Source organism: Triturus cristatus, chromosome 2_1 (genome assembly GCF_964204655.1).
Source record: "Triturus cristatus chromosome 2_1, aTriCri1.1, whole genome shotgun sequence".
Taxonomy (NCBI): Eukaryota; Metazoa; Chordata; class Amphibia; order Caudata; family Salamandridae; genus Triturus; species Triturus cristatus.
Genome location: NC_140581.1, coordinates 570,186,159 through 570,474,516, shown reverse-complemented (window position 1 = coordinate 570,474,516; position 288,358 = coordinate 570,186,159). Strand labels below are relative to the sequence as shown.

Genomic DNA, 288,358 nt, shown 5'->3' with positions numbered 1-288,358 from the left:
AGATAGCCCTGCCAGGGTAAACATGCTGAGTCATCCCCTTCAACCAAATTATTGCGCAACCCATAATCAGGCATCCGAGGCTAAAAGCATTTGTATTGTAATTGCTGTTATTGGGAGAAGTGTAGGAGTGTTGTGTGCTAGGACTTTTGTGGATCCACACAGATTCCATTATCATGATCTACATTCACATTGGTTTTGCTATGACTTGTTGCAGTTTGCTGCACTATGGAGGTGGTGCAGTTGACATCAATTGGTGGGTCGTCTGCCCTGAAGCAGTTAAAACAACCAAGTCCATGAAGCCTGATGCTCTGTCCAACAAGAATAGACAACTAGCTGCAGGAATATCACAGCCACATTGCACTAACTTCTTTGTTCTAAGATTGTAAGGGACTCCTCCAGTTCCAGGAGTCTCCCAGGACTGTAGGCTTCAGGGACTGAGAATCAGCAAACAGCACAGTGGCCAAAGAAAATTGGCAATGGCTGCTCACAGCCAAGAAAAGTTTCAGTTGCCATATATGGTCTATGTGGAAGAGAGCTAAGGAGTGAAAAAACATATTGAGAAGTGCAGAGAAGACAGGAAGAAAAGGTTCTAGAAAAGAAGTGGAAAGGGAGAGAAAGAAAGGAGATTGAATAGAAACAACAAGAGAGGGGGTAGAAAAGACAGAAAGGGGAAGATAGACAGATGCAGCAGAAAACACTAAGCAGTAGTGTAGATAAGGGTGAGAGAGGCAGTGGGGGCATCGGGCAAAGACAGAAGTTGGAGGAATGGGTCAGGAGGTTGTAGCGTTTCAGCCTTATGGAAAAAAGAGGCCTGAATGTGTGTAAGACCTCAAGGTATGCACTACGGATGCATACCTTAACCAAAGACAGGGTAAGTCCTGTGCATGTTTATTTCTACTTCCTCAGAACCCATAAAGAGGGACCAATAGGGTATATTTCTTTTTTGATTTTTAATGAATTTGCTTAGCAAGAGATCAGAAAGTGTATTTGTAATTGATTTATATTGATAATGGTGGAAAATGTATACATAATGTATTTTAATATATTCTTCAAATGCATTTTTAAGATATTGCAATATTGAACTTAGGAGTGCCAAAGACAAGAACTTTGTGCTTGTACTATTTCATTAAAGTTGGTCTAATCCTAAACAAATCTCTAATATATCAGGTACAGTGATGTTTTCAAAAATTGCAATCAGATTATTCTCTTACTCTTGGTAATCAATGAACCACCAGAAAAATCATATTTTTCAACGGAGTATGACCTCTGATGAATGTGCATCATCTTCTTTTTTCCCCCTAAGAATTAGGGACGATGCAGGTAGCCTTGCAAACAGTCTGCATATTGTGCAACACTCTAGATAAGGATATTTGATGAAGGGGAGATTCTAGTGGCCGACAGTTTAAACAAGCATTTTCTGGGTACAAAACAATGCCTCAGAAATGGCATGGGATACCACCAATACAGAGTTTAAGATATTGTGCTACAATTATATCATAGCTAGAATATTAACTAACAATGTTTTGTAAAGGTAAGCATATATAGGTAAATGTAGGATTACTATACTTAACTCCACATCTATGTGCCTTGATGAGATATATGTGACAACGATTGAACTGAGCGCCACAAGCGTGTCACAGGGGCATTAGGGAAAGAACACCGCTCATTCACAGTAGACCTATTGCTGCCACTCTGCAGGTTTATGACTCAAAAGCTGTTAGCTCTACCTTGTATGGGGCAGAGCTATGGGGCTTTGACAAGACAACCGAGCTCACTAGATCAGAGAATACATTCTTAAGGAATCTGGTGATGCTGCCCCAAAGCACCCCACTTTCCCCTTTAATGTTAGATATGGGACGACGCCCTATTAGCGACATTGTTAAGCTCTGTCCTTTGTTGTTCTGGGCCAGAATTAAGAGGACTTCGGAGTTACTGCCTTATGCTGAAACCCTGACAGAGGTCATCCGTTTGGATACTTCTAACAAGGTGGGGTGGATAAGAAATGTAAGAAAAATTGTGGTTGACAGAGGGCTTCAGGAAGCCTGGGACAAATCTGATTCACCCCTGCTCCAAAAAGACACAATAAAGCAGTACTATTGGGAACGGGTTGCGCAACAAGATTCCATCAGGCCTGACTGGGGGAAGACTCACCACAGAATTCCTACTGCACAAACAGGTCAGATACCAGGAACCTTACCTTGACCTAATCCATGTACCCCAGGATAGGAAACTCTCCATCCAATTTACATTTGGCACTCTCCATGTGAATGAGGTATCAGCCAAGTGGCACACCAAAGACCAAGCCTAAGCAACTGCCTAGGATGCGAGGCACCCATGGAGTCTTTAGCTCATGTGCTGTTTGCATGCCCTGTTTATGCGAGCCCAAGATCAAAATGGATAAAACCCATCTGCCAGCAAATGGGCACACAGAATTACTGGGAGACCTTGTGCATCCCTAAATCCTCTTTTTGTTTGTGCAGTTGCTAAATTCCTTGGCCACATGTGGGGCACTAGGAGGAAGACACTTGAGAGAAGTGATACAGAACTTAGAAGGTTGATTTCTTACACCTATTTGGCCCTGGGCACTAAGCACTATTGCCCATGGAAATATGCTAACCAACATAGGTGTTGCACAAGCACTTTATTGCATATAGTAGGCAAGCTGACTTAACACACTGATTATAAAATCAGAGGGCCCATTGTGTAAACATTCTGTAACGATATCCCTGGGCACTTTATTTTTTTCTTCAATTTCTGTAATACTCAAATGTCTTTTAACTTCGTACTGTAAGAATGCACTTTTAAGATGCACTGTTTTTTACTCCTATCGTGATAGGCGGATATTTTTTAAGGCATGCATGCCTTACTAAACTCTTTGCTCCAGTTGGTTGTAACACTGGTAGAGAGTGTCTCGTGCGGAAACTGGATGATGGACTGTGCTCTGATAACCATTCAATTGTTTGCACGTTGTAAAGCCTCTGTCCCTACGTAAGGATGAATATGTGTGTAGTTTATGGCATGTCTCCTATGAGCTGTTTATATTTATTATATTTTAGCTAAATTATATGTTTGTTTTGTTCATTCGCTTTTATGACATGAGTTGGTGAAAAAAAGCTTATATTACGATATATATGTGTGCATGTGTGTATGTCTGTAAATGTGAAGTTAAGAATAGTAAATATAACTTTCCTATATATACTTAACTTAATGATATTTTGGTAGTTCACCTTCTAAACATTTTGTAGCACGATATTTTTCAATATTCTAAAAAGGACACAAAGCAAGGGGTATTGGGTAATTGTAAAAATGCACCCATCTCAATGTCCACGAAAGTAATATTTTTTATTTCAATGTATGTGGGTGCAAAGAATCAGAGGCTCAATACCCCTTAAACCTCCAAGGATATAGATCCTACAAATTTACAGAAAAGACAATGATTCAGCACTCTAATAAGTATATGAATTAATATTTTCCACTAATACGGACAGAGTGAAGAGAAACACATCAACTCAGCAGGTTCTTTTTTTCTTTGTTTCTTTATTGTGAAATGTTCTTCTTTAAATTGACTGTAGCCAACGCGTTTCGACCAGAAAGGGTCTTCTCCAGGGCAATAGTGATAACAATGTTCTTATGACAAATCATTAAGATCCTTCACCGAAATTTAATTTGGTCCCTCACTCTATCTAGGAGAACCAGTCGGGCCTCTTATTTTGTTAAACACCAGCACAGTAATTATTTTCTGTTTCAAATACTTCATTTTTATAGAGCTATTTCTAGTGGGTCATGTCGCTGTGAACAAGGGTTTCTTAGCCCCTGCGCATCTTTGATTAGTATAAGAACAGCTCCCGCCACGTAGCCGCGATCATCTCATGACTAAGAAACCTGTGTCCATATACTTATTGGAGTGCTGAATCATTATCTTTTCTGTAAATTTTTCAACATTCTGACATACATCCAGTGGTATAGTCAACGGAAACACAACCATCTGATTTCCAATATCACAGCAGTCCTTTATGAGGCAATTGCCTGGCTCATAATAGGAAAATATTAATCAACGAGAAAGACAATAAGCCAGTGAAAGACAAAATGTTGAAAAAACACGTATGCCAGCATTGATGTCCTATTGATTCCTCCAATATTCAATTTTGGGAACAACAAATTCATGATTATAAAATCATTGAGCCTCATTATAGTAAATATGTTAATTTTACTGTTGGTGGCAAATGGGAAATATCACTAGTAATAAGTTAACACCCTTTATAGAAGGTTAACACTCTTTCTGTTGTGAACAATTACACTGCCAGGTAACTGGCAAACTCCCACAGGTGGTAAAATGTCCATTGATGTTGTGTATTACCATCGGATTTCCCAATTGCAGGAAATAAGACAATGAAAAAAGGTAGCTCTTTTTTAACCCAAAGAGTTGATTTTAAGTTTGAGCCACCTTTAAATAGCATCAGCACGCATACCGGCTGTCACTACCTTAAATGATGGCGGGATATTGTCACTACATACTCGAGTAATGATCGAGCAATAGTCTTTGTCACAGGATACCGGTCACTTACTTTTACCTTTGCACTTTTAATGTAGCTTGTGGTATTTCGTAATGGCAGGATTAAACATGTACTTCTATTGGTACCAAAAATTAGTGCCTCCAAGATTAGAACTGGAATAAGAATATTATGTTTTCTGATAATGGTTTTGTGAAATTTCAGGCAGAGTTGTAATTTGCTGCTGAAAGCCTTTTCCCAGTCACTTTTTTGTTTGGTTTGCTTTTAAAGACTGGCTGCATATCCTCTCCTCAAACATCTCCCAAACAGGTTTAGAATCTTATGCAGACCGGTCATCATGAGCAAAACAGCACAAGACACTGGTGCAGTACGATTTCACAACTTGTGTGACAAAATCCCTCTGCTTTCCATGTGAAGATTCTATAATATATCAGATAAAGTGAGCTTATAAAAAGATTGCAAGAATATTGTAAGTCACCTAAGAGTTCCAGGGCAATATGAAAGAATGTGATCTTCCTAGTTCTTCTATATGGTTCTGGAACTCTGAGTGACATGCAAAATCCTAATTATGTATCCTATATATTATGGAATTTTCACATGGAAGGAAGGGAGATTTCTAAATTCAAGGTCATGGAATTCCATTGTGAATTGCAATATCCTTATAATGTATGGTTGGGAGCACTATATTATATCTACTACAAGCCATATAATCACCCTTTCCACAGACCATCTAAATCCTTGGTGTCTTGCTTTAGCATTACGATTGCAAACAAGAAGACTGAAAGCAAAATTTGTACTATGAGATTAAATCAGCAAAAAGCAGTTGCTTATATCCACAAAAAAAGATATTTAAATCAGTTTAATGTAGGTCAGGTTTAAAGATGCTGTGGCTAAAATAATGTAGAATCATGCAGAGTTTCTCTCTCTACTGCAATGACATACAGAAAGGAAAAAATAAACATGTTGCCAAAAATATTTTGGTTCTGCTGATCCGGTTTTCATTTTAGAAAAAAGATAAGCAGAAGAAGGAAAAGTCAGTTTCCCATTTCCTTGTTTAAACTGTGACTGTAATTAGGCGCCTTGAGCTGCTCTTCACCTTGGCTTTTGGCCCAGGCAGCAGGTATTGTGACTTCAGAACTTGTAATAACCTATTACAGTTAAGCGGCTACGATCTCTTTATTACAACCCATTAGAGAAATCACTAGTGGCCTGTATTGAGGAAATTAGAGACGGGCTTTTACAGGGGGATTGAATACTCCCATATATTATATTTGAGACAACAATTTGCTCTGCATAACATTCTGTTTTTATACAATGCTTAATACCACATTCCTACTTTTGCAAAATAAAAGGTGCTGCTATTGTTACTTGAGTAGCAAACTATGAAGGAGGGAACACCAAGTCAACCTCGCAAAGTGCTTATTCTCGTGTATACTACAGATCATCGCACAGCTCCGCGGGATTGAACTCAGCTGCTATCCTGACAAACCTATCTCAGGCCGGCAAATATTTCACATTCGGCCTTGTATTATGTCACAAAACGGTACCAACTGCGTTGTTGTAGGAGAGCATGTATAGTCAATGAATGAACCGTTGTCTTCTATGTCTCTCTATGTGTGTACGATTGACAAATTCATTCGACTCATCAACAAATTCATTTTCAGCCAAATATACATCGATGGTGCGCCGTTCAAACAACATTCACATCTTAATATTTCTATACAGCAATACGTGAAAAAATGGAGAGGTTTTGGCCATGTTATTTATTCATTTAATATGTGAATAGTTGTGCTCTTTTAGCAAAACAGTATTTTACGGCAATAATGCGCGTTGTTCTTTCCAGATGAATGTTCGAATTGCAACCATCTGAACGTTTGCTAAAAGCCTGAAAACTAAGTTTTTTTGTCAAATGCTTTTAAAATGCTGAGGTTTGAGACGCTGATGGCAATCTGAACGCATTATGACATGCGAACATCTTCCACTGGTACAGCATCTGTCAGGCAGCCAACATGCCTCACCTAGCTGCGTCAAGTAAGCCCTGCAGATTATTTGTCAAACAATTTTCAGAGCCCAATATTTGTTTTTATTTAATTGGTATGCAAATAGGTGCAAATGGGGAAACAAGACAGCATTTGTGCTCGATACAGTTGTCACTTCAAATTCTGGTAGCATTCATTATCATGCTTACAGATGTTTTTTCACACCTCACATCTGCCAAGGCAACCTAAACCCCAGGAAGTTGACAAATCTGTGCAAACTCCTCCCCCGCCCTCCCCAGTCTCTCTCTCTGTTATCTGTTTCATGCACGCTAATTTCGAGCAAGTGAGGCCAGTTCTCGTCAGAATTACGCCTGCTTCCTAACACCTCTGCCTCCAGAGCTTTGAATTTGAAATTGAACAGACACAGAGCCAATTTATCATCGGGTGACATGTGTCATGTACGAGATATAACCGGAGGGACCCACTGCGCGCGCCGTAGTTATCCCTTTGTTGTCAGCTCGGACCCAGACAATATAGCTTCTATTCGAGCTCCGTAGGCCTGAGATCCATCCCGCTGATGTGGCATTAAACAATTGCTATCTTCAAAAAGGTAACACCATTTTAGCCCGCTGCAGGGCCGACTTGGTATTTAATTCCGTCATTTTGGAATGCAGTGGGTTCAAGTGTGAAGCCACAGAAACAAGACACAGAAGAACTAAAGGAAAAAAGAGAAATAACAGCACGTGCGAGTAACGATAAAGCGCTAAAATAAGACTCGCCGCCCTTCTGGGTGATATCACGAGATGCAATTTTAATGGGTCTGCTCAGCACTCGGCGTTCTGAGGGTATGAGGGTTGAGCGCTGTGCTGCTGGAACCTTTCTAACGAATATACATTCCAAAATAGTCTTGCATTAAATATGTTGGCGCTACTAGGCCATCAATGCTCAGCCAGTGCTATAGTGCAAAAGACTCCGTACATTTGTTCTCCCCTAGAGCAAGGAAAGACTCGCACAGCAGCACCTAACTTGAGTGTCCCTAGACTACTTCCTGTTTAGGATTCAGCTACAACACAAAACAGAAAAAATGTGTCCTTAACTGGATGTAAAATAATTATTTTGCCCCAAAAAGTGTGCAAGACTCGAGCGTGTCATTTAAGGAATTTCTGTTGACCATCAATACATTATTACAAAGAAAATCTTTTTTTTAAATTATGTTGATGACATAATTAAAACCCTCTATAAGATATAATCAACTAACATGAACACTCAAAAAAATTAGTAAGGAAAGCATTGCTCAAGCCCTATAACTACCAAAGTTAGGAATCATGGAGTCCAATGAAAGGATATAAACAAGGACCCTGTTGTCTCGCAGCCGCCTAGAATTTGGCAGAGATGTTAGTCATGTTCCCACCTACTCCTTGTATGGCGTACAACAGTGAACAAACTAAAACCGTCATTTCGATGGAACATTCCTATATGCTCCCACCTTCTTCAGGACAGTCCATAGCCATACATCCCAAATGGAGAACTTCATTCTCGTCAATTTGTTATAGGGCAATCCAAATCAACTAAAAAATTTCCTTATTCTTCCTAGAACCAAATACAAGAAAAAGACAAAACTGACACTCAGGACATCTATACTGCAAGGGCTCGACAATCACTCATCGTCATAAGCTTGGGCGCTTGAATCTCATAGGCTGCACTCGCTGACAGTGGAGGCTCCTCCGCTAACGCAGAGGAGTGTCGGCCCACTGCTCACAGAGCAGTGTAAAATAACAATAAAATGATAGTAACTGGAGTTAGTATCATTGTATTTTTAGTATCATCACAGGCAGGGTGGGGCTTGGCTCCCCTGACGTCGGGGAGGAGTGGTTGCTGCACACTAAAGTGCATCTGATGCTTCGACCAGCCGTCTCGGGCTGGTCAAAGTGTCATGCGCACTTTGCATGTTCCCCACTCAGGCTGCATTACAGCCTGAGTGGAGAACATGCCCAGGCCCTTAGTCCCTGTCTGAGCGGCGATCCACAGCGCTCAGACCAATTACAATGCTGCATTGCAGCGATGAGATTGGCTCAGGGGAGACTGTGTGCGTTCTGGAAGAGACACGATGTGGGAGGGACAGAGGAGAGAGGCAGCGAGATCAGGTAGGTAAAAAAAAATATACAATTCAACTCCCCCCAACAGCGACACTCCCGTACCGTACTAGCCACCAATACTCAGTCACACAAAAATTCTTCTTGCTCCTTGCGTGGCTAGCAGCCTGATATCTCCACTGCCTGCCATGACCTACTATACATGCCAGCTACAGACAGCGGAGCCCTGTTGTTTCCAATACATTTGTAAAATGGGACTTAGTTCAGCCCATTGTGTATGACTGTCTCAGGTCTCTTTATTGATTTCATAACTTCCTCCGTCTTCTTGTGCTTGTCCTGCCTCAGACCATTGCTGTCTCACACTCACCTGATTGTATGGGTTTTCTCCTTCCACCGCTGTCTTTTGGGGTGGAAAGAAGGGGGGACTTATTTTCCATTTCAGCACTTCATGGAAATGCACATTTCCCTTGATCCTCCTGACTTTCCGGCCTCACACTTTCCCTTCCATGCAGTGCAACACAGACAGAACAGCAGTGAGGGTATCTGCTCTATGTCTATGTGCACCGCCCAAGAAGCCATGTTGCTGTTAGATATGCCTGTGACTGCCCCAAAAAGAAGGCTTAATCTACAGGAGCAGATTCGTTGTCTATAATTTACAATCTCTAGCAAGGGCAGATGTCCACAGTGCACCCTTTGTAGTAGGGAAAGTGTCAAAAACCACAGGTCTTCTCATAGCTAACAATCTAAAAGCACACTAAGGGGTATATTCACAAGAATGTGTGATAACTACCGCAAGAGTAGCTTAATGCAACTCAACATCACAGCCTATCGCTGCAAAATTACGCTGTGCTAACCAAGTATTCACAACGTGGTGGTAGCATGCGATAGTCACCAGAAAATGCGTCAAATGGCAGTGCAAAAATTAACGCCACGCCGCAAAAATGCAAAACGCGAACGCAAAATATCATGCGATGAGGCCAATCGCCGTACAAAAAGTAGCGAAAACCAGCCACAGGCCTGCAAATCCCACGCATCTGGTGGCAAAATGCACCATAAAAACCACAGAAACAACACACCAGAAACAAGCCAAAGCACAAAGCAACATGGATGCACCCTCAACGAGCACAGCGGCCAACGCAAATCCCACAACCCCCACAGACCACCAGCAAGGAACAACGGGGACGGGGACGGCCGAGGAGAAGAGGGAGAGGAAGACGGGGTGCAGTCCACATCAAAACCAGATCAGCGTCACGGAGGTAACAGAACACTACCAGCAACTGACCCACAAGTAGACCACCTGGAATGCAGTCGGAGTGCCGAGGAGGCAAATCGAGGAGGCCAAGAGGCGCTGGCATGATGTGACAACCTAAACCAGGCACAAACCCGCTGCCAACAGGAAGGCTGCAACGGCGACAGGAGGTGGCAGTCCTGCGCCACAGGAGGAGCTGGAGGAAACCGAGGCCACAGTCATCAGTGTGGAGACGGTACAAGGAGTAGGGAGTACGGACACAGCTTGAGAGGACCTGACAACAGGGTGAGTAACGACCAGGGACTGAGGGGACAGGAGGAGATGGGCACAATGGCACACACGCACAACGAGGTGTAGCACACTGCACACCCACAATTACCCTGGATCATGTCCCTCATCCCCTTGGCACACTGCAGCGTACACACATAGCAAGAACAGCGCACGCACATCGATGACAACGTGGTACAATGTGCAAAGCCGACACCGCAGAACAGAGGACACAACTGGCTCCGCACATGCACAGAAACATGCCTACTACATCTGACAGAGCTGGAAACTGTGAAAGGGAAATATACGCGTACGACCTCACATCCATCATGTAGTCCAAATGTACACTGTACCGCAGAAAAATCCAGCACCTACCAAACAGTCACAATGTACATTGTCATACAGTCTGCATGTAAACCAGTGCAATGCGCCAACATGAATGTCAACACAATGTCAACATGCATCTCCCCTTCACATTGCAGAGGGGCACACAAGACCTCCAGAAGAGCACAGAAGACAACACATCTTTGATGCCGGAGAGGACCACCACACCTTCAACGCCGATGCCCTACGACAGCCCATGGATATCCCACGCACCCCACCACCAGGACCCGGGCAGCCAAGCTACTTAGAGGAGAACACAGAGCCTGCAACAGACTACACAGCAGGAAGCACCCGCAGGCACAGCCGGCTCACGACACTTCACCCACCCACACATGGCACCCCAATGCCATGTGTCACCACGCCAAAAGGAGGTGGCCCAACAGATGTGGGTGGGCTCTGAACCCATGAAAAGCGAACTAGATCACATACGTCGGTGTCTATTACCCTTCAGGGACCACCTACACCCCACAAAGGAGACCTACACTGCCATAGAGACACATGCAGATGCACATTCACAGTACACAACCACGCCCAGAGGCCCGTACATATTTCACACACCCACGTTGGCTCTGCGTACGACGGCTCATGCCCCTCCCCTTATGAATTGAGTGGGTGACGACAAACCTACATGTCCAAGCTCAAACTCGATACCTGCGGTGACATGCCTGCATCCACTGTACACAGCACATGGTAATGCCGTTGGGCCCTGGGCCCCCATGCATACAACAAGACCACAGGGACACACGCTGACATTATGTTGAACTGGCTACAGGCACATGTGCCCGGCCCTTTATTGGCAGGGCCACATGTACAGTGATGCCTGTGCTGGATGTGTGTGGGGTGGATGAAAGCCAGCCCTCAGGGAGTTGTTGGTGCTGGCAACAAATACAACCGTTAACACAATGAATACATAAACAGACATCTGGTATGAACCTCTAAACCGGCCTGTATGATTCTCCAATAGATCTCTACAGATTCTGCATTTCCCAATCTAGTTAATTAAAGATTCAATTATTACATATTGTCACAACATTTCTATAGAATCCACTTGACTACAGTTTTATATACAAAATATATATTTTTTTTATTTGTTTTTACTCTTTTTTCATCTTATCAAGATTTATACATAATTTAGAAAATAGAGCTTGTTAAATTTTATACTCATAATTTGGAATACAGACATTTTTACAAAAAGAATAATTGTGAGAAAAGACATCCTAGACATCTACAATATAAAAGAAAAAAAACATTTGCTATCCATTCATACTTCATACTTGCATTTAAACAGAAAAGAGTAAGGAAAATAGTCTAAAAATGAAAAGGAAGCTAAGACTTTAAATTGGTCAGATTTCTCCAGTTGACTGAAAATGGGAGGATGTTAGCTTTCAATATCTTCGATATTGGCAATTTCACGGTCAACGCGCGTTTCAGTGGGTAAACATAAACAGACAACATCAGCATCACAGGGACAACTGCGGAGCATCATGGAGGTAGCCTGAGCAAGTCCAGAGGGCACACAATGAGCAAACAGAAGTGTCCGTGAGTTGCAGTGCACTGAGGTCTGGGCACTACAGCTGAGCGCGCCCATATGAAGAAAAAGTCTCGGATTGTGTCCCTTCGAGATATTCCTGATGCAGATGCAGTGGGGTGTGTTAGACCTGCATCATCTTTCTCATCAACGTCCCAGGTCTCCCACACTGCTTGAGGTGACATCGCTGCACAACCGCTCCTCAGCAAAAAACTCAATCAGTAATGGACGATGGATTCAGTGGCACCTGTAGGGCCTAGCAGGGTATCAGTCTGATGATGGCATCCACGACAGGTGTGAGCAACTCCGTAAGTCTATTAGGACCACCGTTTCGACTCTGGCAGATGGCAGTTGCATGTGGTCCTGGCGGTGGTGGTGTGTGCCTCCTGTGGTGATGTAATGTCTGGGCCGGTCAGGACTCGATTTGGTGTGTGAGCCCTGGTGGACCGCAGTTGAGGCCGGAGGCAGCGGACAGTGCAGGGTCACAGACACATGGCGTTGATGAACCTAAGGCCATCGCCTCGGAGGCCATCCAATATCTCAGGAGAAGGGGTCCTGGACCTAACCAGCACAGAGTTAGTGGCCCCGGATGCACAGCGGCCGGCACAGGCACCGTGCCACGGGACGTTGACTTCCCGTGCACTGAGGTAGGTCCACACTCAGTGAGTGGGTCCTCATCGATGTCGAAGGTGAATGTGGAAGGTGTCCTCCAGGGCATGATACGGAATGTCTGATGTTATCCGGAAGCAGCAAATGGTGGAGTGGAAAGTGACAGCCTTGTTTTCACCACCAATTCAGTATGAGCTACATGAGGATGAAAACTAGCCCCTAGTCCATAGACTCAGGCACCACCAATGTACGACCAGAGTGTGTCCATGAATGTCGGTAAACAGACTTAGTGGCACCGGTGCTGAGAGGGGATGCAGACTGCGATGATGCTGGTACACTGATATGAACTCCGCCATTGCTAAATCAAGACTCTGTGACCTACTGGACCGCAGTGTAGGCCGGAGGCAGCGGTCAGCAGTGGCCCACACCCACCTGTCGTTGGGATGCTATGCACATGGTTGCTGCCACCTGACCAAAGGGAGTACAGTGAAGTCGAATCTTCCTTTTTGTGCATACACGGACAATGTATGATGAAGACTCAGGTCCAAATGTGTGACCTACTTGTCCGTAGTGTGGGCTGAAGGCAGTAGTCAGCAGTGGCCCACACCCACCTGGTCGCGATGCACAAAGTTAGTGACACCAGGGCAGTTGTCGGTAGTGTTTGATCACCTCAGTAACGATGATCCTATTCCCTCTGGACTGCAACGAGTCATCCTCTTACGCCTCTCCTTGCGTGCGATGATATGTATTCTGCCTTTGAATAATCGATGTTCAGTTCTAATTCTGTGACCTACTCTTGTGCAGCGTTGGCCGAGGGCAGTAGTCCGCATAGGTCCACAGACACGTATGGTTGTAATGCTATGCACAGACTTGGTGGCACCACATCGAAGGGAGTATAGTGACATGAACTCTGCCTTAAATAATGTTCACTGCTATGGTGTAATCAAGACTCAGTTCCAAATGTGTGACCTACTTGACCATGGATGTAGGCCGGAGTCGGCAGTAGAGTACGTCAACGCGAAAGGAGTAAAGCGAACCTGTGTCGTGGAGGCCGTGATGGTCTGCGAGGCTGTCAAGGTCGCGGGCCTCGGGCTTGGAGCTTGCGCAGGCACGTGGTGGGCCCTCTTTGACACAAGCCGGTGTCAGAAGGTGATCTGTGTTGCCTGGCTGTGCTGGGGTGGGCCTGACGGGTTTGGGGTCCAGCGAGCCGGGGTAAGGCAGGTGCACAGGATCGCAGGCAACTCCCCTCACGAGGACGGCGTCTGCCGCGTGGCGTGGTGAGAGGTGCCGCCCTGACAGGGACGTTGGGCTTTCCGGAAGAGGACCACGCCCAGGGCTACATGCTTTTTATTCACACCCTACACTGTCCTGGCGTATGCCGGGTCATCCCACTCCACCCACACTTACGGGGGGGATGTAACAGGCAACATATCCGCGAACTCCCCCACTGGCTGGGGTGACATGGTTGCATCCACTGTCCACTACACTCCATACACCAGAGGTGTATGTCGCCATGGATATGGGTGTGTTTGGCATACAGCAGTATGTCCAGCACATCTCCGCCACTCTTTCCACTGTGTACTTTCCCAATCATGGTTCTCCTGCATCCTTCACACATGCCTGGTTGCCACTTCTCCCCACATTCGGCTAGTGTGTGGCTGGGGTGCCATGCCATTGATGGCTCATGTTCGTGGCTTGCCCAGGTTACCATTGTGAGGGTCTTTCGTGTCTGGTAGGTGGTCATGTTGTTTTGCATCTTGGTTGTGATTTTGTGACGTGTGAATTGCCATGGTTGTGAGTTGCATGGCTGTGGAGTTGAGGTGAGTGGGGTGTTCATTTGGAATTTGCCATGGGGCTGTGCTTTTCCCTTGGTGCCATCCTGGGAACGCTGGTTGCTGCTGGACTGTCGGAGGATGAAGGGACCACGCACACTGGCTGGGTATTTGAAGGCGAGATTGGTGGAGGTTCCACGGTGTTCGGATGTTGCCTGCACATTGATGTGAGATGTGTGCTTTCTGTTGCAGTGATTGTGTGCTGTGTCACCAGGGGGCAAAGGTAGGACATGTGTGCTGTGGATTGCCCCCAACACGTGCGTGCATCCAGCTATGGCATATGGTCCTTGCTTGGTCTCCAGCGGATCCTGCGCATTGTTTTGTACATATAGGGATTGGGGTACCAGGCTGATGCTGATGTCCAGGACAGGTGTAAGGGACTTCGATGTAGCTGGCTGTGAGACTCATCTGACTCTGGCGGGTGTTGGTTGGGGGGTACCAGGTGCCAACAGGTGCAGCACAGCCAGCAGCTTTGTGTGGGGTGGGATGTTGGTTGTCCGCTGTGTTGTTGCCGTCTGCCTGTTGGGCGATGTTAGTCAGGATGCGTTGGATGGTTGTCCTTTTGTGCCTGTAGTGGGCAATGACATTGTCAGGTGTTGGGTCTGTGAGGCTGGTGCGTTTCCTGGGGGTCCGCTGTCTTTGTCTGCGCAGCCTCTGTGGTGGTCCAGGAGGTGGGTGTTCTGGGTGGGGGTTGGGGTCCTAGGGTGGTGGCGGTGGGTGTTGTGGCCCTCTTGGGTGTCCAGGCCGCATGACCAGTGACTCCATGGCATCTGTTGCCCTTCCAATGTGGCTGAGGGCTGTGCTCCCTTTTGTGGTGCAGGCTGTGGTCCGACTTTGCACCAGGTCAGAGCAGGTGTTATTTTCCTGCTGGTAACGCGCCTTAGCACCTGTTTTGTGTTTTTATCGCAGTTCTGGCTGGTCGTTGTGAATGTTGTGGAGTGGTGTTGTCGCGGCTTTTGGCACGGGAATGCCTACTTTGTATCTCATTAGCGATAGTTGCGGGGGTTATCTGTGGCGATGTTTTTTGCGGCTGCTATCACGGGTAAACTGGTGCTGTGGGCTGTTAACACCAGCTTGTGATTGGGGCGATAAGTTTATCGCAACTTTGGCTGCAATAAAGTGCTGTTAACTCGGCGATAGATCCTTGTGAATATCCCCCTAAGTATGCTAGCATATCGCATATCCCAAAAGGGGCTTGTTACACTAGAAAATGGAAGAAACAGTACTTGCCACCAGTTTGTGCGTTTGATACACACTGTTTAGTATAGTCCAAAAACCCAGGTTACAAAACTGTTGTGTTAGTATACATTTCTGAACATTTGAGAACACACCTTTCAAGACTGTGCCATTAATACACTGAGTCTCATCTCATATATATAATAGTACAAAATCAAGTGTTGCTGCACATCTACTACTACATGTTTCCACCAAGATATAGAGATGTGTTGAAAAAATGTGCAGCTAATTCGATGAGACAGTTACTTCACAATTTTTCTATTATTTTCCTCTCTAAACACCAGGGAAAAGCTAGTGGCAACTGAACGGATGGCAAACTTTGAATATACTCCAGATTGCCAAGTGTGTCAAGGTTATCAACTTCACCAGGTTGTATGCAAAACGTCTTGGAGACAATTCTCCTTTTAAATGTGTGACTCTTACAAGGTTCTTATCACAAAAATACTTTTACTAAACATTTTTTACTCAACATTTTCTCTCTTTGTTTCTTTTAAGCTTTGTAAACGTTATCAAGACCTTACAATTTAAAGCTCTGTTTTCCAATTTTTCTTGCGCTCTTGTATTGGTCCTTTCTACATGCCGGTCTCCTTCATAACAAATCAATACTCCTACTTGAAATTTTCATAAAGTTCTTAATATGGTCCAGGTGGAGTGGGTTTTCTTATGGGATTCTACTTCGCCAGATTCCTAGTAAGTCTGCTTTTCCACACCCGGTTTTTCTTGGTGTGGTACAACTTGACCAAATTTTACAGTGTGGTAATTCTGCATTGTGAAATTGCATGAGGTTTGTGATGCTGCAGCAATCGAGCATCCTTCCCCATTTTCCCTGACACTGGGAGCATACAATGCTCCATCCTACCAGAAAACACCTTTACCTTCCCTCCCTTTCTACCCCTCCTACCTTGTAGTGGTAAATGTATGTGTTAAATCACATGGAATTGGGAGTTCCATGTGGTTTTATGACAGGAAAACTGGATTCCACATGGTAATTCACCATTTCATGGCGCTTAGCATGTAATTGCATGGCACTGGAGTGGATTTACCTCACAACAATGGTGCAATTGTTTGCAATTTTACCAGGCCCACAGTAACGTACATTTCGGAATGAAGGCCTATGTATGCTTGACATCCATTCCTTCAACATTAAACAAATATATGCTTTTTAGCAGTGCACTGTCATACATTTTCAGCACCATATATTTCTGGACCATTCAGCTGCAGATCAGATGTGAAGATAAGTGGAGAAAATGCATTGAATGCTGTTTGTGTTAACACATAAACAAATACTGTTTTTTATTCACCTTGCATTGCATTTGCCTAATCAATCCTCTAAGACCCTCCAAGCATGATTAGTGAAGACCACCCACATATACATGAACTCAATTATGTGCACGGTTCGCAATTTTGGAATCACTGGTAAATTATTCATTTGTATATTACCACATTTTAGGCTTAAGTCTGAATTATGTATAAAAAGGCATTGACGAAAGATTTGTGAATCATTACCCTCATGTGTGTCAGGCTTACAATACAAGTTCTGTCTACAATGAAAGCAAACCTGTTGTCAGTTTCACCTCACAAGTCATAGTGCATTCATATATAATCTCTCATGCCCTTTTGCTAGACCTGGCATCTTTTGCCTGACTTTTTGCCTTTTGACCTCCTGTTTTTGACTGTGTGCTGAGCTTCGTTTTTGCAGTCTTTACGACTCTGTGCACTTTTTCACTGCTGACTAGTATGGACGTGCATGTGCTTGGTGTCTAAAATGTAACAGCATTTGGTTTCACTATGATTAGTATATTTGATTTACTTATAAGTCCCTAGCACAGTGCACTACATGCTCCCAGGGCCTGTAAATCAAATGTTACAAGTGGGCCGTCAGCACTGATTGTGTCACCCACATGAGTAGCACTTTAAATCGGTCTCAGGCCCGCCATTGCAGAGCCTAGGTGTGCAGTTTTAAACTGCCATTTTGACCTGACAAGTTAGCCTACTTGTCAGGTCTAAACCTTCTTTTTTAAGACACATAGGTCACCCCTAGAGGAGGCCCTGGACAGCCCATGGGCAGGGTGCAATGTACTTAAAAGGTTGGACATGTACCGGTCAGTTTTACATGTCTTGGCAGTGAAATACTCTTACATTTGAATTTCACTACAGCAAGGCCTATCTCTCCCACAGGGTAACATTGGAGCTGCCTTGTAACATTTTACAAGTGTAACTTTCAATTGGGAAAAAATAGGAGGAGTTAGTTTGGCGTCTCTGGACTGACAATTTAAAAATAAATCTTTTAATGAAGTTAGTTTTTAAATTGAAGGTCTGAAAATGCCACTTTTAGAAAGATGGCATTTTCTTACTTAAACTCTTCAGTGCCATCTGCCTGTCTCTGGAATACACGTCTGGGTTAAGTTACAGCCGGGCTTTTTGCATTCCCTATAGACAGTTACACATAAATGAAACTGAGGAGTGCCACTAACATCCTGATAGCCCATTACCAGGCTGATGGGTCTTCCTGAGTTACAGTGAGAGGGAGGTTCTCACACTTGCACCTGAATAGGACTGTGCCTGTCCCCACACAAATTGATGCAAACCCCCCTGTAGTGGGTATGGAGCCAGATCAGGGAAACACAGGGTCCTGTGCACTATAAAGACCTTTCTTTCTTTGAAGTCACCCTACTTCAAAGGCTTCAATGGGTATAAGTACTGGACATCTGACAACCGAGGATATTTTACAAGGACGAAGAGCTGTTGTGCTGCCAGGAGGGACTGCCACTCTGCTGCTTGCTTTGCTGCGTTGGCCTCTTGCCTGCTGCTTCTTTCCTGTGGGTGAGAGGACTGGACTTGACTCTCTCCATCCTGCTACTCTAAAGTGTCTCCAAGGGCTTGTTGGCGTGCCTCCTGTTTTCTGAAGCCTCTGGATCTCAAAGACTTCCTCTGCATCTTGATACCAGTACCAGGGCTGCTGTGCTGTGGTCCTTACTCTGCCAAGTGGTGCCAAAACCATTCCTGGGCCCTTGGGAAGTGAGTCTTTAGTGCTGCAACCCAAGACACCAACTAATCGAAGACATTGCGCTGATTGGAACCAGCACATTTCCCTACGACATTGACATATTGCTGCTGCCTGCGCCGAAGCCACAGACACTGCTCACCAACTGCAGAACACATCGCCCATGATCTTCAACGCAGCGCTTATTTTGCAGAGGCAGTGCCTCTGCACTGTCCTGGATGGCACACATTGCCTACAGCCAGGGATGTGATGATGACGCATCAGCCCGATGCACATCTTTTCTTGATATCGACGCATCCATGACGTTGCACGGCTTCGGAAATGGCACATCGGCTTTGACAGCAAAGCATCTCCTCCTTTTGCACAATGCATCGTCTACGATCTTCGATGCATCCACGACGTTGCACCAGCTTTGAAAATGACACATAGCCTTTGACAGCAATGCATCTCCTTCTTTGCTCAACACAGTCTACGATCTTTGGCGCCTCCAAGGTACTGCCAGCAGGTCTGCGTGACTCCTGAATTCAGCCTGTGCTACATCACATTCAGATTGAATTTTTGGATTTGTCCCAGACAAGCGTGACCAGATAGCCTCAGTTGGAGCTACTGATTTTTAAGTAGTGCATTTTTGGTTAATCTTGCAAAATTCATATCTTGACCTTTGTATGTTGGATTTTTATCACTTTGGTCTTGTTTGATAAATATGGGCTATTTTTCTAAGCTGCTGTGGAGCACCTTTGTGTCGTTTTCACTGTGTTACGGTGCATGTGTGCACAAATACTTTACACATTGCCTCTTTAGTTTAGTCTGACTCGTGCCAAGTTACCAGGGGGAGAGGGATTTTTTGAGCTTTTCTGTGTAGCTCAGGATCATCAGAGTACATTACAAAGAACATAGCAGGATATCAAACAAATATTAATATGAGCAGTATGCAAGACAAATTCACAAAGCACACAGATGGTTATACAATTTTTCAAACATTATGTGCAAAAGTAAAGTGATCACAGTTCGAAGCACGCTCGATAATGCTACAAATATGTACGGATATATCTCCAGTCAATTCAAGAAGGGAACAACATAATATTTAGGAAAAATCCAATGCCACCCACCGAGTACAGTACAATGCTGAAATAGAAACTACAGTGAACCAAACTAAATCAGTCAGCAGACCAGAGAGAGAATTGAAGGAAGCATTGATCAAGAAGAAAGCAGGTTTGTTATTGTTGAAAAGAAGATAGAGAGATGATGCGAATAGAAGAGGTGGAATAGTGCTCCAGAGAAAGATTAGGTCAAATTTCTTCTTTTTTTTTTTTTGAAGGCAGCTTTTTTAGATCAGGGAGCTGAATTGTGAAAACTGTACTTTATTGTTCCAGCATAGAACAGCTGCACAAAACAAGCAATAATTAAGTAGTTGTAAAAGCTACAGTAAAACCCTAAACTTAATCCAGTACATAATATGAAAACTAAAAATATAAGATAATATTAAAAACACTCCTGTTAAATATGTTACAATCAATAGAAGGCATAACAGAAATAACCTCATATTCTTCCTAAAAGGGTGTGAGCAAACCAAACATAAGATGCAACTGTGCAGTATATTACCAGGTAACCTGTTCTGTGATAAAGTACAAGTGCATCCACAATGTTTATACTAAATATTATTTAAGATAGCAATAGCCAACATAGGCGTTCTTTTAGAGACTTCATACAAAAGTGTAAAAGGTGCATTGCTGAAGCCTTCCCCCATCCCAAAGTCACAGCAGTTGCTGGACCCCGTTAACTTCCCACATTTCACAAAAATTCTTGGGTTAAGAGAGTTTCCTAAAAATCGGTGTCGACTTTCAGGGTTAATCACAATTTATGAGACCCTCCTGAAATCTTCAGCTTTCCTGCCAGGTAATGCCATGGGGTTGATCAGAGTTTAAAAGTTTATGCAATAAACATACTTGGTAGCAAGTATTTTTGTCAATGGGAAACCAACATAAGTAATGCATTACTGGAGTGATGTGACCTGAGTGGCCAATCCCGAGATCAATCATGCTGTTGTACACAAGGAAAAGTGAATTTAGAAGCTCTAGCTATAATGACATTCTCATAGACAAGTATGGACACCGTCATAGTTTTCATAACATGTTTGAGGTCCTGTTCCAAAAGGAAAGGTTCTGTCACAGGATAAGTTTAAGTTGATGATCTGCATTACTGGCCATGCTGTGTATATGTTTATAGAGATTAAGTCAAGCATCAAGAGTGTGATGCCAGAGTTCAATTGAAAAGGTTGGCAGAGTTTGGACCATGGTGGAACAAGATTTTAACGAAATGAGTAAGAACTTGGTTTTGTTATGTAAGACATCCTGAAGGACAGTGTGCGATCAAGAATCAAAGCTACTAAAGTGATATCTGCAGTAGAAGAGGACTTCAGCTAAATTGTAGTGTCCTCAGAAAATTGACTGAAGATAAAGATTGAAGGGTGCTGAGGCTAAAATAAACCATGGGGCTGGCAGAAAGTGATTACAATAGTTGAAAATAGCAAACATGGTTCAGTGAGTCCAATCAAATAGGAGAAAATGTTGAGAAAAGATTTTAAACAAAGGAATATTATATCTGGTGCTTCTCCAGGGCTCACAGGATCCATTTGAGAGTCAGGTAGGTAAAATTAATTAAATGATTTAAAAAAAAAAAACATAAAAATAATAACCACAGACTACACAGCCAGCACACAAGCAAAATAAGAGAAACATATAAAACAAAGAGAAAATAAGCAAAAATATCTGTAGGCTCATAAAAATGGAGCAATTTATAAATCTCACAGCAGAAGCCATTTAAAAGTGGAAGAACTTGCATAAGCAAACATTAGACACAGACACTAGTTTAAAAAAATGGTGGATGAACACATGGCTTAGAAGGGAAGAAAGCATGGACGAGAAAGACAAAATTGCTATCTAACAGACACACACTAATTTCACAAAATGGTGGACAGGCACATGGAGGACAAAGAAAATACTTACCTGCCTTGCCGTCAACAAACACAAACAGCAGTGCAGGGAAGGACTGCACAGATATATATCCAGAGTATGCCATTGCCCATTCACAGGTTCATACCACGCTGTAAAGCAATAGCTAGAATATGAAAACAAGCTATTACATTTTTTTAAAACTCTCAATAACACAGAAACTGATATTTTAAACAACATTTAAGTTTATCTCAAACGTTTCTTAGACGTTGAAGAAATATATATATCGATCAACCATCTCTCTCTCACACACAAGATATAATTCATCAAACATCTCTCTCACATACACAAAAAATTATGTGAAAACGCATGGAGAAGAAGGCGTGTGAGAACACAGGAAAATGACTAGCTACATGAACCTGGGCTCCTGAAGACCACTACCACTTCCCTATACCCTTTACATGCATCCAAAAATACCCTATATTTGGCATGAACTCAAGGTCCATAAAATACCTGAGCATGACAGCACCAAGAAGGTATAAAATCTTTTAATATATCTTGGAAAATATGAATGGCTTACAGCAGACAGAGCCCCAAATAGTAAAACAAAGCAGTATGAATGTAAATCAGGATAAAGAAGCAGGGAAATTAAGAAATATACCCCCAGCAGTATGGAGTGAGAGATCATTCAATCCATCAAACAGGAATTGTATAGCGCAGCTAATCACACATGAGGGTATCCAGGCGTTGAGGATCTTGCTGCAGTGGCTCAGTTGAACAGCCAGTCCTTGAGTCCTTTCCTGAATTTCAACAGAGAGGGTGAGATCCGGAGGTGAAGAGGGAGGTCATTCCAAGACCTGGCCGCAAGGTAGGAAAAGAAACGACCTCTACTGTAGCTTCGACATATCGAAGTGGTGAGTAAGATGAAGAGAGGCAAAAGTTGAGGTGGTGTTAGCTAGTCCTGGGTTGTGCATGGCCTTGTACATTTGGATCAGCACCATGAAGTAACATTTATTTATGGGGAGCCAGTGGAGCTTCCTGAGGTGGAGATTGATATGGGTCTGCTTGGGGATGTCAAGGATGAGTCTGACTGCAGAGATTGTTATGATCTGCAGTCTCTTCAAGAGGTGGAAGGTGATTCCTGTGTTGAGTGTGTTGCCATAGTCAAGCTGGCTGGCGACTAAGGTTTGGGTGATGGTTTGTCTGGTGTTGACTGGGAGCCATTTGAGGATCTCGCGGAGCATGTGAAGAGCAAGGAAGCAGATGGAGGAGACTGCTGTAATCTGTTTTTTCATTATTAGCTTGCTGTCCAGGATGATGTAGAGGTTGCAGGCATGGTCTGTCGGCTTGGCTCATTGTTGGGAAGGCCGCCAGGAGTTGTTCCACTGGGAGTTGCTCTTCCCTAAGATCAGTGCTTCCGTCTTGTCTGTGTTGAGCTTCAGGCAGTTGTCTCTCATCCAGTCGACGCTACTCGTCATGCACCTGTGGAAGTTGCCCACAGTAGTGGAGGGCTCTTCTGATAGAGAGAGGATGAGCTGTGTGTCATCGGAGTAAGGAATTATGCTTAGTCCATGGGATCTAACAATGTTGGCCAGGTGGGTCATGTAGGTTTTGAACAGGGTGGGGATGAGGCTTGAGGGATGCCACAGATGATGCTCTTGTGTTAGGAGGTGAAGGGAGGTGGGTGGATTCTGTGGGTTCTCCCGGTGAGGAAGGAGGCCATCCATCTGATGGTGTCTCTTTGAATTCAGATATGGTGGAGCCTCTTGATCAGGGTGTAGTGGGATATGGTGTTAAGTGCTGCCCAGTGGTCAAGAAGGATCAGGGTCGCCTGTTTTCTTTTGTCAAGGAGGGCTCTAATGTTGCCGGGGGCAGTGATGGGGGCAGTTTTGGTGCAGAAATCGAACTGGGAGATGTCCAGAAGATTGTTGTTCTCCAGATGTTCTGTGAGTTGGAGGTTGATGACTTTTTCAAGGACCTTGGAGGGAAAGGGGAGCTGAGAGAATAGACAGAAGATCTTGAGGTCACTGGTGGCAGCAGATGGTTTCTTAAGAAGGGGTTTGACTTCAGAGTGTTTACATTTATCGTGAAAAGTGGGGGATGGTGGTGAGACTTGCTTCCCAGGTTGAAAATGTGGTGGGGACAGGGGTCTCTAGGTGCTCCTGAGTGGTCAGAGTTCTTGATGGCATGTTGTTTTGCATGGTTAGCTGGTCCCAGGTGGTTAGCAGGTGGTCAGGTTTTGAATCTGTGGTGGCAATAAGGCTGAGGATCATGGTGGCAGTGGTTTGGGGTGTGCTTTTGTGTCAGTGTGTTTGTTTGGATGAGCGTGCTGTTGATCTGGTTGGTGTGGATGCGGTGCTTGTGGGTGTTGTGGAGGTTGAGGTGATTGTGGGTGTGCTGGTGGTTGTGGGTGTTTTTGCAGTGCTTGAGAGTGTGCTGGTGGTTTTGGCAGTGCTGGTGGTTGTGGTGTTTGTGGGTGTGGTGGTGGTTGTTGTGGGTGTGGTGGGGGTTGTGCTGGCTGTTGGCATGGTGGTGGTTGTGGGTGTGGTGGTGGTGCCTGTGGGTGTAGTATTAATTGTGTGAGTATGTTGTTTGGTTGTGTTTCTTTGTGTTTTTCTGTTTATGTGTGTGTGTGATTGTGTTGCTTGTGTCTGTTGTTGTGGGTGCCTGCAAAGACGTGTTTGGGATTCAGCTGGGAGTTGGGATTTGGGTTGGGGTAGGGACCGGAGTTGGGACAGAAAGTTGGGCTGGTTGGGAGGCTGGGGTGAGGAAACAGCTACCTTTGCAAGCGATCTCTGCATGCCAGACACTGAAATAGTGAATGGCATCCAGAAATGCAAACATTTGTTGCATTTGGCAGCTATGTCCCTGGATGCTATTCTCTTCTGCAGTTTGCCCTACAGAGATGCTATGCAAGAGGCCAATAGCTTCCTCACTCAGCACAGCCAGCATAACAGGGGCAGGGGGTGAGGTGCCTGTGGAGAATTATACCCAAGCCCTTTTAGGGGCCAAGGTTTGGCCAACTGTGGGGGAGCAAGAGGGAGGGTGAAGATGAGTCTATGGGTGGTGGACAAGGATGAGGTTGGTACAGTTCCTGTGGGGTCCATGACCACTACCCACTTGCCAGCTGTGGAGGCTTCCGAAGATGATGACGAAGTAGTGGCCTCCATTCCAGTCCCCTCACCCTCAATGCCACTGTGTTCATCGGTGTCAAATGCTTCACCACTTAAAACACAGTGGCCAGCTGTTTCCCCGCCTTCTTGGTCAAGGTCCCCTTCGCCTGCTCCTGGTGATGCTATGAAGACATATACAATAGTTTTATTGTATCTGTGTAAATATAATTGATCTTTATTTTCTCAAAACATTTTCCAAATGTTCAAATTTCATCTGCTTCAAGGCTTTTAAACTTTGGTTTATTTTTATCATTATCACCTGCATGTAGGGAACATCTTCAGAAACCATTTTGTCACAGTTTTGTAATATCCCGTTATTGCTTATATATTATTTTTCACCATTTCTCTTAACCATTTTCAATTTTCTCCAGGAACTGTTTAACACCTCTGAATGGTTCTGATTTGTTGTATTGAATAGTGAACTTATGTCGCAAAAAGTAATATAAAGAAAACTTCCGTTGTACATTGTGTGAACAAGGCAAATAAAGCAGATTTGGTTTTATTTTTTAAATTAAAAATATGAATCAATGTGTGTAGATATATACAAAACGAACACAAGAAGATGATGGACGGAGCACTGTAACCTTTTGGACACTCACCCCCAGTCACAGATCTGGGTTGAATCCATCATTATTCTTAAGCTCACTTCCCCACCCCAGTCCTACGTAGCCATATGCAAATCAGCCTTGGCCCTATGCCTCATGGGAACAGTCCAGCTCGAACTGCCAAGCCAGGTCCTCACAGACGTGGGTCCCTTGCTCACGTTTCCACTGGATTCAAGCTAGCCTGGCTGAGGAGGGGTGCTACCCCAAAAACCGGTCCTAGGATGCTTGTTTCCAATCCAGGGAGGCCCTGGCTTGGCAGTACAGGCTGGACTGTTCCCATGAGGCACAGGTTCAAGACTTATTGTTAATGAGTGCAGTTTTTTCATGGTCCTGTTAACAATACAGGAATTAACACAGGAGAAGGATAAACTGGATGATGAAATCAAATCAATTAACATTGAGTTATTAACAGAAATGGTGAATGAATAGTTTTCAGCAATGTTTAAATATATGGATGAGATGACTGCAAAGTATCAGAAGGAGATTGAGCTAGCAAACGGAGAAAAGTCCGAACAGATGACAGGATATACACGCACCTCTACTGAACACAATTGAGATTTATTAATAAACAAAGTTTAAGGACTTCCAGAACTTCTACTTTGCCCCTAACACAAATCGTTAACTTTCTGATTGGAAATCTCTACTGCAACTAGCTAAAAATCAGATTGACAATATTTAAGCCTTTCTAAAGACCTGTTGCAGTGAGGATGAGGACCTACCAACTGTAGCACTCCCCCGTTGCTTTGCGTCAGTTGCGAGTATCAGTACCAGTCCTGGAACAAAGAAAATGAACACCGCTAGAGAAAGAGATTGAGAAAGTGACAGGGTAGAAATAAAAAAGGAATACGAAGGAGACAAGAGAGCAAAAAAATATAAAAAGGTGAAGAGACTATGTAGATGACTCTTTTCCAGGAGGAACAGTAGATAACCTCAAGTCACGGAACAAGACGATCCTTTGATGTCTAGGTGGAGGATTGCATAACTATGCGAGACCACCCACAAAGAGATCATGCCACTACAGAAGCCCCTGGGAGGGAATGGGAATTTCAACAGACGAGTCCAGCCACCACATAGAAAGGGGAAAGAGACACTGCCCTAACAAACACTAAGCTGCAGCCGCACAATGACTTAGGAGAGTTGCAACATTTCCAGGTTCATTTATTTCCCCAAGCTATGAGTGGTGGGACGAGGTCACATCAGGAACCAGAGTGTGAGACTATAAGTACTGGAAAGGGCCCCAGTATGGACCCTAGAATAGAACTAGTGAGGTCTAAATAAAAATTTGTCTTCAGAGCTCTTCTTTTCTTCCTTTAGATGTTTAATAGAGTATCCATGTTGTGAAAAATTGGCTTGGTGGTAGACTGGGGTGTGAGCCCTGGTCAAGCGACAGCCACAATCCCTGGTAGGGTATGCAACAAAAAGTCACTAAATTAACCTGTGCTTGACCCTGGGCAGTTTCACACAGTCAGTCTTAACTTAGAGGCAATGTGTAAATGGTTTATACACCACACAAACAAAAATAAAGTGAAAAACAACACAAGAAAAATACTAAATCGGGTTAGAAAAATAAAGCACATTTTAATAAATTATTTGACACCAAAACGACAAAAATCCAATCAGTAGAACAGGAGTTATGAATTCTTAAGGTTTTTAGTAAAAACTAGCACCTTAAAGATCAAAGCACCAAGCGCGACATCTAGTTGCATAAGTCTGGGTAAAAATCAAAAAATATGGTCAACTGCAATGGGGCGTGGGTCAGATACAAGAAGCGTAAGTTAGCACTTACCTACAGAATCAGAATTTTCAAGAACATTTTTCTGAAAAATGTAAAAATTCAGGTGGAAAAAGGCTGCAGGAGGAATCCGAGGAGGGAGCATCATTGTCAGGGAGCCGCTAGACAAAGTGTAGGTGATGATTTCTATGTTCAGACAGAGGGGTTCATTACGACTGCGGAATGATCGCCACCGCCGAGCCGGCGGTGGCGATCGAACCACCATCGTGAAGAGAATTACCCACCGCCATATTAGTCCTTCCGCCGCTTTTCCGCTGGTGGCAATCATTACAATTGCCTGTCGGGCGGTGCTGGGCCACTAATATGGTGGCAGTGCCTAGCAGGCACTGTCTGCCATATTAGGATGTAGTTTTTGAGGGGCCTTTCCGAAAGGCGGGCGGGGATTGGCTTTGGTGGCCCGTTGCGGGCTCCCTCTGTGGGGGGTGCACTGGGCAGTTCCCTGCACCAGGTGGCAGGTACCCCGAGGTGCCTGCCACGTTGTGCAGGGAAATGCTGTGCATGCTCTTTTACCATTGCAGACGGTGCTGCAGCCAGCAGTACCGTCCGCAATTGTAAAAGGCCAGGATGCGCCTGCCAGTATGGCGGGCGCAGCCTAATTACACTGGTGGACCGCCGCACGTCAGGAAGGCAGTCCCATCACCGCTATGATGGCAGGCGGACTGATGTCCGCTAGCCATCATAATGAGCCCCTTAGTCACTTTTATGGAAGATGAAAATCTCCAGCAGGACAAGGCAGGCTGCAGCCATAGACAGTTCTACTGGCTCAGATAACCCTTGGGCAAAGTACAGCTGAACAGGATTTGCTGCTGCGGAAAAGAACATAGCAGGAGCAGCTGCGAAGTCAGGCTGATCAGCGATGCACCTTGGGTGGATCGATAGCAGGTTGGTCCCAGTCTTCCCTCGGTTCTCAGAGCAGTTTTTAGCCAAAGTTTTTCTAAGTCCCAAGTTTTACAATTTGGCTAACTGGGTATCTGTAGCACCACAACAGAGTCCAGGACTGGTGGGGCACCACTAGGGAGTTGATTTGATTTGAGAATTTATATAGCGCACGATTGCCCAAGGGCGTCTAGGCACTGCTAAGTGAAGTGCCAGAAAAAAAGTTTAAAATTTTAGATAGCAAGAGCCTAGTTGTTAGTGCCTTTCTGAAGGACAGCAATTTTGGGCTGTTTTTTATGTCAGTCTGGAGTCCAAGATTTCACTGTCCCCAGAATAAAGCTTCTTCCACCCCAATGAGCTTTGTTGAATCTGGGGGTTTGTAGGAGTTTTCTCTGTGCTGACCTTAGATTTCTGACAGGTAAATACCAGGTAAGGTGTTGTTTCAAGTACTGAGGACCATTCCCATGCAATGCCTTAAACACTAGGCATAAGGATTTGAATGTTATCCTTTTTCCATTGGGAGCCAGTGCAGCTTTCTAAGTCCATGGAAGATTGACTGGAATTTAGAAATGTCTAGCAGCAATCTGGCTGCTCTATCCTGCAAACGTTGCAGCTTAAGTAAATGCTGCTTTTGCATGCCCTTATAAAGGGCATTTCCATAATCGAGGCTGAGTCCAGGTGCTCGTTCAAGATGGTGAGAGCTTTTAGGTCCCTGTGGCTTGGAACAGGAGGCCAGCAAACTGGCACTTGCAGTCACTCTGGTAGTCCTGGGTTCACGAGAAGATGCAGGGGTTAAACAGCAGGGCTGGCCTCTGAGAGTTCAAGGCAGGCTCCAAGCAACAAAGCAGTCCTTCCAGGTGCAGCAAAGCGGTCTTGTGGAGTACACAGCAGGCCAAAGCAGCATGCAGTCTTCTTAGAGTCCTTCCGCAAGTCCAGAAAGTGAACTGAAAAGTGGGTCTTACGGCCCAATTTTTATACCTGGTGCCTCCTTTGGTGTTGAGAGAAGGCGCTACAGATGTCCCTTTGAAATGCTTGGAATTTCCTGACTCCCCTGACTTGACTCCAAGCTGGCTGTAGAGACAATGTGTAGAGGACAAGCCCTTTGTGTGAGGGAAGAGCACAGCCTTTTTGGTTGCAAGTAGGGCTGTGACTAGCTCCCGCCCCATCCTGCCAGCAGATGGCCCATTCATGCACACTTAAACAGTCTATTGTATTTCTGTATGGGAGGAATTCACAAAGTCGGTCAGTTACAAAGTCATGACACCTAAGACAGGGAGCAGGTACCAAAAGGCTTAGGGCAGGAAAATGCCTACTTTCTAAGAGTGGAATTTTCAAAATTTTAATATAAAATCCAACTTTACCATAACAGAATTTTTCACTACAATGTCATAATTGCCAAACATGAAATGCTTACCTGATACCAATCAAATATTAGCACCTTTTAAATGTAGAAAGGCAACCCTATGTTGTCCTATGGGACAGATAGGCTGCACAGTAGTGAAAAATAACAGGAGATGTAAAACTTCAAAAAAGTACATGTCCAACTTTAAATTACAATGCACCCTGGCCTATTGGCTACCTACAGCCTACCTTAGGGGTGACATATATGCAATAAAAGGGGAGTTTAATGCTTGACAAGGTGGTTATATTATATAAGTCAAGGCATATCTGGGACATGTTTTAAGGGATACTTAAGTGGGTGGCACAAAATGTGCTAGTGGTCCACTTGTAGCATTTAATTTACAGGCCATGGGAATGTGGAATACCACTCTACAAGGGATTTATATTTAAATTAAATATGGCAATCAAGTGTAAACCAATTTAACCGTGTTTAGGGGAGTGAGCACAAGCACTTTAGCATTGGTCAGAAATTGTAAAGTATGCAGAGTCCTAAGGCCTACAAAAACAAAATTCTGCAGGAAAATGGAGGTAAGTAGGCAAAAGGTTTGGGGAAGACCACCCTAAGGCCGACAGGTCTAACACTTGTCAGTTGAGAATTTGCAGAAGGGAACAGGACATAAACCTCTCATACAAATAAAAGATAGCTCTCAAATACGTGTAACAAAAGACACTTTTCCAAACCAATACAGATTTAAAGTGCCAACAGCGATGTTATAAAAGGAAGAAAGAGGGCTGAAGCCCTTTGAGTAGTCCAAAGAGATGAGGGAAGGGTGAGGAAAGTAGCAGAGTGATATAGTAGAAGTCAGCTCTCAATAGTTTAGCTTCACGGGACTCAGGAGGGGTGAAACTAGAGAGATAAAAAGATGGAAAGCCTAATAATTAAATTTCTACTTGTTCGCTGTACTTTCCGGAATCAGTGTCATTTTTCTTTCTGAAGGATGTGCTGCACACCAAGTGCGGTGGAAGCAGCCCCTGTGGAACATGACAACAACAAAAGAAGAGACTATTGTATTGGGTCATTGCCAAGTTGCAAATAACTGTGAAAGAACAGTGTATTAAGAAGCAATAAATTGCTAATCACAGAGTACAACTGCTTATAGCATGCGTTGTACTCGGTAAGGCCTACAACATTTGGAGTCAGAAGTAGGATTCCACATTGGCAGGCAGCCAATATTTTGGAGGCTGTGCTGTAAAACCAATTCCAATTTCAAAAGAATAGCTCAGTTGGTGGGAGTGCCAGTACAACATTGGGGAAATTACAATGGAGCTATATTCAACAAGGGTCAGTCGGTCTACCATGCAGCAAATCCAGCAAGAATGACACCATCTGATGAGATAAAATATTGACTTTGGAAAGATTGGGAGTGGACATGGAGACTTACTGGCTTTGCTTTGACAGAGAAAGCGGTAACAGTTGGAAAAGTCCTCTGACTCATTTTTTTAAAGATAAATGACTGGACTGGAAAAAAGCTAACATTGCAAATGGACTCGGAAGAGGATATTATGGACAATTTTTGACCAGAACAGTTTTTGGAAGCTCTTGCCCCTCCAGTTCAGAAGTGAATATGCCCATGAAATGAGTAAACTAACAGTCAGGCTATTGAAATTGCCATCACATTCACTAGGCTCAAGGAGGAAAAAATAACTTTGAGCTAGCCCACTCACCTTGAGCCTCCTCCCTCCCGGCTCACCCTTTCTGAAGGCTAATACCCTTCAAGCTGAAAAGTGGAGTAGCCACCAGCCTCTCTAGAGCCACCACAACTATCCAGGCTCCCCAATGCCTTGAGTGTGGAAAGCGGGCCATATCTTTAGTTTTTGACAGAGAATGAAACAGGGCGACCCCATGGAGATGAGTTGGATGCAAAGACAAGTAGAATATGCCTCAGGGCCATCAGATTAATTGTATTATCCACTCCACTCCTGAATAGACAAACAATTGAAGCATTGCTGGGCTCTAGATGCAAACAATCATTTATTCATAAGAAGCTGGCACACCCACGACAAGTCATTCAGAAGAGGAAAGTAGTAAGCAAACATGTTCACTGATATAAACAAGAGTACCCCTTTGACACGGTTCATTTAGAAAAGATAGAAAAAGAGCTAGGAACAGAGGCTGACGTAGGAGTTGTACAAGAACTCCCTGAAGAGTTTACATTATTAACTAATATTGCAGAGTTTTGTTCCCTTTTAAAGTCCTACCTTCAAGAAGGCACAGATTGGTAAAAAGAATTCCCTTTTTTGGTTGAAGAAATTGCCAATACTACTTCCTGTGAGAGTGATAAATCTAAAAGCGAACCTAGAAAGGAAAAGAAAAGAGGTTCTCCTTTAAACTCTACTTTGCTTGTTGGGACGTTTGACAGGGTAACCACAGCTTCAGGGCCGCTCAAGCTGAAGACCCAACCCTAAAAAAGGGTTGGAAGCATGTAAAGGAAAGGGAACCTCAGGATATGGTATCCAATTTTATCCAACATATTGGATTGTTGAATCTGAAGGCGGACCAGGTTACACTCCACAATTGTTAGTTCCCATTTGTGTCAGAGTACAGGTCCTTTACTAAGCGCACATCCATTTTTTTCAGGTTTTTTTTGACTTATAAAGTTTTCACATTACAGGTAAATCTAATATTACTACAGGTGCTTCCCACTCCACTTCCCTCATCCATCAGAATGTAGTATGGAACTTGGTGAAGCATGTTAGTATCTTACACTATTCGTGGTTGTGTCAACGTTCCTGTAACTTATATAACGGAAGTCAGCAGGTGCAATTAGAGGAGAACTAGCTATACTGCGGTGAGTCAAGAAGAAATAAAGTAACACTATAAACCATAAACCATTTTTTAGGGAGACATTTTGGGGCACATACAATGACCCAGAATACATTGGGTCATTTCTACTGGCCAGAAGTACTTAATAACAATAGGTATTTGAAGATATGTACGGTTTTGTCAAACCCGAAACCCCTATAAGCCTCCTAAAGCTCCATTCCAAAGAATGTCAATAATAGGAATCACATTTCAAAGGGCTGGAATGGGTCTGTAGGGAGGAGCCACTCCTACCTTCCAGTCAAGGGTATAAATATCTTTTAGTAGTAGTGGACAATTCGACCCGCTGCCTGGAAGAGATACCCGTAAGGCAGGATGGGACCAGGCAGGTTGCTTCAGCCAGAATATAAATCTTTTAATGGACAGACTAGCCTAAATAGATCCTAACAGGTTAGGGACATTCCTTTGTCTCAAAGCTGATTGGGCAGGTGCGTACACAGTTGGGCATCAAACAAAGGACCTTAGCTTACCACCCCAAAACCGATGGGTTGATGGAGTACTATACCGTTACCCTAAAACGTACTGCCTGGTTCTAAACTGAACTTCAATGTTCCGAGGTCAGCTTGTTGTCCCATAACAGAAACATATAGCATATATTTTAAATGTAATCTCTGCAGAAATGAATGTGACTATTAGTGGGAGATGAATGGCGACCTAAACCTGCCCCAAATCTCCTTCACAATATCCTTGGATCATTTTTCACTAGGGAGAGGGCCCAGTTGTTCACCCAGCGGATCAGACCCCTTGCACATATGGGATAGGTGCAGCACAAGAATGAAACCTGTCTGCAGGAATTCAAAAGCCCTTCTGTAGCATTAACAGTGCTTGCAAAATAAAATAAATTAATAACAGGCTGCCATTTAAAAAGTAATTACTTGTGACCCGCAATTCTCTGACCCTAAAAATAGCACCTGCTGTGAAACAAATTCAGCTGGAACATGGTGAGGAGATAACGCAGCCCAGTCAGCACTAGTTTTGCCCAGATATCTTTTAGGGCATAGAAAGCCTCCAAATGGCAGTGAAAGTAAATGGCTCTGAAAGCTGCCTGAGAAACAGGGTAAAGTAACCAAATCACAGAGGAAGCCAAGATGACAGCCTGAGATGTTTCTCTGAGATAGATGTGTGCTTTGCAATGCATTTGAGGAACTGTCAGACACAGTAGCGGCCCCTCTTGGGAGTGCTGTGGGGCGGTGAGGCGGGGCGAGGGAGGGGCAGTAAACTCCGGCATACAGCCACCGGAGTTGAGTAAAGACATAAATAAATAAAAACAAATTACATTGCAAATTGGTGATGCAGCGCGCAATGTAATTCATTTTATTTATTTATTTCTTTACTCAACTCTGGTCGGCCGTATGCTGGAGTTTACTACCCCCCACCCAGCCCCTTCCCCGCCCCGCCAAACCACCCCACAGCACTCCCTCGAGGAGCCGCTACTGGAAAGCATTCGTGCTACCACACCCAACTCTATCATCTGCTTACCTGTCTCACGTGGATAGCGCAAACCAGGCTAGTGTTGCAATACATGGGTCTTGGAATGCTAGCATCGCCAACATTTGAAATGATGGTCACAGAGTGAGACCAATAGACCGGAAGTGGCTCTTGATTGGAAAAAGGGTATTCAAATGCAATAGATAACACATCTAATTCAGTTTTTTGGATTGTAATCAGTCATGTAATTTTCAGCAGTAGTCTGAGTATAACCAGTCAGGAGTTGCAATTTTGCTTTGCTCGTCATCATGGGCCTAAATATTGCAGCTTCTCCATGTATATTATGCATGCAAACCATGCAGTCATATGCATGCAGGACTGAAAGGAGCTAACTGAAGCTTTACTGATTTGAAAAGAGAGGAAACAAGCTGCCCACAGAGGGATGGTTGGTGTTGCAGAATGTGGGCCTCGTTCTAGATTTCAAAGAAATTGCAATTATATCGCCAATGGCCTACTTTCTTTAACATGTCATGTGCACCACCTCAGGGGTTGTTTCCCCTCAGTGCACTGCTTTTAATCCAATAAAGGAGTAAACGTGATGGTTAGTTCCCCAAGGTGGACTGTTCAACGAGGTCCACCTTGGGCAACTAACCATCGCATTTCACATCAGTGTTTAATTTTCCCCTGATGCCGGGCCCCTATGAGCCCGAAATGCATTGGGACCAATAAATAGAAGTTCACAGTCTGCCATCAATCATTGATGACTGTCTTTGGAATCACATGAAATCATATTTACTATACGACACCAGAACCTTATTGTCTCTAAAATAGGTGTGCATGCACCATCACTCTACTTTCTTTACCAACATTTTAAATTCATTTAAAAGAGGTGTATGACCAATTTACGAATCTTCCTGACTGAACTAACTCATCTACCCTGGGGAGGTGAAGCCCAAAGTGAGCTGAGAGACCCACCGCACAACATCTGGGGTTTGGAGAGATTCTTAAGCCCTGCAGGAGTTGGGGCAGGTACTGGCAGAATGTCAAAGGTGGGTGCTGCAGCGAGTCAGCTCACAGAGCAGTGATACCAGTGGTGGCTGGTGTGATTTGAAAGTGGTGGGGTGAAAATAATCATTGTACTGCACTTCAGCGAGCAAGCGTAGCGAGCGAGCCCAAACAACCTACGGAGGGTTCGGGGGGGGGGGGGGTTCTCCCCCCGAGAAAAGTTTGAAAAAAGAGTGGACAAATGGTGCCTTCACAAGCAAATTTGAGAAAGCAGGAAGGTTAATAAAGCAATTGTTAATTGCCTTGCTATTTCCCTGTCAGGTAGCATCACACCCCTGTACATCTCCCTTCTATGTTCATTGCCTTGCTATGTCCCTGTCAAACACCAGCACAACCTTGTATGTCTCTCTTCTATGTTCATCACCTTGCTATGTCCCTATCAAACAGAAGCAAGGCCCTGCATATCTCGCTCTGTTCTGTTCATTGCCTGCCTTGCTATTTCCCTGGCAAGCAGCAGCACAGCCCTGTACATCTCTGTACATCTCTCTTCTATGTTCATTGCCTTGGTGTTCTGCCAGACATGGATAAGGCCAGTAAACAATTTTCCCTGTGTATCCGCTAAGATTCAATGCAGGTTTAAGTCAATCCATTTGTTCTGGTCCCCGGTCACTTGTATCTCCACAAAGCAAAAAAGAGTTAGACTCCCATGGTATGCCCTTCAACGCTGATTGTAAGCCAACTCAATGGCACTCCTTTTATCACCTTGGGAATAATGTTAATTTGGAAGTTGGTGTTCTCCTCCACTCAAAACTTTTTTCTAAAACAACTGTAGATGTGTTTTCCAAGAAGCAGGCAGCCTTTGAGTAGTTACTTACATTTCAAATCTAAATAAACAATAAAAGCAGACTTTGCCTGAAGACATTTAGTTAAAGGTGAAGTATTTAATGCACCCAGTAATTGCCAGGTCCGTTAAAAACCACCTACCTCTGAATTCTGTCCCCTTTGGAGAGAGGAGTTTGTGCAGGGCGCGAAAAACAGCTACCAACTCGGAATCCGAGCCAGAGAGTCTATTTCAGAACTCCTCTTGCTTCACTGTATGCCAGGGTGAAAATAAAACACACGTTGTGCCGACAGTACTTGTCCTCACGCACATCAGCAGACTTCCGGTACCGCCCACCTCAGAGTCCAGACTCCTCCATCCAGGCATGGCCACAGAGTAGCACGGTACCATCCACAAATGCACCTGGTGCCTCTTCATGGGTGTGATGTGCCATACCACCAATGCACCGACCATAGAATATAAACAATCAGTGCATTTACTACAATGAAAGATAAAGCCAAAAATTAGAGTGTTAATAATATTAAAACCAAGCTGACGAGTTACCACAAATTAAGTCTTTGAAAAACACCATTCCGACATGAAATCTGCAGGCTGTATCTGATGTTGCATCTGGCTGTAAAAACCTCTGCCGGGTGTCAGCACACACCTGTACTGAACGGCACTGCATCACCTTTTAGCGTTCCACGTGCAGTCATGGCAAGGAAAAGTGCATCGGGCATTTTGTTGTTGTTGTTGTTTTTTTTTTATTCTGGGTGTTGTTTTGTATGCACAGAGGCATGTCTCTCAAACACGCTCCTCTCTTTGTGTGTTTGAGGACGGGGAGAAGGTCAGTCCCTTTACACCCAGCCCATCCCAAGAGATTTGGTTATACTGCCGTTGTCTGAGTGGAACGGGTGTATAAATTTAATTATTCAGTATTAATCGTAGGCCCTTGGTCCTTCCCTCAGACCACAGGCCTTGCCGCAGTCAAAGGCGCCAAGCCAACAGCCCGGCCGCTTGGGGATCAGTGGGGGGACCCCCGGGGTCTAGACCTTGGGCTTTGTCGTCCCGTATTCTTAGCTGTCTAAAAGAAATGACCATTCGGCTCATTAAAACCAATATTACCAATCGGCGGTTCCACGAGTCCAACTCCTGGAGGTTACAGGCCACAGTTGTATCCCAAAACTGACACATACCAGAGCTCTCACAAAGCACCTCTGTTCTGAAGCGCATATTATAACTTTAGAAATAACTTTCTGGTGAATTAATGACAAAAGGGTCTGGAGCACGCATGTTCGGTCCCACTATTTTAAATATTTTCATAGGACACTGCCCCACAAGCGATTATATAGAGGAATCGGGCTACATCACTTGTTCGCCCGCTCACTAACTAAAATATTGTAACCTGACCCCCTACTTACAAAGTCTGGGCACACCTATCCTAGGAGAGTTGAACAGTCTGTCGGTCAAAACCCCTTCCCTTCCCCTCGACGACCTTCACCTGCCTGAGTCTCCCTCGCCTGCCAGAAGTGCCTAGCAGCGCCTAACAGCGACAGGCGCTAGCTTGGTGCTCAGCCGCTCACCCCCTCCTCCACCCAAATGATTAATAGCAGCCATGTAAAAAGTATCCGTCCCTCATTAAAGCGTGTCTCCCTCAATGAGCGATAGATTCATCTCTTAAATGGAAGGCAATGAAGTTTCCATAATAAAATAATTAATCTTCAGTGTCAATAACACAAAAATGCTGGCCTCGCGGGCCCCACCAATTGCAAAGTTTTCACAGTTACGGACTTAATTTCCCCCTAAAATGATCGAAAATCTCCTTCAATAAAGGAATCGACTTCAGATGAATTGAACAGAGACTAGGTCAGTAACGAACGAGGCTGAACGTTAAATGTCGTCCGCTGACGGTCGCGCCTCGCATGATTTGCGGGAGGGGAGTGGGAGTTCACGCTGGGAAGGTTCACGCATGGGAGGATCCTGTGGGGGGGGGGTTGAAAAAAAATATGAAAAAACTTTACCTTACCGGTCCCGTGCAGCCTCCGTTCCTGCTCGGGTCATGCTCCCGCCGGGGTTTCCTGGAACTAGAAGGAAGCATGCATCCTCCCTCCCCCTAACTCCCCCTAACCCCATCACAACGCTGCAATTGCAGCGTTGTGATTGGTGCAGAGTCCTGGATGGCACCTGTACAGAGGCAATTTTCTCTATGTTGGCTGCATGCAGCCTACATAGAGAAAATGTAGAGTGCACATGACTGCTTTAGTCGGCCCCAGGGCCGACCAGGCAGTCAGGGCACTCAGAGTGGTGCAACCCACTCCTCCCTGACCCACCAAATCCTCTCCCTCCCAACCAGGAAATCCCTCCCACCCGCCCCCAACCAGGCATACCCCTGCCTTCTGCTTTCTCGCAGTGCGAGAAGCAGAACATAAAATGGTATTTCAAATACCATTTTATGTTCTGCTTCTCGCACTGCGAGAAAGCAGTGGGGCGGTGCTACTCCGCCATAATGGAGGAGCCGCCGCTGAGTGATACAGAGAATGGGCCTGCTGATGTCGATACCTGCAAAGCATCATGCCACTTTGCATACTCCTTTCTGCTGTGGATGCGCGCAAAGCTCAAGGTGCAACGGCGCCTAAACTCATGATGCTGATCTTTCAGCAGCACACCTGTCCTGCTTCTGCTGACACAAATGCAGCTTGCACTGTAATGGGGGGATATGGTGTTTCTTTCTACAGTCTCAGGAAAAAAATGCATTTTATATATTTCTTTAAGTGCATTCCTTGCAGTGCTTGCGAAATTCCCAGTCAATATATACCTATGAAATATAGATGGACTAACAAAACGGTAGGATAATTAAATGCTATGAAGCCGAGCCCCTAGAACAATATCCTTTTTTATATACTTTCAAATTATGAAATTAGCTCTGTCATACACCTATGGTCAGATTTAAGAAAGAAAAACCTAGACAGGGGAACCCTATAGGACAGAGCACCTGACCCGCTATCCCCTTTTTAAAAATATATATATACGCTGGAAATACCCAGATATCTATGTGCACACTGAAAACGCACCTACTGTCCCAATGCAATCAAAAAGCAGGAATGTCACAATTTGAAACAAAAGCAAAGGTGCACCACCAAAACAAGGAAAATATTGAATCCATGTCCAAAGAAATATTCTTCAAAATTCTTCTTTTATTCAAACAAGGTGAAAACAACGATCAGGATGAACTAAACAGCCGACACGTTTCGTTCATACACATGGACTTCTTCAGGGCTGTTGATTGAACAGATATATACACATAAATAAAATGAAAAGGACATTTGACAGGAACATAAGACATATATACAATATATACACAATATTACTTACACCATAAATAACATTTATATCAAAAATCACTATATACAATAATCTACATCATTAGACACTTAAACTAAACATGTGTTGCCAAAATACAAAACAACTATACTGTTCGTAACAAAGCTCCTATATTCATGACAGACAATACAAAATAAACGTGACAATAAAAAGGCAAGAGAATCAACAGGGAGCAAATAAGTGCAAGACATAGGCGTGGAAATTACAAGAGAAGAAACAAAGAAAAGCAAACTTTTTTCACTCTATTAAGAAGAGTTAATAGGAGAGGTGGAGAAGAGGAGCCAGGGCCCTATGGTATTTGTGCTTAATGCCCAAAAAAGTAAGAATGAAAGGCCCACATAGGGAGAATGGGCTAGTAAGATCTTATGGAAGCTATAGTAGACCCAAGGAATTTCCCGAATGATTTAAATAATTGTATATAGTATTTTGAAGAATATTTCTTTGGACACGGATTCAATATTTTCCCTGTTTTGGTGGTGCACCTTTGCTTTTATTTCAAATTATACACCTATGGTCAGCCCTGAAAAGAAATGTAGCATATTTATTATATCTTTGCAACTGTTGCTGCAAGTAATGACTAGACTGCGGTACAGACTAGCAATGGGATCCATCTGAAAGAAGAGCAAAGTTAGGTCATTAAGGAGATAATACAAACAAGTGGCGGCACGCCAAACAATGAACTTGAATTATTGACATGCAATAATATTGGGTCCAGAATATTGTTTACAACATAATGTTAAAGTACGCTTACATTGGTCCGCTTACGCCTTTGCTCCTACCAAATACATGCTACGGTCCTGTTTTGTGTGGGTGTCCAACATCTTGAAGGTGATTGTTTACCTCAAGCACGGTAAAGAGGACTGCTCATACAGTTACCCAAATGTGCAGCTTTAAAACGGTACCAGAAAAGCATACAATTGACTTAAAAACATATTTTTTTTCAGAATATTAACAAACCAACAGAAAGAACAAATGCTGTAAATGGGCTTGGCAGCTAGCTGTATCTCTAAGGCCGAGTTGCTCAACGATTATGGCACCTACTGAAATTATATATGCATTAAGCAACGTCCATAGTGTACAAGGCAAACTTTAGTTATCTATAAGTATTATAAAAAAATTATGACATTATTTTGTAACAGTTTATTTTCTCAGAAATGTTACCATCCGACGCTTTCTTGTACAGTCATTTATAAAAACAAAGACCACAGCTATTGAACATTTATGGCTTCTGAAAGAGGATAAACACAAATACTAGTATTTTTCTGTGATTTAACTATTTTATATCATTGGACCAAAAAGATAATAATAAAATGCGTGTGGCCTTTGTGTATCCCCTGCATTTAAACTAAATATTCCTGGTTCCTCAGAATTTTAATTTGCACACTGAATATGGGGAGGGTTATGGCCTTCGAGTAAGTAGTGAATTATAAGTATTGAGTTTCAGTGTCTGTGAATTTTAAAAAAACGAAGGTTGGTGCCCTTAGTGTAATCACTGAATTTAAAGTAAGGCACGCAGGGTCCTGTGAATTTTAATTGGTCATGTGAAACGAAAAACAAAGAAACATCAAATTAGTATGGTACAACAAAGTTCTACAGCAAATGGCAGCTGATCTCGGTGCCCACGATTTCAAAACCTTTCACAGGGATGGGCGCATTGCATGTTGGCTTCAAGGTCGGACTGGCCTATAGAGCAATCTGGGAGTGCCCCAGGGGAGGGTATCACAGATCAGCGTATGGGTGGGCTTTGGGGATTTTTGTAGGCCTGCTTCATGGTCGGGTCTGTCATTTTTTACTACTGATTTCTCCGATATTACCGCAAACATTACATGTAGCAAACACAAATTCATACAGTCTCTTATACCGTACAAAACACGTATACAGCTTGTCCTTACCAGTTTAAAACTGCCTTCATTTCCAAATGTGTGCCACTTTTTCAGCTATCTTATTCGCTAATGGAGGCCGCTTTTTTGATTTGGTTTCCAGACTTATTTTCTGTCCCAGTCAGACCCTGGTCAGCTTGGTTTGTTTTTTAGATTCTGGAGTAGAGCCACATGTTACCTCCAGAGCAGGCTCTAAAAGCAGGGACATGGTGCCAAATCACAAAACATTTTCTGGTGCTCCTTCATGTACTTGATCATATGTAAGCCATGCTTGGTGCGAACAACCTTTACCACTGCATTATGAATGTTTTTGTGTTTCATTTTGTTGTGGTGGTGCTGTGGTTTTTTTTTTTTTGTGTGTGTTTGTGTTGTCGTTTTGCCTTATTGCATTACGTTGTATTGTCGTTGATGTGCTGTGTTCTAATGTGACCTGATATGTTTTCATTGTGCTGTTAATTTGCTTTGTGTTTTGTTATTCTGTTGTCTTCAGTGGTTTAACCTATATAAATCAATACTTACTGCCATGTTCCAGCCCAAAGCCGCACGCCCCTTTAATGTTCCAGCGACAGCCAATTACCACTGTCAAATATAGTAAAATACCAATGCTACAGCTCATCTATTTCGCACACCAGTCAGCCTAAATGTTGCAAATGCCTCTCTTAAATTAGCACTGCCGGTGCTCACTTCCAGGTTGCTTTGAAGGAAGAAACACCTATGGATTTTACAAAACTCATTTTTACCAAAGCACGATTCGAGCATGCGATATAGTTTAAACAATGAAAGAAGGCTGTGGATTGGAGAAGCAAACAAGAAACAAGAAGAGAAATACTCAGAAGATAACAAGTAATTTGTTTCTCAATTGTACACATACTTACCAATACCTCACCAGGACACTGAATTCTAGAAAAATATAATTGAAAGGGATGCGTACTACAAAGTGACAAGCAAATTGCAACACTAAAAACAGGTAGTAGTAACATTTTGTTCTGTGTTACAAAAAAGGACAACCTACAATCATTCCTTCCACACTCCCAGTACCCCAGCAGGTTTATCACATAATTCGCTTTACTTTTCTTTCTGTAACTGCGAAGTGAGAGGAGTTTGTAAACCCCAATCCCCATGTTAAAAAAAGCAGCGATTTGTCATAAAACATAGTCTGACACTGTGTCTTTGAAGCGCAGTAAAAGTGACAAGATAAATAAAGAATGAAGGGTCAGCTTTACTGTTTAGCCTTTTGCAACCAACCAAAAATCCCCTCACAAACCACACTGCCCTAAACATACCTTTGTATTGGCTCCATACAAGAGTGGGCAGAGGTGTGCCAAATTCATTTCCCTCATTTGCATGGACGTGGTAGAACAATCATGTGTTTGTCTGTGGAATATTACTGGAAACAAGAAGTCACAAAGTGGCACTGATGAGGATGGAGGATAGAAAGGAGTTAGGGAAGAAGCAATGCAAACAGTAAAATGTTCTAAATGTTTATTGTAAAAGGTTCCGCCTCCCCAACACAACCAAGGCCTGCGTTTAACTGGTAGCATTATGTTTAAAATAGAACCTTTGTTATCATTTGGGGCACTTCTCTGACAGTATCCATGCTTGTTTAGTGATACTGAGTCCTTACGTTTTGAGGATTGGAGACATATTCTTGCGTTTTATCTAGATCTGTGACACCGATTCAATGATACAAAGGGGATGGTGGTCAAGTTTAATCTAGTGTTGCACAAAATAAAGCTATCAAAGCTAATCTAGATAAGAGGAGGAGATGAACTTGTTCCTGCCATCTGCCGTGGAAACAGAGATGTATGTATTCATATAGAGGTGCTTATGTAGCGCAAACCTAGCTATGGACAAGCAAGACTAAATTCCCCAAGAGCAAGCTGACATCCAGAAGCAGGATGGCCTATGTGAAAACATGATCATGCCTCTGAAATGTTGGTGGTGGGGAGCGAAGTAACTGGCATGTCAGACGTAGGAATGCAGAGCCTGAAACTCGACTTACAACAAAGGAGAACGCTTCATATTCATACCACGACCTAGTGGTTTCTTTCAGAATTTTACATTTATCTCATTGTCCCTGAAAGGTCACAGAATACTTTGCACAGATGAACGTGTAAAAATAGTCACTGTTCCTCTTGCAACACTTTCAGTAGATCAGTTGGATAAACTTCAGTTATTATGGACAGATTCACCTTTCTGTTCAGACCATCTTTTTGATTATGGCACCTTGTTTCATTTTCTGCAGACAATGTTCCTTTTGGAAAGTCCAGTTTGCAAATGATTGATTTACTTTATTTCTACCTCAGAAAAGTGTTCAAGTTGCAAAATATATTTGATACTATGCCGATTTGAAGCGAACTACAGAATTGCTGCCTGCGGTGAGCTTCAAAGTTTTCATTATAGCATGCCATTTAAAAAACAATTGAACTGTTTTGTCAAGCTGCAGAGCTAACTCTTTGATAAAAATATAGTTAACATTTTCTTTCAGATGTGATCTGCCCAATAACAATACAGATCAGGTCAACTAGGCAGAACTTGTCAGAATGGAACTTGAGATTATTATAAATTAGAAAACCGAGAGAAGAAGAGAAAGCCCAAAGTGAAGGAGTGACAGGGCCGGACTGGGAACCCAAACCGGCCCTGGCAAAGTGCTCAGCCGGCCCCACAAGGGGTTGGGGGTGTGGCCGAGCTGTTTACTAGTACCGGTTTCGGAAGATTTTGTTACAGGGACCGATAAACGTCCCTGTAACAAAAACGGACCCCAGGGGCCCAAAACCGGCCCCACCCTGGCGGCCCACCGTGGAAATGCCCGGTGCCCGCTCCAGCCAGTCCGGCCCTGAGGAGTGAGGTTAGCCACCAGCCAGTGAGTGAGCGAGCAAATGGATGAGCCACCCGGCCAGTGAACGACGATTGAGCGAGACAGCCAGTGTGTGAGTGAATATCTTCTCAAACCATTTTCAATACAATTATGTTTATGTCCAAGATTGTAGAGCTTTTAACGCTGCTAGTGGGTGTGCAAGAAATTGTTAAACGGTTGCACTTTCAACGGTAGGAAAATTTGTTGTTTTGGTTGCTGAGGCACACTTATTAGGATTTTATTTCAGATTGTTGACAGATATAAAGCTGCAGTGGCTATCCTATTGTCACAATCTTTCCTTCTAGCGTCGCTGATTAGCATTGTGTGTTTTTGTAGTCTACTAATGAGTTAATTTAGAGGCCCTAACTAAAGAAAACAGATATAGCCCAGACGTTAATGCAGTACTAGTAACCTACACAATGATGGTATGCTACGCAGTACAGACAAACTGGGATCGAATGGTGTCCATGAGAAAAGTTAAATATTTCAATTCTGAAGTATTGGTTATTTTTTTCCCATTCGGCATTCAGTTGTTCACGCCAACTCTCAATTAAAGTGCTGCTAGTCTCATTAAAATAATTCCTCAGTACCTATAAAAACACTTGTATCTATCATTGTAATAATTGGGGATTTGTAATCTTCCAATTAACAGACGTCATTTATTTTGTCACAACATGCGCAATCTGAAGTCAGAATCTGCCTTTAATTAAAACGGTGAATCAGTACATGCTTGTAATCACTGGCCACAAGTAGGCAGAGTCTTGTGAGTTAGCGATGATGGGACCCTTTTGGTTCCTGACTGAATCTGTGGAACTGTGACATATGTGTTCTGCTGTGGTTGGTAGAATTCATGATTTAGAATGTGGAGTTTCCGGTTACATGCTGAGGAATAAAGACATGTAATACTAAGTTCATGTGGGGCATAATCACTTACTTTTACTGAGGCTGGGGAGGATGCTACAATTGGCAACAATATAGGGGATACGTAGCCCAAAGAATCAACAGAGAGTTTGCCGTGATCCAGTAAATTGCTTGTGCTTTCCACATGTGCCTCAGTCAAAGCAAAAATCGATGGTTGGCCTATGTAGAGTCAAAGCACCCTCCAGTCAGTGTGAAGCTTTCGAAGAAAACGAAAACCTACCGGAGAAGTTTAACCATCGCTGGTCAGAAACCTGCTGGTGAGGCTGTGAAAGAGGTACTGCGCCACATCGCAACACTGAGCTCTGTCATATGGAACAATAACGCTAAAGGCAGAAACAACCAGGTACTTCGAAGCGCTAAAGGCAGCTACAACCACAGAAGAGCACTGAAGACAGCGAGAGCAGAATACAAAGAATTGCTAAAGGCAGTGGTAACCAGTTGCAAGGATGCGCTAGAAGATAATAGTTGATACAGAAAAATGCTAAAAGCAGTGGAAAAGTACAATGCAGAATGGTGAAGATGGTCAGGAATATGTACTTGAAACAAAACCAATCCTTACCATAATGGAGGAAGAAGGCGCAGTGTGTCAGGCGAGTGGGCCAGAAGGCACTAAGGCCAGTACTTTGCAGGGCCTCGAAGATGGCATAAATGAAGCAGGTTACAGCAGACAGTGCTGGATAGAACGCTACTTTCAACATCAGTAAGTTCCACAAACTGTTATAATGTTTCCACATTTCTAAAACATCACCTCCATTCGATACTGCCAAAAAGCAGAATATTGGTGACAGATCGACTGCCTGGATAGAGATGTTGGATGATTTCATCAATGCACTGGAAGAAACAGATAACAAAAAGATTATCAAATATCTCAAAAATCTTGCCGGTGAAGGAGTAAAGCAGGTAATAAAGAAAATACCACATGCTGAAAAAGTCCCATACCGTCCGATCAAAGAAGCGTTAAATATTAAGTTCAATCCAATGCCGAATGCCGATTATGAAATATATATTTTCAGTCAGGAACAACAGAAAGCTGGTGAAACGATCAACAAATTTGTCCTCAGGTTTGATATGCTCATCAAACACTTTAAGTTCAATGAATTCCACGATGATGAAGCCCTACGCTTCAGACTTATAGATAGATGTTTGTGAGATTCATTCAGATGACGAATGCTGACAGAAACACTTAGGGCCTTATTACGATGTCGGTCGGAGTTGCCTCCGACCAACACCATTTTAGGGAAGGAAAAGCCTAACCTTAGGTCTGCGGTTCTAACAAACCAATTAGGATATGACAGCCCAATGATGTGATCTCAAACTTCCATTTTTCAATGTGACCTTGTGCGGTGGGCTGAACCCACCCGCAGCACAAGCTCCCATTGAAAAACAGAAGTTTTTAAACATCCCTGCACTATGTGGTAGGCACCTCACGGTGATGTTGGGGGGGCATCATAGGTGCCCCCAGACCCAAATGCGGAGAGCCAGGGGTGAAATGGGTTCTGCTAGGGCCCCACAAAGTTGGTTTCCGACAGCCAATCCATGTCGGAAAGGCAGAAATGGATTGGCTGTCGGAAACTGCCTTTATAATACAGACGGCGGTACGCCAACCTTATGGGATATGGTGCAGTTCCGACTGATTAACAGGCTACTTGAGCCCATCGGAACTGAGTTGGAGTACCCTGCCAGTTTAAACTCCGACCGCCGTCAACTTAATGTGGAGATTGGAGTTTAAAACTATCATATCGGTCAGCGACCAACATCGTAATTAGGTCCTTAGTCTGGAGAAAGTACTCATGGCTGCCAGAGCTGAGGAACATGGAGATCGACAAGCTGCTGACATGGAGGCCAGAGGTGCCCAAAATAAGTCAGTCATGAACATGAAAAATAAGCAGAAACACAAAGCTGAAGGGCACAAAGTGATATCTGCAAAGAAAAAAACTGTGTTTCAGGTGCAGATTTCCACTTCCACATGAAGGTAAATGCCCCTCCATTGGACAAGTATGCAAGGCTGCAGGAAAGAAAACCATTTTGTAATACTAAGCTTCATGTGTGGCATAATCACTTACTTGTACCACGAACAGGGAGGATTCTACAATAGTGATGACACTTTAGCATCTACTGGATATCCCTGTCAGGTTGAGGGCTCTGCCCCCTTTCCATCCCTAACATGAAGGGAGTCCAGGCACAGCACCAGTGGCAGACACCAAACACAAACTGGTAATCTGTTCCCATTTGGAAGTTACATCTTATTAAATGTAAGATAACTCTAGTGCTATCCTATGGGAGAGGTAGGCCTTATGGTAGTAAAAAAAGTTTTTAAGCTGTAACAGGACATGTAAATCTTAAAGGTACAAGTCCAACTTTTTACATGCACTTCACCCTGACCTATGGCCGTCCAGGGCCTACCCTAGGGGTGATTTATGTATTAAAAAGGAAGGTTTGGGGTTACTGAAAGATTTAGTTTGCCACTAGGAAATGGCAGTCTAAAACTGCCCACACAGGCCATGATGGCAGGCCAGAAACATGGTTAAAGGTATACGTAAGTGAGGGACACAATCAGTGCTGCATGCCAACCTGAAGTATTTAATTTACAGGCCCTGAGCACAGGTTGTGACACTTTACCAGGGACTTACAAGTAAATTAAATATGCCAATTGGGTATAAGTCAATTCTACCATGTTTTAAGGAACGAACACAAGCACTTTAACACTGGCTAGCAATGGCAAATTGTGCAGAGTACTAAAAGCCAACAATAATGAGTTCAGAAAATAGGAGGGTGACGCCGAAAGGGTTAGGGATGATTCTGCAGAAAGGGCCAAGTCCAACAGATGCACTTCTATGATTTTGGTGCTAATAATGGAGGTAAATTAATCATCCATCTGCTTACTCTGTGCAAGGCCAAAGCAAGAAAACAAGCATCATATGCTACTGGAACTTGGTGTCGCACTGATGGTTCCATTACACAAACAGTGGAAAATTGCTTTTCTTTATTCCTTGTTAGGGGTCAGTCTGTAAATTTTGATATAGATGACCCATCCGCAGCTTAATATATGATGTTATGTTCCAATATTGATAAACCCTTATGAGTAACTTATTAAGAAATTGCGAGTTGTAATGAGCTTTCAGTTGACCCTAAAAATCCCAGGCTTGGAATATCTAAAGTCTGTAACTTTCAGTCTTGCCCGCATGTTGATCTTCATGATCTTCCATAGGGAGCAAGTAAATGGGCAATGTAGCAACTACAGAACTGGCCCATTAAGCATAGAGAATGTATGTATTCATGTATGTGTGTATGTGTTTATGAACATATTGACATACATATATGGAGAGAACATAGCAGGGAAGCAAGCAATAGAGAACTGGACAATGGGCAAAGCCTCGAGGTACAAAGTTGGGTCAAATGCAGGGAGACATGTATTGAGTAGGTTCCACTAGTTTAAGGTGGTAGTGGTCATTGAAGAGATGCCTCTTGAATGTTTTCTTGCATTGACCAGTTCTAATGAGAGTGGGGTTCAATATCCTGGATTTAGAGACGGGGAAGATCTGTCTTATGATTGTTTCTTTTGTGCTTTTTTCCTCCGCAGTCTGGAAATGTTGTTTCTCCTGGTGTGGTGCTGTCCACATAAGGTAGTTACTTTCTCTTCCAGGTATGATGAGCTGTTGTTTCTGATGGCCTGTTAGGTGATGCACTTAGGACTGAAGATGGTGCTGGTTTGGAGTCAGATAAAATGTAGTACTTCATCTGAGTGATAGCTGAACCTCATCAGACATTTTACGAGGTGCGCTATAGCATATGTGATACATTTCTTGGGTACTAGTCTGGAGTCAAAGAGTTTCTTTAGCACTATGAAGCCTCTTTATAGGTGGGAAAGAACCAAGACTTGCTCTGTCAGAACTATGAGCTAAAGAAAATAACAGATCGGACATTCTTACTTTTATAATGAAGATCTGATCTAGAATTTTATTTGCAGCATGCTATGGATCTGTGACACGGCGTCCTCTGATGTTTGTCAGATTAAACTTATATTTTCTCCAAACAAACTTAAATTTTATGATCTATTCTAATGATGAATGGGTTTCAGAGGAAATGTATTGTGCTTCTAAAATTTAAATCCAACTCAGAATCATTGTGCATTCTTTTTTTTTACAGTTTACGTATTTACTATATTACATTTTTTTTTAAATTATGTTTACTCTATTGAACGTTATTTGAAATAAACAGAGAGGCTGGCTGATGATTGATCTTCAAATACTTACTCATGAAGGTCTTTAAATGATGTCATGCAGGAAAACATATGCAGCCATAAAAACTGAACTCCTAATTTACATAATCGTGATCAGCACCAACTTTTGGTGTCCAACACAAAATGTGTTTTTTACCCTATCTGATCTTCTGGAGTAATGAGTATAGTGTTAAGGAGGAGGAAGGAGCTGTATCAGAGTGATGACCATTCAAAGTGTATGAACAACCACCAAAGTGGAAGACTGTGAATATTTAGTATATTTGTCAATGCGTTTGCTATTGTAGCAAAGCATATAGAACAACTCCTGCTCAAAACATGAATATGGATGTTTCCAAGTAGCCTTAGTACGAGGAGCTTTTCAACAGCTTTCCATGAGGAACAATACAAAAAAACGTTTTATGTTCATATGCACAAAAACAATGAATTAGTGAGGAAGTAGTATTTAAAGAAATGTACAACTTCTCAAGAGAACTCCATCTGTATTCTGAGATTGTTGTGAAACTCCAAAACGTTTGGAATCTGCGCAAATCACAGGAGTAAATATATGATACATAGATATTTTATTGTTTTACTAATTTAGTAATAACTGGATTCCCTTTAAAAGGCTCATATACCTCATATAATGAATTTAGGGTGAGGAGTAGGATTGAATCTCTAATGCAGTTATTGATGTACAACTGAACTTAAATTCATTTTCTGAGGAGAGCTTTGCATTACTTACCCTACTAGAACCACATGATTGCCCAATGATTATTCTAATGAACACATTTGGAGATTCTTTGGTAGATTTACAGAATATGGACAAATCAACGCATTCACTTAATTTCAACAAGTCTGTTGTGGAAATCTAAGCAAACTGTTGATTTCTACACATCTCATGGTCCACTATGCTTACTTGTTAATAAGTACACTGAAAGCAGGCTTCAGTTTAAGACTTCTTTATTCCACCAGCATGAACAGCCAGCCACACATGTCCACTTTCCAACTTCCAATCCTCCTCATTCAGTTGTCACCATGGCAGCCTTAGCCAGCTCTTGAAACTGTGAGCGTCACAGTTCTAACAAGCTGTAACCAAGTTACAACATTACTCTTGTGGACTTTCTATAAGGTGAACTATCGCTGGATTATACCTATGTTGTTTTGGTATGATGATTTTAATGGCATGCCCGGTGTGGACCCTAGTGCCTAAGAAGTGTGAGGGGGAAGGGGGCTGCCCTGACTGGGGCAAATTGGATAATCCAAGCTTTCAGTTTCTTTTGGAATTTTAAGATGCAGCTAGCAGCTATGATGTGCAAGGTGAAGTGGTGGAGTGCTGGTCCACTTATGCCAGTCTTGTGAAGGTATTGGATGAGGATGGGATGGGAGACTGGGTCGAAGGAGGCCAAGTGGTTGAGTATGGGTGTGGCTGTATCTCCCTTGTCCAATATTAGATGGACGTTGTCAGTATTGTAATTAGGGTAGTCTTGGTGCTGTGGTTAAGTCTGCATCCAGATTGGCAGTGGTCCAGGAGGTGGTTGGCATTGAGGTGGCCATGCAGTCGCTTGTGGATGAGTTTTTCCAAAACCTTAGACAGGTAGAGGAGGAGGGAGATGAATCTGTAATTCACTAGTGTCTTTGAATCTGTTGAAAGTTTTTTCAATAGTGGCAAGATGGTGATGTGTTTCCAGGAGAATAGAAAGGTTGCTTCAGTAAGCGAGTTGTTGAGTTTTGGGGTGAGGTCTATGCACAATGGGGTCGAGTCCCTTGGTGAAGATGAAGGTAGGTCAGGGATCCGAAGCGTCTCTCACGTGGATGAAGCGCATGGTGTGTGACAGTTTCCATAGGAGTGATGATAGGCCATCAGTTCAGGGTAGTTTCTGAGGTGTTCTCAATAGATTGGAGGATGGCAAGGGTAGAGAGGTTCAGTTAGAGTGCAAAGTTGTTGTAGATGGTGTTGATTTTGTCGAGAGCTAGGTGTAGAGTTTCTGTTTGGGGGGATGTACATGGAGCTAGCAGCAGAGGGTGTGAATTCCATTACTACATTGAAGATATCTTTAATCTGTTTGGTGAGTGGAGTGCACTTGGTGGTTCTGAGTCACTGGTGGTAGATCTGGAGGATGATATGTAGGTGCCTTGATCTTTGTTGTTGTAGGCCAGTCACCATCAGCGTTCTAGAAAGTTGCAATGGTGTTGAGTCTAAGGTTTTTCATGTATAAGCTTGCCTGGGGCTTTTTGTGAGATGTAGAGATGGTTTTGATTAGGGCCAGGGTATCTGTGCAGTAGGTGATTAAACGGTGGTAGCTCATGATGGAGCACAAAAGGTTTCTTGATGTGGCGGACATTGAGTTTGGAGCTTTGTGTTCCAAAATTCGATTGAGATCTTGTTCATTTGCACCAGGAGATCTTGGTGAATGTGGTTCCATGTTGGTTGGGCACGTGTAGGCATTTTTGGAATAGGGAGTCGGCAGGCCAGGTGAGGGGGTGGGTTTGATCATCGCGATGTTGGAAGACATGGTTAAAGTGGTAACTGGTTGCATGGGTGGTGTTGTCCACTTGTGGGTCAGCTCCATTATACTCAGATTTTCCAGGAGGTTTGTGGTATTGGGGTCTATGTGGTCCTCTAGAGGTCAAAGAGGAGGATAAAGGAGCATTACAGCTAGCACCAGTTGGGCAATGAGGTCTGCAAAGGTCATCCCAAAGTTGGATCTGAGTCCAGAAGGCCGGTAGAGTAGGCCCTCCCCTAGGGTAGTGTTGCTCAAAGTACTGAGCTTGAAGGCCATGTGCTCGAGGTGGTCGCTGGAGTTTGCTGATGAGATGGAGCAGATGTTATTTCCTTTGTAGATCATGGCAAGTCCTCCTTCAGGATAGCTGGTTCTATCCTGTCTTGTGATCTTGATGCCAGGGGAAGGAGCGCCTGATGGAAATGTGTAATAGTGTCTTTTCAAAACTTCCTGTTGTCTATGTGGAGATACATTTTCCTGCACAGCCACAAATATTTATAGAGTTCCCCCTCTTCATTTACCATTTTGGAAATAACTTTTGCTCTTGCAGAGAAATCTTTCTGTGATGCAGAAAGTACTGCAAACCAGCAAACTATTATGTGCACCTATCAATCTAGGTGTTCTGAGTGTACACCAATTTCTTTCTGGGCTACCACAAAAAATAGCTCCCTTCCCTCTACTGGCCAAATATGTACACCAGCTGAATATATGACAAACTAGCAGATGGCCATCTGATCTTCAGTCAGCGATGTCGTCTGATTCTAACTCTTTGACTATGAGTCATGGAAATTTGATTTGCTGATTAGTTTTTGTGCATATAAGTTCCATTTAAACTTGTAGGATACATATTTTGCCACATTGGCCTTCGAAAATAGTGTTGAAAAATGATCACCACTATCTTATGGTTCTGCTCTGTTACCATCCTGAATGTATCATGCTCTACACACTTAGTTCATGAGGTCAGAAGGACAAGTTTGCCACACTGAGGCATTTCCTTAGTTACTTTCAAGATGGTTATCACTCACTGTCTCTTAAGCATGCAATATACATAATTAAAGTTGAGTAACAGTAAATAAAAGGATCATTTTTTTCAGAAGGGGATCTGAGCAATGTCAGTTAAGTAACAATGGCAAAGCGTGTGTTGTCTAAGCTGTCACTCATAATCCTGAGGTGAAAAACATCAGTTATTCAATTTTTATCCCTACATAATTTTATATTAAGTGTCATCTGCCTTTGCTTTCACCTATTATGCACAATCAAAGGAGAAATGGAGAGCCATGCATTTTATTGTTTTTCCTCCCTTTCACAAATGTAAATAAATACATAAATAAATAATTGGCCTCAAGCCACCCAACCCACTATCCTCTGTGCCATTCCATCCTCTTCCTCCTGAAGGTGTGCCCTCTAGCCTCCATTGTAGCAAAGAACCAGCATTGCATTGATAGGTTCTCAGAGAGGCAGAGCAGCCTAGAATTCCTTTATGACACAGCAACAATGGGTGAAAACTTCTATTATCCACTGTTGCTATGTCATGGCAGTGAATAACCATATTTTTGACCTAGTGTTCATAATAGTGGCTCTCAGTAAACGCCAGATATAACAAAGAATGCTGTACATTTTGTACAGAGTGAACTCAATTACATTCTTCGAAGAAGAGTAAAAGCAAACTAATAGAAAAATATGTACAGTAGGCTACCTGTCTTCACATGAAATTCTGCTTTCGGTGCTGGCATACTTGAGGCAAATCTTAGCATAACAGACACTTGCAACAAGATACCATTACTGGCACACTCCTGTTGATTCCTGGCAATAAAGGCACCAGTGTCAAAACATTACTGCCATTCTAGAGTTAATTTATGGCATACAGGACACCTGTGGAAAAATACTGGCACACTTGCGGACATTTTTGGTATGTGGATATCAGTGGCAAAATGCTAGTAGTCACACAATGGAGGTAATTCTTGGCATAGAGGTGGACAACCTGTCATATGGGAGGGAGCTAACCATGATAAAATGCTGGCCCGACATACTGAGGTAACTGTTGACAAAAGTGTCACCTAAGGTATATTGGGGCACCCATGATGTTTTTGAAATAATGGGGTCAACTTCTGCTGAATGTCGGTTTTCATTGTCTTGACACACCACGAATGGAGTCTCGGCCCACAATGAAAGGATTTGAATATTAAATTAATGTCCTTTCAAAGCCTGTAGCATTTTTAGCAAATTCATGTAAAACATGCGCTTTCAAATGCACTATTTCACCTCCATTCTTTTCAAAATTTTCACAGGGGACAAAACCCCCAAGAAGATGTCTGGCTATTCACTTTGATCACTCATTGCAATTCAGGGTGAGTAGTATGCCCCAGAACTTTCAAAGATCAAGGTAACACCATAATATAGGTAGTATCTAAAGCTGACTGATCACTCTTCAGTCTGATCGCTGCGACGTCCTGGACACGAGTGCCGTACACTGTGTTTTCCTGGAACTAATCACATCTCCTGCACACGAGTGAGTATCTGATTTCCACACTAGTCTAAACGGGATGACTGCTAAGTACACGCTATTGGACAAATCCTATGTTTGGCTCTTATCTGAACTTGCACATTCAACCCATAGACTACAATATTTTGAGTGGGACACGCACTCGGAAGTGACACCTCCCATCCCAATATACCATTGGGTGGTGCTCACATTGCCCTGATGAAGCCCTACATGTGCACTGGGTTGAAACCAATAAAGAAGAATTATTTTTACTGAAGACTCAAGAACATTTCTTTGGCAATTTAACTGCGTGTTCTTTGTTGCCTCTCTTTTCTTTATGTTTGGTATCTAAAATAGACTTCGGTCTGTGTTTATGCTGTGTCCGGCCAGAGCTGTCGACTTCTGAGCTGGGGAACCAGGTTCAAAACTGTGCCTACTATCAACATACTGTGATTCTGGGCAAATCACCTAATCTCCCTGTAAATTAATGTATCCTTCACTGATGCTCATGAAAAGTGCCGGTGTTAATGAGTAAGAGCTGGTGCTCAGCACCTGAAATGACGGGGTCAAATTAAGCACTGGATAGGTCATGGGTGTGAGGGTGTGGCTGGCAGGCAAATGCTCGGGCAGGAAACTCTTGATCAATCCTATAGATAGGTGCAGTAAATTTAGAATGATTCAGTGAGATTTACAAAATAAATCACACATGGCCAGAGGGGATACATGCACTCCTGAAAACACAATTAAAAGTCAGATGCCACATGAGTTAGGAACACACAGGCAATCAGAATCTAGCACACACAGTAAACATGTGCTACCCACTTTGGACATTTGAGCACGTTATCCACCAGCCACATTGTTCTCAGGCCATGTCGAGATCCACTTATAGTAACTGTTGGACAATCAATTTATGACTCCAAAGGCAGCCACCAGTATTCCTCACCATATATAAAATGCCGGAAACTTTTCTGACCCATCATGTTTTGTATAAAAGACAAACTCATACTTATTGTAAATTGAGACAGTCCTCAGATCTCGTGCCTAAAATTGTTCTCCTGCCGTAGTGTTTAATTAAACAAATTGTTCCTGCTTTGTCAAACGCCTCTTGTCTTCTGTTTTTTAAGGGATTTCGAACCCAAGTAACATTTTGGTGAGCCAGCTAGGAGCTGATTGGGACCTCGAACCACACTGAAGTTGATGGAAGGAGGCTCGCCAGCACAGATTCATGATTGTCCAAAAAGAAAGGAGGCAGACACTGCAATTGATTGGTAGTCCTGCTAAATCCCCAAGGCAGAGGTCCGTCCTGATGAAAGCCGTCACAAATGGTAAGGGCCTACATCAAAACCTCAAGCATTTGGCGTATGATAAACTAGGGAGAATCGTAAAAAGATAAACCTAAGCGCCCTTCCATAAGGCGGCCTTGAAGACGTTCCTGCCAGAAGTCACCTCTTTTCGATAGCTGAGTACGCTAAAGAAGGTGAAGCCAGCACTTGATAACTCACAGGACGCTGATTTTTCTGATATAGCTATCTTGATTGGGTGGAGTTGCTACCTTAGTCTCATATTTTTTAGTTCTACGATGTTTAAGTACTAAGACGTTTCTTAACACCCTTATTATCTGGAAGGAGTATGCAAGGTGTGTCTAGCTGTGACCCAAAAAATTGGACCCAGGAAACTGGGTGTAACTTGTGTGTGGCCAAGAGGGGCTGGTGATTCCAAAGTTATTATGATGTGGTTTCTATTATTGCCATCTTTGTCTAGGAGCAAATATTGGCAGACTATCCAGCTCACTTAGGAACATGTTACATGCAAGTCTTCTCTTTTTAGAGGATAACCTGTGCTGACAGCGTACTCATTTTTTTTGACAAAGTATTTTTTCTGCCAACAAATATTGAACTGTATTGTGCATGTGATGTAGAATTGATTATCTGATTGCAAACTGTTTTGTGTGAAAAACTGAGATTGTGCAAATGCTATTCTAAAATATTGCATAGTCGCCCTATGTTGTAATACTACATATGCTATTTGATCTTTTTTTTTTAATGTTCAGTCAAACTGGTTGATGCAAATATTGTAAAAGCGCTGAGCTCCTTGTACATAATTTGTAAGAGTGCACCACATACGATTGGCCCTATGAATAGACTAACAAAAATACAAAGCATCACCCGTTTGTATTTATACACATTACTAAAATTGTCATGGATTCCCCTTTCAAGCATATGGAAGCTAGGTTTCCCACACAGTTAAAGAGAATTAAAAGTTTTGCCAAGAGTGGCATTTACACACAAAGGCACACACATTTCCCTGGCCTAAGGAGGGGGCATTTGACACAAATATCATTGAACATACTAAAGCACATATAAAGAATAAATATGCAGGACAAAAGAAAGACAAAAGAGAGTCAATGTTAGAATTATAGACTATCTTTCAAGAAGCTGAAACCGATAGCCCCATAATGCCAGTATCGAGCAAGGCATTGGCACCTCTTCCACAATATGCATGGATGGATGTACTCACACCAGCTCCCCCTGCATTAGGATATTCAAATCCAACAATAGTAGAAGCCAATGAGACCCCCACAGAAAAAAGGACAGTTAGGCCCAAGTTCAGGAAAACCAAAAGAAAGTGAGCCCAGACACTTCCAGCACAGCCAAAGTCCCTAGGGAAGTTCCCCAGAAGCCCAACTCCCCATCCATAATGCTCAACACATGTCACCTCAAAGGCAAATAAAGCACACACTCCCACTGGTTCCGGCAAAAGTAAATGAGTAAATCAGCCTCAGGAGGAGGATAGGGATACACTGTAGGTGATCCGACGAGGGAGATCCTTGACGAAGGTGTGACTACAGGACTCCCTCTCCTACCCCTCCATGAGGCACATGATTTCGCTATACAGGATAGTTTCCTATTGGCACAGAAGGACCCGGAGAGGACCAAGGGCCAACCAGGTATTGTATGCATGTAAATTAGCATGCATGTAATAGGGAAGCACAGTAGGAAAATTTAGGGTTCAATTTGGTCCTGAAGAAAGCCCGGGACCCCTGTAGGGGCCATTTTGGGGGCTGAAACATGTTGACCTGATTGACTAAACAGACTTGATTGTTTATAATCTGACAATTAGCACCATAACAGGGCTAATATTGTTCATCTGCTTTTTAACCATCCCTCCTCCACAAAGGAATAAAGGTTCTAAAGTTTAACCGGTAGGCGGTAGGGATTTTTAGTTTTGGACCCCTTTCCATTTTCTTTTTCTCCTCAGTTTCCTACTAATGCTTGACCCACAGCCCTAGTATGGACTCGTTTGCCATTAGAGGATTCTTTGGCGAACATGGGATGGCTGATGATGAAGCATGACACCTGGAATGTGTGTGAGGCCATCCTGTACATTTTCTCGCATAATTGTGTGGGTCCAGAATATCGGATGAACAGAGTAGCTAGAGTTTTTCCTCGGTGAAGGAACAGCTATATTAAAAGGTGTGTAAAGGCCCTCGTAAGAGTTTGGGCTAGTAAACATAGGGACCCGTTTGTTTCTGTGGTGGTAGCTGTACTCATAGCAAGTACACGAACGATGGCCCCTGGCCTTTAGGCGAATCCAATCCCTCTCCCTCGGACCCAGCAGTGGTCTGGTCCATTGTGTTAAATAAAATAAAGGGAAATGAGTGTCAGGAAAGTTTGTGGTGATTCTCGATAGTGACTCAGCGAGCTCTGAAGAAGAAAGGAGCTTCAGTCCCCCGGGAACTGATTATGAGGGTGAGGCTACAGGGATTTCTCAGGTAGCTGAGGAGGAAACAGAGAGTGAGTTTGAAGGTGAAGCCAGGCCAATGATAGCAGAACATAGCTCAGCAAAAGAGACAGGCAGAAGGGCATGACAAAGAGAGGTGTGAACTGATGCTTGAGAGAGAAAGGGCATGCATCCAGGAGTTAGAGAAAGAGTACAGGACAGTGCGCTCTTTACATGAGGGAAGCAGGCTAGGTCCAGGGTTCAGATGTGGGCCAGGTCCAGGGTGCAGCACTGAGAAGAAGTGGAGATAGATGAAAGGCTATTAACACAGCTTAAAGTCATACCATCCGGTGAACAAAAGAGAGGGACTGACTCAGATACAAGAGAACAAGGCAGCCTGGTACTTACCCAACTGTGATGTAGGAAAAACAAAATGGCACCTGTGAATGCACATAATTGAAGCAGCGACAAGGATATGTGCTGCTCCACATGGGTGCACGACAAAGATACACTAACCCAGAGGGAGATAATAGCCAAAAAGGAAGGCAAGACTTTTGAGTACCCGTTTTTGTGACCTATTTGCAGATTAAACTGAGGAAAGGGACCAATATGACAGGTCCTGGCTGAGGGAAGGATCATTTGATCCAGAGTACATGGCAGTAGCAGAAGATTGCATCAGGCATGTAGGAGGAAACCCTTGTTGGAAGTTCCTCTACATGCAGCAATGCCTCGCAAGATGGTAAATCTATATTGAGGAGAACCCCATAGCCACCTAGAATGAGAATATATCCGTTACTGCAGAAGGGCACGGCAGGGATTATATAAGGGCCAGGGCCCCAGTTGGACAGAGAGGGGTTGAGGTCAAACGTGCCTTCATTGCTGGAAGGGGCAGGGAAATGGATTAGATGCTTTGAGAAAAACACAGCAGGTATGAACCTAATGATAGGTAACATTAAGAGCCTGCTAAGCAGCCTAATTGGGGAGCACACAAATCCACTGTTTGCCCAAGCTCGCATTCCAGCAATCATGCTAACAAATTCCCATCATGATGGGTCGCATTTAATATGCACAGGCACCAGATATGGACCGCCCTGAGAGAAATAGTCCCCGTGCCCAAATGTAGAAGGGCTAATGGCAACAACTATGAAGCCAGAGGACAGCATAAACAATTTAATAATGAGGGAGTTATGGGGACTGAAAAATCGACAGCAATGGGCCAACACAGGCCCACAAGTCACATTTTTCTATAATATTCTGAAGAAAGGGTTACCCACCTAGATACATAGAGGGATGGACATTGTAGTTGGTTTAAATACCAAACCCTGGCAGGAAGTGCAAACTCATAAATTCCACTACCATAAGAAAAAGTAAGAAAAGGATAGAGAGAAGTAGGAGCAGACCCAAAGAGACACAGCGAAATTAATGAATTGAAAAAGAGTGCCCATGAGGGAGTAGCAATGGCTACAGCTGTACAGATGGCATCAATCGCAACGGGGGCTCTACCAAAAAATATAACAGCATTCAAAACAGGTAGTTCAGGAACACAAAGAGGTTATATTAGTAGAGGCCAGGGAGGCTGGCCACAACCAGACATTAGAGAGGGCTTCTATCACTGTAGACCTGGTCACTTGGTAGAGGAATGCCATACAAAGGGATACCATGAGCAGCAAAAGCAACAGAGGTTAGAGAATATGGGCCAGCCACCATAAAAACCCACGCAACAGGATATGGTTAACGTCCCTCCTCAGTACCAAGCACAGGGTAATCAGAACATATTACACACTTGGTCACAGGGAGGTCTGCCGTTCAACAGCAGCAGGGATCAAGAAAGTGGGCAAGCATGTTGCAGCCGCAACAACAGATAGGGAACCCTAAAAGACAGGGACTGGGGCCACAGAGCCACAATTCACAATAAAATAGACCCTCCCAGTAAATTAAGACAGGTAATAATAATCCCAGCTGCTTAACCCCCAGTAGTTCACCTCCGATGATAGGGACATCCAGCATCCCGTTACACCCTCCTCCTAAAAGTGGTATCACAAAGAACTAACAGACACCAAGGGTCTGTGTTGATCGGGTATTTATGCTAATAACATAGGCATCAAATGAAAATTCCACTGGAGTGCAGAATAATCAGTTTGCCTAAGGTGCCTACAGAAATTAAGCCCCACTCTACTGCTGCTCCCCCAGGGTGGGGCTCAGTGGTCACACCACAGGGGCAGGGCAGTCTAATGAAGGGGTGGGACAGCATCTAGTAAACTGGTTATAAAACAGACACCCAGATCCTACAGCCAAAGTCTAATGGGATGCATTTCAATCACCAAGGTGAAAGGACCCAATTTTCGGGCATCAGGTCAAAGTTCAATGTTTCCTTCATGTCGTGTAGTCCCAATAGCTCCCCGAATGCTCTAGAAACCTCCAAATCATTGGAGGCCTCCCTTTCAGTTATAAACGTAGCCATCCTCGATGATAGGAACAATGTTCTTCTTGGGTCCAGGATGATAACGCCCTAAAACTCCACAGCTCCCACACATGAGTCAATAAGATAAGAGGCTTTAGCATGATGATGTATTCAAGACTCAAAGTGGGGGGTGCACTCGACCTTTCACCCTTCTAGAGATCAACTGATGAGAAGCAATTTTGTTAGGCAATCAACAACTGTATATAATGTGATGAGCTCAAGAGTCCCCAGCCAAAAGCTAGGGACAACTGGCCTGCCAGAAATTTGATAGAAAGTGGGGAGTGGTTCAAGGGAGAAGAGGTGCCAGGGATGGAGGCTTCCAAGCCTCTACTCCAGTTCCAGATGGAACGCAGGGCACCCGGAGAACCCCTTCCAAGCTCGCCTCCATTCCAAGCATAGTCCACTAATTTTTCCCCAACCTTGCAGGCACAATCCAGTGAAACAGTCGTTCCTGACTTCCAACCCCACTGTGGCAATATGGGGGAAGGAGGCACCAGCGCAGCCTCTGATCCTCTCACCATGGGACAAGGAAGACAATGAATTATGCGACTCAAGGAAAAGCCCAAACTGAAACAAGAAAAATGTCCAAAATTAGCCCAAAATGTAGTTTCCAGATAAAAGGGTGGGGTTGAGATCAGTCAAAGCCAGGTGTCTGATGGCACAAGGGAGGGCCCCATAGCACACCATGTGCCGGGAACAGGGAGATGCACAAACATGAAAATGAGTAACCGGGGCATGTTGCAAGCACCAGCAACACCATATGGCAACATGCCCCCTTCTTTTCACATTTCCACGCAATGTAGTGAACATATTAGGACTAAAAACCAAAACTCACAGCATACACTAGGGGTAATTAAAAAACAGGTAGCTCCAGAAGGAAAATAGTCTCTGGAAGGGGCCGCACGGCAACCGCGCTCTTATGCACACACCGGGCAAGGCGTTTTTAGAAAAGCTAGTGGCGCCGATAGAACCCCTGCTAAAGTCACAATCCTATCCCTCCCTGAACTCATGGGACCACTCCACAAAATACCCAACACTGATCTGACCACCCAGAGTCAAAATGTTGGAAAAGGTACAAAACAACCCTAGTAGGATCGGGGTAGCTTAACGGCTTATAAAAATAAGATCTGTCCCCTTCATAATATTCATAGGAATCCCCCTTACTCCCCTAATCACTGAAAGACTTATCCAATAGGGGTAACCTTGCGATACCTCACTAGATCACGACTAGTAATTTGATAGGATCACAACCCTGTGGTAAAATACAGGTTCTCAAAAACCATTGAGAATGGAGCATATGTAACTAAGCTGAATTAACAATCAACAAAGGTCTTATTCAAAAACAGGTAACTGCAAGGACAACAAAGTGCATCAAAACAAACTTGTCACCAACCGCCATTACCTAAGGAAAAGGAACATTATTGAACTTGTGCAAATAGAAGAAGGAAAAAACAATGGGTTCTCAGTATGGGGTCTGTTTCACACCCACCACCCTCAACGAAGAGTGGAAAAGTACGAGGGAGCACCATTCCCACGTGCAGTTGCGCCCTTCAATGGTGATATCCCTGCAGTAGCAAAGACTGCAAACTTTTATGAACCTGTCAGAAGGAACACAGCCACTGTTGGAGAGCAGATGAATCCCAGGGGACCCATACCTAGATCTGCAGGGTCGCAACAAAAGTTGTGTATATTTATATGCCAATGTATGATCTGCCTAATATGGATAGTCCCACACTTGAGTACTATCAAGGAACTGCTGAGTCAAAACAAGTTCACTGAATGGTAACTAAAGTGCCTGAGTAGGGATCTCTCATACATTAGGAAGCTGAAACAGAAAAAGAACAACCAATGGAGTGTTACTGAGATCAACTGATCTAGATATTCCTAATAAAGATAGAACATTAGACTCTAGATTAGGATTTCCATCAACTGCCAAGGGAGGCCAGTGTCATCACTTGGTCATCCTTATATCTTGTTACTACTCCTCCAATCCAAGAGGCAGATGTAGTAGCCAAGATTAGAGTAGAGTACAAGATGGAGAGAGAAATCGACCAAGAGCGGCCATATGTATTTCTATTGATGGATGCTATGTATAGTAAGTGCAGTGCAAGTGAAAATTAAAAAGGGAGTTGGAAAAGAGAAACTATGTTTAATATATATCTCTGTACCAATCCAATTTAAAAAGCGTGTAGCAGCAACTTTCAACTAATAGGTTGCGTCATATAGGGGTCAACTAGTTTCAGCCAGAAGGGATTATGTTCCCGGCTTTCTTCAGGACCAATACATAATTGCTACTGCAAGTGATAAAAAAGAAGAAGAAAAAGTGACAAAGTGTCCAACAATACAACCTGGTACCTATCGACCTCACGGCAAGTAGGGTGTATTTCACTCCTGTTGGAAAAAAATACAAACGATAGGTTGTGTTCTGTTTCAATGTTCCTCGTTATTTGCAGCACTCTCAAAATGAACACCATAACAGTACCAATAAATGTATCTTGTATGTGGAGAGCGCCAACTCACCTTACTTGTGTGAGCGTCAGACCTCACCTCACCCGGTATCCAACTCAGGTAATTGAGACCCCGCCCTGTAAGTATAAATCATATAGGGCGAATTATTTAACAAACAAAGATAGTGTTAAAAAAATGTTAGCAATCGTTAAAAGCAGTTTCGGGACAAAATTCCAGTCACATGTCCAGTCAGGATGAATCACCAGAAGCATTGTGTATATACCGCAAATATCGGCATCTTATTTCAGCTGTTCAGATGAAGAGGACTGATTGGCTTTAAAAATAACAGACTCACAGCATGTTCTTGAAACCCCAAGGGTAGTTGTTCGGGGTTACTGCGTCGAAGTCGTGTAACTATATGTACACGAATCATTAGGTGTTTAGGTCGAGTGTAAAAGTTCGAACGTGTCAAGCGTCTATTACCGGTGAGTAAATATCCGGTCACTACTTCATGTGACACAAAAGACCCGGAATCTCCGGCCGACCTAGTGCGGTTTCGACCTGTCTCTAGTTGTGAAAGTAGAAAGCAGTATATTTTATCTCGATCGCAATGCCAATTGCGTCAACGTATATACATCCCACACTATAGATGTAAGTAAATCAGAGGGCAGACGACATTGCAAAGCTATCGCAGACATCGCCCTTTATTTATGACTAAAAGTTCCTGGGCACATATCTTTACTGCTACGTTAAAAAACACGGGTCAAACAAAATTGAAGCGCTTGCACGCAGTCAAACTCACCTCTCCGTCGGTGCCTCGGTCCTTCCTGTGTTTGTGGGAGGTAACGAGACATAGTGTAACGAGAGTTTAAAACGTGGGTGAGTCATATGACGCGGCACGCTACGTTTTGAAAAATGGCTCGGGGTAATGACGATAGATGACTACAGAATTACGTCACTATACCCAGAAGTAGTAGTTCTTACACCTTCATGTTGATGTATGTTATGCGAGTAAATTCAAGAGGGTTGGCAACATGAATAGTCGCATCTGAAACTAAATCCTAGTCTATGTGTTGGAGGATCAAGAGAGGACAATTAGTCTTACAGGGATATCTATTCATGTTGGACCCTGAATGTAAAAAGTGGGACACAGTCAGTGTATACATAGCACTCATAGACATTGCGAGTATAGTGCTAAAGAATACAGGGATTAAGACAAAGATCTCAATGTCAATTCCTATATTGTGCAGAACATGTAGTACACCTCATGGGGGAGATACTAGACTCGTTGTGATCTCTTTAGCAAATAATGGGTCAGAGTCAGACCCTTTACAAAAGAGTCCATGGAATAGAATCATTCAGGCCTTTTGTGTCGCCTTGGAGTCTGAAAACCCAACGTTGCTCTTTAGTAAATAAGAATCTGGCCTTGTCACTGTTGTGGGACGGTATAAATGGTTTCTCCAAGACAGTCCAAGAGAAGTCATCTGCCTGATGCTTAAGCTCCACAAAGTGTCTGGTGAGTCTCGTATTTTCTTTTCTGCATCTAAAGGTGCTTTTATGTTCAAGCATCCTTGTTTTGACCTTGCGCGTCGTCATGCCAACATAATTCAGATGGCATGGACATTGTAATAAATAGATAAGGTTGTCACTATTGCAGTTGGTGTAAGTCTTCTGAATCCAAGGTCTGGTCATGCCCAGATCTAGAGTTTTAGTATGTTTAGTTTGTGGGCATATTGCGCAGTTGCCGCACGGAAAATGTCCCTGGACTGGTGGAAGATCCCAAAGGGTGCCTACTCTTCTTGGTTCTAGTTCCCTAGTTCGTGTATGTACTAGTCTGTCCCTCAAATTGGGTCCTCGTTTGAAGGCAAAGAGTGGCAGTGGAATGTTTGTCTTAGAGGTATTCAAAAAACGCCAGTTCTTCCGAATGCATTTCTGAATGCCATTTGATAGAGTACTGAAGGTATTCACAAAGGTTAAACGACCTGATGGTGGTTTTTCTATCTTCTTCTCTAACAAAGCCTCACGATGATTGTTGAGAGCGCGTTTGCGGGCATTCTTGACAAGCCTCTTAGGATAGAGCCTCGCTGAAAGTTGATCAGTTAAGACATTCGCATGATGTTTGTAGAGATCAGTTGATGAGCAATTACGTCTCAAACGTAAAAATTGGCCATATGGCAGATTGTCGCGTAATGCCTTAGGATGCTGGCTATCATATCGAAGCAGTGAGTTGCGAGCCATAGGTTTGCGATATAGCTCACTGCCCAATCCTGTGCTTGTTGCAAAAATAGACAAATCCAGAAAGGCTATCTTAGATGGATGCATCTCTAGAGTGAACTTTAAAAATGTATTCTGTGTATTAAGCCACTCTTGGAATCGCCTGACCGATTCTTGATCACCCCGCCATACCACAAGAATGTCATCGATGTATCTCTTCCAGAGTCTAATAGACTCGTGGAAGGGATTCACTTCGTTGAGAACGTGATTCTGTTCAAACTTGTGCACGTAGAGATTAGCTAGAGACGGTGCAAAAATGCTCCCCATGCTCGTACCGGAGACTTGTAAAAAAACCTTGTCCTCGAATTTGAAAAAATTCTCCTTCATGGCCATGCGTGCCAGATCCATGATGAAATTAACCGGGGTGATGGAATTAAGTTCTGTTTCTCTCAGGATAGAAGCAATCGTGTCTAGCGTTTCATCTTGCGGAATAGAGGTATATAGTGATTCCACATCGAATTAAACAAGTAGATCTAGACCAGGGTCAAAATCAACAGTAGGGAGCAGACGTAATACGTCTTTCGTGTCCTGGAGATAAGTAGGCATCAAACACACCAGTGGTCTAAGGAAGAAATCTACAAACGTAGATAAAGGTTCAAGCAGAGAACCAATCCCGGAGATAATAGTTCTCCCAGGGGGTGGTCTCTGCAACTTGTGTATTTTGGGAAGTATATAGAAGTATGGCATGACCGGATGAGTTGTTTGTAAAAAATCCTTTTCATGAGGTGTTATCCATCCTTCATTGAAAGCTTCCTCTACTTTGTTGGTAATGATTCTATTGACCCTTTCTGTAGGATCTTCCTTAAGTAGTTGGTAAAACCTCTTGTCGTCTAGTTGTCTCAAGCACTCGGCACGATATACTTGGGTGTCTAAAATCACTATGGCACCGCCTTTATCTGCGGGTTTAATAGTGATCTCTCTGTCCTCTATTAGTGCACGAAGTGCCATCTGTTCATTTTTAGGTGGATTGCTATAACCCCCTCTGTTATTGTTACATAGGGTACTGACTTCATCAAGAACTGCTCTCTCAAAAGCAAGTACTTGGGGCGGGATAGCATGTGTTGGTGGATTGAAGGTCGAGCGTTTTCTTAGGCCAGTATTAATGTTATCTGTTGCAGGCTCAGTCTGTTCTTTGTCTTTGAAAAAATGATGAAGCCGGACCTTCCGAAAAAATTTTGCAAGTTCGCATTGAACTTGGAAGTTGTCGCCTGCCGATGTTGTCACAAATCCAAGACCTTTGTTCAAAACTGTAATCTCAGCCTGGGTAAGAATCTTGGTACTCAGATTCTCAATCAAGTCTCTTGTAGGCTCTGTTCGGATGTTTGAGGGTTCTGTTTGGACCTGCTCCGGGTGTTCATTTGTGGAGCAACTAGAGGTTGTTGATCGTTCCAATGAACTTGAGCTTGCCGGTTTCTCCTCCTGCCTCTTGTTCTGCCTGGGCCTACCCCTAAAAAAGACTGGTTGTTAAAGTCTTGTGGGTACATCTGATAGGCCGCATTAGGTGGTTGAAACTGCTGTGGGGGAAAGCCCCATGGAGTCGGAGGCCACCATTGTTGGAATTGCGGCATCGGGTAACCCCTCCAGGGCCGTCTCATTCCTCTACCCCTGAATTGTTGTTTACTAGTTGTGGGGGTATCTGGGTCACTCAGGTCCTCCTCGGAACTACTCCCTGAGTAGGTTGACCCATATCTCTTGCCTTTTTTATTAAATTCTGCTGGTGTGTAACCCTCACTAGTATACGGGTAGATTACTTCCAGTTTGAATTTAGCCAAGTCTTTTTTTAACTTATCAATCTTCGAAAGAAGAATGGTATCCTTAAAGTCTTTGTTGGATTTGTTTGTTTCATCTTGCTGCTTTTTAAACAAAGTGCTGGTGATAGTTGTTTTAATTTGTGCCTCGTTAATTTGAATCTCGACCAAAATAGCATCCGCTGCACGCTTGGCTGTGCTGATAATGAGAATCAGCCAGTCGCGCGTGCAGCGCCAAGCTATCAGTGACCAGTCTTTTAGGAATTTCTTATCTTGAAGAAATAATCGAGGGACATTAGTCACGATCAGGCCTGGGGGTGCGCAGTTGCTGCGTAAGTATTCTGCCATTATCGCACCATGGATGACTGTGCGTGAATGGGATTTCTTAAGAATCAAAATTTTATCCCAATCTTCTATATTAGGAGTTGTTGTGGAGGCAGAGAGGTTACCTAAAATACTAGGTGTGGTGTCTAAAATGGACTGATAGAATGAGTCATCGTACGTGAGTCCGCTAAATTCTGCCATATCATAGGTAGGCCAGAGAGTGTAATGTGGAGGAAAGCAGCTTATCTGTATAGCAGAGTATATCAACTCCTCCTAGGAAGAGACATTCAAACTGGATCACGACTGGAACAGGTGAGAAAACCGCTCAAACAATTTATCACCTCAAGGTTGATACTTAGGTTAAAAAAGACCCGCAGCCATCAGCTGCTCAAGAACATCAACAATAACTCCCAATGGGAAAAGGGTCTAAGGGAAAAGTTTAATGACCAAGACAACAGTTCAAATCCCCTATATCCTTACATATGAAAAACCAATAGTGAACTGGTGGTCGTGCAAAAAGAGGAATTAAACATAAGGAAGCTGAAACAGAAAAAGAACAACCAATGGAGTGTTACTGAGATCAACTGATCTAGATATTCCTAATAAAGATAGAACATTAGACTCTAGATTAGGATTTCCATCAACTGCCAAGGGAGGCCAGTGTCATCACTTGGTCATCCTTATATCTTGTTACTACTCCTCCAATCCAAGAGGCAGATGTAGTAGCCAAGATTAGAGTAGAGTACAAGCTGGAGAGAGAAATCGACCAAGAGCGGCCATATGTATTTCTATTGATGGATGCTATGTATAGTAAGTGCAGTGCAAGTGAAAATTAAAAAGAGAGTTGGAAAAGAGAAACTATGTTTAATATATATCTCTGTACCAATCCAATTTAAAAAGCGTGTAGCAGCAACTTTCAACTAATAGGTTGCGTCATATAGGGGTCAACTAGTTTCAGCCAGAAGGGATTATGTTCCCGGCTTTCTTCAGGACCAATACATAATTGCTACTGCAAGTGATAAAAAAGAAGGAGAAAAAGTGACAAGTTGTCCAACAATACAACCTGGTACCTATCGACCTCACGGCAAGTAGGGTGCATTTCACTCCTGTTGGAAAAAAATACAAACGATAGGTTGTGTTCTGTTTCAATGTTCCTCGTTATTTGCAGCACTCTCAAAATGAACACCATAACAGTACCAATAAATGTATCTTGTATGTGGAGAGCGCCAACTCACCTTACTTGTGTGAGCGTCAGACCTCACCTCACCCGGTATCCAACTCAGGTAATTGAGACCCCGCCCTGTAAGTATAAATCATATAGGGCGAATTATTTAACAAACAAAGATAGTGTTAAAAAAATGTTAGCAATCGTTAAAAGCAGTTTTGGGACAAAATTCCAGTCACATGTCCAGTCAGGATGAATCACTAGAAGCATTGTGTATATACCGCAAATATCGGCATCTTATTTCAGCTGTTCAGATGAAGAGGACTGATTGGCTTTAAAAATAATAGACTCACAGCATGTTCTTGAAACCCCAAGGGTAGTTGTTCGGGGTTACTGCGTCGAAGTCGTGTAACTATATGTACACGAATCATTAGGTGTTTAGGTCGAGTGTAAAAGTTCGAACGTGTCAAGCGTCTATTACCGGTGAGTAAATATCCGGTCACTACTTCATGTGACACAAAAGACCCGGAATCTCCGGCCGACCTAGTGCGGTTTCGACCTGTCTCTAGTTGTGAAAGTAGAAAGCAGTATATTTTATCTCGATCGCAATGCCAATAGCGTCAACGTATGTACATCCCACACTATAGATGTAAGTAAATCAGAGGGCAGACGACATTGCAAAGCTATCGCAGACATCGCCCTTTATTTATGACTAAAAGTTCCTGGGCACATATCTTTACTGCTACGTTAAAAAACACGGGTCAAACAAAATTGAAGCGCTTGCACGCAGTCAAACTCACCTCTCCGTCTGTGCCTCGGTCCTTCCTGTGTTTGTGGGAGGTAACGAGACATAGTGTAACGAGAGTTTAAAACGTGGGTGAGTCATATGACGCGGCACGCTACGTTTTGAAAAATGGCTCGGGGTAATGACGATAGATGACTACAGAATTACGTCACTATACCCAGAAGTAGTAGTTCTTACACCTTCATGTTGATGTATGTTATGCGAGTAAATTCAAGAGGGTTGGCGACATGAATAGTCGCATCTGAAACGAAATCTTAGTCTATGTGTTGGAGGATCAAGAGAGGACAATTAGTCTTACAGGGATATCTATTCATGTTGGACCCTGAATGTAAAAAGAGGGACACAGTCAGTGTATACATAGCACTCATAGACATTGCGAGTATAGTGCTAAAGAATACAGGGATTAAGACAAAGATCTCAATGTCAATTCCTATATTGTGCAGAACATGTAGTACACCTCATGGGGGAGATACTAGACTCGTTGTGATCTCTTTAGCAAATAATGGGTCAGAGTCAGACCCTTTACAAAAGAGTCCATGGAATAGAATCATTCAGGCCTTTTGTGTCGCTTTGGAGTCTGAAAACCCAACGTTGCTCTTTAGTAAATAAGAATCTGGCCTTGTCACTGTTGTGGGACGGTATAAATGGTTTCTCCAAGACAGTCCAAGAGAAGTCATCTGCCTGATGCTTAAGCTCCACAAAGTGTCTGGTGAGTCTCGTATTTTCTTTTCTGCATCTAAAGGTGCTTTTATGTTCAAGCATCCTTGTTTTGACCTTGCGCGTCGTCATGCCAACATAATTCAGATGGCATGGACATTGTAATAAATAGATAAGGTTGTCACTATTGCAGTTGGTGTAAGTCTTCTGAATCCAAGGTCTGGTCATGCCCAGATCTAGAGTTTTAGTATGTTTAGTTTGTGGGCATATTGCGCAGTTGCCGCACGGAAAATGTCCCTGGACTGGTGGAAGATCCCAAAGGGTGCCTACTCTTCTTGGTTCTAGTTCCCTAGTTCGTGTATGTACTAGTCTGTCCCTCAAATTGGGTCCTCGTTTGAAGGCAAAGAGTGGCAGTGGAATGTTTGTCTTAGAGGTATTCAAAAAACGCCAGTTCTTCCGAATGCATTTCTGAATGCCATTTGATAGAGTACTGAAGGTATTCACAAAGGTTAAACGACCTGATGGTGGTTTTTCTATCTTCTTCTCTAACAAAGCCTCACGATGATTGTTGAGAGCGCGTTTGCGGGCATTCTTGACAAGCCTCTTAGGATAGAGCCTCGCTGAAAGTTGATCAGTTAAGACATTCGCATGATGTTTGTAGAGATCAGTTGATGAGCAATTACGTCTCAAACGTAAAAATTGGCCATATGGCAGATTGTCGCGTAATGCCTTAGGATGCTGGCTATCATATCGAAGCAGTGAGTTGCGAGCCATAGGTTTGCGATATAGCTCACTGCCCAATCCTGTGCTTGTTGCAAAAATAGACAAATCCAGAAAGGCTATCTTAGATGGATGCATCTCTAGAGTGAACTTTAAAAATGTATTCTGTGTATTAAGCCACTCTTGGAATCGCCTGACCGATTCTTGATCACCCCAATTTGAGGGACAGACTAGTACATACACGAACTAGGGAACTAGAACCAAGAAGAGTAGGCACCCTTTGGGATCTTCCACCAGTCCAGGGACATTTTCCGTGCGGCAACTGCGCAATATGCCCACAAACTAAACATACTAAAACTCTAGATCTGGGCATGACCAGACCTTGGATTCAGAAGACTTACACCAACTGCAATAGTGACAACCTTATCTATTTATTACAATGTCCATGCCATCTGAATTATGTTGGCATGACGACGCGCAAGGTCAAAACAAGGATGCTTGAACATAAAAGCACCTTTAGATGCAGAAAAGAAAATACGAGACTCACCAGACACTTTGTGGAGCTTAAGCATCAGGCAGATGACTTCTCTTGGACTGTCTTGGAGAAACCATTTATACCGTCCCACAACAGTGACAAGGCAAGATTCTTATTTACTAAAGAGCAACGTTGGGTTTTCAGACTCCAAAGCGACACAAAAGGCCTGAATGATTCTATTCCATGGACTCTTTTGTAAAGGGTCTGACTCTGACCCATTATTTGCTAAAGAGATCACAACGAGTCTAGTATCTCCCCCATGAGGTGTACTACATGTTCTGCACAATATAGGAATTGACATTGAGATCTTTGTCTTAATCCCTGTATTCTTTAGCACTATACTCGCAATGTCTATGAGTGCTATGTATACACTGACTGTGTCCCACTTTTTACATTCAGGGTCCAACATGAATAGATATCCCTGTAAGACTAATTGTCCTCTCTTGATCCTCCAACACATAGACTAAGATTTAGTTTCAGATGCGACTATTCATGTCGCCAACCCTCTTGAATTTACTCGCATAACATACATCAACATGAAGGTGTAAGAACTACTACTTCTGGGTATAGTGACGTAATTCTGTAGTCATCTATCGTCATTACCCCGAGCCATTTTTCAAAACGTAGCGTGCCGCGTCATATGACTCACCCACGTTTTAAACTCTCGTTACACTATGTCTCGTTACCTCCCACAAACACAGGAAGGACCGAGGCACCGACGGAGAGGTGAGTTTGACTGCGTGCAAGCGCTTCAATTTTGTTTGACCCGTGTTTTTTAACGTAGCAGTAAAGATATGTGCCCAGGAACTTTTAGTCATAAATAAAGGGCGATGTCTGCGATAGCTTTGCAATGTCGTCTGCCCTCTGATTTACTTACATCTATAGTGTGGGATGTACATACGTTGACGCAATTGGCATTGCGATCGAGATAAAATATACTGCTTTCTACTTTCACAACTAGAGACAGGTCGAAACCGCACTAGGTCGGCCGGAGATTCCGGGTCTTTTGTGTCACATGAAGTAGTGACCGGATATTTACTCACCGGTAATAGACGCTTGACACGTTCGAACTTTTACACTCGACCTAAACACCTAATGATTCGTGTACATATAGTTACACGACTTCGACGCAGTAACCCCGAACAACTACCCTTGGGGTTTCAAGAACATGCTGTGAGTCTGTTATTTTTAAAGCCAATCAGTCCTCTTCATCTGAACAGCTGAAATAAGATGCCGATATTTGCGGTATATACACAATGCTTCTGGTGATTCATCCTGACTGGACATGTGACTGGAATTTTGTCCCGAAACTGCTTTTAACGATTGCTAACATTTTTTTAACACTATCTTTGTTTGTTAAATAATTCGCCCTATATGATTTATACTTACAGGGCGGGGTCTCAATTACCTGAGTTGGATACCGGGTGAGGTGAGGTCTGACGCTCACACAAGTAAGGTGAGTTGGCGCTCTCCACATACAAGATACATTTATTGGTACTGTTATGGTGTTCATTTTGAGAGTGCTGCAAATAACGAGGAACATTGAAACAGAACACAACCTATCGTTTGTATTTTTTTCCAACAGGAGTGAAATACACCCTACTTGCCGTGAGGTCGATAGGTACCAGGTTGTATTGTTGGACAACTTGTCACTTTTTCTTCTTCTTTTTTATCACTTGCAGTAGCAATTATGTATTGGTCCTGAAGAAAGCCGGGAACATAATCCCTTCTGGCTGAAACTAGTTGACCCCTATATGACGCAACCTATTAGTTGAAAGTTGCTGCTACACGCTTTTTAAATTGGATTGGTACAGAGATATATATTAAACATAGTTTCTCTTTTCCAACTCCCTTTTTAATTTTCACTTGCACTGCACTTACTATACATAGCATCCATCAATAGAAATACATATGGCCGCTCTTGGTCGATTTCTCTCTCCAGCTTGTACTCTACTCTAATCTTGGCTACTACATCTGCCTCTTGGATTGGAGGAGTAGTAACAAGATATAAGGATGACCAAGTGATGACACTGGCCTCCCTTGGCAGTTGATGGAAATCCTAATCTAGAGTCTAATGTTCTATCTTTATTAGGAATATCTAGATCAGTTGATCTCAGTAACACTCCATTGGTTGTTCTTTTTCTGTTTCAGCTTCCTTATGTTTAATTCCTCTTTTTGCACGACCACCAGTTCACTATTGGTTTTTCATATGTAAGGATATAGGGGATTTGAACTGTTGTCTTGGTCATTAAACTTTTCCCTTAGACCCTTTTCCCATTGGGAGTTATTGTTGATGTTCTTGAGCAGCTGATGGCTGCGGGTCTTTTTTAACCTAAGTATCAACCTTGAGGTGATAAATTGTTTGAGCGGTTTTCTCACCTGTTCCAGTCGTGATCCAGTTTGAATGTCTCTTCCTAGGAGGAGTTGATATACTCTGCTATACAGATACGCTGCTTTCCTCCACATTACACTCTCTGGCCTACCTATGATATGGCAGAATTTAGCGGACTCACGTACGATGACTCATTCTATCAGTCCATTTTAGACACCACACCTAGTATTTTAGGTAACCTCTCTGCCTCCACAACAACTCCTAATATAGAAGATTGGGATAAAATTTTGATTCTTAAGAAATCCCATTCACGCACAGTCATCCATGGTGCGATAATGGCAGAATACTTACGCAGCAACTGCGCACCCCCAGGCCTGATCGTGACTAATGTCCCTCGATTATTTCTTCAAGATAAGAAATTCCTAAAAGACTGGTCACTGATAGCTTGGCGCTGCACGCGCGACTGGCTGATTCTCATTATCAGCACAGCCAAGCGTGCAGCGGATGCTATTTTGGTCGAGATTCAAATTAACGAGGCACAAATTAAAACAACTATCACCAGCACTTTGTTTAAAAAGCAGCAAGATGAAACAAACAAATCCAACAAAGACTTTAAGGATACCATTCTTCTTTCGAAGATTGATAAGTTCAAAAAAGACTTGGCTAAATTCAAACTGGAAGTAATCTACCCGTATACTAGTGAGGGTTACACACCAGCAGAATTTAATAAAAAAGGCAAGAGATATGGGTCAACCTACTCAGGGAGTAGTTCCGAGGAGGACCTGAGTGACCCAGATACCCCCACAACTAGTAAACAACAATTCAGGGGTAGAGGAATGAGACGGCCCTGGAGGGGTTACCCGATGCCGCAATTCCAACAATGGTGGCCTCCGACTCCATGGGGCTTTCCCCCACAGCAGTTTCAACCACCTAATGCGGCCTATCAGATGTACCCACAAGACTTTAACAACCAGTCTTTTTTAGGGGTAGGCCCAGGCAGAACAAGAGGCAGGAGGAGAAACCGGCAAGCTCAAGTTCATTGGAACGATCAACAACCTCTAGTTGCTCCACAAATGAACACCCGGAGCAGGTCCAAACAGAACCCTCAAACATCCGAACAGAGCCTACAAGAGACTTGATTGAGAATCTGAGTACCAAGATTCTTACCCAGGCTGAGATTACAGTTTTGAACAAAGGTCTTGGATTTGTGACAACATCGGCAGGCGACAACTTCCAAGTTCAATGCGAACTTGCAAAAATTTTTCGGAAGGTCCGCCCTCATCATTTTTTCAAAGAGAAAGAACAGACTGAGCCTGCAACAGATAACATTAATACTGGCCTAAGAAAACGCTCGACCTTCAATCCACCAACACATGCTATCCCGCCCCAAGTACTTACTTTTGAGAGAGCAGTTCTTGATGAAGTCAGTACCCTATGTAACAATAACAGAGGGGGTTATAGCAATCTACCTAAAAATGAACAGATGGCACTTCGTGCACTAATAGAGGACAGAGAGATCACTATTAAACCTGCAGATAAAGGCGGTGCCATAGTGATTTTAGACACCCAAGTATATCGTGCCGAGTGCTTGAGACAACTAGACGACAAGAGGTTTTACCAACTACTTAAGGAAGATCCTACAGAAAGGGTCAATAGAATCATTACCAACAAAGTAGAGGAAGCTTTCAATGAAGGATGGATAACACCTCATGAAAAGGATTTTTTACAAACAACTCATCCGGTCATGCCATACTTCTATATACTTCCCAAAATACACAAGTTGCAGAGACCACCCCCTGGGAGACCTATTATCTCCGGGATTGGTTCTCTGCTTGAACCTTTATCTACGTTTGTAGATTTCTTCCTTAGACCACTGGTGTGTTTGATGCCTACTTATCTCCAGGACACGAAAGACGTATTACGTCTGCTCCCTACTGTTGATTTTGACCCTGGTCTAGATCTACTTGTTTCATTCGATGTGGAATCACTATATACCTCTATTCCGCAAGATGAAACGCTAGACACGATTGCTTCTATCCTGAGAGAAACAGAACTTAATTCCATCACCCCGGTTAATTTCATCATGGATCTGGCACGCATGGCCATGAAGGAGAATTTTTTCAAATTCGAGGACAAGGTTTTTTTACAAGTCTCCGGTACGAGCATGGGGAGCATTTTTGCACCGTCTCTAGCTAATCTCTACGTGCACAAGTTTGAACAGAATCACGTTCTCAACGAAGTGAATCCCTTCCACGAGTCTATTAGACTCTGGAAGAGATACATCGATGACATTCTTGTGGTATGGCGGGGTGATCAAGAATAGGTCAGGCGATTCCAAGAGTAGCTTAATACACAGAATACATTTTTAAAGTTCACTCTAAAGATGCATCCATCTAAGATAGCCTTTCTGGATTTGTCTATTTTTGCAACAAGCACAGGATTGGGCAGTGAGCTATATCGCAAACCTATGGCTCGCAACTCACTGCTTCGATATGATAGCCAGCATCCTAAGGCATTACGCGACAATCTGCCATATGGCCAATTTTTACGTTTGAGACGTAATTGCTCATCAACTGATCTCTACAAACATCATGCGAATGTCTTAACTGATCAACTTTCAGCGAGGCTCTATCCTAAGAGGCTTGTCAAGAATGCCCGCAAACGCGCTCTCAACAATCATCGTGAGGCTTTGTTAGAGAAGAAGATAGAAAAACCACCATCAGGTCGTTTAACCTTTGTGAATACCTTCAGTACTCTATCAAATGGCATTCAGAAATGCATTCGGAAGAACTGGCGTTTTTTGAATACCTCTAAGACAAACATTCCACTGCCACTCTTTGCCTTCAAACGAGGACCCAATTTGAGGGACAGACTAGTACATACACGAACTAGGGAACTAGAACCAAGAAGAGTAGGCACCCTTTGGGATCTTCCACCAGTCCAGGGACATTTTCCGTGCGGCAACTGCGCAATATGCCCACAAACTAAACATACTAAAACTCTAGATCTGGGCATGACCAGACCTTGGATTCAGAAGACTTACACCAACTGCAATAGTGACAACCTTATCTATTTATTACAATGTCCATGCCATCTGAATTATGTTGGCATGACGACGCGCAAGGTCAAAACAAGGATGCTTGAACATAAAAGCACCTTTAGATGCAGAAAAGAAAATACGAGACTCACCAGACACTTTGTGGAGCTTAAGCATCAGGCAGATGACTTCTCTTGGACTGTCTTGGAGAAACCATTTATACCGTCCCACAACAGTGACAAGGCCAGATTCTTATTTACTAAAGAGCAACGTTGGGTTTTCAGACTCCAAAGCGACACAAAAGGCCTGAATGATTCTATTTCATGGACTCTTTTGTAAAGGGTCTGACTCTGACCCATTATTTGCTAAAGAGATCACAACGAGTCTAGTATCTCCCCCATGAGGTGTACTACATGTTCTGCACAATATAGGAATTGACATTGAGATCTTTGTCTTAATCCCTGTATTCTTTAGCACTATACTCGCAATGTCTATGAGTGCTATGTATACACTGACTGTGTCCCACTTTTTACATTCAGGGTCCAACATGAATAGATATCCCTGTAAGACTAATTGTCCTCTCTTGATCCTCCAACACATAGACTAAGATTTCGTTTCAGATGCGACTATTCATGTCGCCAACCCTCTTGAATTTACTCGTATAACATACATCAACATGAAGGTGTAAGAACTACTACTTCTGGGTATAGTGACGTAATTCTGTAGTCATCTATCGTCATTACCCCGAGCCATTTTTCAAAACGTAGCGTGCCGCGTCATATGACTCACCCACAGTTTTATACACTCTCGTTACACTATGTCTCGTTACCTCCCACCAACACAGGAAGGACCGAGGCACCGACGGAGAGGTGAGTTTGACTGCGTGCAAGCACTTCAATTTTGTTTGACCCGTGTTTTTTAACGTAGCAGTAAAGATATGTGCCCAGGAACTTTTAGTCATAAATAAAGGGCGATGTCTGCGATAGCTTTGCAATGTCGTCTGCCCTCTGATTTACTTACATCTATAGTGTGGGATGTACATACGTTGACGCAATTGGCATTGCGATCGAGATAAAATATACTGCTTTCTACTTTCACAACTAGAGACAGGTCGAAACCGCACTAGGTCGGCCGGAGATTCCGGGTCTTTTGTGTCACATGAAGTAGTGACCGGATATTTACTCACCGGTAATAGACGCTTGACACGTTCGAACTTTTACACTCGACCTAAACACCTAATGATTCGTGTACATATAGTTACACGACTTTGACGCAGTAACCCCGAACAACTACCCTTGGGGTTTCAAGAACATGCTGTGAGTCTGTTATTTTTAAAGCCAATCAGTCCTCTTCATCTGAACAGCTGAAATAAGATGCCGATATTTGCGGTATATACACAATGCTTCTGGTGATTCATCCTGACTGGACATGTGACTGGAATTTTGTCCCGAAACTGCTTTTAACGATTGCTAACATTTTTTTAACACTATCATTGTTTGTTAAATAATTCGCCCTATATGATTTATACTTACAGGGCGGGGTCTCAATTACCTGAGTTGGATACCGGGTGAGGTGAGGTCTGACGCTCACACAAGTAAGGTGAGTTGGCGCTCTCCACATACAAGATACATTTATTGGTACTGTTATGGTGTTCATTTTGAGAGTGCTGCAAATAACGAGGAACATTGAAACAGAACACAACCTATTGTTTGTATTTTTTTCCAACAGGAGTGAAATACACCCTACTTGCCGTGAGGTCGATAGTTACCAGGTTGTATTGTTGGACAACTTGTCACTTTTTCTTCTTCTTTTTTATCACTTGCAGTAGCAATTATGTATTGGTCCTGAAGAAAGCCGGGAACATAATCCCTTCTGGCTGAAACTAGTTGACCCCTATATGACGCAACCTATTAGTTGAAAGTTGCTGCTACACGCTTTTTAAATTGGATTGGTACAGAGATATATATTAAACATAGTTTCTCTTTTCCAACTCCCTTTTTAATTTTCACTTGCACTGCACTTACTATACATAGCATCCATCAATAGAAATACATATGGCCGCTCTTGGTCGATTTCTCTCTCCAGCTTGTACTCTACTCTAATCTTGGCTACTACATCTGCCTCTTGGATTGGAGGAGTAGTAACAAGATATAAGGATGACCAAGTGATGACACTGGCCTCCCTTGGCAGTTGATGGAAATCCTAATCTAGAGTCTAATGTTCTATCTTTATTAGGAATATCTAGATCAGTTGATCTCAGTAACACTCCATTGGTTGTTCTTTTTCTGTTTCAGCTTCCTTATGTTTAATTCCTCTTTTTGCACGACCACCAGTTCACTATTGGTTTTTCATATGTAAGGATATAGGGGATTTGAACTGTTGTCTTGGTCATTAAACTTTTCCCTTAGACCCTTTTCCCATTGTGAGTTATTGTTGATGATCTCTCATACATTACCTACAATTACACCAAACAGAGCTCCAGCATCCCACTCCACCATGCCCTTTTACATAACACATTATACAGGCACATGACCACAGTCGTTTGTCAAGCATTAGCCAGGTAATGCTATGTCTGTTTGTTAATCCTACATGCGGTAGGTCCAGACACTCTTTACAATTCCAAGAAGTAGCCCCCGAGAAAGCAAAATGCCTTATACACCACTACCTATGTAAAATAAGGGCTAACCCAACAAGATGGAACCACACAGGGTAGGTAAACATAGCCCGATATGACACTTACCCAACAGCTCTATACATCCTAATGAACCCACTGATATCCAAACCAAGCTGGGCAGGATGTATAGTAAGGGCCACTTAGGGTAAGATATCACTTGGCCCGAGATTTCCCAGAGTAAAGATATTTGGAGGTGACAAAAACCCCAACTCAGTGCGCAAACATGTCTGCTCCAATGTCCACCTGTGGACTGAGAAGGACTCTAAGTGTAACCAGGTGGTCTTCTTAAGCAACAAATAGTCTCCCAACATGAAATTCCTATCTAGGGCATACAGTTCAGGGGTGAAATGGGGAATGGGTCACATGGAGGAGGATTGAGTGAAAGTATGACCACCCCATGTCAGCAAATATGGGGCATTAAGGTGGGTGGATACACTTCATTAGAAGGGAAAGTACAACCCTTGATTCTACAGACACTAACACTGTATTCTTTATGTTTCAGAGGAAAAGGAACGCTTCTGATTGGCATGAATGCTGACTACGGAATGATATTATATATTCCAGATATGCAATGGGGCACCTACATGCTGATGGATTTCTACTGGCAGTGCGGCGAGTATGCCTACACTCAGCTAGTTCCTGGATGAGAGGACTGTGTTTCCTGGTAACCGTGCACACCCGACTGGTCATTCCTGGAGAAGAGCTAAAAGCCTTGTAGCAGCACCCATTAAGGAAAAAGACAACCTTGTTGCACCAATCTCGTGAAAGGAAAGCTGTAGACTATTTTGGCTGGTCACAATTCAAAGACATTTCAGAAGAATTTAGACTGTTTACAGAAGCACAGCTTGCGGCAGGGGGTATGATACCCTTCTTAACCCTGCAAACAAGAGCTAATACCCGCTGGTTACAGATAATCCGGTAGGAGATGTTCAAAATGATGAAAAGAACTGAGCTGAGCCTCAATTGCATCAAAGAAAAACCTGCATTGTGGTAATACAGCACCGATATGTACTGTACTTAATGACCTCAATGGAGAGAGGGGTCTGTGCCAAGATCGGAGTGGATCACAGCGGTTTATCTGAGGGAATTACATGGACAATGGGACACTGATGCTTGCCATTCTAGCACCGCAAAATCTATGAAGAACTATGAGCGAAGAGGGAGGTGTCCCTGAGGAGGAGTGGTTTTTTAATTGGTTCTCCTGGCTCCCATGATGGATATCCGGTTTATGTAAATCACTGTTGCCAGATATCATTATGTTGCTGTTGAATGTGGAGTTATACAATTGGGGATCACCTGCTGTAAAAACACAGTCCTCAAATTGGGAACAATACAGGTAAAAAGGAATGTAGTTATTGTAAAAAGCGAGCATAAGGAACAGCAGGTCCCAAATAAAGTAACTGACCAAATGCATAAGTTAGGTAGTTGTAGTTGAAGAATCAACTAGAGGGGGAATGTTAATATATAAATCAATACATTCTTCAATAAAAATGAAATCTTGTCCTTATTAACAGAATCATCTGTTGTGAAGTCCACATCAACCTTGACTCACAAGTATGTAGTCCAGCAGGCCCTGAGACAAAGGCCCAGGATTGCTCATAGATAGGTTGCAGATGGGAGGATGTGTAGCTGGCAGGCAAATGCTTGGGCTCTCAACAGAAGAATGTACTTGATGGTGGTGGAGCGTTGTGCTACCCTATCTGAGCTTACAGAAACTAATGGGGTGTGGATATTAAGCTGCATTATTAATATATGGCCTTCAGTTATTTTTCCACGATAATATAGGAGCAATACGGGTGTTCCAAGAAACTCTGGGAGAACTGATTCTTTGCACTTAGACTTCGATGTGATACTGCTGCAAAGAAATATGTAAACCCTGATGAAACCTTTTCAGAGGACGAAATGCGTTGGCCAGGCTGTCTCACTGATGCTTTGAAGAATAATAAAGAGAATTGTTTTGAGACTTCATACTACAGCCCCCATGTTATTTTGGTCTTGTAGAAAAGTATATTGGGATCAACACTATAGAATTATGTGTTCTTCGTGAAAAGTGTAGAAAAAAAGGGAACAAGCTCTATAATACAATTGTTGGACTCTTGAGGCACTCCCTTTTGTGTGTTTTTGTATCTTTTGTATAAAAGACAAACTCATACTGATTGTAAATTGAGATAGTCCTCAGACCTTGTTCCTGTAACTGTTCTCCCAGCTGTAATGTTTAATTAAACAAACTGTTCCTGTTTTACCAAAGGCTTCTTGTCTTCTGTTTTTTTAAGAGATTTCTAACTGAATTAACAATGGCATGGCTCCCATTCTCCTTCTTCCCAACAAAGAAAAGAATGCAATTAGCCAGTTGCTTAAAGACCAAATGCAGGGCTGGACTGGCCGTAGCAGGCACCAGGCGTTTCCCCGTGGGGGCAGATGAGGTAGTGGCCGGTTTTGGACCCCTGGGGACCTGTTTTTTGTTGCCGGGAGTGCAGCATAGCTGCCATATCAGCCCCCTGTAACAAAAGCAGCAATGGTGAGGCGGGAGTTGTTAGACCTGGTACCATTGGCGTGAGTCTCCCTTCCATTTTTTCTGATTGCCTCCTCTGCTTTTGATATGTTTTGCTGGTTTAGATGCTTTGGGCACTGTGCCACTGCTATTCAGTGCACAGTGCAAGTGCTCACTATGTTAAATTGATGTATTGATTAGTGACTCCATGATTGGGTTATTTGATTTACCTGTCAGACCCTAGTAGAGTGCACCATGTGTGCCCAGGGCTTGTAAATCAAATGCTGCTGGTGGGATTGCAGCACTGGTTGTGCCACCCACAGAAGCAGCTTGTAAAGTGTGTCTCAGGTCTGCCATTGCAGAGCCTATGTGTAGTCCGGTACTGCCATGCTGACTGACCAAGTGCACCCACTTGCCAGTCCCTAAATCTTCCCTTAACTTCAAATCAGACACCCCTATGGTAGGCCCAAGGGCAGGGTGCATTGTAAGTATAAGGTAGGACATACCCTGGTGTGTGTGGCATGTCCTAATAGTGAATTACAGCCATTTTTGTTTTTCACTATTGCAAGGCTACCTGTTCCCCATAGGCCAGAATGGGCAGTTTGATTATTACATCTTATAATCCTAACTGACTCAGAGAACATGGTAGAAATTCGAATTTAGAATGCCTGAACTCAGAACGATATAATACATCGTGTAGTAAAGTTGGTTTTAACATTCTGTGTTTGAAAATACCACTTTTAGAAAGTAGGTATTTTCTTGCTTAACTGTCCAAGCCTGCCTCTGCTCGGTTGTGTATTGTGTGTCTGGCTCTGTGAGTGACAGGGGCTGGGGATTCCAGGGGAGAGGGTGAGTCAGCACATGGCTGAATAGGAAGATCTCCATGTAGATGGGTGGGAGGAGTTGCACCTGGGACCTGAATAGGGCTGTGCCTTCCCTCCACAGTGCTGGCTCCACCTCCTGTGGTGTGTCTGATGTATCTGCCCTACACTCTGAAAGGAAAGAAGGAGTCAGGTAAACAAAGTGCTCCAGGACAGACCAGAACTGGTTTGGACTAGGCAAAGGCCTCTCTGCCTTCAGGGAACAAAGAGAAAAGTAGTATAAATATGGGGACCCAAACCGCAAGACTTTAGATCACTTCTGGAACAACAAGAAGAAACCTCTGCCAAGGAGAACCAAAGGAAGCTGTAGGAGTTGGACTGCCCCCCTGCCAGTGTACTGGGTTGGCCTGCAGTGGTGTCTTCATTGCCAAGGAGAGGAGAAGGAACTTTTACAGAACTTTCATCATCTTGCAAAATATTTCTCCAAGGGCTTGAACTTGTGCTTGCCTCCTGCTGAAGTCTCAGGGACAACAGACTTCACCACCAGCTCCCCTCTGAATTTCCTTGCTGGGAATTCTATCTGCAGAAGCCTGCCTGTCGCTGGGAGCTGGAAGCGCGACGCAACGAAAATAAGTGTAGTCATCGCATCGCCGGAGAAGCGTGCCACCGCCGCATCTCCCAGAAGCATGCCTTCGTCGCAGCTGTCTGCTATCGCATCACCGGAGAAGCACGTCGCAACCGTGAGGGTCGCCGTCGCAACATCGGAGAAGCGTGTCGCAGGGCCTGTCGCGGCTTCAAAGTACAGAGTCGCCGCAAGGCTGCCAGGGCGTGTCGCATCGTCTCAACGTCGTCGCATCAGATTGTCACATCGCATCGAGGCGTCATCTTGCCGCATCGTAACCGGGCTGCAGCACGAGAATCTACGCATCAACTCCTCTCCGGTAAGGATCAAGACGCATCCCCTACTCTGCACAAGCATAGAGGCGTGACGAATCGTCTCCCCTGAAGCAAGGAACCGACGCATCTCCAAAGCTGCAAGCCTTTTGTTTATTTTGCGTTACGCATCCAGGTACTTTTGTGAGAACTGTGTTGCATTTACCATCAACTTGAACTAAGCTAATTCTACCATCTTTAAGTCAATTTTGAGTACAGTATTGTGGATTTTTGTCGTCTGTGGTCTTGTGTTAAGTCTACATAAAGAATACCTATTTTTATAAAACCTGTGTGGTGTCCATCTGTAGTGTTTTCACTGTATTACTGTATGTGTTCACAAATGCTTAACACACTGCCTCTGAGATAAGCCTGTCTGCTCGTGCCAAGCTACCAAGGCGGTGAGCAGGGGTTATCCAGTAGTGTAATACCCTTTCTCTGACTTAGAAGCAAGGGTCCCTATTTGGTCAAAGGTACCTACCTCTGCCAACTAGAGACCCCCAATTCTAACATTGGTGACAGCGGTGAGGATTTGAACCTGCATTTGTGACTCACATACAGTGATTGGTGTACACTACTAGTGAGTGCAAACCAACCAAACGCGACCACATACTTTTTTGGTAGAATTTATTTTCCTTGGACTGTTATTTTTTCTTGAGAACTGCCAATTCTTACTGCCATGAGAAGACCAACATCTGTTGCATCTATGGATCTAGATTTTGAGGAAGATAGATTGGAAACCTACACTTTGAAACAGCTCAAGCATCTCTGCAAGAAATTGAAAGTTGCTACACCAGGCATTTCTAAAAAGGATGACTACCAAAAGGCGCTGAGGGCCTGGGTAGAAGCAAGAAATGCCCCTGAGTCAGTGGTGGAGCCAGCTGGGGATGCAGATGGGCAACTGGATAGGCCAGTGTTTACAACCAGGGAAGGGGTGCCGTCCCCACCTAGCAGTAGTGTCTCTTGCAAAGACCTGTCCCCCAGAGAGTTGGAAGACAGGGGGAGAAATAGGGCACACAAGCTGGAGATGGCTAAGCTTAAGCTGGAGGGTCAGAGGGAAACGGAGAATAACAAGTTGTCCTTGGAGAGAGAGAGAATGAGAATGGAGCATGAGAGGATGTTGAGGGAGTTAGAGATCAAGGCAAAGGGCTTAGAGATCAATCCCTCTGGTGGCAGGGCACCATCTGTGCCTTTAGAAAGCAGAGTGTGTATTCCCAAGGATGTCATCAAAGATTTCCATAAGCATGAGGATATTGGGCAGTGGTTTGCAGCCTATGAGATAGCAATGTTGGCCCACCGGGTCTCTGAGAAGGATCGGGGAGCTGGGCTGTGGGGCCGCTTTGTGAGTGAGGGGATGGATACTTTGTTAGACCTGCCCAGTGAACATAGGATGTCTTATGCCCACATGAAGGAAGCCCTGATGACAAGGTATGGTTTGACCCCAGAACTCTATAGACAGAGATTCAGGAATTGTAAGAAATTGTAGGGAACCACTTGGGTAGAATATGTGTCCTTCTTTTGCAGAGCTATGGATGGTTGGGTGAAGGGTGGCAAAGGGGATACTTTTGAAGCGCTCTATGATTTGTTTGCAAGGGAGCACTTGTCTGCTAATTGTTTTCCAGAGCTACGTCAGCACCTTATTGATAGCAAGTTAACTAACCCTAGGAAGCTTGCTGAGGAGGCGGACCGCTGGGTCAGTACCAGGGTCCACAAAGGTCATGTGGGAGATTCCGCCAAAGGTGGGCAGGGTCCCCAGCAGAAGAGTGGAGGGACAAGGGTAAACAGAGGGAGTTCCAGAAGGGGCCCCAAAGAAATTCCCAAAGGAACCAAGGGAAGGGTTCCCAGCCGCCCCCTGAGAAGAAGCCAGAGCCCCCAACAGGTAAACCTGTTCAAAGGAGGCCAGTTACCTGCTTTCAGTGTAAACAGGTGGGACACCATTGGTATGATCCCCAGTGTCCCCAAAAGGGTCAGTATGTGCCACCCCTTGCACCCCCGTCAGATGGCCAGTGTAGCCCTGGGAGTGGAGGAGAAGGGTGCCCAAGGTGGGTGGGGTTCCGTAGAAATGTCCCTTGTCTCATTAGGAGACTTTGAGATGGTCCCTCAAGCTCAGCTGCCTTATAACACTAAGAAATACAGGCAGTGGGTGACCATCAATGGCCATAGAGTGGAGGCTTTTAGAGACACAGGAGCCAGTGTGACAGCTGTCAAGTGTCACCTGGTGTCTCAAGAGCAGGTTGTCCCCAATGCATTTTATCCAGTTGTTGCTGCTGACAACACAGAGAGCCACTGCATGGTGGCTCAGGTTTCCTTTGGTGGGGTCTCTGGTACTCTTCAGGTAGCTGTGAGGCCAGCCATGCCTGTGGATTGTCTGTTGGGCAATGATTTGGAGAGCTCTGCTTGGGCAAAGGTGGAGAATAAGGCTCATTTGAAGATGTTGGGTCTGCCTGAGTGGGCGTGTGTTACCACTCGGTCTATGGCAGCCAGTAAGGGTATTGAAGAGGTCCTGGAGCCTGAAAGTATGGCCCAGGGACCTGCCTTAAAGAGTAGAGGTAGGGGGCATGGGAAACCAGCCCCCATTGTTCCCACAGTCCAGGAGGAGGCAGACCTTGAGGGGGATGCTATGGAACATGCAGGGGAACAGGTTGCTGAACTGGGGGGCCTGCCTGAGCTGACCCATTGGCAGCAAGAAGGAGGACTCTCCAGGGAGGAATTTTGTGTAGAACGAAAGAAGTGCCCTTCTCTTATGGGTTTGCGGCAACAGGCCACAAACAAGGCAGCAGGTGATTAGTCTGGATCACATTGGATCTACTGGGAGAATGACCTCCTGTATACAGAGTCTAAGGTTGCTGAGCCTGGGTCACCCCGTGTGCTGGTGGTACCCCAGCGCTTCAGAGCCTTCTTACTGGGGTTGGCTCATGATGTACCTTTAGCTGGACATCTGGGGCAGGACAAGACCTTTGAAAGGCTTGTCACCCACTTTTATTGGCCCCAGATGCGGAAGAGTTCAGATACTCATTGTAAGCCCTGTCAAACTTGCCAGGCAAGTGGGAAAAGTGGAAGGAAGCAAAAGGCTCCTCTCCAACCTTTCTCGGTAGTCAGTACCCCCTTTGAACAGGTGGGAATTGACATTGTGGGGCCACTGGACCCCAAGACAGCCATGAGCAACAGGTTTATCCTGGTCTTGGTGGACCATGCTACCCGGTACCCGGAAGCCATCCCGCTCAGGACAATGACGGCCCCCGTGGTGGGACGTGCACTGATGGGGATTTTCTCCTGTGTGGGGTTCCCCAGAGAGGTGGTGTCAGACCGTGATACCAATTTCATATCCAGTTATATGAAGTCCCTGTGGAAGGAGTGTGGTGTTACCTACAAGTTCACCACTCCTTACCACGTAATGGGCTGGTTGAAAGATTCAACCGAACCCTTAAAGGCATGATCATGGGTCTTAAAGAACCAATGAGGTGTAAGTGGGACGTCCTCTTGCCATGCCTTCTGTTTGCTTACCGTGAGGTGCCACAAAAGTCCCTAGGGTTCAGTCCCTTTGAACTGTTGTATGGACACCTGGTAAGAGGACCTTTGGGTCTGGTCAAGGAAGGCTGGGAGCAATCTCCCAGGAAACCTCCCCAGGATGTATACAGTTACATGCTGGCCTTCAGGAACCAAGACTCTGCAAATCAGAGAGCTCGCTCAGGCGAATCTGGAAGCCAGCCAGTAAGAGATGAAGTGGTGGTACGATCAGAATGCCACTCTGATTGAGCTTCAACCTGGACATAAAGTTTGGGTTATGGCCCCTGTAGAGCCTTGTGTGCTCCAGGACAGGTGGGCAGGTCCATTTGAGATGGTGGAACGCAAGAGTGGTGTCACCTACCTAGTGAACTTGCGGTCTCCAAGGAACCCTGTGCGGGTCCTACATGTTAACCGCCTGAAGCCCCACTTAGAAAGGTCTGAAGTGGGTTTGCTCCTAGCAACGGATGATGGAATGGAGGCGGAGATAGAGCCTCTTCCTGACCTCCTGTCTGCAACAGAGCAAGATGGGTCAGTGGATGGTGTCAGCCTCTCTGCCACACTGACCCCTGATCAGCAGCAAGATTGTCGCCAACTGTTGGGACAATTCTCTGATTTGTTTTCCTTGGTTCCTGGTGTCACTGAGTGGTGCGTCCATGAGGTGGACACTGGGGACAGTCCTCCTGTGAAGCACAAGGCTTACAGAGTGACTGACAAGGTCAGGACTTACATCAAGGAGGAAGTCTCCAAGATGTTTGCCTTAGGGGTGATTGAGTCCTCTGACAGACCTTGGGCCAGCCCAGTGGTCTTGGTACCAAAGGCTGCCTCGCCTGGTGCCACACCTGAACTCAGGTTCTGTGTGGACTACCAAGGACTCAATTCAGTCACCAGGACTGACGCGCACCCCATCCCCAGAGCTGATGAGCTCATTGATCAGTTAGGGGCTGCCCGGTACCTCAGCACGTTTGATTTGACGTCTGGGTACTGGCAGATCGCCTTAACTGATGGGGCCAAAGAGAGATCAGCATTCTCCACACCAGATGGGCACTACCAATTCCGGGTTATGCCCTTTGGGATGAAGAATGCCCCTGCCACCTTTCAGAGGTTGGTCAACCAGGTGTTGGCTGGACTGGAAGATTTCAGTGCCGCCTACCTGGATGACATTGCAGTGTTCAGCGCCAGTTGGGAAGAACATCTGAGCCACCTCTGGGAAGTGTTGATGGCACTGCGCAAGGCAGGCCTTGCGATCAAAGCCAGATCGGGCAGGATTCCGTGGTGTACTTGGGGCACCAGGTAGGGAGCGGCCAGGTGGCACCCCTGCAACCCAAGATTGATGCCATCTTGGCATGGGAACCCCCAAAGACTCAGACACAGGTGAGAGCCTTTTTAGGACTCACGGGGTACTACAGGAGGTTTGCCAAGGGGTATGGGAACATTGTTGCACCCTTGACTGAGCTGACTTCCAGGAAGCAGCCCAAGAAAGTGAACTGGACTGACACCTGTCAGAAAGCTTTTGACGCCCTGAAGACTGCCATGTGCACAGCACCCGTGCTTCAGGCGGCCAACTTCTCAAAATAATTCATTGTTCAAATAGACGCTTCAGAGCATGGTGTGGGGGCTGTTCTATCACAGATTAATGAAGAAGGCCTAGACCAACCTGTAGCCTTCATCAGTAGGAGGTTACTTCCACGGGAACAGAGGTGGAGTTCAATTGAGCGTGAGGCGTTTGCTGTGGTCTGGGCACTGAAGAAGTTGAGACCATACCTGTTTGGGTCTCTCTTCCGGGTTGAGACAGACCACAGGCCCCTCAGATGGTTGATGCAGATGAGGGGTGAGAACCCAAAGTTGTTGAGGTGGTCCATTTCCCTACAGGGGATGGACTTTACGGTGGAACACCGCCCTGGTACAGAACACACCAATGCTGATGGTCTGTCCAGATATTTCTGCCTTAGTGAAGAGAACTCCAAGGGGAAGGGTAGTTCTCCCCACATTTCAGCTGGAAGGGACACGTGTTAGACCTGGTATCATTGGCGTGAGTCTCCCTTCCATTTTTTTTTATTGCCTCCTCTGTTTTTGATATGTTTTGCTGGTTTAGATGCTTTGGGCACTGTGCTACTGCTATTCAGTGCACCGTGCAAGTGCTCCCTATGTTAAATTGATGTATTGATTAGTGACTCCATGATTGGGTTATTTGATTTACCTGTCAGAACCTAGTAGAGTGCACCATGTGTGCCCAGGGCTTGTAAATCAAATGCTGCTGGTGGGCTTGCAGCACTGGTTGTGCCACCCACAGAAGCAGCTTGTAAAGTGTGTCTCAGGTCTGCCATTGCAGAGCCTATGTGCAGTCTGGTACTGCCATACTGACTTACCAAGTGCACCCACTTGCCAGTCCCTAAACCTTCCCATAACTTCATATCAGATACCCCTGTGGTAGGCCCAAGGGCAGGGTGCATTGTAAGTATAAGGTAGGACATGCCCTCGTGTGTGTTGCATGTCCTAATAGTGAATTACAGACATTTTCGCTATTCACTATTGCAAGGCTACCTGTTCCCCATAGGCCAGAATGGGCAGTTTGATTATTTCATCTTATAATCCTAACTGACTCAGAGAACATGGTAGAAATTCGAATTTAGACTGCCTGAACTCAGAAAGATAAAATACATCTTTTAGTAAAGTTGGTTTTAATATTCTGTGTTTGAAAATACCACTTTTAGAAAGTAGGTATTTTCTTGCTTAACCCCTTCCATGCTCATGACGGAACGGTTCCGTCATGAGCCACGGTTGAGCTGTGCTCATGACGGAACCGTTCCGTCATGGTCCCGCCCGCGCTCGAACCCTTCAGCACCGCGGCGGAATTCGCCCAGCGCTGAAGGGGTTAACTGTCCAAGCCTGCCTCTGCTAGGTTGTGTATTGTGTGTCTGGTTCTGTGAGTGACAGGGGCTGGGGATTCCAGGGGAGAGGGTGAGTCAGCACAGGGCTGAATAGGAAGATCTGCATGTAGATGGGTGGGAGGAGTTGCACCTGGGACCTGAATAGGGCTTTGCCTTTCCTCCACAATGCTGGCTCCACCTCCTGTGGTGTGTCTGATGTCTCTGCCCTGCACTCTGAAAGGAAAGAAGGAGTCAGGTAAACAAAGTGCTCCAGGACTGACCAGAACTGGTTTGGACTAGACAAAGGCCTCTCTGCCTTCAGAGAACAAAGAGAAAAGTAGTATAAATATGGGGACTGAAACCTATAAATATGGGGACCCAAACCCCAAGACTTTACATCACTTCTGGAACAACAATAAGAAACCTCTGCCAAGGAGAAGAACCAAAGGAAGCTGTAGGAGTTGGACTGACCCCCTGCCAGTGTGCTGTGTTGTTGGGTTGGCCTGCAGTGGTGTCTTCATTGCCAAAGAGAGGAGAAGGAACTTTTACAGAACTTTCATCATCTTGCAGAATATTTCCCCAAGGGCTTGAACTTGTGCTTGCCTCCTGCTGAAGTCTAAGGGACAACAGACTTCACCACCAGCTCCCCTCTTTATTTCCTTGTTGGGCCGGGCTGCAGCACAAGAATCTACGCATCACCTCCTCTCCGGTAAGGATCAAGACGCATCCCCTACTCGCGAAGCATCGTCTCCCCCGAAGCAAGGAACCGACGCATCTCCAACGCTGCGAGCCGTTTGTTTATTTTGCGTTACGCATCCAGGTACTTTTGTGAGAACTGTGTTGCATTTACCATCAACTTGAACTAAACTAATTCTACCATCTTTAAGTCCATTTTTAGTACAGTATTGTGGAATTTTGTCGTTTGTGGTCTTGTGTTAAGTCTATATAAAGAATACTTATTTTTATAAAACCTGTATAAAACCTGTATGGTGTTCATCTGTAGTGTTTTCACTGTATTACTGTATGTGTTCACAAATGCTTAACACACTGCCTCTGAGATAAGCCTGTCTGCTCATGCCAAGCTACCAAGGGGGTGAGCAGGGGTTATCCAGTAGTGACTGACTTAGAAGCAAGGGTCCCTATTTGGTCAAAGGTACCAAGATCTGCCAACTAGAGACCCCCAGTTCTAACAGGAGTGGTGCTTCCAACTACCACGCCCCTTCCACCCCCCGGGTTGGGTGGCCAAGCTGTTTGCCAGGGCCGGTTTCGGTTCTCAGTCCGGCGATGACCAAATGCCTTACACAGTCAGGGTTTTAGCAAGTGCTCAAATCTGATGATGTCAGGTACCAACTTTCGTTCCAGAACTATAAAGGGCGTCAGAGGGCAGTGGTATGGCAAGGGGGCCACAGACCCTAATGTAAGCAAGAAAAATAGGGCTTCAATTTCCTGGTTTGGTAGTATGATACCAGCTAGAATTGAGATCAGTGGGCCTCGCAGACCCCAAGGCCCCAGTGTCACTGCACCTGCTTCACTATCGACGGTTACTCTCTTGTCAAGAGCTGTGCGTGCTTTGTGGCTCAGCCTGAGCGCCAACATGGCATCTGTGGTAACATAAGACTGTTTGCATGCTAATCTTCGTGTTTATCTCTCTTTACTTTGTTGTAAACACTAAATCACACTGAAAGGCTTTTCTAGCACTGGCATCATTATGACGACGCCGATGATTTGCATACAGTCAACTGATAAAGAAAACCCAATTACAATAGATGCTAGAACTCAGCTATGACTAAAAACGTGCTGCTACCGAACACCCACGCTTTTTTCACTTACGGTAGTTAGGTAGTTAGTTTAGTTCACAGGCTGCAGGTGCCACGTTTAAACCTGGTACGGCAAAATCAGTGATTCATCATTACAAGTTAAAGAGGTTGTGTAGTGAGTAACAGCAGAACAGCTTGACTCGAGAGCTACAACATGGCAGCAAAAAGACCTATATAAAAACAAGATGTTTGTGGGGTTTTTTCTCATCTTTTCTGTTAGGCTCTAATGTAATGGCCGATATCCCTCACGGGCCCATGCGTGATTACATGACTAAAATCGCGGTCCCAGAGTTCATAATTTGGTAAGATTTGCTTTGAATTTGAACATATTCCCAGATGAAGCCAGCGAAAGCTATGGTTTAGATACTGCTGCTTGTCAGCCCTTGCCTCCACATCAACTTATTTTCGCAGTGTTTTAAACTCCATATATTTTAGCTGCCTGTTTTTTTCTGTATTTGAAGTATCCTTTATTAATATATTCAGCGTTAGGCCCTGCATTTTACATTTCATTTTATGAAAGTACAAATTTTGCAAGTGCGGAACCACCGAACGAACAGTAGTAGAATAATTAAATTCCAAGTCAAAAAATCCTTAAATGATTTCCTGTTAACAAAATATTGCGCAAACTAGCACAAAACAATATGTCTAGGTCAAGAAAAAATGTAGGTTTACTTCCACTATAACGCAAGAAACAATGCTGTGACCTGTCACCCCAAGAAATAAATAACACGGGTCAAAATTGTCAATACCTACTAATGGAAGATCATGGCTGCCAGTTATTGATCGGAGGAAAAGAAAACTTACAGCAAAAATATTGCTCTGAATTACAAACATGCGTTCTCTTGAGAATCGCCAGCTCGCTGTCTTTCTCCTTCTGAAGCGGGAAAGCAAAAACTGTGTCCAACCTGCTGCTTAATGCAAGTGAACGTGGTGTTTAATCAATACGGTTCTGCTTTTGTTCCGCCGTGTGCAAAGCCTCGACTCTACATGCAGCTGAGGTTAATGCCAAGGGTCAAGCGATTCCACACTCTCTGAGGGATCCACAGGGCTGCAGTAGTCTGGATGGATTGGACACTGATGTCTCAGTTGGTGTGATTTATTGGCACTCTTTTACCCTCCTTTATATTAAAGTACTGTCTTATGATAATACCTCGAAGAAGGCATTACTCACCCACATGCTAAATTGAGGCATTTTTTCTCCGAATGCTGATGCAATAGACTTTAAAAGTGATTTGTTTCTAACTCAAGTTACTCTTAAAAAAAATGATCTAGCTAATTAATTCATTTATGCGTTTTTCCACAGCGTGAACATGAGCCAAAGGTGTGCGAGAGCTTTACAGTTCGAAGTTAAGAATGAACAGGGAAATAAGCAAAGCAAATACCCAAGAAGAGCTATTAAAATTAATAATAATAATTACAAATAGAAAAAATATGTGGAAAAATAAAAGGGTAAAACATATATGGGTGTATTCACACACAGGAGTGAAATTGAATAAGAGGCTGGATTGTATGGGAATGAGAAGTGCGTTGCGAAGTGAACATTAGAAGAAAACAGTATTTGAAGCAACAATTACAGGTGTGTTACGGGAGCTGTCGGCCATAGTAAAGAAATGCTAAAATAAAGACTGGCAAAATGATGAAGAGGGCCTAGTACTGGGTTCTCCTAAATCGGTCCTGGAGGGCCGGATCCATGCAGCTTTTTAGCATATCCCCATTTAGGTAATCTTAAAAATCTGGCATGGATCCGGCCCTCCAGGACCGACTTTGGTGATCCCTGGTTTAGTAGATTGTGAGAAAATTGGATGAGAAGAGGAATAGGGGTTCAAATAAGCAACAAGAGAAACTGGTAAGAGCAAGAAGCAGGTATTTGCAAAGCAGAAATGAAAGGTACGATATATTGTAAGTGATTCAAATCAGTGGTGGTCCGTACGATAAGTATATTAACTTATAAAGTTGTGTCAAAAAAGTGAGTTCTTTATTTTCAAAGTCATCCGACAGAACTGAGTTCCGGCCAACGCGTTTCGTTCATTAACAATGAACTTCTTCAGGGTGATCCAAGTGTGGTGGAATGGCTGGGGAGAATTGTACTTTCTAAAGCCATGTCCTGTGATCGCGTGGTGTGATTCCGATCAGTTGTGGTCATCTGGAGTAGTAACAACCGAGCATCAGTACCGCCGGTTGTTCGTAGTTGTGGAAAAGTTAGGGCCTCCTTGATAGGGGCCAAAGTCAGTGAGATCTGTGTGGGCAGTAGACCTGGAGACACTCGATCCGGTCTGAGTCTGGCCAGGGTCGGCGTCTGTATATCACACATCCCTCGTCCAGCGCACAGTCTTCCCCCTCCTCTGAATTAATTAATGGCCTAACCATAATACCCATGTTACACATCGAATAGCTAAAGATATTACTCTCAGGACTGAAGCACTTCACCAAAAGGTGGTCCATTGGCAAAAAGGAGACGTCAGTCAAAGGCCATGGGATGCCCTGAGACCGGGACTACATGCAAAAAGGCAAAAGCTTAAACAAATGTGACAGGAAGAGCTGTGGACAACATTGAACCTTCTAGACTAGACGTATGTTGTTGTTCTGGTAATTCCTTGGTTTCAATGTGGGACCAGATGCTTGATAGGGGCAAGTATCTAATTCAAACCAGCATAGCCCCCTTAGTGGATAAAATAGCAAGCTTAAAATCTACACTTGCGAACCTCTCCAGCTCCCACCTTGACTGTAATACTGAAGCGGAGCTACTTTCCATTTAAAGTGCAACAGCCACTATCACTCCTGCTACGAAGGAGGGTTATAATGAGCCCCAGACATCATGCCCTGTGGGAGCGAGAAAGGCCACTCATATGCCTGCACGAGATGAAAGCTCCCAATCCACCCAGTCAACTGCTAAGAATCCACCTGTTATAAGCAGCATGGATATTCCCTTGAGTGAAAGAATCAGGCCATAAAGCTTGTGTAGCAAACACAACAAGATGATGGATGGGACGGGAAGACTCCAGAGGTTTCATCCTTCCCTAGTCATCTGGACCGCTCCAATGCTGCATTACTCCAATTTATGAAGGGCGTAAAGAATATCATTTTAGCACAGTGCGTTCATTGCGCACTGCCTATTTTCCTCATTGCCCTTTTCTTGGGTCATTTACAAGGCTTTGCTGTCTTATGACTAGGTTAGCGCTATAGAAATACCAGGTACATACATTCATTGAGCACTTTATTTGAGGGGTACTAAACCATGCTTTTACAGCAAACTGTGTCAGTCCCACGGACTGCTGCATGAAGCTCGAAGACTGTTATGGGGAGTCAACTTTAGTTGGGGGGTAATTAACGTCTGTCTCAACCGGTTTAGTATTATCCCATCCTGAAGTTTGTTGGCCAGTTGGCCTGCGTGGGTTACTTGCTGCTGTGTCGCAGGCTAGCGTTTTGTTTCCTGCCTCTCATGCTAACTGTAGCTATGGTAATATTCTGTCCTAGCTTTCCTGCAGTTGATGGCATGCCTACGACTGCCTTCCCAGTCAGGACAATCTGGCACATTGATTGCGTGGTTCAGTCCATGTCCTAGCATGCATGTGGTTACCAGTGTCCACACAGGCCCTGAAGTCTATCCTACTCGATAGACAAGCGAAACTGGTAGTAAGAATAGGGGAGCTTGTGGCAATAGGGCAGGAAGGACAGTGGTAGTTTTTGGCAGATGGAAGCTATGCACTATAAGCATGCGTCTTGAGGGGAGGCTAACACTGACAATGTTATCCATTGTGCCAGTGGGTGCAATATAACCTTGGTGGCAGCAGGTTGGACCCTACGGAATTGGTGTCCATTTCCGGTTGGATGCAGTCCCTGCAGCGGCAGGCAAAGGGTCGGTGGGGCAAGCAGTCACTGGAGAGGCAGGGGGTGTCCTATAAGCAGTAGTGCAAACTCGAGCTGGTTCCTCCATTAATTCTCAATTTCACAATAATTCTGTGTCAATGCAGATGGAGGGCAGGATATGGTGGTGCGGCAAATGGGAACATCATGGCTTTCTGTCAACATGGGACAAGAGGTGTTACAGTGGTGCTGATGTGGTGCCACTCGTTCGTGAGTGTTCAATGGTTGCTTATTGGGCATGTGTTTATGTTGCATTGCTGAAAGGGGACCGTATTTCAGCTGACTTACTGTGAGCCAAGGATTTCTGCCAGATCTTTGTGTAACTTTGGTGCACACCAGGGTGACAAGGGTTGATGGAAGGGTGGGTAATAGGCCACCCTTATGTACAGCAAGTTCAGCATGTTTGTCCTGCAAGTAGCTGTGAGGATCGGGCCCGCCAGGGCGGCTACCATGTGGCTTACCCTGGGCAAGGAGGGCTACGCTAGGTACATTGGAGGGAGGAGCTACAATCATGGCTATTCAAGGGGTGTGCACTCCCCCCGGGATTGTGGTAGTGCATCTTGGTAGCAACGATTTGGTGCACCTAGGCAGGAGGGAGTTATTTGAATTGCTTATCACATAAATGGGTTAGTTGGCTAAAAGGTCCAGTACTCAGTTATCGTTTGGTCCATATCTTCCTGAGGTTACAATGGGGAGAGAGGGAGTCGGTCAGGCACCTTAATCGCTCGGTCAAGCAGATTAATAAGAAGGTCGATAAGCTGTTTATATCGCCAAAATTGAATCCTATTCCATGGGTGCATCCAAGGGAGCGCCTTCTCATCCTGGACGGGGTTAACCTCTTTAAACTGGGTAATGAGATATTTCGTGAATGTCCTCGCGTGGCTGACGCATTGGACATGACCATCTTGAGGGAGGCAGATAGTAGGTGAACTACGCTGGCCTGTGGCAGGTGAGGTCATGACTGGTGGGGCATTTCGGGACCATAGAAGTCATCCTTTTACTTAAGATAGGTGCAACAGTGGTCTCCCAGGCTCTCCAGGGGGTGCTAGCAGCAAGTCGGCTAGAGGCTTGGGGGTTGTGGGAGTACTCGCTGCGAACAGGCCTTTACGGCCAGTCCCCGCACGGGCATGTGAGCGCCAGCTACTACAGACCATTGGAGGGAGGGATAATGAGAGTGTATCGGGGTGCCCAAGGTAGGTAACCTGGCGGGCAGATGGGCCTCCTGCAAAAGTTACTCTCAGGAGGTATTCCCAAGGAGTAATGAGGGTGCAGGGGGGTACCAGAGGAAGGTAACCTGGCAGGCAGATGCGCCTCCTCTGGGAAGGTATTCCCAGGGAGTGGGCCTCTCCCCTTAGGGAGGGGCCCTCACAGGTTGACTTGTCATCACCTCACTCGTAGGCTCAACGCTGGATACGCAGGGACAATGTTAGATATGGTTAGGAATGGCTATGTAATAGAGTCTATGTTAAGGTTAGCAATCAATCAAATAATTGTAAAGAATCATGCCTCTGCTGTATGGTGTTTATGCGTATAATTTTGTGCAATGATTGAAGTGCATTTGAATGTCTTTTGTGGTTTGTTATCATAATAAATTTGCCCGGGGGGTTTAAGACCCCTAACCCAAAAGTTCAATGTGATGTTTTGTGCTGTCTGTCGCAGTAGGGTATGCTGGAGGGCAGGTGGGGGGATCCGGGTCTCTCCATGGGTAGTTCAGGAGCTCGGCGGTACCTGGCCATATTATCTTTGTTTAAATCTGCAGTTTATGCTGCATCTTATGGATGATTGTGGCAAATGCGGAAAATCCATAATTATTCGGAAAACGTCACACACGCAACATCACATAATTCCAGCGGCAATGATTATTGTATGTATTGGCAATTTCTAACACGCTCATGCAGTCCAGGAACAACTGCTTCCAATCAATATAAACCAGCTAAAAAGTGCTACTGCGTCTCTTTTCGTTTTCATTTCTGATCTACGTGTCCCACCGAGACAACAACAAAAACAGCAACAACAGTTATATGGTCGACACCCCTGAAGTGATGAAGGGCGGCTGCCAGCAAATGACTGTTAAATCCCGATTGAAGGCTATAAAAACGAGTGTTTACTGTAAAGGAGGTGACCACACGTACATTTGTTTAAGAAACGGACGAGCATCATCCATCTTCTTTTTAGCCAGACTACTGCAAACAATTTCGAGCCATTTTGGTGAACTAGACATATTAGAATTAATTAAGGAAGCCCTTATTGATTCGCTGAACATGACTTAAAATCTTAGCAAACACTGCACAATCCGCACTGAGCCCCCAACAGTGGATGCATGTATCTAGACATCTTAATTTAACAACTGGGCTGACATTAAACAGCATTAATAGCCGGGCACTTAATAGATCAATTCCCACTGTTTGTGTAATGTGGAAATAAAAAAGGCTTATTAAAGGACAAGCTTTCCCTGGTTTGGGCTAATTAATTATAAACGGCTTCTGAGTGCTAATTTAGTGGGGAATGCGACACCGAGACGCGGGTACTGCGTGAACTTTGCCTCACTGCCATCTAATTCTGAACTGCGTGCAGCTGCGCCCTGCCTCTGGATGACGATAGAATTAAGTTACCGCACCAGACCATCAATTTAATAAGTGTTGGAGCAGGTGATTTGAATAAGGGCTGCATTAGTATTCCGCCAGTGCACCGCTAACAGCAGCTGACCTTTCAGACCAGGGAGAAGATCCTTTAACACATCTAGAAGGATTAGAAAACACTGTGATAAGCAGACACGGGTAAAGGGGGCAGCGCGGGCTTTTATGTAGCAGTTAACAATTGGCATCCCACACATCACCTCTCATACAATTGGCATCCCACACATCACCTCTCATACAGAGACAAGAAAATAGAATCCTGCACTATAAAAAGAGCAAGGAACTGCAGACAACCAATCGTTTCAGTAAGCTAGGTGTAGGAGCCTGGCCAGTGCTTCACGCAGACACGATCGATGCAGTACGGCAAGAGTGCAGTAGCAAAAACAGACCTTTGCGTACCTTGCGTCACAAACAGTACACCATTCTGGAAAAGCAGGTGTTATTATTATTACCTATTGCAAGCTGTCACAATATTTATGGAGAGGAAGAAGGTACTGCTTGAGTTGCACGGGAGTCCGAGCAGACCTTCCTGTGGACAACTCCAACAGGGCCTAGCACTGCTCCTCATTGGCTGCGAGGTGAATCTAAGCGGCACGTGACGCTGCGCGCTCTAGCAGCAGGCGTGCTTTACGCATCACTTCAGCCCAGCCTGACGAACTCCCGCTCCAGGACCACGGTGCAACTGAAAGTTGAATACGCATAGCCGAGGAACTGCTTAGAGTTGCAGGTATGTTAGTATTAAGTGTCCGTGGACTGTATTTCTGTTAGGGAAGTCTTTGTATCGTGAATGCTGAATGAATGAAGGGGCGAGTTTAGCTTCATAAGTCTCCAGTATCCGAACGCAACATATTTCTGAATGTGTTTTTTACCTGAGTGATAACAGCACATGGAGGGTTTCAAAAAACATATTTAGCTTACAAGCCTCACAGCAGACTTCAGCAGGCCTCACAGCCAACATTGCAAATTGTGGGATGTGTCGTTTTCAAATCCATAGTCTTTTGTATGCTATCATGAGGAAGCTTATGAAGTGAACAAACCGGTTGAGTTTTAGGTCTTCCTGTAGCGTAGTCCAGAGTAACACCTTTTTATTGTGATTTGTGAATAACACAGATAAAATGTGTGGTCTTTTGAGATGAAATGCCCAAGATCAGTAGTTCTTAATCTTTTGACTTTTTGTGGACCCCCAGGTATTCATTTTTTGGAATCCAGGGACCCCCCACTGAGTCATTATTGGAATCAAGAGACCCAAGCCTAAGCCATTTTGATGATTGGAACAGCAAAACGATAAACAAGCATACATCAAACAAATACACAAAGTATGAAATATTTAATTTAACTCGCAAACAAATATTTAAAAATCAACATTTTAACGGGAAGGTTGGGGCTTATAAAAATTCAATTGAGATCACCCATCACAGTATATTCTGTTTGGTACATTTGTACTGCTCCCACAAATCAATCTGAATACCAACATAATTTTAAGCCTACCCTTTCATATTTCTTCACATTTACAGAACTTTCAAAATGTTCAATTTTACATTGTGCTTCTTTATTTATATACACCTTATGAATATGTGAGTATTATTAAATTTTCTAAGCAAAGTCCTCCTAAGTGGGCATCACAGACTCCAAGGGTCGCTGCTAATACCTGGAACTCCCTGTCTCTGCACCTCAGACAATCACCATCACTTCTGCAATTCAGGTAGGACCTCAAGACCCAGCTTTTCGACTAAACCACAGCCCCCCACTCAGAGCCTTGAAACTGGTGAGTAGTTGCACTTTATAAGATCACTGATTGATTGATTGATTGATTGATTGATTGATTGAAGGGATCCTCGGACCATAAGTTAAAAACCGCTGCCGTAGATACTCCAACCTTGTGCAGCTGAACTCCAAAGCCATGCATCCTGACACCCCGGAAGTTACCAGTAGCAGGTCTGCTATTAAAATATGGCTTCGAGTGCCACTGTGTTTATGAATGTCTATCCTTACATCGAATTTGTAATGAATTTTTGCTTTTTGGACACAGTGCTTCATTTACCTCTTTGCTGAGCTGGGAGGACTGCTGTCTAGAGCCCATCTACCACATGCTCTACATTTCTACATTTCAGTTCAGGCAAATTCCATGTTATCAAATGACTGTCATGAGGTTGGTGTAGGGAGATATAACATAAGAGCGCTCAAGATTCCCAGAGCCACGTGCAGATAGGCCATCCAGTCCAGGGTTTTCTTTAGTCCTCACTTTATAATGGCATTAAAAGGACTCCAAGTGCCACAAAGCAAAAACTCTGACTGGGTGATCTATCCAAACATGGTATCAGACAGGTGATTCCGAAGCACATGTTACATGTAGTGTATACATTTTCATAAGAAGTTATTATGAAATACATTCATACATTTCAGCAGTTTATTTGTAAGTTGTCGCACACATTTGCATGGATCTTGTTTGTGAGTTCAAAAACAACTGGCAAACAACATATGTTTCGTCTAAGCGCTACCTTTTCAAGGCTCGATACAACTAGTCATGATGTCTCTAGAATTCCACATTATATACACAATTGGATATAGAAAGCTTGTGAAGACAGAGTCAATTTTGGACTGTCCAAAGTATAAATTGAAATACAACTGCAAAGTGAAGACAAATGCCCCACTGATGAATTGTCTTAAAGAAAATACCATTATTTTGGTTGTGATAAATACCATAAAATCACGAACAACAAAGTGTTCAGTATGGTCAAAAGTAGGACATGAGCTAAAGGTTGTGATAAGCCTGATCTGTTGTCCAGACATAGTTTGTGGATTAGAAAGTTGACTGCACCCCTCATCCAGGTGCACTCTTTGGCCTGTTCCCAATTGTTGGAATGTGAACTTTCTGGTTTATGATCAACTTACATCCTTTTGGTAGCAGGGTGTAGGATACCACGATAGCACCATTTGATAATCACAGATTGGTTGCATTTTGTCACTTTACCCCCAACATTGGTAGCTTCGGATGCGCAATTATTTGACCACTGCTACCAAAGTATTGCTACTCAGCTTGGTCCTAGGAAACTTGAGGTTTATGGTCAAATATTAATAGTTAGTACACTATAGGTTTGCTGTATTGTCCAGCAATACTGTCTGATGAGCATCTGTGTTCAGGTCATGGAAGGTTACCTGCTGGATATGTTTAGATATAGCCAGGCATCTTGTGGTCATTTATGCCGCACATGATGCTGGCAGGAGGCCCTTACTTGCTCATAGTGTATGCCTTTAAATGTTTATCTAAAGACTGGTTTTGTCTACCAACAGATATTTCTAAGGTGTATCACTTTCATGTCAAAACTCATAATCTGAAATCAGATTTTAATGATATAATTTAGATAAAATATAATTAAATCATGGGGCTCATCTATACCACTGCCCTAGAAGAAAACGTTATTAAGATATACAAAAGCATCAACTATGGGAGGAGGAAGTGGGTGGTGGTAGGGGGGAGATTACTGTAGTGTTGTCTGGGCCCTTATTGAATTTCCAGTCATCTTATGCTACTCAATATTCAATTGGTCCTCCGATGGATCTTGCTCTGTACTGAAAGGAGTTGGATATTCGGGAAATGGAAAGTTACCCAATGAGAACTAGGAATAGGATAACAGTATTTAAAACAAATTTCCACATCTCATAGATTACATTTTCCCAATACACAGATAACCCAATTAATGTTCACTCTCAAGGAATGATGAGACAGAACAGCAGATTCAGGTTAAAATTAACGTTTTAGTTATTCAATCTAATAGTTAAAGAACATTTCCATTAGATAACAATGGCATACAATTCTCTGGTTCAATTAGTAGAGGATTCAATGAAATATACCAAGCCTCTGAGATGCAGGAAGAATAAGATGGGAAATCTTCCTCAGCCGAGGCAGATTCTGAACACATACATATATACATCAATAGGCATAGGTAGCCAGGAAGAGCCTGTGTAAAGAATCTCAGGAGAGTTCATCAAGGTTCCACGTAGCCTGTCCAATTTGTCAAGAAAGTCATCTGTCTCAGTTCATGGTTGTAGCAATAAGACTCACAGCATCATGCCCTGAACCCTTCATCCGAAAAGGTTCAATCTGCAATCAAGGCCCTGTCAGCAGTAATGAGTCAAAGTTACCAAAGTCTCAGGAACCAATAGTGCAACTAGCCCACAGAAGCTCCAAAAATCTCCTAGACCCTTGTTCTTCCTAAAATGCGCCATTATACTGGTACAGGTCTTGGGTGACACACCTTGACATCACCTCAGATCTGTCAAGCCAATCTGGTTATTGGGTAATCCGCAATGGTGTGATAATGCCGTGGCAAAAAGACAGGATCATATCTTCCAATTCCACCTTAAGTTTTAGCTACATCGAGTGACTTTTCATTTGAAGTTCTCTGAACAGCAGTTCCTGAAGCATATGTACTTTTATCAAGTGCAGATGGAGCTATCTCTCTAATTCAATAATCAATTTCTTATAGTGTAGGGCCCATCTTTATTTCTTAAATGTCTCCTTGTGACCCTCCACTTGCTCCTTCCAAATATGTGGTAGTAGGTAATTAAGGATCTCGTGTACCTAAATGTAAAGTTCTCCCTGTCATAGCTTGAGTTCCTCTACTAGGGGTTTGTGTATTTCAGCTAAATCTAAAAATGTAGCAGGTCTCATTTGGTTGTTTAAGACATTCGGATGAACTGAATCTACACTGGATCCTACTCCAATTCCTCAAAGGGAAGTATCAGAAGTTGAAATTATTGGTGTTGGGTTTAATTGTTCAAAACTCGGTGTCCTAGGGACAGTACTTGTTCCTCCCATCCCAGTGGGGATGGTCAATGAATGTACCTGTTGACCTTTATTGCCTAATTGATAGAGTAGAACTACAGGTCCTATCGTCACTGGAATTGAAAAAGCATCCGGAGTATTTTGTGTCATGGTATTGTTAGACTCTACCTCTCTACTGCTGCTAAGAAAGGATTGTGTGAATTGGAATTTATGGGCATTCTAGGTGCATATGGTAAAATTCCAGTAAAGGAATTTGGCATGCTTTGAGGTTGATCCTCATTGTATGGTGGGGAACTGTTTAACAAAAACTCATTTAAAAATTCATAATTTATTTCATTCTCATTCTCATCCGTCAATGCCAATGTCTGAGAGTCCTCCAGATGTTTTATCTTCTTACATTTCTCTCCTTCACCCTTCTCTGCAACTAATACTGGATACTTTTGTGTTCCTTCTGCAATGTCTATTCTACAAGCCTTCTGTTGTACATCCCATCTAACCTCAACATACCGATTTAAGGTGTTCTTGTACCTCCCCTTATATTTCTGGTTTTCTTTCTGATAGCAACATGTTCCCATTCTCTATTCTATAACCATGTACATGTATGACACCCTCTCTCGTGTCATATACAAGGCAGGCATAACCTCAGGTGGTATCAGTACTGCTTCTCTAGAGGGCCCAGTCACATCTCCCTGTATTAACAACTTTCTGCTCTTCAGAATTTTCATTGTTCGAAATTAATGTTTCAAAGATATTATGCAAATATTTATCTCGGCAATTTGGGGAAATACATTCTTGTTTTTGTTTCAACAACCAATATCAGCATGACTCTCTATGACGTTGTCAACCTATCCCAACATGGCTTCACACCAACCAACCAATCACAGTGTGACAGTCTGTGATGTCATTCAACTCCTAGCAGCGCCTACCCCTCTTTTACAATCTCAGCTCGTACTTCTCCCAACAAAGCATTATCAAAACAAAAATGTTACCACAAATGTTACAAGCAGCGATATTAGAAAAGCTCTCAAATAAACTCATGTCTGCTCCACTAAAAGAAATTATAGACTTTCCCTCACTCAAAGAATAGCATTTTTTATCACACATTTTAAGTGAAATCTCGACTGGCGTGACCTCACTTAGGGGTCCATTAGTATGGCGGGCGGAGGCATCACCGTGTTGCCGGTGGTGGCGGAAAATGCTTTTTTCCGCACACCAGCAGCGGTCCTCATGCCCGCCATATTGGTAAGGCCAAACATAGCCCATTTCCCGACCACCGCGGTGCGACACAAACCGCCATCAAAGTGCGCCTGCCACCGCGGCGGTGGGAGCCAATGGAGACTCACCGCCGTGCGGAATGATGTCCCGACCGCCATACAAATCAGGATACCCCAAACAGCCAGTCGCAGCGGAGAAACCACCCAACCATAGAAGGTGGAAGCACCACAACGGAGCGTGAAACCAGAGTCCTGGTCCGTTCCACCCGGTCCCGACCGCAATGGATCCAGCTCTGCACGTCTTCCCAGTGCTGTACCTGATACATTACCAGCAAGTCATGGACCGTCGTGGACGACGCCGCAGGTATGCAATAACACAACTCCGCACACAACCACAGCACACAACTCATGGGCCGATATAGGGTTCCTGTCCACACCAGTCACCCTGGTGGGGACAGGGACACATCCACAAGTGTACCCACACATGTCCTACCTGCCACCAAATCACCCCTCCGCATCCAGGTCACCCATCTACCGCGATCATGAACTAATGTCCCCGTCACATCACCGCAGTGGTGAAGACGCGGGAAAACATGTGCACAATGCAGAAGAAAGGGCCAGGCATGGACAGTACACAAAGACCACAGGGCCACACCTCCACACACTATGCCCCCCCGAAGGGACTTGCCATGTGCCCCTTCTGTGCTCCACCATGCACAACAACAAGCCAGGGGACCCCACACCCTGCACCACACACCAAACAACTAGGGAGACAGCCACAGGAGGAGTGGCTGCAGAGGAACACACAGCACAGAAGCACAGGGCCAGGGCAACTCATACACCACAACAACACCACACACATGGCAAGAAAACTGAGTCCAAGCAGAAAATGAACACACACACAGATAATGAATAATCACTTCACTGGACACACAGCCTGCCAAGTCACACAGATATATGCGCACACGGACACACAGCCACATACACAGACCACATGCCAGCAGCAATGGAGTACAACATATAGGAAAGCTAAAGTGAGGTGCCCACAAATGGAAGGCCAAGGAGCTAACTACCAAGCATGTGTACATCATATGCACGACAAGGAACATATAACAACACCCTCAGCCCATTAAATCACACATGACTGGCAAAGTGAGTGAAGTCAAACCAGTCACATCAGTGCAACAACTCAGGTTGACAGCATGGCAACCCATGTATAGGCACAGGGATGAAAGGAAGGCCCTGAAGTCAAACAGTGAACAGCTACACATATGTATCCAACTACCTGACAGGAGTATGTCAGCAGCACAACACACAGGGCCCATTGACACACACCATGACCGTCAAACACAAGTAGGAATATTCACACATACTCCCCTATCACACCTGCAGCACACAACACCAGACACACAGAAGGGTGTCAATAATGTCCAGTCAATACACAGACAAACAATCACACTCCCTGGGGCTATCCACAAACATCACATAAACACAGGGACGCCAGAACCAATGTCTGCACAAAAGCCACGGCCAAACACATAACTCAACAAAAACACAAACACAAGCTGTAGTGGAGACAGGGTTTTGCCTGCACACATTGCTATGTTAGCATAAGCGTTTTAGATGTTAACGCCATCTTGCCACTTTGCTGCTTTTGCACACAACACTACAGGTAGCTGTTATTATAAGTAAAACTGCTTGCTTGCTTTTTCTTCACATGAGAACGGTCTGTTTTTCACATCCCTAGACTTGCACCGCGACCTTAGTCTGAACACTGTGTGCAGAAACCGTCAAGGTCAAATAACAATGTATGCTGTTGAATTCAGGTTGATCGGCCCACGCTCTCGACACAACAAGCACACAGCTGCAAATATCTGAAACTCGAGTGCCTTTAAAATATTAATGCATTGCATGCATAATGCTGGCACTCTTGGAGAAAACCTTTCCAGACACAGAGAGCAGTGCTGATCCTGTGGATACCCCACCTGGTCATCAGATCCAACTCTCTGCTTTCCTGTCCGAACCATCACCATTCCATCTTTGGCCTGTGGTGCTCCTTTGGATCTGAAGGTGAAAGATGGCATTTTCAGACATGTTCATACTTGTGTGTAAGTTCAAATATTGTGGTACGTGCTAAGCAGTACAACTCCTGGTAATAGGGAGTCCAAGTTAAACATAGATGTACAACCTTATTTTTGGAGATTTGTTCCTGATCTTGAAGCACTGTGTATACTTTTGACTTCTCTGTGCTTTTCATCTCAGTGTGACTATGTTGAAACTACACAGGAGGTGCTCCTTCTTTTAATTTTTGGAAAATATCCTTTACTTCCATCTAAATCTTTCAAACCAAGGGTCCATCATGAAGGCCCAAAACATGACCTTAGAGGAAGACATTTTAGAAGGCAGTTAGTGCCATTTTTGTGAGCAAGCTCATCTGAGACTGCGGCCTTGTTTGGTCCGGCTAATTTCAGCTTATTGTTGTCATGAATCCTATTGCCAGTCATTCATCTGTTCTCAGGTAGAGAACTACTACCGGACGGCTCTACTGCAATACTGCTCCACTACTATGACAGTTACACACCACCACACTCCTCCACTGCAACCCAGCTGCTTCACCCCCCCCCCCCCCCCCCAGATGCTCAATTGGCCAAAAAAGTCACCACAACTATCCAACTCCACCTGGTATTATTCGGCAAATCATAAAGAGAATTTAAGGTTGAATGTACAACAATCAATCAAAACTAGACACACATATCTATTTGTTTACATCAGTTTCCCAGTATTGAGCTCTGATGAAAGACATTCTGATGGATCCAGTTTCTTATTCACAGTCTAACTCTCTTTAGAATTGGAGTGGAAGTGTAGACAGATGGTGGGGTCGGTTATCAGTAATTGCTTCTAGTCTACCTGCAAATTTGCCTTTTGTTTAACTGCTTAATCTGCACTGTCCTTAATTTAGGGAAGAGTCTAATGTCAGACTTGTGAGCAGGGAAGCTACATTAAATGGGTCTGTAGTGTTGCTGACACTGGGTTTGGTGTAGTGAATAGTGTCTTCTCCTCCTCTGACCATTATATCAAAACGCATCTGCATCGCAACACCACTTATCGTCCCATTGTAAACTATACAGCTACCAGTGAGCATGGACAATATCCTCTAGTTTTGCAGGGATAGTCAGATTGTCAGTAGTTGCTTTTAACTCATTATGTCACTTCTCTATGTAATTTCATTTATTTTTTCTAACTTGCACATGGGGGGATGATTCCCTTTTAGTAGGTATGTTTCTATGGCTGCTCTGGAGACACATCCTTTCTTTAAAGTGATATTTCTCACAGCAGGAAGCCTTGGAGTTGAACACAAGCTGGAGCAACTACACCATGGGCACAATGAAGTGTGAGATCTCCTGAATCAGCATTCATTGACAGACAGATGATACACCTAGAAACTTTCTCTCCTTGAAAAGTAAACTGCAATCCCACACTTCCCCTGCTACCACTAAATAACAGTTCATTAATGATCATGTTTAACTCCTACTAATTTATTTCAATACAAAGACACTATAGTAAATGCATGGAATGGTCTAATTCAGAGCACAAGGCCAATCCCAATAACCAACAAGAACAAACGCCACTGGATTAATCACTGAACTTGGATTCCACAGCGGTAATCTTTCTAATGATTAGAAAGCAGTACGGGTTTCACACCTGTAAACCACTATTTCTTGGATTAGCATTTTCATTCATAAAAAAGTCATTCAGTTCTTGATATTGACTTTCACATGAATAGGTGTTAGTAGTGCTATTATTCCTCCTCTTAACGTTCTTAATGGACAATGGAGTAATGAAAAGTGATGCTATCCTGCAAAATGTGATTAGTGGCACCTAAAATAGGCACAAGATATACATAGGTCTTGTGGTAAATTGTTCCCATGCATGCAGGGAATGTTTAGGATATCAGGTATCCCCAGATATTAGAATTTCTTCATCCGCATTACATTCTAGTCAATGTATTTATTCTGTTTGTTTTAACCTCTTGCATGCTCATTGCGAGCTGAGCTCGTCATGAGTCACAGTGGAGCTGTGCTCATGACGAGCTGAGCTCGTCATAACGTCTGCGGCCCACCCACGCGCGATTAATTCCCCGCCTGTGCAGGAGAATTAATCAGTGGGTGGGGTCGTGACGAGCTCAGCTCGTCATGAGCACTGCTCCACTGTGAGTCATGACGAGCTGAGCTCATCACAAGCACAGCGGCGCTGCGGCCCCCACCCACCCCCCGCACTGTGGGGGAATTACCCCCGCAGGGAAGGGGTTAAATTGTAAAACCATAATTTTACACAATATTTCATAGGTAGCTTCATCTTCCTTGGAATCCTCTTTTATACACTAGTCCACCCTATTAGTAAAACTGTTTGACTCCCCATATAATGTATTGTCCTCCCACAGAAAGTCTAAATTATGTTACAATATTGGATGTGTATTTTTATTTGCAAGCTTTGTGATGGTCTGCTTTTGTAATCCTAGGAAATTAAACCTATTAAGATGATGGTGTTACTTTCATTCTCTACCAGGGGCAGATCCTCCCCTAAGGTGGAGGAGCGTCACCCCACAGGAAAAATACAATTATAATAACAGCATGATATAATCATTTTATTTTTCAGTACTCCTCCATAGAGGGGGAAGAGTGGTAGGCACCTCCTGAGTGCGCATGATGGTTTGGTCGGTCTCTTTGGGCCGGTCACACCATCATGTGCACTTGCCATGTTCTCCACCGAGCTATGTTGCATAGCCTGAGTGGAGAATTTGCCCAGGCTCCTTGTCCCCATCTGAGCGCCGAACCATAAGATGACATAGCTGCTTTGGGACGTTTGGGGTCTTTCGGTGAAAGTTGTTGACCCCGTTGCAATTTCCTTGGATTTTCCTGGATTTCTCCCAAGACCACATCAACTGGGGCCATGGGCAAGGGATAATTAGCATTAGCAAAGGACAGCATTGGGAATAACCCCCCTTTCAGGTACACCATTATACTCCTTTTTGGTACAGGCAATCAGTGTAGTCATCAAAGAATTCAAGTTGGCTGAGGTACACTTCTCTCTAGACATGGGAGAGAGGCCTAGCTTTGTCATGCACTGCATGGAGACATTATTTGATGCCCCTGAGATTGTTTGTGCCAACAGATCTACCCCCCCTAATGGCCTTAAGTAATGCTTCCCCAAAAACGCTGGGTAAAGAGCCATCATCTTGTGCTTTAGACTTTTTTCTATTACTCGAATCCACTAGTCCTTGTGAGGCTTCCATGAGGAAGAGGAGGAATACTAAAGCAGGAGCTGCTACTAGTTCATCCAACAAGTTGAGCCCTCCAACTCATTTGTCCACTAGCACCAAGAGAGCTCAAAATACTAGGAGACCTGTGAACGATCTGCTGACATGGGATACTGTTTTATGCCAGGTCACAATTCTAGTGACATCTGCTATTTCCCCCCCTTGTAGACAAAATACGTTCACTGGAAGGGATCATCCGGGACCTAGCTGATAACCTGAACCCATGGCTATTACCTGCAGGCACTTCCTCATATCCATCTACCCAGGTATCCATTGGTGATGTAGCTAGTGCTACTGCTACAGATAACAGCAAAGCTGCCCAGTTGCATCTGCCGCCTGCAGTCTCACCCATCCCCTTGTCTTTGTCACATCCTACAAGTGCAAGGTTAGTGACTGCTCCTTTATTTAGTAATACTTTAACAGGACCTGGGATTAAGAGGCTTACTGGGACTCTTCAAGACAACAGGCCAACATCAATGCCCAAGTTTGAACAAATCCAGAATTTCTGAACCTGCCACCTCAATGTTGCCCCATGTAGCAGTTTCGGTGGGAGTGCCATCTTTGGTAGTTGACAGAGAGGATTCATACACAGAACTGAAAAAAAAGGTGTTCCACTGGAAAACTACATTCACTATGCACGAGTATAAAGATATATTATTGGTGAGGAGAATTGGGGGGATTGGTTCTTTGCCTAAAGCATCTGGGGGGGACTGTGTAATCATTAATTGTAGGTGTCCAGAACTAGTGTATCGGCTGATTAATTTTGGGTCCATGTCGGGGCATGGTTCCGGTTGTGTGAGATCATCCATTAGCCCAATGAGTCTTTCCTCCCAACCTGGCCAATGGGAAAGGAGGTAAGGAAGAAGTTGCCACCCGGAATTCTTAGGTGGTTCACGCATCACTACCCTAACAGATATTACCACTCACAGCAATTGATTTGTATGCTCTTGGGAGGCATAGAGGGGGTTGGAACATTATCTAGTTGAGAGACTTAACCTGGCTGAGAGACCACCATGAACTCCCCACATGTGGAATCCAGTTTAACCTCATTAGAAGTCTCTAGGCATGACATTTTGTGGCAGCAGAATGAGTATAACAATTTAGAACTAGTAAAATCTGTTTCTCCCTGTGCTTCCATTGGATATGATTACATTGTCTTGTCACCTCTAGCTACCTGAAACCTAGCTGGTATCAAAAACAAACTGGTTTGCCCTGAGTGGTGTAGTTCTTTGGATCAGTTTGACCCATGCATGTTCAAGAAAACATGGGTTGTCTTGCCACAATCTCGTCCTGGGTTTGTTTGCTATGACCCACCTGATCAATTTTTATGGAAGGGTAGGTCATCGGGGGAGGATTTTCAATGTGGCTAAGAACTACCTTATCCTATACTTCTAAGATCAGTGATCGTGGATCCCCTGATGTGCTATGTGTGTATTTGAAATTCGAGGATGACTTTAACTATGGTTGTATAATGTCTATAGTAGACATGAAGGTAACATGTCTGGTATACATGTTATAGATGTCATTAACGAGCACCTTTCATCCCTCCGGTAGATGCCTATATAACTGTGGCAGAGGATTTTAACTGCAATTTGGAACCTTCTGGTATCACCTACAAAGCAGGTGATGTAGAAGAAGATGAAGTATGGGCAATTCTGGAGCTTACACTCAATCCGAATAAAAAAACAAGTCCAGTGCTGCAAATAAATACTTAACCCTCAACAACGGTCTTTGAGTCTGTAATGGGAGGACACCATCAGATCAAGTTACTTTTTTGTTTGGAATGCTTTATTAAGAATATGTAGATAAACAAATATAAACATGAAAAGTTAATAATGAATTCAATCCAAGCAAAGGGAGTAAAAGAATGAAATATGAACACTTATCAGGTCTATGAACAAGTAAAGCACAAAGTAAAGATAAAAATCAACCACAGTTAATAATACATAAACTGGTGAATTAAAAAACCAAAGTGGTTGGATTGATAGACCCATTACTAAACCATATGCATATTAACAATGATGAAGAAAAAAAAAGAAGAAAAGGAAAGGAAATAAGAAGAGAAGCAGGGAATAAGCATTAACAGCATTGCAATACTAACAGTATCAACCTGTTACATTTTCCAGTATTTATGTAGGTTCATAACTGGAAACATTAGATGTGGATTGAACCGATTGCCTCGATAAGAATGAGGTGAGTGGCAACCATAATGAATCTTTTTTTAATCATTAAAAAAATAGATGTAGCATGCGCTCTGTCCAATCTGTGCTGATGACATAAAAGATTCCACCAACCGGTAAAAGTAATTTTCCTGGTGTCTTTCCAATTATCTGTAAAGCAGTAGCAATAATCAAATTGATAAACTTTCCGACCATACCCTGAAAATACCACAAGGGAGAGAAGCATCCTAAAATTTGTAAAATATCAAAAGGAATAGTCTTGGACAGTTTTTAATTCAGTTTATCCCAAATGAGCAACCAAACCTTTTGTACCAATGGACAAAAAAAAATATGTAGAAAATCACTTTTATCATGAGAACAAGACCAGCACCTTGCATTGTTAGTAAGTTTGAATATGTGAAGGTCCTCAGGGGTCAGGAATAATCTATTATAAAAATAATATAATGTTTGGGTCGTGCTTGCTGAGTGAGAGGAAGTATGAATCTTAGCCCATATGAAACCCCAGGTTTGGAAAGAGAGCTCATGCTGAAGATCAGTCTCCCACAAGAGTTCTACCTTGGACTTTGTTCTCAAATCGAAGGAAAAAGACAAAATCTTATAAATTCCAGATGCCTTCATTTCAGAGGAGAAATCCAATGTGAGAGAGCGAAACTGATTATTTAAGACAGAAGTAGAGTTTTGAGAAGGAATAGAAGAAAAGAAATCCTGAGATGTAGGTAGTGAGAGGCATGATAAGAAGATATGTAATATTTTTTCCGAAGCTCATAAAAATCCATTAGAGAACCATCGGAGAGTACATGACCAATGGTTATGATTCCTTTGTCAATCCATTCCTTCCAAAAGAGAACTCTATTATTTAATTTTAAGTGCTTATTGTATCAAATAGAAGTTTGTGAAATAATATCAAAACAGGAATTAGAGGTTTAGCAATGGCTATAGAATGAGTAAGTATCGGAGAGGAAAAAGCCCTGGGGGGCTGAAAGATATGACCTGCCTCACTTAAAGAAAATGGTGTATGTTAAGCCTGTTCCAGTTGACCCCAAATTGATAATTCTTCATGAGGTTCACTGAAAGGGAAGTCCAAGTGTGTTTTAGTGTATCGGCAGAATGATATCACCTAAAATTAGGAAAGTTAACCCCTCCAGTGTGTTTGGATGGTTGAAGATGGGTTAATGAGATAAGTGGCTTGCGTTTGTTCCACAAGAATTTGATCAAGGAACAATTAATAGTTTTAAAGAAAGAGAGTGGAAGGGTAATCGGTAGCATGAACAAGTAGAAATTAACTATGGTAACAGCCTCATTTTAATCGTTGCTAATCTACCCCACCAAGACAGAAATAGGGGAGACCATCCCTCCATCAATGACGTAATTTTTATAATCATTGGATTAAGGTTAATTTTAATGATTTCTTTGATGTTGCTTAAATATAGGATATTTCTTTAATTCCATGTGACCCCCGTCTCCCTAAACATATCTGGGAGGCAATATTTTTTAGGGGCAGAACCTCTGATGTATCTATATTAAGCTTATACCCAGAAACTATAGAGTAATTGTTTAATAATGAAAAAAAAACTCAGGTACGGATGTGTTGGGGTTAGATAAATATAAGAAGATATCATCTGCATATGCTATAAATGTATCCATCCATGTTCTTAGATTGGTAACCTGTGAAATTGGAGGATTGGCTAATTTGTTCCAAGAAGGGTTCTAAAGATAAAAAAAATAAAAGTGGAGATGAAGGGCAACCCTGTCTAGTCCCTCTGTGAAGGGAAATGTAACTGGATTGATTATGTTCACCCAGAAAGACGAAGAGAGTTCAGAATATAATAACTGGATATATTGAAGGATTTGAGGACTAAAACCGTGCCATCTCAGTGCTCCAAAAATGAACCCCCAATTTACCCTATCGAAAACATCTAGAGTTATGGCAGGCAAGGCTAAATGATGTTGAGGAAAGCGCTAGAGTTATCAGCTATAGAATGTCCCTTCACAAACCCTGACTGATGCAAGCCAACTAAATCAGGAACGACCTGATTGATACGGTGTGCCAGAAACTTGGCAAAAATCTTACAATCCATATTAATCAGTGAGATAGGTCTGTAGTTACTACGTTGAGAGGGATCTTTACCTTTCTTTGGGATCAAACAAATCATGGTCTGAGTAAAAGGGCCTTGTGTCCTTCAAACATTTAAAAAATGAGTAATAAGAAGCAACATCAAGGGACCAACAGGTGCTTGAAAAGGTGCTTGAAATGGAGAACAAAACATACAGAAATGCCATCCGGCCCAGGGGTTTTATCTTTTGAAAGGCAATTGATAGCATTTAAAATGTCTTGCCCTGAAATCGGAATATCAAGAGAAGATAGGTCCGACGTATTATCTAGAGACTTAGGAATTGATTGAAAAAAGCATCTATCTATTCAGTTGAAGGAGAGGATTCAGGGGTACATAAATTAGTGTAGTATTCTGTGAAGCACTCTAATATGTTGACTTCCCTAATGTGCCTGCCCTCAGCAGTATCTGTTATAACAACAATCTTGGACTTTTGTCTTTTAATTTTAAGATAGCCAGAGATTTGGCAGCCTTATTCCGACCACCATACATTTTATCATTAAACTTAAGCAAGCTACAGCATTATCCCAGGATTGTTTATTAAATTGCATTTTAGCCTTAAAAAGTTTAGATAATGTATCAGTGGGAATCAAGGAAAAAAATCTAAGATTTTTGTTTTTTTTAAGAGTAGCATTGAGTCTTTTAGTGCCTTCCTCTTTTTTGCAACAAAATCTATAATAAATCCCCTCGCAGTTGCATTAAAGTGATCCCAAACTAAATTTATCTGTGAATCCGAGGGAAGAATATTCACAAAAAAGTCATGTAAAAACACTGTTATTAGCTCTGTAAAATTGTTATCGAGCAAGAGGACCTCATTAAATCTCCACCTGCATGAAGAGGGTGTAGGGATAGGATAATCCAAATCAACAATAACAGGAGTGTGATCGAAATAAGTATTGAACCTATCTCAGCAATTGTTGAGCAGGTTGAGTGAAAAATATGTAACCTATCCTAGAATGGGATTTGTGAATGGGAGAGAAAAAAATAAATTTAAAGTATCAGGATATGAAGTTCTCCAAATGTCTATCAGTCCTCTAGAAGAAGTGGCTCTGTGAAAGACCTTATGCCTTTTGTTGGGAATACATTTGGTTTGAGATTTCCGATTTAAGAAAGGATCCATAAATTGGTTGCAATCACCACCCACTATAAGATTTTCTGAGGCATGGGAAGATAAGAGAGTGGAAAAATCATTCCAAAATGCTAAATCTACACCATTAGGGCCATAAACATTGCAAATAGAAAACTGGGTATCATTTATCTTAACATTTAACAAAAGCCATCGACCATTGTCATCTTTAACCTCCTTCAGCAGTTGGAAACATAACTATTTATGAAATAATATTATAACACCATTCTTATTATTTACAGCAGGGGAGCAAAAAACACTCCTAACCCATTGCCTACACAAGGAGGTTATATCTTGTTCTTTACGTTGCGTTTCTTGTTATAAAGCTATTTGACATTTCAATTTTGATTGATGTGACAAAACCCTTTGCTTTTTAACTGGGTTACGAATACCTTTAACATTCCAGGAGACAACATGCAAGCCACTCATTGAAGGGACACATAAAGTAACCAAGAGTAAATATATAGATTAATCAACCACAGCAAATAAAATAGAAAATGGTGGATGTCAATCGATATGACTACATAAAACTAAATAAGCTGTAATGAAAGAGAGTATATGAAAAGATTTGAAAAAAAGAAATTGAAAAAAGGTTGAAAGAAGAAAGAAGGAGAAGGAGGAGAGTGAATGATCTCCCCCAAGATAAATATAGAAGAAAAATGACAAAAAGTCAAAGGACTTTAGCCATGAGGATAAAGAAAAAAAGAAACAATGATGCAGAAAGGAGGGGACGAGAAGATATAGAAGCCACTCTCCAAGAGAAGCACCGAGGATAAGTAAGTCTATTAAGAAACACACACTAGAGGAACAACAAACAGAAAAACGGAACAATATTAAGACCCCCTCCAACATGGCGCCAAAAGAACTTACCAAACACTCCAGGGGACAGTGTGGATAGACAAAACAGGAATACTGGAACAGGAAGACATCAAGGAAAAGAGACAACTTGATCCATTAGACAGGGGAAGACTGGGAACCTGAAAAGAAAAGAGAGATTAAATGATCCACAATTAAGATTTACTGAGTTCCATATCTTCTTGTTTATAAGTATGAATGAATTTCTTGAGCTTGAAAGGGTCCTCAAAGGTTGTTGTTCTGTCCTTGTATGTGGCCTTGTAAAAACAATGATGAATAAGGCCATAACGAGCATTCATGGAACGAAGCATTAGTCTGAGGTCTAGGATTTCCTTCTGATTATTAGCAGTAGCCCTGGAAACATCTTGTCTAAAGAAAATCTTGTGACCAGACCACAGCATTTGTTTGAGTTGTTTAGCTACTGTTTGAACCATCATAAGATCAGTGTATTGGGAAAAAAGGCAATAATCCCTCCCGGTCTATTCGAGGCCAATGCTTGTGAAGGACCAATCCTATGCGCCCTCTAGATTTCGAGATCAACTGATATTTTTAAACAAACCATTTTTGGAATATGCAGCTTCAAAAAATGTATCTTGTCAGGGTCTTCAGGACCTTCTGGTATGCTATATACGCATAAGTCATTGCGCCTGTTACGATTTTTAAGGTCCTCCTCTACTTTTTTCAACTGAGTTACCTCTTTAGATAATATATAGACTTTAGCGACCGCATCTTGAGCATCACTAACTCTCTGCTCAACCTCTGAAAGTCTGGAATCCAGACAAGACCACTTTCCCTCAATTCTTTGAAGCATCGCACTGGTGTCCGCCATAAATGGTCTCATATTTCTTAGTACATCCATAATATCTTCAAATTTTAAAGGCAATGGTGATTTATTAGGAGAGGAGGGGTCTTTTTTCACCCTTTTATTCGCATTCCCTCTAGACTCCTTACGACCATTAGCAGTAGTAGTAGTAGAAGCCTGTGCTTTTAATGAATGGGCAGACTCCATATTGTCTAGGATAAGAATTGAAGTGACTCATAGAGCCTTCCAGGAACAAAAAGGAAAAAAAAGCCAAGGCGCACTGTCACCATACAAGGACCTGCTGTATTAGAAAAGCTGATTAAAGTCTCATATTGGTTAACAGAGATAGCTTGAAAAGTCCAGAGCAATAAATATCAATTATTGCACTAGTGTTAAAATACCCTGAACAAACCTTGCAAATGTTTGATTTGCTCCTAAAATTACTCAGGGAATATTGAGCATGAAGTAGTAGCAAGTAAAAGCTCAAAATTATAAGCCATGTCTTATAAAAAATAACTCCACCTTAACACTGAAAAGCAGGTGGGGAACAAGAGGAGCATAGTTGCAGAGAGGAAGAGCCCCTAAAATGCCAGCCGCGCTCTGGGCGTGACAGGCACAGCGGAAAAACGAACTTAACAGTCAATAATAGACCAATTAAGGGTCTTATGACTTACCCCACTGCTCCCAGGAATTTCCTACACTACCCGGCATGCTCGGACGAGCTGTGCAGATGATGAAGGCATTCCACCAGGCAAAAAATTCTTCAGTGCCTCAGGAGAAATGCTAGATAGTGGCCATCTTGTCTAGCCACCGCTCACAATCCAGAAGATCAGGTTACTTTTAATCAGCAAGGTGGAGCTAGCTGTATTGACTAAATTGTGATAGATGTCAGGTCTTGGCCACGAGTTATTGACATGGAGGTGGTACCCAGATAGGACAGTGACAATAATGGCTTAAACCTCTCTTTAAGACCACTGGGTCCTAGTATTGTACCACATGACCTAGAACCCCTTTATAGGAGGCTTTTTCCATATTGTAACAGACACAGGTTAAGATGGTGTGTTATTGCTGCTACCCCTGCCTTGCAGATCCAGTTGTACGAGGCCATCGCGAAAGCCTTAGAAGCAGTGTTTGCACAAGGAGCAAACATATTTGTAGTTCAACATGGAGGGCCCTTACTGATATCCACAGCACCCTATTCTGCACCATAAATGAGCTCTCATTGGTAGAAGCTAGGACCCAAAAGGGTTCATGGGAGCCAAATGGTGAAACAAAGCATGTTGACTAGCAGGCAGGCTCAAATGGTTGCTACTAGTAGGGGATTAGATCAACAATTCATGGAACCACAGTTTCATACAAAGCTGTATCTGAAGGAGCTAAAAGAGACCATGAAGGGGCTAAATGGGAGGCTTTACTGGTTGTATCCAAGGGGAAAGAGTATCACTGCTTCTGGCAATTAGTTGCTGACTAGGACCCAGATTGCACCTCCCCGCTGTGCAGTAATATAGCAGCTGATGCTTGGCTTGAACATTTTACAAGCCTTTATGCTCAGGATGGGGGAAGGAACAAGGGGGTCCTGTTGTCCACTTCCTTTGTTCACAGGTAGGGCATGTGTATGCAGTTCTTACCAGCATAGGGGTCCCGAAATACTTAATTGATGTGTTTAGGAGGCTACACCTGGATACCTATGCCCCAGCTAGGTACGGCCCTGTGGGGGAATTGAAAGATCCCATTCCAGTGACCCAAGGGGTGAGACAAGGGTCAATAGGAAAGTCCCAGCCCCCCTGTTTGCGGACAGCACGTTACTGGTCTTGCAATCCCAATGGGTATTCAAAATCTTCTGAACAGTTCGAAGTCTTCTGCAGACAGAGAGGGCTGGAGATCAATAGGAACTAGGCTAAATACATGGTATTGAATCCTTGCAAGATGGCCAGATTGTACCCGCTCCTCAAATGTATCCAATTGGAGAGGGTCCATACCTTTGAATATCTGGGGCTTACTCTCAAAGAACAACTTGGCTGGTCACCCCAGATTAACAAGTCCAAATTTAGATTTGAACATTATAGTGGTGGCTTTCTGAGAGCCTTGAAGGGATCCAGCTTTTGTCCAATGACACCTGCACTACAAATTTACAACCAACAAGCCTTGGGGGGAGGGGGGTCTCTAGACGATTGGGAGCTTTGGGGCATGTTAATGTCAGCAATTTGGAGGTGACGGAAAAAAAATATTCTCTGACTCCACACCAATCTTCTCCCCAGTACTCCATTGGTACCATTTTACTTAGATCTTGGCATTCGCTCAATTACCCCTAAAGTAAACCTTAGACCCTTGATGTACTGCTGGAGGATGTGGTCCTCAGAAGATCTCTTACCCTATTGTCTGGGTTTGGAAGAGATTATGAAACTTACTGGGCCATTAGAATTCCCTTCCTGGGGTAAATTAAGAATTCACTCGAGGAGATCGGGTGCTCCGACATGTGGGCTCATCCAAAATCATTCAGTGGCACTTCCAAGTGTATGCTCAAGGAGTGGTATTGGAGACATATAGACAGTAGATTGCACCAGCATGGGGGGCAGGCTCTTTAACCTCTACCTTTTGAAATGTAAAGATGCTTATCTTCTGGAAAGGTATATGGACACAATTGAGCCTCCGGGTGCTAAGACACTTTACATCAAGTTACGATTTGGGACTTTGCCACTTCGATCATAAACCGCAAAGTAGCGACACGCCCTTACTGATGCTGAACTTGACGTAAGCTGCCCGTTTTGCTCAGAGGCTAAGGAAACTGTAGGTTATGTCCTGCATTTTGTGCCTGTAGCATCATGCACATGGGATTAAATGGATCCTCCTGTTATGCCGTAACTTGGTCATCAGGGACTACAATTTGCAACTAGGGTACTCAGGACAGACCCAGCTCAACTAATTGTTTTTGCTGTCCCCCGGTTTCTTTTACACATGTGGAGACACTGATAGAAAAATACTGCCCCATTGACGCCCAGTCCATTGCACATAGACTGTGTAACAGTAGATAATCAGTATAGGAATTGTTTGATGGAATTATATTATTGCATCTTGAAATTGTCATGATGTTCCCCTATATACTGGTAGTTTTAATTGTGGTTATTTTAAATATTTTTATTATTTTATTACTTACATTTTATGTTCCCCCTATATGCTGCTAGTTCTAATTGTCGATATTATAAACATCTAAACGATTTTATATTGTACTTGTTATGTTTTTAAGTGTTTTATTTCATGATCTTTATAGTTGTAACTTATTGAATTTGCTTTTATTGCAACTGTCGAAATAAAGCTTATTATTAATAATGCACTCTACAAATCTGCATAACATAACATTCTTGGAGAGGAGAGTTAATGACCCTTGTTCAGAGGTCAATGATCTATTTCTAAACCCAGCAAAAGCAGCTAGGTGTTGACTACTGACCTCTTAGCAGGGATTTTCTATCTGGGGTGGACAGAAACAGTTGTGAAAACAAAGGGCAGCTCTAACACTACCTCTTTTGGCTTGGAGATTAAAGTGAGGGATTTTTCTACTGTTTTCTAGGACCCTCCTAGGCAGCCAGGAACATGTCATAGTGGGGTAGTGAGACAGTTTTGACTCTGTCAGATGGGACGAGAGCTCATCTAAATAGGAGTATGAATAAGGTGTCAAAGCCAGGCCTGCTGGTTGGAAGAATGATGCTGCCACATTGAAACAGGAGCTTCCCGGATAACTTTACAGCAAGGCAAAGAGGAAGTTCTTCAAAAGGATATGGGGGCTGTATGAAAACAGTCAGGATTGAGTAGCAGAATATCTCCAATCACTGACTAGAGTCCAGGACAAATCTGGCTCCTCAACCACCGCCTCCTCGTAGCATGTCTGGGAAAACTCTACCTCAGAAAGGAGGTCCTGCTGGAAGAAGACTGTGACTCTTGTTGGAAGAAGAGGATTCACTCAAGGATGCCCAGCCTCCTGAATCCTTTGGATAACCAGGAACTGAAACCGCTTTCTGTGGGTCAAGTGGGTGGCCTCTTGTTTGCCTACTTCAAACTGAATGTAAAACCTTGGACAGGGGTTAGGTGGCAGATCTATGTGACCTGCAAGGTAACCTCAGTAGTTAAAAAATCCCTATTCAGCCGGTCAGAGATTTTGATGCAAAAATCACTGGCTTCAGTGGGGAGCTCAATAATGATGTGTCTGACTTCAATAAATAGATTTTCCCGCTGAAAGACCTTGACTTCATTTCAGAGACTAACTCGGAAGGTAAAATCTTTGACGGAAATAACCTGCTTGGTGTATCCAGCCCCCGTTTCATCGGAGTCACCCTAAAATTGCCCCTGTGCCCTGGTCAATCACATACAGTGACTTTTGCTTAGAGTTTTACTTTGTCTTGTTGCTCTTTATCTTAAAATTTAAAAAATGCATATATCAGTTTATCCTTTACCTGTTCTAATGTTTTTGATGACTTTTTGCTTATTATTCCTTCCCCTATTTTTTAAAATTAGCTTGGGCATTTTATTGTGTTGTGTTCTTTACTTTGGAATTGTAGGTGCTGTTTAAAATGAACTCTCACTTTTAAGGGGACTTCCTGCTGCTTGTACCATTACGCCATTGTATCAAAAGATTTTTCTTTCACTCTGGAGAGTAAAAATTTGAGAAACAACAAAGGTAAGCCAAAACGTATTTATATGTATAAAATACATCCCCTTACTAAATAACTGAAAACACACAATATGGATTAAATAAGTTTAAATCCAAAAAATACTCATCACTTCAAAAATACAAAAATAGAATCAATGAAACATACAGTAATAAAGTAAATCAAGGAATTCTGCTTTAATCAAAAGGCTAATGTAGAATTCAGAATTATAGCCTGCAATTAAGAAACAGTAGATATCAATGTCCATTAGCCAGTTGGAAATTTTCAATTGCAACGAGTAATTCAAACAATTTATTAAAGTCTATATTATATACAGTGAGTCAGCGTTTCAGGCCTATTGATAAAATTGACCAGAGCCCTCATCTAGACAGGTTGTCATAGGGACATTTAGAAGAAGACAACCAAAACAGTTCCACCTGGAATTGCAAAAGAATTTATTGTGATGCCAAAAATGGTCCTGGAGACTAGGCCAGAAGTCTCGCACTAGGGAGCATCCATCCAATGCAAATAATATAAATCAATTAAAAGGCAGCTTGGAGGTGTGTCCGTAATGGCCCCCACAGCGGCTAGTATATGGAATCAAAACTGATATATCAAAATATATCAGTTTTGGGCCAGTAGTGTCACAAAAAAACCATCCTTGTGTACTCTGTCTGAATGAGATGGAATGGCAAATATTTTGGAGGGGGGTTCACAACTTTCCGTGACTAAAGACCGACGGCTCAGCTTGTACCACAGCAGTGTTTCTCTCAGAACTGAGTTTGGCCTCATGAAAGTGGGTTGTTTCAGTTATTACAGATACTATCACCTCAAATAAATAACTCCCTTCCTGACAAACTCATATTTGCGCTGTGATGGATTACCATATCTGTGACAGTGCAGCAAAATGTTCGGTTTTCATTGGAGACACTTAGCAAAAAAGTGACTGTGATCTAAACATGAAATATTACATTGGGTCCTATATTTCTTCTATTATATGGCGAACGCCTGCTACCTAACCTCCATTTTCCTAGGCTTCCTCTTTTTGGTTTATGCTTGCCTTCTGCCCTTTGTCCACCATACAATCTCTGCTAAACTTGTTTTGTTCTGCTCTGCTGGTTTGTTTGGTGTTGGAATATATATTCCAATGGACACATTTCTAGGCCTAAAAAACTAAATATTGTTTTTTCAAATCCTAAGATACTGACATCTGACTCTGATTCATATTTAGGAATATTGGAAATAATGTTGTAAATTTTTTTCACTACCAGGTCTTTACGTAATTTTTTAGGCATTGTTTATTTTTATAATATCAGCATTTTTATGGGCTATTTTTCACTGCATAACTGAAATTTGTAAATCCCCAATTAACCATAGATCAAAAACTCCATGCTAACATGGTAACCAAAGCCTACTTCAGTCTAAAATTCACAGCAACCTTATTTAATGTAGTTATGGGGGATGGAGCACAGCATGTGATTTTATTAAGCTCTCGCAGCCCATGCGTTCTAATTGCCAGTGAGCCAAGAATAGTGAAAGCCGTTTATCAAATGTGTATTGTGCATTGGAATGTTATTAGAAAATGTTCTGGAATTCTTTTTCAAGGATGATTATGGGCAGTGTATTGTTGTAGGTTGGAGTCGTGCTGGATTACCTAAACTATGGCGAAGCCAATTTGCTCTGAGTTGATACCATCATAGTACATTCTACAGGGGTGCGCTACTTTACCCCAATATTTGCTGGCATAGAGTGTTCTTTTCATAGTAACAACAGTAAATGATTTTATACACAAACAAAATTCTAACAATGTTTTTGATGGAACAAACAACTGACTCGCTCAAAATATAGGGAGTAAAATGGTACAAGATCACTGTTGGAAATGGCCCTTTGAGTAGGGTTATCCCCAAACTTGTTTGCTTCTTCCTCCTATTTTTCCTGACCTGTTTTTGTTGGCTTTAGGAGTCTGGGCACTTTACCACTGATAATCAGTGCTAAAGTGCATACACTCTGTTTAAATTATGATTGTGGTTGGTTATGCATGATTGGCCTATTTGATTTACTAGATAAGTCTCTAGTACAGTGCACTGAGTGTGCCAGTGCCTGTAAATCAAATGCTACTAGTGGGCTTTCAGCACTGGTTGTGCCACCCTGTAAGCGTGTCTCAGACCTACCACTGTAGTTGTGAACTGCCATGTTTACCTGGCATGTGCACTCACTTGCCAGGCCCTACCCTTCCCTTTTCTTACATGTAAGGTACCCCTCAGATAGGCCCAAGGTACCCCTTTGTGCAGGGTGCAATGTATGTGAAAGGTAGGGCATGTACTGATGTGTGTAGCATGTCCTGATAGTGAAATACTGCCAATTTTGTTTTTCACTAGTGAAAGGCTATCGGACCCATAGGATAGCACGGGAGATACTTTGTTACATCTTACAAGTATAACTTCCCGTTGGGACAAGATGGAGGAATAAAGTTTAGGCTCTCGGAACTCAGAATTTAATAACACATCTTTTTTAGAAAGATGTTTTTTTAATTGTGTGTTTGAAAACTCCACTTTTAAAAAGTAGGCATTTTCTTGTTAACCAGTCTATGTGCCTCTGCTGTTCTGTGTATTGACTGTCTAGTTGTGGAGTGACAGGGACCGGGCATGTGTATTCACTGTAGACGTAGACAGCCACTGCGGGGGGGGGGGTTTGAGGTGTACCTGACCCTTCCTGGATGACTCAGAGCTGAGCTGCATAGACCTTGTCTGCCTTTAGAGTAGTAGGAGGAGTTTCTCTTGCACCTGAATAGGGCTTGTCTCCCTTACACAATGCTGTCTCAACCCCCTGTGCTCCTACTGCACCAGTGAGGACAGAACTGGTTTGGACTGGGCTCAGAGACCATGACACAAAGAAGAACAGAGACACAATGGGGTATGAGTAGGGGACCTTAAACCCCAGAAATTTAGATCACTTCTAGACTCAAGAGGAACCTTTGCCAAGGAGATGAGCTGGAGAGCTGTAAGTAGGAGTACTGCCACCTTACTGTGTTCTATGTGAGGTTGGCCTGCAGTTGCTGCCTCTGCTAAGGAAAGGGCAAAGACTGGAACTTTGCTGAGAAATCTGAGAAACTAGAAGCAAGGGTCCCTACTGCAGTGTCCGTGCATGGACACGTTCTAGTGTTCTAACTTCCAGTAATGCACTATACACCCACCCACCACCGACGTCACTGTGTCAGGTGACGCGGTTAATAAAAAGGCCGAGAACACATGCTCGTGGCTATTCCCACTACCCCTAACTATGTGTCTGGTGTCAGTCCTTGCGCACAGCATGCGGGCCTAGTGCCCATCATTACACTGGCGACGAGGGGGCTGTGCCCTGGTGTGCAGCAGCCCAGCTATAAGAAAAGGGGGAGAGAGCTGCCTGCGTGAAGGCCCCCCAGCAGGCGAGAAGCGCCTACTTGCCTGCGGGCATGCAAAGAGCCTCAGGCGCGAAGACCGTGACCGGGAGCCCACCCCGCACCTCTGCGAAGACCTGCGGGCGTACAAGCTGCCCCAGAGTGACGGCGAGGAAGTCGGGTGCCCACCCCGACCCCGTCGAGTCTGCCGCTGTGCCCCTTGGTGAAGTGCAAGCCGAGCGGAGCCCACCCGCATCAGCCGCGACGCCGTGACCCCGCAGGAGGAGGTCGGATGCCCACCCCGACCCCGTCGAGCCTGCCGCCGTGCCCGGTGTTGAAGTGAGGAAATATGAATTTTGTGATCAGTTATGTCCCCTATCGTAGACCCCAACGGCTCCATGTGCATGCTACAAGTACATGTATGTTCCCTCCAGTTCCAGTTATGAAGACGCAAATACATGTGCATCCACCGTCAACATGTCCTCTTTCAGATCCGCCATGAATGGGTCAGATATTCCATTCCTAAGTATGAAAGGCCACCGACTTTATGTGGTTCACTTTCCACATTTTACAGATTCAGGCGAGTAGGCCCTGAATTCTGCCATCAAGCCTTTTCCTGCCTTCTGCCTCTGACAGCTCCAGTCCGAACCTGCATCTGTATCCATGAACTTTGTCCTACTCCCTGCGCGGCTAACGGTGCCTGATCCAGCCTGTTGCCTGCCAAAAACTGTATTTCACCTTCAAGATTATCTGCTCCGCTCCTCATCCGATGCATTCCTGTCTAGTAGTTTAGGTAAACATTCTTCCAGCTACAGTGCAAAGGGCCAGGCCTCACTGTCCTCATGCAAGTAATTCATAGCCCCTGTTACCATGGAAGATTCCTTCCCCCTCGCATCTCATGTAGACACTTAGACGCTTGTACACGCACTAACAGTCAGTATAGAATAGATTCCATCATAGAGACCTTTCCTTTTGGATAATACAGTTCTTTAAACATAAGATATTAGATATGATTTGGGATTAGGTTGACATGACCCCTCAGACTTCTGTCTCCACATACAGAGCTAAATGTCAAGTCCCCTTCACCCTCTAGTTGCACGTCAATCACACGTCATGCGGCTGCGCGTGCATCTCTGCCAAATATTTTCTGCTGACATTGCAGGATTCTCTTATGGATCCACCCACTTGTGACATCATGTTTAATGACGTTTCTAGTTACGCCTATGTTTACGCCTTTTTTCCATTACGTATGTATATCATTATCTGTATTATCAGCTGTTACGCCTCCTGCATCTGTCTTAATGTAATACTTTTCATATAAATATCATTACTTGTCAATAATGTATTGCCTTCCCTTCCTGAACCTTCGTGGTGATGGAATTTGAAGCCTACAGTTCGAACTGTAAATCCTTTGTAGAGGAATAAAGCCTTTCAGAACCTCTAATACCACGGATTCTGCCTCTTATATTTACTGAGTTATTCTTACTAGACTTTACCGCATAAAAAATAGTACCGGTAATGAAATATTTACCACATAAATTGGCGCCCGAATAGGGACACTTTCTCATCTCACGCGCCGGAGGTGCGTTGCAGGCCCGGTCTCCTGCCACAGCTGAACGGACAAAAACGCGTACCTGCAGGATTTCCTGTATCTCCCTCCGGCCAAACGGGGGCGACTGAGGCTGCGATCAACACCCAGACGAGGCGGTGAGAAGTGCGAAGTATCCCGACCAGAGCCTAGCTGAGAGAGCAAGATCCGAGGTATACAGAGGCCCACCAGGTTCCGAAGTTCCGAGTCCAGTCGAGTCCAGTCCAGTCCGGTCCAGTTTCAGTTCAGTTCCGAGGCCTTCCGTTCCGCGCTACCCGGTGAGTACCATTGCTGGGGAGGCATTTAAACGTGCACATAGGTTGTGCCGGTCAAGACGGGTTTGGGTACACAAATCCGGTCTGCACTGTTTCAGCAGTGTATCTGTACTGTTTAGCAGTATATCTAGTATGTCTTGCATATAATTCAGTATTATCTAGTATCAGTATTATGTCAGTAACTAGTTTTCTATTAATTATCATCGTTCATTAACTGTTAAATGTTAAATGTTTTAATACGTTCTACATATTGTGGTGTGAATGATTGTTCATTATTGTGTTTATTGTATTAAGTGTGTTCAAGTAATAAGGTCTAAAAATGCCGCTCTTTTCAAAACTAAGACAGATCAAAACCAGAAAAGGGGTACTCGAAGAAGCTGTTCCCATTCCACCTAGGGACACTCCAGGATACTTTATGTATCATAAACATGGCCTAGATGCCGTGTTATTTCTTGATTTATGGGTGGACTACACCAAAGAGTTGCCAGAAAGTCAGAGGTGGCCCGCAGCGGGGACCTGGGATGCAGATTGCATCATGAGAGTAGAAGAAGAATTATGGAAAAAGAAAGCCAGACAGTCACAGAAAGATGCCATTGAATTATGGCGTAAAGAATCATATAGACGTACAGAAAAAGCGCTCAGACAAGAAGAGAAAGGTAGGGAGAATTCGAATAAAACTCGAGAAAATTTATTAATTGAGGAAGGTACCCGAGTAAAAGCAGAACAAGTAGACAGACAACGAAACACTCTCATGAATGGTATGTACCCTCTTCTGGCCGAAGGGTTACCTCAGGCCACCCCGGAAATACCGAAAAACTTGACACCCCCATTGCTCCCGATAAAAGCACATCCCAAAACAGCAAAAGATGTTTTCCTTTCCTCCTATTTAGATGACGTAGCTCCCGAATATGCTAATGCCACACCACACACACCGCATGACGATGGTGTTCAACGTCAAGATCATCCGTCTGTATCCCCGCAACAACAAACTCCTACGCCCATTCCCACAGGTCCGTCCGTTTCTACTGTTTTTCCCGCATCTACAATTTCTATCTTACGTCCAACGAATCCTTTCTTGCCCAGCACCTCAGATGGTGCTACAGGAGGTACGACAGACATGTTTGCCACACCGCCGCGAAATAAACAGACCCTTAGGGATTTAGCACTCCAACGTACACCCCAACTAGCGACATCCGACATGTTTAAAGAACATCTTGTGGATTGTAGATACGATCCAGTGCCAGGTAAACAGGACAGATTGCTACTATCATCACTACGTATACGACGAGCTACATTGTATTTAATGACGATACCAGGAATGGTTGAACACCTAGACAATATATATCACTTTGTCCAAACAGGACGAGGCCCAGAAAGTATTAACGAAGCTATGGAATACCAGAAAGTGGATGTACAAAGACAACTACTACGTTTTTTAATAAACTGCGTGATCAGGAACCAAGACAGGCCTGAGGCAGATCATGATACCATGCAAAAACTTGCCAAATGGGGTCAGAACATAGCAGACGAGAAACATGATAGACAGGCGTGTATAATCGCCATGTATCGAAAGATCCGCAAGGAAGTAGAACGAATACATAAAGAAAGACGAGAAGCAGACAGAATTGAATCAGAGGGAGAGGAGGAGCAAGAATCAGAACAATTAGATACGATAGCTTACGTAGGTAGAGGAAGACCCCATAATAATACTAGAGGCTTTAATGATCCGATACGTCCGATACGTCCAGAATGTAACAGACATTTTCAAACCCCTATGTTAAATACAAGGTCCCCTGAACACCTATTCCAAGCCGCTGATAAATTACTCCGAGATCGAAGGGGGTACCATATGCTCGATTCCATGGATGAACAAGAATTGGCCAGGTCAGCAGTACAATGGGCTGACTGTCCCGACAAATACAGTGAAGATGCACTAGCACACACGTTTCTGAATCTTACCCCATACGAACAGCGTTTAGCTAGTATATACATGATTCAACACCTCCTTATATTATATAAAAGTCAACACTCCGATCCTGGACCCTTACCTGACATATTGACCGAATTACTCACGAATAAATGGAGAGGTTCAGGTACTAATTTGATTAAAGAAATTCTAGAATTTCGAAACCAGTATATAGTTTTCGCATACCCAGAACACGTTCCAATTCCCACTATGGGAAGAAAAATATATCACATAGATAGACAGAATCCGTTACGCGAAGTACACCCAATCAGAGGTGAAGATAATAACTTTACACGCGTGTTTGTGTACACACCTATAACTAAAATTGAATTATTAGAAATGAAGAAAGTAGTACCCAGCCATGACAAGGATCCAGCAGGTTTCCACCATGAGATAAAAGACATGTTACTCATGGGAGAGTATACCTACCCCGACATCATGAAAATATTGAAAGTGTTAATGCCTGCCGGTGTTTACGAGAAACTCAAAGAAAAGGAATGGGAGGTGGGAGACCAAAAGATAGACTGGACAGCATTAGAAAACGAAGAAAAGGCCCGAGCTGCAGGATCAGGGCTTGGGGAAAAGACTACAGCACTACCAGGATTACTAGTACAGGTACTGCCACGTTTATTAACTACGAAAAAGGAGGACTGGGGTGCAATCTCAGCCTGTAAACAAAAGCAAGATGAAGACACTAGTGATTTCTATTCCCGATTTGAAAAATGTTTTGGTATCAATAGTGGCATAAAAGCAAGTAGCGAGTCATATCCACATCTATTTGTGACAAAATTAGTTGAAAATTCCCTGCCGCAAGTTAAGAATAGAGTATTGAAATTTGAGAGTACCTGGCAAGGTAACACCCCGTCACAGATGTTACAGATGTTACAATATCACCACAATAGAATTAGAGAAGAACAAGAACATGAACAAAGACGTATGAAAGATACGAAAATGAAAATGCTTGTTGCCCAGTCAGTTCCAGCTGATGGTCATAAAAAAGGTGATTCCGCAGGTCCGACGAAAGGGACATGCAACTATTGTAAACAATAAGGTCATTATATACACGATTGTCCAGTCTTGAAACATAATATTGCCACAGGTAGAACCCAGGAAAGACCACGTCCACCTAGACAGGATCAGAATCAACAACAAATCCCTCAGCATGCACAATTTAGGCCGGCTCCGCAACAGCCAGCTCCGCAACAGGCAACAGACCGTAGCACCGTAGCACCACCACAAGCGCAGCCTATTGCTGCCACACAAGCAACAACGCAACAGATGTACCAGTATGCACAAAATGACTATCCCGATTACCAGCGATACACATGAAATAGCCTAGAGAGGGAAGTTGGCTTACCCCTTATCGAGGTTCCTGTAGATCAAGAGGGACCTTATGTACATAGTGAACTATTAGGGGAAGACAGAAAGTTTTTACTTGATACAGGGGCAAGCAGAACAACTATACGACGCAGTGAAGTTCCAGGGGCACCCCTCTCAGGCTCACAGAATATTTCCCTTGGATTCTCAGGAAAGCCTATCATTAATGAAGTATCGCAACCCCTACCACTTACGGTTGGTCCATTAACACGTACTACAGATTTATTGCTTACTAAATCATGTCCAGAAAACTTGTTAGGTATAAAAACATTGAAAGCTCTAGGAGCTATAATATGTTGTTCTCCGGAAGGAGTACGATTATTTTTACGTGATTTCAAAGGTCACTACGTGTCCAGAGACATGGATCACCGGCTGCAGAATTTACCTACACATTTATGGGCACAAGGCCCGACTGATGTTGGTTGCATGAACATTACACCATATCGAGTCACACTAAAAACAGGAGTAGTACTACCACGAATGCGACAATACAAGTTACCACCAGATGCTGTTGTGGCTTTGCTGCAAATCATTGACGAGCTCATTGCACAAGGAGTGGTTGTAGAAACCGACTCCAATGTATGTAATTCCCCGATAATTCTGATTCTTAAAAGAACGGATCCAAAAGCATCACCAGTATATCGATTAGTTATTGATCTGCGCGAATTAAATAAATGTATTGTACCACAATACCCTGTGGTCCCAGATATCTCTTCATTACTAACAGCTATTGACTCAGAAGCAACGTTCTTCACTGTAATTGATCTCAAGAATGCCTTCTTTAGCGTCCCAATAGATCCGGAAAGTCAATATTTGTTCGGATTCAGTTTGAATGAACGAAGTTTTAAATTCACACGCGCTCCTCAAGGATTCACAGAAAGCCCCAGCATCTATAGCCAAGCACTGAAACGAGAACTTGACAGTATCCACATGCCAGTTAACACTGCTTTGCTTCAATATGTCGATGATCTGCTGATCACCGCCCGAAGCGAACCTGAATGTGAAAAAGCGTCACTGACGGTTTTAAGATTTCTGGCCGACAAGGGGCACAAGGTGTCCCCATCTAAGCTGCAATTCTGTGTCCAGCAAGTTGTTTACCTTGGGCACTCGCTGTCCAAGGAGGGAAGACAGCTTACACCCGACCGCATCCAGTTAATTGCTAACATGTCACCACCAAAGACACAAAAGGAGGTGCGGGCTTTTATAGGTCTCACTTCATACTGTAGGCAGTGGATTCCTCAATATGCATTTCTAGCAAAACCACTCATCCAGTTGACAACACAGGAGGCAGCCACATCGACTGTCCTCCCTTGGACTCAAGAACATACACATGCCTTTGAAAGCTTAAAGAAAGCTTTATGTCAAGCACCTGTTTTAGCAACACCATGTTACAGTAAACAGTTTACACTCTTTGTTACAGAACGCGAAGGTACTGCCTTGTCAGTACTCACTCAGGAACAAGCAGGATCACACAAACCATGTGCTTATTTCTCTAGTACATTAGATCCAGTAGCTCAGGCTCTTCCTGCGTGCCTGAAATCGGTGGCAGCAACAGCTTTAGCAATAAGACAAAGCGATGCCATAGTGTTAGGACACCAATTGACAGTACAAGTACCCCACGCAGTAGAGGTTCTCTTGAACCGCACACAAACACAACACTTGACTATAGCGAGACTCACCGGTTATGAATTAACATTGTTTCAGCCACATATAGAAATCAGACGTTGTAATACGTTAAATCCTGCCACACTTTTGCCCGTAAATGGAACAGATCCATTAGCACATGATTGTATTGAAGTCATTACCATCACGACGAAACCCAGACAAGACTTGACAGACATCCCTTTATCAGATCCAGACCTGACATTGTATGTAGATGGTTCATGTATGAGAACAAGTACAGGAGAGTTAGTGGCCGCTTACGCAGTCACAACAGACACTGGAGTCATTGAAACAAATTGTATTAACACTTTGTCAGCTCAAGCAGCAGAGCTCATCGCTCTGACACAAGCCTGTATTCAAGCCAAAAATAAGAAAGTCAACATATACACAGATTCACGTTATGCATTCGGAGTCGTCCATGACTTCGGCGTACTGTGGCGAGAGAGAGGTTATTTAACTTCTCACGGTGCCCACATCCAACACGGACCCCTCATTCAAACTCTATTAGACGCGATTCATCTACCTACTGCAATATCGATTTTGAAATGCAGAGCTCATACAAAAGTTACCGATATCATTTCTCAGGGTAATGACCTAGCTGACAGAACAGCTAAACAGACTGCTCAGAACCAGACTCATACAACTGACACGACAAAGACAATAGTTTCGACACCAACACATTGCATGACAGTTAAGGATCCCGCCCTTGATGTAATTGACATACAGACACATGCTACACCAGAAGAAATAAAGAAATGGACTGAATTAGGAGGGATCCAAACGGATCAAGGATGGATGACGAAGGAAAAATCTATATGGTTTCTTCCCGACTCCATGGTTCAAGTCATCATTAACACAATACATAGTCCAGCGCACCTAGGAGAAAAAGCTATGCTAGACAGTATTCAACACATTTGGTTCAACAAACACTTGCGAGCAGCAGCCAAACAGAAAGTACGTACCTGTATGATATGTTGTCAGTATAATCCAGGTAAAAGCATCCCCGTAGAGCAGGGTGGATTTCAACCTCCCGATCATGCTTTTGAAGTCCTCCAGATGGATTATATCCAGATGGAACGATGTCGAGGATTCAAATATGTTCTCGTAGTTGTCTGTGCTCTTTCCCGTTGGACAGAAGCCTACCCGGTTTCAGATTACACTGCCCCGACTACTGCCAAACAGCTAGTTCGAGAATTCTTCCCACGATTCGGTTTACCACGTGTCGTGTACTCAGATAACGGCCAGCCATTCTCATCCGAACTAATGAAACACGTTTCACTTCTGTTAGGTTACCAATGGAAATTCCACTGTGTTCGACATCCCGAGGCAGCAGGTCTTGTGGAACGTCATAATCAAACTCTGAAAATCAGATTGTCCAAAATATGTAGAGAAAAAGGTGTCGATTGGATAGTAGCCTTACCAGTTGCGCTCTTTTACATGAGAATGGTAGCACATTCTCGAACAGGGCTATCCCCGTACGAGGTGATCTTCGGTAGACCACCAAATATGTGGGGGACGCCTATACCTCGTAAAATCACTGATGTTGACTGTAATATGCTGACAGATTACCTGGCTTCCTTGATGTCTGCACTACAATCTTGTCGTTCACAGGTAGCTGCAGCTTTTCCCGATAACACTGAGGTGAAGCCCCATGACGTGGTTCCAGGTGATCTGGTTCTTGTGAGGAACTTCGACCGGAAGACCCAGTTGGAGCCCAGGTGGAAATCGCCCAAACTCGTCTTGCTGACAACAAGGACAGCCGTGAAGGTTGAAGGACGTAAAGGGTGGTTGCACTCGAGTCATATCAAGAAATTTTATGGACTACCGTCCGATGTGAACACTCAGCCCTGCATTCCCTCACAGACAGACTCAAAGCTCCCCTTGGTTGAACCGACAAAAAATGAACTCTATAAACTGAAATTAAGGTCTAGCAAGTCAGACAATTTGATTGTTTAAGTCCTCTCCAAGGTGAATCGGTTGAATTTGTCTCTGACATGTATCCTCTAGACCGAAATAGAGAGAGAAATAGACAGATAAAGCTTAAAAAACACGCGTACTGTAAATCGCTTCGTAGTCACTGCACAGTTACATTATTAATTTTGTTTTTTCTAAGTCTTTTGATCATCATTTCTAGTGTATTGTTACATATGTATTGCCCTATTTCTAAGCATGCTTACAATGTTACCGCAGAACATTCTTTTAGCGAATTACCTCCGCATGAGTTGTCTTATAGATTTGCGCTGCGCAACAACACTTTCATTAGTATGTTACATCATTCCCACCAGACCAGCAATGCTACCAATTGTTGGATATGTGGCCGACTCCCTCCCTATCAGAACTATAAGGGAGTTTTGCCCCTCTTTCCGTATCCGTTCACACACAATGGCTCCTGTGGAGCATGGTTTAGTTTGATTAATTCCCTAGATTCAAATCCCGTAGTTTATCAAGACAACTGGGTATGGGGAAACCTGAACCTAGTTTTGCTTAAAGTCTGCTACCCTAACAAGGAGGGACTTCCCAAAAGAACAGGAACTGATCTAGAAAATGAAGTATATGGATTAGGTAATTTTACACTTAACCTCCTGATTCTGAATGTTGAATCCGAAGCTACGCCAATCTTGCCCGCTATGTCAGTATTCCCAGTTAAAGGGGAATTATGTGTAAGAAAGAATGGTTCCATACACATGGGCCATAGTAAATGCACCACTGTAATAAAATTCAGTGATCAAGGCAAGTCTACATTTAGAGCTTCCCGTCATTCCTACTTCATTTGTGGTCATACCGCATATATACGTTTACCTCTAGATTGGGATGGTACCTGTTACATAGCATTCCTTCTGCCACCTGTCTTCCTAGCCCCTCCTGACTATCACAGAAATACCCATTTAGTACACAATAGACAGCAGAGAGATATCCCGATTGTCGATTACACTGAAACGGCATGGGAGCAATACACAGATTTCAATAAAGGTTTCTTTCCCTATATAGGTACAGTCACTAATAGTAAACTGATACGTAGATTAACTAGAACCCTTGAAGCAGTAGTGAACGAGACTACTTCCGCCTTAGGCAATTTAACAGAAGAGCAGTCTGCTATGCGGATTGTTGTGCTTCAAAATCGTCTTGTCCTTGACGTCATCCTGGCCGATAGGGGCGGAGCTTGTAGGGTCATCGGATCAAGTTGCTGTGTTTTCATACCAGAAAACTCGCCGTCAGTATATAAAGCCATAACTCGCCTTCATAAGATTATAAGCCAGATACACCAGAGTCCAGGCACCTGGACTTGGTCCGGTTGGTTCTGGAGCGTGTTGTCAGCCTGGGGATGGAGGATCCTATCCTTCCTAGGTATTGGCTTTCTCATACTATTCAGTTGCTGCTTATGTCTACAATGTGGGCCAGCGATTTGTGGTCTGTGTGCCACATCGTGTATCCCGCATCCAAGTTTTCGTTCAAGATCCCGGAAGAAGAAAGAAGAACAAATGATGCTATATGAACAGATCGATGGATTGATGAAGATCGATATCTCCTGAGGGTCCGTAGGGGACAAGGAGGGAATGAGGAAATATGAATTTTGTGATCAGTTATGTCCCCTATCGTAGACCCCAACGGCTCCATGTGCATGCTACAAGTACATGTATGTTCCCTCCAGTTCCAGTTATGAAGACGCAAATACATGTGCGTCCACCGTCAACATGTCCTCTTTCAGATCCGCCATGAATGGGTCAGATATTCCATTCCTAAGTATGAAAGGCCACCGACTTTATGTGGTTCACTTTCCACATTTTACAGATTCAGGCGAGTAGGCCCTGAATTCTGCCATCAAGCCTTTTCCTGCCTTCTGCCTCTGACAGCTCCAGTCCGAACCTGCATCTGTATCCATGAACTTTGTCCTACTCCCTGCGCGGCTAACGGTGCCTGATCCAGCCTGTTGCCTGCCAAAAACTGTATTTCACCTTCAAGATTATCTGTTCCGCTCCTCATCCGATGCATTCCTGTCTAGTAGTTTAGGTAAACATTCTTCCAGCTACAGTGCAAAGGGCCAGGCCTCACTGTCCTCATGCAAGTAATTCATAGCCCCTGTTACCATGGAAGATTCCTGCCCCCTCGCATCTCATGTAGACACTTAGACGCTTGTACACGCACTAACAGTCAGTATAGAATAGATTCCATCATAGAGACCTTTCCTTTTGGATAATACAGTTCTTTAAACATAAGATATTAGATATGATTTGGGATTAGGTTGACATGACCCCTCAGACTTCTGTCTCCACATACAGAGCTAAATGTCAAGTCCCATTCACCCTCTAGTTGCACGTCAATCACACGTCATGCGGCTGCGCGTGCATCTCTGCCAAATATTTTCTGCTGACATTGCAGGATTCTCTTATGGATCCACCCACTTGTGACATCATGTTTAATGACGTTTCTAGTTACGCCTATGTTTACGCCTTTTTTCCATTACGTATGTATATCATTATCTGTATTATCAGCTGTTACGCCTCCTGCATCTGTCTTAATGTAATACTTTTCATATAAATATCATTACTTGTCAATAATGTATTGCCTTCCCTTCCTGAACCTTCGTGGTGATGGAATTTGAAGCCTACAGTTCGAACTGTAAATCCTTTGTAGAGGAATAAAGCCTTTCAGAACCTCTAATACCACGGATTCTGCCTCTTATATTTACTGAGTTATTCTTACTAGACTTTACCGCATAAAAAATAGTACCGGTAATGAAATATTTACCACAGAAGAGTGGTCTGAGCGGAGCTCACCCGCGTCGGCCATGACCCCCGCAAGCGGAATGAACCACGCGGTGCCCACCCGCGGGAAGGAGGAGGCCCGTTGGCCAGAGGTGAGCCCAGGAAGTAAAGAGAAGCAAGAGTGAGCAAGCGTGGCCCACCCGGAGAGCGTTGAGGTCAGCGGGAGCTCACCCTGCGCATTCAAACTCCGTGCCCAAGCGTGGCCTGCCCGGAGCGCGGCACGGTCCACGGGAGCCCACTCCGCGTCCGAGAGCTGAAAGTAAGCTTCCGGCCCGCGGCCGGAGGAGAACGGCACCAGCACCCCCGGCGCGACCCCGGAGACGAGGAGACCTGCTGCAGGGGGCGGAAGAAACCGAAAGCAAAAGCAGAGCCCACCCGCAGCACTGAGCAGCGACCCCCGTCTCCTCCGCCCAAACACACTGCTCTGCATAGCGGCACCACCACTCCCCCCCCGGGCAGCGTGCGAATGAATGAGCTGCTGCGGGCGGGGAGAGCAACGTACAGGCAGCGGATGGCTGGTGACTCATCGGAGCGGGAATTTGAAATAAGCGCGAAGGTCGCGAGGCCTCGTGGCAGGCAGCAAAACAAATGCGCATCTGAGGCAGATCGGGGCGCTAATTAAATAAATAAGTGTGACGAGCGCGAGGCCTGCCTGGCCCGCGATGAAAGGACAGTAAACAGAAAATAAGGAAAACTCACTGTGCTCACGTTGGTGTGCTTCCTCGCGTGTAGGGCAAGCAGCAGCAGGTGGCGTCCGGTGCATGAGTGCATTGCCCTGAGCCCATGAGAGGTGCTCTGCACACAGCTTCAAAGCTGCATCTAAGCAAAGCACCAGCAGCTGATAAGGAAAGGCCCAGAGTGGGAGGAAAGACTGCCGGTGCCTGGAAAAGTACTCCCCTGCCATCTAGTGGCCGTTTCCAGCAACTGCACTGGAAGAAATGGGAACCGCGAGTTCGAAGTCTGAAAACAAGGGGAAACAGTGGAGGCAGACTGCGGAGTGCTAGGAGGAGGTTAAAGGAAGCAGAGACAAGGCGGAAGTAAAAAGGGGTCAAGCCACATCCACCCCAGTGAGGATCGCACTGTCGCCGCATCAAGTGGAGTGAACCCTCGAGAGAGCTAAAGGACTCAGCGCAGATGTACCCCGGACGCGGCAGGTACACAGCAGCGCTTACAAGAGAGGAACTCACTGAAGAAGATGTGCGCTGCAAGTATCCAACAACACTGAAGGGTAAGGATGCAGAGGGCACACCCAGTGGCGCCAAGAAGCCACCACAACCAGAGATCACATGGTGCAAGGAGCAACGCTACACTGAAGATGTACCACGACGGTACGAAGAGAAGCACGCACCAGCGCCCAACAAGTAAGAAGACACAGGTAGTCACACGACGTGACGCACCTCGTGAAGCCGACCAGCCAAATGGTCGCACCACAAAAGCCGACCCACCAGGGGTTGCGAAAGGATGTGACCGACGCAAGGGTCAGAGGGAACATCACACCAACAAGTGACCAGCCAGGTGGTCAACACACAGAAGCCAACCCACCAGGGGTTGCAAAAGGAGGTGACCGAAGCAAGGGTGAGAGTGAACGTCACGCCAACAAGTGACCAGCCAGGTGGTCAACACACAGAAGCCAACCCACCAGGGGTTGCAAAAGGAGGTGACCAACGCAAGGGTCACTGAAGCTACGGAACAAGAGGCCTGACGCAAAGTCTGAAGGTATCCTGCCAGAGATCCGCAGAGTGGACCGTCAAGTGGTCCAAGAAGTTCAAGAACGAAGAGGACCAAGAGTATGGCCCCACGAACTTCGACAACCAAAGTAGCCGGTGAAAGGAGAAGACGAAGAGAAGGTCACGACGCTAACTCGGGATGCTGAGCAAGATGGAGAGAGTGTCCTCGGAAGTGGACAAGACCAGGGGGAACACGTGCAGAGTGCGCGCGCTGCATGGAGAAGCCTGGCCAGACCTGAGGAGAACAGAAACGGTCCAGATTACGTCGTGAAGCGAATGGATGAAGATATCGGAGTGGCACGTTTGCCACTACAAGAAAAAGAAGAAAGGAAGAGATCTGAGTGGCACGGTTGCCACTACAAGAAATAGAAGAAAGAAGATATCGGAGTGGCACGTTTGCCACTGCAAGAAAAAGAAGAAAGGAAGAGATCTGAGTGGCAAGGTTGCCACTACAAGAAATAGAAGAAAGAAGAGATCGGAGTGGCACGGTTGCCACTGCAAGAAGAGGAGAAGAAGTCAGAGTGACACAACATCCTCCCGGAGAAAAGAGCCGAGGGAAAGAGAGAAGAGTGTGGCAAGACTACTCACACCCCGAAGGTAAGGAAGGTGACAAATGGCAGAACACGGAGCGCAAGTCCTGTGAAAACCCGTGGCACGGAGAGAAGAACATCTGCTTCACGATGCTTTCAGCACACCTGGGATCTGCAGAGGTGAGCAGGCTGGACCATTCGGAACATCCACCTTTGGGGTCACATGGACACTGGACAACGCCAGCCGTGGTGACTCAGGGGCAGAGGTCTCAGGGATGCCAGTGAGAGAGCGTCCCCGCGACAAGAGATGGTCATCAGCCGCCCTTCAGCAAAGGTCCCGGGAGGATGAAGACACCGCGCGCGAAGACAGGAGCCAACAGCTACCCTCCAGGTGCGCCTGCGGAATCTGAGGTGAGACTTGTCGTCTCCTCCGCACCCACACTGATCGGCGTGGGAGTAACACGATACAGTAGACTCAGCCCAGGACAAATCTGATGAAGAGGGCCTCAGGAATATCCCGTGGCAGGGGAACACCCGCGAGAGGGGCATCATGGTGAGAGGGGTGTCTTGCAAACAATCCGTCTTTTGCCAAGCAAAACACACGCTACCGATAAAGAAAAGGACAGGACTGAAAGATGAACGGCAACATCTAGCGGTGAACCACAAGAACTCCAACTGTGTTTGTCGCCACTGAAGTAAGATGTATTGAAAAGACTGTGAGGACAACTTCAAGGCAGAGTCGTCAACAGACTGGATCCATCGAGCACCCATGGCTGGTGCCACAGTGAATTGGTGGTCTCCGCGACAGGAAGAACATCGTCTGTGATCCTAAGCTGCGGAGGCGTAAGAGACTCTACAAGAAGTTTTGGTCACTGTATTATATCTGTATGGGTCTTTCTTTCTCCCACAGGTTGAATTTTGACTTTGGGTTTTGTCATTAAAAATTGGGAGGGATGTAGTGTCCGTGCATGGACACGTTCTAGTGTTATAACTTCCAGTAATACACTATACACCCACCCACCCACCACCGACGTCACTGTGTCAGGTGACGCGGTTAATAAAAAGGCCGAGCACACGTGCTCATGGCCATTCCCACTACCCCTAACTATGTGTCTGGTGTCAGTCCTTGCGCAAAGCATGCGGGCCTAGTGCCCATCATTACACCTACTTGGACAAAGGTACTTCCAACTAGAGACCCCCAGTTCTAACAATCACTTTTTTGTTATATGGAACTAAATAGCACTTCATTGAAATTACCACCACTCATTAACTGTATATAATAATCAGACCCTGTGCCCAATGACGGAGAAGATGTATATTAATGCAATTCCACATTTCTGCCAACAAGTCTTTTTCTTCCTCTCTATAGGGCCGAACATACAGCTTGGATAGGGATAGCTTGGTGTATTGACACTGGAGCACAGACAGCTTGAAAATATGATTTGTAAACATAAAACCGGTGTGTCTCATTTTATAAATGAAAAGCACCACTACAAAAAACGCTGGTATGTGCCAGTGTTTACGAGTCTTCCCTTCCGTTATGCTACTCAGTACACTTTTGAGAGGAATGTTCCATTGAAATAATAAAGGGGTGAAATAGCCCAGTAGCAACAATAGGCTGAAATAGAGACCTAGATCTCTGGGAAAGAGTCCCTTGAAATCAATCTGCAACTGGTTTCAAAGGAATTAGTGTTTTTGTTACATTTTTACACAGCTCATTAGATTGTGGTTTTCACCGATCAGCAAAGGAATATTAAGCTTTTAATCCAAATAATCTATTTTTCACCCTAATGAATTGCTTCTAAATGCCGGAAAGAAACATAGCGTACAGGCAGCTTTATGCAATTAGAGCTCATTCTAAAAATGTCAGCGAGGAAACTATTAATGAATTCAAGATGGTGCGCAGAAATTATGCACGTAACCGAAAATCCGTGAACACTGCGATAAATTATCCAGCAGGAAGAACGTAAAAAAAGCACAAAACATACCTCTGTGGTGATATGTTTCTTAAGCGTAGGGTAATACCTCTCGTTGTGCTTTATTAAAGTCTAATCATCTTTTTTTGAAGGATTAGTAGCAATTATCGTTAGAGTTCAAGCATTTAACTGTGACTGCTGTAATAAATCTTCTTAAACTAACTGAAACATACTTTTTTTGTGCATGTGGCAACCTGCTTCTGAATCGCAACCATCTGCACATGGTTACTGCCTGGTGCACACAGATGGTAGTGAAGGAACTATAAAGCTACCCTCTTCTTTAATCATGCACCCTCGCAGCACAAAACAAACTCGAATCCGAATCACATCATTAGCATGAGAAAGACTATTTGATCACAGTAATTAGCAAACTTAGACTGGAATCCTGTTAAGAGATAGTTCACTGGTCCCGATTCAAAACAAATTCCTGTTCAGATCCTTCAAGCAGACCTAAATGCGAGCAATATTGTGGCAATCAATCTCCATTCGTTTCTGCGCCTGCAAAGAAGCTCTGAGCGGGCGACGTGCTGTGTCTGTGCCTGCTCCAGGTGTACTCCTTAGGGGCTTCACCAGGTAAACTAAGGTCACTCGAGACCAGGAATGTGAGCATTAGCGCTACACAAACATATACAACCTATATGTATATTTTTTTTAAAGGACGTTGTTTATCTTTTAAGCCAGCTATAGATTTGTTGGACAGCAAAAATATATTTAAGATGCTGTGCCGGGCTGTCAGTGAAGGGGGAAAAAACGAGCAAGATTGGGATGTGTTCCAGTCTGTTGCTGTGAAGGTTTTTTTTCTAGTTTGGGTGATATGCTTTTTTAGAGCAGTGATGGAAATGGACAAAATGACTCCATGATCCCATAAATTGGAGGTCATAGAGTGGCTTTAGAAAGGGAGTAGAATCACGAAGGGATGGAATCAAGAAAAGCAGAGACTGACTGTCAACTCATGCATTTATTTTTTAAACAACTCTAGCACAAAGAAATTGTCTACTGGGACAAATGGGGCAGTAAATCTGTTCTTGCCTACTTAATCACAAGCAGGTTAAACAATACTCTAACAAAAGGAGAAAGGAGAGATAATGGCCCCTTAAGTGAGGCCTTTGTATCGGGCCCAGCTGGAAGCTAAAAACAGAAACCCCCTTCGCAGCAAGTTGCTGCTCCGAATAGTAAACAGACAATGTGCAGTCACTGCTGAATGTGTTGAGGTGTTGGCAACATTCAAACTGTTTCACCAGGGCAGGCCTGCATCAATTACAATAAACAGCTATCAGATCTGGGTTCCTTCTGGATCGCCCTCATTTCCAGCACTGTTTTACACTGCAATGTATCACATTGGATTATTTAAGCTTTATTGTTTGTTTCTGAGGACTATAATGATTGTCAAATTCCCAACCCTGAGGCATAATCCTGAGCTGAAGTTAGGTCCTATAACGAGGGAGAGAACCTTTAACAATGGGTACAGACTGATGCATAAGGGCTATAATACTTAAATTAGAGCTTTCTACCAACTAGGGGGTTGATTATGAGGCTGTACAGCAGGGCCTGCATTGAAGTCGGAGGGGGTGCCACGGATGTCGGTGACAGTGCTTGGGACAAGGGCTACAGCGATCTTTCAGCTGCACTGTCGCCGCTGTGTCAGTTCTTTGGCCACACCGTGGTGATGCATGGCTTTTTCAGCTGCACAGGTGTGCTGCATCAGGAAGCACAGGGGCTGGAGGTCGATGTATGAATTTGCAGGAAAACCACCTCCAAGGACCCAGAACTGGATTTGGCACCACTTGGCAAATCAGAACTCCAAGTAGAGGAGTTCAGCAGCTGCAGCTTAAATCATTGGTGGCTCTGAGACTTCTTAACAGGAGGCAAGCACACACAAGCCCTTGGAGAACGTTGGCAAGCAGAATACAGAAAGCAAAAGTCCAGTCCTTTCACTGTCCAAGACAGAAGCAGCAAGCAGCAGGCCAGCAGACCACAGCAACACGAAGTGTGGCAGTTCCCCTTCCTCAGCTCTTCTTCTTGGCAGAATGTCCTCTTAGTCCAGAAGTGTTCTGAAGTTATGGTGTCACAGTTACAGTACTTATACTTATTCTGCCTTAGAAGTAGGCAAACGTCAAAGGAAAGTCTTTGTAGTGCTCAAGATCCTGCCTTTCCCTGACCTGGCTGCAGACACACATCAGGAGGGTGGAGACCGCTTTGTGTGAGGACAGGCACAGCACTATTCAGCTGTCAGTGACAACTCTTTTCACCACTCTAGCTCAGGAAGACCCATCAGTCTGTTGATGGGCCATCAGGCTATGCAGGGCACACCTCAGCTCCCTTTGTGTGACTGTCTTGAATGAATGCATAAACAGCCCAACTGTCACCCTCTCTCAGACGTGGATTCCATAGGCAGGCAGAGGCACAGAATGGGAGAGCAACAAAAAGGGCCACTTTTTAAAAGGGGCATTTCCAAAAATGCAATTCAAAAACCAACTTCACTCAAGGGCGTATTGTTAAATTGTGAGCTTGGAGACCCCAGACTCCAAATCTCTATCTCTTCCCAATTGGAGGTTACAAGACAGCTCCAATGATAACCTATAGGAGAGATAGTCCTTGCAATAGTGAAAAACGAAATTGGCAGTATTTCACTATCAGGACATGTAAAACACACTAGTACATGTCCCCCCTTTTAAATAGACTGCACCCTGCCCATGGGGCTACCTTGGGCCTAACTTAGGGGTGCCTTACAGGTAGTAAAAGAGAAGGTTTGGGCCTGGCAAGTGGATGCACTTGCCAGGTCGACATGCCAATTTAAAACTGCCCACACCGACACTGCTGTGACAGGTCTCTGACATGTTTACAGGGCTACTCATGTGCGTGGCACAATTACTGATGCAGACCCACTAACAGCATTTGAATTACAGGCCCTGTGCACAAACAGTGCACTTTACTAGGGTCTTATCTATAAATCGAACATGCCAATCTTGGATAACCAATCATAATCGCAATTTACCCAGGGAGCACTTGCACTTTAGCACTGATCAGTAGTGGTAAAATGCCCAGAGTTCTAAAACCAGCAAAAACGCAATGCAGCACACAGTCAAAAACAGGAGGTCAGAAGCAAAAAAGACAGGGAAAAACACACCAAAGATGCCAGGTCTAACAATATGCAAATAACATTTGCCTTATTAAGGTGATGTCATGGCTGCAGTGATGTCTTTATAAACTGACAATAAGTCATTAAACCTGCATTTACAAATAATAACAAATTAGAAGTAAAAAAAGACACTATATAACTGCAGATAGAGTCAGCAAGCTGACTCATTGAGTTAAACATTCTCCATAGACATCACCTATGGTTTTGTTTGTACCACTGTCAATGGCATGGCTGTCTAGTTGCCACGTGTGGGCAGGAGGTGAGCAATACTCTGCACCAGCACACTAGGGTACTCTGGGTCAATGGGGGTGGGCAGGGGGGCCTGGATTGGTCTGTCTGACATGACTAGGTACTGACTGAGGGCACCAGCGCTGCCAATGGAGCATGGACAGACAGGCAATTATTAGTCCATGAATGCATGCATGCTGGGTCCACCTCAGCTGAACCTATCCACCTGAATGCAATTGAAGGCACAGGTGACCGGACATGGGGAAGCCAGGGACTTCCACAGTCAAGGCTGAACGATCACATGGGTTGTGCTTCATGTGTAACATGACAGAGGCATTATCGATACATCACAGATGTGGTGAGACAATACCCCAGCCTCAGTAGTAATTGGTGTAAAAATTTGTGATTAATTATTGCTATGGTCATTTTGTGAGCAGAAAGTCCCAACCCTTAAAAAAGATAATGCTTGTGTTCACCACAGTGAATCACCAACAGAAATTAAGAACTGAGTTGTCAATTTAACCAACCGTATAACCATCAATCATGTTAGTTTATAATATAAGAGCCTAGTACAGGCTCATTGTGTATCAGATAACACAGTGATCTGATTTCTTTTCACATTGTTACATTTAAATTCTGCACAAAAATGTGTCCCTTATCTAAAGTATCAGAACGTTTTGAATCCGTGTTCCAACCACATCGCCAAGCAGAAGGTATATCTTTGCTGATTGTTAATTTTCATTTGTGTAGATACTGCGCCTGATGAGCTTATGTAGCAGAAGGGTTTGAATCAATGTCTCGATTCACAGCCCACTGGTGCGTAGATGACCATAGTTAAACGTGATCCATCTTGAAGATTTGACAGGGAGCTGTATGTCTAGGCTCTTTCTTCTATGTGCCGTTCATAGACAAGAGGCGGCTCTGTATCAGACTCTTTTCTGTCTGTGCTGCTCTCAGAAAGAGAACCACGTCCTTGGCATCTTTCCCTTCTGTACAGTAATAAAAGCAGTAGTTTCTGCAGCAGTTGTGCATCCCTGCATGTGTGCACACATCCATCCATTTATCTAATAGCACCAGTGATACCTCCACATATCTGACAGAAATACCCTAACTGTACTTCCTGCACCAGATATAGAGGACATTAAATGGCATTAATACTGCTAGAAGAAGGTAAGCGTTGTTATCCCATGTCCTGAGCAATTTTAAGAAATAAAAAGCTTTAATGGGTGCTTGTATGTGAGTTCTGATAGATTGCTTTGCTGCCTGAAAGTGCAATGCCGCTCTGTGAATTGGTACCTCCATGTGAGCCACTGTGTTTGCTATATAGTCTGCATCTGCACCTGCAAGTTTTGCAATTCAAATTATTAATATACAAAATAAACAAAATCGGTGCCAGGACACAGCTGTGCCTTGCCCTACTTTTAAGACTGAAAGAGTTTGTGCACTCCACATTGTTCCTAAAACGAACCCCGGTGGATGCATCAGAGTGGAGAACAAATAGAAAATCAACTAATGGGGTAGCCAAACTGATTTGCTTAAGATGTTGCCATAATTTAGATCTACTGCCACGGTTGAAAGCGCTAGACGGATCCATGAAAGCCAGTTACTATGGCCAGCCTTTTGCAATGGTATATTTGCTGTAGATAGGATCTAAGTTTAAGCATTGCTCTATCGTATCTAATCCCTGTACGCATGGCTCTGCCAGTTGCTTTAACCACAGAGTCCAGCAATGAGCTAGGCCATAGCAGTGGTACTACAGCCTATTGCCTTTTTTTAAAGACTAGAACTATGAAGGATCTGGACCAACAACTGTGCATCATGGACTGACGAGCACTGTTTAATACCTTGGTGAGTAAAGGAGCACAGAGTTCTATATTTTCTCTATAGAGGTCCATGGGGACACCATATGGCCCCCATGATGGGCTATGATGTTGGGCTAAAGTAACCCTGTAAATACTAAAAGAAATATTCTAGACATACCAGAGAGCCAGAAATTATGGAATCCATGTTGATTTTAGCATGGTAGATGTTGTTAAAATGACAAATGAATGATGTGCACTGTCCCCAGATTGGGGAGTGTCTCCTGATCGCACTCTGGTTATTGATTCAATAAATTCAATCAATGCTATTTCAAACATTTTTGTGCTTCTTTATTTCTTATTTTTCTTTTATCTTCTTCATGTTTTATTACTTGCTTCAGTAATATTAACCTGTATATATAAGCTTCTTAAGGTTTCCCCAATGCATTTCGGGCTGTGCCCTTCATCAGGGGACTTTCTCTGAAATCATAGAATTTAACAGTCAGCATGCTATAAATGGTACATAAAGTAAAAACATACTGTATGTTTTAGCAACACTGTTCATGAGTGCTCGTGATACATGCATAAACACATTTTCTTGATGAATGGTGCACATTTAAACTGATCGTACATGGTGCTTTCTAAAGTAATGGCTATCTAAAAGAGAAGCAATGTTAACCATACGGTGTCACGGTTCAGCGCTCTGGCGCGAGCGTGATAAAAAATAACTGCAGTGAGTGAATAGCATACGTGGGGGCCACCTGAAAGAAATATGGTGTTTAGTAATATGTCCTAAGTGCACGTGATGAAAACAATTAGCGAAGGTGCAATGGACGTGAGAAACGTAAATACAAACTGGTGCGAGTGCAAAATTTAAATAAACATGTGTGAGAGCAGAAGATAACTAAACAATGACCTCCGTGAATAAAAACAGATGCGGTTCGTGAACCAGCTAATTTATGATAACCACGAGTGAACGTGAGGTGAAAGAAACCGTGCATACAGTAATTGACTTACAAGACTGTGGCAAGTTTGTCCGTAATTCTTTCGAAAGCATGGGATGATACAAGTATTTCACAGCCTGCAAAGGCGGGTCAGGATTAGTAAAGGTAACGGTTCAGCGAGGCTGACAACGCATGGTTGAAAATAATCTTACCGAGTCTTATGGCCTGTGTTTCTTCTCGGTGTTCTCCGCGGGGTAGTGTGTCTGTGTTTCCTACTACACAGTTTAAAACCCGGATGTGCAAGCACGTGTGATGTGACAGTGACAAAGGAAAGTGTAAACAGACTGTGAGTCTGCGAACCATGGATACGGTCCGAAACGCGGTGTTTCGGTGGTGAAGCGAAAATTAAAGAATGACGTTATGACTAAATAGCTGAAAACTGGTGATGCAAATCGAAACGCGGTGTTTAAGTAGTAAAACAAGAGATGCCCAATTGGGATGTGGTTACAATGTGAGATGAATTAATGTGCTTAGTGAAAATGGAACAAGAAATGGTGTACTATTCATATAATCAGTTACTCAAAACTACACGAAAATTGAATGCTAAATGTAATATGCTTAAATCTATTGGTAGCATATTATCACGCCAATTCGTGCATGCCATTCCACTGACATGACATTTTCAGGTTGGATTAAAAAAAAGCCCAATTGTAAAAAACAACTTCATACACTCATTAAGTCTTTTCAGATTTACTCTATTAAGATAGTTAATCCAGAAGATTTCTATGTGTAGTAAGTTTGCATATTGTCTCTACCCTTTTTTTTTTTTTTTATATTTTTATTGTTTTGCTCAGGGAAATCAAGAGAAACATTATTACACTGAGAGAGAAAAAAATAGTCATACAAGCAAAAGAAAAGAATAATCACTGCAAATTCCACATTACTAAAAAACAACTATACGTCCCAAAGTACAGGGTAGAAAACACAGAGGATTACAGCTTCTTCATTAAATCTCATCAGTTTCCCAAATCGGGTCCCATACCCGGAGACCTCTTCTTTTGGCTCTTTGCCCTTTACATTTATAGAGTGCCTTCTCTAAATTAAAAACATGATGAAGTCTTGCATACCATTCCTGAAAGGAGGGTGATTCAGGATCCTTCCAATGAGTCGCAATAATTAAACGAAAAATGGCAGAAACCATGAAACAATAATAAGCTTGGGAAGGATCCAAACATAAGCTGTCATCAATCCCTATTAAAATCAGAGTAGGAGTTAGTCGTGCTAAGCCACCAGTGACTTGATTACAAAAATTCTCTATCTTTCCTTTCAAATTATCAAGCTGATTACACCCACTGAACATGTGAATCATATCTGCCGGGCCGTAGTTGCATCTAGGGCACCGATCAGTTTCCCTTTTCCCCCAGCTAAAGAGTTTAGCAGGGGTATAGTAAAGCCTAAACAGAGTTTTAAAGTGTTGAGCTTTAAGGTTAGCTGCGAGAAATATTTTTTTTGACAAATAAAGGGACCTACAGATATCCACGTCAGGATCCCCGAGCGAATCTGCCCAAACACTTTCTGAACTGGCAATATCGTCCTGGTTGGCATTCAACAAAATTAAGTATAAATCCTTTACTCGTGGCTGCCTATGCCCAAGCCAATCAAGTATCGGGATATTATCCAGTCCAATTATTTGGACCATTACTGTTTTAATAATCTCCCTGAATTGTAAATATTTGAAGAAAGTCTTAGTTTCCACCCCGAATTGAGTTTGAAGCACTTCAAAAGATTTTAACTCGGATTGCTCAAATAGATCTCCGATTACATTTATGCCAGCCTGTTCCCAAGTTTTCCCTAGATTGTCGTAAAATAAGGGTGGGAACATAGACGAGCGCCAAATAGCATGATATCTGTGCAGCTTGGGGATCCTCAGAAGTTTACTTATTTTATTCCAGACATTCCAGGCGGTTCTAACAATTTTGAACCGCGTTCTTTTGTAGTAACTCCCATCTAATTGCCTTAATAAAACACCTGGTGCATGATCCCCTAGGGCCAACTCATACATAGAGGGAGGAGAATCCCTGCTATAAATCGCCGAAGTAATTCCTACTCCGGTTTTAGGCCAAAACAAACTAATCATTTGCTGCAACGTTACAGCCCAAAAATAGTATTGCATATGGGGGATAGCCAATCTGCCACGATTTTGTGGCAGAGTCAACCACTTTATAGATCTTCTGATCTTTTTATACCCCCATATAAACTGAGAAAATATCCCGTCAATTTTTATAAAAAACTCTTTAGGGAGTTCAATTGGGATACATCTGAAAAGGTAAAAAAACTTTAGGGAACATAGTCATTTTAATGGTATTAGCACGTCCTATAATAGAAATGTATAATTTATCGATACGCTTTAAATCAGTGCTAATCTTGATTAGCAGCTGTGCCAAATTAATATCCCAGATAGTTGCAACCACCGCATTTATATTTATCCCTAAGTAAATAGCCTCCGGGGACCTCCGAGCATCGTTAAACAGGGTATAACCAGAACAAACAATCTTGGTTTTAGCTGTATTCAGCCTGTAGCCAGATTGACTACCGAATTCTAATGCGAGAGCCTCAATACGGACCAATGCAGCCTGGGGGTCAGGGGTGACTATGGCAATATCATCCGCATAGGCTAAAACTTTAGTGCTAAATCCCCTAACCACTATAGGTTTGATAGCCTGATCATTGAGCATAGCTCTAATTAAAGGATCTATGTACAAAGCAAAAAGAATCGGGGAGCATGGACATCCCTGTCTGGTGCCACGTGAGATCTTAATTCTCCCGGATTCCATCCCCATCATTTGTATTTTTGCGTAAGGTTGTATATACATGGCCTTTATAGCTGTCTGGATACGGGGGCCAAAGCCATTGGTGCTTAAGATCTGCCATAGGAAGGCCCACTCAACCTGACCAAAGGCTTTCTGAGCATCTAATAAGATTAAAGACATTTGACTCCCCGTCTGTTCGGTGATATCGAATAGAGAGATCACCCGACGGACATGATCAGTTGTTCCACGAGCAGGAATAAAACCATGCTGCCATGGGCTAACCAGGGAAGCTATTATTTTTGATAGTCTATTGGCTATAATTTTAGAATATAGTTTCTCGTCAGTATTTATCAAAGAAATTAGTCTATACGAGGCTGGATCTTCAGGTGGTTTCCCTTTTTTCAAAAAAACAATTAAGTTGGTGTCCTTCCAAGAATGAGGTGTGGTGCCATGATATTGTACTGCTAAAAACAAGTCCACTAACATATGCGCTAGCTCAGGCTGCAAAACTTTATAGATTTCTATCGGAATTGCATCCGGACCAGCAGCCTTGCCCGATGCCATGATCTGTAATGCCTCATTAACTTCAGCTTGTGTGAACTCTTTTTCCAATTCCTGTATAATTATAGGAGGAGGAGTAATTAAGCGCTGCCCTGCTACTATTTGAGGATCAATCTCAGATTTATAAATATCACCATGAAATTCAGCAAAAACTTGAAGAATATCCTGAGGATCGGTTACTCTATTCCCATCCCGCCGTTTAACCTCCAAGATATTATTAGCAGCCTTCCTCTGTTTCAATTTTAATGCAAGATGTCTTCCGGTCTTTTCCCCATATTCATAATTATCCCTAGCTCATGTTTGATATATTTTGGCATTCCTATTGTTATATATTCCGTTTAATTTGGCTTTGACCCTTATCACTTCTAGTTCAATTAGCCTCGCTGCATCCTTCTGTTTACTTTCAATAGTTCGGAGATGTAATTCCTCATTCATAGAGAGATCAGCCATGAGTTTTTGCACAGCCACCCTATGCTCTTTCATAAGATGTCCAGCGAAACTAATGATTTCCCCCCTTATGCATGCTTTAAACGTATCCCAAACAATTTCCCTTGATGCACTATACCGATTTGCGTCAAAAAATTGCTTGGTCCATCTCCTAAGATGATCAAAAAATCCTTCAGTTACCAAGAGTTTCCTATCGAAGGACCATTTGCTAGGGCGGTTCAAATATTCCAGAAGCTCCAACTCAAGTATCAAAGGGTTGTGATCTGATAGCATCTTTGGGAGTTTCCGTATATTAGCGCGGTCTATAAGGGAGGTAGATATAAAGAAATAGTCTAACCTGACATATTTCTGATGGGGGCAGGAAAAGTAAGTATAACCAACATCTCCTACTACCTTTCGAGTCCACACATCAGCTAATCCATGGCTCGCTGCTAAGGCTTTAAGGGCCTTAAATACCCGTGGCTTCCTCCCATCATACCTTCCCAAAGAGATATCCGATATGCCTAGATGAATATTAAAATCCCCACAAATTATAAGTGGAGAGGGCCAGGCTGCTAGTTCAAGCTCCAACTCGGCCCATAAATCAGAATCATCAAAGTTGGAGCCATAAATTGTGCATAGGGTTACTCTACAAGGTAATAGGGCTATAGCCCATCTCCCTCACTTATCTGCTAAGGTTCGCTCCACCTCAGGCATCCGAGTGGTGGTGTGAATAGCCTCTCCTCTTGTGGTGGTAGTCTGCCGTGAGCAAATCGTCTGCTTATATCCGGGAATACTATTTAGCCCTCTCTTCTGGAAAGGTATATGGGTTTCCTGTTGACAAATAACGTCCACCCCCATGAACGAATAACTTCAGCGGATCTGTACCGTTTACCAGCATCGTTCAACCCCCCTATGTTCAAGGAACAGATTCTCAGCTTACCCATCATAATAACTTTTATTCCTGTGCAGTGACTTTAAACATCTCAATAACTCAATATCAAACAGACTATGCATTTTTTCTGATTTCCCTGAACTTTTTACTCCACCCCCTTCCCTTCCCACCCCACTCCCTAACCCTCGGCTCCCCACCCACCCCACCCATCCCACCCATCCCACCCGCCCTGTAAATGAAGGCAACAGACCAACCAGGTCTGTAGTGGATGAACATTGTGCTCTCCCAAAAATAAACATAGCTTAGCTATCCAATACCCCTATTTATCCAGAATAGCACCTCCCATGACCAGATAGTCCAGTATATCTGCATACCACCCGTCCTGCAGAAGGAGGAAACAAAAAGAAGGGGGGCAAAACGGAATACAATATTAGATTGGTTACACCTAGGATTTAGCCTTCCCTCCTGTATCCAAAAACTCCTCTGCCTTTATCTCAGACAAAAAAAAGCTTGTAGTATCCCTCCAAATTACTTTTAAGCGGGCAGGGTTTAAGAGAAAGGCCTGAGCTCCCTTCTCTTGGAAGGGCTTGATCATCTGGCGTAAACGCCACCGGCGCTCCACAGTGACATGGCAGAAATCGGGTCTGACAAAAAAAGAAAACCCCTCCGCTTTTAATTGGGCTTCTGGTCTAGCTCTTTCAAAAACACTCTGTCTTAACAAAAAATTCCAAAAATAAACCAGTAACGCCCTGGGTTTAGCATTAGGTCGAGCAGGTTGACGAATGGAAAAAGGAACCCGATGTGCCCTTTGTACCTCCTTATGCCAGTCCCAGCCAACCAAATCTGGCAAAGAGGTCTGCAATAGTTGAGCAATATAAGTACGAGGATCAGACCCTTCCCTTCCCTCCGGAATACCCAAAAATCTCAGGTTATTCCTACGCTGGTAATTTTCCCCCTCCTCGAGTTTCCACTGAATGTCCATAAGTCGTGCCTCATGAGCATCCACTTGACCTTTGGAACCAGCAACCTCTAATTCCAAAACGTCTGTCCGAGTCTCAATATCAGTCATACGGTCGCTTATATCCTTACAAGTCTTTGCGACCTTCCTGATTGCCCCTTGAAGTTTACGATAGGCATTCTGTGACCTCTTGCTGTCCATCCGGGATTCCTCTCGATGTGCAACCACACACTGCATAATTGACTCTAATGTTGGAGGAGCCGGATTAAGCCCTGCTTCCGATCCAATATTTGAATTAGGTTTAATAGTACCCATCAATTGGTCCCCAAGTGCGTAATCCCAATTCAGAGTCGCCTGCTTTTGGCATTCAAGACTCTTAGGGCATAGATTCAAAGATCGTACCGTTGCTGCGGAGCCCGAAGCAGAGGGTAGCTTAGCCTTGTGTTGTGATTGCGGCTCATCGCTAGACAGGGTATCCCCACCAAGTTGCGTCAGAAAGAGATAAAAAGTCATTTGCCTCTGAATCTAGATCCTTATCCCAGTCCCGCCGTGAGGTCCGATGACCCCTAAAGCTCCCTTTGTGTTTTAAACCATAATCTGTCATCTGAGGGGGAGTACTCTGATCTTTTCCCACCAAACTTTAATCTGACCCGGCTGGAGCTCTGTTTTCTGATCAGAGGGTATGAAGTGTGAGCTTTCCCACCCCACCGGTGACTCCGCCAAGTGCCCCTGGATGGGTTCCTGAGCCTGATCTAAACAAAGGTTCTGTTTATCAATCAAAACATAGGTCCGAGGGTCTAGAGGTGACATTTCTTCACGCCGGGAGTTCGCCTCAACAAGGGGCATAGAAAGTTCCTTAACCGGGCCATCCGTGCCTGATTCTGTATGCAGCAGCAAATTAAACGTAGGCTCCTTCTGCCCCTCTTTCCCCCCACTTGGCTCCTTACCCGGCTCCTTACTTGGCTTCTCTGAGATATTGTCTCTACCTAGAAGAATGGGTACACACTTTAGTACAAACAATCTTAACTGGCTCGTGTTATGATTATGTGAATTAAAATGAACTGCCACTGGAGATTTTGAATTTTTGGTACGGATGTCGCTTTTGTGTTCCGTTAAGCATACTTTTATTTTTCGTTCTGTTTTCCCTACGTAGGCATATCCACAGGGACACTTCAGTATGTATATTAAATGTTTGCTGTCAAATGTAGCTGTCACTCTTAGTTTAACAATTGTGCCTTTAGTAGGATGCGTAATCTGATTCCCCTTGATAATTGCATTGCAATTTCCACAATTTAAACATGGGGTGGTGCCCTTGTAATTTGTGATTTTTTTCTCATGTTTTTTGTTTAATATTTCTTTTATGTTGCATGTGCATAGATATGCAAATCTGGGTTGTTGCCAAAAAATACCTTTGAAATCATCCTCTAGTGTCAACAATGGCCAATGATAAATGATGGATTTTTTGATTCTGAAGCTTCTTTTTGAGAATTTTGAAACAAATACACATCTAGCCTCTTCTTCTTTAGTTGTTTTGGATAAAAGTAATTCACAACGTTTCTTTTCTTGTATTTGATTTATAGCTTCTTGTAAAATCATTTTCGGGTAACCGCGTTGATGACATTTTTTGATGGTGGTCCCCATACATTCTGTGTACGATTCCTCTGATGAGGAAATTCTTTTAATCCTTAATAGTTGTGAAAATGGTCGGTGTTATTTTAAGGATGGTTGGTGAAAGCTGGTATAGTGTAAAAAGTTATTTTGGTCGGTAGGTTTAGTACAGTGGTTCCCATAACTTTTGACTCCTGAGGACCCCCATTGAGTCACCACTGAAAACCGGGGACCCCCAAGCAATTTGTCTGATTTAAATTTCAAACATTAAAACAGTAATTTGAAAAAAATAAATACATGTGTGCACACAAAACAAATACTCGAATTACTAAGGATTTTAGGGGTATATTTACAAGTCCCTATCACCATGGGAATGCCACTTTTTGCGATGTTCCTGTGGCGATAGGGGCTTCGCCTTATTTACAAGGCAGCGTTAAGCCACTTATTGTGGCTTAACGCTGCCTTGTAAATACCATTGTAGGATGTCAGAGCACTTTACATCACACACATATAGAGATAATGAATCATACGTGTAAATCAGTGTATAGAAAATGTTACATAAGGCAAAGGGGACTACAAGGTGTAGGATTCACATTTCATTCATACTGGTGGGCATTTTTAAAGAGTGCTTGGTCTGGAGAAGCACAAACTCAGGATTCAGAACATAACACAGTGGCTAGCATTGACTTTAACAAGAAAACTGTATTTCCACCCTAATAAACCTTTTTAGCAGCATCAGGATAATGATAGACTGGGAATAAACATATGTTACTAACTTTTACCATGCAGTTTGCAAGCAGCTCTATGATGACAGTTTATAGGACACTGTGCTAGATTATGATTGTCCCTTATGAATTGCACAGTGACAAAAGAAACTCTGTGACAAAATCAGTAACCCACTGACCTATGCACATAAAATACTGTTTTTAAAATGCATTGTACACGTTCTTTGCAGTAGGTATATTAACCCTCTGTGTCACATTAGATAAGTCAAAGCTGCCACTGGACAAAACTCATCTCTCTCCAGCAGGTACATTAATCACTGGCATTTTCTTGAAACTTTTATAGTTACTGGAAAACTGCTAATTTTACAATTAACTTTGCAGTGTTTTTAAAACTGCTGCCTGCGGACCCCCTGGGAATGTGCCACGGACCCCTGGGGGTCCTCGGACCCCAGTTTGGGAAACACTGGTTTAGTATATACACCTGTTGTTTACGAATAAGAACATCCAAAAATGTGATTTTATGGTGGTGAATGGTTGATGTGAAACTTTTTCTTTCATTTATTGTGTCCATTCTTTCAATTTCTTTAATCAATTCCTGGTGGGTTCATTTCCATAGGATGAAAATATCATCTATGTATCTTTAATACATGATTAGATTGTTGATCCAATTTTGTTGCTTTAATATGAAATCTGATTCGAATTTATACATGAAGATATGTGCATACGCAGGACCTGCGCAGTTTCCCATGGAAGTGCCAGAGGATTGAATAAAAAATTATTTTTGCCATTTATAATAACTTTGGAAAGTGTGAAATAGAGTAACTCGAACAAGAATACCTTAAAGTCCTCCTCTTTGTACGTATTTACTAAGAAAGATTAAACAGCTTATATACCCCAGTTGTGGGGGATAGAGGTGTAAAGCGACTTCATGTTGATTGTACAAAGGATCAATATTTTGGAGTTGTTTGCCAATTGTTGTAGTGCCTGTCTTTCTTTTTGCGTGATGTTCACAGATTTAGGTCTGGGATGTTTGAAAATGGTATCCATGTCTTTCAATACAACTTTTTCAAAAGCGTCTAACACTTTATGACTTGCTGGTGCTGTAAATTTGCTTTTTTTTGGTAATCCGTGCAAAGTGTCCTGCTTTTGTTCTTCTGTTTTCTCTGCGATGTCCTCAAAGAAATGTCTTAGTGCGCGTAAAAATTTATATACACAAATTTGTGTTTCCAGTATGTTTGAATGGTAAGTTGAAACATCTTATGTTTCCTTTTGCAACGTTTTAATTCGAAAATCCATCAATTTATCTTTAGAAATGATGATTACTAAGGTCTCTGATTCCTTGTATTCTTTGCCACTGACTCCTGTTGTGTTCTTGTTCTTTGACTTCCCCCTTCTGGATCGTCTAGTGCTCCTAGGCCCGATTTCCAAAAATGGACTTGCTGTTGCCCCGGTTTGTACGGTAACTGTGTTGGATGTAGAAGGTATTTCTTGGTCCACTCTTTGGTTCTCACATGGAGTGAACGTTTTTTTCCGGTACTGTGAATCCACTGATGATGATGTGTCATTGTCTGTTGATCTATTCGTGTTCGTTTTTTGTTGACGACAGCATGCATATATGTCCGCCCATTTGTATACTTCTCCAAGATTATAGTCTATCGTATCTCGTTTAAATTTTCTTATCTTTCGTTCATTTCTTTCCTTGGTGTATGTTTCCAATTGTTTATTAATATCCTTTAAAGTTTCTGAGTACCTTGAACCACGCACCCAAAACAAAAATGTCTTTTGAAGAACCTTACTGAACAAAGAGCTGAAACATTTGGTTTTACCAATGATGAAATTTATTTATTCACTCATAGAGGACACAGACGGCATAAACATTGGTACTGGATCTACACAAACCAATATCAAACAACTTTTATACATGTCAAAAAGGATTGTCAATCAACGTCTTCATGGAAGCACACTCATAAAATACCATAAAGCACAACGAATACAGCGTGGTCTAAGAATATCCTTAAAATCCACCCTGTGAAAGAACAATTCACGTTTCACAGACAAATGGTATGCTATACTTAACAAATGTTCGTTAGATTAATACTACTCATCATTGAGGAATTGTCCAAATTACTTGAGGATTTAAACAAAGAGGTCAGTCAACTAAAACAAGAACTAACAAATACCATGACTAAAGAAGATTTGGAAGAAACTTTAAAGGATATTAATAAACAATTGGAAAAATACACTAAGGAAATAAATGAACGAAAGATAAGAAAATTTAAACAAGATACGATAGACTATAATCTTGGAGAAGTATACAATTGGGCGGACATATATTCACGCCGTCATCAACAAAAACCAAACACGAATAGATCAACAGACAATGACACATCCTCGTTGGAGGATTCAGAGTACCGAAAAAAAAGTTCACTCCACGCGAGAACCAAAGAGTGGACCAAGAAATACCTTCTACATCCAACACAGTTACCGTACAAACTGGGGCAACAGCGAGTCCTTTTTTAGAAAAGGGCCTAGGAGGACTAGAAGATCCAGGAGGGGGAAGTCAAAGAACAAGAACATAACAGGAGTCAGTTGCAAGGAATACAAGGAGTCAGAGACCTTAGTACTCAACATTTCTAAAGATAAATTGACGGATTTGCAAATTAAAACGTTGCAAAAGGGAACATCTTATGTTCCAACTTATCATTCAAGCATACTGGAAACACAAATTTGTGTATACAAATTTTTACGCACGCTAAGACTAAGACATTTCTTTGAGAATATCGTAGAGAAAACAGAAGAACAAAAGCAGGACACTTTGCATGGATTACGAAACAAAAGCAAATTTACAGCACCAGTAAGTCATAAAGTGTTAGACGCTTTTGAAAAAGTTGTATTGAAAGACATGGATACCCTTTTCAAACAACCCAGACCTAAATCTGTGAACATCACGCAAAAAAAAAGACAGGCACTACAAAAATTGGCAAACACCACCAAATTAACGATACGCCAAGCCGACAAATGAGGAGCACTTGTCGTCATGGATACAGATTTTTACATGGAGAATGTTAATACTCATGTCAATGATGAAAATACTTACACAAATATTGCATTTGATCCCACCCAGGATTTTTTGAGAATCTTAATCCAAATTATTGACAAGGCTTTGGAACAAGGCACCATTGGACAAAAAGAGAAGGAATACCTCATTAAGACAAATCCAGCTCTCCCATACATATCCATGATCCCCAAGATTCATAAACACAGGACATATCCACCATTCAGACCGATAGTTTCCACGGTTAATTCAAATCATGATCCCATAGGAAAATATTTAGACAAGCACCTTCAACCCATTGTACAAAACATGTCCACATACATAAAAGATATGACAGACTTTTTACACATTTTGGAGAAGGAAAAATCAAGCTTCACGGAAGATATGATCCTTTGCACAATCGACGTGAAGTTGATTTACACCTCTATCCCCCACAACTATGGTATACAAGCTGTTGAAACTTTCTTGGTAAACACGGACAAAGAGGAGGACTTGAAGGTATTCTTATTAGAGTTACTCCATTCCACACTTTTCCACAGTTATTTTATATGGCAAAAATAATTTTTTATTCAATCATCTGGCACTTCCATGTGAAAATGCACAGCTCCTGCGTATGCAAATATCTTCATGTATAAATGCGAATCAGATTTCATATTAAACCAACAAAATTGGATCAACAATCTAATCATGTATTAAAGATACATAGATGATATTTTCATCCTATGGAAAGGAACCCAACAGGAATTGATGAAAGAAATTGAAAAATTGGACACAATAAATGAAAGCATAAGTTTCACATCAACCATTCACGACAATTGAATCACATTTTTGGATGTTCTTATTCGTAAACAACAGGGAAAATTAATGACAAGTGTATACACTAAACCTACGGACCGAAATAACTTTTTACACTATAGCAGCTTTCACCAACCATCCTTAAAAAAACCACCTACCATTTTCACAACTATTAAGGATTAAAAGAATTTCATCATCGGAGGAATCATACACAGAAAGTATGGGGACCACCATAAAAAAATGTCAACTACGCGGTTACTCGAAAAACGATCTTACAGGAAGCTATAGATCAAGTGCAAGAAACGTTGTGATTTACTTTCATCCGGTTCAGAATAAAAACATCCATCATTAAGCATTGGCCATTGTTGATACTAGAGGATGATTTCAAGGGTATTTTTCGGCAACAACCCAGATTTGCATATCTACGCACATGCAACATAAAAGATATATCAAACAAAAAAGATGAGAAAAAAGTCACAAATTACAAGGGCACCATCCCATGTTTAAATTGTGGAAATTGCCACGCGATTATCAAGGGGAATCAGATTACACATCCTACTAAAGGCACAATTGTTAAACTAAGAGTGACAGCTACATGTGACATTAAAAACTTAATATACATGTTGAAGTGTCCCTGCAGATATGCCTACTTAGGGAAAACAGAACGAAAAATAAAAGTACGCTTAACGGAACACAAAATATAACATACGAACCAAAAATTCTAAATCTCCAGTGGCTGTTCATTTTAATTCACATAATCATAACACAAGCCAGTTAAGATTTTTGGTACTAGAGTGTGTACCCATTCTTCCAGGAATAGACAATATGCAATACTTACTACAAAGAGAAAACGTCTGGATTAACCAACTTAATACAGTAAATCCGAAAGGACTTAATGAGCGTATGGATTTAAGTTGTTTTTTATAATTGGGCATTTAATTGCATCCAACCTGAAAATATCATGTCAGTGGAATGGCATGCACGAATTGGCGTGATAATGTGCTACCAATAGATTTAAGCATATTACATTTAGCATTACATTTTCGTGTAGTTTTGAGTAACTGATTATATGAATAGTACACCATTTCTTGTTCCATTTTCACTAAGCACATGAATTCATCTCACATTGTAACCACATCCCAATTGGGCATCTCTTGTTTTACTACTCAAACACTGCATTTCGATTTGCATCACCACTTTTCAGCTATTTAGTCGCACGTCATTCTTTAATTTTTGCTTCACCACCGAAACACCGCGTTTCGATCTGTATCCATGGTTTGCAGACTCGTAAGCTGTTTACATTTTCCTTTGTCACTGTCACATCACACGCTCTTGCACTTCTGGTTTTTAAACGGTGTGGTAGGAAACACAGATATACTACCCCGCGGAGAACACCGAGAAGTAACACAGGCCGTAAGACTCTGTAAGATTATTTTCAACCGTTCGTTGTCAGCCTCTCTGAACCGTTACCTTTACTAAACCTGATCCGCCTTTGCAGGCTGTGAAATACGTGTACCATCTTATGTTTTTGAAGGAATTACAGACAAACTTGCCACAGTCTTGTAAGTCAATTACCATATGCACGATTTCTTTCGCCTCATGTTCACTCGTGGTTATCATAAATCACCTGGTTCATGAACCGCATCCATTTGTATTCACAGAGGTCATTGTTTATTTATCTTCTGCTCTCATACATGTTTATTTAAATTTTGCATTTGCACCAGTTTGTTTTTATGGTTTCTCACGTCCATTGCACCTTCGCTAACGGTTTTCATCATGTGCCCTTGGGACATATTACTAAACACCGTATTTCTTTCACGTGGACCCCACGTACGCTATTCACTCACTGCAGTTATTTTTATCACGCTCGCACTGGAGCGCTGAACCGTGACGCAGCATGGTTAACATTGCTTCTATTTTAGATAGCCATAACTTTAGAAAGCACCATGTATGATCAGTTGAAATGTGCACCATTCATCGTGGAGACACCGTTTATGATTACATAACCGATTTTTCAAGAAATTGTGTTCATGCATGTTTCACACTCATGAACAGTGTTGCTAAAACATACAGTATGTTTTTACTTTATGTACCATTTATAGCATGCTGACTGTTAAACTCTATGATTTCAGAGAAAGGCCCCTGATGAAGTTCACAGCCCAAAATGCATTAGGGCAGTGTTTCCCAAACTGGGGTCCGAGGACCCCCAGGGGTCCGTGGCACATTCCCAGGGGGTCCGCAGGCAGCAGTTTTAAAAACACTGCAAAGTTAATTGTAAAATTAGCAGTTTTCCAGTAACTATAAAAGTTTCAAGAAAATGCCAGTGATTAATGTACCTGCTGGAGAGAGATGAGTTTTGTCCAGTGGCAGCTTTGACTTATCTAATGTGACACAGAGGGTTAATATACCTACTGCAAAGAACGTGTACAATACATTTTAAAAACAGTATTTTATGTGCATAGGTCAGTGGGTTACTGATTTTGTCACAGAGTTTCTTTTGTCACTGTGCAATTCATAAGGGACAATCATAATCTAGCACAGTGTCCTATAAACTGTCATCATAGATCTGCTTGCAAACTGCATGGTAAAAGTTAGTAACATATGTTTATTCCCAGTCTATCATTATCCTGATGCTGCTAAAAAGGTTTATTAGGGTGGAAATACAGTTTTCTTGTTAAAGTCAATGCTAGCCACTGTGTTATGTTCTGAATCCTGAGTTTGTGCTTCTCCAGACCAAGCACTCTTTAAAAATGCCCACCAGTATGAATGACATGTGAATCCTACACCTTGTAGTCCCCTTTGCCTTATGTAACATTTTCTATACACTGATTTACACGTATGATTCATTATCTCTATATGTGTGTGATGTAAAGTGCTCTGACATCCTACAATGGTATTTACAAGGCAGCGTTAAGCCACAATAAGTGGCTTAACGCTGCCTTGTAAATAAGGCGAAGCCCCTATCGCCACAGGAACATCGCAAAAAGTGGCATTCCTATGGCGATAGGGACTTGTAAATATACCCCTAAAATCCTTAGTAATTCGAGTATTTGTTTTGTGTGCACACATGTATTTATTTTTTTCAAATTACTGTTTTAATGTTTGAAATTTAAATCAGACAAATTGCTTGGGGGTCCCCGGTTTTCAGTGGTGACTCAATGGGGGTCCTCAGGAGTCAAAAGTTTGGGAACCACTGCATTAGGGAAACCTTAAGAAGCTTGTATATATAGACTAATATTCCTGAAGCAAGTAATAAACCATGAAGAAGATAAAAGAAAAATAAGAAATAAAGAAGCAAAAAACGTTTGAAATAGCATTGGTTGAATTTATTGAATCAATAACTAGAGTGCGATCAGGAGACACTCCCCCATCAGGGGACAGTGCACATCATTCATTGATTCATTCTCACACTCAGGAGGATATACCTAATCATCACCAATGAAAATTTCCAATTTGAGGTTTACACTGTTACCTAGGATATTCCAAGGAGTGCGCAGGTTCATTTTCCATTTGGAAGAAGTTAAAATGACATAGTCACTTATTAGCATTAATATATACCTCTTGACTGGCCATAAGTCCATTGTGTGTGGTTCCTTAATTAACTGTATGACAAAATGCCTTAGACTCTATTATCTTGTATGCCACCATTAAAAATTCCGAATGCGTTCATTTTTAATTCTGATTTTCAATTTTTTAACGTGCCTTTTAAACTAATTCAAAGGAGGAATACCTCGTCCCTGCTCCTTGGTTTTTTGGCCAATGCAGTTCAAAGGCATCTATTAGCAACTGAACAAGCTTTATCAAATCATCTAGATGTCCTATTATTCGTCTGTCATAATGGTTTCATTACTGGGCTACTTATTACACTACCTAATTGAGTAAAGGAATTTATAACCTCCCATGTGTGGCCTCAAGTAGAGGACAAACTAAAAAAGAATTTAAATGGCCTCTTAGAAAATTTGTGAGAAAAAGGCTTGGTTGGGGGAGTTTTGAGGCGAGCCATTTTCCTTGACTTGAAAGCGGTGGTTATCATTTGGAGCTACATACACATAAGTTATTGGCATTGCAAAGGAGGCTGTTAAGGGGTTATGATTGTCATGCACCTTATCCATCACCTCTCTAGCAATTAGATATTTAACCACATTGCATGATACAAATTTTTAATCTACAAAATAATTGCAAATTTGCCCAAAAAATTTAGAGATGATCACATCAGGACGGATATTGGCTTCTAATGCCCTAACTAAATTCCACTCCACAATATCATTAGAAAGTATCCTCCCTCGAGAGTTAGATGGTAGGACTTCACGATCCAAAATATTACAGGAGCTGAGATTGGCAAAGAATAACATGCTAGGGCCCACACAGAATCAAATTAGTAATATTAGGACAGAGCTTAACCAAACTATATAAATCATTCAGGAAAGTAAACAAATATTTAAAATTGATATTTTCTGATTGTTAAAGAACTTATAAGGATTACTCAACAGCATTCATGGAGTATCCAGACGTTTATCTGATACTTGTAGCCACCTCCAACATCATCTCTCTGGCTCTCTCCATCTCCCAACTCTCTTGCATTATATAATAATGGACTCTCTTAACATTGCAGCAAGTCTACACACCTCCCTTCTTAACATATCAAACAGGAAAAAGAAGAAATGTATAATATTAGAAATATAACAATTAAGACAGTTGCACATTACAAATTATAATATATAGCATTAACACAAACAATAGGTATGAGTATAGATGTAATCATTAAACACATTTAGGAGGGACTAAAATGTCTGCAAGACTCCTGCTTCTGTTGTTGGTTATTCACTCACCCTCCAATATACATCCACATGAGCATTTACTTATACTCCCCTGACTCCACACAGGTTCATTTTGCAAAGCTACAACACTCTTTTTAGCTTCCCTCACCATGACCAATTTTCTTTCCCCCTTTCTAACAAAACCACTCTTCTTTACCCATTCTCCTTCCTTTACGTCCATCTCCTTCACACCTTTCTTATTATCGTAGTAACTCTTGGCTTTGATTTATTTCTCAACCACACTTCTCCTTACTGCATCTCGATCCATCCAAACAAATGCCTTGGTCTTTAACTATCCAGGAACCTCTTTCATTACTGGTTCCCTGCTCTTTAGGGAAATGAAAGGTTAAACACCTGGTCACTGAATGGGGAGTTACCCTGTACGACCAAGTCACCTTATTCAGCTCCTTCCTCTAACGTAAACCATTTGCCATGATGAAGCGATTGATCCATTCAACCAATCCATTGGTTTGGGCTCTGAATAAGGCCTCCCTTTCATGTTTAACCCTCATTCTGCTCACAAACTCTCTCACACAATTGGTCGCAAACAGCACTCCATTTTCAGACACTGAAATTCTGGGTATTCCCTCATCCTTGAACACCCGAATATGTATCTGTTCCCCTCACCTAACCTGTCTAGAGGACCCAAGAAATTGATAGCCACTCTCACCCATGGTCTATTGTTCCACACTGTTTAAAGGAGCTTGTCTGACTATTCCGGACCTGTCAATATTGGCACAGGTATAACACTTTCTAACTACATCCTCAATGGCACTATCCATCCCGGGCCACCAAAAAGACTTGGCAGACCCACCTCTTCATTATGTTGCGACCCGGTTACCCCTCATGTGCAATCCAAATTACTTTTCTCCTGAGTTTTTCGGGTGGAATGATCGTGTTCTTTCTCAGAAGTTTTCCTCCATTCACAGATCATTAGACACTCCCAGCGAGTTCCAACCTTCAGTCACATATTTTTTCAATTCCTGTAAAGTAGCATCGTCATTCATTGCCATTTCCCATTCTTCTCTGCTGATGGAGTACTCTTCAGCCCCTTACATTATTACGCCCACATAATCCTCTTTATCCTCTGTATCCATAGTCAATCTAGATAGACAGTTAGCCATCACAGTTTTTAAACCCTTGACATACTCTACCATAACATTTTAATCCAAGACAGATAGCACCCACCTTGATATTCTTGTGGTAACATTCTCTTAAAGCCCTTTACCCCCCTTGAAAAAGTGAATCAAAGGATTGTGATCAGTCTTCACTTTAAATGGTAGGCCCCACACAAATAATTGAATTTGGCTTTCTGGAGGCATTTAGAGGAGAACCCAAATATTCTATCTTGGCCATCCTTCACTTACATCAGGACAGCACCAATTCCTACATTATTGGTATCAGTCATTATGTACGTCTTGGCAGTGGTATCGAAATGACTTCAAAAGTAACAACTTTTTTCATTAACACCCTCAAAGATTCCATAATCTCATCAAAATTTGGCACAAATTTGGAGCAATATTCCTCCAGTCCTAAGAATGACTTCAGCTGTTCTTTATTCATTGTTTTGGCGACTTCTTTTACTGCTCTGACAATGCTCTTGTTTGGTTTAATTCCATTTTCAGATATTTTGTAGCATAGGTATGTAACATTAGTTGTTCTCAATTGATTTTTTTTTTCTTTTGATAGTCAACCCACATTCCTACAGTTACGATAACTGTTCCTTCATCAAATGATCATGCTCCGACTCATTTTTCATCGTGGAAACATAGGATTTGTTTACGGTGCCCCAGAATCAATTGCATGATCCTTTGAAACACTGCTAAGGCCTCAGCAAGTCCAAAAGACATCCTCCAATAGTGGTACGCTCCTAGCTGTGTCTCAAAAGATGTTAGATGCTTAAAGTCTTTATGGAGGTTGATTTGGTGGTACGCAGTTGACATATCTATTACACCGAATATATTACCACCCCCATTGCAGTCAACACATCTGAAATGTTATCGAGGGGCTGTCTGTCCACCAACATGTTTTTTAAGTCTCATAGATCTATGCACAGCTGAAATTTCCCTCCTTCCTTGGGTGCTACTACTTTTGGTGCTGGCCATTCAGAGGATTCCATCGGCTCAAGTATCCCCTGTTCCAACAACCTGTCCAGTTCTGTCTGCATTGGTTCTCTCTTTAGATGAGGAATACTTCTCACTTTGTGCATAAATAAGACAGAATTTGTCTTTAGCACAATCTTATGTCAAAACCCCTTGAGTTTTCCTAGCTCATCCGTAAATACCTCCGGGTATCTTTTAATCAGTTATGTCCCATAAACTTCCTGACATTTCCAGCCTTTATCCATACAGTGCAAACCACTCGCTTTAACTGGCTTCTCAGCATTGGGATTGAGGATTATGTTCAGGTCTCTTTGATGCCACCACCTGACAGGTCCGATCCTTGCATTTCTTTCGTACACTCAGCCATGCAAAAGTTCTCCTTCAAAATTTGTCATCATCCATTTCATCCCTATGATGTCAATGGTCTTTACTGCATAGTCCACTGCCTTTACGTCGGACTCATTCAATTGATAATTTTCCTCCCAATGCTTGTGAAAGGTATCTTGAGATAACAAAGTATACAGGCTCCCTGAATCTTCCAAAATCCTCAGTTCTTGGTTGTCAATGGACAAATTGCAATGAGGCTTGTCTAAATTGTCCATACTTTCTCTTTTTACTTCCCCAACTTGTGGGGTTTCCTGCTTACTTTCACATATGTCATCCATAACACGCCCCAGTTCTTGTATGTTTTCACAGATGCTATTGACTTCTTTAACTTTGATTACACGATTCCATGACCTACAAACTTTGGCGAAGTGACCTCTTCTCCCACAGTTGCGACACAAGGCATTTCTTCTATACATGTTGCACTTGACCCTATATGCCCTAGTGCCCCACAACAATAACATCTAATGGTTTTGTAATTAGCTTTCTGTGCTGGCAAGGATTGTTCTTTATCATTAGATTCACCTTGAAAATAATATTTATCTACTGGTTTTTGTCTTCTTTTCTTCGTTTATTGGTCCATACACGTTCAATACTCTAGACGTTTTGTTTCTTTGTCATATCAAAACTGCTTCTATCTCCGCTTCCTTTGTCCATCTATTTCATCCATCGGTGAGTATGTTCCAAACTGTTAGCAATATCTATTGCCTCTTTCAACGTTGGATTCTTTCTTAAAAATTTCTCTTTGATCCTTTTATCATTAGTACACCTAACTTTTTGGTCTCATATAAGAGAATCAGCTAGATTTTCAAATTGACATGTTAACGATAACCCCCTCAATGCTGCCACATAGGATGCAATTCTTCATCTGGCTTTTGTACCCTAGAGAATGATTTGTGCCATTCTAAAACTATATTCAACTTTGTCATAAACACGCTTCCAACATTTGTAAGGACATATCATAGGCATTACTAGGCTGTCCATCACCCACGCCAAGAGAGACCTCTGAAAGATCCTCATCTAACCTTTGCCCTTCAACACTAAGATGGTGAAGTAAAATTGCTTGTCTCTTTACAGGGCTGTATTCATCAGCACTAATGGGTAATATGTAGGTGACAAACTATTTTTTCCATCGCTTCTATGTTGTTGGAGGTTCCCCAGGAGTAGCTAAAAACCTGGGTGGTGGAGCTAAACCTTGGTCAGCCATGGTAATTCGCAATTATTCATGGTTTCACCGAAAACGCAAAATTGATAGGTAACATAAAAAGTTAACACAAATCATTTAAAATGAATACCTACCATAAAAAATTACTATATCAAACTACCATAAAAACACAAAGGAAGAAAGTTTCCAATTCCTGGAATTGGTAAAATCTGCTGCTTGAATAGACCATGGAGAAAAGAGGTTGAAAGCTCACGTTTCCCTATTCCTGCTTGCAGTTCTGTTTAAAATGGTATGGTTCCCTTTCAGAATATAGAAGTTGAGGTTGCTAAGATCTTTCTTCCAATGGAGTACAGATACTCTCACCGCTCTCTCTGATTCTTAAGAGATCATAGAGGCTGTATTGTGCATGACAAGACTACTCTCGAAGGCAAGGCAAGGAAGGTTCTGAATTCTTTTGTCTCTTGCGGTAAGCAGAATGTTTATTTTTGAAATAATCAGCACAGTGTGGCGATGTTGTAATGCCAAAACAGACAAATCACCGCAATGCCTGCATTGTAAAGCCGCAATGTCCATCACATTGTTAAAACATTCATTAACATGGACGCTCATGTGCTGTGTTTTCGATAGCCACAAATGCCTTGTGGAGTGCAATGTTTGTCAAAACGGAAAAGTGTACACGTTAAAACACGGCGTTACAGCTGCCATTCTTCGCACGCACTCAAGTCTTAATGCGCACTCAATGTTATAACAAGTAGCAGCGTTAGTGATTACAGTTATAGCGTTCTTGGCTGTCACCATGCACCCAAATTTATTTAGCTTATGATGCATGTGCGTTGTTAATGTCGATAAAAGTTCGAAATCCGTAATACAATACCGCTATGTTCACAGAAACACAATCTTCCATGCAGCGCCACTTTAGTATGAAACAGCCATCTTGATTCAGGTTACTCATGTGAGAGAATACCGATGGTAGGCTACTACCTTTATCCAGGAGTGGAGGTGGTGCAATATCTGCCCCCTGTGCAGAAACAGTTCGTCGCCAGTGTAAGGATTACTCAACAGCATTCATGGAGTATCCAGAAGTTTACTTGGTATACGTAGCCACCTGCAGCATCAAGTCTCTGGCTCTCTCTAACTCCCAACTCTCTTCATAGAAAAATATTTTCAGCTCACATTCTAAGCTCAGCATACATAATAACGGAATCTCTTAACATTGCAGCAACTCTGCAGAGCATCATTTTAAAAGTCAATTATATAACAATAAAAGTCAAATATAATTAAAAGATGCTTGAATGCCATTGTGATTAACAGTTGGGGTGGGAATTAATTGAGTAATTTGCTGCTGTGTAGTGTTTGACCTGGCATCTTTGATGTGGTTTCCTCCTAACATTTTGCCTTCAAACCTTCTATTTTTGCTCATTCATTTTTACTGGCCTTAGGACTCTGCACACTTTAACACTGCTAACCAGCACTAAAGTGCATGTGTGGTATCCTTAAAAACTGTTAGATTGTTTTATACCCAATTGCCAAATTTAATTTACTTGTAAATTCCCAGTAAAATGGCACTACCTGTGCCCAGGGCATGTAAATTAAATGTTATTTATGGCCCTGCTGCACAGATTGTGCCACTCACTTAAGTAGCACTTTAAACATGTCTCAGGCCTGCCACTGCAGCCTGTGTATGCGCAGTTTGAAACTGCCATCTCGACCTGGCAAAGTGTTACTTTTACCAGGACCAAACCTTCCTTTTACTACATAAAAGTCACCCCTAGGGTAGGCCCTGTACAGCCCACAAGGCATGGTGTGATGTATTTAAAAGCATGTACTTTTAAGTTGTACATGTCCTGGTAGTGAAAAACTCTTACATTTGTTTTTCATTACTGCAAGGCCTTCCTCTCCCATAGGATAACATTGAAATTACCTTATTACATTTTATAAGTGTAGTTTCTGAATGGGAACAGGTGATCCATTCATGTTTGGTGTCTCTGGAACTGGAATTTGAAATCCTAATTTATGGTGAAGTCGAATTTTAAGTTACAATTTTGAAAACCCTTTTAGAAAAGTGGTATTTTCTTGCCTTAGCCATTTGGTGCCTGCAGCCTGTCCCTGAGTCACATGACTGGCTGTAGCTGACAGTAGGCCTTTGTGTATTCCTCCTAGACTGCCAAACACACACAATGGGGAGCTTAGGTATGACTGTATGGGCCAGCACTGGGATGATGGGAGGGAGAAGCTTGGCCCAACCCCACTTAAATTTGAATAGTCTGAGTCCTGTCTCTACACAAAGTGCTGCATACAACCTGTATTTAGTCTGGAGCCAGGAAGGCAAGGCACCTGTGCACTTCAAAGGCACGCTTCTAGAATCTTCTCCTCACTTCAAAGCATAACTGAGTATAAATACTGGACCTCTGACACCGACTCTTCAATACACTTCTGGACCTATGGATACTCTTCCAGGACTGCCATTCTGCTAGACTGCTGCTCTGCAGGGCTGCTACCCTGCTGTGCTGTCCTGCTGCCGGCTGCCCTCTTGCCTGGGTGATAAGAACTGTACCTGCATCTCTGGAATGCAGAACCCAGAGTGACTCCAAGGGCTAGTTGGCTGGCTGCCTGATCTGACGCCTCAGGGACACAGCAGGCTTCCAACAACCTGGACTCTACCATTTGTGAGTCTACCCTACAAAGTGGGGCAACCCCTTTCGTGGACCCTTGGTAGTGGGCTTAAGGTGCTCTGCCAGCCTGTGGATCCAGCGAAACCGACGCATCTTCTCTACTGCACGCGTGCAAACCTAAGCAGAACCAATGCATTGCTGCTGCTGCGTGATTTGGGCCTGTCACAAAGACCTTCATCGCCAGCCATCGAGACCACCGCTGCGCGATGCATACTTGGCACAGTCTCTTACATCCCTCCCTCGACAATGATGCTGGACTCCGCATCGCAGTCTAGCAGTTTTTCCTAGCAGATGCCTCGCCCCAACTACATGCTGCATCCTCAACACCGGACTTCACATCGCAAGCCCCATCGACAGGATCCTCGATGATGATGCAGGCCTTGCTTCGCAGTCTTGCTGCATCTTGGTACCGATGCATCGTTTCGGCTGCGCAACGTATCTTTGGCATGGATCCTCGCAATGCTCCACAAACATGCTTGACCAGGGCTTACACCCCAGTCAACCAGCAACACAATTTGATATACTTAGTTACAAAAAACTATGCAAGATTATGCAGAATTACGCAAGCAGCATAACCCAATATTTAGTGTTATTTTGTTAACGCAAAATGCACCTTTGTGTCCAAAATGGACCAGAGGACAATTTGGTGCTAGGAAAATAGCACTAAATGCAACAGAACATGAACAGCAGCAGCCAGAAGCCGATCACACTCTGTTCCCCCGCCCTTGTGTTAGGCATTTTTGCTCCAAATGATATGAAATTACACAAGCTAGCACAATCACATAATTTGTGGTGATTTTGGGCCACAAGGGCAATGCAAAATTACCAAAATTGCTCTAGCGTAATTACAATTTTGCCCAGGACTAATTAACAGAAATAGGAGTCATCTGGCTATTTAATGCTAGTTTAAACCATGTAGATAGAGCATCCCCTTTCCTCTTCCTGAGTTAGAAGGCAATGAGGGCTATGAATAGCAAATATATTCATCACACAATATCTCAGAAATTGCCCACATCTCCTGAAAGATTAATATATTACATTTTTTAATAAACTCAAGCCAGTACTTAATTTAATTTTGGATATGAATATCACAGATTGCCAATTTTAGACGTAGGAAAACTAGTCAGAGACGAGCGTGCCAGCCCAGCACGTGTTAACTTGCTTTGTATTGGAAACAGTGTTACTAGTATTACACTTCCTTGGTAAAAACACGCTTATTAACATACACAATATGACTACTGCTCTCAAGTGATGGTGCTGGAGGCCCAGAGCGTTAGTCTATCTGCTTAAGGACAGCTAATGGCCGATATCTATAGTACAGCAGCAAATTATATCCAGCAACTAGGGGGGTATTAGCTTGGTTAGACAGATTAAACAAAGCTGGGGTCAAAAAAACCAAAACAAAGGTAGAACCTTTTTGGAGCTACACCTACTAGCCTAGTTCTCATTTGAAGCAATGGCCTCATAGTATAAAACGGTTTTCTAAAAGATATTGCTTTATGAGAGGCAACGAGCCACAAACAAAATTTGATCAAAATGCATCACATTAAAATTACACTGCCTCAACAACCAGTGCGCCACTTTACTTTGAAGTTGATTAGTATCTTGAAGCAACTAGGGGTTTAAAACCGGGACTTTCACAAGAATCCCTACTTAGAGACAGGCTGCATCTGGCAGCCTAAGAGCCACACAGGGATCAAGCGCAGTCTCATGGGGTGCCCAAGAATTAATTAACACCGAGGAATGGAGTCTTTGTGGAACTTTGGTTCAATACGCAGATGACGGTAAATTCAATGTTGGTTGCAGAGCAATTTTGTTCTGTGATCTAGAAAGCAATGTATTAACCTGAGGTGGTGGGGAAGACAGCTGTCGAGGCTAATATTGTTGGGCAACGCAGACTGGGTGTCAAGTTCCTCAGCTCCTCAGGATCGGACCGATACTCGTTATGGTCCACCTCTCGATAGCTCCAAGTCTGATGGCTATTATAGCGCAGATCATTGAAGTGATTGAGCGAGGGAAGGAAAGGGTGGGGACAGCAGGGAAGGAGACCTGAAATGAGACAAGAACAGCACGTTATAGACACTCTGCCTCCTCCCACCACTCTACCCTCCTAGGTTGTATGTGAAGGTGTTCGCTACTAACACTTATCTACCTGTAAAGAAAATAACGAGGTACAATCTCATCACTTGTGACCTTTGCCCGTTCACCCCCCAACTCGAGGGTCCTTAGGACAAGGCTAGTTTGGATCAAGAAAATATACGTTCCACTATGTGAAAGATGACAAATATTAGACACACACCAATACTACACTCAGGTTATTCTCACTAGGCAGGTATTCTGCTTCTTATCCACACGTACCTAAAAATGGCATTGATTATTGCATCGCAGAGGAAGTATGAGTGCGCCGTGACTCAACCACAATCCCCAGATAGGGAAACAGAAGTAGAACAGTTTATGCGCGAATCAAGTTCTTCGCATGATACAAGGAATAAAGGAACCAAAACAAAATCCACCAATCACACACGTGAGAGGACTGCGGGTAGAACAAACGTTCCGTGTTAAGCTCCACACGGTCTCACCGCAATCCTAATATGGGTTTCAATGCCCTAGAAATGGAAGGCTCTCATCCACCGGTATTCCTACCACTCGCATGAGCCTACAAACGTGTGGCTCTCCAACGAGGAGGAACACCAGGTGTGGAATATCCACGTAGAGCCCAAGAGGCAATGTTCACCTCCAAAAGCACTTAGGCAGTCTTTAGCGGGTATTTTTCGTCAAGTCAGGCAGTAGTGGAGGTAGAATACAAAGTGGTGCACTGCACCCTTACCACAACAGCCACACGTGTCACCAAACAGGAGAACTGGTTTTTGAACACTCCGTCGAGCGTTCACCCCCCGCTAACGCTACAGCTTAGCAAGGATCAAAATCAGAATGGGATTCTCAGCGCCGCTCCGTCTCCTGACGTAACGAACTTTCGCCAACCAAATGAGGACCGCAACCAAGACGCGCTGCTCCCTCAAAGCTCCCAGGATAATCGGCAAAGACGCCAGCGCGGAAGTGCTCTATTAAGTCTTCCGCATCTGCGCGCGCATGCCGGAAGTGCAAAGGCTCATGGGACTTCTAGTCTCCAGAGCGAAGAACGCGGTAGCGCGGAATGTACCTATGTTTTTCGGCTTGGCAGTGCGTGTTCTTGACACTGGGGCAAAGAAAAATTCAGGGGCATATTATCAAGCACGGCGTTAAGAAAACTGCCGCTAAAGCTGTGATAATGGGCTTGATAATATGCCGCAGAGAATTCCAATAGAAGCCCATGTTGACACCAGAACAGGGGCTTCTATGGGAATTCTCAAGGGCATATTATCAAGCCCATTATCGCCGCTTCAGTGGCAGTTTTCTGCCGCCAAAGCGGCGATAATTTTAACGCCGTATCTTGATAATATGCCCCTTTGTGTTTTCTCCAGGCGTAATTCTATTCGCTCGACCAGCTCAACAAGGGGCTGCAACAATTGTTTTATAACAGCACCCAATTCGACAAACAACTCATTGGGAATACTCTGTAGTGAGATGATTTCAGGAGTCATTTCCATGGAAGTATTAACACATAGAAATATTCAGCACAGCAGAGACTTGGTTTTAACTAGTATCTTGCAGAATAGCCAGGGCAGCCAATCAATACTGTCTGTATAGGCGCCTCCATTGACAGAGAGACGACATTACTCAAGCTCGATCTCTTTTGACAGAGCACCCACAATAAACACTACATAGCAATCAATGGCAGAGCTCTTAGTCTTAAAATAAAACACTAGTTGCCATGTTACCTGTTTTTTGCATTTACCCAAAGCTTTAAAGAGGAGTGGGTGGTTCAGTCCAGCCTCCTTTGGCCTCTGACTAGCACATACTGTCCCTGGCCTCTGACTGGCACAGACTGTGCCTGCCTTGGTTCAGACACTGCCTGGGCATTACCCTCCGGTCCCTTCAGTCTTCGTCCCATTCATTACTAATTAGAGATGACTATCTCCACAACAGAAAAAGGAACAGGGGAAAGCTGGGACACTTAACCCCACCCATTCCCACTTGGAGTACATAAGCAGTACCAACCCAGCATTCCACCTGTTCTGTTTTTCTGTCTGTGCTGACAAAATGGGACGTGGTTGCTGGTTGTACTTACCTGCTGCAGTCTTTTCAGGATCCTGTTGGGCTGCTGGGCTGTCCTCGATGTGCTACTGCGTGGTGGCTCCCGGCCTGCTGGGCTTGCCAGAAGACGTGTTTGTGGGCCACTTTGTGGCTCGGACACCAGTCCTCCTGGTCCGTTCTGGGTTGAAGGGCGCGTCTTCCTGTGGCTGGGCCGGTGGAAGTCACGCCGCTACAGGTGTGGGGTGCCTCTGCCGGTCTTGGTGGTGCCCCTGGAGTGCCTGATGGGCCATTATGGCTGTCTCATGTTGCCCGATGCTTGACATGTGGAGGGCGTCTGGGCTGGCTGGTGGGGGTAGGTGGTGTGTGATGGTGTCTGCCTGCCCCGAGGGTGAGTATTGCCTAGCGGTTCTGATTCGCTCGCTGGCCTTTTAAGACCCTGGCCTCCCTGCTGCTTGGTCTGTGTTTGGGTCTCAGTTGTCTCTCTCTATCAGGGGGTGTTTCCGAATGGCCTACTGCCTGGTGCTGAGTTGGTTGTCGGTTCCTGGGCTGGCTGGTGGGGGCCGACAGTGTGTTATGGAGTCTGCCTGCCCTGGGGGTGAGTACCGCATAGCAGTTTTTCTCCTGTTCTTGTTTTCTGGCTTTGGCCTTGGCCTTTGAGTTCCCGGCCTCCCTGATGCTTAGTATATGTTTCCTATCTCGCCGCTCTTGGTGGCTCACTCTTTTGGGGGGGTCTGTCCGTTGCTCAGTGCTGCATTGGTGGGCTGTGCCTGGGCTGGCTGGTAGGGGTTTACAGTGTAGTGTCTGCTCCCCCATGGGTGAGTCCCACTGGGCAGTTTTTGTTCATCTTTTCCTTGCTCTGCTATGTGTCTGTCACATTTCTTGTGACCTGCTTCTTGGGTTCCCTTCTCGCCTGGGGAAGCTACGTGCTGTGCCCTCTCTCTGGCCTGGCATGGCCCTTGGTGCTGGGGTTTGCAGGTTCGCTGGTGCGCTGTGCCTCAGCTGCCCCTCACTGGTCTCCTTCAGCTGTCCTGGGGTGGCTGATGGCTCGGGGGCTGAGCTGGTGGTGCCCCTGGTATGCCTGGAGTGTGCTTGGCCTGGCTGGTGGGGGGGTGCTGTGTTGTGGTTTTTTTGCTCTCTTCTTACGTTCCTTTCCAGGTGCCTTGGCTGTTTTTGGAGGGTCCTGTGCCTCCCTGCTGCTGGGTCCTTTGCCGTTGGTGGAGGCTGGGTTTTGTGGGTCGTCCTTCACATCTGCCTCTGTGGCTCCTTTGTTTCTCCCCTGTTGCTTCTGCCTGGTTGGTGTTGGTGTTGGTGTGACAGCCATTGTGTTCTGGTGTCTGCCTACCCTAGGGGTCTATGCAGCGTTGCAGCTTTTCTGATTTTCGCTCCTGCTTGGCAGCCCTGTTGTTCCACTTTTCCGGGCTGTGTTTTTCTCTGACCTGGCTTTGCCATGGCCCTGGGATGGTGGCATTACGAGGGCTGTGCTCCGGTAGTCACTGGTGTGCCTGGCTGCTGTTGTCCCAGTTTGTGGGGTACCTGCGGTGTTGGCTTGGTCCAGTCACTTTCCACTTGGGGCTTGCCGTTTGGGCTTGGTCCTTTGTTGTTCCTGCGCGCCTTCCTGCTTTTTTTTTTCTGGCTGGTACGCTCTGGTTCAGGGGCTGGTTTGTGCCTGTGGTGTCTTTTATCCCTGTGCTGTCTGGGTCTTTTGGTGACTCTTCTGTTGCTGGATCTGCTGGGGTCCTGTTTCTGCCCTGTCCCTCTTCCTGTCCCTGCCCCCTCGATGGGTTTTGTGTCTTTGGGTTCTCTGGGCTCGTTCCTCCTTGAGTTGTGGTGTTACCACAAGTCTTCCAGTATGGTGGTGGGGCCTTGTCTTTGCCTCTGTCTGTCTTGGCATCGCTGTCCCTTTGTTTAGCCCCTTGTTTGCCTGTGGGTGAGGGGTTGGCAGTGCCTTTCTGCTCTTGTCTCCTGGTTGTGTCTTGCTTTGCTATTGGGGCGTTGGTGCCTGGGGGGTTGCTTTGTGTGTCTGCTTGTGTCCCTTGTCTGGCTTCCTATTCTCTGGCCACTTTGCACCTTGTTTGGGTGTGGGTGTTTTGGCCCTTGGTTGGTCAGCGGTCCTGTGCCTGGTGTAGCTAGGGCCCAGCTGTTGGCCCTGTTCCGCTCCTTTTGGGCCAGTGGTGGCGTCCTGTTGGTGACCTTGTGTCTTGCTGTTATGTCTGTTCAGTCTGCTGGCTTCTCGGGTGTCTGTGGGGATATCTGCGGGGTTGGGCTGTGGGCCGCCCTGTTTGTCTCTCCTGTTTTTGCCCTTTTGAGACTGGACTTGAGACTCGCTTGAGGTGGTTCCTTGGTGTTGTCCTTTGTCCTCCAGGCCGGTTGGTTAGCTGTTGGTTTGGTTGGGGGTTTACTCCCTTCTGTGTTCTGGGTTATTCTTCAGTGGCCAGTGGCTTGGTCTTCCCCAGTCCTGTGTTTCTGGCCTGCGGTCAGCCCCCAGGTTTGTGGTTGTGGGTGTCACCCTTGGTGTGGGTTGTTTGGGGCAGCGTCTTCCCTGTTGGCTCTTTTTGGTCTTTGGGTTCCCCTGGTCTCGGTGGCCTTGGGGGTTTTGCCTCTCACCGCTCTTGGTGCTGTGCCCTGGTGTGGTTCAGGGTCTGCTGGGGACCACCCCTTGCCTTTCCTTGGGCAGGGTTCTGTTGCTGGCCACCTTTGATGTGGGGGGTTGTGCTTCTGGTCTCTCCCTTGCCTTTGTTGGGCTGGGTGCCAGGTTTGCGTCCCGGTGTCCTCTGAGTCCGGGGGGGCTGCCTCAGTCCAGTACTGTTGGTCTGTCTCTGTGCCCCGAATCCTTCTCTGGGTTTGGGTGGTTTGGGCTATTGTCCAGTGTCTACGCTGGTGGTTGCTGCTGTACGTTCCTGCCCTGGTGCCTGGTCCTTCTCTGGGGTTTCTGTGTTGGTGTCCTCTGGGCTCTCTGGTGGATGGGTCTGTCTGGTTGGGGGGCTTGCTCTTGGTCACTGCTACCTCCCTTCCTGGTTTGCTATGTGTGGGCCTGCCCTTGGTTGGTCCTCTGGGTCGGTGCCTTCACTCTTTCGGTGGGCCCTGTCCTCTTTTGTCCGGGGTGGTCTGCTGTGGGCCTTTCCAGGTGTGTTGGTGTTAGTTCTGTGGTTTGTCTCCTGCTTTGGGTGGGGCCTGTGTCATGGTTCTGAATCTGGGAGCTCACTTGGGGGCCCGACTGGCTGAGTGGATGCGAGGAGTGCTTGTTTCGCTTCCTTGAAGGCGTTACGGAGCTCCAGGTCATCGCACTACCAGAGGTTGGCAGTCCAGCTTTTCTACTGCCAGAAGCAATCCAAGAAGCCAGCGCAAGTTGAACTTCCAGGTGAAACCACAATAAAACCTGTGGCGTTCAACCCAGAGTTGCTTCGGATTAAGGAATCCACACCACAATTTGACTCACCCGTTCACTGCAGATCGTTCACTCTAAACCTTATGAATTTCAGCGGACCAGCGGTTCGCTGCAACGTCCCAGAAACTTGCCCCAAACCCAGTGGTGAGTCCACAGACCCACGGTGTTAGCGCAGTAGTGCTTACACCATTTAAGAGCAACAATACGTGCAGGAGCGCGTTGTTGTGCTAAACATACTTGGGGTGTGGGCACAGGAGCGCTTACACCATTTAAGAGCAGAAACACGCGCAGGAGCGCGTTGTTGCACCAAGCACACCTTCAGTGCTGGCGCAGGAGCCCTTACACCATTTAAGAGCAACAACACTCACAGGAGCGCATTCTTGTGCTAAACATACCTCGGGTGTGGGCGCAGGAGCGCTTACACCATTTAGGAGCAGCAACACGCGCAGGAGCATGCTGTTGTTCTAAACATACCTCTGGTGTGGGTGCAGGAGCGCTTGCACTATTCTGGGCAGCAGCACGCGCAGAAGCGCCTTTGGTGTTGGCGCAGGAGCACTCAACACATGTCCTTCCACACGCACAAGCGTATATTTCTTTTGCAGCTAATAACCAACACCCTAACACTACTTGCGCAGGAGCGCTTACCTTTTCTTTGGGAGCTACACGAATAGCAGGGTGTGACGGCTCACCTTTATACAAGCAGGAGCGTTTTCAGCTTCATTTCCTTTTTCCCATCTGGGAACGCATATCCTGAGTATCCGCTTGAACCACGTCGCAGGTGAATACGGATATTCATCCGGTGTTTATTTTCTCTCTGTGTGTAAGGTGTGAGTGGGACCCAGGAGTAAAAAGATAGACTAATGCTATGGTTTGTCCCTAACAGGTGGCTGTTCCTAGAAGGGTTCCTTCACCTGTAAAGATCATTCACAACCAGGTCTACACACAAAAAGAACACACCCTACAGCATTTAGGATTCCTTCTCCCGGCCCCCATCTCCACCCAGGTCGGTATAGTTTCTATCACTAGGGAAAGGTGGGAGATGGTGGAGTTTCTTACTATCATCCCTGCAGGAAAACTCTGCAAGCAGAAGGTAAGGCTTGTGGAGCTACAGCAGCCTGTTGGGTCTCTCCTTGCTTCCCCTCGGCTTTCTGGTGGGGTAGTTGTGGGTTTTTTCGGTGGTTTTGGGCATTCTTCTCTTGTCTGCTAGGGGTCACTCTCTCTTATTTCTGCTGCTGGGTCTTTGGTGCTGCGTGGTGTCCCTGGACTTGGTGTGCTTTCTCGCGGGGTGGTTGCCCTTCTGGGTTTCATTGCGCCCTGTGCACGCTTCCGCTTCTTCTGGGCAACCTTGTGCTGGTTGTTTCGAGGGGGCCTGTTTGCTTCGGTCCCTCTGGAGGTTTACTTTGAGCTTGGATCTCTGTTTCCTTGTTTTCAGCCTTTGATGGTTGCCTTATATCCTTGTTGGTGTGGCCCTGGCTTCCTGGTGTGTCTGGTTGCCTTCGCTCTTCTCCTTTGGATGGCCTCACTGCTGTTCTTCTGGCGGGGATGGTCTCTGGTATGTTCTTGTCGGGTTCTCCTCCTCTGTGGTTGGTTCTGGCATGTTGCTGGTGTGGGTTGCCTGCCCTTTGGGTGGCAGCTCTGTGGTTTGTCTCCTTGTTTTGTCCTTCTTGGTTATCTCCTGCATGTTTTGGGGAGTTCAGTCCTGTTGTTTGGTTGGGGGTGTTGCGGGTTGTGTGCTCCTGCTTGTGTTTTTTTCCTGTTGTACACCTGTTTGCTTTGCTTGTGAGTCTGCTTGTTGGCGTGGTGTCCTTGGGCAATCGGCAGGCCTAGTTTCTGGCATTTGTATGCTCCAGTCCTCCAATTAGTAAGGAATGGGTTGAGGACTGGAGGAACTGGGGGATAATGCCTTATTACGTACTGGTAATCTTCATTACTCCTGGGCCTGTTGTCCTCGTCCCAATCCTTACGCCCCACCCTCCCGGATGGCCGACCTTCCTGTTGGTGGCTTGGTAGTTCAGGTGGAATGCTGGGTCGGTACTGCTTTTGTACTCCTAGTTGAAGGGGGTGGGGTTAGGTGTCCCAGCATTCCTTTTTTCTTTTTTTCTGTCATGGGGATGGTCATTATCAATTAGTAAGGAATGGGATGAGGACAACGGGACTAGGAGTAATGAAGTTTGCTGGTTAGTAATAGGGCATATCTCGCTCTGTGGGTCTGCTTTGCATGCTATAGGCGCTTAAGAGCCTCCTCCTAGAGCTAAGGGGCAAAGTGAATTATGGGCTCTGTAGTTCTGGCCCCAGCAACAGTCTCTCTCACATCCTATTTATTCAACTGTCTCTATCCCAAAATACACAGTCCACAAAAACTTGTTTCAAAAAGTCATCTTTTATTTTCATTTTCTCATTGAAGGCACAGTACAAAGCCAGCCAGCACATTTTGTTTTTAAGATAAAGAGATCATTCAGGGCTATAAATAGTCGTACATAAAACAACACCTTATCTGGCTTCTTCCTGGGGAGTCTGTAAGAAGGCACCAACATAGCAAGGTATGCTGTGCACCTCAAATTAACTAACTAAAGCTATCCACTTTGTGAATGCAAAAACGTTTACATTATAATTCAAATAAGGTATGTCACTGCCTCAAATGCAATGGGTATTTTGTAAACACTACCCCATATCATTTTTTTTTATAAGCTCCTAAAATCACATTTTACTGTAAAAAGAATCTTTAATAAGAAATATACATGAGTGCTAAATTAATGAATATCATAAATCCTTTCCTCCTTAGAAGTGTCCTTATTAATTCCTGCAACTCTATCAACTTTAAAGATCCTCCCATAAAGCATCCTATTATATCTAGATTAAACAGAAATCAATTCATAATTCATGCTGCAATGCAGGTAGGTGGGAGTCCAATTCTAATCATTATATAAGTACAATTGAGTTTTTGAGTTGAACAAATAGGCTTCATTAGTTTATCATTGTATTTAATAAACAGCATTTAAAATTGTTTAAATACCTATTTAGTCTTGCTTACATCAGAAACAAAATCGCCAAATATACTCAACAAAGGAACCTCTGCTCCAGATTGGCTCCTTGCCTCAAAATCCCACCATGCAAGAAAAAAGTGGCACATCCTTCTCTGTTCAAGCAGCCAAATTATGGAATTCATTTCCCCCAAACAAAAGATCCACAGATAATTATCTTACCTCCAGAAGACTACTCAAGAGTTGGCTCTTACCTACATAATCAATATACTCAAACACAAATGTACAGCATATATATCCCTGTGTATATAAGCTTTTAGTTTGATTATGTGCATGAATCTCAATGTGTGTTTTCCCTCTCTAAATGTGTATAATAGCTTAATTTAAAAATATAGATATTCTTTAGGTCTGCTTAATAACTGTACACATTACTTATGGTTATATTATTCTATGTTTAACATGTATATAGGTCACTGCGTAGTTTTCATATTAAGTTATTTAATTAGATACTTATGGTTCTCTGTTTATCTATCTATCTATAACAATATGTAAATTCTATCATAAATACTTATCTACAATTGCTTCACAATTGAATTACCGAAAAGAAAAAGAAAAGAAAAAACAAATAAGTTAGCTTAAAGTACAGCAACACTTGAGTTTATTAAATATATATTTGTTACTTTACTACACTCTTAAAAAACACATTTGCATCTCTCCAATGGACTACACTGTTTTACCCTATATCTCTCTCAGTACATCCTCTACCTCCAATTTCTGACTCATCCTAAACTTCATTCTACTACTATGATCTCCAAAATAATCCTTTCTAGACTTTTCCCTTCTCTGTCCCTCCCTGCATCACCCAAAACCTTATTTTACTACGAGATCCCCCAAACAACCCTTGCTAAATTCTTCCCTCGTGTATCCCTCCTTAGGCTTATCTGAGACTTCATTTTACAACTAGGACCTCCCTAATCCATTTCTAGAGACTCTTCCCTCCTCCATCTCTCCTTTACGCAACTAAAACCTACTACTACTACTACTATGATCTCCCAATAAAAATGTTCTAGACTCTTCCCTCTTCTATCCTTCCATTACCCTTTTCAATCCATCTAACAGTCTCATATGTCCACCACTCAAATCAATTCATATTTCCCTATACTAATTCACCACTGATTCTTTATGGGTTCCGAAGTAGCATGCTACTCGCTGAAAAGCGCTTTGACACCTCATCAGGGGCAGAAAAGCGCTATATAAATACAATTACAATTTAAATGAACATCTTCACAAGCCTCATATAACACCTTATGCCTCAAATGTCTCTACCTTCTCAATTGTAGACATTAATAACATGTGGTAGGCTCTCTGAATTAATGCGATGATGTTGGGGATTTAATGTCATTGGAAAGCGGCCTTAATGTGCAGGAGGATATGAACATAGATAGTGGCTTGAGACTTCCATCTAAATAGATGCCCCTTAGAACCAAAGATACAGTCATTGATGAGTTTTATCATAAAGTCCCACAAGATCTGTACAAATTGGAAGACCAGCATCAGAGTGGTAGCAAATGCAGACATAACTTCAATCTGACTAAAAAGGATAGAGAGTTATGAATACTTTAAAGAAGATCAAAGTATAGTTATACGTGAGGCTGACAAGGGGGGGACATTGTTCTTATAAATAAAAGTGATTGTATGGGTGAGATCAACAGACAACTGTAGGCTAATGCATGCAGTGAAAGGTTAAAATGTAACCCTATTCCTAACATCAAAAAATATTTCAATGCAAGACTTAATGATTGGCGAGAATCCTGCCTATTAACAGACTTGTAGTACAAATATCTCCAGGTACATTTCCCAAAATATCCATGTATATACACTTTGCCCAAAATGTATATGCCTGAGCCTTTTCCACCATGGAGCCCAATCATTTCTACCAATAGATACCCCAAGGAGCAGGTGGCTGAATATGTGTACTTTTTTTACAGCAATTTGTGAGAAATCTGCCCTCATATTTAAGGGACAGCACAGATGTATTAAGTCATTTGGAGGGTTTTGAATGGGTCAGTGAAGCTCTCATTTTCTTCACAATGGATGTGGAAGCTCGTAAAGAAGGAACGTGGCTTGGAGGAACTTAAGTTTCATCTGTATAGGCGTAATGCTAGTAATTTAAAGCATACCCTCATGCTACTTGAAATTTCCAAAATCATCCCATCCTATGCAAACCTTTTCATGAGTTTGTTCAAGGTGAAGCACCCCTGTGGCCCAGACTCACAAGATTGGAAGAATGATGTGATCTAGTATGGGCGTTTTATAGATTACATTTTTAAAATCTGGAATGGGACTGAAGGTGACCTGTCGGTTTATTACGCGTTCTTGAATGAGAATAGGTTCAATGTAAAATTAAGTCTCAGATTCCACAAATGCGAAATGGATTTTCTTGACTTAGAACTGTATGTATGCCATAATGCAATTCATAGTGTCATTTTCAAAAAAACAAATGGCATGTAGCAGCATATTTCATGCCACCAGTTCCCACCCTAAATCCATCATAGAGGCCCTACCTTCTGGCAAAATGGTAAGGGCAAGGCACAATTGTAGTCCAATTGTGGCACACTTGTGCCCGCACTGGTAATCTTCGGGCCCATTTTTTGATGTGGAGAAGCAGCAGGCACCCTCAGCAGCTTCCGCGGTCTCCACAGCGAACAGTTCAAACAGCAGCTGGAGCAACTCAGCCTGACAATAGGAAATCCTGCGGTGACAGGGGTAAAGAGATTCATGCGGTACTACACAAACTGGAGGTATAGTGGTTTCTGTTACCATCTCTGGGACGTATAAGGGATATAATGGAATTCTCGTGCTCAGTTCATGTTGCTGCCTTTCTGCATTAGGTCAGGGAGCCGCAGCACGGCTGACTCAAGCAGCCGCCATTTTGCCTATACCCCGCTTATGAGCTCGGCCTATATCCCTTATCAATTCAGATTCCAAGGTATATTAAAAAATCTTTGCAACTCTCTTAGGTAGAATCATAGTTAACCCAGTTTCTCCTTGGCAGCATGGCTTTATAACTGGTAGGGGTACCACCGATCTTATCTGACATGCCATAGCTTTATATGATATAGCAGAGGTAACAGGAGAAAAGATGGCTATGGTCCTCCTGGATGCAGAAAAGGCCTTTGCAGGGTGTTATGGCAGTATTTGTAGGAAGTTTTGGCTAAAAAGGATCAAATGATCTACACGTATGTGCTGTAAGGAATAAAGAAGGTATGGAAATGAGTTTACTAAACAATCGAGGAGTGAAAATCAGGGAAAATAGGGTCCTACGTTAAGAATCTTACCGTGTACACTGATAGTTGAGGGGAAGCGCGGAACTGGATTCAGTAGCGTTCGTGAAAGCGCCAGGCTTGGCGGGTCGTCACGTACACGCTAAGTAGTGAAAATGGAAAGAGGACTAGAAACACAGCGCGGATGGCCATGTTAGAATGGGGACTAAACTGGACGGGGCATGAGGGACAGGCCGTTACTGTATAAACGGAAAGCTATGCGGGAATTAATTAATGCGAAACGGAGGATACTAAAGTAATTTTATCCCCCGGAAATGAGAGGGAAAAAGAAATTGGATACATAAAAAAATGTGGAGAAACTAATGTTCAGTAGTGATGTATATACGGCACAAAAAGCTGGAAAATGAGTGATGAAGACTTGGACAGAGCATCCAAGTGATGTAGGCACTCTTTTATAGTACATCATCCATTCTCCTGCAACATAGCTTAGTGATACTGACAGAGTATTAGCGACAAGTGATTTATTTACTGACACTCAAACTAAGAGATGTCGTCAAAGGAATCCCTTTGCATATAAGTGGTTTTAAAAGGGGCTGTATAAAATAACTTGGCTTTAATGTATCATTTATATATCTGCAGCTTTTTTCAGCGTTTGGTAAAGCCTGAAAAAGTTTACAAAATCTTTCTGACAAAAGCGTTTTGACAGAACCAACCTGCTTTGAAGCTCTTGTTTTAGCTGATATCCAAGCTACGCTCAGCTGTCCTACACAGTAGGCGCGGGCGGAGACCTCCGCTCCGCCGGCGGAGTGTGCGGAGATTTCCCTACTCCACGCTCCTCTGAGAACACGGAGTACGGGAAAAAATCTCTGACTCCGCAGCGGTGCGGAGTTAGCAAGCACCCCCGCTAAATTTGCCCTCTGCCTCCACCCCCATAATAAAATAATAGTGACAACTTAATTTAAAAAAAATTAAGTCACTTACCTGTATTGTGGCGTCCACGGGCTGCCCTCTCCCTTCTCGCCAGACATCTTGCACAAACTGCCCATTTGCGCAACCGCAGTTCATGCAAGATGTCCGTCGAGGAGGAGGAGGGCAGCCCGGAGTTGCCGCAATACAGGTAAGTGACTTTATTTTCTTTAAATTAAGTTATCACTAATATTTCATTGGGGGGGTGGAGGCGGGTGGCGGAGCAGAGTTCCACAGAGTTTTCCCCCAACTCCATGGACCTCCGCGTAATTGCACTCTGCCAGCTCCACCCAGGGTTACTTCACAGCCATAACCCCAGGGTTTATGGTAAGCAATATTTTCAAATAGGCTTAAAGCTGGATTTAAGGACTGTATATGTGGTCCCCACAGTGGTTGGGTTGATAACAATGATAATTTGAGACATGTTATCAATATTAATAACTGTCATGTTGTGCAAAGGGACATTGTTGGAGGAATGTTGCTAAAATACACAAGATATGCATCTCAGCAGAAATGTGAGTTTGCACCAAACCTTAAACACAGTATTTTAATTATTGACAGATACCTTTAATATTACTAACAGAGCATGAATAATGTGGAGGAGCTACTTGCAAAGCCAATTCTTGGACTGACTCGTGAAATCAAACTAATTTTAAAATGATTAGGACCTGATCGGCCAGGCCTAGATCTACAACAAACCTTAAAAGGCAGGGGAAAGATGTACTAACGTATATTCTCACATTACTGGTACCCAAATACTGATTGGTTTACAAAGACAATTTTCCAAAATTCGCTGTTATACTTTCCCTGCTTGCTATATGATGGTGACATTCCTTGGACAAAAAAAGGACTTACAGAATCGAAGCAAATGAAATAAAATAAAGAAGCATGCACCCTCGATAATCTATATGGAAAACCTTACAAGGCTAGGAATTTTGGGAGACATACCTTAAAATCCCACATAAGTGATGCCTACCAAAAAGCAATAAAGAAAGACAATAAAGATGTCACTGGAAATAGACACATACTGTCAGAAAGAATTGATAATATTTTTTTCTGTGGTGCTTTCGTACTAGCATTACAAGGGCATGATAAATCTAAACGTTCCTCAAATCTTGGTGTATACAGAGGCCTTGTAAATGTAATTGCTTGCATAGACAGTGAAATGGAAGCCCATTCTGCAAATGCTACAGTCTTCAAGGGCAGCTTCAGAACCATACAAAATTAACTTCTTTAGGGTATACTAGAGATAGTAAGAAGCTTTATTGTCCAACAAGTTGCAAATCACAGACTTTGTGGAAATTCAGGCTGATAGCATCACTAATTTGCCTACTAAACCATAGTCTGTATTACTCTTTTGGAAAATTGACAAAGACAGTAAAGTGGTGGAGCGATTCTATGGTTTTACACATCTATAACACCCTAGTGCAAACACCATTGCTACAGCTATACTCAATGAACTAAACTTGATTTTTCCAGAACACCCTCAAAAAGCAAAAACTAATTGCATAAAGCTATAATGGTGCTTCATTTATAAGGAGAAATGTTGGCGGACTATGAGAAAAATGTACAGATGTGTACCCTAATGCCCACTACGTTCACTGATATGCCCACCAACTTAATCCTATTATGCAATGAGCAATAGTAAATATCTCCGAGGAGCTGGCCTTGCAGCATTCTTCTCACGTTCACCAAAAAGAACCAAAATGCTTTAGGATATTGTGGCCAGAAGGCTTCCAAAGGAATCTGCAACTCATTGGAGCTTTTCCATACACACAATCAACCTAACAAACAAATATAGGGTTGAATGTGAGAAATACCTCGACACAATCGAAGTCAGTGGTGACTTTGAATTCAGAACTTAAAATGAGGCCCATGGCTTTGCTAGAACACAACGAGAGTCTTAATTCTTTCTTTTTGTTTCATTAAATGTCTCATGTTGACATTTTATACAACCAGCTACAAAAATTAGAAATAGACACTGTCTTTGCACCAAGAGCTACTATTCAGTTTGTCACCAACATAAACAAAGTCAGAGAATGAGTAGATAACTTAAACAGCAGACTGCCAAAAGATTCTAGGTTTTCAAACCACAGAAAAAACATAACGAGCCTCTTTGAAGTAGCAAAGGAAACTTGTGACAGTTTAGTTGTGTGTTCAGAGGGACATTTTTCTTTTATGAAGCATTTGGAGAATGTCACATTACTGCAAAGGGACCAATTTGCAAATTAAAATTTTTTCTTCCCCAGCTAAGCACTGAATAAAGCTGTGGAAGCTTATCCCATGCTCAATAAAGAGAATAAAACTAAGTTGTCTGTAATTCAATTCAATTCAAAGAAGTCTTTATTTCGATTATTCATCTTAAAAGACATAAATATACAGATAATAAAACAATGTGAAAAACCACAGCCGTAGATTGGAAATCACAGCAAATAAGATCTTACACAACCATACAATACATTTTAAAATGACCATTAAAATTCCTTCTAAAAGAATAAAATTAACAAGTTGCTATGGTCCACCATTTCTTTCACGAATAGCCCAGGACCAGCTAAGGAATTTGGCTACCCCTATGATAATTGTTTCGTTGTCACCAATTTTCAGTAACCTTTTGGCAGTCAGAGCAGAAGTTGTACCAAGAGTTCTGCTCAAAGGTTTGAGCCATGTGCTCCTAGCCAAATGATAAGCTGGACAAACGTAGAGAAAGTGGCTTACATTTTCTATACAGTTAGGACAAAATGGACATCTGTCTCCCTTACCAGATTTCCATTTGCTGGTAAATTTCCTAAGTGGGAGCGTTTCAACCCTAAACTGGTGATACAACCTACGATCTCTAGGTTTGGTAATTAGGTCCCAATAGGATTCGAGGAATGGTTCATCTTTAAAATCCCAGAAATCTCTAGTCAATGGGGAGCCTACCAGAGTAGGGTGTCTCCTAGATTTTACTAAGCTCCAGTATGCAACTCTAAATTCTGTTTTAGTTGGAAAAACAGCCGCTCCCGGGGATACCCACAAATCCCTCATTCCCATGTCAGTAAGAAGGGTTTTTAACCAAATGATCTTGTTTAAGGTGTCCCACCCCCTTACCTCAAGCAAAGCCTTTGCGAAATGATGTAATTCGGGGGTAGACCACAGCCTTCTCCAAAAGAGCAACATTCTAAGCTGTGCAATGTCCTCAATGGGATTACAGCCAAGATCAAACAGAAGGGGGATTCGTGGGGTCGATCGTGGAAGGCCCACAAGTGATCTTAAAAATTTGTTTTGGTGCCAGGGCTGAATCAGACAAATTACTACAACGCCAGATCTCAGCACCGTATAAAATAGCAGGGACTATTTTCAGGGAGTACAGCTTAACAGCTGGAGCCAATGGCTTAGTTTGTGAGAGCCTATGCTCCCTTAAAAGGGCTCCTGCTAGCTGTGAATGTTTCAGAGCTAGGATCTTCACCTGGGGAGTCCAACTCAACTTTTCGCCAAAGGTAATGCCAAGGTAAGTAAATACCTTGGCCTGCTCCCATAGCTTCCCACACATAAAAACGTTTGCCGAAACAGCACCTGCCCCATGGAGTATCATAAATTTTGTTTTCTCCACATTAACCTCTAGCTCATGTTCGCTGCAAAAGGCCTCAAAACGAGATAGGGCCCGCTGCAAACCCTGCCGAGTTTTAGATAATATCAGGGTATCATCAGCGAACATGAGCAGGGGCACCTTTTGGCCTACCAGCTTTGGAGCATCGGTGGGGTAATTGTCGAAGTACTGGACAACCCCGTTTATAAACAAGGAAAACAGTGTTGGGGCCAGGACGCACCCTTGGCGGACTCCTTTCTCTACTTTGAATCTTTCGGTGACCTCTCCTGGTTTTCCCCAGCGAACCTGAGCATAGTTGGAGCTGTGAAGCTTGATCACGAAGTCCACTAATTCCTTGTGCATCCCTAACCTTAGTAAAACATCCCAAAGTTTAGATCCAGGGACAAGGTCAAATGCAGATTTTAAATCCACAAATGCTGCAAAAATAAGCCCCTTACCCAAAAGGACCTCCTTCCAGTAAAGTAAAACAAACCTAAAGACCTGGTCCAGTGTTCCCATATGGGCCCGGAACCCTACTTGAAGATTAGTTAATATATTCTTTTCCTCCATCCAACTTTGGATTCTTCCTAGGATGACATGGGCAATGATCTTTTGCAAGGCATCAATAAGACTAATTGGCCTATAATTGCCCGGTGCAGACCGATCCCCCTTTTTAAAAATCGGGATTATTTCCGCACCGGACCAAGAGTTGGGAAATGGGGTTCCCCCCGCCAATAAGTTCATCAGATTCGTTATATATGGGACCCAAAGGTCACCATCCTGTCTAAATAAATCCGCTGGGATACAGTCAGGACCGGGTGCTTTGCCACTCGGTATATTCTTCAGGACCACTTCAACCTCCTTAGTACTGAACCGTAAGGGAGCATCAATGGACATGAGTGGGACAAAGAACACCCGCTCTGTGCCCTGCTGGTATTGGGCTTCAAAGTGGGCAACCCAATGGTGGGGGTCCTCTTTATATTTGGGGTTATTGACCTGTGCCCATTGCCCCACTTTATTAAATCCCAAAAGTGGGTCATATTCCTGCCTTTGCAAGCTTTCAGCAGGTCCTTCCAATGTTCCTCGTCCCACTCTCTTTTAGCCTGCCTTAGGGTAGATTTATACAAGATCCGAGCCTGTTTTAATTAAGTTGTCTGTATTATAATAAGGAATGCATATATATAAAGGCAAGCTACTGGTGCCATTTCTTTGCTTGCTATAATTTAAAAAAGTAGGGCCCGATTCACAACGGGCCTCTGCACTTGTGGCGGAGGCCCCCAAGCTTGTGGCGGGACCTCAACACTGCAGTTACTCATTGCAGAGGTCTCGCCACGATTGGGACCCACCCGCCACAACTGCGGGGCATCTGCCACAAGTGTGGAGGCCCTATGTGAATCAGGTCCTCAATATGGGAAATCACATACAGAGACAGTGGCTTTACTAAAAATATTCATAACCACTCCCATGAAAACAGCAGAGTTTGTACAATATTTTTCAACTTTCAAAAGAATTAAGACATTCTTGAGGAATACCATGATTGAGGAAAGACTAAATGCATTAGCATTGCTCTCAATAGAGAGAGACTTTGCATTGATTTTCAAGTCGATGAAATCAATGGCCAGACTTCCATGTTCATATTTATTGCCCCATATGTGCTCCTATCCTCAATACTGCACATCTGAGACATTGCAGAGTCCTTAATGTTAGGCTTTAGTAGCAACTATCACATTAGGATTTGTAGGTTGATGCAACCTTCTTTAAAATTGCTACCTGATCCAAAACACCTATTTAATTTATGATTACTTTGTTCTGCACGTTTATTGTTGGATGTTGTTAAACTCATATTTATAATGTAATGTTTACAGCCTGCTCGCAACAGGTGAATGTAATACAACATAGCATTTAGCAAGATGTATCACTACCAAGAGTATTATGTTGCTCATAGCATTAGTGTATGTCTTCATGTATGTATATATGCACTATTTGCATAGCACAAGCCTGGCCAAAAAGACATTGGCATTCTATACAGGATCCAAGGCAAGCATACAGTCAACTATTAATAGGACTGATAGTTGGTTACTGATTTTTTACTATATTGTGACTTAGTGCTTTTAAAGAGGTCTGGCTTCAACTCTTTCCTACATTTGAGCAGTGTAGGGGGTGGTGCTGATGGATATGGGCATGTTGTTCTACAGCATGGCTGGATAGATGGAGAAGTCCCACAGTGGTGTTTTTTTCTTCTTTACATTTCTTAGTCTCCAGTCTGATGGTGGCATGGCATGGCCGCCAGAGATGTTAAGCTTATCTATAAGATAAGAGGGGGTGCTGGTCATGATGGTTCTGTAAATGATGCAAGTGGTCTTGATGATGTAGTGGGCTAGCAGGAGGAGCTAATGGATGGAGGTGATATGATTTCTTCCGCCCTGGCTAAGACATGCTGCAACTTATAGGATGCCCTTTAGGTGAGCCAGTGTGGAGTCTGGGAGGCCATGGAGCAGGGTGTTACCATCATTCAGATGCGAGAGCACAAAGAATTGAACAGCAGTTCTACAGTCACTCTATGATAGAAAACATTTCTCTTTCTTTCGAAAGGAGAGCTAGCAACACGCTGTGTTAGTTCTTTTCGCGATTTGTTCCTTGTGGGTAGTGCTGGTGTCCAACCTGAATCCAAGTGATTTAGGATTCTGTGAACGTTACGGTTTGAGATGTCAAGGTTCAAGTCCTTGAGCCAGATTAATACAATTTCTTGTTTTTTTTCTTTGCAAATTAGAAGAATTATGTCTTTGTTGGGTTTCACTTCAGATTGGCAATGTACGTCCAGGTCTGGATGAGGTGCAGGCAGTGATTATGGCATTGGATGTCATTTATAGGTAAAGGCCTTCAATAAAGACAGGTGACCAGAAGCTTAAAGAGAACTTAACAGTGCCTTAATGACAACACACATAGCTTAAACCACCCTGTTCTTCACTTGAAGCGGTTACCAACAATACAACATGCAAAACCCAGAGAGCAAAACAGTAAATGCATTTCAATGTCAAAGAATATAACAATCTGCAGATCTGCATGATGTAAGGTGCAAGTCATACTCTATTTTAATGCACATTCATACTAAACAAATGCTTTCAATAACAAAACCCACAATGGCCAGAGAATACAGCATTACATCTGTGTAGCATGATACCCCAGCATGCAGTGGCCCCTGTTCGTATTTCCTCAATTGTTTTCTTAAGAAAGTGATCTTAGGTGAAAACTGAGTCATTGTGTAGTTAAGCTCTTCTTTGGCAAGAACAGTGAGTGAATAGTGAGTTTGACTTTCCTTGGTACTGTACTAATAACTGTGTGAATCTTTCCTTCATGGTACAGTTTTTCAATATAAATGATATTTGATCTCATAGGTCATTCGCATGCTCTACATATTATGTAATGTTTGCGAATTTGCAGAGGTTAATATTCTATTTGTTTTTAAAGAATTTCTTTATTAACATTTCAAATGACCAACAGCGATGGACATGCTGCGTCAACAGCTCTGCTCAGTATACAAGCTCAACATTTCTACTCATAACATCCCAGGATACATTCCTCAGGCCCTGACTATGTGGCCTCCAGTGTGACACTCAGTTTCATGTCATCTGGCAGGTTACAGCGATCATCAAAACAACTGTTAAGTGTTTCCGTTCTGTTCAGTCCACTCCTAACAGTATTGGAGAAACTAGGCATCATAACACTAGACGACTATATATCCAACATTGTTGACAATAACACATACAGTGAGCGACATGTCCATCATAAGTCCCCCCCACTCATTCTCATTTCCTCCAGCGTCCAATCACTCAGCATGTCAAAATATATAATATACTGTAGAAGGGACTGTCTAGTGTTCTCTCTCATTGCTTATACCATGGGACTCATCTGCGTATTGCTTGTCCCCCTCCATCTCCTCTCTTGACCCCCCTTTTCTGTTATGCAATTATTTGATTCCACTAATGCATGTCTGTGTCATAGAACTTTAGGATAACAAGTCACCCACCACCCTCTCATCCCTATGGGATCTCTACATGTGTGCCTTCTCAGCGCCAACCCTTTCTAGCATGTCCCTTCTCCAGTCTGACTTCGCAGGGGGTTTAGCACTCTGTCAGCCTATCGCAATCCACCGTTTGGCCACTATAAGCCCTAATCTCGCAAAGCGCCTACTCCGTTTCCTTTTCAGGTTATCTGGAAGGAGTCCCAAGACACACTGTTTATTTGTGTATTGGACCTCTCAACCTGTTGTAATTTCAATGAGTTGCAATATAGCCTTCCAGTACACCGCTATGTTTGGGCAATGCCATACTATATGTATAAAGTCTGCTACCGGCGCGCTGCACCTGGAACAGTGCTGGGATCTGTCCAGCTATATGGTGTGGAGCATTTTAGGTGAGAGATATGCCATGTGTACTATATAGCATTGGATCAACGTAAATCTCACAGAAAGCAACACTGTGTGCACACCTGTATGTATAATATTTTAGCCAGTCCCCAGGCGTGAGGGGCTCTTCGCACCCCCACTGCCAAGCATCCTCTATTTTTAGTGGAATCAGTCGTGTGTCTGCTCGCAATGCCCGGGATATGTGCATTATTAACTTGCAGCCACCCACCAAGGAGAGCAAGGTCACTAATGTATGTGTGGGTTCAGGGACTTCCAGAAAGGAAGGCCATAACTGTCTCGCCTTTACCGCTATCTTGGCATATTGGAAAAACTGTCTGTTCCCCAGACATAACTGTCTGTTCCCCAGCCCATATGTCTCTATTGTGACCTGCAGAGTTATAAAGTGACCTGCTGGATATAGCTCTGAGAGCATGATGCAGCCCCCAGTCTGCCATTTGTCAATTGCCATTGTTCAAGCTATTTGTTTGAAGGGTCTTATAATCCAAAGGTCCAAATATAGGGTATACAGTGCATGCCTAATCACCCTCTGTACCGTTCTCTCCCAGAGACGACCCATACAACGTATAAGGTGTGGAAATGTATTGGATATTCCCCTCCCTCATCAGTTGGGTCCCAAGTTCATACCCATCATGCATACCATCCAGCAGTGCTCTCAGGCTCCTCATCTAGACAGTGAATGGCATGTTGCAGGTGAGCCGCTAAATGGTAAAGTTCTAGGTCCGGAACCTCCATCCTATCTCTGTCCTATTCCCTCCTAAGAGTATGTAGGCTACTTTGAAAGCATTTCAGCGCCCAAAGGAGTTCTATCAACAACCGATCGAACCTATGGAACAACCTGTGTGGGATCTCGTACATGGCTCCTTGCATGACTTACAGACATCGAAGCAGGATTTCCATTTTTCTAAGTGCAATCTTCCCTGTGAGTGATATTTTCAAGGTGTTCCAGAAAGCATAAGGTGCAGGTTAGAGATCACACGTCCCATATTCAGTTCATATGCTCGTTGTTCTCTATGGGTGATATATATCCCGAGGTATTTGATGCTATTCATCTCCCACAGCAGTTCTGTGTCAGGCAAACGGTCTATCTGCAATCCCTTCAGTTGTCCTAGCAGGAAGAGATTTGACTTGGCACTGTTACCTCATAGTCTGAGAAATCACAGAGGACATTGAGCAGGAGGGGGCCCAAAATGTTAGAATGGAGCAGATAAACCATAGCATCATCTGCATAAAAGTAGACCACATGCACCGTACGGCCCACTGGCACCCCCAACCGTGTAATGCCTGCCGGAGTTAACGAGCCAGAAGATCAAGGGTTACAGTGGACACCCTTGGCACATCCCCCTCTGTAACAGAATCTCCACCGACACGTAACGCCCAGTTCACACCCTCACTGTTGGGCAGCTATAAAGCAGCTTAACCCAACTGATAACATTTTTACCCAGACCCACCTTGTCCAAGACCTGCCAGATATATTCCCATTGAGTCAAAAGCCGTTCTATATCTAAAAAGACAAGTGCATAGAGATAATTTCCCAGTTCAGGCACATGCGACAACCGGCGCAGGTTTCGTATCGTATTCCGATGCGGTATGAATCCCGATAGGTCCATAAGGATGAAGCGGGGGAGATAACCATTGCCAGGTTTTGATACTAAGAATATATGTGCTTCCCTCATCAAGTTCGGGAGGTACCCCATCTCTAACACGTTGTCGTAAACTGATAACACTCTGTCCAGGAGAGTCCCCGAGAAGGCCGTATAAAATTCTTCTGGGAACCCATTTCCCCCAGGTGATTTGGCCATTTTCAAAACATCCACTGCCCCCAGCAATTCCTGCTGAGATGGTCACAGCAACAGTAGCCCTGGCAGATACTCTAGAAGCAGGTGTGCTTCCATCTCGACTTCCGGTTTGGTATACATGCCGCTTAAATCGTCCACAAACAATTTATTTATCGCTTGTTGGGTATGCAACATATGTCCAGCATATGTCTGAATGCTAAAATTGACTGTCATGGTTTCAGATTTAACTAGGTGCACTAAGAGGGCCCGCCTTTTCATATCTCATATACCATCTACTTCGTCCAGTATGTTGAGTATGTTTTTCCAGGAAGCCCCACAGTGCACAGACCCTATGTCATTGTCTGTCCCTGTCCTACAAGGCTGCTGGACCACTGAACAGTGCCAAATCGAGCACCTCTAGCACAGTCTCCTGAGATGTTAAACGTCTTCTAGTGTGCGGTCTATATCTACTATAGACGCCAAGCACACCCCACGGATCACCACTTACACGGTGTTCCATTCTGTCACCCTGCTTTCCATACTCTACTAGTTATGGTCAAAGTAGTTGATCAGTGCTTCAGAGACTGTATCCCAAAACACCTGGTTGGCCAAAGTGTACGTATGGAGCTTCTATAAGGGTACCTTCGGCACCTGTCTTTCCAGGGAGGATGTGAGCAACAGGGGAAAATATTCTGATATGCTGCGGGCCAGATAATGCACACCAATCACCCTATGTAGAGCTTCTAAGTCTATAAAGAAACAGTCAAGCCGGCTATGTGTGTTCGCTGCAGGGTTATGACATGAAAATGCTCACGTGTGTGGGTGTTACAGTTACCATATGTCAGTAAACCACAAGTCCGTCAGTGTTTGTAACAATGCTGATTTCATGCAGGGTTTCATGCCCTGTCTCAGTGGCAACCAATCCGTCTGTCCATTTAGGACACAATTTAAGTCACCTGCCATAACTACCTCCTGGGTCAGGGATACTTGTGCCGCTGCTAATAGCACATCAAAGACGGAACCATCATCTATATTGGGAGCATAGACACTTATAAAACATAACTCATATGCATCCATCGAGCCCCCCAAAATGACATAACTTCCATCACCGTCAATCTTTACTTGTGTGGGTTTGGCACCCCCCGGCCACCCAAATTAAGGCTCTTCTTGCATAGCCAGAATAGGATGGAGCAAAGACCTATCCCCTCCATCTTCTTAGAGATTTAATGCAATCTCTCAATAAGTGGATTTCCTAAAGAAGCGCCACCAATACACCATATCTGCATTAACATGTGTAAACTCTATTGTGTTTTACCGGCCCCTGTAGACCTCTCACATTCAAGGTCAGTAATTTATGTTTGCTTCTCAGGCCTGCCTTATTCACCTTTGGTTAATGTCCAGTATCCTACTATCCATTTAGTTGGCCCACCCCTCTGAGCAAGGTTCCGTTCAGTGATGGAAGCTACTTCCCCAAACAAGTTAACCTTCAAAAACATGGGCATAGGAAATTCACAAAGGATAAGACCCTTCAGCAAAAATCCATCCTTGCCATCTCTCCCGTGGGCAGAATCCATGCCCGAATTAACCAATGGGCAAAGAGGACCTCAAATCCCACCCCAGTTTCGCTCTCATCCATTCTACATAATAAAACATTTCTTCATATTACGATCCTCTTTTTCCCCCCTCATAAAAAAGATTTATTAAAAAGGATACATATTTCATTTTTGATGTATAAACACCCTATGAGTCAGTAACATTTTGTGGGGTACATAGAATTACGATGATCTTAAAAAGGTACTTGAAATAAAACCCAAACATTTTATCAACTAATCAATCTCATAGACGAGTGATTCCAAATATGAGAGCATTTTCCTTTGCTTAATTGCTAATTGAGTGAAGGAAATTACTGCATTACACATCATAACATGATCTAATTTACATATAAAATAAAAAGCGGTTTTATAGGAGTACAACTTATTGGAAATAAAAAGAGGGCGCAGAATTGATTTCCTAAGATCCCTGTTAAAGTTGCAAAACAGTATAAAGTGCAATGTGCTTTGGGCAGATTTACCATCGCAAGGGCACATTGGAAGGTTTGCACTCCAGTTGCCCATCTTAGGAAATGCTATCTGAAAATGCAATGTTCGTAGCCTTAGTCTAGTCAGATAAAATCTGTGTTGGGTATTCCTAATAAATATAAGATAGGGTTGGGTGCCTAATGAAAAGGGCCCTTCACAGTATGATCTGACATTAGATTTAGTACATAGCCCTGCTTCCCTTTTTATCTTCCTAGACCCGAGGAGTCTCTTTTTAAGCTCCCCCTTACTAAAGTTCTCAATAATCAATGGGTCTTTAAAAACAGGATTCACGTCACACTCAATCAGGAGATCATGGACGTATTTTAACCATGGTATCTTCGTCGAATAATCAAGACTAAGACAATCATTTATTATTTCCTTGGTAAAATGGGTTTCGTCCTTCGTCCAAATTCGAGGCCATAATTTAATGGTGGATACGCTAATCAAATCGCTTAAAAATGGAACATCAGTTTCTATATGGCCTATATAAGAAGCAGTGGAATTAGGGACTGATAACACCCTACGCAAAAATGTATTTGCCATTATTTGCAATATAGAGGTACCTGCCATTCCCCAGGGGGCAAGACCATAGCATACCCCAGATACACATTTACTCCCATAAAGTTTTAAAATCTCTCTCACAGGCTTATTACCTATTTTTTGTGTGAGAATCTGAAAATAGCCTCACTTGTCCTTAAAATTTTTAATTTGCTTAGGTTAATATGTGCATTCCAAGTACCTTTACAATTAAAAAGTAATCCTAAATAAGAAAAGGTTGAAGTCCTCTCAATGGGTGCACCTTTTATGAAGTGGGTACTACTTTTAGTTTTACATTTCCCGCAGGTCATGACAAGGGTTTTAGATAGATTAATTGCTAGGTCTTTATCAGTCATAAACTCAGTAAAGTTATCAATCAAAAGCTGAAGACCATTTGCAGTCCTGGAAATCAGGTCTGCATCATCTGCATATAATAAAATAGGTGTTACGCGTTTACCTACAATAGGGGCATCAGCTTTAAGACCCTGCAGCAAAAAATCATCTCCATTAATATATAATGAAAATAAAAGTGGTGCGAGAACGCAACCTTGTCTAATCCCTCGGGTAACTTTAAAGTGCATTGTGCATTCCCCTGTTGGTCCGTATTATATCTTTGATGTTAAATGGACATAAATTTGAGACAAGAGACTAATGATATTAGTTGGAGCACCCATCCCTTCCAGCGTTTGCCATAACATAGTATGGTTTACTAAGTTGAACGCACTGGAAAGATCAACGAAGCAAAGGTGGAGAGAACCCTCCTTTGCACGTGTGTATTTTCCAATGAGTAGCTCCAAGTTTATACATTGTTCAACCGTTCCGATTCCCTTTCTGAAACCATTTTGTGTTTCAGTTGATATGTTCCCCTCCTTCACCCAACACTCCAGCCTAGCAAGTAAAATTCTGCCCATGATCTTGAATGTGGAGTCAAGGAGGGAAATCAGTCGATAACATTTAGCACTAACTCTATTGCCCTTTTTAAAAATTGGGATGATCACACTTTCAACCCATGTTGCAGGCAACACCCCATTAGTAACAGCATTTAAACATTTTAATAAAATGGGATACCAGAAATCAATGTTATATTTAAAAATGTCTATCGGGACCCCGTCGTGGCCTGCCGCCTTCCCACCTGCACTATTGTGTAGGGCGGTTCTAATCTCGTCTTTAGTAAGTATATCAATCTTGCCAAAAGTTAGCAAAATTATGTTACCGTCCTTGTCCTTATTATTACAACATTTTGTGGGGTTAAAAATTCCCTCAAAGTACAACAGCCAGTCCTCTGGAGACACCACAGTATCAATCCCTGCCGAATAATCATCTTTAAAGAGGGGTTGATCTATGGTTTTCCAGAAGAGAGTAGAATTTTTAGTTTCGGCTGCCTGGACCAGGTTTACCCAAGCCATCTCTCTTATCTCTATTTTCCTGGCCTGTAAACCTTGTTTGTTACATTTTCTAAGGTTTCTGATCTTTTCACCACTTCTAGGTTTAACTTTCAGTTCATCCTTCAAGGCTGTATTCAATTTCGAGCATTCCTGATTAAACCATCGTGGGCAGAAAACCTTGTTGTTCCTTTGTTTCGCATTTATTAATCTCAATGTTTTATCTATGCCCATTGTAATATTATTAAAAGCAATAACAACTTCGACATTATCAGAAGATTCATCTAAACAGATTTTAATGTCGCAGTCACTATTTTCAATCAAGTTTTCCATAAAAAGGACGGGATTAACGCCAGACCACTTAATAGAAGTCCCATTTTCGCCTTGGGCTCTTATATCAACTGCCAAAGGGCATTGTTTTCCCGTAGAATATAAACTCGATTTTAATGTTAACAATATGGGGTGGTGATCGCTAAATAGGCTATGTACAGTAGTACAATCATTCACAAAGCGCCTACTATTCCTGGATATCAGACAGTGATCAATACATGATGAAGATCTGGCCCCCTCATAAGTGTATAGGTCAGTAACCCCATCATTATCACCCAACTTCATTGTTTCCAGCTCATATTTATACATCACATAATTAACTGATTTATCATAGGGGGTGTGTAAAAAGTGGGTAATTTGGTCCCCTGAGTCGTCCATGTGGCCACATTGATCCATTGTTGACACCTTACATAATTCTATGTTAAAATCTCCGCCCCATATCAAAATATAGTCATCCTCCAGCCTATTCAAAAAGCTATCAAGTTCCTCCTCAAGCATGGTTATTATGCCTGCTCTAAATATTGTTGTAGAGGTTAACCACTACGATGTTCTGCTTTCCTTTTACATTAAGTAATAGAAACTGGAAATATTGTGAATTGGTAAAACTTTTCTTTAGAGTTAGAGGGGAGGTTATGGAGAGTAATATGGCCAAGCCTCCACTCGCTCTTCCAGCCTTAGATGGAATTGCTTTAGTGAAAAAGGTTTTAAATAACCCTGGGCTTCGTGCTCCGCTTCGCCCACGGAGTGCACATAGCGCTGCCTGCTTAGCCGTTTACGAAGTAGGCGTAGCAGGCAGCGCTACGTACACACCGTAGCGAAGCAGAGCTGCCCGCCACCCGCCTCCCGCCCGCCCTAATTTAAAAATAATTTAAAGAAGGGTAAAGGTAAATAAACCTCCTTACCTTGAGCGCGGCATCCCAGGGCTCCGTCTTCTTGCTGACAGTAACTTCTTCATGCAATTGCGCATGCGCGGACGCCCGCGCATTCCCTGCTACGTTCCATGAAAGGAATTGTAAAAATCCTAATGATTGACAATCTACCAGATCATTACGAAGGCAATTACTAGAAAGGGTGGGTTCTCTATTAGTGCCAATCAATGTATTTCGGTCACTAGCGCGCCTTCAGAGCTAGGAAAATGAGGGAAGAAGTTACATTCAGCTAGCGCGGTCTGGAGACTAGTGGGGGGAGGAGATATTTCTTCATCCGAGTAGGATGCATCTAAGGGTGTTAATACCACTGGGCCTTCCAAAGTTCTTACAGGCAACTGAAGCTCATCGATTGGTGTGGATTTTAAATGTAGTCAATCTACTTCACTGCAGCGTCGTAGGATTTCAAATCTATTTGGCATGAGTGGAATTATATCATTGTCGGTGCAATATCATACCCTATTGGGTTCTGGGTGTCGCTCTGCATTAGATCTATAGAAATAACCAAGGGGTACTGCAGTAATTGATTTATATACATATTCTCTAGACCATCTTTGTTTCATAGCAATCTTGTCTAACAAGCGAGCCACCAACTCCGGATGTCGAAAATGTACTACAATACAGTCACCCTCACAGCTTTTTTCTGTACTACCCACCCAACCCACTCTCCTAAACATTATTATTTCCCGAGATAGAACTCCAGTACTACAATGGGTATTGACAGAACCAATGAACCACACACGATTTTTCAAGGATCCCCATACATCTATACAATTTTCAGCTAATCGTGGAACATCTTCTAAAACAATGACATAGGGGGTGGCCTGTGGGGATAAATTCAAAGAAGCACCCTGGAACTGACTATCAATTTCTAAACCGGGCTCATTAATAAGATTTTTTTGAGGATTCCTGTTTGTCCCTTTATCATTTGTACTCTGGTTAGATAGACCTGATACCCTGCGAATCATGAGGTGGGGCTATTTATCAGATGCCGCCTTCCCAGTTTCATTGTCAATTGCTTTACATGTAGCCGATGTTGCTTGCTTGACAGCATCTCTCTTTGGCAGGGCTTTTATGCATGGTCTACTGATGTTTAGTTGTTTAAGATCTATGATCAGTTCAGTAAGATGGCAAAGGTCCTTTTGTACAGATTTAATTTCAGACATAATACGTCGTTCAATAGAGTAAATTTTCCCATGCAATTTCTTAATAAGGATATCAATACCAGGCATATTTAATGATAAGTCAAAATCTTCATTCCCAGTTCCTGTACCCCTTTTATCATAATTTAAATGTTTTCCTCTTTTTAGTTTGGATTTCTTGGGGTTAGTCTTAGGGCTGGTCTTTGCCAAAATAGAGTGTTGTTTGCTCCTTTTAGCCGGTGGTGAGGAGTGATCAGGTACGTCAGACGCTGTGGAGTGTAATACACATGGGCCTACAATTTTTTCAGGATTAACATTGGTGTTACTATGGCCATCACTTCGTTTGCTACTATTTCCTTGATCATGATCTTGGACTCCACCCCCAATATCCTCTGGGCCAGATTTATCATCCTGGGCAAGATCCTCGAGTGTGATTTTCGTTTCCCTTTGTGCAACGTTTTAAGCTGTTTTAGTAGCCGCCAGTTGTTCCTCTACTTGGACTATCTCATCATTTAAAATTCCCATAGCACTTTTGAGATAGTTTGACTTCACATTTTATAAGGCTAATTTTCTCTTCCCCATTGTTTTTATGGAACTCTAGGCAGACAATTAATGCAATAAAAATATGTCCTTACAGATATGGATGATCCTAGACAGTAAGGCCAAGAGGTGTTGACTAGCCCGGCCTCGTCCGATCTCGGACGGGCTCAGACGGGCCCGCCCTTGGCCCGGGCTTCGCCCAGGCACTGCCCGCGCGCGTCCCGCGGTGCGGGAGCTCTCTCCGGCTCTTAAGCGCCTCCTGGTGCGTTCAGGCTCCGTCAGCGGCAGTCGCGCTACTAGGGCACCTGGGAAATGTGGTTTCTTCTCCCCTTGCCCTCGTGAGTGCAGGCGTTTCAGTGGCGGTGAATGCAGGTGCTCTCCTCACCCCCGTAAATTTACACCACAGTCGCAGCAGTAACAGTGAGCATCCCCTACTCAACTTGCTAGCAATTAGCACTAAATGTAGAAACAGTCCGATTGGCTAGACCCCTGCAAGTCGCAAGCCCCAATATGGCAATAAGCAACCCACGACTGTCCCTACCTCGGTCCCTCCCAACATGGAAGTATAGGGTGCACTAAATCATCCAATTCAATAGTCCCAAAATATTTATTTTGAGCCTCAGCAGAATAAGGGTAAGTCCCTTGTTTTAAAAGTCTCTGGTACGTCTTATCCTCAGGGTTCAAGACGTTACCTGATTATCATCATCGCACCCCACCAAGTATCTCATTCTCATCCATTCAGCCCATCTCCACACCATTGCTTTGAGTCTCAGGAACATGACTCAACTTCAAAAATAGCTTTGGTGTTTCTAGGGACACCAATGCAAATTGTAATGTCTAGGGCTGGAAGTAAACTCAGCTCCACGGACGGAGTTCATGAAGTTTTTTCCATTTCTGCGCTCTACTTGGAGCATGGAATTTGGCAAAGGACTCAGACTTCACCACATGGCAGAGTTAACCAGTGCCCTCCACCCACCCCTACTATAATTACTGTCCTATTAAAATAGTATTGAGCATCCACTTCAAACACCTTCATATAACCTGAAGGCATAAGTAAATTTTAACCACACAAGTTTTAACTCCATCTTCTATTGTTTAAAGGTTGATAAAAATGAGTTTCATTTGGTAGCAATAGACACTTATTATTAGGTGCAAACATAAATTTTGCAGGGCATGCTATTTGGATAATTCTGATAAGTGAACACAGATCCACATACCTTACTTACAGTTTCTTATAAACCTGTTTACCTCATAGCAGTTTGTCACGTAGCACGCTTACTGTGGATTTGTTCTCTCTGATGGGCAGCTGTCTAAGTCTAGCAGAGATGTGTGAGTATACAGAGGAGGGGGCTCCTTTCGACATTTAACACTGCCAATGTGGGTCTTAGATTCTGCATGAAGTTTGCTTAATCCAGCAAGTTTGTGCACTGCACCATTTTGGATGTAGGTAATAGAGTTCAATCGTCCAATGGAAGTGGGGAGTTTTGCTATTACTCCAATCAGGAATCAAGGATCTGTCCCATCGTCTATGTGCTACATGTCCTTGTAGAAAACGTTATTTTGCGGTCTAGTGCTTAAGATGCTTACCAATTGTCACGAATCGTCACCGGCATGAAACAGGTGTGTTTTATTCTTCGAAGACCCAGGCCTGTCAGGGGCTGCAGTGCAAGATGTTCAGCTCTCTGTTCACATCATTGCTGCGGGGCCTGGCAGACCCTACAGAGAGATGCCAGGAGCTTAATATGGAAGTGCTTACATAGGGACTGTGCTGCCTTTCCAAGCTTCAGAAAACTCTTCCCTTCCTCATACCCACTCTCCTGCAATGCTTGAGGCAGCCCACCCTTGTGGATCCTTCCGAGGAGCAGCAGTAGGCCTAGTGCAGCTGCTTTCACTAGTGGTGGAGGTGTGTGGGACATGTGCGGTGCCTTACTTGGACGAAATGGTAAGGTGTGTCCAGCTTTATCAGCCCCTCATCCCTGCTCTTTCGATAAGGTAAGGTCACTTGATATATGTGGGTCTGTTCCAGGCTTTGCTGTAGCATTTTGTTATGCTGTGCTTTGCTGTGCAGTGCAATGTGGTGATGTTATTATTATGCTTTATATATGACTTGCTGTGCACTCATATACAGATTAGCCTATTGGCACGGGGCAGGGGAATCAGATAGTACATCCAGGAACACATCCAAACACTTAGAGATTACTCCACCCGCGGAATTTAACAGAATCTCACAGAGTTTTTCAATAGCTCCACAGAATTCCGTGGAGTGAAATTGCTCGAGCTCCGCCCAGGATTAGTAATGTACCATCTGCACCAACCAGATATATTGTAGCTGTGTCAGTTCAGGAGAGCCAGACTGCCTCTTTTCTGATGTTCGGTTCCATGCAGATCATCGTACTCCACGGTGCAGGGGTTTGCTCTATTCAGATGCCTGTTGTCCTAGACCCGGGCTCAGTAACTCGAGCCAGGGCACTGCCTCCTGTGGAGATTTGTAAATATGGACTTTGTTTTCATATTGGACACTGAGCCAAGCTGGAAACATTAGACTGTATTTTATGTTGTGCTCTCGCAGCTGCCTCTGACTGATAAAAAGTGTTCCGAAGATTCTGGACTCTTTTTGATAAATCTGTATCTGCTTATCCTCAAGCGTTGAAGGCTGTGTCCACAAACATGTTGAAGGATTATTTCACGATCCCTGTAATTAAACAGGCAAGCTATAATTGCTCTTGGGGACGCTCCCTGGCATGGGGTCACCGTCGGCACTCTATGTGCTTGCTCTATAGAGAATAACTTAGAGAGGCTATTAAGTTTCAGTGGGTTACCAATCCAATCCTCTAGGAAGAGTTCCACAGAGGGGCCCTCCACTCACTCGAGAAATCTCAGGAAGCACAAGTTGTACCTCCTAGAGTGGCCTTCCGCATCCTCCATGCAGCATTCCATATGTTTAGGGCGACATTTAAGTCTAGCTGCAACAGCCTAAAGGTCTTTTATCTCCTTTTAAGAGTGGTAACGTCCCCTTCAGGAGTTGTGACCTGTTATATTCTATTTAGTAATATTGTTGAGCATGGGAATGTCCATGAATAACAGGAGGCAATTCAGGTGACTTAACAAAGGTATTTCTCCTTAACCAGAAAACAAGGAATTACAATGGTGCAGTGAGAGAGGTACGCTGGCACGCGGTAACTGTGCCTTGCGATTATGACTTTAGTTATTTATGCTAAATGTCAAATTAACGTAGACTTTCATTTACTTTGTAATAATAAATCAGGGGCATATGTATCAACCGATTTTGTATTCGCAAACGCTGCGAATCGCAAAAAAACAGCGTTTGCGAATACAAAATCGCAAAAGGAGATGTATGAGGCATTTCAGCCTCGCAATCTTAAGGAATCGCTAAACTTGCGATTTCTTAAGTTTGCGTAAGCATTTAAGAAATCGCAAATTGCGATTTCTTAAATGCAATGTAACACGCACCCAAGTTGTGCGATTTCTCCTTAAGAAAATCGCAAATTACCACCAACTTCAAGTTGGTGGTAAATTGCGATTTCTTTGAAATATGCACTTTTTTCCATATTTCAAAGTGCCATGTGGTGCACATACATGCCCTTAGGGCATGTATGTGCGCCATATGTGCACAGATGCTGATTTCAGGGGTGCATCAGGGTGTCATCATGACACCCTTGCACCTTTGAAATTATTCTCAATTTGCGATTAGCAAATAGCGATTCGCAAATTGAGAAGGACTTCCCATTCATTGCTACGGGCCTCCTGGCCCATAGGAATGAATGGGAAGGTATTCCTTAATTGCGATTTCGCAATTTGCTAATCACAATTAAGGAATTTTAAGAAATCGCAAAAGTTTTGCAATTTTTTAAATACATCACATTTTGCAATTCTCAAATAGCGATTCTCAAAAAATCGCTATTTGAGAGTCGCAAATGGAGATGTTGATACATATGCTCCCAAGTCTTTGCATATTGATTCTTGTTCCAACTAACATGTTGGCCACTTTCATTTTCACTGTAATTTCAAAAATAGTATGTCTGAATTGTGTTTATATATATATATATATATATGCACACAAGGATATGCAGTTTGTTCTCCTTGATCAGTGTGCATATTTGCCACTAAGGTTTATGTCTTTCTTGTCTTATCAAATTAAATAGTTATAAACCAGCATTTAACCGAAACCAAATGGAAAAGGGGGTTATATCAATGTGACCAGTCAGCCAAAACACAAAAACTAGGCCTTAAAGTGAAATAGATTTTCATTTGTAAAGGATTTGAAATAAAGAAATCTGTGAGGTACTAAGCATTGTTATCTCAAGTCAAATATGACATACTTTGGATACATAATGAAGCAGTTACACCATGTTCATATGACATGCCTTTATGGATGTCATAGCTAGACTGTAAGTGGAAAATGTATATTCTTATAGAGAAAATGAAGGCTCCCACCATCGAATATATGTGTGTCAGGAAAGGACCTTTTTGCAGGATCGCCCCCACTTTTTCCCTCACTTTTTGGAGGATTTAGTGCTGGGAGCTGCCTTCCAGTGCCCTGTGTATGTGCTCTGACTCCTAAAGTATATGTGCAATTTGCTAATACCTGGTTGGTATATTTAACTTAGCTATACACACCTAGTATATAGCATTCTGTGTGCCAGAGCCTGTAAGTTAAATGTCACTAGTGGATTGCATCACCTATTGTGCACCACTTTAGTAATAAGACTCCAGGCCTTCCCCTGCAGCCCAGCATGGCAGTTTTAAAACTGGCAATTGGACCTAGCAAAATACACCTTTTGCCTAAACCTTCCTTTATTATACTGGTAAGTCACCTCTAAGATAGGCTCTAAGTGATCATAGGCATGGTGCATGGCATTTAAAACATTGAAACATTGAACATGTGTTCTTAAGTTTTACTTGTGCTGGTAGTTACAAATCTACAAAATGGTTTTTCACTGCTGCAAGACTGACTCTCACATAGAATAGCACTGCTTTAGATTATAACACCTTATAATGTATAATTTTGTTTTTGGAATAGCTAGGCTTTTGATTTAGGGACTCAAATGAATGAAGGAATTAAAAATCCAATTAGAGGGAAAAGTCCAATTGCAAATTACTGTTTTGAAAAAACCACTTTTAGAAAGTTGGTATTTTAGTGTCTACAGCCTCTAGTAGACCTTTCTGAGAAAATTCCAAACTGTACGCTGACAGCCTACTGAGAAGTCAAATTGCTCTCAGGAAAGGGAACAAAAGGGCCCTGACCGGTAGAAGGTGTGCCCTCCTGACAGGATGGCCTGGGGGGTGTAGCCATCAACTGTATCAACTGTACAAGCTTCAAGGGGCAGCCCCTGCCACACGCATATGTAACTCATACCTAGACCTGTCCTTCTCTAAGTGGCAGTGTGGCTCCAGTGACATTGGGGGAAACCCTGCCCTAGAATTATTTTTACAGGGGAAGTTCCTCATTTCAATTAGACATATATCAGGGGTGTGCCCATAGCTCTGACCTCGGGAAGGAAGATTCTGTCATCTTGGATTTGGGCAGAGAGATGCACTGTGGGATTGTTTATGGCCAATATCCAAGGAAGTGATGTAAGAGTGGGTAGGGTTACCTATGAATAGGGGTCCTCCCCACCCACAAACTCGAAACTGGCATAAAAGTGGCACCCTCAGGCACCAGCCGCAGAGCACTACTGGACTCAAGAAGAATAGAAGAAGGACTGCACCTGCTGAACCTGTGGATCTCAGACAGAAAGGCTGCACCAAGGAAGACTGCACTTGCTGAGCTAAAGACAGGACTTCAGAAACAGAGGACTGCTCCTGCTGTTACAGTCATGGCAAGAAATCCAAAGGGCTGGGTCTGCCCCATTTGTTCCAAGGACCAGCTGCCTAGCTTCTTGTTAAGCTCCAGGAACACAACAACTAAAGATGTCCTGGATCTGCTAGTTACTAATGGATTTACACTGGACCCAACTAGTACATCCCGGGAGGTAGAGTCCTAGCCCCCATCTCCAAGAGGTGCCTCCAGATCCTGGACCCTTGGCTAGTGTTAGAGGGTATTCTTTCTCCTGAAAAAAACTGCAACTTGTGAGCCTAGAGCTCAAAGATAATGGTTTTTGAAAAAGAACCAGAGACCAACACATAACCGCTATTCAGTTCTCAGTTGTCGTATAAGCCTCCGTGAGCCAGTGACTTCAGATTACACCTGCTAAAAAGTCTCCTACCGGATTGCTGGACTTTGCCTGTCTGCTTATATCGAGCCCAATGCTAGATCAAGCTGCAGAGGACCCCATTGATAAAAAATAGAACCAGAAATGTTTCTAAGTGTGAACGTAAACATTTGATGGGGTCTGACTGGCGCTCCATCGCAGTCAACCTGAAACGTTTTGGCCTAGACCCTTGCATTTGAAGCTGATAGACTACCACTACAAGTCAAAAGCTGTGATTTGTGAAACTTTGAGTGAATTGCACTAATTTATGGAAACGTTTGAAAGATCATAACTCTGGTTCCCTTCATCAGATTTTTATCAGCTTGGTGTCTATTTAAAGATAAAAATATATGGTATTTTCATTAAATAGAATAGGATTTGTATTAAGATGTGTCTTCTACTTATTAACTGTTTTGGTACCATTAAATGATTTGCACTTGGTTTCCTTTGAGTTGAGCCTGATTGCTCTGAGCAAGAGCTACCCAGGTCTGAGCTAAGCTTTAAAATAAAGTGGCGTAACTGGACCGGATACAGAACAATGACACTAATAGTTGGGGGGGTCTCACTAATAATCCACTTTCTCACAATATACACTTGCATGGTTAAGTATTACATAAATGTTTTCATTTATGATGAGAACACGATGAGAACAACATTTGTCAAACATTTCAATCAGTATTGTCCAATACTTAAATTATATTTTAATTTTGCAATGACCACACATGCTATGAGATAATCAACATGGCATGAAGATCTTTCAGTTTCACAAACCAGATGTAGTTCAGAGACAGCGTGTGTGCAAGTAAGGTACTTAACAACCATGCTTGTGGCATTGTACAATTCGCACACTAAAGTAACTACTGAACATATTTAATGCAGTAAGATATGGAGCAGTCTTTAATGCTTTTGAATCCATCAAGGCTACACGTTCAAAATTGCTTTATAAACCTTTTTGCTTTCTTTATGAAAATTATCTTTAAAATTCACCATATGCCCACTTAAAAAAAAAAAATTATCATAGGGAGAACTCCCCCTTATGTCAGTCAGGCTCGTTCTCTTCACTCGCTCACTACATACAACTCATCCCAAACTTTTAAGCCTTACCACTTTGAAATATCACCAGCTGCCACCGCTGTGATGTCTTCAGGGGACTTTTAGGTGCCATTTAATTTAAAAAAAAAATGTGTTTAGGGAAAATATTTGTTTAACCTGAGCTGACATAGTGCATTGCTTATTCAAATTTCATATCTTTGCGAACATATGTGTATGACTCTAGAAATCTCAGCGCTGGCCCCGAGGGACGCAGCCTTTCACTGCTGGAGAGTTTCATGAACTTAATGGGTCTTTTAACAAAATTAAATAAAACGAAAATAATGCTGGTAGAGCATAAACGAGGGATAACATGAGAAGCGGAGGCACTCATGCTCTGACGCCCTTATTATAGATGATACTGATGGCACTTATTGTAGATTATACTAATGGCTCGAATTTAAAAAATGGCACTGGAGAAGCTCCACTCATGCTGACTGAAAGGAGACACCAACTAGGAAATGACATACTGAATCATGCCAACACTCATTCTTACGCAGCCAAAATTCAAGATTATTTTTCCCAAATGCTGAAATTTGGTCGATGAAAAATATGGAATGTTTGTGATGAACACTGCCAGCTTCAAAACTAATCGCTAATGTAAATTAGATTTTCGTTTTCCTTCCTCGTTATGCTCTTTTGTAAGCTAGAAATAAATATTATTTCATTGTTTCCTGACTAAATGCAGATTTTAATACTCTTGAGTAACACAAAGTCCAAATAATTATTCATATTTTCATTGGTGTATATTGTTAGTCTCAAAGCTTATATGCAAAATGATACATTATACCTGCATTGATATTTCGATCCGTTTGTCTTTATAGACCAGCTTTCTTAAAGTCCATAAACAAACAGCGAGACAAGTGTGGTGAGAGTATGTCTCTTGCAAGGCGTACTGTTGATTCTTCAAAGTGATTAGGGTAAGCAGGCGGCCTCCCGAGAGCACATCTGAACTGCTTAAGATTCCCTTCATCCAACTGCACAGCTTGCTACCTGTCAGGAATTGGAATTGTCAGACAACAGCTGGTAGAAAGCCCATGGATGCTCCAATTTTCACTCTCTCCTCAAACATGCTTTGGGATGCAGCCACAAACAGCTTTATTCAGGTGTGATGTTGTACACTTTGTGAGGAGTGTTGTTCTCGATTGTTAAAAATCACATGCTCCAGGCCAAAAACAGAAAAAAAACATCCATCAGCTCGGAGAGAAAGGAACAGTGTGCAACGGATTCGTAAGCCAATGCAGACAGGAAACAGACCCACCAATGCAATGTCTACAAAATATTATGATTAATTTTCACGTCTTGGAGCAACGAAAGCATAAGATGGGTGAGGGCCTTGATAACAATTGCAAGCCATTTTTTGATTACTTGTAGTATATCTATGTGTACCACCGTAGCATCATAAATGTTGTCCATATAAATGCGAGAGTTTTTTTATCATCTTTCAAGGGGAATGCGTCTTCATTGCACTTCGAGTCAAGGTACACATAATGAAAGATTAGCAAAGAAAGAATCCTGTTCACCCAAAGTGTGATTCCCTCAACGCGCACTGTTTGTCATAAAGTTATAAAATATATTATGTTCTTTAAAAGGCCCAATGAGCGCTATCATACAGAATAAATCCGTATCAGAAATGACATTTTTTGATTTAAGTTTGTTGCTTATCATTTCCAGCTTAATGTATGAAAGCCTTCAATAACTGAATAGAATCCTGCACCTAATTTCGTTATTACAACCTAGTTGTGAAAGCACTCCTAATCTGTAATAAGAAAATTACCTAAATATGTAGTGTTTCACTCAGTTAAGTGGTGACTTCATAGGGTTTGCTGCAAAACACAGCAGACCTTGTGAAAGCCATCTCATTGAGTAGAATCAGCAGTACTATTTAAATATTTAAACTAATAATAGATATTTTTCCAGCTTTCCTTCTGAACTATTTTTCCATAAATACACGTTATTAGTTTATTTGTCGACATGTATGTCAATGTATTTATTTATTGCAATGCTTGGCTTCATTATAAGAAAGCAGGACAATCTGGTTGTTGGTGCTCATTCTGAACCTCACATGGTTTCAAAGTGTTTCTCAATAAACAACTTAAAATATGCTTAGGATAAATTACATACAGTGTGTTAACCGTTTTATTTCCGCAGTGCAGATTACACATGTATTCCACTTATCAACAACATAGTATTTCTTTCATTAGAAGGACCAATGTTTTAATGTTTGTGCAATATACTTGTGCACTTCTTTATGTTTCCCCTTCCAAGTTGTAATTCCCTATCATTATAAACCTCGTGTCTATAATATGTGGGAGACTGAAACTTTAAGATTATTTGAATCTCGCCTTCTGAGAGTTAAAGTATGAGTGATAAGGAAAGATTGCAACTATACATCTATTACAATATTTACCATTTGACTTCTGTTACATTTGTTTTAGTCTATATATGTATAGGAAATGTACTAAATGTTCAGTGTGGAGTAATGTCTTTTTTTTAACAGTTTTACCGTGTAAAACAGTAACTGATTTATTGAAAAACCCAATAAAAAACGATTAAAATATAAGAAGGACCGAGATTTTAAAAGAGGTGGAGGTAATGTATTGATATAACCATGTATTAAGGAATATAATACCGCATACATTGTTACAGGGATATTGTATGCAACCTGAAGGTTTTGTAACTGGAACTTGAATTTACGTCTGACTGCACCCTATGGTCACAGAAATTGATGATTTGCAATATCATCATAACGTATAGTAAGGGACAGCAAGGTACACTTCATGCCATATGCTTTTGACAGGAAAGACTACCTGACATCTTAACAAGTATGCATATAAGACATATAGGTAAACCTGCAGAAGAGAAAACACCCATTCTACAAAAAATACCTAAGCTAGGAGCTACCATAGATGACATTCAACCTCTGTCAATAGATTGTTACATTGAGCTTGAAGACTGGTGAAAGCTATCTAAACGTATGTGCAGAATAGTCAAACAACTTACCAGTTTCAAATAAAGTAAGAGAGGAGATCTATAAGTATTCTCAGGTCAAATCACTAGGTTCGAAACTTGATTATTTCTAGGTAGTCTGAAAACCTGTTCACTTTTATAGTGCAGACTAGACCAGGAAGGTGGTACAGTGTCTCTCAGAGAACCTGTCAGCTCCAGTGGAGAGCAGAGATCACCACTTCAAGCGGAGGCAAGGGGCAGGGAGAAGAGGGGAGGCATAGAGGGAGCAAGCTGTGTTGTTGTTGGTATCGCGAGAGACGTGGAAACTGACGTGGAAACTGACCCAGCTCCCACTCACTGCTGTGGCCGGAGCCGCAAAACATTTCCTTTTGGCGCGGCGCTGCCGCGAGTGCCTCACTGCTGCGGCCGGAGCCGCAAAACATTTCCTTTTGGCGCGGTGCTGCCGCGAGTGCTTCACTGCTGCGGCCGGAGCCGCAAAACATTTCCTTTGGTGCGGTAAAGCCGTGAGTGCTTTACTGCTGCGGTTGGAGCCGCTCCCTTTTGTTCTCCACACAGCGCTGCGAGTGTGGTGCACCCGAGGATCACGCCGAGCCAGCTCCTGGGCCACTGAATTGAACGCCGATGTACGGGGGCCCGAGGTGCCCAGCGGAAGGCCAGAGGAAGGTGCAGGCGAGGGCCGGGTGGTGAAACAGGAACTTAGGAGCTTACTGACAAAGTCTGTGAAGTCCCGCGCCGGGAGAAGAAATCTCAAATCCCAAAAAACGCGGACTTAAGGAGTGCTGACGGTACTAGCAGATTTAGGCAGCACCTCATTAACAGGAGAGCAGCAAGGGGTTGGGAGAGCGAACGTGCGCAGCGGTAACCGTAAGAGAGGAGCAGCTGACTTTGTATAAATTAATCTGATGCTTGCTTGGGAACATGGAGGGCGTAGCATCCTGAGGGCAAAAGTGAAGCAGCAACAGAAATCATATTGATTAGTTAAGCGCTGCCCTTAAAGTTGGAAGCTGCCTTTAGGGCAAATTTATTTGCATTTTGTGAAGGAAATTACCACAGAGTGTCACAGAGTCCCTCGTTGCTGCATTCTGGACCTGTTGACCTGGTCCTGTGGACCTGTCGACCTGTGGACCTGTTAATGATAATTACCAGCTATTTACCAAGCTATAGTGAGCTGAACCACTGTCTAATGCTTTACGCTGTAGTGGGAAAATAACCACCAATTTGCTGATAACCCCTAAGGCGAGACCGAGCACTCGGGTCTCAACAGAGTGAAACGCAGAATGGCGGCGGCCGTAGCGGCGAATACGGCCTGACCAGCTAAAGGCCTGCCGTCGACCAGCGGAGCAGAGGAGATCAGGGAACAGTCTGAGGCGGACTAGAGTGTGAGCAGAGGACCAGAGGTGCCAACGGAGCCCCAGCACCGGAGTGGCTAGAGGCGTCGGTGAGGAGCCCCGGGAACTGGTGGACTCAGAGGAAGGAGGCGGTTAGCTCGAGTGGAGGCCTCCGGCAGTGAGACGGTGAGAGGGGTGCCTGGGTTTCGGGGAAAAGGGTGGTGGTGATTTGAGCGGTCAGCGCTGCCATTCCCCGCCCCAGTGCCCCCCCCAAAACGCCCTGCGCCCTCGAAAGAGAGTCCATCCAACAATTTGTCTTGCGCCAAGAGGGATTTTGACGCCTCCTCACAGCCCGCACTTCGCCTCGTAACACGTGGGGAAGCTCAAAATAACCACCCCCCCCCCCGGGAAGGCGGAATAATCTACCGCCCCAGGATAAGGATATGGCTTTTAAGAAACTGAGGTCGCGAACCATTTTTATGAAACGAATGGGAACTGAAGAGGCAATCAGGAAGTCCTCCAATAAAGCGGTGAAAAGTGGACGGATAACAAGGACTCCCGCAATAACTAATTATTTTTCCACACTTACCACCAAAGACCAAACAGAAAGTCAACTGCAAAATAAAGGAACTAAACCTGAATTTAAGGAGGGTGGTAAAGACATATCGGGAGTATTACACGACCAATCAAGTGAACAAAACCTAACAAACCCTGAATTTGACCCAGAACAAAATTCTAGTCCTTCTGTTATAGAGGAATCCCCTCTGGAATCAGACTTATCTGGTCTAATTACTCTGAGTCTATTAAACATCCAACGCAGTACTGATTGTAACAACTTATGGCCAGAAATAATTGTCAAGGAGGATGATAAGAAGCTCGAACCACAAATAAGGCCAGAGGAGATATTTACTAGTACACTACAAAAATCCCCGGACCGAGTAGTTGAACTCGAATACTCACCAGACCTTTACATGTTTAAATCCTCCAGCATAACTAATCACAACACTCCTGTGTCCAAATCACTCTTTATCTTGCAAGAAATTTTAGAATCAGTCCTCTCACTCTTAGGCCATATCCTGGAGAATTCAGACCAAACCCTTGACGCTCAAATAGGAATACTAAAATTCCTAGTAGAAGAAAAAAGAAAAAAGGATCACTCTGAGTCAACAAAAACACAAGAAAAGCCAGTAAACTCTCAAGACACAACAGGTAATAATAATAATATCACCAACATGCTGCAAGTCCAGGGAAAAAGCGACACCGGTACTCAAACGAAAGGTACTCAAACAAAAGGAAGACCAAATAAGGGAACCCAGAATAACCACCAGGAACCAACTATATATTCCCTAAAGAAACTCTTCAGAGAAGATACAATTGACGCTCACAACCTATATCCTATTTTCACAAACACCAGAAATAAATCATCAACGTCCGGTTCGGTGAACGACCAAGGAAAGAAGGCAAACATCATCCTCGACGGTGAACAAGCGGGAGGCACACAAGAAATCAAGAAGAACCAAGAAGGAGCTAGGAAAAAAAGAGGAAAACCGCAACGTAGAATTAAAAAGAAGAAAGCGCGTAGACTCAAATTCCAGAAAGTAATAACTCCCCCCGCATCCCAGTACGAGCACGAAGAAACCACAAAAACACCGACTCCCACAAAGGGAATACACCGAAACGCGGCGGAAAACACAGACAATAAAATTCCTCGACAATATATCACTTTAAATCCAAGAGCCGAAGAATTTCACCTCAATCTAACAACTACAGGGTCAAGGGAGCGCTTCAAAGGGCCAGATGATCACGACAAAAAAGCCCCTTTAGGGGAAGAAACATCGCAAAACTTTTACAAATAACAGAGCTTTTTCCTACAGACAGCATTCTCCTAAATCGAGGCAGAATAGTCAACCTTCTTCAACGCATAACTCCGTTACAAACTTTAACAAGAAATGAGATCGACTTAGTAATATTCCCAGACAAAGAAAATACCAAAATAGCGGTGGTAGCATTTCGGTCACCGGTGTTACCAGGGATCATCCTAAGAGAACAAGAGACCGTACAAAAATGTGGTTATGATCTGGTCCCTACACAGGAAACCACAGTCAACCACCCGAAAAAATCGTCCAAAGGACCCTTATGGGAAAATCCCCAAATTCAATACAAAACTACCTACAGCATTGAAGACTCAGAAACAAACCCAAATTCAGACCAAAATCTAAGGATCTCAGTAAAGAACGGAGAAAGAGAAGTTTGGAGCCATGATGCAGAAGCAAAGGAAGCAGCAAAATCGTTCCAGTCATGGTCATGGATTTCAGAGTCACTTAACGGTAGGAAAAATGCGAAGTACCCGACTCAACCCGTTTAGCAACGGCCTTTCGATAACATCCTGGAATATGGCAGGGAAAACCACAGAAAAAATGACGGAAGTCACAAAAAATCGACCGGACATACTGGCATTACAGGAAACTTGGTCCATAAAAACTTTTTACCAGGACGGATATTCCGTTTATGACACCCCTGCGCAGGAAGCTAAACGGGGACACGCTAAGGGAGGGATAGCTATACTACTAAGGGAAGAGTATCTCTGGGCTCAAGAGATGGTTGACACCAATTCTAAGCAATTCCAGTGTATAAAAATCAGGTTGGAGATTCACTCCTCAGACCCCCAAAAAGGTTTATTACTCTTCAATGTATATGTCCCTCCCGGACCAAAGAACGATGTCCAATTTGAGGAAACCTTTGAAACCATTCAACAAATAATTGAAGCTCAATCTTACCCGCCATTCCTGATAATGGGTGATCTCAACGGAAAAATATCAAACAACGAAATCTCCAACTGGGTGAACTGGTACAAAGATGAAGCTCTCGAAATACCGGTGCCGACATTCCCGACTAGAAGCAGGGCTGATAAAAGGGGGAAAATGCTATTAGCGTCACTTCCAATACTAAATGGAATTATTTTGAATGGGAACGTGGAAGGTGACATTCCAGCAACGCATACCAGACGGGGAAATAGTACCCTCTCAATCCTAGATTATATGATCAGCAGTATGGAGTCATTTGAGTCCGCCTCACATCTCCGCATCTACTTCACTGAAGAGAGTGACCACGCAATCCTGCTATTACATACGCAATGGAAGATAAGCACCTGCTCTCCTAGTCAAATCATGTATAAACATAGCACTGTGGAGGCAAAAATCAAACCAAAGGAGGCTCTACTGGAATTCATCTATGTTAGATAAAAAAGCTACTCTAATCGATACAAATCATCTTCTAACTACAGAATTCTCCGCTGATGTAATAACAAACTTTGAATCCATTATCGAGAACTTAAAGCAATTTTTTCGAAACAAACTGCAACAAGTCTTACCAGTAACGAATAAAAACAAAAATAAAACCTCAAATTCTGTAACTACAAAAAGACTAAACAAACTCATCAGAGCGCAATATGTGGACCGCTCAATCACAAGACAGGCAGAAATTAACAAACTAAAAAATCAACTTAAGCGAGAAAAGTGTCGCTTAAAACGAATAACACAGGACAAAAACTGGGTCGATCTACAAATTGCGGCAAAACAGCGCAACCAACGATCATACTGGTCATTAATCGCAAAGGAAACCGGAACAAAAAAGGCCCTGCACCCCATTCCAGTTCCACCTCAAGAATGGGAAATCTACCTGACAGCTTTGTACAGAGCAAAAACGAGTAATGAAGAGGCTGTAAATACTGGGAATAACAGCGAAGGTAACAACGTTCTGATCGGAACCGCCTCCCCGTTCTCAATAGAAAGGCACATCCGAAAGGCGAGATCCACAGGAGCCTCCGGCCCAGACCAAATCCCAATCAAGGTCCTGCAGGCAGATCCTAAGGGTTGGAGTAAGATGCTCTCTCCCCTCTTTAACTTCATCTTTAAAACAGGATCAGTGCCAAAATCCTGGAAGGGGAGTATTGTAATACCGATCTTCAAAAAAGGGTCAAGACATCAGGCTGGCAACTATCGCCAAATAGCATTACTAGATGCCACGGGGAAAATGTTCGCCGCCGAAGTGTTGGACCAACTTAAAAATTGGGCATTTTCTCAGGATCTAATCCCCTTATATCAGGCCGGCTTCAGGCCTAACCATTCGGTTATCGATAACATCGCGATACTACAAACAATCCTCGACAAATACGTTGTAGGAAAATCCCAACCGGTATACGCAGCATTCATCGATTTTTCTACCGCATTTGATCGAGTAGACAGACCATCACTCTGGAAAAAACTGAGGAAGTTAAAAATCCCTGAATAATTATTACAAATTATAATTACACTGCATTCGCACACGTGGTGTCAAGTGCAAATGGGGAGTGAAAAGGGCCTGACCAATATAATTCCAACAGCAAACGGTCTTAAGCAGGGGTGTCTCCTAGCCCCCTTGTTATTCTCACTATATCTTAGTGATTTGCCTCAGCACTTGCAACAAACGCCAAGTCTGCCTCCAAAGATCGCAGCCCATAATATTCACGCCCTCTTATATGCCGACGATATCGTAATGTTAGATCTTACGCCCTTTGGCCTGCAAAGACTTCTAGACACTCTGAACAAATACAGCCAGGAAAACTTCTTAATCCCGAATCTCACCAAGACAAAAATAGTCTCCTTCTCAGGAAGAAAAAGAAGCACCAAATTCTGTTGGAGACTCGGCACTGGAACAATAGAAGAGACAGAGGAATACACATACCTGGGTAGGATTTTCACTAAGACATTAAAAAACAATTTACAGGTTAATAACCTGACTAGGAAATCCGAGGTGCATGCCGGAGCCCTTCAAGACTATACGTGGCTTCAGGTTACAGACATTTTTCATCCCTTCTCAAAGTATATAGTACAAAGATACCTCCAGTTTTATCATTTGCTTTGGAATATATTCCAATAAAACAGTGGTCATTCCTGGACCAAAAAGAAGGGAAGATACTGAGGAAAATGCTGAAGGTATCACATTCCACCCCGGTGCAAGCTCTTCGCCTCGAATTCTCTATCACGAGCTCCTACTCAAGAGCTATCGCAAACGTCATCAGGTGGGCATATAATCTGCTGCACGCAAAGGCTGGAACTCTTCGTTCACTACTTAAAATCGAGACCTTTGACCGTGACGCTCCGAAACAAGTATTCTTCAGCAACATGTCCACTGTATTTAAACTAGCTGAGATTAATGTTAACCTGTTGCTCACGTGGACTCCGTCACAATTGAAACTCTTTTTGAAATGTTTCACCCCCAGACTCAGTTATAATCTTGATTTTTCACACTGTGCGAAATTGACTCTGTATAAAAGTTTCATGGAAACAATCGCACCTAAGCAAGTGCAACAATACATATACTTCAATCTCTCGCACGGAGCAAGGAGATCAATTATCCTGTTAAGGCTCGCCATTTTACCAGTGCTAACCACAACATCAAGATGGCACCCAAACGGATCTTCATTATGTAACTTCTGCCACAGAGGGGAGCAGGATGTAGAACATCTTTTATTCATATGCCCTAACCCAAAAGTAGTGGCAGCTAGGACAAAACATCTGTATCCTATATACATTAACTGCCGTATCACCACCGTAAAGGATTTGATCACAGTATGCAAATTTCCTCCTAATGAACTAGTTCGTTATAACTTTTATAAATTTTTAAAACCTTTTTTAGCTTTGTATTAATATGAAATTCTAAAAGTATATGTAACTGAATTTTATCGTATAAAATTTGTGGTCCTCAGCAGAGTACCAAAACAAATAAAATAAACTGAAACTGAAAAAAATGTGGTACACGGTGTTATAGGAGTCCAAGTTAGCGGTATTGGTTGCAAGACAGAGATTCTTCAAATATTGAAAGAAATAAAAGAAAAATAGGGAGAAAAAAGGCTTACAGTACAACCATGTTAAGAGTCACATGAGTGGGTGTAATGCATCTGTGGGGAATTTTTGTGCATTTATAAACTTTCACCATTTTTGAGATTGTGCATAATATGGAAGACACTTGAATTCACATGTATACACTTATCTGATGTTACTGCCTTTGAAACAATTTTTGATTTGACCTGCATTTTGCTTGCTTATTCTAATTAGGCCTCAGCTAGGCCTCGATGCCATCTTGCTCAAAATGGATGTCTGACCCTGAATGTTCATGGTTTATAATATCTGCTGCACACAGTCAATCAAATTCATGTTTTTATTGCCAATTGATGTTGCTCTCGAAAAATACTTTATAACATGAGCTCATTAAACAGTAGTTTCTCATTATTTCCTAAGAGAAGATCTACTATGTAAAACCTCACATTTGGGGGTGAGGCGCTCATTTGGGACTTATAGTTTTTGTGATTATGCCCATAATTAATTAAAAACAACAAGTAGTTCAAACGGCATATTTGTGAAATGGGATAAGGTTGATACGGATGCTCTTTTTACCAGTTTTGTCCGGGCTAACCCAGAGAGCATACATAACTGTTTGGATCCTTCACTAGATCATCGCAGCATAGCTAATGTGTTCAACACGCTATTAAAGTTCTTAAGATCAAAACTGATATGCTCGCCTATAGCGAGAGATCCTACAACTAATCAATGGTTCGATGAGAGCTGCTCAGATGCTCTCCACAATTTGTGCAAGGCACTCAAAACCACACCTAGAAATAGTCTGCAGATCCAGACTCTCAGGAAAAACTATAAGTCAGCAAGGGCAAACAGGCTTAAACAGCTTGGAACAGAGGCATGGGAGAATCTCAAAAAAGCATCGCTCCTTTGGGACCATGCAGCCTTTTGGAAAACTGTACATATGCCCTTCCTGATTAGTGACAACTCTCATCCATTAGATACATATATCGATGAAGCATCATGGGTAAAACATTTCCAGGACATCTTTCAATGGGTAGAACCTTCTACAGGCATATGCAAATCATTTATTTTAGATCCTCTTACATACTTGTGATTCGACATGAAGAAGTCAAATTAGCCGTAACTCAATCTCCTTTGGGCAAAGCACAGGGGCCTGAATGAGTCCCTATGGATGTTTTCCTAGCTAACACTCCATTCTGGACCCTGCTTTTAATTGTGACTTTTAACGCCATAGCTGTGAATGGTCCTCCCCCTCCTGGAAACAATCCATAATTATTCCGATTTATAAAAAATGGGATGTTTCTGCACCTGCCAACTACTGAACAATTTCCTTGCTCGATAGTTCGGCCAAGCTAATGGGTCGTGTACTGTTAAACAGATTTGAATTATGGGCAGAGGAAAGGGACAATTTTTGGGACATTCAATATGGGTTTAGACATGGTAGGGGAACGTTGGACCAAAGTCTAAATTTGACCTTAAGTACTGGTAAATACACGAAAGCAAAAAAATCCCATATTTATCTGGCATTTATGGACTTATCGAAGACTTTCGATTGCGTGGTCCATAGCAAGCTTTGGAAAATATTAGGAAATGGGAGTGGACGAGGGTATCATTAAGTTCATAAGGGACCTTTATGCGAGTGCTTCCACAATGGTGCTATATGGGAAAAATGGTGAATGCACCAAATCCTTTAATATAGAGAGGGGGGTCAGGCAAGGTTGTGTCCTGGCCCTTTCCTGTTCACTCTCTATACCAACAGATTGAGCAATGACTTAACAGAAACAACTAAAGATACCCCATTAGTATCATCATCCGCTCTCCCGATCCTGCTTTATGCAGGCAATGCCGTTTTACTGGCGAGGACTCCAGTGGCACTGCAAAATCTAATCACCAAATCCTATGTAATGGCAATAGGTCAAAACAAAAACAAAAAAATGAGTTTTAATCTGGGCAGGAGAAAAATGGAACTGGTACCTTATTTTAATTATTTAGGGGTCATATTTGATAAACTCTCTTGGAAGGAGATGCTTCAAAATAGGGCTAATTCAATGACACAAAGCAGTGCTGCATTATTTAGGTTCTCTAAAAAACTAGGCCATAAGCCCATACTGGAAATCCTTAGAATTTATAAGGCTAAAATACTTTCAATGGCCTACTATGGAGCAGCAATTTGGGGAATTACTGACGTAACCATTTTGCAAAAACAGGAAGATAAATTCATTAAAAGATTACTGTCAATTCCTCAATCAACTAGTAATGTTTTATTCCATAAAGAAGCTGGCATTCCATACATCTTGGACGTGATTAGATTAGCTCCACTTGCTCTCTGGTTATCCATTTGGAAAAGGGAAACTGTGGGCCTAAATCAAAAAGTTATCAAAGATATCCTATCCTTGGATTATGATTACAGAATCCCGTGGGTAACCTATATTAGAGACAATCTCAACTTGCTGGGTCGTGGGTTTCTGTTTATTTCACCCTCTCTTTCGAAACATTTCCCTAGATCAAGATTAAAGGCAATCTTTGTAAAAACAAGTCACACAGGACAGGTGGAATAATCACAATGGGAAGGAATTGATTATGCTTTATGAATCTTTACCACAGATCTCAAATCATTCTTTCTCTTATTTACAAATAGTGACGAACAACCAGAACCATCTTATTTTGACAAGGTTTAGATTGAACCCAATTCTGTTTATGCTTGTTTGCCCAAATAATCAGTTTTCCCCTAGGAATTTATCCTCTTGCACTTGTGATAAGTCAGTTCAAACAACATCACATATCCTTCTTTTTTACACACATTATGGGAAAGAGAGGAAAACTTTTATAATTCCGCTTTTATGGAAATTCTTCATAAGAACAGTAGCAGCAGCCCTCACGTTATTTTATTCCTTAGACACCCCACTGATTTGCTCTGTACTAGCTTCCTTTTTACTGGTTGCTCTGAGAACCCGCAAGACCTGTTGCACTTTATAGATAGCACTTTAAAATTTCTGCTGCTAAGGTCACAGTTTATCCGCTTCTTTATCCTCAATAAACTGTGTTTGCACTACTAGCTTAAAACTCTGTTTTACGATCATTTGTGACTACCTGCACTGTATCAACTTTTATAGAAACATGCACCCAGCTGATCCTCTCCCTGACCAACGATCCCGCCGCCGCCAGAGCCAACCTGCACGAAGGGATGAGAGAGGTAGCCGAGTGGATGACGACGAGCCGCCTGAAACTGAACTCAGATAAGACGGAGGTCCTCATCCTGGGCTCCTCGCCCTCCGCCTGGGAAGACTCCTGGTGGCCCCCCGCCCTGGGCACCGCACCCAAACCGACGGACCACGCACGCAACCTGGGTTTCATCCTGGACTCCTCCCTCTCCATGACCAGGCAAGTCAACGCCGTCTCCTCGTCGTGCTTCAACATCCTGCGCATGCTTCGGAAGATCTTCTGGTGGATCCCCACAGAGACCAGGAAGACCGTCACCCAGGCCCTCGTCACCAGCCGACTGGACTACGGCAACGCACTCTACGCCGGAACCACCGCCAAGATCCAGAAGAGACTCCAGCGCATCCAGAACGCCTCAGCCAGACTCATCCTCGACATCCCACGACACAGCCACATCTCCGGACACCTAAGAGACCTGCACTGGCTCCCGGTCAACACGAGAATCACCTTCCGCCTCCTTACCCACGCACACAAAGCTCTCCACGATCAAGGCCCGAGCTACCTCAACAACCGCATCAACTTCTACGCTCCCAAACGCCACCTCCGATCTGCCAGCCACGCCCTCGCCGCCGTCCCACGCATCCGCAGAGCCACTACAGGAGGAAGGTCCTTCTCCTACCTGGCCGCCAAGACCTGGAACTCCCTCCCGGCCGACCTGCGCCTGACCCAAGACCACCTCTCCTTCAGGAAGAAGCTCAAGACCTGGCTGTTCGAGCAGTAGCGGCACCCCCCCCCAGCGCCTTGAGACCCTACGGGTAGGTAGTGCGCTCTATAAATGTCTTTGATTGATTGATTGATTGATGCATGTTTTAAATTCTCTTTTTATATAATGTAATTGCTTGTTTTCTTTTTTAACATGTGTACTTTTATGCAATTATCCGAACTGCGAAATAAAGTTTATAAAGTAAAAAGTATTCTGCTCACACCATAATTAATCAGCAGTTTCTCATTGTATCCTAAGAGAAGATCTACTATGTAAACCCTCAAATTTGGGGGTGAGGCGCTCATTTGGGACCTATAGCATTTGTAATTTTGCCCATAATTCTGTATTACCTATTGCTAAGTGCCTTCACAGCAATTACTTTATTCATCTGCACTTCAATTTTTGTCTTGTACCTTGTGATTTCTGTAATAAATCTTTCAACATTTTTACATTATGCCCTAGCCTCACTTATTGAGTCTGACTTTACTTAATTCACTATATTTGTGATATGCTGTTTTGTACCTTATCTTATGACATGTTGCCTCGTGAAATTGATGCTTCACACCATCCCCGATCCACACACCCATTGGCGTACTGTTGTGGTCACTTTTAGAGTAAAAGATTTCAGAGATTCCCCACACCCACACAATTTTGGTAGCAGAGGATTGTTGACATATATGGGATGATTTGAAATAATGGGAGCCTTGCAGTTTGAGGTTCCTTTTTGATCTGTCTGTAGTCTGACTTGTGTCGGGATTTGTGGATTATTGGCTGAGCTCTTGGTCTGCCCTTAAACTGGAGTCAGTGAAAAATATAGGTAAGTATCACAAATCCCACCTATGAACACCACATCACAAACATTCTGAGACACATTGAAGAATTAGTTGGCAGAGGTAAAGTAATGTACTTGAGGAGGAGGTGAGAGCTGCTTAGAACATCAAGGCACCTCCAATTCAAAAGTGCCATCAATTGCTTCAAAAATATGAGCCAAACGTGACTTACTCACTGACGCGCATTACCAAGCACTTAGTTACATTCACATACCTGTCATAGGTGCAAACAAACTGAAGGAGGCATGTGAGGAAGTGAAGGCTTGTTTAAGTATCTACCTAGGTGTACCATATCATGTAGAGCCAAACTATATAAGAAAGTTAACTTCCTGGGAAAAATGGAAAAAATTGAAGAGGTTGTTAATTAACTTCAAAGCCTTCCATGGTGAAGAAGGAGTGCAAATTAGAGGAAATTGCAAGCTGAATAAAGTCTTCCTGAGAACAAACACCAAGATTTTGACCTACTTTGTGTTTTGGAGACACGTGTAGCAACTAATAAGCAATTATACGCACTCTGTCATGTTCACTGCACCTCTCTCAAGAATAGGAACAAAATGGCAGTCGTATGTGGAGACTGAAAGATGTGCTGCCGATATTTGGTAATTAATTGTTCCCAATTGCCAAAAATGCATAACACAGCATCCTGCTTACTTCTGCCATAATGTTGCTGCTGCAGAGATCGTTACAAAGGGAGGAGACACTTCAGGTGCCATCCTTTGGAGCCTCAGCAGTGTGCCACCATCTTGTCTGGCATTAAGCCAGGCCCCAATTAAACCTAAACCCTAACAAGACTGGAGTCCTGAGATGCCGCTTGCCCAAAAACAGCTAGTCCATCATTGGCCAATGAATCTGAGCCCTTCATCAATTGCTTTCAAATCGGTGTGGGGAATTTTGGAATCACGTTGAATGGCCTTACCTTGGGTCAGCTCGGTAAAGAAGTCTTCTATTCAACTCAGACTCCTCAAGTGGACATTTCTTTTTCTAATATTTATGCTTTCCGTATACTGTCAGCATATTCTCTCACCAGAATTACCTCTACTTCAATCTCAAGGTGCTCTTGAATCCCTATTCTCACATTTTTAGCTACAGAAATGCATCTGTCCCGCCTTATAAGCTGCTCAGTAGCAGGCAATAACCAATTAAATTTAATTTGCGGTCCTCGGCATTGCAACCCAAGCTTACTCTGAAATCAAACAAATAGACAAAGCCTTTACAGCCATCAGAATGTACCTTAATGTTTAACCTAATCTCTATTCCCCCTCTCATTGCTCTCTTCAAGCTTCCCTCGAGTATGTGCTGTTCAAGTTTTATGTGAGGTGCTCTGTTGTCTTTGAAGCTAGTATTGTTCTATGCAAAAATCTTCAATAAATAAATGGCCTAGATCTAAATTGCATTGTGGCCTACTTATATCTCCACCACCATCATAAGTCTTTGAGCACACATTTTCATGAACTGTATGTGAACATATTATCAAAATAAAGAAATAACATGAAAATAAATATATAAAAGAAAGCCTTTTTAAAAATAAATTATAACAAACAGAAGAAAAGCAAATAATGTTTTTATTAGTATATTGATCAATATAATATAACAGAAAGGAAGTAATTGCCTGGGTGTAACCCAAGAACAGATGAATTAATAAGAATGTATTTGTTTGATTAATAAGAAGCATTACAAATGTTATTTTAAAACAAAACAATAAAACCACGCATCATAATTTAGTTTGACATATATTATTAGTTTGAATGAGGCTAACAACATAAGTATCACTCTTCTAAATTATTTCTATGAATGTTATTTTATGCAAAAAACTGCCATCAAAGGAAAAAACCCCAGCATTAATTAACAAAATCCTTTAAAATATTTCTAATGTTAAATCTAGGTAAAACACAAGTTGGACTAAGAGGAATCTAATCCTCATTAATTTAACTCTATGCTTGTGTTTTAAATTCATCCCCATGTAGGACTGAGCAACTGGCGAAGTGTGTGTTAATAAGAGTAAAGAACAACGTGACAATTTTTTTGTTGAAATATATTTTATTGGCATTTGCATGACAACAACTTTTCTTCAAACAGGTATGTCACATCAAGTACATTGATATCATTGAAAGGCAATCAGAATACATGAACATTCGACATAGAGTGTTAACATTGTTTTACGTATTACTAACCCAAGTCCCCGCATTTTCAATGTCGTCATTTCTTTTCTAGTGGTAGGAAATTAATAACAATAACTATAAACTGTACCCTCTCCCTTCCCATCCCTCCTCCGCCCCTTTCCCCCTGGTCATGGGTGCAATATTCCTTCCAGTGCTTGGAGTCTATCTGTATTATCAAGTGCTTCCATTACCTATGCTATCCCCCTGCTTATGAGAGGTGTCAGGTATGGTTAGGAGCATGGAGCAGGCATCTCCCCTCCCTGGGAATCTTAATCTGTAGTTAACTCTGTAATCCTTAGGTGCCAGGCCCTTAGATCTTCTTCAAGTTTATCACCTCTCCTGACTTTATTCATTCGTACTGATTCCGCAGAGGCCCACTCCAGCATGTCTTTAATTCACTTTTCGAGCCTGGGTGAAGTTGGACTTAGCCAATGGATTACGATTCGCCTTTTTGCTAGTACGAGCCCCATCTGTATAAACCTTCTAGTGAGCTTCTTGCCTTTTGGCGAAGGTAGGAGACCTAATACCACCTCCTTGGTGGAATAACCCATCCCATGACGGTCTGCAGAGTGTCTATAACCACCCCCCAATAGCATGCTAGTTCAGGACAGTCCCACAGCATATGGAGAAAATGTGCACCTGAACTTTTACATCTGGGACATGTGTCTTCCCGATCCGGATATATTGTATGCAGTATGCGGGGAGTGAGTTATGTCTGATGCACCACATTGTCTTGAATCAGTTTAAAACCTGCGTTGGAGCTTATCTGTTTAACCCCCTCATGCACATTCCACCATTGCGTTTCCGTAAGAGGCTCCCCATTGCATCATAGCGGTACAAAAGGGGGTGGTGATGGACAGAGCATCAGAACCAATCAAACACTCACACCCAGTCAACAGATCTGGGTTTGATCCATCACCGTTCTTTAGCCCACTCTGCCACCCCAGTTCAGACATGGCCATATGCAAAGCAGTCTGACCCTGTGCCTCATGGGAACAGTCCAGCCCAAACTGCCAAGCCATGCCTTCCCTGGACCGGAAACAAGCTTCCTAGGACCGGTTTCTGGCATTTCAGCCGTCTTCAGCCAGGCTTGCTTGAATCCAGTGGCAAAGTGAGCAAGAGACTCACGTCTGAGCATACCCTGCCAACTTATGGCAAACAAAGCGGTACAAAAGGGGGCGGTGATGGACGGAGCATCAGAACCAATCAAACACTCACACCCAGTCAACAGATCTGGGTTTGATCCATCACCGTTCTTTAGCCCACTCTGCCACCCCAGTTCAGACATGGCCATATGCAAATCAGTCTGACCCTGTGCCTCATGGGAACAGTCCAGCCCGAACTGCCCAGATCTGTTGACTGGGTGTGAGTGTTTGATTGGTTCTGATGATCCGTCCACTTTGTTCTCCATAAGTTGGCAGGGTATGCTCAGACGTGAGTCCCTTGCTCACTTTGCCACTGGATTCAAGCAAGCCTGGCTGAAGACGGCTGAAATGCCAGAAACCGGTCCTAGGAAGTTTGTTTCCGGTCCAGGGAAGGCATGGTTTGGCAGTTCGGGCTGGACTGTTCCCATGAGGCACAGGGTGACACTGATTTGCATATGGCCATGTCTGAACTGGGGTGGCAGAGTGGTCTAAAGAACGGTGATGGATCAAACCCAGATCTGTTGACTGGGTGTGAGTGTTTGATTGGTTCTGATGCTCTGTCCATCACCACCCCCTTTTGATCCCCATTGCATCCTCCCATTTCCTGTGTAGTGGGAGGGGAGCTGAGGGGACATCCTCACGCAACGCTCTATAGATGTGCAAGACCAGCCTACATCCCCCCGCCAGGGTAGTTATCATCTGTAATACTGATGTGGTCGGCAGATCTTGTGGAAATTATGCCACAGCTCCCTGGTCATGTGGAGATCTTAGCGTACTGTAAAAATTGTCCCACACCTAACTGGAAGGCAATATCTGCTTCCTTTCTTGTCATAAACCACCCCATCAATAAGCAGCCACCTTCCCTCCACTTATTAATATTTATTACTTTCCCTATCGGTTTGAAGGGTACCACTGCCCACAATTGGGTTTCTGGAGCATACAGTGCTTTCTCTGCCCCATATCGACGCTACATGACATATAATATAAGGAAGGGATCCATCTGTCTGTGTGTGCCCGCCAGAAATTGCTTCCTCCAATTGTCTTGCTCATCAAACCAATGTCCCACATGCTGAAGTTGTGCAGTCATGTAATAAAAGTTTAACCAGGGAACCTCCAACCCCCCCGCCCCCATTGCATCTGTACGGTGTTCAGCTTTAGCCATTTCCATTTGGCGCCCCACAGTAGCTTCACTATCAGGCTGTCCAGCTGCAAGAAAAACCTCTGCAGAACCATATATAACGAGTTCTGTAGGGTGTAAAGGCATCTCAGCAGGATGACCATTTTAGTCAGTGCCACCCGCCCCATCAATGATAGCGGGAGTTCCTTCCACAAGGCTATCAACCTTCTGATACCATCTATCCTCTTCCTGATATTGTCAGCCAAATAGGCCGTGCTAGTGTGTTTCAGTGTAATCCCCAGGTATTCTACCCCCTCTGATACCCAACGCATCCTGACAGTAGGCAACTCCGTTTCAGGCTTCCCTATCAATCTCCCCATGGGAAGCAGCTTAGATTTCCCGGGGTTAAGATGTAGACCAGACCACATACCAAACCTTTCCAGGTCAGCGATAAGTACCGGACCGCCTCCTCTGGACGACGAAAGTATACCAGCGTATCATCAGCATACATAGAAACCACATGATGCGTATCCCCCAATTAAAACCCCCCACTCTTCAATTTTCATTCGTACAGTGGCAGCTAGGGGCTCCATGGAGATAGCGAATAGGAGTGGGGAGAAGGGGCACCCCAGTCGCATACCCCGTCTTAACTCAAAACTCTCTGAGACCTGTCCTCTGACACGCACACTCGCGGTTGGTTTAGTATATATGACTTGTATCCATTTTATAAACCGTTGTCCAACTTCCATTTTGGAAAACACTACCCACATGTAATCCCACTCCACCGAGTCAAAGGCCTGTTAAATGTCAAGCAATCCCAGTGCCCAGTCTTCCAACACGAAACACGGGGCATGCCAAACATGCGCTAACCCCGCAGATTATGTGTGGTATTTTATTTTGGGATAAAAGCAGCCTGGTCTGGATGAATCAATTAGGGCATGTATGGCAGTAATCGGGTAGCCAAAATCCCACTCAAAATTTAGCATCCATGTTGAAGAGAGATATTGGCCTGTAAGAGCTGGACGAAAGGGGGTCCCTATCTGGTTTAAGGAGCATGGATACGATTGCCTCCGACATTGTATTTGGTAACATTTTATTAGCTAGGGCCTCATTAAACACCTCCAACAAATGATCTACCAACAGAGGAGCGTATTTTTTATAAAACTCTGCCGGGAGCCCGTCCCCACCCAGACATCTCTCTGGTTTCAAGTATTGATGAGTTTTCAACATTTCTGTTACATGATTTCGCAATGGGTTATGTTTTAAATTGTCTTACATGTGCCATGTTGTGAATCACCTTGCCTTCTTCCCTTAAAGCCAGTGAGTCAGATATCCTGTACAAGTTAGCAATTCCATTGGGGGTATATCATTTTGTGTGAACATTGAATTCTCTCCAAATAAGATTCTTCAGAGACTCTGCCTCTGAGCACCTTAGTCTAAAACAATATTTTAGAAACTGAAGATCTACCAATGAACTAAGACTCATCAAGCTCCAGTCTTGGAAGGCGAAAACTTGTGCAAATTGTTGCAGAAAAGATTTTATCAAATTCGAATTTAGCTTTGCCTCAAATGATGCTGAGGCAAAGATGATTGTACAGATCAGTTTTGCTTTAAAAGTTAAAAAATGTAGGAACCAGTTAAGACTGTGTAGTGTTTGATAATGTTTCCACAGTTTATACTGCAGGATTCTTGCTCCATCACACATGGCTGCTACGTGGAAGTTTCTCATCCTGCCACATTACTACATATTGGTAAGCATTATTCATGGTGTTCTTTACTCTTTCAATCTACCAAGAGTGAATTCAAATGGTTTTACCAAACTGGACATTCTTTATTTTTTCCAGATTTAGCTTAAGATCATTTAATTAGTTAAACTGATCAAGACAGGTTAATGCGCATTGTAATCCTATGTGAATGCAATCTAACAGCACAGTATCATCAGCATATAGAAGGGATATGGAAGGAGTTGTGTTTAGGAGAAACTATCCTTTCCTTCTGCAGGGTCAGTGGTGCAGAGACTGAATATCAGGGGCGCAAGTATGCAACCCTGCTCACTCTTCTATTGATATATATTTTCCTGGTGACTTCACATCAAGATCTAGTCTTCATCCTCATCTAGGTATCAGTATGGAATAGTCTAACTGCTGTGAACAATGTCTATGGAATGCTCCAAGCTGACAACTTCGCCTGTAGGGTTACCCTAATAACCCTGTCAAACAGGATACTGTAGTCCAAATGAGCATAGAGAGCAGTGCCCTGTTTGGAGGCCTTCAGGGGCAAAAGATTAGTTGCCAGAACATTATCTGTGGTCTCTGAGTCTTTCCTAAATCCATTTTGGTGCAGGGGTAAGAATTTCATGCTGGTAGTCCATGCCTCAAGCTCCTCTAACAACAAACGTGCAAATATTCTTGCATCACCCAGTAACTTAAATTTCTGGATGAGGGACAGTTTCCCCAGTATTGCTTCTGCAGTGATCTCCATGAGACTAAAAAAAGCCCCTAAACCAACCATTTCAGTTCCTGCCCAGCCATTTGGGAATATGTTCTGAAGACAATGCAATTGTGTGGGTTGGGTCCATTCAACTCCCAAGACAACGATGCTAAGGTCTGTATGTAACCCAAGACAACAATCTTAAAGTTTAAATATGACGAGATAACATTGTACTAGGTTTGAAGCGATTGAATGCCCCACCATTCTTCCACCTGGGATCTTTACCATTATTCATGAACAAGCACTGTGAATCCGGTGGCAATATTGGGGTATAAGGTAGTGTTTAGGCCTCGTTGGAGGTAGAGTCTGCACACTGGTCTAAATCGAGACCATTGGTCCTGCGCAAAAATATAATTTGTCTCAACGCTTGGATGTTTTAGTTTTGGAACATTATATATGGGATAAAGTACCCACTGTTGTACATTATAAGAATACTGTAAGTCACCGAGGAGTTCTGTGCCCATATAGAGGAACAAGGCTGAAGGATGAATTTCTTAATGAGGCAATGGAACTCTGACAGGCCTCGCAATATTTGTAAAATATAAGGTTTATAGTATTTTATTTCTAGATACATGGTCACACCATCCCCCTTCAATCAAACTGCTTAAATCCTTGGTATTTTGGTGTTTCATGTGAAAGAGATAGTATAGTTGCAGACATAAAGAATAAAAGCATAGTGTGAAATTAAACACATCAAAAAACAACATCAGTTTAACATACTTTTGATTAAAAATGTTGAGGGTCACAACGTGTCCATAATTGCAGAAATATTCAACTTTTTCCCATTATGACCCTTAAGTAGGCAAACAATAAATATGTTCCTATAAATCGATTCTTTCTGTTCATCCCTGTTCATTTGGAAAAAAGATCAGAAGAATGAAAAAACAGTTTTCGTTTAAACTGAAACAGTAGTGATGGTCTGTGACCTGACTTTCACATAGGCTGCTGGTTCTGACAGCAGGCATTTTAACAACACAACCCAATAGTAGTAACGTATTACTGTTATTGTACCCAGAATTGCCTTAATGTACATACAATAACATAAGCGTGTGACTGGTTAAATGGCCATTCAAAAGTGGTTAACAGGAAAAGTATGACATACAGTAGGTTCAAATGTGCATGCTCACAAAAAATTGCCTATTAAAGTGACTAGGTATAATTCAAAAACATTACTGAGGTTTGAATATGCCAATCAAATTCAACTTTGTGCTGGGATTGAAAAACTTGAACGCCCCACTCTACTGTTGATGGGAAAGAATCATGACATCACAAGTAGCATTAAAAAATAAAATGTAGGTATCATCATTGCTTATTATTTACTGGAAAGAAACACTTGAATCTTTCGAAATCCATTTTAGTTTTAGTTCTCCCTCAATTAAAATATATATATATTTTTTTAAATGTAATATCTTTATTTTCAAATTTTTGTATACAATAATAAACAAACAGGATTCAGATTGATACACTGACATGTATCATATCACAAAGCACTTGTCACATATATATGGTATGATAAAATGATGCTCACGCACAACGGTAGGTATGACGTTCATAGTATCAAATATCGTACATGGCAGCCCCCTCAGCCCGCCTGTCCTACCCCCCAGAACTGCAGAGACCATTGATATCTAGACTGTTGTAATAAAAACCTTCTAGCTTTACTGGTTGCTGTAAAACCATGATGGTAAACCCACCTAATTTTAAGTTCTCTGCTATTACAGTGTGGAGAATCGTTACTGAATTCTCATTTACCTCCATGTGCCTTCTTCAGCAAATATTTTGGAATGTTAATTCCCCAATGTTGTGCGGGACTTTCCAAATGAGATAAAGCAGATTCATCTAAAATCCTTTTGGTAGATTAACTGCTGCAAGGCAGAATGCAGATTAAAGGAAATTCCACTGATTGCTGCAAATTTAATTGTATTGTGATTAGACAATTCTCTGTTTTACAACAGACTCCCATTACTAACCTAATCTAAATAGTAACTATTTAATAATTGATGCTTGAATGGTCCATTGGAGAGTATGATTTCTATGTAATGGGTTGCTACTTCTTTAATAATGTGAAATCACTTAATGGATTAAATGTGGTACCTTTATGGAGTGGAAGAAAACACACATATCTGAGCATAAAGCTTTAGATAACTTTAGGGTTTCCCAGCCCTTCCTCATTTAATGGTATTGTTGTACTTTTTTCTAATTGAAGGATGTAGTGATTACTCTGTTTTAACTCGATTTATGTTGTAAACAGAGAAGTATTACCTATATAATCGACTCACTTGAGTTGCTACACTTTAGGCAGGGTTAAATTGTCTTATTTTAGTAGTTTTTTTAGATTGGTGAATTAATGCAGATGTAGCTAATACATTGTTTTGATATAAGGTTTTCTGCAATTGAAGGTTGTATTCAGCTTTTCTTACATCAATGGTATTGTTGTAATTATTTAGAACTTGTAGAATGTAGTGATTATTGTTTTTAATGGTGATGGGATTGCTGTTGTAGGTATATGTAAATATGTTTTCCCCATATTTCAGTGTATTCCTGGAGAAGTCCCAACTTATTTGAGGAGAAAATGTGTTGGCTGGATGATGCAGAACATATAATTGAATCCTAGTACACAATGAATTGAGAAGTATTAAATGGACTCACATCTGACTAGCATCAAACTTGTCTTTTTTGACTCTTACAACCCAAATTGTATGCACTTGGGCTATTCGTCCATTTTCTCTGACAAGGCCACAATGAGGTGATGTGTGCAGTTAGATTGGCTTTGGGTTATCTGCACATATCTTGGAGATACTGGGGACTTCATTGGAGGATGGGGTATTTATGATATGTTATGACAATTTGAATAGCACACTAATCACACATGATGGAATCCAGGTGCTTGCTCAGATGTGTAGACGTGAGGTACCCGTGGGGCTACTCAAAGAGCCAGGTCTTCAGCCTCTTGCGGAGGTGCGGTGCAATATGGGTGTCATGTGGGAGGTCAAGTATGAGTCTTGCTGAAGCATTCTGGATTGCCTGAAGAATGTGTAGGAGTTTCTTGGAGATTCAGGAATAGTGTGTGTTACCACAGTCAAGCCTGCTTGTGATGAATGCTTGTGTGATGGTCCATCGGTTGTTCTACGGCAGTCTTTTGTAGCACACACAGGATGTGGAATCAGGAGGTGCTTGCTCACTGTGTTGACTTGTGCTGTCAGTGCCCTAGCTGCATTTGTGATTGGTCATTGGCTAGACTATAAGTTAGTGAGAATACTATTTCCATCCAAGGAAGCGGTGAGTAATCAGTAGACTTGGAGGAAATATTTACATTTTCAGCTTCAGCAGTACGAAATTGGAAGTATGCATTTTTAGCTGTGATTATGGAAGGCTTTGGCATCTGTCATAGATGTGGCAAGCTGTTTTGACAGAATGGAGACAGAATATTTTCTGACTTCTTTACAGATTTATGCTTTTTCATTTCAAGAGGAGCAACCCATTGGAGAATCATTTGTTGAGTGTAGCTTTGGGGAGTTTAGGCTTGTTTATGGAGAGTGGTGCTACCTTGTCCAAGGCGATGGTGGTGATTAGAATAAGATTGTCTGAAATGAGCAAAGGTTTTGACAGAATTGTTAGAATTTCCTTATCAGAGAAGGCATTGTCTTGTTTCAAAGTAATTTTGAAAAGTATTTACTAAGAGTCTTGGGGGCATATATTTTTTTAGGATGGAGGCTAAAAGATAAAACGTTACATTATAAGTTAATTGATAGCAGTTGAATATATTTTTATTTACATATTTCTAAAAAGTAAAATAGATAACAAAAGTCATTTAAAAAAGTGTGAGTAATATTTAGTAAACACTACAAAGGATTTATATAAAAAAGGACAATTATAATGTTTAAAGTGTGCAAAAAACAAATTTGTGATTACAGGTATTATATGCTTACTATAGAGAAGGCACAATCCACAGTGAAAAGGAGCACTTGTTGACGTCCATAAACCGTGTTCCCTGCAACCATGTGCTGCAGGGCACACGGGGCATGGAGGTGAGTGGGGGCACTACATGTGCACCCAGGGCTACTTTGCAGAAGCCCACAAGGGACGGGGGCCCTCTATGGGGCCTCCAATATCCCTTTCTGATAGCCTGTACATGGGTATGTTCCCACCATGAACAGGCTGTCAGAAAGGGATATCCAAATCCCAACGGTGGTGTGTCGCTCAGCACCGCCGCCATTCTGTGCCGCGACTCTGACTTCCACCCCATCGGGATCTGAGATCCTGTCGAAGTCTGCGTTCTGAACTCAGCCTGCTGTAGGTTTGGTTGCCAGCATTAAAATGCGGCTGTCAGACTGAAGGGCTGTTGGTGGTAGGACCAGAGTGTGGATGCACTGCCATCCTAATCTGCCACACAGAGTGCAGTTTTCATTGAACATCTTACAGTCTCACATGATCCAGAGATGACAATGAAATGGATAACACCCACATACTATTGACTAACTATAAACAACAGCCAACTTTCATCCTGCCATAGAAGCAGGATCAGACTGATGTCCCTGATTGAATCCAAAAGGTCTTGGTTTTTACCAGCGCTAAAAAGAAAAGAGACAGGTTCTTGAATGCTGATGGTGCCATAACTACTTGTGTTCAAACCTAAATGTTATATCCACAGTATCAATTATAAATGAGCAATTAGGTGTGCTAAGAGCTCTAACTATTATCTCAAAATATAAATTGCTCCTAATGTGGCTCAGTAATGTTTGCCACACTTAATGAATTTATGCAGCCACAAGTCCAAGTTTCAACAGCAGATAGACATTCGTTGGCAGTAGATCACATAACTGGTAATGTAGAAAATATGTGGAAGATTTATTGTAGAGGATAAGTCTAGGTTACAGGTAGACAGGATGGTAATTGCATAGCCCCACCAGCAGCAGCCTCTTGCTGCTCAGCACATTCTCTCCAGCTGATCTCTCAAAGCATATATACACATTCTATTACATCTCACTCGCGCTCTGAGCAGCAGGGAAATGGTTACCAAGGAGCGGATGCATGGCAAAAGTCAAGTTATCACTCATCACCCCTCCTAAAGGAAATAATTGGAAAAACAAAACAGGAACAACGAAAATACACATCATCCATAACAAGAAGACATACAGTGGACGTAAACATTAATTCTAAAAATGTATCAACTAAAAAGACTAAGAAAGAAAATAATTAACTGTTAAGCAGTCCTACAGCCAGAGACAACGTTATAATCATAGCAAGAAAACACAGAACTTGGGGAGCTAATTGATTGGGTGCTAACCCACACACACCCCTTGTGCACACACAAATGCCCATACAGGTGCCACAGATATTGCCCATTACAAGCAACATTATGCAGATGTTTAGGCACAACTCACATGACCCATCGCAAGTAATTTTAAGTAAATGTTTAGGTGCAAATTACATGCCCTATCACAGTGCATTTTTTAACTAAATATTTAGATGCATATCACATGCCCTATCACAATGTAATCATTGGGCGAAATACGCACACTCCATACAGCATAAGACACATGCAGCATGGGTGATACTACATGCCCTACCGCACACAGAACTCAATTCAGCATGGTAAAAACAATAATTCAACATGGCCTACATTTTGGTAGCACATTAAGAATGACATAGAAGAAATGCACTTAGGCAGCAAATTCAGCATGGCACTAAAACACATATAAAAACAGCAATTTAAGAATAAAATCCACACCTCTCAGACAAATACTAATACCGAAAATATATACATGCAGGCAATCAAGGCTAATATTTTACATACCATTAGGCAGTAAATTAAGCATGGCATAAAATACTCGAACAGATATATACTGACATTAACAAATTCAACATGGCATTCCAGCAATTTCAAAGATAAGATCTAAAGTCCCCGGTAGGTGACCTCTCACCCAAAATCACCCTCAAAGCTGTGATACTTGGAGACACTATACAATTATTGACATAGAATGTACAGGCAGATGATCATAAACCTTCACCCTGGAGGAGTGAGGACTGACACTCAAATGCTTTCTATATTTAAAGTACTTTATTGGGTGTGCCAATCCCCGGTAGAAATGAACCACAGGTACTTACTGCATGTGGCACTCAACCCTTGGATGTGCCCAGCACTGCCTCGCACCGAACCTGACTGAGTGTACATTTGGCAGATTGGTACATTGGTACATTTGACGCAGTAGTTCCTTGAACCCCCAGCAGGTCAGTAAATATGGCAGCAAAATAATGAAAGGTCAGCTAGAAGCAAACCAGATCAGAGAGCACTCGGTGTCACCAGCAAGCTCTAGAAAATGGCCCTGCGGCTCATGGAATGCACAATGGGCCAGCAAATATGACAGTAAATAATGAAAGTCTCAGTAGTGATGAAAGTTTCTCAATAATGGGGAAAAACAAACCTCTGGTATAAAGGCTGTCCAAGGGATGCAACAAAGCACAACACTGCACGAAGACTCCAAGCTGGGAAATTAGAGAGTGTTTGTCATGTTGAAGCATCAGCAAGTAGAATTGGTGGTTGCTAGGCTACTCTAGCAACAATACGGGTAGTGACATGTGTGTGTGAATCCAAGAGAGCGCAACATTGGAAGAAACCCTTCTGGGAGAGCGGAGACACGCACGCCCAACAATGCCAGCAATGTCATGAGGCCAAAGTGGAATGTGGACTCGTCAGCAGGATCCCAGAGTGAATGCGGTATTGTCAACAACAGAATGCAGAACCTATGTTGACAAGTAGAGTAAAGCAGGCTTGAAGTAAAGTCAAAAGATGCACATCCACTAACTTCTGCCCACTCAGCCTTAGAATGCCAGAGATGCGTAGGAGCTGATGATGGGTGCCTCAGGAACCGTTCCCAATGCCCGTACAAATAACAAAACAAAACAAGCATTGCCAATTGCCAACATAGCCAATAGGTCTCGCTTTTGAGTAGGGGTGGGCGGAATTTGCGGAATTAACCTTCGCAAATTATCGCGAAAATGTTTAAAATTATCGCAAACAAGCAGAAATATCGCGAAGATGCGGAAGTTTTTTTCCGGCATGTTCGCGAGATTTTCTGCATGGTTGCGGATCGCCAACTTACCCATGTGGTTGCTTGCGGGCGCGGCCATCTTGTTTTGAGTTGTTCTCGCGGTGCATGATCGCGAGAAGAAAGACGTGATCGCGCGACGCGCAAATGGCTAAAAACAATACAACATCTCATGGAGAACGCGACCGGATCAAGAAAACTTGTCGGCGAACGCAGGGATTCAGGTAAGGCGATCGCGCACGCGCGAGAATGTATTATTTTACAGCGCGAGCAAGAAACAAATTATCGCCAAGCTGCGGAAACCGGAATTTTTGACATTTTCGCGCTGTCCGCGGAACGCGAAATGTCAAATTATCGCAATTTCCGCGAACGGAACGAAATTTTTGCCCAGGCCTACTTTTGAGACCTTCTAAGTATTTAGTTATGCAGCACAATATCCTTGGTGCAACCAAATCAACTGTTGTGTGGCTAAACACTTAAAAGGTCCCAAAGGTGAGACCTATTGGCTATGCCAAAGCTTGGTGTGGTTTTGTGTGTGGTTGTGTGTGGTTGTGTGTGTGTGGTTGTGTGTGTGAATGTGGTTGTGTGTGTGTGTGTGTGGTTGTGTGTGTGTGGCTATGTGTGTGGTTGTGTGTGTGTGGTTGTGTGTGTGGTTGTGTTTGTGGTTGTGGGTGTGGGTGTGGTTGTGGGTGTGTGGGTGGTTGTGTGGTTGTGTGTGTGTGGGTGGTTGTGTGTGTGGTTGTGTGTGTGATTGTGTGTGTGTGGTTGTGTTTGTGTGGTTGTGTGTGTGTGGTTGTGTGTGTGTGGTTGTGTGTGATTGTGTGTGTGTGGTTGTGTGTGTGTGTGGTTGTGTGTGTGTGGGTGTGTGTGTGTGATCATGGTTGTGTGTGGTTGTGTGTGTGTGGTTGTGTGTGTGTGGTTGTGTGTGTGTGTGGTTGTGTGTGTCTGTGTGGTTGTGGGTGTGGTTGTGTGTGGTTGTGTGCGTGTGGTTATGGGTGTGGTTGTGGGTGTGTGGTTGTTTGTGTGGTTGTGTGTGTGTGGTTATGTGTGTGGTTGTGTGGGGACGCCTACCTGCCCTTTGTCGGGATCTGCCATCGGACTGCTGCAGTTTCTTTCTTCAACCTCTGCTCTTTTGGAAAACTCACAGCAACTCGCCGGACCCGCTCCGCGGGTCCCGCAGCGCGTGTGACATCAGCAGGAGCTGCTGTCGAGGGGCGGTCTCCTGTGCTAGGACCTGGGGCGTGTTGGTGCTGGCAGGGCTGCGAGCACGTTAGCAGGGACTCCATCACCCAGGAGTCCCTACGAGTCCAATCTGTTTCACCTGGGCTGCTCACCCTGCTGGGCCCGCCCCCCCCGCCCATCACTCTTGCCGTTTGCTATTTCAGAAGGACGCGCGCCCGCTGCGCGGGAGCTCACGGGAGCGCCCTGGGCTAAGCCCGGGCAAAGGGCGGGCCGTCTAAGGCCGTCCAAGGACGAATAAGGACGGACCGGGCTTATCCTCTTGTATCATAGAGCCGAGGTGTTTTTTGTATACTTTTAAGTGTTATTATTTTCTTTTAAAGGTTTGATTTATAGGTTGTTTTCTTTAGCTGGGATCTTGTCCTGTATTACTGCCATTAAAAGAATTTTCCCATGATGGCCTTACGTTCCGGAAAGAGTAGGCAGGTTACACTGAAAACGAGTAGTGTTAAAGCAACTGGAACTTTGGATGATTTTATAATTCGGGCAACAGGGATATTGGAAAAAGAAATTGCTCTTACAGAAAAGCGTCTCTCACTAGATCTGGTAACAGGGAAACGCTCTTCATTAGGACGTATTGGTTCTATAATTACCCCTGAAAAAAGCTCAGTAAATGATCTGGTAGATAGCCCAATTCCTGTAATGAATTCTAATTCTCATTTAATTTCTTCGATTGATCTGGTGGATTGCCCAAATGAAGACTGTATATCATCAAGCACTGCTAGTGGGGATAGCATCCAAAACTGTAATTTGAGCCTTATAGTGCCTACATTAACACAACCCCAGGTCTTAGAACCCGAGCCAGTAGGAATCGAAATCATAAAAACTAATAAACGGAAAAGAGGAGGGGGTCACAATAAGGGTAGTAGAGCCAAAACAGTAAAAATAAATACTTTAAGAGCAACATCGAAATCAGCAAAACAAAGGGGAATTTCATCTGGGGATTATGTATATACAAATCATTCCTGCCCAAATAATGATGAATTATTGTTTAATATTGAAAAGCTGGTTAAAGGGCTTCTGACACCTCTTGTAGAAAGAACGCAAATAGTAAATTTGAAACTGGACCAATTAGAACATCTTATATCTGTCAATACTCGTTGTCTTGAGAAACTGGCTAGCAAACCTATTGAAACCATGGGGGGTAACCCCAATGCTATAAAGAGAGTGGGATCAAAAAATCAAGTTGCAGTGTCGCAAACGGCCGCAACTGCTACTCTTCCTAAAGTACCCTTACAAACTGCTTCAAATAACTCTACTTTGGTGGTTGCTATGGGTTGTCAGCAAAAGCCCGCAGTGGCCGCTGCATCCACATCAAAGTCATCCGCACCCAAGTAGGCAGTCACTTCTGGGCCTAGGGTAATACCACAACAGGGCCTTATAAATCATAGAGAAAAAGCTCCATTAAAGAAGCCGGTTTGTGTAGATCTACCCCCTGACTGTGCTCCTTTTATTGCAATTTTGACAGGAGTCCCAGGAGTCAGGCCAAATCAATTGGAATCAAACAGGGATCTTAGAAATAAAGTAACCTTTTGGCTCAATAAAAATAGGGCGCTTCCCCCTGCCTCTAGAACAGAAATATTAAGTGTCCGAAGGGTTCCTTGGGTGGGGCCAAGTGAGAAAGATTTGGAGGGGGATTGTATTCTCATTAACTTTAGGGACAATTGGGTTAAAGATTTTATTTGCTGTAAACCAAGGTTTGGTAGATTGGGGGATATACAATGTATAGGCTTAGAATACTTTTACCCCAATCTAAAGCATGTTGCTTTTCAACAATCCCAAAATTATCCTAGGATGAGACCCCAGGGTGAGAAATATCTCGGGTGGACACCAAGTAATATTCCTCTACAACCATCGCGAAACCATCACGGAATGAGATTTCAGGGTGAGGAATACCTTGGGTGGTTGCCAAATAATATTCCCCTAAGTAATCGTTTTGACCCACTTATGGGGATGGAGGGGATAGACTGACTACCACCCAGTCAAAAGTCCATTGAATTTTTCAGTGAAAAGGCTAGTTCCTTAGTAGAACATAGTTATGATGGATTGAGGGACAATATTAATGAGGTGGTATTAACTTGTAATGTACAACGGGATAATCTCTTGGAACCAGAGGTTTGTGATATTGTAGACTGTGAGCTGACTTTGCCTGCCCCTAGGTTGGATGTGGCCACCCGTATTGAACATCCAGGTAATCCGTCAGGGGAAACAAGGCTCTGCCTGATTTCGTGGAATATTGCAGGCCTTTCTGGGAGACTACAAGATGAGGCATGGCTGGATTACGCGGGTAGCCATGATATCCTGTGTCTTCAGGAGACATGGAGTAGAACTGATCAGGATATTGACGGTTTTCAGTCCTTTAGTGTACTAGCTGTGCCATCACAGGCATTCAGGGCAAAGGGTGGGCTACTGACTGTACTTTCCCTAAAAGTGAATGATTTAACAACATCTAAAATAGTGGATACTCCCTGGTACCAATTACTTTTGCTACAATCTCTGTTTCCTGTGCCCTTATTGTTGATTAATTGGTATCACAATGTCTTTGATAAAAATGAAATATCTGTAATTGTGAGCTTGCAGGAAGCTATATCCAAGGTGCGTAGCGATTTACCTCTACTTTTTATCATTTGGGTTGGTGATTTTAACTGTTCATTGTGTAAATTTGGTGGGTCAAATGTATGTGGCTTGGAAGATCTAAATGAACACCCTGTGCAACACTTTAAGCACACACCCCATGGTGATGCGTTAAATAACATTATTGTAATTAATGATTTATGCATAATGGAACCATGGGTTGCCCCAAATTCCCTCCCAATACCAACTTTCCAGGGAACTAGAGGCTCAATGAGTGTTATTGACTTTACCATTGTGTCCAGTGGTTATTCTCAATACATTGATAAACTTGAGACGCTTGCAAATTTGGCAAGCGATCACAATCCTCTGATTCTAACATTATGCCCCCCTGTTAGCACAAGGCACCCAATCTGTGACCAACCCATAAAATATATTAGGAACCAAGGTGTTATCTTGAAGTGGGGGAAAGTAGACGCAATTGGGTTAGAGGCGGAGGTTTTAAGTGCCAATAGCTCCGAAATTGAATCCTGTTTATTATCAACAACTGACCCTGAAATTGTTATTACGAACTTTGAAATCCTATGTGGAAATGTGGCAGAGTATCTTAAAAAACCAATTGGTAATGACAAGAGCAAGGGTTTTAAATGGTATGATGCTGTATGTTCTGCCTCTCTAAAATCACTAAAAATGGCCTTGCAACAAAAACCAAGGAATAAGGAGCTGGTAAAAACGGCTAGAGGCGCCTATAAAGAGGCAATTAGAAAACGGAAGCTGGACTTAAAAAACCTCGCTTGGGATGATTTAGAGAAGGCCTCGGAATTAAAAGACAGTAAGCTTTTTTGGGAAGTGGTAAATCGCCCCCTATTTTCTAGCAATGATAAGGATAATATGGTGATGCAGATAACAGGTGAGACATGGGAGGCCCATTTCGGGGCAATTTTTAATCCCAATTCAGTAACGCTCGTAGGACTGCAGGATGAAACAATGGATATGGAGTTCTCGCTGACAGCTTCTTTGCTTAGCTCTTCGCTTACATTGCAGGAAGTTGAAGAGGCCTTGAGGAAAGGTGTTCCACTAAAAGCCCCTGGCCCAGATGCAGTGCCTTTGGACTTTTTTAAACATAACATTTTGTATGGGCCCCATTGCTGCTAAATGTATTTAAAGCGATTATTGTTGGTCGTATTCCCCTATCCTGGAAGGAGGCAGTGGTGGTGCCGATTTTCAAGAAGGGTGATAAGAGCGACCCTCGTTGGTATCGCCCAATATCATTAATTGACGCATCATGTAAATTACTGGAAAGGATAATCCTTGCTAGATTGGAGACGTGGGCGGACTCTGTGGGCCTAATTGTAGATTCCCAATATGGATTCAGAAGAGGAAAGGGAACAATCGAGCAGTGTCTAAATTTGGCACTGATTATGAGTAAGTACATGAAGGCCAGGAATTCTTCTGTTCATCTGGCCTTCATGGACTTATCCAGTGCCTTTGACACTGTCTGTAGAAACAAATTATGGCGAATGATGGAGGATATGGGTTTTGAGGAACCCTTGGTTACCCTGCTCCGTAGATTACATGCAGCTACAACCGTGGCAATAAGGTTTGGGCCAGGGGGGGAAAAAACAAAATCTATCCCCTCAACTGAGGGTGTGCGACAAGGTTGCATTTTAGCGCCTTTTTTGTTCCTGGTTTATACAAATGGCTTAGAAAAGTACTTGTTGGATCATTGCTCTGATTTCCCAAAGGTAAACGGCAAGAAGATACCTATGTTATCTTATGCCGATGATACGGTATTAATGACCCTCACAGCAAATAGCATGCAGACTTGTCTGGATGCATTTAATAACTTCATGTTGGACCTGGACCTAAAGGTAAACTTTGTAAAATCTTTTGCAATGGTCTGTGGTCCAAAAGGGACAAAAACCCGTAAGTTTATGGTAACCAACAACACCATTGAAAAAGTAGATAATTTTAATTACTTGGGAAATCTTATAACAGCAAATTGAGTTGGGTCCCCTGATGAAGGCGCGAGTACAAAGTACTAGTCGATCCATAGAGGGTCTTTTTCGCTTTTGCAGTAAACTAGGGCAAAAACCGGTCCCACAATTAAAAAGCTTGTATAGAGCAAAATGCTTATCTGTGGCCACTTATGGGGCAGGGGTCTGGGGTACAGAAAGCCCAGCCATGATCCAGGTCATGGAAAACAAATTTATGAAGCGTTTGTTGTCAATCCCATCAGGTTCATCTAACAGTTTCTGTCACACTGAGATGGGAATGGAATATGTGACTGACATCATTCGCATTTCGCCCTTATTATTATGGGGTAAAATATGGCTATCAGAAGACCTTCAGCTCTCTAAAGATATCCTCCAAGACTGCAAAAATCTTGATCATGCAATGCAGATCCCATGGCTTTCATACGTCAGCGATACTTTGCACAGAATAGGTCTGGGCCACTTTTATGATAACCCCGAAAAAATACAGGGAAATATAAAGACTCTAATTAAAACAAGTTATCGTAAAAGTTTAAGCATGTCATGTCTAGACCAGTCAATAAATTGCTTGGGCAAACTACAGCACCAATTTTATCTAACATTTACCACCAATGTGCAATGGCGTTTTTACCTGACAAGGTTTAGACTAAACACACTTCATTTTCTTTTTGCCTTTCCAAAACAAGGGGGTTGGTGTGAGAGGCTGCCCCCATGTCCTTGCACTAACAAAGTTAGGAACCAAGGAGTAGGTTTATTAAGCCTATTCTAAAGGAACAGCAACCATGTAATTATAAAGAAGGTTATGACTACTTGTTATCATTATCATCTCCTGGAGTATGTTGTGCTATGTTAAGTTTTATAAGATTGTCACTTCAGATCAGGAAACGGTATAGCTAGTTTGTTCCAAAAAACCTTTTTATGGTTCCCATTGCTTTTTGACAAATGCTGTAAAATTGTACACATTTCTCTTTTTTATTCTTTTAATGTACAAATTGTAGAATGATTTTCTAGTGGTGTTCTGTATACTTTTATGATTCTTTCTCTCTGAATCGAATAAAGTTTATGAATCGAATCGTGTGGTTGTGTGTGTTTGTGTGTGTTTGTGTGTGGTTGTGTGTGGTTGTGTGTAGTTGTGTGTGTGGTTGTGTGTGTGTGGTTGCGGTTGTGTGTGTGGTTGTGGTTGTGTGTGTGGTTGTGTGTGTGGTTGGGGTTGTGTGTGTGTGTGGTTGTGTGTGGTTGTGGGTGTGGTTGTATGTGTGGTTGTGTGTTGTGTGTGTGTGGTTGTGTGGTTGTTGTGTGTGTGTGGTTGTGGTTGTGTGTGTGGGTATGGTTGTGTGTGTGTGGGGTTGTGTGTGTGTGTGTGGTTGTGTGTGTGGTTGTGTTTGTATGTGTGTGGTTGTATGTGTGGTTGTGTGTGTGGTTGTGTTTGTGGTTGTGTGTGTGGTTGTGGTTGTGTGTGTGTGTGTGTGTGTGGTTATGTGGTTGTGTGTGTGGTGCGTGTGGTTGTGTGTGTGGTTGTGTGTGGTTGTGTGTGTGGTTGTGTGTGTGACAGTAATACTAAAAACATCTCAAAATAAAGGAACACAAACATTGAGTTTGTGGAAAGAGAAAGCACGTTGTAAGTCAAACGGGCACAGCAAAGCATTAACACACCAACAAAACAAACAAGATCACTTAGCGGAGACTGAGTGCTGATAATGGATACACACAGCCCATCATCTTAAGAGTTCGATTGCAGCCAATGTGCACTCAAACCTTCCCCCTCCTTGTGAGTTGCACCCCATATTTCATGAGTTGTAACTGCTGCACCTACCATAGCGCTTTGAGATCTAAAGCGCTACATAGGTCTAATCGATTAACCAGTCGCCAACATGCTGTGCTTTTGAAGAGAATGTGCCAAAAGATTCCAGCTTCCTCATCATGTCCTCATGAAAGCGCCAACGAAAGGACTCCCTGAATGGTGCAACGGACATGAAGCAGCCGCTGCGATCAGAAATAAACACTGTGAACGTTGTCCAGTTTCACAGTAACATTTCCTTAATGTTCTTTAAGTCACAAAACAGTAATACTAAAAGCATCTCAAAATAAAGGAACACAAACATCGAGTTTGTGGAAAGAGAAAGCACATTGTAAGTCAAACGGGTGCAGCAAAGCATTAACACAACATGTTCTTTGATGTTTGATGTTCTTTGAACGAGAACATCAAAGTGGCACCGCAAAAGTGATCGCTGGCAAAAGTGAAATTGATCACGGGCGCTTAATGTGCATGACGAGGTTTGCCAGCCTCTGCTCCTAAGCGCGCACCTGCGCACATGCACTGTAACTCTAGGCTGGCCATGGTAGCATTTTTTGAGCCCTCACAAAAAGTCTCGCCAGCCCAGCGCATGCGCTGGGTCAGGCAAGACCTAAAAATTGAACACAGTGCACTTTGGACACAGTCCAGCCAATAGTGTTAGAACAGCACCACAGCAGCAGCACAGGCTCCGATAGTGTTGAACATTCTTCTTCCCTTAAACAGTTACCACTGCAGGGTGACTTAAACCATGATGAATCGGATTGCCATTCAAATCTGCAGCAGGATCAATTTCACCAGAAACTCTGCCAGTTCCTTTCACATTAATGCTGCTGATTCACTTATGCTCAATGTGACAAGTGCACAACAGATCAAACATCCTGGAGTGTAGTTAACCGTAGGCTGTCCAATGTTGAAGACACTGGTGGGGCTCTCGGGACGTTTCTGTTTCCTTCAGGTTTTAATTCTTTTCATCATTGATTTCCTCTAAATTTCTTCAATAGTTTCTTGATTTTCCATATCCTTACACCTTGTTTCTCAAGTCAGGATCCTCTTCATGATCATCCCCAGTGTAATAACAAAGATAGACACTCGTAGGCAGGAAGTCGCATAGCAGGTAATGTAGAAAATATGAGGAAGATTTATTGTAAAAGATTAGTTGAGGTTGCAGGTAGATAAGATAGCATTTGCATAGCCCCACCTGGAGCAGACACCTGCTGCTCAGCCAACTCTCTCCAACTGATCTCTCAAAGCATACATACACGTTCTATGATATCACATACACATTGTGAGCAACAGGGAACTGGTTCCCAAGAAGAGGATGCTTGGCAACTAGTCAAGATACCACAAGTAACTATGTCATGTTTGGTAGATCTAGAATTGTAATGAAAAGCCCTATTTAATGGCAAAGTCAGGATTTGATCACAATTTTGAAAATGCCACTTTTAGAAAGTTGGCATTTTTCTGCCTTTCACCCTTTTGTGCCTGCCTTGAGTCACATGACTAAGTCCCGGGGTACTCTATCCTCAGGAAAGACCGTGTAGGCAGCAAAGGGGGAGGGATCGCTATTATCAGTAAAAATAATTATTCTATCTCTCATATTGCTATGGAGGACATCGAAGGGGCAGAATGCCTCAGTTTTCAATGTATCCTTTCCCCCCATCAATGCTTAGCAGGGGTATTAATTTACAAACCCCCAGGGCACGCCAGGTTTTTTTTCTCGTTGCCTCCCTAGCTTCGTGGCCCCTAGATTTAAACACTTCTTGGTCCTTGGGAATTTTAATTTCCACTTAGATAATCAGGAGAGGGCAGATGCTTTCTCTTTACTGGAGTCAATTAAATCATTGAACCTCTGCCCGTATGTGACATCCCAGACTCACATTAAGGGACATACTCTAGATCAAATTTTTACGAACTTCGCTATCCAAATTGATGCTGCCCTACCCCTGCCTTGGTCGGACCATTTCCTGATTAGTTTTGAGATCCAGAAACTTCTCAAACCGCGACAGTCCCAGGCGAGGCAGGCATCGACTTCCTCTAGACCACTGCATAAAATTACGCCAGAAGCTTTCAAAGAGGAATTAGCCAGGCAACCCATGGTGTTATGTGGGAATATAGAACGGGATGTGGAGTCCCTAGAAAGTTGGGTCAGTTTTGGCACTAGATCTTTAGCCCCCCTGACTGTATGTCCAGCAAGATCGGTAAGAAGGTCTGCACCGTGGTTTAATGCCACTTTGCTGCAGGCAAAGAAAGACTGTAAACGTCTGGAAAGAGTTTGGAGGAGAGACTTTAGTAAGGAAAAGAAAGAAAAATATAAGCAAACAATAACAATTTATCATAGAATGATACAGGAGGAAAAGAAGTCTTTTTTCATTCGAAAAATGTAATGTGCTGGGAATAAAAGTCGAGAACTCTTCAACATAGTGAAAAGTTTCTCGTCAACCAATGCGGGAGCCAACCACTCCTCCTTTACCGCGGATTGGATCAATCAGTTAGCTAGCTTTTTTTATTCTAAAATCACAGAGATCCAATCCTCTTTTGGATTGTCGGACGGATCAGTTAATAGGGATTCCTCCTTTGTAAACTGTCAAACTAAGATAGGAAAGGTTTCTCTCTCTTGTTTTCCCCCGATCACTTTAGAATCCTCCTTAAAAATAATGAAGGGCCTGAAGTCCGGTTCCCCGTCCGACCCTTGCCCGGCCAAATTTCTGGCCAAGATGGCAGAGATATTGAATCCAACAGTAAATACCATCCTGAATCTGTCTCTGAGCTCAGGCCAGGTACCCGAGATATGGTAAAACGCAAAAGTGATTCCGTTACTGAAGAAACCCTCTGCAGATCAGACTATACTTTCCAACTATAGACCTATCTCCCTTCTCTCTTTCTTTGCGAAAACGCTGGAAAAATATGTACATTCGGTAGTTTCCAACTTTGCTGAAACTAATGACCTCCTTCATGCAAGTCAATCAGGGTTCCGTTCTAACTTCAGCATGGAGACAGCCTTACTTGAGGTCTCTGAGACCATTAAAGAAACCCTTGATAAGGGAGGAAAAGCTGTCCTGATTCTTCTAGATCTTTCGGCAGCTTTCGACACCGTGCCCCATGATCACCTACTTCAGAGATTGCAGCAGTGTGGTTTTGGTGGCACGTTGCTGAAATGGTTTGCCTCCTTTTTAAAGGGCAGAAAGCAGGAGGTTTGGTCTCCTCCCTTTACCACCAGGATCCCTCTCCTAAATGTGGGGGTCTCCCAGGGCTCTATTCTGAGCCCTGTATTATTTAACCTGTATTCTCCCCCCATGCAAAGTTGGAGGAGGCAGGAGAAGCAAAGATTATATCCTATGCGGACGACACGCAGTTGTTATTCACTTGTGGAAAGGGTGAAGACTTTAATGGTCAGAAGATTAGCGCCTGCCTGGCTGAAGTGTTCCTCTGGTTTCAATCCCACCAACTCAAATGCAATCCGGAGAAATCTGAGATCATTTTCTTCGGCTCCCCTCCGTCGGACATTTGGAAACATTGGTGGCCTGACGAAATGTCGCCACCCCAGACGGCTGTTAACATGGTTAAAAATCTGGCGGTGAAAATGGACGGTATTTTATCAATGAAAACACAAGTCCAGACTGTGACTGGTACTTGTTTTGGTTTATTAAAAATGATCAGGAAATGTCTCTGTCTCCTGCCAATGGCACATAGAAAGGTGGTTGTGCAGGCCCTCATCACCTCTAGATTGGATTATGTTAACGTCCTGTATCTTGGCATACTGGAGGGCTTATTGAGCAGACTTCAGGTCGTGCAGAACTCTGCGGCCAGAGCGGTCCTGAAGTTAGGAGCCAGAGAACGGATTTTGCCCCATTTTAAGAAATTACACTGGCTCCCGGTTGGGTGCAGGATTCTTTTCAAAGCACTAACCCTTGCTTTTAAAGCTTTGCACGGGTTAGGGGCTAATGACTTGCGTAAAAGAGTTCTTTATTACATCCCGTGCAGATCGCTTAGATCAGCCCATCAACATTTGACCTCGGCGCCAAGGTTCTGTAGAGCCCGTTGTGGAGGACGGTCTTTCCAGGTACAAGTAGCCCGTGCTTGGAATACTCTGCCTCTCCCCCTGAGACAGACTACCTCCCTTTTGGAGTTTAGAAAACAATTAAAAACCTGGATGTTTCAACAGCTAATCTAATCCGCTTCCTCTCAGTCCAATTGTCTGGTTGCACAGCCTTTGCCTCTGTCTTTACTGTCATAGCGCCGGGACACTCTGTCGAGTAGCTAAGCGCTCTATAAATCCCTGTTTAACATAACATAACATAACATAACATAACATAACATAACTGACAGACTTTGTGAATTCCCCTGAGACAGTCACATAGTAGAGGGGTTATTTGTACCTTAATGGGCCATCTACTGGCAGCATGAGGGGACAAAGACTAACACAGCTCCACTTGCAACTGAATACAGAGTGCTCAGCCCCCACACAAAGGACTTATCACCTCCACATTGTTACTGCAGCCAGATTGAAGCTAGGGCAGGGGAGTCAGGAAAATCCATGCACGTCAAAACCACTGTCTAGAGGCTTCACCCCTCTTCCAGAAGGAGGAGGGCACCAGGGTTTAAAAAGGTGACCTCAGACAACAATTCTTCAGTACACTTCTGGACCTGTGGATACTGTGTGAGGAAGAAGGACTGTCTTTCTGGCCTGCTGCCATCTTGCCTGGGTAAAAAGAGCTGGACCTGTAACTTTATCATAAACCCAGGTCCCTCAGTGTGACTCCAAGGGCTAGTCTGCTGGCCTCTTGATATGTGCCTCAGGGACTTAAAAGGCTCCCCATCTTCCTACACCAGCAGCTGGACCCAGCTGAAATAAGTTGCTGACCCCAAGTGTGCCCCTTAGGTGCTGGACCCTTGGTGTGGCCTCAAAGAGCTGTATTGGATTTTTGGGCTCTTTGTGACCGCTATTAGGCCTACCTACACCAATACCTCACCGCCTGTGCCACCATTCAATTTGAAGCGCCGGCAGCCACCCCTTCGCTTACAGCATCGGACACTCACTGGGTCCACCAACCTGAAGAACCAGCAATGCCCATCTGTGAGGCCTGGCTTGCTCTCCGTGCTACTCCGGCAACCTCCCACAATGCTTTTCCTGCTCCTCACAGCCCCATCCACTGCATACAGAACTCTTGGCACTGATTTGAGAAGGCAAACTTGCAGCTGGACTAATCAGGTGACTGTAGCTGACCTGCGCTTCATTGCGGTTGGTCTGAACTTGTGACTTTGACCGGGTCCAAAGCAACCTGATCTCCATATTTGTTGCATTGTGCTTTTTGGCTCTATTTTCACTAAAATCTTTAACAATTCATAATTTTTGTTCTACTGATTAGATTTTTGTTTTGGAGTCAACTCATTTATTAAAATGTACTCTGTTTTCCTAAATTGGTGGCTTATTTTTCTTTTCTTGTTTTTTCATTTTATTACTTTTTGTGTGCTGCACAAATGCTTTACACATTGCCTCTAAGTTAAGCTTGACTGCTTTTTGTGCCAAGCTACCAAGGGATAGAAGCAGGTTAATTTATTGACTTTTTGTGGTTCACCCTGCAAGGTATTGTACCTGTTGCTTGACCAGGGCTCACATCCCAGTCAACCAACAACCTAATTTCTCACAGTATACATAGTGAATGATGGCACACATGTAGCCTTACTACTACTAGACATGCCAGCAGCAGTTTTCATCGCTGATCACCAAGTCTTCTACTCCGGACTTGATCTCGGTGCCAAAATGTTAGCCCTAAAGTAGCTTTTCCATTTTTAAGTAAAAACTAAGCAGATTGTTCTGCCTCCCCTTCCCCTATTTCATCCATTAGGCAGCTGGTATGTGAAGTTCCCCAGGGTACTTGTCAGGTGCGTCTTCGTAGCGGCAACATGACAGAGTGGCTTCTTTAATGGGTGGAGAGCGCAGTCTTTAGGACTACATGCTACACCACAAACGACTGCTCGTTGTTCTGGAAATTTTTTCTACCTACCTGTGTTGGCGTCTTTCGAGGTCGGTAGCTGTCTCCCTGTCTTTGAATTCCTTGCATTGTTTCCCTGGAAGAACGTCGGGTTCATCACAGTGAGGTGTGTTTGTCTGGCGTACGATTCTTCGCTGGGTTTCAAATTCCTCTCGTCTTTACGGGAACTAGCCTCGATATCACAAATATCACAAATAAATAGAGGAAGTCATTTCTAGCTGAAATCCATACAATTGGGTAACACGCTTATGCGCCGGTACTATTTATTTCAGAAACATATCTGATATTTACTTTTGGTAGACTTGAAATGTGGAATGATCTCAATGACTTTTCACAAATTCTATTTTGTTATATTCAAAATTGTATTATGTGTTTTGGAAGAAGAATTATGTTCTATGAGGGAAAAGCTATCTTGGAAAAAGGCGTTATAGTCAGAAGTCTTTAGAGGATAATTATATAGGTATGAGTTAGAGTAATTAGAACAGTACCTTAATACACAGAGAGGGACTATTATGTAGTTAAGACTTACCTTGCAATTCCTTTTCCTTGTAGATGCAGTAAGTGCATGCTTGGGAACAGCAGTATACCTGGTAGGGGGAAAGAGGGATTTAAGGTAATCAGCAGATTTATTATAAAATTGACAAGTCTCCACCTACAAATCACATAATACTTAAAGGTTGTCATTTGTTTTTGTAGACAAAGATGAGAAATCAAGTTCACACTGAAGCCTTGAACTGACCATCTGATGTCCACCAGTTCGACTCCCTTCATCCCCTTGGGTCAGGTGAGGTCCTGGTATTGGATCCACTTGATCTTTAGGGAAGCTCGGAGTTTACAGCATGTACATTTCACTACTGCAAATAAAGTCTGGTAAGAGCCTGACAGAATGACGAGCTCTTGTTGAATATTTGCCAGAGTGAAATGGAGACATGTGATATTACCTTTGCCAATCTGCCTTATATGATCGGCAACCTACAAAAAGAAACGAAGGGGCATATTTATAAGGATTTAAGACTGCCGTAGCGTCAATTCTTTTACACTACAGGAGCTTTTTTTTTAATTGCCATTTTTTCAGCGCTAACTACAATTTTTCACCGTGCCACTTCTGTTAGCCTGACCTACCGAAAATGAGATGCAAGGTAGGTGTTCCAGCATAAAAATTCCTGCATAAAACACAACACAATATTTACAAGGAAATTCTTGTATGTTGCTAAAAAATAAAAACTGCTGCTAAGTCCCATTAGCAGTAGTTTTTTAATGTCAGAAATGATCTGGCTAACACACTTGTATATGAGGAAAGCACTCCCAAATCATCTTTGGCAAACTCAATGACGCCATGGAGCTTCTGCTACTACAACTAGGAGCACCAAGAAGACCACCACCACCAGAGAGGCAGCGCCTGAGAAGCGAGTGGATCTACCGACAGAGAATCACCCTCATACACCTCCAGCCAGAGTAGGTCATAACCCATTACAGGCTAAAAAGGGAGACCATTGTTGGCCTCCTCAACCAGATTGCACCAAGGCTGCAGCCCACATCCCAGCACTGCACCAACATCCCTCCACAGACAAAGCTGCTTGCTGTGCTACACATGCTGACCTCAGGGACTTTTCAACCAACCACCGCCAGAGTGGCAGGAGTATCACAGGCATCCTTCTCCAGGTTCCTACCCACTGTCCTGGATGGCATAATCTGCCTGACGCAGCAGTTTCGCCACTTCCCCAACATGGCGCAAGAACAACTCACCAACCATCAAGGCTTTTTTGTCATTGCTGGATTTCCGCATGTGTTGGGGGCAATGGACTGCACCCATGTGCAATTTGTGCCTCATGCGGAAAGTGCACGTATATACCGGACCAGGAAGCACACCTAGTCAATGAATGTGCAGGCCATCGTTAACCATCTTGGTGTCATCTTCAATGTTGTGGCAAAGTACCCTGGCTGTGTTCATGAGTGATGTATCTTCCGTCAACCTGCCATCAACCAGCGGTCCAGAAATGGCACCTATGGCAGTGGACGGCTTGTTGGTAAGTACAACTCTAACACACCACACACCTCAAGGCACTCAATCATGTAGGTGAACAATGTCAAATTGTTCATGTTGTTAATTACATTGTGCATATGTTCTTGCTGTGCCAACTTTCAGGAACAAACATATAATGCAAAGGTACAACATATACTTATTAAGTCAAACCAATGGAGTAGCCAGGAAAGTACATTACAACACACTTCGTCCCTCAAGGAACAAATATCACTCCAAAGTTATTGATCCCAACACTTACTATTCAAGTGCCTGTGTCTCTAGCTCCCCTTACCACTATTTTTGAATATTGCAGCTGTACATTTAAAGTTTTGTGTAAAACTGCACATTAACCAGAATTACTTTCTTACATTAAAATCGTATATATTTCCACTCTATATATCTTTCCAACATTATATGTATGTCCTCCATTCCATTTTCATCTTCAACTTTTGGAACTCAGACCTCACTTTTGTTCATTCACTTAACATTTCGTGACTTTACTTTCTACCCTTCTCATTAATCTTGTTCCATATATGTTCATTTCTGCTTCTCATTTTCTCAATCTTCTCTTATTTTATTTTTTGTCCTGTCAGTTAATAACCCTCTAGCCCTTCCATCACCCCTTCTTACCATCTTACATTACCATTTGCTTTCCTTCCATTCATCAAATCTTACTTTGCCTTCTTTCATTCCCTTGCCCTTCCTATCCCTTTTACGTTCTATCAAATTTGTCTGCTTTACAATTTACTTAGTCTACTTCCGTTTTTAATCCCATACATTTATATTTGTACTAAGATGTGTTTCTAACTTAAAAATGTTCCAAGCTTATGTCTTTCTATCCCTCACCCTCCCCTTTGTAAACCACAACCTATGTTGTATGTGTACTTGAATCTACCTGCTTCATTTTCCTTTTCTTCTTTACTCATTTTCAGTCTCCTTTCATTCTGTACTGCTGTTGCTATGCCTTTGCAACTAACATAAGTTTACAAATCCAGTTATTTTAAGGTAATTTTGTGTCACTGTTCCTAAACCCTTTAACCCACAATTTTAGCCTACTATTACATGCCTCCACTGTTGATAAGTTTCTTCTTCTGCCTTAAAACGCATCTATCCCAAGCTCCCTTGCTCAATCTGGTATAGCGTGTGCTACCCTATGCCCTGCCGTTGGACATGTTGACATTCACTAAGCCATTGTGGGCCACAGAAACCAGACTCTTGGGATGAGGGACTGTTATCTATCATGATACTATGGTGAATACATGGCCATTTCCCACTACCTGGTCTTGTCAACAATTTATACTGTACATTGCAAAGACCAATAGGTATGCAGTAAGGCAAACCACTACAAAGGACATCACACACTTTGCAAGAAGTGTGCCAAGTAGTGTGCCACCCTAGAGAATCACAACTGAGGATACAGAAGCATAGGGCTCATTCTCATCCTTGCTATGATTAGTACCTGTAACCTGTATCACATATTGTAAGAGGGATTAACTCGGGTTCCATTGCAAGGCTTGTTACTTATGTACTACATGACCTACTGTCATCTCCAGACAACACGATTACACATTGCGGCAATGGTGGCTGCTCAGTAAGGCAAAAATATCATTTAGTCATTAATTGGACAGAGAAAAACCTGGATGTTGTGTATGTCAAAGAAAAGCACATACCAACACTTTGCTTTGCATTCAGGTTAGCTCAGCCTTTTACACAATCCAGGAAGTACAGTGGTGGAACAAAGAACAGGAGGAACCATGTGCACATCCAGTTATATTTTTTTATTTTATTTATTTTGTCCTCATTTGCCTCTTTAATGGAAAGAAAAAAAACAGTAACATTCTTCCACTTGCACATTTAGATGGGTGGTGGTGACCTGGACTCATGTGCTTTTAACACGTAGGGAAGAAAAGGGGAGATCGCAATCTGCAGGACCCTCGGGTTTGACCTCCTTCTTCCATATTTTGCTTTTATATGTCTCTGCCCTCTCACTTGCCAACCAAGAGACAAGATAAAAAAACCTGTTGAGGCTGAGATGGCTTAATCATCGGACCCCTGATTTCATCTGCTAGCACTTAGATCATCACACCATTCAAACAGCGGGAGCCAAAAATATTGGTTTCTAGAGCCCATCATATCTAAAGCAGCTATATGTTTAATGGTTCACACCCAATCATCAAAAATGGGAGGGGCAACTGCCACCCATTGTTTACATATCTCTCTCTGCGCCAGTGATATAGCATAAAAGACAAGCCTTGCCTGTTTTTTTGTAGTTTTGGCCACGGATTCCACATGTGCAAAAATAACAAGCATAACGCTTACCTCAATGTTGATCTCCAACATTTCGGACAGTGCCCTACTCACGTCTCCCCAGAATACCTGTATTTCTGGGCAATCCACAAATATATGGACATCGTCCTCTTTCTTACTACCACACTTCGGACAGGCGACTTCACCTCCTCTCCCAAACTTTGACAATCTCTGGGGGGACCAGTAAGCTATGTGGATTTAAAAGAGATGATATCTCCTCAGGTATGCAGGCTTTACTATTTTAAATAGCATGGTCATAGATACTTGTCATTGGTGTTCCAGCGATGTCTCCGGCAAGTATCTTCCCCATAGTTCCATTGGCAAAGTGAAACCTCCGTCCTCCATTTCGTTAGTCAATAGATAGCCGCCAACTCCTTCTTGTGTACTGTCTCTTGCATCAGTCGGGTTTCCAGATCGTTTTGGTCCCCAATCTTTGTTTCCGGGTCTTGATACCAGCTCCACATTTGAAGATATTTAAATCTAGATAAGTGGTAGTCAACTTGTTTGTTGCACACTTCCCATGAAATGAACTTGCCATCTACAATTATGTGCTCCCATCGCAAGAAGCCCACCTTTGACAGTGGTTTTGCAAGTGCATCCTTTGTCCATTCCGGAGAAACCGATGAGTTCCAGATAGGAGCCACATAGCTGTGATATGGAATTAAAAAAACTAATTCTGACCTTGTATCACAACTCAGCAAGCCCACTCAATATCTTTAACATTACTTTTTTAAAGAACTTTGGGTCAACGTATTTGAACAGAAACCCCTGTTTGCCACCTGACTCCAGACTTGACATTGTAGCCCACATACCCCATATCTTAGTTTGACTATTCTTGGACCTTTACTTGACCAAATAAAAGTGTGGATCTCGCTTTTCAACTTCTTTAGCCATTCCTTCTCGAAAGGCAAGGGTATAGTGTCAAATAAAAAAGTAAGCTTTGGGAGGGCTATCATTTTAACTAAATTGATTCATCCAAGAAGAGATAACTAAAGATGGGACCACATTTTCAGGAGTTTTCTGATCTCCTTCCTAGCTTTTGCAAAATTAGCTTTAGCTATTTTATTAATATTCTGTGATATCATGACTCCCAAATATCTCATTTCTCCTTTGATACCTTCAGCCTAAATGTTCCAGGTCATGATCTCAGTCTTGCCACTGTTGAGTTTGTAGCCAGAGATCTTTCCAAAATTTGTTGTCAGAATCATAATACGGGACAGGGTGTTTTTTAAATTTGTAGTATAAATCAAAATGTCATCCGCTTATAGTCCCAGTTTCTTATTCCAATCGATATACTTAAAAGGTAAAATTTCAGAGTCCTCTCTGATTTTTCTAGCTAAGGGCTCTATGAAGAGATTAAAAAATAGGGGCGACAAAGGGCAACCCTGCCTCATCCCCCTGGCTGTAGATACAGGCTTAGTTAGGGAGCCGTTAACCAGCACTCTTGCTTCTGGGGCTTGATAGAAACCTGCCAGTGCCTTACAGAAATTTGACCCTAGGTTCAAAGATTTTGCCACGGCTTTTAAATAGACCCAGTTCGCATGGTTGAAGGCCTTCGTGGCATCCAAGGCCACTACGGCCAGAGGCAAAATGTAAGAGGTTGCCAGATCTATTGAGCCAATTAATGTAAAAGTCATATCTTCCAAGGACCTTCCCCGTTTAAAACCCTTCTGGTCGTCATGTACCATCTCAGACATTAAACTGTTCAACCTATCGGCCAAGATTTTAGCGTAGATCTTATAGTCGCTATTCAATAATGAAATTGGCCGGTAGGAATCACATTTTGTAGGGCATATTCCTGGCTTTAGAATTAATGAGATAGTAGCTTCCTTCCAAGAGGCTGGCATTCCAGACCCTCCAATAAAGAGATCATTAAAAAACTTCACTAAGATGGGAGTTAGTTTACCTGCCAGAACTTTATTGACCTCTTGGGGCAAACCATCAGGCCCTGGGGCCTTCCCCTTCTTGAGCTGACTAATTACCATTTCTACCTCACTGATGTCAATTTCTCTATTTAACTTTCCAGTTTTTTCTGGTGTAAGAGGGTTTGCGGGATCTTTCCCTAACAATCTTTTTAATCCATCTTCCGATGGGTTAAGCTCTTCTCTGTAGACTTTACTAAAATAATTAGGGAAAGTTTGCTCAATCCCTCTGCTATCTCCAATCAGGGTCCCAGTTTGTTCACATACAACCTGATCAATTCTGTTTCTTACTTGCTCCTTTTTTTCCTTCCAGGCCAGCAATTTACTACAGCCTTTGCTATACTCAAAATGAGCTAACCAGCTGGCCTCCCATCTTTTTCTGGCTCTATCTTGTAAGACTATTATTAGGGTTGGATTTTGCTTGTGTCATTTCCTGTAACAATCTTGTCCTAACCCCCTCTTCTGTTCTTGGGTCTATTAATTCCTTTCCTAGTACATCCAGTTATTGTCTAGGACATTCATTTAACCTCACTTCAGAATGAATCGGTAAAACTAGACATTGAGAAAGCAAAGCATCCCCGGTGCGATCTCGGTGTCCCACACGTAATTCCCATATGCAAGAGGAGATATGACATTACACACTTCTATGAGATAGCAAATCAATACCAGACAGTAGCACTGCAATAGTTACGCACAACAATGCAGCATTACATTACAAATCAAGGATATCTATCCCATACAATTTACACAACAGGCAAAGAATTGTGGTAACTGAATCACCTCAGCTATTATCCAAAGGCCTAGACTGTGCAGCATGGTGCTCCCTCATACACACAACACATCTCCTAATACAGCTACCAACAACATCTCCAAGGGCATATCGTGAGTGTCACAGTGGAAATCTGCACTGCTGGTGTCAGCGCAGACACACAATGAATAGATACCAAATACTGTCAAAGATATGACATGCACTGGCACCAAGGTGTCTTGCCCTGCAGTGAATGTAGTCTACTTGTCCAATGTTTCTGTGAAACCTCACAACACATTTAGCATCTAGTATATATGTATTGTCCCCACAGTGGACAATGTGCACCAACATGTGTTGATAAATATCGCACAGGGTCACATACATCCACTTTCATGTCCATGCCTGACACATTGAAACTTATAGATCCAGAACACAAGTGTTACCATATGCTGTACCAAAATGAAGTAACTCCTACAGATACTGCCATGTTTCATGTAATCGTAATGATGATAATTTTCTCTTTGGAATCGTACCCATACATCAAAAAAAGAGACCCAAATCAGACAAGTGTCTCACAAATCATGAGGTACGCATTGACATTGTTGAATAACATCCTATAAGGCATTTGCACATTGCTGAATATAAAACTATGGCAGTGTAGTTATGTGTAACCTGTTAACAATTGGCAAATGTATGGCATAGATCCTGTTAATTGCACGTATCATACCATGTGCAAGGTGAATGTAGAATGCTAGACACTGGACACAAAGCCAAACAAATGTAATTCTCGCCCACATCATGCTAAGAGACTAATGTATCTCTTCTCCATTTTCTGTTTCAGCTGACCAAGGCAATGCACTCTTGCCATGGGTGATGACACCAATCAAAATTACACACACACACACCGGTACAGAGGGAATGGAATGTGGACCTTGGCCGCACCAGGGCCATAATAGAAAGCATCTTTAGAGTGCTAAAATCCAGGTTTAGGTGACTTGACATTTCAAGTGAGAGTCTCCTGTATCTGCCAACCTTGGTATGCAAAATCATACTAGTATGTTGTATACTACATAACATTTCTGTCAGGACTTATGCACCACTGCCTGATGATATAGACTATCTGCAAAATTCTGACAATGGGGTGTATGAAGAAGAGGATCAGAGGCAACCTGCTAGTACAGCAGCAGCAAATTTGAGGAGGGATGCAATGATCAATACTTTTTTTCACACAATGTCACATTAAATCATATTTCACGTGCAACTGTGCACCAATTATCTAATCTTACAATGTATTTAAATAAACAATCACTTGACCAATATCTAGTATGCTTTGTTTTTGTAATGAGAAGGTCACTAATCTGACATTCTGTAGTTGTTCCACAAATAGGGTCACACACAGCAATCACAGAGAATAGTACATGTCAAAAACTAAACCAAAAGCTGGATTTAGAAAATGTTTTGTGCATCAAAACTACAAAAGGCCGATGGAATATCATTGTAAAATACAATGGGCCCGATTTACAGAATTAACTTAAGACAAAATCCTAAACTTACTACTTTTGGTATTCACAGAATGCACTTACTACTTTTGGTATTCACAGAATGGATTTACGACTACTAACTTTACGTCCGCACTCGGGCTGAAAATTCCGGCCCGGAGGCGGAGCTTCCGGCCTGGAGGCGAAGCTTCCGGCCTGGAGGCGGAGCTTCTGGCCCGGGGTGGAGCTTCTGACCTGAAGGCGGAGCTTCTGGCCGGGAGGCGGAGCTTCCGGCCTGGAGGTGGGGATTCTGGCCGGTGGCAGAGATTTAGCCATGGCCGAAATCTCCACCTCCGGGCCAGAAGCTCCGCCTCCGGGCTGGAAGCTCCACCCCCAGGCCAGAAGCTCCGCCTTCAGGTCGGAATTTCCGGCCCGAGTGAGGACGTAAAGTTAGTAGTCATAAATCCATTCTGTGAATACCAAAAGTAGTAAGTGCATTCTGTGAATACCAAAAGTAGTAAGTGCATTCTGTGAATACCAGAAGTAGTAAGTTTAGGATTTTGTCTTAAGTTAATTCTGTGAATCTGGCCCAATGTGCATGGTGTGTTGTGCCCTAGGCACCATCAGGTGCATAATTATTTTTTCAGAGTTTAGGATTCAAGATAATCTGCTTATGGTGCATAGATGTATTTGGGGGCAGACTGCTCTAATCACTGTCAAAGTTTTGTTAAACCATCTTTGTGTGGTGTGTCACACTGACAATATGTGTACTGACAAAATTGCCATACATACCTGACAATGGTGAGCAGGAACAACTTTAAGGTGGGGAGGATGAAGATTTTAAGGATAAGGTTGCAAGACTAACTGTTGAATCAATACAGTATAGGTACTGCATCTTACACCAATTAGAAAGCAATGTTCAGGCTTGCAGGTGATACTTCCCCTATACCTCACACAATTCTCACTATAAAGATAGATTTGTAAATGTCTTGCGTTACAAACACTGTGTATGACTCATCTTTCAACACTGTACTGACCTTAAATTGGCATAAAACTCAATGCATAGACACTGACGCATAGGTTAGGCACGGAACAACTGAGAAAGCACACTATTGCCAAATAGGATGACAGTGCAATGAAAGAAATGTGTGGATTTCCTATGACCACCACCATGAGTGTGCCATGCAAGTATGGTGATATGTTGACATGTGTAGTGGTAACAAATACCTAGATTACATGCAGTAACCTATCAACATGCATGCCAAGTAATTCTGACACCTAGCGCTATCATCATCACATCACTCTTACTACGTGTCTATAACCTAAAAAAAATGATGCTAGACTCATGAGTATAGTGTGTCAGGGCTCCAAACAAGCATGGCCAGTACATGCAAGTAATCTACAACTAATCACAGCCTCAAAGTCTACAGCAAGAATATGGTACCACAATGAAGGAGCATCACCTAGCTAGGTAATGCTACACAGCCAATTTAAATGTTGATAGGTTACAGCATGTTATCTAGGTATTTGTTACCACTACACATGTCAACATATCACCATATTTGCAAGCATATTTGAAAACAAATAAGAGCATACCCTGCTAGGAAATGGTCATGTCACATACTGTTGTATGTCTTAGGAATGTGCAAAACACTCATGAGCACACACCCAAATTTCATATGAGTTTCACATCATCCTATGCCAACATCTACTTACACATTCATACACATATGGCCACTGCCTCATAGTGTCACAGAAGCAACTTTTGCTACAGAATGCAGGACACAAATCTAAATATTGTCACATGTAAAGGGACATGTATAATGTGTGTTTAAACCACTCAGGGCCACATTTACCAGTGGATACCACCAACAGAACATCACGTTTTGTAATGTTTTGATGTCAAATTCACCCTCTCCGGATTTTCAAAGTGGCTTCAAGCCAATATTACCCACATTTCAACCTCTTCCAAAAATTCTCCGCTCCCGAACGCTGTCTACACACAACTCTCCCAGGATGACACGGATAGAATGCCATTAAATTCTATGATCGGATATTCTCCAGGAGTAATAACTTGAACAATAGAGTAGATGACACTATGTTCAATCAATAGTAAGGACCTCCCCTGAAGAAGGGTCTTGTTTGTCCCGAAATACATTGGGCATGAATTCTTTCAGGATATGTTGCATTTTGAGAGATTAATTGTTTAATTGTAATAGTGTTGATTTGTAAAACAACTAAAAATGAGAATTCATGAATGTTAATGAATTTTACAGATGATATATTAGGCTTTGAAAGTAACAGAAATTTACAAAAAACAAAGATTACAAATTATGTGGAATAGAATGACAATAGTACTGTGATGCATAAGAGTGATAACAGTGCAAACTACATTCAAGTCAAATTTCTCGATATATTATTTACAACTACAATCCCCACCTTACTTTTAATTTGCTCTTTTTTTGGAGTGTTGTGTACGGCTAGCTGCCTTGTAACATACAACTGCTCACATGCTTCAAGTAGATGTGTACAGCATGAACACTGAATATGTAGCTGGGGAGACACATCTGACTATGTTGTGCATAGCAGTTGACACATGGTTGTAGCTTTCATGTGAGAAACACTTTGGTGCCTAGTAGTGCCCTTAATGCACCCAGTGCATACTATGAGTATGGGAAAACGTCATGCCCTGGGTCCACAATGGGCCTATGGCTCAGTCTCCTTGGGTACATTCCCCTGGTAGGCTCTGTCTGAGTTTATTTAAATGTCAGCATTTCGCTTAGGAGAACATCCACTCATGATGTAGACCTCTGCCATTGCTATGTGCCATACCAAAAATTACCATAAAGGTAACAATTTGATGTTGTGGGATGAAATGTACTTCACATGTGATTTGCTCAATTAAGCTTTATGTGGAAAACTATTTTCTAAAACTGTTGCATTCCTGTTGTAGTAAACTTGAGTGTTGAAGAGACTTGTTAGCCAATGTTATTTGTCCTGTTTCTAACATCTTGGCATGTGTGTATATCATGACAGACAACATGACACCTGATGCTGCTAAAGTGTTAAAGCAATGCAAGGACAGGTACCAGCATGTCCGCAGAGTTGCCAAGGGCCCCCCTGAAAAGCCGCCACAACTAGTGATGTCGTGTCAACCACTGCAACACAACATAGGGACCAACACAACCTGCCCAGCACCTCTGGTGCACAACACCCTACACCACCACCTGAACCATCCTCAGCTGTACAACCTGCAGCTCTAGCACCACCTGCCAGACAAAGACTGGAATCAGGATTCAGCAGGGATGACCGTATACTGCTGTTGGACCTACATGTCCGTGTTGCATCACTGGAGCAATAAATGGCTGATGTGCTAAACCACCTAGAAGACATTAAGAGAGCCCTGGGGCTCCCTTTTGGAGAACTTCTGTTTGAGACATCATCCCCTGTACAGTCCCCCAATTCCCATTATGTATATTTACTATTTTTTTATATGTGTTAAAATATAGGTTTAAGTATATAGTTAGAGTAGGTTAAGCTTAGTTTTAGGTGTAGTTAGTGTTTTATTGTATTGTAGAAATTTCTTACTGATTTGGGATACGTTTCCTTACCTTTGGGCAGGAAGTTGATGTTTTAATACTTGTTTTAGATGAAATATATATATATATATATCTCAATTAACGCTCATAGATGCATGCAAGCATCACAATGAGAAACTGAGACACTCCAATACGCTGATTCTGCTTGTCAAGATTTTGTTTTTTATTTTTATTTTTAAATATTAGCGGTGCAAAGCGGTCATTACGCGTTTCGGCCATATATATATCTTTACTGCTCTGTATACACCAAGTTTGGAGCACTCCCAAATGGGTGCTGGCGTTGTGGCAGTGTATCCACGAAATCCATGCAAGCTCCTTTATTCCTCCTCCAGGAACAAAGGCCAGCACTCGCGGGGATGGTGACAAAGTAGTTTTATTCCCAACGCAACAACAAACGCGTTTCGGCTTATGCCTTCGTCGGTGTTACTGACACACCCGATGCGGTCATTTTTAAAACTCAATGCCTTTACATTGAGAGTGAGAACTGACCCATTCTAATTTTTCAAAATCAGCGCCATCTTTGCATGATCTTTTATGCCATAATTATATAACTCATTTTCATAATGAATCTTAAACGTAGGTCATATGTTGCATTTCTACAATTCATATTACATTCAGGTAATACCATCAAATGACCAAAGTTATCCCCTAATAATCATTTCATTTTCCATCTCAATGTCATTCAATTTCACATTGCATATTGACATTTCAAAATGTGTCCCCACAAATTAAAACATATTGTTAAATGTTTGCGTATATCGGCTAGAGGGGCAACAGATTTATACTATCATGCCGTGTATCGGCTAGGTCCTCTGTCAAATTCATATCCTATATTAAAGACAAAAGATATAAAAAAATACACCTCATTACGCCGTGTATCGGCCTTGTTTTTCTATTACTCACCCAAATGTACTGCTAGTTCTTCCCCACTGTTTAAACCTTTTGGAAATTTGGTTTGCAAATCAATAATATAACGTGACTCTAGTTTATTTAATTTTTGAATCCTATCCCCTCCCCTTATATTATTGGAGACATGGTCCAGGCCAAAATACTGTAATAGATACCTGTTACTTTGGTGTTTACTGCCAAAGTGCCTCGCCATTGGGTAACACGTGTCTTGTTTTGTAATGGCCCACATATGTTCTAATATGCAGACCTTGATCGGATGCTTGGTGCTGCCTATGTATTTTAACCCGCAGGGACATACTAAACAGTAAACCCAATAAGCGGTATGGCAAGTTATGAATTTGGTTACTAATCTGCGTTTTATCACCTCCAGTATCTCATAACTTAAAACATTTTTCTGTTACTGCAGGCTTTCCATTTTCCACACTGAAAAAAGCCTCTCATTTCTTTGAGAGTTCCTTTTTTCGGTGTGTCTTTGTCCAAATAACTGTGGACTAGCATATCCTTTAAAGATCTTGCCTTTCTTAATGTCACCAAAGAAAATGCTGGTATGTCCGTGCTAATGGTCATATCTGTTTTTAGAATATGCCAATTTCTTCGAAGAGTTTTTTCAAGAAATTGGCTTCTTCTGCATAAGTGGTAATCATTCAAAAGGAGGAAAATTTAGAATGATCACCACTTATTCAGAGGAAGTAAATTTCTTGAAAAAAATTTAGAAGAAATTGGCATAGTCTAAAAAACGGATATGATAATGGAAAAAACACAGAATTAGACCAGTTCACCTGAACACCTGAGTGGCCACCAAATTGTATGACCTCACAGATAAGTGGTGCTAAGTTGACCTGGGAGTCCTTCATATAGAGAGTGAAGTCATCTGCGTATAAAGAAACAATGAGGCCCGAGACGTGAAGCCCAGGCCTCTGTCTGCGTGATGTTGGCAAAGGCCTCCATCCTGAATGGCAAATGACAAAGGGGATAGCGGGCATCCCTGTCTAGTGCCCCTCATAACCGGGACTGGGTCCCAGATAAGCCCATTAGGGCGGACCCATGCAGTAGGTAGGGTGTATAGGAGCTGCATCTGTGCTACTAATCGGGTGCCAAGTCCTAGCCTCCACAGCAATGGAAAGAGGTATACCTACTCTAGCGAATAAAGGAATAAAGCCGGACTAGTCAGGGCGCACCATAACAGGCAGTAGCAATTGCAAGTGGTTTGCTAATACCTTAGTGTAACTTTTATTATCCATATCAATTAAGAACAGGAGGCGGTACGAGTCGCATTGATTTGCTGACTTGTCAGGTTTGTGGAGAGTGATTATTGCGGCCTCACAGAGGGATGGGGAGACAACCAGCTGTCATGGCATCTTGATACATGTCCAGGAGTTTTGGGGCTAAGATCTGCGAGTAATCCTAGTAGAAGGCTCCGGTCAGCCCATCAAGGCCAGGGGCCTTGTCTGATGGAAGGCTCGATATTGGGAAATGTCCTCGATGATGATGGGGGAGTTTAGAAATTTCTGCTGGCGTCTGATAACAATACCAGTTGTCTCAAGTCGAGATATGCCTGGAGACAGGCGGCATCCGCTGTCGGAGTTGAAGAGTATAGATGGGCAAAAAAAGTTGCCATTGTGTTAAGTATGTCAGTAGGAGAGGTGCAGGTTCTGCCATCAAGGTCCAGAAGCTCAGAAAGGTGGGATGATGCATGTGGTTTTGGAGCATATTAGCCAAGGTTCTGCTGGGCGGCCGCCTTCGCCATAACTGCGAGCAAGGGACTCCTTACTCAGATACTGAGTTTTGCACAAAGCTTCGTCCTGGTACTCAGACAGTTTATGCCGGATGCCAGCCAGCCAGCCAGCATGACCAGATCAGTGGAATGATAGATGTCTGATTCCAGTACTGAGATTTCCGTTTCTAATCTAGCAAGTGTGTCATGGATGTCCATAAGGATACCATTCTGTTTTGAGAAGCATATGTCCTGTATGAACGCCTTAAATGCATCCCATGGAAGTGAACGTGAGTCGACTGAATTGGTGTTCAACTCAAAATACTCCAATATAGCCGTTCAGATCTTCTCCTTAAACACAGCCTTGTACAGAGTGCCTGGGGGTAAATGTCAGGAAAAAGCACGTGGGACAAAATGGGGCAATTGAATAGTTAAGTGTACAGGAGCGTGGTCAGACAGAGTGTGGGGTAAGTACGCGACGGACGATGCCCATAGTAGCATGTCTCTGGTTGTTAACCAATAGTCAATTCTGGACCATGCCCTATGATATGTCGAAAAACAAGTGCCATCGATGACCTCCTGATGCGTAATACGCCATATGTCAGCGAGATGGTTATCAGTGATCAGAGTGTGGAGGGTGTGGGCCGCGTGAGGGCAGTGGCTCCGGGAACTTCCAACTCTCTCTCGTGAGTTATCTATTGGGACATTAAAGTTACCCTCCAATGCACTGTCAGGGAGTCGTTGTCTGCAACTAAATACCAAATCTTGGCAAAGAATTCAGGGTCATCTGAATTATTTCCATAAATAGCAGCTAGGGTAATGGGATGATTATGCAGTGTACAAGCCAGGATAACATTGTGTCCCTCTTTGTCGCAGATTCATCGAGATGTCACACAAGTGAGACCCTTCCACATAGGGATACTGACCCCCCTGGCATATTTAGAGTAAGTCCAGGAGTACTTCACTCCCAAACTCTGGTGAGTGACCTTGGGAGTGGAGGTTTGGCCAGGGATTTTTCAGAAAAAGGCAAATTTAAATTTTGTGCCTGCTCAGGTAGGCGTGGATCAATCAGGACTTTCGGCCACCATTCAGTCCGTGTATGTTCCAAGTCAGGCAAGTGACCATGGACATTTTACTAAAGCCTTAGACAAAGATGATGGAACAGGAATCAAATAGCGATGAGGGCACTGAAAGCATGTATAGCAGCAATACTTGACGTGCATGTGCAACTCATAACATGAAGGTCATACACAGTATGGTAGCCAACAACTTTTTAAACAGTCCCATCCCCGCCCACCCCAACCCAAACTGAGAACATGTTTACTCTAGCCCACCCCCTCCCACACTAACCCACCAATTAGGTTGAGCTAACCCACCCCTTACCCTTAACAAAATTCGAGACATCCCATGGGGCGATGGAAAAGCTGAGCTAACTACCCACCTAAGAGGGTTGAGTGACTTACAGGTCTCCCATCCAAGACCTGCCTTCCCAGAAAACATGCCATTACTGTTACCCATAAACAAAAACAAAGGGAAAAACAGTGCAACAACCCAACAGTCAAGATCCAAAGAAGGAGCAGCAATATGCAACATCTAGCAAAAACTGTAAGCAAAATACAAGGAGTCAGTCATTGTCACTGAGCTGCGCCCCAAATGACGAGCGGGGAGAGGCCGTCTGTGTGTGAGTAGACTGGGCTTTTTGCTTAGCAAATTTCAAGGCCTTTTTTGCAGCTGTGAAGTACTGTGATCTGCCATTCTGCGTGACTCTGAGATTTGCCGGGTAAAATAGAACGTATTGCATGCCCATCTGCTGCAGCAGGCTCTTGGCCGGCAAACATCCCAGAAGGACGACCTGGACAGCCATGGTGATGTCGGGGTTGAAGGAAATCAAATTCCCCTGATATTGGAGCATGCCCTTCTCTCATGCCACTATGAAAATTGTGTCTCTATCTCTGTAGTTCAACAGCTGTGCTACAATGGGGCGGGGGGCTGCGCCAACCGGAGGCCTGGACGCGAGCGAACTATGAGCCATTTCAATGAGGAATGCAGAGGATAGTTCAGCACCAAAAAGGTCCTTATGCAAGTTTTCCACGAAGTCCTCCATTATGGATATGGCGGGGGTCTTGGGCACACCCATGGTGCAGATATTATTGTGCCTCGAGCGCGCTATGACGTCTTCATTTTTGGCCTTGATGCATTCAAGCACTTTACCCATGTGCAAGAGCTGTTCTCTAGTCTCAACTTGGCTACTCTCGGAGATGCTAGATTCCAACTGGTCGAGTCTGATGTCATGTGTGTCAACCTGTTTTTTTACATGTTCTAAGCGCGATGTGAGCAGATCTAGTTTGGAATCGATAGCCTTCAATCTGGACTTGAACTCGATGAGGATCTCCTTTAGTCCTGCTTCGTGGCTTTCAAATTCCTCCAGAAAAAAGGGTACGCTGTTCCCAAAGTGGATGGAAGGCAAGTGAGGAGAGCCACCGGAGGGGAATCCTCCTTGTCGGAACTAGAGTCCTTACACACCCAGCAAGCTACGTGTCATGCTTCATCATATGGACTCGCTCCTCGTCTGGTCGGTGGTGCAATACCCGACGGGCACCCATAAAGTGGCTCTTTAGCGGAGATCTTCTGTTCCTGCCGTATGGTGCTGTGGGTGTAAGGGCCCTAGGTGAAGGTGTAGATTTGACGTGAGTGAGTGATATATTAAAAAAGGTTGGATAATCCAAAAAACAAGTTTTAATGGGATGGTTATCCACCTTTATTAAAACTATACGAGAGTGGCTGCTCGCTGGATTAATGGTTCAGTAGAGCAATGCTGAGCTCTAGAAAAGTGGTCGACATGTTTAACGCATTGACTGCAAAGGAAATACTCTGCATTTCTTCAGGACCTATATACAACAACTATCTACAAAGAGGGGATGGTGGAGGAGTACCTACCTACCCCTACTCTTTATGGCGAGCACGTGGTCCCGCCAGATCTAGTGAAAACCTGGAAGGAGGATGAAAAAAAACGCAACAGAGATGAACGTGGTAGTGTCAGTGCAAACGTGTAGTCATCCTCACAGCCCCACAGTTATTAGTGCATTCACGTAACTTAAAATGCAATCGTCATTAAAAGGTATTTAAACTGGAAAAGAAGGATGACTGGATCAATCTGTACTAAAACCAAAGCCGAAACACAAACACGGTGCGATGCCTCACCTAACTAAAATGTAGCGCTTGCTTCATGAGGTCTTCTCTGCTCATGATACCTCAAAGGATGGTATCCTATGGAGAAGGGTGATGGAACACAGAGTAGTGACACCAGTCACAGGTTAACACACAAGGTGACGTAAGGTAGAATGTGGTACCAACCGGGTAGACAAAAAAAACCCGGGATCACCCATACTCTCAGTGCAGAGAGTGCGAGAAGCTGATCACACCCATGAGGCAGCCGGCAAAAATGGCCCGGAAGGCAGGTGAACCCACAGGGAGTTGGGAGGGACCGGAGTATCCAGCAGGGGGGACCTCATCACGCCCGGCCACTGCCACCAACCGCCCAGAGCGGTGCTCAGGCCAAGCCGTCACCAGCACCACAAGCCCGGGAAAATCGCGGGCATGCAGCCACCAAAGGGGAAGGTTAACACTCATTCCCACAAAAACACCAGATCACGCACACAGTAGCAATACAAGTAATCGCTGCGTATGCAAACTCACCTGTCCATTACGGACGCCCGCTGTAAACCTAGTACACGTGCTGAGCCGAGAAGCCGGAGTGAGCAGAGACCGGTGTCCTGGTGTACAAATGCGCTTCTCCCTAGTTCTCCGCGCTCACCCGGGGCCGGAAGTAGGCGTGGCGTGACCTTGAGTCACATGGAGTTCGTGGAGCGCAAGGATGTACTGTGTCGGAGTGTCCGCTTACTGGCAGCCATCTTAGAGTGTGTCAATAAAGCAGAACCGCTACTCAATTATAATTAGAAAAAACCCGATATGGGAAGTGCGGGCAGGGATCAAAGCTAGCAGACTAACTACAAATAGGATATTACAAATTAATAGCAATGACGGGGAACTTATACGCAACCCAAGTGGGTGGTGGAGGTACAATGTGTACAGCAATTCTAGCATCATCGCACCGCATCTAAATAAAGATTACTAAATGTACAGTTGCGCCCACAGAAGTGTATCGGTGGTCCTAAGACTACCCGGGACGTACCGTGTGGGCAGGGATCAGATTCCAGTATACTGCCTCTCAGCTGTCAGCAACACAGGGGCCAATTACATCAAGAGCGGGTGGTTTCAACTTGATGTGGACCACAAGTCAGTGTAATCAGGATCTCAAAGTAGAGCTGCTCATGCGGGGATCTACGCCCACTCAAGTCTTCCAGCGGTCTATTGTGTAGGCAACACATGACAAGGAAACAATGAGGCAATGCATTATTCGCATACCAAGTGGGTCAGTATGTACAGTGTAGGTAAACTAAAGTAGAAACCAAGTTATGCAAGATGGCTACACCAACAGAAACAGACTAGCGTGGTAATAAACCTATCCTGTTATGATACCACAGGATACACAGTCAGGAGACCCACCTGCATAAACAAGAATGGGTGGTCCATTATCTCCTCGTCAAGACAGTCCAGGGTATATTATCATTTAGGCCAAGTGAGTCTATGGACAGGCGGTGCACCCATCTCTCTTCCATTCTGAAGGGCCTGGTTGTAGATTTTGGGGTGCGCCTCAAGCACCATCCATTTCAGAGAGGCTGCCTTATGGTTAAGGTCCCTGCAATGTGTATAAAGTTTAGTTGTAGTTTTCATACATCTCACGTTGCTCTTATGCTCGGTGATTCGTAACTTCACCGCCCTCATAGTCATCCCTACATACTTTTTATCGCAGGGACATGTAAGCATATATATACATCTAGGTGTGTTGCAGTTCGTGTGCCTCATGATTTTCCAGGTGTAAGTATCGTTCAGCTTAATCTCTTTAACATGGCTAGTCTGGTCACAAACTAAGCACATCCACAGGGGTAGTGACATGTGGCCGAAGGTAGGTCCCACAAAGTCTTTTGGATACCTTGTTCTATAGTCTTTGGTCTGGTATGTACTAAGATATCCTTTAGCTGTTCTCTAGTCTCAACTTGGCTATTATCGGAGATGCTAGATTCCAACTGGTCGAGTCTGATGTCATGCGTGTCAACCTGTTTTTTTTACATGGTCTAAGCGCAATGTGAGCAGATCTAGTTTGGAATCGATAGCCTTCAAGCTGGACATGAACTCGATGAGGATCTCCTTTAGTCCTGCTTCGTGGCTTTCAAATTCCTCCCCCAGTGATTGGCCCAGCGGGTCATCCTCAATGCAGTAAGGCTGTCGGGAGGCGCGCTGCCACTCGAATGAGAGCTTGGATTGTTTGGCCTCGTTTTTGCCCATAGCGTGCTGATTTTATGAACGACAGTAGATCGTACAGACAGGATTGAAGTGGGAGGACTGTTACGCCTTGAGTCTCACTCTGGGCCACCGCCTGAGCCCTGGCCATGTGGTGCAATGCCGCAGAGCACACGGTGAAGGGCTGGTTTGTAGGGTAGTCCTGTCACCCTCTGTGGGTTCCAGGGATGTCAGGAGGCTGCAGGAGCAACAAGTGCACGCCCTGGCCCCTAAGAAAAGAGGTGCTTAGGCAAGCGGGATAGTCTGTTTAACAGGAGGGGCAGGCCAGTGGGGGGAGGTTAAGCAGAGCCCCGCTCCTGTGCAGGTATGTCCTTCCCACAGTCAGTGTAGGGCACGCTGATCTAGTCCTCAGAGGTGGCAGAGGGGCAGCCTGCATCAAGGTGTATCCTGGGCAGTGGGCCCACCAATGTACATTGCGCTGGCATGTGCCTCTCTCCCCCATAGCAGGCAAGAAGCACCCATCCAGCACCGAAAGGAAGAGGAGCAGTATGCCGCGTACCGCCCAGCTATGAGCCAGTCAATCAGGGGCACGGCCCACTCGCCTCAGCAACAAGGCCTGTGGCACCTACAGGCAGAGGGGGGGCACAAGCTAAGGTGAGATCACAGCAATGTAGTTCCCCAGTGCGGGTAATAGGCTAGGAGGGCAGCGCACATCAGCACATTCAGCCTGCATGGGCCAGACTGGTGGTATCCCTGGATCGTGCACCGCCAGGCGTGGCTCCAGAACAAGTCCAGCCCAGCTGCCAGCAGCGCCTCACTAGATGTGTCTCCCAGACCAGGAGAAGACAGAAGCAGGTCCCAGCCGGGCAGCAGCACACCACCTCCCATGCTGCAGCCTAGGGAGTTTAGTTACACATTTGTTCATAATAAAGGTACCCTGCTTTGAAAATTGCAGAATTAGTAATATATGATGTGAATCAGAGAGATATCGAGCTAGAATGTTTTGACATTTGTCATAATTTCCCAAATTGGTTTTTTGACTACAAAGGCTGAGTGACTTTATCATCAAGGGATAGGGTACAGTCATGCAGCTTATTGATTGACATTATCAGACATGCATACATAAGTTGTCCTATCCAACATTACTCTGTGTTGTTTAACACAATATGGGTCATATTTACTCAAATAGTGATGGAGTGCAGTGTTGGCCTTCTTGGGTAGACGCCACGCTATGCCACATTTGGCTGATCTGTATTTACAACAAAATGGTGCATCCCTGCATTTCCCCCTGCACTGGCACTATTTTCAAATGCCTAGCACCAACACAATCTCCCTTGCACCATAGTGCAAATGTGCCTGCGTTGTGGAAAGTGATTTTTATGCACAGGAAGGTGTCCCTTCCTGCACATAAATAATCTTCAAAGGTGATTTGTTACTTCTATGTGTACTGCTTTGTGCAGCACACATACAAGTAGCAACTCATCATTTTATAACTTTTAAATATGTGCAGGACAGGACACCTTCCTGCACATTAACATTCATGCATAGCTTTTTTCTTTCATTTATGTGTGCGGCAAAATGCAGCACACAAAAAAGACAGCAGAAACAAGGCGAAATAAAGGATTTCTCATTGTTGCACCCTGCTAAGACCAGGTTTTGCCAGGTCTTCCTGCCCCATATTTACGCCCCACTTGTAAATATGAGGCAGTGTCAATTTCAGAGGGTGTTGCGGCAGAACACTCACCGCAATACCCACTGCCCCCCCCTTTCATGCTAAGTTTAGGGTGAAAGGATGCCATATTAGCTAGGCAGCGTTAAGCCATATCAAGTGGCTTAACTCTGCATTCAATAGGGCCTTGTTAATATGCCCAATTGTGTCCTTCACACATGTTCTGACATCTCACTGCCTATCAAGGAACCAGACTCTGAAGACCCCAAATCTTCTACTGTCCTCTGTATTTGTTGAACTGGCTACAATGATTAGGCATTGTTGACAAGTCTCCGGTTTGATGGCCACAGACAACACGTATCAGGCAAATGAAAGTGCATTTATTTTCATGTGCAAAGCATAAATGGTCACACTGGACCAGTTCTTCTGTCAACAACCCCAAAATATGTACATAGCCAGGGTATGTCCAGACAGAGTCCTTGTGGGGAACATGTCAATTGGGGAGCAATGGCCACATTGACAGTCCAAAAATGTCCAAGGCGAACGTAGCTTAGTCAGTATGAGAACAGTGATTGATGATGTTCCAAGGCATGATGGTAAGCACAGGGCTAAGCATTGGACACAGATGAATGCTACCGCTGGGATCTCCTTATGATAGATGGCCCAGCCACATCTTCCTCCTCTGATGTGTGTGGTGGTTCCTGTGACAAGCAAGGGAGACACAGGGATATCTGGGGCAGAAGATATGGATGCTGTATCTGCTTCAGCATTCATCTGTGTAAACAGATGAGGCATCACTGCAGCGAGGATGAGCCGCAGGCTTTGCAAAACTCCAGCAGCGTTGGGGTGGTAGGCAGCCATGACAGCCATGTGGGAATCCTTCTACCGCTCCATGGTGTCCCAGATATTTCTTATTGCCCTCATTGGCCACATTGCTGGTGCCACTTTGGCAGGACAGTTGGTGTTGCCTCTGCATCAGGACACCAGCGATGTCAGCCAGGGACTGCTGGAAGCCATGGAGAGGAGAGGAGAGGAGGTGCCTCTGATAGCAGCTGCGTTGTCCCTTTAAGAACTGAATCACCCACGGATCCCCTCAAGTATGGATGCCAGACTCTCCAACCCCACCCGCACCTGAGATTTCACCCTGGACTCCTACTGCACTGCATTGAAATATTAACTGTGGGTCCACAGAGTCCAGGTTTATGGCTGTGGAGGTGGGTGGTGCCACCTGGATGTTTGGCGGGGTATGTGGAGATGCCACAATGCTGCTGTCTCTCCCCAGAGATGGGCTGCCTATGGAGTAAATCAGCTCTTGGAAGGTGTTGTGAGTCGATGGTTGGAAGATCTTTATCAACATCATCCTCATCGTTGATGAGTGGAACAAGGTGCTCACCAGGAGGTGAAGTTTCATCCTCTGCAATGTAAAGGCCATATACTATTGTTTGTATCTGCTACATGTTGACATGTAGTTTAGCATTTGACAATCAGAGTGCATGACACTTTCCATTCTCCTGTGTTAAATGGTACACCTTTACACAAAGCATTGTATGTCACTTTAGAATGTCCCTGTTTGTTCAAATTGAGTCATTCATGATTTTGACATTAGCCCTGTATGCCAACAATAAGGGGTGTATTTATAAGCCCCTGCTGCCACTGGTACATCACCTATTCAGACCTTCTTGTGGTGCTTGTGCTTCACATTATTTACAATGCAGCATAAAGATACTTCACGTGACTTGATGCTGCATTGTGAATAAGGCCCCCTTACACACTACACATTGCGTAAAACTGGTGGTTACTGGGTTTTGAGGTGGACATTCCACTGCACCCCTCATTGATGCCACTGCCACCTATTTACAAGTGTGACATGAGTAGGAGACCGCTAATAAACTTAAGACCAGGGATACTGTGGTTTTCACATGGCAAAACAAGGAGAAGTGCTTTATTTCTCCTTGTTTTTGCATTTTCTATGTGATTGGCAGTGTGCAGCACACATAGTAACGGCAAAATACCATAAATGAATGTTTATGTGCATGGAGGAACACCAACTCACTTTGGTGCAAGGGTGAATATATTGGTGCAAGGTAACTTGGATACTCACAGGCACTATAGCAAATGCAAGGGTGCACCATAAATTTGACAATCAACGCATCTCAGATATTTACTAATGATGAAGCGTGGTTTTAGCAATTAGTGATTAAGCCACACTTTGCTGTTCTGTGGTAAAACTACTGCAAAGTGGCTACGTCCTAAACTAGTTTTCAAATGGGAATCACTGATGTCTTTCATGTTTCATCATTTGCAGGGTAGGTGTTATGCAGGATGTGAGACAGCTTATGTATTTCTTCAGAAGACATGTATGTGTTGAAGACTAAGGTCAGGGCAAACAAATAACAGCCACACTGCTAAAAGGCCATATAGGTGAGTGGTTAATCCTGTACCTACTACTCTAGCATCATTTGTGGCTTGCCACAACATAATGATGTTGCAATCTGTTAAAAAGTGACATGTCATGCAGCACACCAGAAGATGTTTTTCTTGGGGTGATGGTGAGATTTCACCATAAGACTCCTTAAACAAGATTTTGAATATACATGGTGCGGTGAAAACTTTAACTGTGCAACCCAGCAGATCCCTCCAAACACAGGACTGGACCAGAGTGAAAATTGTGCGTGCCCTCTCCTTGTGTTTTCTACAGCAGTGACAATGATGACAAAATGCAAGCAGCAAAACAGAGAAGTTTGATGCAAGATTCAAGGGTGGATGCACTGGTGCACAGGTGACCTTTATAGAATGTCACATGGGTGAGCATACGTATTAGACATACTGTAGTGTACATGGTCGTTCCATGCATTTGTTACGGGAAGAAAGTTGACACAAAACAATAGCTATGCATTTTCTCCCTGCCACATTTGACTTTACCTAGGGCCCATGTTCCACATATGTAAATGTGTGCCATTGACCACAAAAACCAGCGCTATAAATACAATTTCAAATTGCCAACTCACTTTAGGAAACTTTTATGAGGATGAATGCATTTTAATGAAAATTTGAAAGGCAGCATGTAGCCAATTAACGTTCATCAGTGCAGCCTTGTGAGGTTAAAACCATTGACAGTAGTACATTGAAGTCAGGTCCGATCACCCATTCTACTACTTACTTGTGGTTTGACATTCAAGAAAAATATAGGGAAAAAATCAAATTTGATTTGATATAAACTCCGCAGTTTCACACCATTCTGGAAATACCATGGTTAGAAACTCATACTATCGACATAAATTGGAAGGAGCGTACTATATCGTTTTGTTCCATATTTTGTAAGGCTCATTGCTTATATGTTCATTAATAATTACAGCATGAGAGGACTGTAGCAATGGTAACAGATGAAAACAGGCCAACTATTTCCCCGTGTTATCTAGACTTGGTAGAAGTCTTTGATAAATAGAGGGCATCTGTTCTTCCACTGCATGGCCCTATGATTGTTAGATTTGACCAAGTCCCTGGGGCTCGAATCCCTTGTAGCAGAATTTCGGCATTTACAGAGAAAGAAAATATTCATCTGAGGGAATACATTGATAAAATGCTTCATATGGGATTTTTCAGACCATCACACTCACCCGCCTCATCTCCACTCTTCTTCGTACCAAAAAAGGGGGGGTGAGTTGCACACATGTATTGATTATAGAGCTCTTAATGATGTAACCATAAAAAATCACTATCCTTTACCTCTCATTTCCAGCTGATTAGATCAAATAAAAAATGCTCGACTATGTACAAAGCTGGATTTGCAAGGCGCTTACCATCTGGTGCGGGTGAGAGATGGAGATGAGTGGAAAACTGCTTTTTGGACTAAATTTGGCTTATATAAATATTTGGTGATGCCTTTTGGCCTGTGTAATGCACAGTCAGCATTCCGATATTTTATTAATGAGGTTCTGAGAGAGTTTTTGGATATAGGTGTAGTTGTGTATCTTGACAACATTTTGATCTACTCTCATTCAATGAGAGAACATGAGAAACATGTAAGAGCCATCGTACAACGATTAAGAGAGAATAAGTTGTATGTAAAGCTAGATAAATGCAAATTCCATGTTTCCAGGTTCTCTTTCCTAGGCTATATATCACCACCGAAGGAGGTTAGTATAGACCCACAGAAAGGAACAGCTATTCTACATTGGAGCTCCCCAAAATCTGTAAAGGAAGTCCAGAGCTTCCTAGGATTTGCACATTTTTATTGCCGAACTATAGATCAATTTTGCACTGTGGCAGCCCCAATAACACAGTTCTTGGAGAAAGGAGTAATATTTAATTGGTCCCCAGCAGCTGAACAGGCTTGTCAACAGCTAAAAAAGCATTCGTGACAGCCCCAATTTTGCAACATCCAGACACATCTCAACCATTTATAGTGGAAGCTAATGAGTCTGAAGTAGCAGTAAGTGAGGTGTTATCACAAAGAAACAAGGAAACAGGCCTACTTCACCCTTTATTCTATTTTTCACAAAGGTTTAGCCCATCTGAAGAAAACTACTCAATAGGAGATAAGGAATTGTTAGCCATTAAGAAAGCGTTTGAGGAATGGAGACATTATTTGGTGGGGGCTGTACATACTGTTACAGTGATTACAAACCATAGAAACGTAACATTTTGAAATTCAGCTTAAGCACTATCCATGAGACAATTTCAATGGACTCAATTATTTAATGATTACATTTATGTAATCCAATTCCAATCAGACAGACAGCATGGAAAGCATGGAAAGGCAGGCGCATTGTTGCACCTCGGACACGAGAGTAGAGAACGTGAAACTGAATATCCTTCAATAATACCCCCAGAACGTATTATAGGAGTAGTGATTTCTGAGGACACCTTTTTAAAGGAGATAGTTATAGCACAGAAACCAAAAAAAGCTGAAAAGTCATACAGAGTTAGAATAGTCAACGAACAAATTACACATATTACATACAAGAGAGGATATGTGTCCCTACGACTGCTTTACAACAACAGGCAGTACAGTGGTGTCATACAAATATATTGTCTGGTCACTCAGGGGAGAAAGATACCTGACACTAAACTATTTGAGCAAAGTTATACAGTGTGTGCACAAAGTAAATATATACACCAAGCACATGCAGGTTTATTACACCCATTACCTACTCCTCCCTGTTCATGGCATACCGTTTCTATGGATTTCATAACTGCGTTACTAAGGCAGAACGTGGTCATACAACAATTATGGTTACTGTACATATGTTTTCTGAGATGGCAAATTTTTCTCGGCTATAAGTTTTGACTAACGCTAGAGAACTTGCTGATAATTTTCTACAATCCATTGTACACTAACATGGTTTATCTTTAGTGATTGTATCTGACTGCAGACCTCAATTTGTCTCAAAGTTCTGGAAGCCCTTGTGCAGACTTCTACAAATAGAAATCCATTTATCTACGAGTTATCATCTGCAGACAGAGGGTTAGAGAGAGAGAATGAATCAACGTTTATAACAATATATAAGGTGTCAACTTTTACATACAGTTGAAGAATGGGATACATTTTTATGGGCAACAGAATTTGCTCATAACAATATGGAACATAGTTCAATCAAAATTACTCCTTTTCAATATAACTATGGTTTTAGCCCTCGTTTTCTGTTATCGTCAGCAACATCTGATATGGAGGTTCCAGCGATCCAGTATTATTTAGATCAGATCAAGAAATATCAACTAGAGGCACAAAGTAATCTGGAGCAAGCTAAATGCAAGCTAAACTCACATACAAGTAATGCACTGATAAACAATCTCAGACCAGATATCAGATTGGTGATCAGGAGTGGCTATCCACGGAGCATCTTAATTTGAAAGGACCTAGGAAATTTCAGCCACGGTTCATAGATCCTTTTTCAGTTCTTAAGGAGATCAATGAAATTGCCATGAAATTAGACCTACCTCCGTAAATTCAAGTGCATACAGTATTTCAAGTATCATTGTTAAAACCTGTTGTTCCTGGAACTGTGCTCCCCTCTGTTAGAAGTTGGCCTGGTATATGCTGTCCACTAATTATAGTGGGCACCTTGTACCAGTCCAAACAACCCCTTATTTATGATAGGTTTAAGACAACCTTTATTGAAAGCTATCCTAGTGGTAGCTATGGAGAGCGGCCTTCAGGCTAAGTCTTGAAGGAATGTAAAGCAGCTTGTTTTACAAGTCTATAATCTCTTAAATGGCTAAATGAAAGGCAACCACACCAGGTATAGATATAAAATATATGTATTTATTTCTAAACACACCCTACTAGTCTCTTTAAGAAGCTAGATGTCCAAACACATCAGTTACACTTCAAATATTACAGTAAAATAGCACAAATACACGTCAGGCCCTAGGGCGAGCCAAACCATATACTAAGACAGTGGTATAAGAACCACAACTTAACTAGACACAAGGCCTAGAGCCTGTAGAATCACTGGGACCCCAAGGACCCACCCAAGGTGGTGACACAGGGGACCCACGGACCATGTGCAGTGTGAGAACACAGCCGCGAGCTCCCGTAAGCTTCTATGGGGAAAGTTGCGGTTAGATTTTTAAAGATTAGGGACACTTAGAGATGAACTAGTACCAAACCCTTTTGGACTTAGGAAGCTCTAGGGTCAACACCCACTGGAGCACCACAGTGCTCGAGTTACCTCACCCAGGGAAGCCGGGTGCGTAGGTGTCAAATTGTGTCAGGTCGAGTTGTCGTTTTCAATGTGAGCTGGCAAAGAAATCTGAAGTGCCCGAAGAGATCCAAGCCTGGATCGAAGTCAAGAAGAACCTGAAAGCAGAGGGGACAGAGTCTGGGTCACTATGTTTATGTTTATGTTTAGATGCTTGTATAGCGCTCGAATGCCGAGGCGTCTTGGCGTTGGGGAAAATGCATTTATGAATGAAGGCCTATGCGGCTGTGAACAGCTGGGTTTTCAGACTCTTCCCGAAAAGCTAAAGGTTAGGTTGAAGCTTCATGGGAAGTGGCAGTTTGATCCAGAGCTTGGTCACACAGTGTGTTATTGCTCGGCCCCCCCATTTCGCCGGTCTTATCTTTGCAGTTTTAATGAGACCTTGACTAGCCGATCTGAGAGCACGTGAAGGAACATACGGTGTAATAGTTTTTGAAAGTCCTCAGCACCACCACCATAAATTGCCTTATGCACAAGGTTTAAGGATTTAAATTCTATGCGCTGTTTAATGGGCAGCTGTTAGAAATGGGATTTCTGGTTGGCTAGGGCTTGCGCCAAAGCCAGGCAGAAACCACCACTCTAGTCAGGGCAAGGAAGTTACACGCCAAAGATAACCCCTGCTCACCCCCTTGGTAGCTTGGCACGAGCAGTCAGGCTTATCCCTGAGGCGATGTGTAAAGCGTTTGCGCGCGCACCCAGCAACAACACCCAAGGCCCACCACAAAGGAAACTCCACACAAGGTATTATATAAAAATAACCTTTGTATTATACCAAAAACACATTAGATAAGAACACACACTCTACAATGTGCCAACAGGCACGGGCAGAATTTACAAGGGATTATATATACAGGGGACAGGGCCACCTGGACCACTGTCAGGAATTAGCACTTTTTAGAACATAGGAATAATACTGTAGTACAAAATAACATATGTAGCACACAACCAGTAACTACTGGTACCAGGTAAGTACCACCTACGCAACCCTAACCACCTTAGGACAATATTGCGCAGGGAATCAGGACCTCACTGGCACCACCTGTCCCAGGGAGAAACAACCACCTAAGTATCACAATACCTGTAGGGGGTAAACGCACATTACACATGATGCATCACATTCAGAGGTGTAGAACAAGGGAAACACATGATGCATAAAATAACACATTCAGAGGTGTAGAGCAAAGCACATGACGCATAAACACATTCAGAGGTGCAGGAAAGGAACACTTGCGCAAAAACTCACATTAGCCACTATCTGTGGCAGTCCCCAGGCCAACTGGCCTGGTCGGGGCTAGGACGCCCTATGTCCCAGCAAAGTCAGGGGCAAGACTGCGCCAGCTGCGCCAGCCAAAAGCGTAAGGATCCCCACCTAAACGTTGCAGCTGCCCACTAAGTGCTGGGCAGCTGTAGAACTGAGCGTGGGCACCACGGTGCCCTTCGAACACAAATCTGTCGCTCTCGTGGGGAGCCTCTCTGGGCTCTTGCTAAAAAGAATGCCCCCTAGAGCCTTCGTGGCTCTAAATAATACTGTGCTCCAGCGTTGGAGTCCCACACGGGGGACTCTTTAAACACAATGCCCCCGGAGCCTTCACGGCTCTGAAACAAAATGCCCCCGAGGTCGGAGCGTTCACTGCGCTCTTCGTTGGAGTCCCTCTCAGGGACTCGAGACACTACAATGCCCCCGTTCGTTGGAGCGCTCTGGGCGCTCTGAGCACAAGGATGCCCTGTACACGTTGGAGCCACGGGGCTCTGAACACAAGAATGCCCCCTCGGTGCAGGGTATGGAGGAAGGATACGGAGGAGCTCTACGGGAGCTCCTCACTCAGCCAGCACTCACCGGACAGACGCGGGGCTCCTCACGGTGGGGGCGCCTCCTCCGGGGTAGGCGCGGGGCTCTCCCCTCCTCACGGGAGCCCCGCCAACCACGGCTGCTTCTCTTCCGGAACTTCGGCGCCGTCCAGCGCGGGGTGTCACAAGAGAGCTCCCGCTCCTCGGGGCTCTCTCGCTCTGTCGTTCTCACTTCGTGGACCGGAGCGCGGGGTAGGCTCCCGTCGGCTTCTGGGTTGCGGCGAGGCCCCGCCCCCGTCACGACAAGACTTGCCTGACTTCCTGGTTGCACCAGGGCCGCGACGGTGACTTCCTCAGCGGCAACGAGGGGTAGGCTCCCTCTGTAGACGCGATATACGGCGGGGTGAGCACCCGCCGTAAGATAAACAAATTAGCGGGGTGGGCACCCGCCGACAAAATAAGCAGATAAGCGGGGTGGGCACCCGCCAACACGCACGGCAATGTCCCTGGCAGGGTGGGCACCTGCCAGTGGACGTAGGAATCGGCAAGGACGGGGCACACGCCGGGTGGGCACCGGCTTTTCGAAATAGCGCGCTCCAAGCGCTAAGGAAAACAAGGGAGAGCGTTCCCAGCGCTCACGGCCAGTTCAGCGCTTCCAGGCGCTTAGAGATCCAAATAAAGTGCTCCCAGCGCGTTAAGGGTGACAGAAGCACAAAGTCCAGTAAAGTTCTCCCCTGCATGCAGCAGGGCAGGGGTGGGGGGCAAGGCTGGACCCAGAGCCAGCTCACTGGGCCTCCAGGCAGGGAGGTAGTCCAGGTGGCGGTCCTCTGGTCCAGCAGCAGCAGCAGCCCCCCTCAGGCAGGATCCTGGCAAAGAACAGTTTCTGTGGGGACACAGCCCCATTTTTATACAGTCAAACCCTTTGTTCTGGGTTCAGGGTGAGGGGGAAAACCAGTCGCAGCTGGTTGGGGAGCACCCTTGATGTGCTCAGCCCCTCACTCTATTCACTGGCAGGGCTAGGGTCGTCAGTCGCACCACAGGGGGCGGGGGCAGCATTGTGTGTGGAAAACCCTGTCCTATTCAGGACCCAGGTGTACTCCTCCCACCCATCTAGCTGCTGATCTCCCCATTCACCGCTGGGTGACTCATCCTGACTCTGGGGAATCCCTAGCCCGTCACATGACATGACCAGCCAATCACGCGACAGACACACTGCACACAGAAGTACCCACCTCTAGAAGTGGCACTTCCACACTAGGTACATGCACGCCGCACACATCATCGCGCAGCATTCACTCCCACGAGTCCGCACATACCAAACTCGGGCCTGCACACCCCACGCATCAGGAACTACTAGGGACACATACATTCCCCATGCATTCCTATGGGAGGGCAGGCCTATCTCACCACATGCACTCAGAGCACGCACGCACTTTGCCCTGGGACACAGGGAAAGTGCGCAGAAACCAAAAAATTACCACACCAAGTCACCAATAAAAAGCAAAAAAAGTTCAGGGGTGAACCTGCCAGAAGGGCCAAGTCCAACACAACCCCCTTCCAGCCAAAACGCAGGGCAGACCAATCACCACCGTGATGGACTTCCCTGCTTGGGGCGATAGAACACGGACGCGGGCCCGCAACTGCAGGGACACCCTCCGGTTCTACGCCACGGTGAACCCATGGAATTCTTTCTAACACCACTGTCTGGACCAACTGGGATACCCCACTGGTACTCCCAAGCTGTCCGCGGACAAGACCAGGCCCTAGGCCACCCAGGTGCCACTGGTCTTTGCCTAACCACAGAGTGGGGGGTAGTAACCCCTGGCACATAGCGGCCATTCTCCACTCTTCCTCTCTGAAAGACAGGACTAGACTGCCACTGGTTCTCCAGCCTAGGGTCTACACCCTCAGGCGGACCAGGAGTCTCAGGGAAGGCTCTCCTCCCCCCACCTCTTCTCCTAGGGTTCCTCCTCCTCCGGCGAGTGGTACACCTAGAACGCCATTCCAACCCAGGGTTTAACCCCTCAGGTTGAACCGGGGCCAGAGGTGGGCTCTCCCACCCTCTGCACCCCCTTCCAGAGCCCTGCTCCCTACCAACTGGGGCGGTACCTCTGGAAGAAGAACTGGTCGGGACGCTGGTTACAGACGTCCCACCCTTCAGGTCAGGCTGATCCCGAACCTGGCCTTCCAACCTCCGGCCTAGAACCTTTGGTGGAATAATTGCCTGGCACTCCAGGACTTCTGGGGATTTCCACTCCATTCCCCTGAGGCTATCAAATGACACATATGTCGAGCGACTGTCTGTCTGGCGCTGATCTCCCGTCCCCTGTCCACCTGACAGTGCGCGGAGATCCCCCAGAACAGAAGTGGTGCCACCCTGGTCACTACACGGGATCCTAGCCCAACTGGGTAGTCCCTGACCCACAGGCTCTTCCACTGGGAAACTCATCCCCCAATCACTCCTCACACTGGACTCCTGTACCCTCCCTACCGGAGCGGTACTGCCAGACTCTAGAACCACAGGAGCCCTGTTTACAGGCGCTCCAGGTCCTCCACTCACTAAGAGATCTTCCTCAAGTGGACTAACAGGACAGCCTAGGCCCCCAACTTGGTGTTCCCTCATGAAACCATCCAAGTCCTGAGGCAGGGTTTCGGGCATCTGGGGACCCTCGGTCACCCCCTCACTCCTGCTCCACTGAGCCAGGCAGTGAGCCCCTACACCCTCCTCGCTATCCTGGGACCTAGCTGGGCTACACTGAGCCTCCTCCACCACGCTGGGCTGGAGGATCTCTGACCCACTAGTGTTGGAATCACTCACTAATGACACTAGAGGACCTCTAGCACTTTCCCAGCGCTCTGCTTCATCTCCAAGCTCAAATGGCTCAGACAATCCACACCCCAACAGGTGTTGGCGCAACCCCGGCACACAACAACTGAGCAGGTGTTCTTTGAGAACCAGATCACACAGTCTATCATAATCAGTTCCTGTGGGATCTCCTATCCACGCAAACAGTGCATTCTCACATCCATCCACAAACTCCTCCCAAGACTGGTGAGACAGTTTCCTACTGCCCCTGAATTTTAACCTTAACTCCTCCTCCTGGGGAACAGGTACCAGACTGGGGGAACTGGGACTGGGATTTCCTGCACTGGAATCTATATGGCTACTACAACTGGACTCAACCCTCCCTGGGGAGCCCAGAAAACTAAGACTGCGCGCAGGGGATAGTCTACCCCCAGAGCTACTTTGCCTCTGGAGGAGGCCCTCTCAGCCTTCTCTATCCTCTCCTGCGCCAAGACCCTCTCAGTCTCTAGCTGTTGCTTCTTGACCTCCAGCTGCGCCATAGCCTGAGCATGCTCTAACCTGAGCTTTTCTAACGCCAGCTGGTGCTCCCTTTCTTTCCTCCTATCTTCCCACTCCTCTGGGGACAGGGAAAGGGATGAGGCGCTGCCTCCTACGCTGTACCCAGTAAGGGACGCCCTACCTATGGGGTCCTCACTCTCTACGGGCGTCCAGGTACTGTCATCTTCTTCCTCCTCTTCGGAATTTTCAGGGCTTCCCACAGACCCACCACCCTCCAGGTGTGAGGCCCGGGCCCTTTCTCTACTGCGCTCAAGATCCCTTTGCCTCTTAACCCACTGGATCATGTGGCTCCTAAGTTCGTACACAGTGTCTGACTCTCTCACCCCTATGTCTCTCTCTCTACAGAACATTTCCAACTCCTGCCTACTGTAATAAATTAGATCACTGAGATCAAAAGCAGGCTCCATTCTGGCGGACGTTCTGGTGAAAGATTACACAGGGAACCTAGGGGTCTGAGCCTAACAGGAGCACACAATTCACAAAAAGATTCAGCAAGCTCTCTAACCCAGAGAACTCACACTCACTTGCCTAGTGCCACACACCATTCATCCACACACACAACCCTCCCCTCGGACTGGTAAGGCAGTTTCTACCACCCCTGATTCCTCAACCTGACCACCACGTGACACAGGTACCAACTCTGGGCGCAGGGCGGGGGACAAATGTACTGGACACTATTACGCTGCCACCACTGGATCCCACCCTCTGGTGAATCCAGAAAACACAATGCACTAAGGGGGATGATCTACCCTCCCGAGCTAGGGACACCTAACTCACAGTGCACAAAAACACATTTCCAAAGAAATGACAATTAAAATCAATCTTAGAACCATAATCCCTATACCATGTGATTTATCTAAATGCAGAGTTTTGTAGTGCGGCCAGTTGCCGCTGCGGTACAGCGCAAACGCAAGTCCAAATCCCACCGCTGATCACCAATGTTAGAAATGGGATTTCTGGTTGGCTAGGGCTTGCGCCAAAGCCAGGCAGAAACCACCACTCTAGTCAGGGCAAGGAAGTTACACGCCAAAGATAACCCCTGCTCACCCCCTTGGTAGCTTGGCACGAGCAGTCAGGCTTATCCCTGAGGCGATGTGTAAAGCGTTTGCGCGCGCATCCAGCAACAACACCCAAAGCCCACCACAAAGGAAACTCCACACAAGGTATTATATAAAAATAACCTTTGTATTATACCAAAAACACATTAGATAAGAACACACACTCTACAATGTGCCAACAGGCACGGGCAGAATTTACAAGGGATTATATATACAGGGGACAGGGCCACCTGGACCACTGTCAGGAATTAGCACTTTTTAGAACATAGGAATAATACTGTAGTACAAAATAACATATGTAGCACACAACCAGTAACTACTGGTATCAGGTAAGTACCACCTACGCAACCCTAACCACATTAGGACAATATTACGCAGGGAATCAGGACCTCACTGGCACCACCTGTCCCAGGGAGAAACAACCACCTAAGTATCACAATACCTGTAGGGGGTAAACGCACATTACACATGATGCATCACATTCAGAGGTGTAGAACAAGGGAAACACATGATGCATAAAATAACACATTCAGAGGTGTAGAGCAAAGCACATGACGCATAAACACATTCAGAGGTGCAGGAAAGGAACACTAGCGCAAAAACTCACATTAGCCACTATCTGTGGCAGTCCCCAGGCCAACTGGCCTGGTCGGGGCTAGGACGCCCTATGTCCCAGCAAAGTCAGGGGCAAGACTGCGCCAGCTGCGCCAGCCAAAAGCGTAAGGATCCCCACCTAAACGTTGCAGCTGCCCACTAAGTGCTGGGCAGCTGTAGAACTGAGCGTGGGCACCACGGTGCCCTTCGAACACAAATCTGTCGCTCTCGTGGGGAGCCTCTCTGGGCTCTAGCTAAAAAGAATGCCCCCTAGAGCCTTCGTGGCTCTAAATAATACTGTGCTCCAGCGTTGGAGTCCCACACGGGGGACTCTTTAAACACAATGCCCCCGGAGCCTTCACGGCTCTGAAACAAAATGCCCCCGAGGTCGGAGCGTTCACTGCGCTCTTCGTTGGAGTCCCTCTCAGGGACTTGAGACACCACAATGCCCCCGTTCGTTGGAGCGCTCTGGGCGCTCTGAGCACAAGGATGCCCTGTACACGTTGGAGCCACGGGGCTCTGAACACAAGAATGCCCCCTCGGTGCAGGGTATGGAGGAAGGATACGGAGGAGCTCTACGGGAGCTCCTCACTCAGCCAGCACTCACCGGACAGACGCGGGGCTCCTCACGGCGGGGGCGCCTCCTCCGGGGTAGGCGCGGGGCTCTCCCCTCCTCACGGGAGCCCCGCCAACCACGGCTGCTTCTCTTCCGGAACTTCGGCGCCGTCCAGCGCGGGGTGTCACAAGAGAGCTCCCGCTCCTCGGGGCTCTCTCGCTCTGTCGTTCTCACTTCGTGGACCGGAGCGCGGGGTAGGCTCCCGTCGGCTTCCGGGTTGCGGCGAGGCCCCGCCCCCGTCACGACAAGACTTGCCTGACTTCCTGGTTGCACCAGGGCCGCGGCGGTGACTTCCTCAGCAGCAACGAGGGGTAGGCTCCCTCTGTAGACGCGATATACGGCGGGGTGAGCACCCGCCGTAAGATAAACAAATTAGCGGGGTGGGCACCCGCCGACAAAATAAGCAGATAAGCGGGGTGGGCACCCGCCAACACGCACGGCAATGTCCCTGGCAGGGTGGGCACCTGCCAGTGGACGTAGGAATCGGCAAGGACGGGGCACACGCCGGGTGGGCACCGGCTTTTCGAAATAGCGCGCTCCAAGCGCTAAGGAAAACAAGGGAGAGCGCTCCCAGCGCTCACGGCCAGTTCAGCGCTTCCAGGCGCTTAGAGATCCAAATAAAGCGCTCCCAGCGCGTTAAGGGTGACAGTAGCACAAAGTCCAGTAAAGTTCTCCCCTGCAAGCAGCAGGGCAGGGGTGGGGGGCAAGGCTGGACCCAGAGCCAGCTCACTGGGCCTCCAGGCAGGGAGGTAGTCCAGGTGGCGGTCCTCTGGTCCAGCAGCAGCAGCAGCCCCTCTCAGGCAGGATCCTGGCAAAGAACAGTTTCTGTGGGGACACAGCCCCATTTTTATACAGTCAAACCCTTTGTTCTGGGTTCAGGGTGAGGGGGAAAACCAGTCGCAGCTGGTTGGGGAGCACCCTTGATGTGCTCAGCCCCTCACTCTATTCACTGGCAGGGCTAGGGTCGTCAGTCGCACCACAGGGGGCGGGGCCAGCATTGTGTGTGGAAAACCCTGTCCTATTCAGGACCCAGGTGTACTCCTCCCACCCATCTAGCTGCTGATCTCCCCATTCACCGCTGGGTGACTCATCCTGACTCTGGGGAATCCCTAGCCCGTCACATGACATGACCAGCCAATCACGCGACAGACACACTGCACACAGAAGTACCCACCTCTAGAAGTGGCACTTCCACACTAGGTACATGCACACCGCACACATCATCGCGCAGCATTCACTCCCACGAGTCCGCACATACCAAACTCGGGCCTGCACACCCCACGCATCAGGAACTACTAGGGACACATACATTCCCCATGCATTCCTATGGGAGGGCAGGCCTATCTCACCACATGCACTCAGAGCACGCACGCACTTTGCCCTGGGACACAGGGAAAGTGCGCAGAAACCAAAAAATTACCACACCAAGTCACCAATAAAAAGCAAAAAAAGTTCAGGGGTGAACCTGCCAGAAGGGCCAAGTCCAACAGCAGCCAATTAAGTGATTTAATTCCATCCGAGGTTGGTAGTCCTCTCGGTATGCCCAGTAGAAGTCTCGCTGCGGCGTTTTGTAGGGATTGCAATTTTTGCAGTTGGAATTTATCGATTCCCAGGAATAGAGCGTTACAGTAAACTAGTTTGGATAGAAAAAGAGCTACCATCACTGTCTTTTGTAGCTCTTGAAAGATGAACGTAAAAACTTTCTCAAGATTTTTAAGAGGAAAAAACGTATGGTATATTACAGTAAAATAGCACAAAAACGTCTGTTTACCTGGGCACCGAAATTTAATTTGTCATCGAAGATGATCCCTAAATTTCTGACCTTCTCTACTGGGCGGGGACATTCTCCAGCCTCGGTTGTCCACCAGGACCGGTTCCACAGGGGCTGGCCCGGCCCAAACTCCATCACCTCTGTCTTATCTGTATTTATTTTCAGATAGCTGTGACTCATCCAGGCCATAATCTCGGTGAGACAGGCATGGAACCTGGCTGCTGTGGTCTCTGGCTGGTTTGTGACAGAGATGACAAGTTGAGAGTCATCAGCGTACGAGACCAGAGCAAAGCCATGCCTCCTGACAATATTGGCCAGCAGGGTGACGTATAGATTGAACATGGTCGGGGATAGGGCGGACCCCTGTGGGACACCGCAAGGAAGATGGAAATTGTCCAACTTCATGTCGTCCCAAAACAGCCTCTGCTCTCTTGCCTCCAAGAAGGAGGACAGGAGGGCCAGAGCGGCCCCCCTACCCCTATGTCCCTCAGCCGCTGCACCAGGACAGTATGGTTTATGGTGTCAAATA

General features: G+C 43.5%; 1 long non-coding RNA gene across 1 annotated transcript; it reads left to right on the top strand.

The window, feature by feature from the left end:
• The first annotated feature begins 97,750 nt into the window (after positions 1 to 97,750).
• LOC146865637 (uncharacterized) lies at positions 97,751 to 258,400 on the top strand. The gene is made up of 4 exons (XR_014976668.1): positions 97,751 to 98,365; positions 120,580 to 120,698; positions 228,746 to 228,824; positions 258,046 to 258,400. It is a non-coding gene; the product is annotated as an uncharacterized LOC146865637 (long non-coding RNA).
• The last annotated feature ends 29,958 nt before the right edge of the window (positions 258,401 to 288,358 follow it).